The sequence below is a fragment of the Clytia hemisphaerica genome, unplaced genomic scaffold (assembly GCF_902728285.1).
Source record: "Clytia hemisphaerica strain Z4C2 unplaced genomic scaffold, Clytia hemisphaerica genome assembly, whole genome shotgun sequence".
Classification (NCBI taxonomy): domain Eukaryota; kingdom Metazoa; phylum Cnidaria; class Hydrozoa; order Leptothecata; family Clytiidae; genus Clytia; species Clytia hemisphaerica.
In genome coordinates, this window is record NW_027103638.1 from 765,180 (window position 1) to 1,013,765 (window position 248,586).

At 35.4% G+C, this 248,586-nt stretch overlaps 15 protein-coding genes across 19 annotated transcripts; 4 read left to right on the top strand and 11 right to left on the bottom strand.

Annotated features, from left to right (window-relative positions):
• The first annotated feature begins 9,410 nt into the window (after positions 1–9,410).
• LOC136802812 (lysosomal proton-coupled steroid conjugate and bile acid symporter SLC46A3-like) lies at positions 9,411–12,950 on the top strand. The gene is made up of 4 exons (XM_067059578.1): positions 9,411–9,645; positions 10,049–10,188; positions 10,758–10,871; positions 11,623–12,950. Exons 1-4 carry the CDS (start codon positions 9,618–9,620, stop codon positions 12,877–12,879), a joined length of 1,539 nt encoding a protein of 512 aa, XP_066915679.1. The 5' UTR covers positions 9,411–9,617; the 3' UTR covers positions 12,880–12,950.
• A 227-nt stretch (positions 12,951–13,177) lies between these two features.
• LOC136802768 (BMP-binding endothelial regulator protein-like) lies at positions 13,178–24,407 on the bottom strand. The gene is made up of 14 exons (XM_067059527.1): positions 24,213–24,407; positions 23,768–23,865; positions 23,352–23,451; positions 22,678–22,760; positions 22,046–22,136; positions 21,510–21,586; positions 18,961–19,057; positions 17,743–17,855; positions 17,018–17,120; positions 16,793–16,830; positions 16,435–16,539; positions 16,018–16,069; positions 14,872–15,675; positions 13,178–14,182 (listed from the first exon to the last, which is right to left on the bottom strand). Exons 1-14 carry the CDS (start codon positions 24,289–24,291, stop codon positions 13,989–13,991), a joined length of 2,034 nt encoding a protein of 677 aa, XP_066915628.1. The 5' UTR covers positions 24,292–24,407; the 3' UTR covers positions 13,178–13,988.
• A 27,454-nt stretch (positions 24,408–51,861) lies between these two features.
• On the bottom strand, positions 51,862–68,687 carry LOC136802769 (transmembrane protease serine 9-like). The gene is made up of 13 exons (XM_067059528.1): positions 68,587–68,687; positions 67,927–68,049; positions 67,398–67,514; positions 66,623–66,826; positions 65,559–65,774; positions 64,815–64,938; positions 64,370–64,464; positions 63,704–63,841; positions 63,124–63,153; positions 62,343–62,536; positions 61,292–61,382; positions 59,737–59,952; positions 51,862–52,315 (listed from the first exon to the last, which is right to left on the bottom strand). The coding sequence occupies exons 1-13, from the start codon at positions 68,633–68,635 to the stop codon at positions 51,981–51,983; spliced, it is 1,932 nt and encodes a 643-aa protein (XP_066915629.1). The 5' UTR covers positions 68,636–68,687; the 3' UTR covers positions 51,862–51,980.
• A 166-nt stretch (positions 68,688–68,853) lies between these two features.
• Positions 68,854–73,543, bottom strand: LOC136802767 (patched domain-containing protein 3-like). Its single transcript, XM_067059526.1, has 7 exons — positions 73,241–73,543; positions 72,630–72,962; positions 72,045–72,318; positions 71,255–71,770; positions 70,626–71,015; positions 70,168–70,491; positions 68,854–70,010 (listed from the first exon to the last, which is right to left on the bottom strand). The coding sequence occupies exons 1-7, from the start codon at positions 73,399–73,401 to the stop codon at positions 69,204–69,206; spliced, it is 2,805 nt and encodes a 934-aa protein (XP_066915627.1). The 5' UTR covers positions 73,402–73,543; the 3' UTR covers positions 68,854–69,203.
• An 8,243-nt stretch (positions 73,544–81,786) lies between these two features.
• On the bottom strand, positions 81,787–85,372 carry LOC136802773 (cyclin-dependent kinase 9-like). Its single transcript, XM_067059531.1, has 2 exons — positions 84,731–85,372; positions 81,787–82,468 (listed from the first exon to the last, which is right to left on the bottom strand). Exons 1-2 carry the CDS (start codon positions 85,291–85,293, stop codon positions 81,883–81,885), a joined length of 1,149 nt encoding a protein of 382 aa, XP_066915632.1. The 5' UTR covers positions 85,294–85,372; the 3' UTR covers positions 81,787–81,882.
• A 2,403-nt stretch (positions 85,373–87,775) lies between these two features.
• Positions 87,776–88,793, bottom strand: LOC136802780 (acyl-coenzyme A diphosphatase FITM2-like). Its single transcript, XM_067059540.1, has one exon. The coding sequence runs from the start codon at positions 88,714–88,716 to the stop codon at positions 87,865–87,867; it is 852 nt and encodes a 283-aa protein (XP_066915641.1). The 5' UTR covers positions 88,717–88,793; the 3' UTR covers positions 87,776–87,864.
• Positions 88,794–102,637: 13,844 nt separating this feature from the next.
• LOC136802775 (guanine nucleotide-binding protein G(I)/G(S)/G(T) subunit beta-1-like) lies at positions 102,638–108,170 on the bottom strand. The gene is given in 11 exon segments (XM_067059533.1): positions 102,638–103,201; positions 103,558–103,635; positions 103,883–103,954; positions 104,766–104,898; positions 105,180–105,214; positions 105,216–105,247; positions 105,402–105,564; positions 105,968–106,031; positions 106,477–106,583; positions 106,722–106,760; positions 108,057–108,170. Coding segments are annotated over 11 exon segments (1,026 nt in total). The 5' UTR covers positions 108,114–108,170; the 3' UTR covers positions 102,638–102,955.
• A 1,244-nt stretch (positions 108,171–109,414) lies between these two features.
• Positions 109,415–133,034, bottom strand: LOC136802770 (ATPase family AAA domain-containing protein 3-like). The gene is made up of 18 exons (XM_067059529.1): positions 132,905–133,034; positions 130,815–130,949; positions 129,025–129,101; positions 128,767–128,868; positions 125,529–125,588; positions 125,273–125,342; positions 123,293–123,365; positions 122,603–122,695; positions 121,880–121,949; positions 121,293–121,360; positions 120,105–120,192; positions 118,975–119,031; positions 114,430–114,555; positions 114,006–114,130; positions 113,345–113,467; positions 112,880–113,053; positions 111,055–111,163; positions 109,415–110,221 (listed from the first exon to the last, which is right to left on the bottom strand). Exons 1-18 carry the CDS (start codon positions 132,990–132,992, stop codon positions 110,072–110,074), a joined length of 1,788 nt encoding a protein of 595 aa, XP_066915630.1. The 5' UTR covers positions 132,993–133,034; the 3' UTR covers positions 109,415–110,071.
• Positions 133,035–138,440: 5,406 nt separating this feature from the next.
• Positions 138,441–148,118, top strand: LOC136802784 (vesicle-associated membrane protein 3-like). 3 transcript variants are annotated; one of them, XM_067059544.1, is made up of 8 exons: positions 138,441–138,532; positions 138,724–138,803; positions 141,944–141,988; positions 145,346–145,381; positions 145,665–145,695; positions 145,890–146,048; positions 146,307–146,358; positions 147,352–147,467. In XM_067059544.1, coding segments are annotated over exons 2-8 (348 nt in total). In that variant the 5' UTR covers positions 138,441–138,532; positions 138,724–138,801; the 3' UTR covers positions 147,375–147,467. The 3 variants fall into 3 exon arrangements, with proteins under 3 accessions (XP_066915645.1, XP_066915646.1, XP_066915649.1); XM_067059545.1 differs by having other exon boundaries at positions 141,944–141,982; XM_067059548.1 differs by lacking the exon at positions 141,944–141,988 and having other exon boundaries at positions 147,352–148,118.
• Positions 148,119–148,369: 251 nt separating this feature from the next.
• On the top strand, positions 148,370–184,922 carry LOC136802779 (spermidine synthase-like). The gene is made up of 8 exons (XM_067059539.1): positions 148,370–148,568; positions 149,870–149,990; positions 151,367–151,459; positions 151,876–152,032; positions 153,317–153,403; positions 156,777–156,925; positions 183,542–183,664; positions 184,808–184,922. Exons 1-8 carry the CDS (start codon positions 148,411–148,413, stop codon positions 184,820–184,822), a joined length of 903 nt encoding a protein of 300 aa, XP_066915640.1. The 5' UTR covers positions 148,370–148,410; the 3' UTR covers positions 184,823–184,922.
• LOC136802771 (E3 ubiquitin-protein ligase DZIP3-like) lies at positions 172,800–175,959 on the bottom strand. Its single transcript, XM_067059530.1, has 3 exons — positions 174,807–175,959; positions 173,200–173,424; positions 172,800–172,891 (listed from the first exon to the last, which is right to left on the bottom strand). Exons 1-2 carry the CDS (start codon positions 175,918–175,920, stop codon positions 173,264–173,266), a joined length of 1,275 nt encoding a protein of 424 aa, XP_066915631.1. The 5' UTR covers positions 175,921–175,959; the 3' UTR covers positions 172,800–172,891; positions 173,200–173,263.
• Positions 184,923–187,350: 2,428 nt separating the features above from the next.
• On the top strand, positions 187,351–219,914 carry LOC136802783 (MKRN2 opposite strand protein-like). 2 transcript variants are annotated; one of them, XM_067059542.1, is made up of 5 exons: positions 187,351–187,628; positions 188,049–188,098; positions 217,481–217,658; positions 218,308–218,533; positions 219,410–219,914. In XM_067059542.1, exons 1-4 carry the CDS (start codon positions 187,417–187,419, stop codon positions 218,504–218,506), a joined length of 639 nt encoding a protein of 212 aa, XP_066915643.1. In that variant the 5' UTR covers positions 187,351–187,416; the 3' UTR covers positions 218,507–218,533; positions 219,410–219,914. The 2 variants fall into 2 exon arrangements, with proteins under 2 accessions (XP_066915643.1, XP_066915644.1); XM_067059543.1 differs by having other exon boundaries at positions 218,308–218,506; positions 219,410–219,466.
• Positions 196,606–201,495, bottom strand: LOC136802774 (uncharacterized). Its single transcript, XM_067059532.1, has 2 exons — positions 201,245–201,495; positions 196,606–197,636 (listed from the first exon to the last, which is right to left on the bottom strand). Exons 1-2 carry the CDS (start codon positions 201,405–201,407, stop codon positions 196,696–196,698), a joined length of 1,104 nt encoding a protein of 367 aa, XP_066915633.1. The 5' UTR covers positions 201,408–201,495; the 3' UTR covers positions 196,606–196,695.
• Positions 219,915–220,004: 90 nt separating the features above from the next.
• LOC136802777 (adipolin-like) lies at positions 220,005–230,044 on the bottom strand. 2 transcript variants are annotated; one of them, XM_067059537.1, is made up of 7 exons: positions 229,865–230,044; positions 223,662–223,805; positions 223,161–223,263; positions 222,543–222,691; positions 221,320–221,513; positions 220,771–220,849; positions 220,005–220,106 (listed from the first exon to the last, which is right to left on the bottom strand). In XM_067059537.1, the coding sequence occupies exons 1-7, from the start codon at positions 230,018–230,020 to the stop codon at positions 220,005–220,007; spliced, it is 927 nt and encodes a 308-aa protein (XP_066915638.1). In that variant the 5' UTR covers positions 230,021–230,044. The 2 variants fall into 2 exon arrangements, with proteins under 2 accessions (XP_066915638.1, XP_066915637.1); XM_067059536.1 differs by having other exon boundaries at positions 223,161–223,272.
• An 8,436-nt stretch (positions 230,045–238,480) lies between these two features.
• LOC136802781 (chymotrypsin-like elastase family member 2A) lies at positions 238,481–242,383 on the bottom strand. Its single transcript, XM_067059541.1, has 5 exons — positions 242,267–242,383; positions 241,793–241,822; positions 240,830–241,021; positions 239,364–239,579; positions 238,481–238,864 (listed from the first exon to the last, which is right to left on the bottom strand). Exons 1-5 carry the CDS (start codon positions 242,304–242,306, stop codon positions 238,533–238,535), a joined length of 810 nt encoding a protein of 269 aa, XP_066915642.1. The 5' UTR covers positions 242,307–242,383; the 3' UTR covers positions 238,481–238,532.
• Between the last annotated feature and the right edge of the window lie 6,203 nt (positions 242,384–248,586).

Genomic DNA, 248,586 nt, shown 5'->3' on the forward strand with positions numbered 1-248,586 from the left:
TTTGAAGCCTTCGATACCTAAAAATGTTCTTAAAATGTTCTAAATTTCACCATTTTGTGACCATTTTTACCTATTTTCTTAAGAAACTGGCTGCTCTTAATTTGTTCTTAACATTTTGGCCATCGAATACTTATGTTCTTATATAGTTTGTTCTTATAAAAAAATGTGTATATAATTATAAAAATATGTTCAATATAATATAGTATATAATTATATTTTCAAATTACTCAAAAATATTCTGGAAAATTGCTGACATGAAAGGTTACAACTCCTATATCAAGATTACAGGATTCGCCGTGCGGGTCGGTTAAACTTTTCAGTGGTTTCAATTTTGGTTTCAAACCAACATCTAAGCAGCACGGTGCCTTCCCATGTGTACAGGGTGTCCCTAATTAAAGTATCGAGTTTGAACATGCGATTGAGTAGAAAAGTTTGTGTGTGTTATCGCTAAAATATAAGAACGTTCTCCATCACACAGGCTTATTACAAAAGGTAGTTACAACGTATAAATTAATCGTAATGACAAAGAAAAAAGAGGGAGAGCTTAAAATACAATTTTGTGAACACGCACATAAAACTTTCTACTCATAGTTGTGTTTCGACTCGATACTTTAATTAGGGACACCCTGTAGATCAGATTAGACCATAGTCATTATAAAAACACTGGTCTAGAAGGCTTTAGTCTCTTTTTATTGTTAATAGATGGAGCTTACGTACCAAAATCGATTTGTTTTACAAACTTCTTGATCATGTGATTAAAAAATAGACCAATCCCATAAGGAGATTTTGGTAACGTGATAAAAAAGTATGCAAACCGCAACTTGTGTTTTGTTTGTAACAAAAGAAAATTGAACAAAAAGCTAAAACAATACATTGCCAGACCGGGTTTTTTTTTATAATGACTATGATTAGACACCCGTCGATAGTTAAATGTACTTCGTACTTCCCTGGGACCTTAAAGCACCTAAAACCTTGGTCTAAATACGTCATTCGAGTTTTATCAGGAATGTATCACATGATACGATAATCATTACCTCGTTAATGATAAATTTCTACTGTCCGAAATTGAAGTGCTCATTTGAAATCCAATTACAAGCCATACTCTTTTTTTATAAGAAAAATGAGGCTCAAATCGCCAAAAATAAGAATAATTTTAAAACAATGATGACTTAGAAGTGCTTAATTTCAAGCAATTAAGTAATGGGGCCTAAAATAATATAAATTGCCCGAAAACAAGAATATGATAAGAACAATGAGGTTGAATGAAAGTACCAAAAAAATAAGAGCAAAATTAAACGGTTCTTATAAAAAAAGGGTTTAGAGAAGTCTTGTTTTTCAATTAGATAATAGAACTGTGGCTTTCAATTGTCCCATAAGGCCCGATAAGAATATTAGATCATAATGAGATTTCATGCATAGTCTGATAAGAAATATTTCTTATACTTGCAATGTAGCCTGGGTATCCAGACTCAAAATTTCAGAAAAAAACACTCTTACCTCAACATACAAAGTTTCTAAAATTGTAGAGTCTGGTGCAACTAAAAAAGTTGGGTACAGTTTGTTTGATACTGCCTGTGAGTGAACCCTTGTTGACAGACTATCAAAACTTTGTAAACCCCCCAGGCAGACACACATAATTAACTTACTATAAAACCTCTTTTACAAACTCAAAAAACTTTCAAAACTACTTCAAGCTACATCAAAACATCAGCCACATTTATAAAGGCTCCTTTCCAGCGGCCATTTTGTTTAGAAATGAACCTGCATTTTCATTTTCATTTGTTTATCTTTTTTTGCAAGGTCAGCTTTTTCCATAAATTATGCGCGCGCATCGAAAAATATCACAAACTCCGCGAATATTCTGCTCAGTGACTGGGCGCGTACTGACCAATTAGAGACACTCACATATGCAGGGACAGATATCCTTGCAGACGAGTTACTTGGACCAGACCGTAAACCAGAGACAAAATATAAAAAAAAACTAGACGGTGAAATAGTTTACGGTCTGGATATCCAGGCTACTTACAATGTTGCAATTTCATTTGAGCGAGGAACGTATTTTGTTATATTTGAAAAATTGTAGTGAAAGCTTAACCAAAAACAATTGTAGACCGTGTGGCTATCACATTATTTCAGTGCTGGAATATGATATTTTACTGGATAAAAGTTTGTTAATGATTGGAATCAAATAACGATGCAAGGTAAGCTAAGTACTTACTCACTTGTACTTGAATCATCCATTAGGTGGAAAAAGAAACATTGGACAGAGTTCTTCTTCCATGATTCTTGATCTTGCATTGCTGTTATAAGATCGTTTTCCTCGAGACTGCAGTATCTTACTTTCGTCGTGATGACGGGTTGTCCAACGCGTCTTGGACCTTCTCGAACCTAGGCCTGTAGACGCCTTTCAGATTCATTAGCGAGGTTAAGCACAAGTTTATTTTGACCGTAAAGTCTGATACCGTAGGGCTGTACATAACTTGCCAAAGGAAACCATGCAAGAGAAATCTTATGTACAGGCCTACGATATTGCATTGAACGGTCTAAATAAACACTTGCTTAACTTCGCTATTATGTTCATCATGAGCGAGTCATAGGCATCAACTTTACGTTAGGATCTCAGGATCTAAAAGCTCAAAATTGTTTCAATAAGGCTGAGAATATAGCCTGGAAGCCACCTAACCCCTCCCATGCAGCAATGAAACAAAGTGGAAGTACTGAAACTGCAATTCTCGCCCGAGCTTTAAATTCTGAAAAACGTTAAAAAACCCAAAATTGCCAATATATTTCGGCGCCGATTGTAGATCTGGAGAGCTTTCCGCTGGGACACGTCTACTTCTTCGACGTTTAAGGATTATCCGGTCATTTAGTAGAATAGAAGCACATAATTTTTATTACACCCCCCCTTCTCGCAGACCCACTGGGACCCCCTTCCCACTGGAAAAATTGGCTAAAATACCCCCATGTCTCCAATGACAATAATCAAATTCTCACTGCAAAATATTGCGCTATCCCTACTGAATTTTCATACTTGAAAACAAAAGAATCAAAATCCCCAGCTATAGAAAATATGGTAATATCAAAGTCAATCCCCATCGATTTTCAGTCCGTTATTTTTATCCCCCCTAGCTGAAAAAATCCTACCGGGTCTGTGAGAAGGGGAGTGTTTTATCATGAAGAACTGTGTTTCTCCCTGAAGTGTCGTTACATTAGGGAGTGGTCAGAAAGTATCTACTAGGGGGGACGGAGGATTTCAGGGGGGGGGGGGTTCGAAAATTATTTTGAGGGTTTAGGGGGGGGTTCCAAAATATTTTCAATGGAAAAGGAAGAGAGGTGTGAAATATTTTTGGGCAATCAAGAGATATCTAAGGAGTTTAAATTTCATGGTTTCACATTTGAAAAAGATTTCCAGGTTAGGGTGGGGGTGCGAAAATTTTTTTAGATTTTTTTGAAATATCCTCCACTCCCCCTAGAAGATACTTTCTGACCACTCCCTTAGCAAATGTATTGGATGTCGTTTACAACTTGAGGAGTTATACCATATGCTTCACTGATCAGAAATGTTCTACTTCAGGCAGGGGACACCTCCTGGTTTGGGTAATTTAGATGAAGGCTTTTCTGAAGTCTTGTGAAATGATTGTATCTTTTCATTAAAAAGCAATTATCGATTTTATTACGCTCGCAATTTGTTTTGATTTTGGTCGTGTTCAGACTTGAAAGTTTAAGTTTAAGGTTCAAGTAGTACTTTGTTGATATGGGAATTTAATTATAATCACTTTTCTTTTGTCATCGTCGATTGGCGATCTCGAGGAATCTCCTTTCCTAACTTGAAATCATGTCATCTTCTCTCTTGAGATACTTTGAAACAAAAAAGATTTCAGGGAATCCCTCTGCAAAACACTAATTCGTGGTCGTTGAAGCCATTACTGCTAGAGATGCTCCGAGCGTCTCTAAGTCATAAATTTCACGTTCTTTTTTCTTCATTTACAAAAGGAGCATGCTTTTCACTTGCGAATTCTGATTTCGTCTATTCAGAAAACTGTAACGAAATCGTAAAAACTTTTTTTTTAAACTAGAGGGTGATTCCTTTTTAAACTTTGGTTTAACTAATGAGGAGCGTGCCGTTAGATACAAAAGGAATATAAAAGAAACATGTAGACCTAATTGCTTTAAACCTTGGTCTGAACACGACCAATGTTTAGCAATTATGACGTCATTTCAGTTTAGTATCATTTTTATATCTCTAAGCATAGTCACTAGAAATATACATACAGTTTGTGGCCCCCAAAACGGCGATCAAATTTGAAATTTCTCTCAAATCTAGAGGAAAAGAGATTTTACAAAAAATTTTGCTGCATGAAAAACTTTAACATCTCAACTTTATTTCCTGGAAGTTCTTTTTCAAAATTTTCAATTTCAACAATATTTTTCAATCGCTTAAAAATAGGTAGCTTTTTTCTTATGGCCCCCAAAACGGAGGTTTGAAATTTTAGCGATTTCTCGAGATATCTTTAAAATATGAATACAAAATTTTGACCATAGTTTTGAAATATGATTTAGAGGGTTTTGGGCATAAATTTATTTGATAAAATTTTTACAGTATACGCCTGGTTGTCAAAATGCAGGTTTGGGGCCCCCAAAACGGAGGTGTAGTTAAAATCAAATTATTAAGCCCAGTGGTAATACGGAGAAAAACTATGAACATATTTGTGTTTCCCCTTAAATTTACAACCCGATGGATGTAAAATTTATGATTTTTATGAAATATTTCAAGATTTTCGATATTGCAAAGTCCAAACTGAAAATTTAGAGATTTTCAAAATGACAATTTTGATTTAACAACGTCTTAATCAAGTTTTTGAAAACAAATCTCTTTTGAAAATAGTTCCATTCATGTATGGAATAAGTTGTGAAAATTTTAGAAAAAAAGCTTAACTGAAACTGAAAATATTAAGCTTTAAAGATATTTTTCTCCTATGTTTTGCAAAAAATGACAGAATTTACCGTTTTTGCTAATTCAGCGAAAAATTTTATATATAATGTTAATTTTTTGTTATAAACTATCAACTCAAGGTGATAGGAATAGAATTCCACGATTTTTTGCTTTTCTCATATTCAGAATTTTCGGTTTTGTCAATGCTGATTCTAGGGCTCCAAAATACTGGTTGACCTTCAAGATGCTATATCTTTTACCCAGCCTCTAAAGTCACAGATATATTTGCATTTTCTGAACGGCATTAGGTGTTGAAAGTTTCCTATACCCCGTTTTCATAACTTATTTTCAATATCCAAGGAGCTAGAGTGAGTTATATGCAATTTTTATCTAATTTTGGTGTTAAAATATTTCCTTTGGACGCAAATATGTTATTTTGAATCTGTCTCAAACCAGCAAAAACATACTCATTTTTAAGTATAACCATCATTCTTTCAAAATAAACAAAAATCGTTTAATTCTGATAAATCTACAAGTCAGAATCTTCATTTAAATGAAAACCTCCGTTTTGGGGGCCGTCTCCGTTTTGGGGGCCATATACTGTATATAGTATTCAATTGACATTGCTCTAGGGCTCTAGGGTAATTATATATTTTATTAAATGCAATGCAGTGAAATTTTCTGGCTCAACGAAATCAGTTTTGAATAAGAGACGTAAGAGAAAGGTTCTGTGTGTTGATATAACACCTTTTTCCTGCCTCAAGAAACTTGGTCGCAAAAGTTATGGTTGGTAAAGCATAACTCAAGTTTCTCCTAACAACAACAACTCTGGTTGTCCATGCTGGCAAGCTTCTATCCTTTGTTTGCTTCTCTGCTTTTTGCTTGTGTCCTTTCACTGCACTACTTAGCCTTTTTTAAGTTAGTTTTGTCTGCTTTTGTTTTAATAAATTTTTCCTTTAGTCCCTAATTTTCTATGTTTATATAGTCCAAATTTCTAGCATTCAGTAGTCTATGTTCATAGCCCTGGGGGGTACTAGGGTTGGCGAATGAGGGGTATGTGCGGACGGGACCTCCGAAAACTGACCCTTAGAGAGACTTTTTGAATTTTTCTTTTCGATTTTTGAAAAAAGTCATACCCTTAGAGAGATTTTATTACAATTTTTTCTCTGGAAATCAAACAATTTCCTAAAAATCCTGAATTTTCCGACCGTTAGATTAGAGAGACTAATTTAAAACTTTCTGATTTTTCTGACCCTTAGAAAGACTTTGAAAGGTGAAACAACCGATCATTTTTGCCTAAGTACCACCCCCCCCCACCCGGGTTCATAGCCTAGCATTTTATCCATTTTGATAGTTTTCTTTTGTATTCAATTTTTAGTTTGAACTACTCTGCAAATATTGTTCGAAACAGGCACATTTTTTTGTTCTTCCGTCGCCCTTCTCGGACCACAAGTCTATGGATGATATTACAGCTTCTTTCTTGCAGTTTTTGAGTTCTTCAACGATGCGGCGGAACGCTAAACAAGGTCAGAATTTGAACTTTCTTGTCTAAACCTGCTTTGGTTTGTTTGAGGCACTTTATCGAGAATATGATATGATTCAATCGTTTGTTTGTTCATGTTGTTGCTCACTGAACAGCATTTATTTTGGGCATCACCAAAAGAAATTTGGCTAAAATTACAACCTGAGGTAGTGGCGTTTTTGAGCGGGAGAACATACCTACCTACCTTTGATACCTTTGATGTGTTTCAGCAAATTCTCTGCTCACTCAGGCCGGGAACATCTTGTAGAAATTGATCAAGTTGTTTTTTGAAGGAATTTTTGGAACATTTGGTCATGTCACGTATATTTCTTGGTAACACATTGAATAGTCTTGGACCGGTGTCTGAAAGGCAGCTCTTCCAAATGTTCTTGTTCGTTGTATTCACTGGTTTGAGGTGGCATTTTCTTCCCAGGCGTTGGTTTGTATATGAATAAAGACCGCCTTCCCCTTCACCATAGTTAAAATTTGGCACCATTTTGCTGAAGTCAAGGTAGATTACATCAACATTTTCATTGTTTTGTAGGTGAGATATCAGTCTTTCTACATGAGCCAATAGTTGAATCAAGCAAGATCGCCCTGGTCTGGAACCGTGTTGTGTTGGATTGTATAGATTGTTTTCATCAAGGTGGGTTTGCAATTTCTTTCTGACTATTTTCTCAAATATTTTAGTGGTAATTGATGTCAGGGCAACAGGTCGATAATTCTCTGGTAAACCTTGATCTCCTTTCTTGAAGATTGGTGTAATGTGGCTTGTTTTGAGAATTTCAGGTGTGATTCCTTTGTCAAAGTTGTTTTGCCATATCATCTTAAGTGGCTTAGAAAGTGATTTCTTGCACATTTTGAAAAACTTTGCTGGCAAGCCATCTGGTCCGGCTGACGAGTTGTCTGGAATAGTGTCAATTTGTTGGATGAAATCATCTTCTGTGAAAGTAATGTGCTCAAGGGTTGATGAGTCTTTTGTCTCATTTGAAATAAGAAAACTGTAGTCTGTTTTGGGAGTGGTAAATACTGAGCAGTGTATTGCCTTTGTAAGATGTTTGCCATCTCTTGCGAGTCAGATGTTAATTTGTTGGTGGTTGGATTTTTCAGTGGGCCAACTTTAGGTTTAGTTTTTGAGAATCTTTTTGCATAGGAGTAGAAGTATTTAGGATTGCGTTTGATTTTCAGTGAGGCATCCAGCTCTGCTTTATCGCGTTCATTTTTGTGGGATTGCTGTAGCATCAGTTCAAAGTCAATTAGTTTCTGATTTGTTTTATTGGTTTTGAAATTCTTTTTGGAGAGTCTTTTACGTTTTCTCATAAGAATACGACGATCTCTTGGAATCTTTGAAAATTTTTTTGGAGGTTTTCTCTTTGGAAAATGCTTTTTCACAATCAGAAGACATTTTTCAAGGAAGTTGGCATATTGACGATTTGGGTCATATAGATTTATGTCCAGTTCTTGAGACCAATTAATGTCTGTTAATTTTTTGTTAATAATTTCCCAGTCAATTTTATCACTTTGGAAGTTGTAGAGGTCAAATTTGCTTATTAAATTACGTTAACATTATGCTTTTGTAAACTTCAAAATCAGGCTGATCAAAGCGCGATTTGATAGTTTCTGTTGCAAACCCTACGGTGTCACGGTATATCTGATGGTTCATCTTCTCTGGAGTTTCAGGATGGTGGGTGGTGGGTGGTATCGGCATGACTTTCCCTAATTGACACTCGAAAATGAGCTTAAACTTCTTCATGTAGGACCTTAACTCCGGTGATCTGTGCTCTCCTTTCGGCATACGAAACACCATTTTCTAACGACCAGCCCCACAAATTAATTAGTTCTTTGTAATTGTCAATCACTATTTTGCAGGACTCTCATCGGATGGTCCAACGAGTTGGTAAAAATGCAAGTACGCTTCAATATTGTTTCACTTTAACTCTCATAAATTTCTCAGTATCGTTTCTTTTTTGGTGATTTTTAATCAACTTACATACCTCTTTTATTGTTCCAAAGGTTTCGGAGAGTAACTTGATGGCTTTTTTTACCCATGGCCAAGTTCAAAGCATGTCCATAGCAGTTGGTAAAGAGCTATTTCGGATTTAATTCCTTGATAACAGTAGTGACCCAATTTTTCTTTCCTGTCATAACACTGACCACGATTATCTTTCACCTTCAAGCTCATTCTGATAATTTTATCTTTGATTATGTTAGCAATAGACATCGCATCTGTTACTTCCATTCCATGGAGACCAATGAAGTCAAGTTAAGCTCCTCGTCTACCCATAAAACTTACTGCTCCAAATTTGAAGCATCCTCTGTATAAAACTCTACTAGCTGTATAGATTTGGTGATGTCTACTAGCATACCAAGCGCCATGATCTCAATCATCTCATTTTGGATCTCTGAGATTTTTGGAGAATTGGAGATTGGTTTGCGCTCCAATCATTGAACAAAGTTTTCGTTTTCCTCTGTCAAGAGCATGAGCAATTGCGTGAAATTATAGTCTGAATCTCAGACCTCTACAAAACCCCAGGTAGTATAAGGAGCACGAATCCGTTAGTGGATACTAACAGCCTAGTGAAATTAGAGTTTATTTCCGACGACGATTCATTGTCCCAACCTCCTCTCAAAGGTATAGCTTGACGAGCTAGAAATCGAACGGTGGATAGTAATTTGAGGAAAGAAAGCATCTTTGGGTTGTTCAGCTGTTCCAGGCAAAAAGTGTTAGACAGACTGTCAGATTTGATTAACCGACATTGTAGATCCATAGCACATCCAACACAGAAAAACTGACAATTTTTTCTGATATTGAAACACCGATACACAGTAAAAAATAAGACGAATACCGACTATCAGCACACCTTCAAACCCGTATGACCCTCTAATAGCATGGTGATATTGTCTACATGACGTTCCTGTTGATAAAGAAACACTTTCAATTATGAAAATAAACATTATCAATTATTGTTTGTATGATATTTAAAAAAGTATACAATTGCAGCGTTTGACAGAAAAAATAAGTTTCGAGTTTTTCCGCTGATTACGTTTACAGACCTATAAGTAGCTTTTAGATGTTATTTCTCGAACTCATGGTTAACGTATGCTCCAATTTGAATTATAATAACTTTAATATATGGAATCGATGCTTATAAAAGGGTAACTATGGATACAAGAGTGAACGAGAATATTGGTGAGTGATAGCTTTAGGTCTGCTAGGCTACTGTACAGTAATCTACTAACGAATTCATGCTCCTGATATATACTACCTGCGGTTTGGCAGAGGTTTACGATTCAGGATTCAGACTATAGGCTTTCTCTCGGGTACCTAATAAACGAGGTATGTCCTGGTTGGAAACTTTTGAAAAAGAGGCTAATACAGCAAAATTAGGGGAAAAGAGGGAACTTTCAAAAATATTTTCCCAAAAATCAATAATTGGGGGAGGAGTGGAATAAGAATGTACTGAGTGTAAAATTTTCGATAAATTAACGAGTGTGGGGGCATTTATTCGGTACCTAAATGTATTGATATAGTAACAGTTTGTAGCACTTAACTCTTTCAAATTGAAAATTTTTATTTTATTGTGTTGTTATAGGGTTACTAGAGGAGGTTCGACCCACCGCCAAACAAAAGATTACAATGTGGAGAAGTATCACCAGTGAACCCATCTTATTCCTTTACTCCATCGTTTACATGGTCAATCTTACCATATTACCACAACTTGTCCTCCATAAGGTAATTTTTGCAATTTCGCTACACGCTTTTTTTTTTATAAGAATAAACTTTATAAGAATATTCATGATGAAATTAGCACAAAAAAATAGGAATATGCTAAGAATATCACCATTATCACCATCATGGAATTTGGGTACTAAAACTATGAATGCCATTTTTAGAGCATTTTCGATTACCCCCAAGTAAGGCTCACTCCTTTCACAAAAATTTTATTCTTGAGACGTATATGTACTAAATTCTGGTCTGAATCATGATCCTAACCTAAGAATGCTGTAAGAATATTATTTTAGGCTGATTTCCCTCAAAAAGTTAATAATATCCATCATGAAATGGACAACACCGCGTGTAGCCTTTGTATAATCGGTGCTCTTATCCAAAATTCAAGCATGATTTAAGGAAATATGAGCCAGCAAAACCTCAAAGAGACTTTCGTAGAGGAGATGAGAAAGCAGTGAGATTTGCTAAAATTTTAGGGTATTTTTCCATTGGAAAGAGGGTCCTTCCAGTGTTTGTGATATCTATTCAATAAACAGCATATAACACACATTATTTATTCATGTTCCATTTAGGTGTTACTGCAAAATGAAAACGGTGGAGGTGTCAATAATTCTACTTCTTTAGTAAATGTGACCACGACAATGGTACCTACTGGCAATGTGAAGCACTCACCAGAGATAAAAAAGGTGAGATCATCTTTCAAGCAGAAAACATTTCAAGGGGCTAAACAACTGAAAGACATTCCTGTCTCACAGCCCCGGTGAAACATTTTTTGACAGCGAGATTAAACTTTCGAAATTCTAATGGGGATAAAAATTATATTCTTCCAAGTTTAAAAAATCCAATAGGGATGGTTTTAGGGTATATTTCACTTATTTTAATCAAAGTGAGGTTGAAATTTTAGGGTATTTTTCCTGACGGGAAGAGATTTTGGCCAAATCTTCCAGCGGGTCTGTGACACAGGGGTGTTGAAAGGTATTTTACTCCTTCCCTGCAAAAGAATTTCTCGTTCAAGTCTAGCAGAAATATGAATGATTTTAAGTTATATTGCTTTCGCTCGAAATATTCAGACTTTCTGGAAACCTCATGAAGTAGCAATGCTTTTACGATTAATTTCAACATAGTCCTTATAAAAATCCTTGTTCTGGAAGCTTATATTGTTTTAACTTTTTTTTGTTAATTTTTTCCTTTGTTATTATTACAGGAAGAAAATCGATCTGCTCAGTTTTTGATCACGTTACCCAAGCACTCTTCTTGGGATTTGTTTAAGATTTAATCACTTGATCAAAAAGTGAGCAAAACAAGCTAATTTCTCAACACAAATTCAAGTAAGAAACAATGAAAAGAAACAAAAAGGTTTCCAGACCAGTGTTTTTTATACGGACTTTGATTTCAACGAGCACCTCCAACTTTTAAACATGTTCTTCTATTTCTCAGCTTGCATCCGACTGGTGGTATGCTGTTTTAGCGTCTGCACAAATCCCTGCAATCTTTACCGTCCTTATATGGGGACCAATCAGCGACGCCATCGGACGGAAGAAAGCCATGATCGTAATCCCAATCGTCAGTATTCTACAGAACATTATTTTCGTATTATGTTCTCATTTTATGAGTTCTCATGTTATATTCTTATGCATTGGAATGCTCTTAGCTTGTCTGTTCGGTGAGCTACCAGGTGTCATAGCTTTATCATGTAGTTTTATTGCTGATGTGACTCGAGGAAAGAAATCTGAAACAAGAATCGCTCGAATGGCTTTTGTTGAGTTCAGTATCAACCTTGCTGGTATCCCTGCAGGTTTGTTTGGAGGACATTTACTTAAATCTATGGGGTTTGTTTCAGTGTTTTGTCTATCTATTTGTGTCAACATTCTACTGTTATTGTACATCATTTTTATTCTGCCTGATCCGACAAAATTGAATAATAACGTTGAGGACCAGTATAAAGAGAATAAAAGCTACTCCATGGAGAATGGTTCAAAATCTAATCAGCAACAACACCCAGAGCTTTCAACAACAACAGATTCTCCAGCTTCAAAATCTCCAATCGATTGGGATCTTTTCAAACCACACAAGCAAATTCAAAAAGTTTTCAAACTTGTAACATCGAAAGAACGTCGTTCATACGTCCTACCAGCTCTGGCAAATTTCCTTTGTGTTATATACGCATTCACTGGTGAATTATCCATAACAGCATTGTTCTTGAAAGGCGAACCTTTGAACTTTGGTGCTAACTACATTGGATACTACTTCGCAAACCAAGCTGTTATAAGAAGTATTGGAGTCGTGGCAACAACACAAATAGCTTACCATGTTGTCAAGGCAACTGAAATGAGTACAATCATGTTTTGTACTTGTAGTCAGATAGTTTGTTTTGTCCTCATTGGAGCTTCGAATACGACCTTGTTTGTCTTCTTGGTGAATATAGCTGGGTTTGCTACTCCAGGTCCTATGTCGGTGTTGAGAAGTTATATTTCTAAACAAGTACCTCAAGATAAAGTTGGGACAGTTCTGGCAGCTTGTGCATCAATAGAAGCAACGTCATATACATTGAATTTGATCACATTACAGATTTATAATCATACATTGGAGTGGTTTCATGGGACGGCTTTTATGTTCTTGGCTTTCATGTCTTTTCTTGGACTTTGCATTTCGACAGCTATTAGATTCACTTCAAAAAATCACGATAAAGAATAACTAGAGTGTCCAATGGGCAGAGAATATTTAAGACGAAGAAGTAGAAATCTAACTGGTCAGTGACCTGGAAATCCAAGGCTGACTTTTTCACAAGATGAGAGAAAAAATAAACGGTTAAATTTGGAACTGTTAGTTTCATTTTTCACGAATCATCGGTTAATCTCAAATCTCTCTTGGTGAATTGATTTACAAATACATCTGACTGACTTTTGCAGACTTTGTCGAAATAAATTTCAAAGCTTATCGTATTTATTTTCAGAAGGTCGGTATTTATTTTCAGAAGGTCGGTATTTATTTTCAGAAGGTCGGTATTTATTATTTTGAATAAAAGAAAATTCGTGAAAAAAGTTGATAATCTACTAGTACTAAGCCGTCGAAATAATAAATCATAGATGGATGAAATACAAGTGCTGCAGTTTTTTAGTCTTTTTAACTTTAAATGTTTTGATAAGATATTAAACAACAACTGAAGTATAAAAATAAGGTTGAAAATAAAATACATAATTCCATTGAAAGATATTTTTTTTGGAAAATATGAGAAAATGCATGATCTAGATTTAGATTACTTATCTATAATAAATAACGGGATATATAACAATAATAATTAAATTTTGTACACGATTATATTTATATTCTATCCTTTTAAAAATATCTACATTACTTTAAGCTATTGTCTTTTGGAGAAATATCTACCATTCATTATTTCATCTAACATATTAAATTGGATTGTTCTCATCGGGCACCAAAAGTCTCCTTTCGTAAAGTAGGATAGATGGTACATACACAAAAATATCATTTTTTACAGGCTTATTTTCGCCTATCGTACATCAGCCTTTTGATATTTATTTCAACGTTCTTTTTCCGTTTGGGTTAATTTAGTTTTTAAGTTTGTGACAGTGGCTACACGAACCAAAGATAAAAAACTAAGACTTCGAACTTTGACTTATAACCAAACGTTTGCTGCCTTCCACAGAATCTTGTATTTTTCTTTGCACGCATCTAAATAATCGTACTCCATATCGGCATGCATGTGCGAAGTTCGTTTTAGGGCGTCACAGCCCTGTCAACTATCTTTGCCCATCGTACCTCCTATCGGTATAATGTCCTCGTTACCTTTTCTTCTTATAATAAGGACAATCAAACTGTAATATACATTTGTTATTATGCCATACGAAACCTGCGGGACAGTGACAACCCGGAACACACGGTTTGTTACACGGCTCAAGTAGATTGAGTGAGTCACACGTTTGTCTGCAGCCAGGGCCGCAGGCTGAATAAATACTGCCACCAGTGCATGAAGTATCTAAAATGGTAATAAAAGAGGAGATTAAAATCTACAGTGACCTAATAATTTTTTTTGGGATATATAAGTGGTTTCTTTGCGCGAAAAGAAAGTTGGAAATTTCTAGTGTTCCCCTACCAACACCCCCTCCTTACAGACCCGGTATGATTTTTCAGCCAGTGGGGAGGGGGGCTAAAAATAACGGAATTTATATATCCATATTTTTTATGGCAAAAGTTTTGAATTCTTTTGTTTTCAAGTCAGAAAATCCAGTGGGGATGGGGAAAATAGCATACCATTTTGTAGCGAGCATTGAAAAATTAGAGTACAATTTTCCACCGGGGACGATATTTTGGCCAATTTTTCTAGTGGGAAGGGTTCCCAGTGGGTCTGTGAGAAGGGAGTGTCTACTAATGGGTATTCCTCAAATTTTCTTAAATTCATTAAAATAAAGGATCTCAACTTTTCTATGAGCTAACTTGTATACATGGAAACCTGTTTCAGTGCCTCCATTTTAGTGCACTCAGTGGCGATAAAATTGTCCATTGAAATTGCAACTATGCTTCAAATAAACAAGGAGGGTGCTCTTCGGGCGGGTCAATTTCTGTTCAATTCTTTAAGCGGGGCGACAGCAGTTCTGCGATAAGAAAAAATTAAAAAAACGAACCAATGAAAAATCTGACAAAGAAGAAAAAAGAATTAGGACTCACCACACTTGTCTTTGCGTTTCCATTTCAGATTTTTGACCACATTCGAACATTTCTCAAAGTAACTTCGAATGGCACCACATTCACAATGTTGCTTGCCTGTTGGACACTGACAGACATCCGTTACACAGTCTTGGAAATAAGAAATAGATGGCGTCTTCCATTTACATGGAATAATACTACGATCTGAAAACGCTCGCCGGCATACTTGATGTGCTCGGAATAATTTCCAACCAAAGCACATGGCATGTTGAGGTGTATTACGAATAGCATTCGCGTGTCTTTTGCAAACTTTCGATTTTTTTAATTTCCAATAGTCCCCAAACTGGTTTGGAGTCAACGCCTCCACTCTGTTCGGTAACACAAAATCGTCTTTCGGGTTGCCGTTAAAATTTCCGCAAAGGCCGCAAGTACGGCCCATAAAAGTCTTTGGCAAACTAATATCAATGTAGCTATCGCCATCCCATTTAATAGTAATACCATCGTTTGTATAAACATAAATGTATCGTTTCGATTTTCGAATATCAATCGAATGATATAAGAACGGTAGTTCTATTGGTTGACCGTTTATTTTGACTTTATAGTTTTGTTGTAAAATAATTGTTAAGTTGTTGTAAACAAAAGTTACGGTTTTGATCCATGAGAAGTGGTGTGTGTATCGAGCATGGTTACGACCAATGATGTGGAATAATTGCGAGGGTGAACAGTCTTTTGCGAGAGTGTATTTACAAACACCTTGGTACGAATATGCTTTGCCGTCGAAAGTTCGATAATGTGGATCGCCGAAACCGACACATGTCGTTGTTTCTGAAGAAAGAATAATATATCACTTGAAATATTTTATCCCGAAAATTATTTGTATAGGAGTGGTTAGCCAATAAAAAATACCAAAACTTAATACACTGGTTTCCCTTATCGTTCACCCACTTCTGGGATATCCGTTCTGCTCACAGCGTCTTTTCCAGGAGTAAAAAAATAGAAGTCAAATTACAATTTTTCAATAAAAGACATTCAAGAAAAGGAATTTAAAACATTGTGAAACGTTTGTATGGGACTGGGGCATAACTTACTGCGATTTCTCAAGATATAAAAATTGTAAGAGACGTAAATTAAATCATTTTTAGGCTTAAAAACGAAGTTTTTTTTTACCTGGAAGACATTGTTCACAACATGACCCTGGACGAAAGCTTGGTTTGTAGCCCTGTAAAGAAGAAAAATCCAATTATTATCTGTATATTACGTTCTTTCTATGGTATTTAAATAAGTTGTGAGAATTCTATCGTTTTATAGTCCAAATAAATTTAGGAAATCAATAAAATTTAAAAAATATCTACAGTTGTGTCTCGAACTCGAACGGGGAACACACATTTTTTAAGTTATGGAAATTTTCGAGATATGGAGTAAGGTTTAAAAGGCATTGTCAACTGAAGGGACGAGAATATTTTTTCGAATTAAGGAGACATTCGAGTTATAGAGGTTTGAGTAAAAGAGATTCAAATCTGATGGATAGAAAATTGAAGATTGTGCTTGTGCGAGCCAATAATGGCCAATCATTATCATACTTACATCTTTGCATTGGAGATTTTTCTTGCAGATTTGTTTCTTGCACATAGTTAAACCCTTGTTGCATTGACATTGCACACATCCGGGTAAGTACCACGTCTCAAGGTTCTAAACACGGATTTCAAAATGTGGAAATTGAAAATATTGTTTTGGAAGCAAATTAAGAAAGGGGCTGTGAGTTTGCTACTAAGAAAACCTTTTTCATTTTTTGTAAACATTTGGATTCTTAGTTTGGCGTATAAATAACCTGAAAAATCAAAATTATTCTCCGAAAAGATTCGCTTGAATATTTACGGTCAAATTTAGCTGTAATTTTGTTTGACTAATTTTGCTTCTTTAAAAAATATGAAAATGAACATACCTTGTATGACTTCCCATTGTATTTGCATGAAAGTTTAGCTGTAAAATGAAAAACAAAATTTCATACAACTACTAACAAAACTATCAGTAACAAGCGAAAATACAAAGTAAAATCATCCTATGACAAAAAATATTATTTTGGAAAAATGCAATTTCTACAAAAAATATTAATCATTCCACTAAAACAACAGAGAGATTGAAATGATGAAACTTTCAATTGACTTACTTGTACACACAGGACAACAGTGTTTTGGTGATTGGATCAAATCTTGTGGTGGACAGTTCTTATCTACCTTGCATTGCTCCTTTTGACAAAACACTGTCCCATTCTGAAAGAAAATCCAAATTTTAAAACCAAGACAGGCCGAAAGGCTGCTCCAATTCTCTAAGTTAGGGTCAGAAGATTCTTTGATTGCTGAACATTTATAATAAATACATTTTGCAGAAAGAGCACGTTTATTCCTAAAATCTGGACCTTGCTAGTAACTGTTTGAAAATATACCTTAGCCGTAGAATTTAGCCATTTTGTAAACCACAAATATTCGTCGGTTATAAAATTTCGTCACTAAGCGTTTAATTTGTCAATTTAGTCCGACAAATTTCCCGCCGATAAGGTAAATTATCTATCAAGGTGATTTTATAATAAATCTTAACGCAAAGCATTGAAACAGTAATCAGATAATCCATTGACTCCAAAGCCCGAAGAGCTAGACACAAAACTCCCGGGTGGGAAATGAAGCCACTATTCCCACCCTAAACCGTGACCCGCGTGGTTTTCACAAACGCTAGGTTGGAATTAAAATATATCGCCATATTTAAAAAAATCTGCCGCGTGGAAACAAAGAAAGTGCTAGATTTAATCCGTCGGCGCAAATTTTAAGGCTTCACTTTTTCTTGCTTGAGAAAGGTTGAGGTTTGGGGCTTTTAAGTCAATGAGATGATCACCATTACCTGACAATAGCACGTGGTACATTTATTCAATTTGTATGATTGTCCACTATTCAGTGTTTTGTCTTTGATGTTGCATTGTGGTTCTTTCCAATTGATAATGACCGGCTGATTGACTGCTCATTAAGGGAATAGGTGTTCAAGTTAATTGGCTTAAATTTCAAGCATCTTATAGTACACCCCTGTCTCACAGCCTCGGTGGGACTTTTCCTTTTTCGGGATAAAAATTTCTATTGAAATTCCAATGAGGATAGCAATTTTCTATTGTTCAAAGGTTAAAAAAGTTGGGTTCAGTGGGGTTGTGGTTTTGGAGTGCAATTTTTAAACATTGAATTTCGAGTAAGGATGAAATCAAAGTCAATTTCCTAGTGGGACTGAAATTTTAGGGTATTATCCCACCGGGGACCAAATTTTTACCAAATCTTCCACTGGGGCTGGGGTCACACCCTGTGACACAAGGGTGTTACAGTAAAGACTAGTTGAGAACATCAGAAGATAATAAAAAAGTTTGGAAAATCTCCTCAGCTTGACGGTAGGGGTGCCTTCTTACTATTGGGTGTCCCTAATTAAAGTATCGAGTTTGAACATGCGATTGAGTAGAAAGTTTTATGTGCGTGTTCACAAAATTGTATTTTAAGCACTCCCTCTTTTTTCTTTGTCATTACGATTAATTTATACGTTGTAACTACCTGTTGTAATAAGCCTGTGTGATGGAGAACGTTCTTATATTTTAGCGATAACACACACAAACTTTTCTACTCAATCGCATGTTCAAACTGCGATACTTTAATGAGGGACACCCTGTATTGGTTATAAAGTGTCCAAATCTTGAAAATCACCGAGTTGTTAAAAAACAAGTCTCAATACACTTTTCTCGAGATGCATAAATTTATTGTTGTCCTCGTTTTCAAACAGATTCCATTGCTATGAAATTCTACATTTAAACCAATTTAAATTCCCAAAAGGCAAACATTAACTCTAAAACAAAAGTACTTGAAATTCAAAATGTCTCATGAGGTGTAAACAACAGAATTATCATTGTGAATATGTAATTTTATAGCAATGAAATCTGTTTGAAAACGAGGACAACAATTAATTTATGTATCTCGAGAAAAGTGTATTGCGATCGAGCAATTATGCTGATAATTTGACACTAGAGAATGAAATGGTTTAGGAAAAGGATTATGAAAATAATGATACTGAGATAGAAACTTTACTCACTTCGTGTACAAGTTGGACATCGGTTACCGGCAAGTTTGACAGGATTCGAACAATGGAGAAACGGACAAACTGTTTTCTGGCAACTCATTGTCCCATTCTAAGATTAAAAGGATTTGCCATTAAGTAAAGTATTCAAGATCTACGAAACAAGAACTTTTTTCCATTCGATGTTATACAAGCGATACTTTTATGGACCTACCTGGTTATCAAACTAATCAGTGAACATTGAAACAATGAAACACATAAGACATAACTGGTCAAAATACAAAAAAATAAAGAAAATGAAAGCATATCTATTGAGAGAAACTATCAACACTATTGAAAAAGATTTTTGAAAAAGAAATAAAAAAGCTATTAACCCTTTCCGTGCCGATGTCGTATATATCCGACATGCAAATTTTCACTCTACTTGCCAATGTCGGATATATCCGACATCAAATTTTTTTACCTAATTACCGAGGCCTTTAAAAAAGAGTGAGCTCTATTGCCGAGAAATCAGCTTTTAGGAAAATGGTTTTCTTATTTGCCAATGTCGTATATATCCGACATAAAAAAATCCATAGTAGTAGTGAAAGTATATATTAAGTGCTCAAAAGATTTATTTCAGGTTTATTTTAGTCTATCATAAAATATATATAAAACAAATGTCAAATACAAATGTCAAACATTGGCAAATAGGAATAAAATATCCTTGTCGTATATATATGACATGCGGCAACACGAGTTAAAATTTGCATGTCGTATATATACGACATCGGCAAATCAGGTTACTAAAAAAAATTACCCCTCGGCAAATGGATTGGGGTACAAAAACAAGGTAACGGCACGCAAAGGGTTAAGCGCTTTTCTTTATAAAAACCACTATCAGAAAAATGCACAGCTTAATAAATAAGGTTTCCAGAAAACTCAAACCGTCGAACTCTACCGTGACATTTTCTTCTGTTAGAAAAAATAATAATAAAAAAACAATTTGGCTAATAACATTGATATATGCTCATAAATAGTGATTCTTATAGATAAAGATTCGTTTTTCAGCCAAAAAAATAATAAGTGTTTACAGAAAACTCAAATCATTAGCCTCCACCGTGACATTTTCATCGTAAAAAAATTAATAAAAATAATAATAATAATATGGCTAAGAACATTGATGTATTCTTATTAAAAGTGGTTCTTATAGATGAAAATACGATTTTTGAGCCAAAAAATTTTTTTTGCAAAAATCTGCTTGAGCCATCCTTTAACTATGATTGTACCCTACTTTCATGCTAAAAATCAGAAAAAATTAATGATCCAATTTTTCACAGTCCAAAAAACCCGTTTTTAAGCCGTTTTTTGGCCCAAATTTGCCTAAAAAAATTTTTTTTAGAAAATCGGGCTCCGTCACATTCGAGGGTTTATGGTCATGCACCTTTGTGCCAAAAATCAGAAAAAACTAATGAGCCAATCTCGAGAAAAGCTGGTAACTAACACACTAACTAACCAACGGATTAGAATAGGTGGATTAACTTCTCTCGTTGCTCCCAAGAGAGATCCATTGTCTTCTCATTGTTACAAGAAAAATCTGTAAATGACTCTGCGCACTCCTCGTTTAGTTTTTTCATTGTTTTTATAAGAACAATTTTCCAATTTATACAGTTTCGAAAACGAATTTGTCCTATGATTCGATCAATTTTGATGATTTTGCAAATATTTTAAATCCTGCACTTAAGTTTTAGCATCAACAAACGCTAGACCAGTTTTAATGTAAATTTTTAATCTTTTGTCAATGGCAATCTTCAGATAAGTGAAAATTAACGTATGGTCTATAACTAAGAAACTATCGATGGGTCACGAATGGGTTGCATACTGGTGAAAGAAGACTGTATTTAGAATTAGGAAAATCAATTTCAAATTATTTGGCTAATTTCTGCATTGGATAGAAAGGGCTAAAAAAGTGCATTTTCTTATTTAAAATGTACCACGTGATACGTAATGACCAATGAAAATGTTGAAAGTAATGATTTTTTACAACTTTTTTACAACTTATCAAGTTTTAATTGCTAGCAAACTCGTAAAAAAGTTTGATAACCTAACGAGGAGTGTTTTCTATGAGTTCTTAATCCACCTATTCTAATCCGTTGAACTAACGAACGAACGAACATGGGTTAATTTATAGGACCTCCAACCCACCGGGGTAGGTCCAAAAAGGGACATTAAAATAGTAAAATGTAAACATTGCGCGAACCACGTGTCATTAAAAAGAACAATTAAAATCACGTGTCCAAAACAAACTTGTAAAACAATTGAACAATCAAAATTAGCCACATTTGGTTTGATTTTTTATTTTGACATGTGACATTTGTTTTGATTTTGTATCCGCTGCATACAGTTTGTTCATAGAAGGTTTGTTTACAAATTTCGCAAGTACTGTTATGTCATTAAAAGCTCAAACTTCCAAGATATACGCTTTAGTATAAACTTATAAGACTCGTAACGGTGACTTTTTTTTAAACTAGCAATCTTATCCGTTTAAAACGTTCAAAAGGTATTTGAGGTAGATATGGTCCTACCTGACATTGACATGTCACATCTGTACCATCTTGAGTACGTTCACCTTCTGATAGAAGCCTCCCTTTATGAAAGCAACCTAAATAAAAAATCAATGACAGGGATGTGAACTCATGATATTCATGGTGTAATGTTTTCTACGGAAAGACTCTGGTTTTAGCCAGTAGTGGCAAATTTTATACAACGTTTGTCTAGTTTGAATTTGCCACTACTGGCTGAAACCGGGGTATTTCCGTAGAAAACATTACGTCATGAATATAATGAATCTACCGAACGTGAATGGTTCTTGTTATCATCGAGAAAAAAAATTAAACAGGGATTTTTTTATTCAGGCCCGGCATATTTCGCAGGTTAAAGGTTCAAAAAACATTCAGAAGTCTAAAAATTCGGTTCACAACCTCAAGTACATATTCACTCTAACCTAAACAATGGGCTTGCTAAGAATTTTCTGGCTTAGAGCCTAGAATTCACTGGAGTTAATTTTTCATTTGTAAAGAGAACACAGATAAAAAACATCGATTTTTATGCTTCAATTTACCTCGGCAGACAGGACAACATTTTCCGGGGACTTTGACGGGGTTCGCGCAATTGGTGATACAAGTTGGTGTTGTTTCTGATACCACTCCTTCCTATGTGAAAAGATATTTACGATAAAATTCAATCATGAAGGGTGCTGCTTTAAATACGTAGATACTTGAATTGGATGAAATTTCGCGGCATTTAAATCTCGCAGCTGAACTTAAAAATTTAATTCGATGAAAGTAAAGTCTGGATCGCAAAAGAAAATGACGAGTTTATTTATCTGTGTTTTTCTTCTTCGACAGAGACAGTAAAGCTTCTCCTTTGTCTAGATCCTCATCGACTGAAGACGGCGATAAATCAGCACTTTTACCGTCAGCACTTTTACCGTCCTCGATTTTGCGGGTCAAAACTGCGGGTTATTCCTAATCGCTTCAGTCACTCCGCCGTCTTCAAAAGTACGAAAACATAATCTCACTAAAATTACATGATGGAAAAAAAAGTTGGACTACTGTAGAAATTAACATCCCAGCTGGCACACAACGTTGTTTCAACGCTTCTTTAACGTTCACAACGGTCATTTAACGTTAGGTTAACGTTGAAACAACGTTGTGTGCCAGCTGGGATGATTTGCAACAGAGTTGAACGTACATGACATTCATAATGTCTGCAAGAATCTTCTTCGTCTTTCCACGTGGCCAAATCATTGTAATATCGTCCTTTGAAAGTACACCCTGTATACAAATGAACCAAAAATAAATGAAATATTGAAAAAAGTAATCCTTCTAAAATTATTTCAGAAAAATACATTCTTAATATTAAATCCAAAATTTTTTCCGTTCATTCAATTGTTTCCATTTTCCCCGTTGAATTTCCACAATATAGACTGTAGGGAATATCAAATTTACACAAGCATGGGAATGCTTCCATTTAAGTGTGTTGAGTGGTACATAACAATAATACGACTCAAGGCCTGTCGCTGACGCATAGATATAGCGGTAGATGACAGTGCCACCACCATTGGGCGCTTCCAGAAAAAAACCGTTTATAGGGTAAGATATATTGTCCAGCCAGGGGTATTGGAAAAAACCCTGAAAAACTGCCATGGGTGTAAATTACAATGTCTGGAGGTAAATTTTAGTGTCCAGGGGGGCGATTTGATGCTTGTCCAGGGGGTGAAAAATCGAAATGTCCATGGGTAGATCATTGAAAAAATAATATATCTTCCAACCCCCATGAAGGATTTTTTTCTGGAAGAGCCCGTTGCTCAAATTAAAATTACAGGTTATCAAAATCATGGCTATTCTAGGAGGGATCTTTTTTACCTTTACACTTCCTACAGCATTGTTTGGGCTGTGCTTCTTGAATGGAACATTGAAGTGGTTTGCATTTCAATCGAACTATACGACAAACCTGACTCTGCCCCTGAAAAATGAACACCATCAAGAAAGCTATGGTAATTTTTTGAAAAAACTTTCTTGTATCAAATATAGAATTCATTCATAATATGCAATACTGCATTGTATTCGACTACACGATAGACCCAACAGCTGATTGGTTGTATGTGACGTTAATACGTCACTTGCAGCTAATCAGCTGTTGGGTTCGTGATGTAATGTTAGAAGACACTGCAATGATGCATATCATGAATTATGATTTTTGGAAATTGCTGCAGTGAATGTTGCATTAGGTCAACAGTTTAAAATCTAAGGTCTCCATTCTGGGTATTGAAAACACAAACCTCGTAATTGCAAACACATTTTAAGCAAGGATTTTTCTTGATACCAAGGTAGAGTTGTTGAAATTGTTTATCGATGCCTTTCATACATTCTTGTATTGCTAGAAAATGAAGAGCAATGAAAAATAAAGCATGTCGATGTCAAATGCACAGAGCTTTATATAAAACTTGGAGACAGTTTCTGAACCCTGGCCACGCAAAATATTTTGATCGGAGATTTTTTGAAAGTGGTACTTTTATGGCATTACTACTCAATAGGGGTGTAAAAGCATCAAGAGCGTTAGATCAATTACTTTTCGTTAGATTTTTGTGATGTCACACGTTTGAATTAGACAAAGATGCACTGTATTGCTATGGCTTCTTTTCGGATACAAACTCAGTCCAAGGTTTATAAAGGTCAATAAGTCATATGTCGTAAAACCACTAAAGAGCAAAAATGAGGACTTACGATTTTCTTCACTTGAAACCATAGCAACGTATACAACAAAAATGGTAACAAGTTGAATCAATAAGCAAGATGACGTCATGTGTGCCAAAAGAAAATGGAGAACTAAAGATGGTAGCGGAGCTGCTGTTGTCGAAGATTATTCATGTGTGTTTTTGTTACGATTCCAAATTATTGCTGTTTAAAAGTTGTAGTTACCTAAAAGAAGAAAGTTTTAAATTTTTTGACTGACTTACGTCTCATAGTTTGCAGAGGGGTATGAACCCCCCTAGGTTTATTTCATCCCCCCCTATATACCCATCCCCCCTTTTGTAATGAAATCTTACCCCCCCTTTTTTTTTACAGAAAATCCGTTTCGAAGGAAACTCGCTTTCCCACCTACCAGCAAAATTATCAACAAGAAAGAGTATGAAGTATTATAGTCACGAGCCAACAATGACAGAATATAACTAACTTACTTGTATTTGATTAGAAAATTGACCAAAATTTCCAAACCCCCCCTTTTTTATTTGATCCCCCCCTACATTCCCATCCCCCCTAGTTTTTTCGGCAGATCTCGGTACCCCCCCTACAAAGGCCCTCCAGAAAGTTGGCATCCCCCCCTATTAAAAAGGGGGGGTGCAAACTATGACGTCTCTCGTTGCTAAAATTACGGATAACTCCCGCTAATTCCAACTCGAATGGGATAACTATAATCTGTTCGAACTACAGAAAGATTCGAATTATAAGAATCATTTTACGAGGGTTTAAATTGACGGGAACAGAGAATTAATTCGAATTATAGAAAGATTCTAATAATAGAAGTTCGCATTGGCGAGATTCCACTGTAACTTTTCTACAGCTTTCAAGATGCAAAGGAACTACATTAGAAGTTATCAGGTCAGTAGGATGACCATATCTTATTCTGTTTTGACGTCAATCTTATCCTCAGAAATTAGCAATTATTTTTTGAGCCTTGGGTTGGCGTATAAGACAAGCGGAAAGGCGATGTAATTTTCCCTTTACTACATCGATAAAAAACGCAAAATTACATTCTGAAAATGAAATTATATTTCTATCCAACCTCTACCACAAAGATCCAATAAGATGAAGTGAAATTATACAAAGCAAGTATAGAATCCAAGATGGTACCAATCAAATATCTTGACAGAAATATCCTTCATGTGGTCACCAAGTTTTCTGCACAAGACCTAACTACTGTCTCTAAGAATCAAAAGAATCAAAACTGGGTACCATGGTATCATAATTGTTTGGTGTTTAAGGGGGCGACACGGTCGAGACAAAAGCCTGATTTAGATCTGGTGATTAATTTGGCTAAGACGTAGTTAACTATTATAGATACTGTCGCGATTTTTTTTCTTTTTTACAAAACTTAAGCCCGCCATAGAGACTATAAAATCAACTTCCATTCAATAAAAAACCTTAAAGTTGCAATTTGAATGAATTGTAAAGAGCTTTACTGTAGTCAAGAAGTTTTAAAAGTGATTTTCTTTCTACTTTAAATAGGGTTTTAAGGGGGGTAAGTTCCATTTCGTGCGCGCGGGACCTAAACATTACAAAAACAAGAAGAAACTTAATAGTAGAGTGTTTCCATAAACAGAATGGAGTCTGTCTGGACGCCAATTTACCTAGCCAACGAAACTTTACAAAACTGTGAGAGCGAGTCGCGCAGTTAAATTTTTTTATTGAGATTGAAAGAAAATATAACGTTCTTGAGAGTGTTTTTGAAAACTTAATTATAACGGTTCGAGTGACTCCCCCTCTGTCTGCAGACACTAGCCCCGGCGCAAAATTTACAATAGGAATCAGCAAAGTGGCTCCCGTCTGCAGACACTAGCCTCGACGCAAGATTTAAAATAGGAATCAGCAAAGTGGCTCCCGTCTGCAGACACTAGCCTCGACGCAAGATTTAAAATAAGAATCAGCAAAGTGGCTCCCGTCTACAGACACCTAGCCTCGACGCAAGATTTACAATAGGAATCAGCAAAGTGGCTCCCGTCTGCAGACACTAGCCTCGACGCAAGATTTACAATAGGAATCAGCAAAGTGGGTCCCGTCTACAGACACTAGCCTCGACGCGAGATTTACAATTTTAAACTTGAAAATGGTTCCCCGTCTGCAGACACTAGCCCCGGCGCGGGACTTACAATATGAAACAGAAAATTAGCTCCCCGTCTACAGACACTAGCCCCGACGTAAGTTTAACAAAATTAAACAGCAAAAGTTATTTGAGCCAACATCTACAACAACACAAATTTAAGAGTACGCGACAATTTTCAGTGTAAAAATGGAAAGTTTAAAAGAAGTTTATTATAACATTTACTAAATTGATATTTTTAAAACTCTTCAATAAAGAGCCGTCTTATGAGCGGAATTCCTCACTTCAAATTACGGGCTTCGATCAGATGTGAAAGATTCCGCGAGGCCTTTCATACAAGCCGAAACAAAATTTGTTATTCCTTAAATTAAGTAAAACCCACATAGAATTTACATAAAATCTTTATAAAAGCTTTACGCCTCTCATTTTACGCGATATGAAATAAAAAGCCGATAGCTCAACATAGGTTTCAAAAGGCCTGGATAAACCCTCAGGAAGGATCAGCTCCTTGGCCTTGCTTGTTGATTTGACAGTAAGACCAACTAAGTTTCAAGTCATATTGAAAGACTACGAAAAAAAATTAATGAGCTGATGAAATCCTCAATATTGATTCTTTGTAAAATCTTCGATGAATGTTGAAAAATTTATGAATTGGAAAAAATTTATCCGATATTGTGCACTTTGTTTGTAACAGAGAGCTTAGTTTTTTCATAAGATCATAAAGAATATATCCCATATCTCATTACCGGTGAGCCTTTACTGACCACAATATTTTTCATTCCCATATTATCCTCTCTCTCTTTCTCTCTCTTTCCAGACCACAGAAATTCACTAACAAGACTATTATCCACTTCAGAAAATTCAAACTACTTGTATTTGATGTAGTTTATTATCTAAATTGCGATGTGAGACTCTTTCATACCTTTTAATCTCTAACTAAAAATAAGACTTGAAGATCTTGAAATCATATTTTAGACTATGTTCTCATGTGACGGTTCCGTTTCACTCCGAAACGAAATGAAGCCATTCTATTGGTTATATTCAAGTGTTACGTCACTTCTAACCAGTAGAATGGCTTCATTTCGTTTGAAACCGTCACGTGCGAACATGGTCTTACAATCTCATATGAACGACTCGCATTTTAATTCATCCCTATCTACCTACTTAATGAAAATTCATTTCGAAAGTTTGGCATTTAGGAAGTCTTAAAAAAACCCACAACAATTTGTACCATGGCCGTGAATGTCATACACAATCTTTTTCAACAATCATTACGAGAAAGATCAACTTTGTAAATTCAATGGATACACAGGAAATCTTAATTCTAAAATCGTTAGCAAAGCAAACTCTCTGCATATTTGCATTTCGTCATTTTAGAAACACTGTTTTGGAGGCTTCCTGTATGGAAAACTGAAGTATTTGATCATGCAAGAAAAGTTGACATTTCTTTTGTAGAGCTTCTAAAGCTTTGTTGGGATGGGAAACCAAAAGTTTTCGATTCATTAATCTCATATCAGATCATGCATCTGTTCATACCACGTTCTACTCTAAAGTGATATGGCGGATGTGATGATTTGGCCTGTTTTTTCAGCCAAAACATTCAAAATTGCGATGCTTTTGCTCAAAAAACGAAAGCAAAAAGGACTGGGTCTAACCTTTATGGTTATGTTTAGATTTTCGTTTTGGTTTAGCCAATCACCGCGCTCAAAAAGCTCATTTAATATTCACCCCAAATCTGGATGAAAAAGTTCAAAGCAATACGCCAACCTGGGCAGATTCTCTTACAGAGTCATGGCTTTTAAAGTGAATATGTGCTATGCGTGGAGTATCAGAATCTGTCCAGAGATTATCGATTGATGAACATTAGAAAAATCATCCTTTTACAGCTTTTTAGTATTTTCTCTCTCAGTGATGATGGAAGATCACTACTGTTTTCCCCGTTGACAATTAAAGAAATTTTTTCACCAGACACGAATACTCAATGGATATAATTGAATCTGTGTAAGAGAGAAATTCTGGAGTCAAAAGTCAAAATCAAGATAAACCAAACACTGGATGGAAAAATTTTTCATTGACAGCCTTGCAAAAAGTAACTAATTTGCTATATAATTAAAATCAAAATTTTTCAATACTTTATGAATACAGATTTTAAATGTTCAACCTTCCAAAAAGTAACATTCGAAAAAAAAAATTACAAAAAAATCACTTTCCAGATCATTCAACACGGTCAATCACTAACACTGATTTACTCTAGTTCCTCATGAATTTAAAAACACAAAGTACTTAATACTGCTTTAATGGTTTCCTTTACTTCCCGTCAAGAGAAAAGAAAAACATTCCCATTAAATTAAAGAGAAAATCAGGAACTAAAATCATATTTGATTAAATCAAAAACCCAAGTCTCGGATAATCTAATTTGAAGACGAAGAAAATATTGTGTTGCGTCAACATGTGTAGAAAATCAATCTGGAATATAATCAATCAATTCCAGTGAATTCATTAGATGTTCCCCACTGATCTCTATTTACTTGACTGGATCGGGTTTCCCATATAAAAGGAAGCGTGTCTTGTTTAAAGCTGGCTAGTCTACCATCTTGTTTTCAATTCTTGGTTGTCAACAGCGTGATTTTGAAATTAGCAATCTAAGGTAAATCAGAAAACAACATGGTAGACTATTCGACTTCAAAACTAGACATTCTTCCCAAGAGGGAAATCTGGGAGCAGTCAACCTATCAACCTATGTGCAAAGAACTATAAAACATCTGTACATAGATGTTTCATTCAAATATCTCTATGTGTAGATATCAACCCAGCTGGCCCACAACGTTGCTTAAACGTTAATCTAACGTTATATGGACGTTGTGAACGATAGATAAACGTTGAAATAACGTTGTGTGCCGGATGGGAAGGAGCCTCTTCATAGGCCATTTCACAGTTGCATCATGGGTAATTAGGACTGATTGCGCCTCCATAACGACTTTCTGTTGGCTGGACGCAATACTCATCAAAATATTTCAAAACTTTTGACCAATAGTAAGTCGTCATTAACGCGCAGTGGTCCTGATTACCCATTACGCTTTACGACTGTGAAATGGCCTATGCGACGATGTTAAGCATGTCAACAAATTCACAAATGCAATATCTACGCAAAAAAAAAAAATTCAAAAAAATGTTTTCATTGAAGTGAAATGATTTGTATCTACACAATCTCATCGATACTACCACTAACTAATAAAGGAAATAGGTTGAACAATCTAAATGACCAACTTCAAATTATTGAATACCATGTAATGCTAATTGGAACAATTACTTTCGATTTAGTGCGGCGAAATCACAAACAAACTCAATCTTCGCAACAAGCAATTTGAAATTGAAAACTACTCAATAGGCTCCAGAAGTTATGTTTCTCAGAGACTCATAAAAAAGATTGGCGCTGAATAATTTTCCATTTATAACTCGGTTAAATTCAAATTTTGTGAGGGAGGCTGGGTGTGGCATTTTAAGGTCACTGAGTGAGGAAAATACGCGCCACAATATTTCAGCAAAACTGAAAAATATGAGATGATGTTTACAGCATTGAATGACAGGGATGTGGTAGGTTATTTCCGAAGTCACGTGCGTGGTAAAGCATTTTCAATGTGAAGAGTGTGGTAAAACATTTTCAATGCAAAGTGTGTGCTAAATCATTTTCAATGTGAGGAAGATTGTGGTAAAACATTTTCAGTATGAAGAGTGTTGTAAATCATTTTCAATGTAAAGAGTGTGGTAAAACATTTTCAAAGTGAAGAATACGGTAAAACATTTTCAATATGAAGAGTGTTGTAAATCATTTTCAATGCAAGGATTGTGGTAAAACATTTTCAATGTGAGGAGTGTGGCAAAACATTTTCAATGTGAAGAATGTGGTAAAAAAATTTTAAGGTGAAGAGTGTTGTAAATCATTTTTAAGGTGAAGAGTGTGATGAAACATTTTCAATGTAAAGAGTGTGGTAAAACATTTTCAATGTGAAGAATGTGGTAAAAAAATTTTAAGGTGAAGAGTGTTGTAAATCATTTTTAAGGTGAAGAGTGTGATGAAACATTTTCAATGTGAAGATTGTGGTAAAACATTTTCAATGTGAAGAGTGTGGTAAAACATTTTCAATGTGAAAATGTGGCAAAACATTTTCAATGTGAAGAATGTGGTAAAATATTTTTAAGGTGAAGAGTGTGGTAAAAAATTTTCAATAAGAAAAGTGTGGTAAAACATTTTCAATGTGAGATGTGTGGTATAAGTATTTTCGAAGTCAAGGGTGTGGTAAAACATTTTCAAAGTCAATAGTGTGGTAAAAAGTTGCAATGTAAAGTTACCCCACAACTCTTTTCGAAGAATCAAAAAAATTTTGAATACAGAAAAGGCAATACCTATTACTTCGTGTATAGAATTCAATATTTAAAGTACCAAAATTTTTAAACTCAAAATAAGTGAGTGTATTTGTTATGTGGATACCAAAAATGATGCGAGCTATTGAAAACGAAATGTGTTATTTCCTATAGCAGGATTTCCGGAGAATTTATGAAAGAAGAAAACTTAAGTAATTAGTCACAGGTTCTCTCAAATATTTGATCATTTAGAAATGTAAAGTTGAACGGTGAAAAAGAATGCGGCTATTATATTTTGATTTTTCCCGACATGTTTCGGACTCGGTTCTCAAAGGAATAATCATTTAGAAATGTAAAGTTGGTCATTGGAGATCTAAAGGATTTGACTTGAAATCTTCCTCTTTTCTTGTCGGGTTTTGTTGCCGAAATTTATACGATATAAATCTTTCTAAGTGAAAATCTTACGGATACAAAGATTGACATAGTGTTTAATATCTTAAGCCACTTCGATATAACAGGGCCATTATGATCATCGATGAAAAGATGGACCTCGTGGTAATAAGGAAGCTATAAATCACATATTTAATCGAATTTCAATCTCATATGCAATATCTATTTTCTACTCTAGTATACTAGTGTTCAACAAGGAAACGGCTTGGATTAAAGTCATCAATGAAGTTTCAATATGCAGCAATAAGATCAACAAATTTTGCTAGAAGCTCACAGTGTAAAAATTTTCAAGACAAAAATATGTGCATTCAGATCAAAAAACTATGCTGACAGTTGGTCAAAACATTTTAAAAACATTTGGATTGGATGCATAAAAACAGTAGTTTTTTCAAATGAAAATACGCAAAACGACCAAGAAAGCTTTAGCTGACTGCATGACCATGACATTCGAACAATCTTTCTATTTCTTGTGAAGCTCTCATTTTGGATCGATTGTTATTTATTTATTTATTTACATAATTTTTTATTTGTAACCTAGACGCCATTGAATCTATCTATGCCAAATAAAAATTATCCCGAACACAACAAAAAAAAACAAAGCGCCAGTAAGTGATATAACTAAGATACTGTTTGATCAACAAAAAGTACCTTATACATCAAACAAAACAATGTATATATTTCCATGGAAACATCTTCCTAATATCTAAAGCATAAGTCACCAATGTGGTATATAGACTTGACAATCAGAATTGATATCTTTATAAGAATCAAAAAAGTTTCGAATTAGTAATTTCACCTCTATCTATCGACTTCAGTTCTAACCTGAAAGTATGAATTTTAAAATCCAAAGCTCTCGTAAGAGGCCATATCAAAGACTGACTGGAGCAAGTGTCCAATTATTCAAAGGAAATATTTATCAGCTGCACTTTTAAGACTTCGCAGATAAAAATTCTTATAAAAGCGTCCACCACAAAAAGATACATAGTCTTTCTGATATGAAATCACCAAGTTTGATTCAAAAACCATCCAAAAAATGTCCTCCTAGCTCCAAAGACGGCTGAAACACGTCCATGTGACGTACAAAGGATTGAAAATGATTTGTAGTCGAAACATCTATCAAAAAGTCGCCACCATCGTAATTAAATATGATTGGTCCAGGTTGTTTTATTAATGAAAAATGCATCGCGATGAGATAATTATAATTTTCTATTATTACATTCCCCACCATATAGTAATTGTGTCAAACAAACTTCATTTACTACATTTTTAATGATGAATCTCAAATTAGTTCTTTTATTTATAAACACACGGCGGAAAATGCCAAAATCTGTAGAAAACCATTATTCGAAGCTTTCGAATTTTAAACAAAACTAGCCGTTCCAAAAACATAGACTTTCTACATTAAGATCCCAGATCAATTTATAATTGAGAAACCTTTAACTATTAAGGTGATCTTAACCATGAATATTGCAAGCTTCTGGTGAACAAATCCTAAAAGTTCTTAAAATAAACGTTTCCACCCGTTTTTTATTCATAAACAAATAGTGAAAAATTCATAAAATTTGCGAAAGGATTCCAAAGTTTTCGAATTTCATATGAAACTAAAGGTTCCAAAAACAAACTCTCTATATCAATATCGAACTGTGACCACCATTGACTGAAATATAGAACTGAAAACAATATTGCAAGTCTGTTTTGAATTATTCTACAATAAATCAAAAAGTTCTTATAATAAACGTTTCCACTTTTGTCTGTCAAACTGAACCTGATCGTCAGGAGGTAGCAGAATTTATGTTTTGCCGTTTACATAATTTGCCAACATTTATTTCTAGGGGTGGTCTATTAATATTTAGTTTTTTCTTTTAAATACGTGTGGTAATTAATTGTTTGGTAATTGTTTTGCTATTTACCAAGTACGTTATGTCACCTGGATTGAATGATTGATTCATTTCCTCTTATACTGCACTATGGGAGTGGTATCATCATAATTGAGAGTGGAAAGTTCTGGAATAACCCAAAGTTATGATAGCTGAACCCCCCCCAGCGGTAAGTCTGATCCCCGTCTGATCACGATATCACGCAATTTTCTATCTTCAATCACGATCACGAAAATCAGCAAAAAGTTTAGATAATCACGCATTCCTTTGAAAAAGTCCAAATCATGCATCACGGCTCGAAAATCTTTTAAATAACGATCACGTTTTTACCTCACGTAATCACGAAAAAAAATTTTCCAAATTACGTAATCACGCTAGAACAAAGTTCCTATCACGCCATCACGAAAACCGCTTGGGGGGCTCATAACTGACTTTTTCTGGCTTAGATACATAGAATGAAAATTAGAATTTTGATGATTACAATGAATTCTCAAAGGAATTCTCCCTAAAAAATTTCAGACACCATTTGTTTTCATGCAAATGAAATTGAAACACTCCTTACATATTGAAAATGTTTTACCACACCCCGCTTCATATTTAAAATGCTTTAAAACGCCCTTGAAATTGAAAATGTTTTACCACACACCATCTTATTAAAAATGCTTTAAAACGCCCTTGAAACTGAAAATGTTTTACCACACCCTTGACATATTGAAAATGTTTAACCACACACTTGATACTTCATATATACTTCCTCCGAACAATTTTAGTCGGCAGCAAACTGATTACGCTTATATGACCATAGGCGGCTTTAGACCATGTCGAACTTGTCAGAGGAAGATATTTGTAATTGTAATTTCACTTTGTCTTTTAACGAGCCTTGCACTCCTTCACTTGTTTCCGACGTACTTGTTCTATTGCCTGAAATCCGCTAGTGATATGAGTCAGTTTATGTGGGAGGCCTCTTATTAGCAAGTATCTAGATTCATTAAAATGTCATCAAAGGAGTAGCCCATCTGTAATTGAGCACCCTAGACACAATTTGCGAACGTAAAAAAAACATTCGCAAAAGTTTGCTTTAAAACCACTACATCCTCAATTCCGTCGATGAAATTAATGTCAATATTTCCGGAAAGGGGCGTTTTTACCGGAAAGCGGCGGGGTATTTGCGGACAACTTTCCAAGAATAAAAGCTTCCTGAGACATGAAATTCAGGATTTCTATTTTTGTGTGACCCTTAAAGATTGGCCAAATATTTCCCAAGTCATGCCCCGTTCTGTAACCAAAAATGTGTGACTAGACCTATGTCTATAACATTCCGTACGCCCATATTTCGTGCTGTCAACTATTTTCTACGCTGCAAAATATATAAGCGTAATCCTGGTAACCGTAAATACTAAAAAAAAAGAACAAGCTTGTGACCCGTTCCAGTAAAACCCTTTTTCGAGTTTAAAGTCGAGTACAAACGTACAAAGAAAATGAAATGGTTTATTTGTCCATTTGTCAAACCAACCCGCAGACCTTTAAAAAAACTCTTTGCCTCCAAACCGCAAGCATTCTTTTGAAGATTTCGCACTGAGCCATCAAGGCTCACAAATCTTGGTCAAAAAGGTAATAAAGATTATGTTTCATGTATAGGAGAAGAAACATTGGCTATTTGATAAAGTGACGATTTCACAATAAATAAATGGGCTGTAGAAAGGTCGAATACTGCAGGAAGCATGGAATTCAATTACAGAAGCAAGACCAATTATAGAAGACTGTCAATTTCTATTTCTATTTTTATTTGGTTAAGTTGCAGGATGCTCTGAGACCCATTTTCCTATTATAAACGTTTTCAAAGAGCGACCCGTCAGCACTTTTTCTATTTCTATTTGGTTGAGTTACAGGAGGCTTTGAGGCCTATTTTCCCTATTATAGACTCTTTCAAAGAGCGCCCTGTCAGCACCTTGGACTAACTACCCAATTCTCTTCGTATGACATGGGTTTACCCGGGCAAAGGTTCATTCACTTGCCAAGTGAACCGCTACGAGTGGGAATCGAACCTCAATCGCCTGTGCAGCAACCAAGGTCAATGACCACTATACCACAACTTGGACTAACTACCCCCCTGTTCTCATATTGCATGGGTTGACACAGGCGAATCTTAAATCTTAAAAGCGAAAATTAAACCTTATTCGCTTGTGCAGCAACCAACGTTAATAACCTAAACGCCACGGCGCCATAAAGTTACCCAGAAATTACAATTTCAACCTAATAATCCAAAAGCATTTCTTATCAACCACGACAACCAAAAGACAATAAAATGTAACTTATTTTATAAAACTGAAAAAACACAAAAGCAGGACATAAACACAAGGAAATTTTCGATTTTCTTCTTTAATTGAGTGTTTTAGAAAGGTTTTCTTTTTGAAGTGATACCACGTAAAATCTGTTGATTTACAGCCTGTGAATTTATTCATTGCTTTCATACACCATCGATATTCGAGTATTATTCCATCATACTATCAGAATCTTTTTTTTCTAAGAACTTAATTAAGTCTTATTAAATATTTTATCTTGTAAATCTTGAAAATATATTTGTTCATGTGACCAATTTAATCAATCAGACACTTTGCCTGGTAAAAATGTATCCAATTAAAATAATACTTTTTTCAAGATTGTATACTTAATACTTTTCCGCTGTAATTGACGATGTGCTTAGGGTTGACACAATCAAGCTGTTAGGACCTCAAAATGTCAAAATTTTAGAACAAAAAAGTTTTTACCGAGATTTACAACTGTGTAAAAAGCGTGTGAAAATATTTGATACATTTGTATATTTTATGATATATGATGCCTGATTTAACTCTCTCTAAATTTAGCGCTTAAAGTAATGTTTCTACATCTCATACCATAGAATATGACTTCATTATTGAAATTAGAATTAATGCCATATTAAAATAGCAGCTAAAAACGTAGACGATGCTTTCGTCTGTTTAAAGCTCAGTAAACGCGGGAAAAAGTTCGGGCGTCAGGGCGGTTTACGGGAAAAAAGTGGCGGTAGAGTTTTGGAACACTGTAAACATCTCCGCCACTGCTTACTCCGCCCGAATTTATCACGCCTCTCCTAAACTATTCCCTTTTTTAGTGATCTTGTGTAGACGATAGGATCGTCTACTAAAAACGATACACAAAAGACGTGATATCCCAAAAATAACAAGAATTAACCATCTCCATATTTAGCCATACCCGATTCTTTAACAAGCTAAGGTAGTACAAACTTCGTAAATATGGTGGAATTGATACTCTGGTAATTGATAGAGGCATAACTTCTAATCCAATACACCAATCCACTTTTTGCAAAGTTTGAACAGTTCATAGCAAAGAATCAGTTGAAAAAAATCGAACCCAGTCCCTTAGTTCATTTTTTTTATTATTCTGATAGTGCACGCGAAAGGTTGTACAAACGTCCATCAATAAAATCAAACAGTGGTGCAAGTGACTCTGGGTACGAGGTTGCCAGTTGAAGTCCTCAAATGAAAAAAGGTTGGAAGCCCTCTTTAATATCCAATCAAAACCTAGTCACTAAATTATTGTAAAGGGACGTCATAGACACGTTTTAAAATACGGAAGTGATGGTAAAAGCGAGAGAGAAAGAAGAGGTTTCATTTCATTTTGAGGCAACAATTTCATGGTCACGCAAAGGATATCAATAATGCGTGATTGTCATACAAATCCCATGAAACGTAAACAATAAAACAAGAAAGTAAACAGAAATCAAAGATGAGTGTAATCAAATAGCAGAGTAAAATGTTCAGCCAAAGCCTTAAAACCTTATAGATACATCTATGGAAATGCGAAAATTCATTGCCTGCACCAGAAGTTATACTTGAGATACACTCTGGTACAGAGTTAACGAAACCATGATCATGAGAACACAGAAAGACATCTTCTGATTCGGCTAATTAGAGCAAACATATTTTGAATTAGCCAATCAGAGCAAACATCTTCTGATTCGGCCAGATATCCTACTTTGACCAATCGGAAACTACCATATGGCTCCAGTAAGTTATCCATGATATAAACATCTCCTCTTTGCAAGCTACAAGCTAATAAAGAAAGTTTCCTCCAACTAAAATAACCCTTCAAAAAGTAAGAATTAGTCAAATTGTTCATCCCAGGAGTCTGTGACCAATTCAATCTTCTGAGACCTAACGAAAGGTATCAACTGAGCACAGAGAATATGTGTTACACCTTTTTTATAAGAGCACCCAAAATTTTTCTTCGGATGTTCTTAACTTTTTGAGTTTCAAGCCTAAAAATGTTCTCAACATGTTCTTATTTTGACCATTTTCCATAGAAATAGGGTGTTTTTGAGTCCTCAAAGCCTCCTCGAAATGTTCTTAACTTGTTCTTAACATTTTTGCCAGTGAAGCCTTATGTTCTTATATAGTTTGTTCTTATAAGAAAACGTGTTATCTGATGCATATTCATCAAATTACATGAACAAGACCATTTTTGCTTTCTTAAACGATGTCAGGTCGTATTCCAACAGGTTTCACGTTGTAAATCATACCAAGTTGAATAAGTTGAAAATACATGGTTTTTTAAAAGAACGTCCAGAATTTTTAAAGTTTTCGGATGTTCTTAACTTTTTGAGTTTTAAGCCTAAAAATATTCTTAAAATGTTCTTATTTTCATCATTTAGTTTGTATTTTTGTGCAATTTCTTAAGAAATTGCGTGTTTTTGAGTTAAAAAAAGCTTTGAAATGTTTTTAACTTGTTCGTAATGTTCTGGCCATTGAAGCCTTATGTTCTTATATAGTTTGTTCTTATTAACAGACGTGAGAGCCAAAACCTTCCGTATGATAGTGTGCACAGAGTATTTCAGCAAGTAGAAACCCTAATTGATGCCCTCTATGACTATATACAAAATACAACACCCATTTCAGTAACATAATGGTTAATAGGTCAACTTATGCATTGATGTTGAGTCGTATGTACTGATCTCAAAGATTTTACTAGCCTTGAACGATTCCATATGCCTTACTACCAAAAGACACCATTTAACCTATCGCATGCCAGAAAGAATATCTTTCCCAAAACCAAACAAAAGCTTGAGCAAAAACAAGTCCGCATCGTCATTAGTAGATCACTGTGGCTCAAATTTTAAACGAGACATAAGAAAAATGTTACAGACGACTTCTAAATCTTTATATGGCTACGTGTGGTATCTTGTATTCTAAAAACGATACTTTCAAAGTATATAAAAATTGACGAAAATTCTCAAGATTCTAATGTTTCTATAGACGACTGAACTATAAGAGGATCTACTTGGATTTTAATGTCTTTTCTATCATGTGGTATAGTGGTTATCATCCTTGACCTCCACCTGGGAGGCCCGAGTTCGATACCCACCGTGTGTCACTACGATTTACTTAGCAAGCGAATGGACTTCCGCTCGAGTAAACTGATGTTATGTGAGGGGAATTGGGTACCATTACTCTGATACAAGTGTATGGGTAGATAGATGAGACAGACGTGCCTTAGTTCCCTCCCAGTGTCGCTCGACACCATGGTTTGAGGGCTTGCGTCTGTCAAGCTGCAATGTTTCAGTGATTCTTACTCCTTCGGGCGTAGGACTCATCCTAAAGGCACTCGGAGAACTCATCCATCTATCCATCTATCTATATACCTTCATTGTTTGTAGCTAGCTAGCTTTGGTCAATCTTAATCTTTTCTTAAAGAAAGCTAGCTATGCAAATGTGATCGTGAATTTTGAATAAATGCTGAATGAATAGTTGCTGAAGCAAAGAAATTGCACGAGAAATCAAAAAAAGAAAGTAATAATTCGAAATTGCTTACACATTTTCTAATGACCACGGCAGAACCTTAAATGTAAAGCTCAATATAGCTGGAGAAATCAAGGTCTGCCTAGAAATCAAATAGATTTGAAACTCCTAAAAAAATCCAAACATCTTACCATAAACATGTTAAAATTCAAATGAGAACTATCTCCAAGATGCACAAGCCCATATATAATACTGGTACCGCTGGTAGTTTTGCAGAAAAACATCTCATTAAAAGAACAAGAGGTATTACAAATTAGTTGCAATTAAAGACTAATTGGACTGTATCAATTTGTGATCTCTTTTTAATATTGTTTTATAAGAGTAAGTAGATGACCAATTATGGGCATCTCCGACATCTAAACTGATTCAGTTGACTCTCTCTAATTCGAATCTCTATTATTCGAACTAAAATACACGTTTTTTTATAAGAACAAAACTATATAAGAACATAAGGCTTCAATGCTCGAAATTTTAAGAACAAGTACAAAGTACATTTTAAGACACCTAATTTCTTAAGAAAATGGAGAAATTTACTCAAAATATAGCAAAAATAAGAACATGTTGAGAACATTTTTAAGCTTAAAGCTCAAAAATTTAAGAACATCCGGAGGCTTCAAAAATGTTGCATGTTCTTATAAAAAAGAGCCTGTATCGGTCCCCTCAGCAGGAGAGTTGTTTAAGTTATACTCTCTGTAAAACTTTGAAAATGATAACAAAAATTAAACAGTATTGGAACAACTCACAGCCATGAATAAATATCACGTGTTATAACAATTGTGCTTACAGACCTGGCAGGTACAATCATGGACAGAGGTTTTTTGAGAAAAACACTAGAAGTGACTTTAGAAATTTAGAAAAAAGACCCCCCCCCCCCAACTGCAATGTTCAGTGTTTACGGCTGCCCCACCGTTCATTGAACATTACCGAGTTTATGTATGTGTGTTTTTCAGCGACGGAGGCGGTAAAGTTTTAATTAGACTAGATCCTGACTGACTGAGGACGACGGTAAATCAGCACTTATATCGTCCTCGATCTTGCGGGTCAAAACTGCAGGCTATTCCAAATCGCTTCAGTCACTTTACCGTCCACAAAAGTGCAAATATATAAACTCGCTATTGCAAATGGGGGAGGGGTGAAATAGATGGGAATTACCTTTTTTCTCATAATTTTTGTCTATTATCGGCGATCCAAAAAATATCTGCAATCTGATTGGTTAAAAAGAGTCCAATATATCTTGTATTTTACATGTAAAAATATAAATTGACGAAAAGATGTTGTTGCATTGTAGCGGTAGCAGCAATCTAACGTCACTTTGCTACAAAATTGCCCTGCGCTTTTTTCCAACACAAAAAGTGCATTTTTTGGGTCACCGATAAACCAGTTATCAGACCTTCGCTCGTACAATATGGAAATATTTTACTCGTTCCAGATTTTCCGTATATTTTCCTCGCCTAAAGGCTCGGAAAATATTGTGCGGAAAAATCTCGGAACTCGTAAAATATTTCTCATATTGTACTCGCAACTGTCCGATAACTATTACTTATTGTAGCTACCAAGATATGAGCAAAATAAACACCGAGTCAAATTTATATAACCGTTTTCAAAGTCTCAGGACGATCTTTTAAAGACATGAGTGATAGCACTTTTTAAGGAAAATGAAGCAATACAAAAGTAAGTACTTTTGCATGGTTTATAATTACCCTAATCAAAGCTAATTTAGATATTAATCAAGAACGTTGCGCAAAAATATTGAATATCAAAGCTAATTTAGATATTAATCAAGAACGTTGCGCAAAAATATTGAATATTGGCGATAATGCGAAGCCGATTATTTACGAAATTAATAAGCTGTTAAGTGCCTTAAAGTCGTTTAGCGTTTTAATAAAAACCGTTATCCTTTCAACCGCAAATTTGCTTTCAATCGACGAATCGAACCGCTTATAACTAATACTTACAAATATCGCAAAAAGTACAATCTACTCTCACTCCAACAAAAATTTTCTAATTTGCTCGAATTACAGAGATTCGAATTATAGAAAGCATTTTTCGAGGGTCCCCCTTTGTATGGGGACTGGTAATAAGTTTGAATTATATGTTAAACAGTGAGAAAAATTCGACTATTATATTATACTGATCAATAAACTTTGGAATTTATAATAGTTGAGAAACAACGGCGCGAAAACATAACGTCTCTTTACCAGTACAACTGGCATCATATGAGATCACATAATTATTTTTGGACTTGTACCGATAGTCTGGATCTAGAAGGGCCGCGACCCATACCGCTCTGTTTTTTAACCCTGCCCGTCAAGATTGGTATTTTTGTTAGCTTGGGTGTGAACGCACATTTAAAATCAAGAAATATTTGAAAATTCAAAGGTACAGTGTGATGGCATTTAATGGATTAAGAAGAGAGGTACTTACAAGGAATCATTTACACATTAGACTCTCGCTAATTCGAACTCCGACGGGGATGAATCTTACTTGTTCGAATTACAGAGAAATTCGGATTAAAGAAAGCATTTTCGAGCGGGTTTCCCTTTGACAAGGACTTGGATTAATTTCAAATTATTCTAAAAGGTAACAGAGTGATGGCATTTAGTAGATGTACAAGCAATGATTTATTTACATTCCTTGAAATAAGTTCAGTCCTATATTAAGACTTAGGAACGTTTGCTTGGTTAGAAAATATCCGCTATAAATACTAATCGCGGTTTTTTGAAAATAATCCACTAATGACTCACGCATCAGTTATTTTGTACTATTTATTACGCATGCTCTGTAATTAATTTACCCACTCTAATAAATTGGTTAGAGCTTGTATTATTTTTTCGATTAATTAATAACGAAAAGATGCTTAAAAGGGTCAATCAAAATACGTGAATGAATTTTTCCGATTACTAAAAAACCACCTGTATTGAACGTAAGAGCAAATTGGCCGGTAATTCATGTGGTTAGTTTTTCGAAAAGTTTAAAAGATGACCAATAGACTTATATTGATCGATTCGTGATATTCATGTCGTTAATTTTGATACGGAAACACCCAAAAAAGACCGGGTGTTTGCCACTAATTTTAAATTCAAACAATAAAACTAGTGACAAACAACCGAGCAATCTTCGTGGTTCGGTATAAAACATTACGTCATGAAGGCCACGGATTGCAAACTGGTGTGATTAATACGTTCCAAAAGTAACATCAGTTTTTGTGTTCATCTCATCCCATCTCAACATCATTCCATCATATTATTGTCCGAAAAAAAGACGTGTCCGCAAATGAGCCTGACAAGAACGAAAGCGGAAAAATGTTTCGAATGGTAAGCATGGATGGAGCAATGTTCGAATCGGCAAGGCAGGCACTTGAAACCAAGTTTTCCCCGTTGCTCCTTCCCATGTTACGTTCAGTTCATAGAATATAACCGAGTCAGCTAGTCCTGGACTCCTTGAAAACAATCGAAAGACTATCTTCAAGTCCTAGATACCAGGACTGTCCATGTTAAATACCAACTCCATCTATCTAGCAACATCCTTCAAGCCATCAAACATTAAAAGCATTTGACTTTAGTTATGTTGGCCCAGCTTGAGAACTTAGGGGCGGTATAAGAGTCGCGTATAAGCCAACTTTACGTTACTTCGGATAAACACGAACAAGGGGATAATTTCTTCACAGTTTATGTTAAAAATCTTTTTCCGAAAAAAACAAAACACAAATTTCAATAGAAACAAAATCTGACCGCCTATACCTTTATTTTTATGAGTACAAATTTTGAGCGAAAGTCGCGCCTACAAGGAGATCGGTATTTAAAGACTACCTCTGGGGGCGAGAAAAGAATTAATTCTTAAGTATAGCCCAAATAGATTTGTTACTTCATTTTTTATGTCTTAAAAACTTAAGCTCTCTTAAAACCACGATTTCGGCACGTAGTTGTAAGAAATGTCTCAATTTGAATGAAATTAGTATAAAAATACGAAGTCTTTGTATATAGCCTTCTCAAAGAAAGAAGACAAGAAAGAATTCGACATTTACCAGACACCGTTTAAAGTATGACACAAACTCAAACCCAGGCCATTAATTCTAATAATGCTCACAAACATCCGTCGGTAAAATCTTGTGCAAGTAGCTAGAGATTGAGTACGAAAATGTTGAAAGGGAACTCATATACATAAACCATTGCATCCCCGCTGGTACACAACGTTATTTCAACGTTCATCTAACGCTATATGGAAGTTATGATCATTAAATAAACGTTGAAACAATGTTGTGTGCCATCTGGGATGGTAAAGACAGGTTACTAGCCCGGTTATCAAGATTCTCCCGTTATTTGAAAGTAATGCTTAAAACCACCGTAAACTTACACCTAGAACTCATTTTTAGCATTTGTGAGGTAAGGAATTCAAAGGTGGAAAGGGATAAAATCTACTGATTAGGGGTCGTAAAAGCCTTTTAAATTTCGGTAATTTACTCTTAGGCACCTAATAGGGGCTGGAATAAGCAGGGGGGGGGGGTTGGAAAAAAATCTCAAAGCTTAATAAGCGGGGGGGGGGGATAAAAATGTCTTGGGCGGAAAAAAAATTTAAAGGAGGCTAATACAGTAGAATTAGGACAAAAGAGGGAACTTTCAAAAACATTTTCCAAAAAATTGATAAGCGGGGGAGTTGGAATAAGAATATCTTGGGTGGACAATTTTCGAAAAATTAATTAGCGGGGGGACGGCTATTAGGTACCCGAAACTTCTTGGTTACATATTTTTTCCATGCGACAGATCCCCATTGGTCCAAATGTACCTCATGTGACTGAGGGCGTGTCAAAACCTATCCTAACCTTATCCTCACATGATTCAACATTTACAACAAGGGTTACCATAACTACTTGCGACACAAAGCCCTGGGTGCACAGGGAAGGTTTGGCATTGTTTTCACAACGTAACCGCCTCATTCGAAACCACTGTGATTTCCTTTACATAATGTCGATTGGTTGGGCTGGACTAATACCCCCGCTATCATATCATGCACTTATGATAATATCAATATTTTTAGTGTACACGGTTTTTTTTTAAATAACGTCCAAAATTCCTGAAAACTCCATATCTTATTTTTTGAGTTTTAAATGTTCTTGAAATGTTCTTAATTTCAACATTTTGTGAGTATCTTTGTGCAATTTTCTAAGAAATTAGGCGTCTTAGAGCCGTAAAGCCTTAAGCCTTATGTTCTCAACTTGTTCATGATACCTTAATCATCGAGATGTTCTTATATAGTATAGTTTGTTCTTATAAAGGACATGTAACCAAGCAAAATGTCCGAATGTGTCTTTGCGGATTAGAGACGGTTCTTTTTAGAGAAAGGGAAAAATAGTGTAATTTTGCGAATAGCCACCGTGGACCATTTAATCGCAAGGAAAATTTGGTTAAATTTTAACCAAAACGTGTCTAAAAAAAGAAAGTAATAAATATATGAAGACTGTATTGATTTGACATTTTAAAAAAGTCGTTAAAAAGTCATATAAAACCAAATACAATTTGCAAGGTGCCAAAGAGCTTTATCCTAATTTTGCCACAAGATGTTATAACGTAACTCCTGGATCCATACGCCACTACTGGGACAAATAAAAATTGAAATCTAATAAAGATGTTTTTCTTCAAAATTGTTTTTCTCACCCGTGAAAAAATACAAAATCAACATTTTTGACTTATTAGCGTAATTTTCCTCTGTGATCTTTTCGGACAAAGTTTCAACTTTGTTTTTCATATGTTCCCGTATTTGTTTTTTAAAAAGCCGAAGGGCAATTGGATTAATTAGTACAAAGTATTATGTTTGAATGATACCCTTTCATAAAACTCATTACGGATAGATTAGTTCAAATTGGGTTGTTTTTCTTCGAGCTTGCACACTCCACATTGTAACATCATGCATTAATCCGTCGGCATCCCTCAACACGTAATGTAACAAGTTACTGAAATACAAAATCTAAACCTTGGGCTTTTCCAGAAAATGCTCGTACAAAATTCTCCACTATAGTGTCCAGGGGTATCGAAAAATATACGAAATTTGCCTTTGTTTGATTTCCCTCTGTTTGAGGGTAATTTTGAGTGTCCAGGGGGGGGGGGTCAACTCCATCCCCCTAATATTCAATTTTTTTTTGGAAAAACCTCGCTATCATTAGCTGGCAGCATAAAGGTAGAATTGAAACAAAACTTAGAAAATTGAGAATTACAATAAAGGGATTTACCTCTCTAATCTCAACCTCTAACCCCTTTACGCTATACCGCAAAGTCTTACAAAACTCTCTCCGTAATTAGAACCATTCTTAAACCCAAGCAAAACTCACAGTTTCATGAATGTCAAAGCTGACCGTTTTACCTTTTAAACAAAATGGAAAGAATATCAATTACCGGACTGGCCGGTAACCCAAACTCCTTTTGTGGCCTATCCGGTAGTTCATTAGCGGGTTCGGCTGCCCAAAAAGCCAGTTAAGCTACTTGAAACGTTGTCATGAAAAAGTGTTTGATAAATGGGTTCATGGCCGTATGGGTTATCCGAGCAAAATATTGATCTTATCAATCCGCCAACACACCATTGACTTTGATGATCGAATTAGGGGAGATAGATAGACCTACAAGACTAGGTATTATATCAAAAATCATTCCTTATGAGAAATGAACAAAGCTAAAACGCACGGAGAATATAATCTAGATAGAATAGAATAGTGACGATAATTTACGTGGATAGGCCAGTAATCTATGACAACGATTGTTCTCACGGGTCCAACAGCTTGTCGGCTCGGCCATCTAAACGGGCTTTCGTTTGTTCTCACGGGAACAACGGGTTGTCGGCTCATCGATCTATGAACTGAACGGAACATTGGTAGGATCGGGGGATTTGAACTTTGAACACTAGATTGTGGCGTTAAAGTCTTTGGCTACTCAGTTATCGCTCCGATCTACACAACATTGTTTCAACGTCCATATGACATTAATAACGTCCAAATAACGTTATATGAACGTTAGAACAACGCTGTGTGCCAGCTTAGGAGCCCAGTATCTTTATAATATTTAAAGTAAGGGAAGAAATTGCAACATAAACTGATATCAAATGAGAAAATCTTTACCTTGCAAATGACAAGGCCAATAAACGACTGATTCTTATCTATGTCTATCGATTTTATTGATAACTCTGGCTAACATTCTCAAAGTCTCGTATATATATTCAAAATCTGTGTGTGATTACAAAAGGTTTGTAAGGAGTTAGCCATTTTGGTAGCCAGTAGCGTAGACAGGAGGTGCGCAAAATTTGTGTAGGAGAGCACATTTTTATGATAATGTAATTATTTAAAAATCTAACATAAAAAGATGATTACAGTATCATAAAAATCTGCTCTCCTACACAAATTAGGAGAATAAAAACCCAAGTACAGACCGGTAACATGAATAAACAACGTTCTCCGTCATTGACCATTAACACTTCAAACGAACATGTGATCTTAAGGAGCGATGGTCAAGCGGGTTCGCAGTTTGAATCCACACTCCTTCCAATGTTCAGTTAATAGCTAGCCGAGCCAGCTTGCCGTGGACATGGGCCGAGAGAAAACGATCGAAAGACTGCCTAAAATTCCTCCATTACTGGGCTATCCACATAAAATATCGACTCTATCCATCTATCTATCTAATAAAAGTTGTTGCCATTGAGGAGGGCCGAGACAGCCCTCACTTTAGAACTTTAGTGAGTAGTGAGTAAGTAAATTCATCTAGTGGCTGTCGGTGGAGTCGGGAGTCCGCCCCTTTTTCTTTTTGCGCTAGACCTGAAGGGCAAATGCTGAGGTGGAGCACCAAACCTACTCTCATCTCCTAATAACTTACCGCCTAGATCAGATTACCGAATCTATGCTACTCAATGATTTGGCGGTAACAGGGGGTCGAACCAACAACCCTTAGATAGTAAGGAGAATGCTCTGCGGTTAATGTTGTAATATATAGAGCTTTGGAGCGTTTAAAAATACCAAAGAATTCAAGAGCAAAACTTGTGATATCAATAAAATATTATCTTTTTCACAAACTGCCACAGAATGCAAAATACCAGCAACAAAAAAAAACAACTTTGTCAAATTTTGAAACTATTGTCAGACGTCAAAAATTTCTAAACAGTTAAAAAGTTTAAAGTGAGCTAATGCTTTAAAACCACTTCCTACTTCAACAAAATCACAAGACAACTAACTATTCTATAATATAAATGTTGTAATATATAGGACTTTAATACGAGAGGCTAAGAATGATTAAAACTTTAAAACAGCAAATCTGACAGGACAGCTTGAAATGACAACCATATAGACATTTTGTGAAACAATAAACAAAGACATTCATTATTTTTTATTCTCAAGATTCTTAGCCAATAATATGAAAGGATTTTTCATCTTCTAGCCTATCGGATTGGAATATTTGTCGATTCCCAGCCAATCAAACTCATCAAAATTAAAATTTAGCCCAATCAGATGACATGTTTTGCAGATTCCCAGCCAATCAGATGTAAGAGATTTTAATCAATCGGGGACTCTGATTGGCTGATAGTAGTCTTTGATTGCGTAATCACAGACAGAGACATGCATCGAGCGATACATAGGTGGAGTAAATTTAATTCTGAAAGTCTTAATCCGAAAACGGAAATTCCCAATTAAGCAGAGTTGCAAAAAACACAAATCTAAAAACAGCATATTTAGAATGTAGAAAAACAAACAACCTTGCTGACTTAGAAAAACAAATACACCCTTTGAGTTAAGCCCTTTCATAATGAATGGATTAACAACCTTTTAATGATAGATAATTCCAATTAACGGTTGAATCTCTTCTTCTAAATATGATATGGTATTACTCCATTTTCAAGCGAAGGTCTTATTCTCCACACTGACCTTTATACATCCCTGGACCAAGCTATATCTGCCATCTTTGATCGAATGTTTTTTTTTGAATTGGTACCTGTAAAGAAGCCATTACAGTGTTAACATTTAACGGCGCTATATCATCAAAAGTTTTCGAGGGAAAGTAGATCTAGGGCTCTCTATGCATTTACACCGCTATTGAGTAGTACCGCCATTAGGGTACCACTTTTAAAAAAACTCCGATCAAAGATTTTGCATGGCTGGGATTGAGAAACTTGGTCCAGGATATATAAAGGTCAATGATTCTCCACAGAAAATCGCCGCCCTTTTGAATTCTACTACCTCCCCAGCTGGCACACAACGTTGTTTCAACGTTAATCTAACGTTAAATGGACGTTGCGGACGTTAGATAAACGTTGAAACAACGTTGTGTGCCAGCTGGGTCGACATCATAACGTGACAAGGGCAATTTTCATAAAAACAGGCATTTTGTTTTAAAGCATTCCGATCCAAAGTTATATTTAGAAGGTGAGAAAACACTTACAGCTTAGCCCAATTATATGCGAATCATCTGTATTTCTGAACATTCAAAAGCAGTCGTTCTTTTTGGTTCGGAAATTTAACCCAATGTAATGGCAGTCCGAAAAAATACAGTAGACTCTCGCTTATCCAAATCTCCAATATTCGAATCTTTCTATGATTCAGACTAATTCCCAGTCCTCGTCAAGGAGAAATACTTACCGTAATTCGAATCTTTCTGTAATTCGAAAAAAAAAATATTTCCGGTTTGAGTTCGAATTTGCGAGAGAGCTAAACACCTAAATCATCTACTGTGCTTTGTTTTGACAGCTCATGAATATTTAATTCAGTTCTTATAGTAAGCGCTTACATGACCTGTGCACTGATCAAAACAAAGCCGAAATTAGAGTGGGTTGTAAGAGTTCTTACTGATTCATATAATTCAATAATTGATGTTTCATGGTACTTTTGAACTTATGATTGAAGGTTACCGAGGGTATAGAATACTGGAATACTAATATCTCTTTTGATGAAATACCGGCGATCCGACCAAAAAGGTTCTCTAATCAGTAAGCAGCATGAATCCGTTAGTAGATTCTAGCAGCCTAAGAATACCGGTAATTTTTCCCTCAAATACCAGAATACCGGCTAATACCAGATTCTGGAAGCCCCCGTCATGACATTGTGACCCTAATCCTGCATTATTTTTTTATTATCAGAAAATGAATGTTCGTCCTACTTCAGGTATCTCGTATGAAAATCTTGATCATATTAATGACAAAGGTAAAGAGATAACACTCAGAAGGAAAAAAGTAGATTGGTCATTTTAGATAAGTGAAACTCAATGGTTCTTTATTGTGATACGTGGACGGGTGAGAAAGAGTTTATAGCACGTGTGAAACAGAATTTACGAAGGTTCGAAACTTCTGAAATAAAAGGTGCGAGGATGTTACGGCAGACAAGCATTTATTACCTTAGCCGCAGTTCAGGCTATTTGGTTTGTATTCATTGATTTCAAAGGCTAGATTCGAAACTCTTCGATGGGAAATTCAGCCACTCATTTCCCATCCAAAACACGTGACCCGCGTGGTTTTCACGAACACTGAAAACAAAGAAAGGGCTAGATTTAATCCGTAACTCTAAGTGCGACGCAAAACTTAAGGATTCACTTTTTCTTGTCTGACAATGGTCGAAGGTCCCTCTTTAGCCCCCTCGGGGCTTTCAACTCGATATCTGTATTCATTAATAATGATTAGGGGCATTTTTTCAAATATCAACAGTTCTCAAACAAATTGGACGGTGGGTTATAAGTAAGATTACTTTTCTAAAGGTCATTCAAAATATTTGGTCAACCCAAAACTTAAATGTTCTTCCTCGTACAGAATTGATATCTGATCAATAAAATCGACTTTGATAGTCCACAGGGCACTTCTATCGAAAAACTTGCTGAAATTTTTAGAGTCAATTTAGACCTCAGGTAGGTCCTTGGTACCGAACTCCAAACTAAGCCAACTTAACGGTACGTTTGTTTATCGGTTGCGTGTATCAGCTTATTAAGTTATAACACTTCCTCGGTGATCCAACGATAACAAAACAGGCTCCTCCGCCCACTAATTTCTATAGATACCTCTTAATTCTTATCGTCTACTTCTTAATTGCTTGTTTTTCTATGTGAGCTCATTAAAACAGTGAAATCAAACGAAAATCTGAGATTACTCGCATTTTTCATTAATCACTTGTGACCGTAAATCCTAATCCTCAATTATACGTTTCCCTTTTTAGCCTTTGATTCCTCGGCAGAACGACAATGTTGGTCATAATATTTGACACAAAAAGAATTTCCCAGCAAAATTTTGAAAACTGCAAGTATCTTAAGTGCCTTAACTTAAGGTTGGAAAGTAGAGTTTTAACTCGGGATCTTAACACGAGGCTTGAGATTTAGGAGTATAGGATCTGAGGATATAGTCTGAAAACCATTATACTATTCCCAAATCGAAATATCCGATTAAACAAATTAGAAAGCCTGATAATTTCGCTCTCGACCAAGCTTTAAGTTCTGCAAAACGCTAACATACCCAGAAATTACCCATTGCATGACAAACCCTTAATATAAACACAAAGAGTATTTCAAGATGTAGAAAATTTTAAAAATAATCTTACCAAGGAGAACTCTATAGTTTTTCCAGCGGTCTTGTTTTTTTTTCTTTCACTATCCATGCGGGCCAGCTGACTGATGTAACTGATGAGAAGATGATAAATTGAACAAAAATGATGACATGTATAATAAATATAGAAATCCAAAGGGATTTAAAAGACCGTTTTATAGAAATTCCTTGCAGCCAGTCAAATCTTCAAAACAAAGACCTGAAATTTGTATGATGAAGTAAACTAACTGGAATATTACGTCTGAGCTATGAATATTTTGATTTTTGAATAGCCTAGTGAAGTGTCTACCAAAATCTATCAGCTCGAACATATGTTTTGTTTTTAATACTGGTGAAAGTTCGACTGCAGGTCTATCTTTGATTCAACTCAGTGATTTTCTTATTAAAAAATGATAACTTTTTTTGATCATTCAAAGTTACTTATTATTTATATCCCACAAATTTGATCAAAAAATTATTTATAATCTTTTTATCAAATCGTTGGATTAGTACAGGATAAATTTTAGTAGCTTTTCGTTTTCCTTTTATGTGAGCGTGCCTGATGAACTGGTTGAATGTCTTATAAAATGAATGACAATTACACTTTGAGAGACATCTAGATTCCAGATAACAACGTCTCTTGAAATCGACGTCTGAAAATGTAACGAGTGTCAACTTCAGAAACTAAACTCTCACCATCATACCAAAAAAATTCCTTTATTAAACACACACCACGCTTTTTGAAATGATAGATCACACCATCTCATCATCTCATCACTCATCTAAATGGGCCACTAAAAATCTTACCTGAAAATCTAAACCAGGGGAACAAATCATCGTTACTGACTGAATATGAGTCTTCTTGTTAGTAGTCCCGTTTTCAATCATTAAAGCCATTAATCGAGGGCTATCCATAGTCAGAGATAATTGGGATGGAGGGATGTATCAGGAGGTAGGTTTCCATGGTGTTGATTTGATTAAGACGAATAAACCAGAAGAAATGCAGTGTCATCTCTCTGAGGTTTGGTGTAATCCATGTTTTGTTACTTTTTCATTTAATTTTTTAGTTGCTTTTTTTCTAGAAAAAGAAATGAATATGTGTATGTGTTATTATTGGGCGGTTCAAGTTATAGTCTGTTACCCCCCTGTGGACGACATGGATTTTCCGTAAAAATTTACTTTTGAAAAACTTCAGGATTTCCGTAAAATTCAAGATTTTTTATGGGAAAATCTTGAATTTTCCGATACTTGGCAAGAAAATAGAGCAAATTTTATGGATTTTCCGATACATATGACTAAATAATGAGGAAAAATCCTGGATTTTCCGAAACCTTTTTCAAATTTCTCAGGATTTCCAAGTGGAAAAAAAATCCAAAAAACACTGTCACCCCCCTAGGTAATGGTTTTCTGGAACTGCCCATTGCAAATAAGGGTTGGAAATAAGTAATTACGCTTCCCTATTTTCATTAACTTCAAGTAAAAATGAAGGCAATTTTTTCCATACATTTGGTCAAAATTGTTTCACTCTATCTTTTGATATAATGATATTGAAATTTCTAGTGCTAATATTTTTAAAATAACAAGTTTAAGATCAATGCTTCAATTTTCTCTGTCCTTGAAGTGTTCAATTCTGCATAATACTATCGATCCAATCTTTAAATTCCGATACACGTGTGAAAACTGTACTCGCTTCTTTAGTGTCGCAGTATGGCGACCCGTAGCTAACCACGCCATGTTGAATCCAACTACCGTTTGGTTGTTGACATGTAAGCGGGCCGCCTGAATCACCTTGACAACCAGATTGTGGACAACCACGACCGGCGGATGCGCAAACCATTTTGTCTGTGATTTCATTTAATCTCCATTGTCGCTTATAACAGACTTCATTGGACAGAATGCGCAACGGTGCATGTTGCAAGTGGTCCACTGTAAACGGCTTGTCACTCGTTTTACCCCAGCCTAGCAATATCCAACAGAAGAATAATTTGATTTTTTTAATGACCCTAGAAATTCACAAATATACATTCCTTCACCAGAGCGAGCAATTCAAAACCAAATTTAATTGAAAATGCGCAGCTCAAATATTTAGAAATCATCAGGACCTATGCAAATTATTTACTCTTGTCTCCCGAATAGACGGGGGGGGGGGTCCGAATAAGCAGGGGGGTAGGAAAATTTTCTAAATTCTAATAAGCGGGGGGGGGGGTAATTTGAAGACATAATTTTTTTAACTGATATCAATTTCAACAACAAAAAAAGCAACTTTCACCAATAAACACGTAAAATAAGAACCAATACTAACGGAGAGGAAAATTTTCACAAATTTAAGGTCTTTCTGCACTGTAATAAATATCGAATTACTCGAAATTAATTACAGGGGGGTCTTAATAAGGGCGGGGTGTGCATAGCACTACTTCGTCACATATCCTTACTTCGTCTCCTATTGTTATTTTCTTTTCTACGTCATAATTTATGCTTAAAAATTAAACAGCTAAATTTACATGGTTTCTACTAGATTATTGTTAATCATTTAAACATGACGTAACATATGCTATTATGCAAGCTAAGAAGTTGATTGACAGATATATTTTTCTAGAATACATAAAATAATTACCGTTAGGTGTGAAAATGATGGGCGCAGAGGTAAATAAAAACATACTTTGACATTATTGCCACCGCAGTAAGCCAGGATGACATTCATAGCTTCACGCATAAGGAAGTTGGGCAAACATCTCATAATTTTGCGCGCGTTTTTCAGTAGTGTAAAATGGCAGTTTAGTACAGTAGCGTTTAGTATGATATAAACAAATCATTATATACCATTATTTTGGTAATAAAAGAGATGACAAAAAAACAGATAAGTAACTTTATCTTATCTCTATAACTATAAGAAGATATCTATGAGATGGACACATTTGATCGTTCTTCTGCGGTGGCACTTTAATGAAAATTATGGCTAGTACATTTTTTTAACTGACTAATCAAATGACTACTATACATGTAACATTTTGAAGAGTGAGTACACGGATGAACAATCGTGATTGGAATTCTAAAGAAATATCTCGAAAAAACCATAATACGCAAGCGCGGGTGCTCTACACATGGTCACATGACTTGAAAGTTGAATTTGCAGATCAGTCAAAAAAAATTATCCTTACTTGGTCACATGACTTGAAAGTTAGACTTTGCAGATCAGTCAAAAAATGTATCCTTACTTGGTCACATGACTTGAAAGTTAAATTTTACAGATCAGTCAAAAAAATTTATTCTTACTTGGTCACATGACTTGAAAGTTAGATTTACAGATCAGTCAAAAAAAATTATCCTTACTTGGTCATGATGCATTGCGTAAGAGTTCTTTAAAAATTTCGCAAAAATTTATCCTTACTTGGTCACATGACTCGAAAGTTAAATTTTGCAGATCAGTCAAAATAATTTATCCTTACTTGGTCACATGACTTGAAAGTTAAAATTTGCAGGTCAGGCAAAAAAAAATTATCCTTACTTGGTCACGTGACTTGAAAGTTACATATTGCAGATCAGTCAAAAAAATTTATCCTTACTTGGTCACATGACTTGAAAGTTAAATTTTACAGATCAGTCAAAAAAAATTTATCCTTACTTGGTCACGATGCATTGCGTAAGAGTTCTTTAAAGATTTCGCAAAAATTTATCCTTACTTGGTCACATGACTTGAAAGTTATACTTTGCAGATCAGTCAAAAAATTTATCCTTACTTGGTCACATGACTTGAAATTTAAATTTTACAGATCAGTCAAAAAAAATTTATCCTTACTTGGTCATGATGCATTGCGTAAGAGTTCTTTAAAAATTTCGCAAAAATTTATCCTTACTTGGTCACATGACTTGAAAGTTAGAATTTGCAGATCTGTCAAAAAAATTTATCCTTACTTGGTCACATGACTTGAGAGTTAGTTATTGCAGATCATTCAAAAAAATTTATCCTTACTTGGTCACATGACTAGAAAGTTAGATTTTGCAGATCAGTCAAAATAATTTATCCTTACTTGGTCACATGACTTGAAAGTTAAAATTTGCAGGTCAGGCAAAAAAAAATTATCCTTACTTGGTCACGTGACTTGAAAGTTACATATTGCAGATCAGTCAAAAAAATTTATCCTTACTTGGTCACATGACTTGAAAGTTAAAATTTGCAGATCAGGCAAAAAAATTTATCCTTACTTGGTCACATGACTTGAAAGTTACACTTTGCAGATCAGTCAAAAAATTTATCCTTACTTGGTCACATGACTTGAAATTTAAATTTTACAGATCAGTCAAAAAAAATTTATCCTTACTTGGTCATGATGCATTGCGTAAGAATTCTTTAAAAATTTCGCAAAAATTTATCCTTACTTGGTCACATGACTTGAAAGTTAGAATTTGCAGATCTGTCAAAAAAATTTATCCTTACTTGGTCACATGACTTGAAAGTTAGATTTTGCAGATCAGTCAAAAAAATTATCCTTACTTGGTCACATGACTTGAAAGTTAGATATTGCAGATCATTCAAAAAAATTTATCCTTACTTGGTCACATGACTTGAAAGTTAGAATTTGCAGATCTGTCAAAAAAATTTATCCTTACTTGGTCACATGACTTGAAAGTTAGATTTGCAGATCAGTCAAAAAAAATTATCCTTACTTGGTCACATGACTTGAAAGTTAGATATTGCAGATCATTCAAAAAAATTTATCCTTACTTGGTAACATGACTTGAAAGTTAGAATTTGCAGATCAGGCAAAAAAAAATTATCCTTACTTGGTCACATGACTTGAATTTTAGATATTGCAGATCATACAAAAAAAATTATCCTTACTTGGTCACATGACTTGAAAGTTAGATTTTGCAGATCAGTCAAAATAATTTATCCTTACTTGGTCACGTGACTTGAAAGTTACATATTGCAGATCAGTCAAAAAAATTTATCCTTACTTGGTCACATGACTTGAAAGTTAAAATTTGCAGATCAGGCAAAAAAATTTATCCTTACTTGGTCACATGACTTGAAAGTTAGATTTCGCAGATCAGGCAAAAAAATTTTCCTTACTTTGTCACGATGCATTGCGTAAGGGTTCTTTAAAAATTTTGCAAAATAATTTCGACCAAAAACACCAAACACTTCTTGGTCACGCCTTCTTACTCATTAGGAATGATCATACTTTCTCACGAAAACACCAAACACTATTTGGTCACGTCTTTTTATTCATTAGAAATCTTTATGTTTTGGACCAAAAACATCAAACACTACTTGGTCGTGACTCTTTACTCCTTAAAGGCCTCTGGACATACCCAATTTTTCGATTTTACACCAACTTAAATGACAATTTCTGCATTTTGAAAAGATTAATGTATAACTTTTTTTATATGTCCTGTTAAACCTACCTTATTAGAATTTAAAAATCGAAAAATTGAGATGAAGAAATTAAATGAAGAAAAAAACGAAGAGTTTTTCGAAGAAGAGTTTTTCACCTTTCAAAGCCCTTTTTTTGTGAAATGTATATGAATAGCGTTGTTATGACGTTTTATTAAGGTCCATGCCACACTTATTCCTTAATTACTCATGATGTAATTTTTTAAATTCATTTTTTCAAAAGCAGTTTGTTCTTAAACATGTCAAAGAAGCGAAAACATAAGGTTTTTACCCAAATTCTGAAATTGATTTTTCACTATGAACAGAGCCCTTAAACATTCAGATATTTTTCATATAAAATCCCACCAAATGTTACTTAATCATATCTTTCATTAAAAGCTCTCCTCACTTCCATTATTCGTCCAAAAATTTCTTCGATATTTAAAGAATTTTACGATATATTGAAACTTCAGGTGAAGAGGAACTGCTAGCTTGCACTTTTAGTACATTTGCGGCCGAAACGCCCGACGAGACAGAATGAGATATACTTTTTTCTATTGAGATTTGTTAAGAATATTTAATTTTTTTTAAGCTTTAGGGTTTTCTTTCTTTTGAATCTTAACCCTAAAAATATTATTGAAATTTTTACGGCGATTTTTAACTGGTATGACCGATTTTAAGAGATCCCAACCGTGATCAGGATAGGATAGAGTGATCTGTCGAAACGAAGTGTCCCAGAACTTGTGACCTGGTTGATGTATGTTTCAAAAAACTTCTTTCTTCTACATTTTGACTTATTATAAAGAGACTTTAGCATTACTTTTAGAGATACTAAAGAAACTAGCTGAAAAATTTAGATTTTTTAAACTTCCACAGATAGATCACGGTGAAAACTAATTTATTTAAAATTATTCAAAAAATAATATCAAATTTGATTCCATTATTTTATTAGTTTTCTTGTGCCGCTTCTTAGAAGGGCATACTGTAAAAGTCGGACCCGGACTTTGGACCCTGACCCCAGACCCTATTTCGGACCCAAGATCGGACCTCAAATCGGACCCTAATTCGGACCCAAGATCGGACCTCAAATCGGACCCTAATTCGGACCCCAAATCGGACCCCTATCTACAAAAGTCGGACCCCCATCTACAAAAGTCGGACCCCCAAATGAAAGAGTTTCTGATCAGAAAACCCAGCGCGCTATCCCGTGGAGCCACACTCGCACAGCAGAAATCAAAATTTGGAAATACTTATACAATAACAAAAAAGACGGGGGTTATGTTATTATAATATGGGTAAAATTGCCCCTTTTTTAACCTGACTGAAATTCGAGCCGTTACTATCAACCCTGCGGGGCCCAAGGCGCCGAGTATGCACCCGGCACAGTGACAAGCCGTTACTAGATGCTAATCAAAAATAGTGTGACATTGGAAAAAGTGGCCAAAAACAACTTTTTGAAATAACTCCCCAGGTATTTTGAATCTAGCCTTCAAATCTCAGAGGCTTATAGAACTCAAGACGAGGATATGATTGAAAAAAAAAATTTTGTTAATTGAGCCAAAATTGTGGCTGCAAATAAAAAAATGTCGATTTTTTTAGAATGTAAGCCACATCAAAACTAGAGATGATACAAAAAAGAAACCTTCAGCTCTCGATGGTAGAAAGATTGAATTTTACGAAAAGCATTAAATGTACACGATATTCCACTGTTAAACGTTCTATTTTGTGGCTTACATTAAAGGGATATTTTTGTCAGAAATTAAGCGTTTAACCTGCTCCGTACGCTTCTAAAACATTTGTAGCTACTCAAAATGATCTAAAATCCAATTTAAAATCACCAGAATACTTTCAAAATGTTGTGAAGTCGTAATTTGAGCACAAAATGTGGCTTACTTGGAGGTAAATGCAAGATAATACCGTTAACATGACAATACAGATAATTGATCAATTAAGAATGCAGGGTTGGTATTTTATATCAAATTTGAAAGGAAACCATCAATAGTTGTCTTTTCATGATTAGATGAGCAATTTTTGTGGCTGACAGACAAAATTAAGTTACACTAGGTACTGTTCTAGCTTCATAAACCACCACTGAAATCGATTTGAATCACATTGTTTGATAAATGCTTTACAGTCATGTTTTTGGATCTGTAAGCCACAATAATGTGCATTTATAATTACAAAATATAAGGCTATTCTCTTTATATTTGATAAATAATCAAAGAAATAGTTTAAGGCTTGATAGTCAATGGACTTCCAGCCTGTATAATTTCTGATTATCTCCCCCGCTGTAAGCCACATTTTTTACTCACAGAAGGGCAGTAAGCCACAATTTAATACAAAATGTAATGTATCAATAAATAAATAAACATTCGGCTATCCATTACTTGGAAAATCTTAATAAAATCTTTGTCAAAGATCTATAATGCATTTATATCCATTTTAATAGAGCTTCTTATCGAGTCCGTAAGCCACCAAAATGTACTTTTAACAACTATATTTTACTTTTTTCCTTGATATTCAGCCATAAATTGATGGTGTTCCTAATCAAAGTGAAAGAAAATATTGAAATAAAAAAATCACAGCACTTTTATGATGTAAGCCACATTTTCTCTCATTTAACAATATGTAAGCCACATTTTTGGATTGAATATGAGAAATCCAAACCTTTTCTGAGAACTCGCAGAAGGAACTAATGTCATATCTAATTCCATTGCTGAGAAATAGCTTCTCAAAGATTGCAGGTAGGGTAAGCCACTCGGCATGTCAGCCACAGAATTTACTCACACTTTAGACAGCTATAGATCAATTTTGAGTCAGCCACAAAATTTCATTCTTTTTGCGACGGAAAGCTGAACTATTCAGCTTAACAACAGATGCATTTACAAATGTAAGCCACAAAATGGTTTCTCTCTATGAGCAAAGTTGTGGCTGACTGTAAAAATGTCACAAAACAGGGGTTAATTTTTGATTAGCATCACTAGCAACCCTGACCTAAGCAATTCCAAACAACAAAACCCCCGGAAAATTTGCAATGTCGGAATGAGCAATATACAAGAGTTTTTTCCACCGTAGATGTATTTATAAATAGTATTTATTTCCGCTTTAGCGCGCCATAAGGGTCCGACTTTTGTAGATGGGGGTCCGAATTTTGTAGATGGGGGTCCGACTTTTGTAGATGGGGGTCTGACTTTTGTAGATGGGGGTCCGACTTTTGTAGATAGGGGTCCGATTTGGGGTCCGAATTAGGGTCCGATTTGAGGTCCGATCTTGGGTCTGAAATAGGGTCCGGGGTCAGGGTCCAAGGTCCGGGTCCGACTTTTAAAGTATGCCTCTTAGAAGCCGTATACAGTATGTTCTTTATAAAGCTTTTGATAAAAAAAGGGTTCAGACATTGAGATTTCAACCTTTTGTATTACTTTTTGCTAGGCGGAACAAGAAAGCGATCATCCATTCACTTTATTAAGTTTGTTTGTTAACACCTTAAAAAAAAAGAGAGATCAACCATTGACTATTTCTTGTTTCATTTGTTTATTAACACCTTCACATGAAAGAACAATTTTTTCGTTTAATTTCAACAGCTATAAAGGTGTTACAGAACAATACAATAAAAAAAAGCAAGTAGAAACCACCTCTAATCTCAAGATCAATCAGAAATAATTTATGCGATTATTCATGCATATATTATGACGTAAAAGAGAAAATAACAAAAGGAGACGAAGTAAGGATATGTGACGAAGTAGTGCTATGCACACGGGGGGATGGATTTTTTTCGATTAACAATTAGCGGGGGGGACGTCTATTCGGGAGACAAGAGTACCTACGTTTCCGGTAACATTTTTTAACTAAAGGACTTTTTTTAATGTGACCCCAGTCGCCTACCTAACGTTGAAGGGGAAGCGACTCAGACTAAAATTGCGATAATGTTGATGCAAAATAAAAAAAAACATTTTGAACCATCCTGGTGTACTCAAAATAGGACAATGTGGGCTATGGTATTTCATACCTGAGATAAAGCATTTCGTTCCAACCGGCACTTGTTGTCCTTGACCAGGTAAACAAACAGTAGATCGATAATCACTCAATCGAATGGGTGAAGATAGCTTCAACAGGGCAAGATCATTGTTCAATGAGATGTGCTTCTTGTATTGTGGATGGGTGAAAAATTTCTCAACACCAACTCTCTGCTCATGGACGGATCCAGTCTTTCGGTTTGTCACTCCTATGAGGTTGGCGCATAATTGAATTTGTTTCAATTTGATGAGAGTTAGGTAGAGTTTTCTTTTTAAAAAATGAGCATTGGAGCAATGGAGATTTTTCATATTTTGTGAAGTTACGTAACTTTCAATTTGCGCAAGGGTTTATAGATTAGGGTCTACAAGTCTAATGATTCCAACATTTGCTTTCATAAGTACTAGTAATAACATGGTTTCATGGCCCCCGGCGTGCGCATCGAATTGAGGGGGCCAAAAAAATATGTCGCCCACCATGGTTGGGCGACGAAGAAAATTTTGCCCTTATTTCACCCCTCTAAACGGTATATATAAGATTTTTCAAAGTAAAAAAAAAATACTGGGGGGGGGGGGCCATGGCCCCCCTGGCCCCCCCGGTGACGGGGGCCATGGGTTTAGAGGGTGATTTGGGATTATTTATAATCCAAAATCACCCGAGAATACCATGTTATTCCGCGTTAATTATATGGTCAAAAAAAGAATTGAAGAACACTCAATCGCTATTCTTTTCGAAACTTATAAAAACATTCAAAACTATAAAAAAACATTCGACTGACACTTTTATTTTGATTGGCTTAAAAATTTCGTACGATATTTTGTTAACCAATCAAAATATCGTACGATATTTCAACCAATAAAAATTTTTGTTTACATCAGGGCGATTACAAAAAAGCGGGGCTATGTAATAGTTATCGGACAGTTGCGAGTACAATATGAGAAATATTTTACGAATTCCGAGATTTTTCCGTACAATATTTTCCGAGCCTGTAGGCGAGGAAAATATACGGAGAATCCGGAACGAGTGAAATATTTCCATATTGTACGAGCAAATGTCTGATAACTGGTTTATCGGTGACCCAAAAAATGCACTTTTTGTGTTGGAGGACACTTTGGTATCAAAGTGACGTTAGATTGCTTCTACCGCTACAATGCAACAACATCTTTTCGTCAATTTATATTTTTACATGTAAAATACAAGATATATTGTACTCTTTTTAACCAATCAGATTGCAGATATTTTTTGGATCGCCGATAATACGGATTTATCGCCCCGCTCGTCCTTTACAAATCTAAGCTAAATGTAATCAACCATATAATTATGGCAGAAATCGCGTAACTTAACAAAAAATTGGACAAATTTCGTCCCCGGTTAGTAAATTTCGTCAATTTGGAAAATTGACTTTGATATTTCGATATAAGTTTTCATCCCCACTGTGGGAAAAACTCTCACCGGGGCTGTGAGACAGGGATGTATTTTTGACCAGTGACAAATGATGATTCGCGGTATTTCAGGGATGCTTTAAAACCTTGAAAACGGATCAGACTTACCTATACTGACATTGAATTTATAGGCATAACTTCTGTAAACGCAGTGGCTTGCGGTTAAAACCCATTGTGGAGCAATCAATGATCCACCACACTGGTGCGAAAAAGGAGAGAGAATCGTCACATTCGCAATATTTGGTAAAAAGGGGGATTCCCAACCTCGTCCCCGTGTATTTTAGGCTTTATTTATGTTTCTGATTAACGCCAGGGTATTATCTAGCGCTGTCAGTAAGCATCAAAAAGCTGATAATGCACAGGGAACGAGGTTGGGGAATTCCTTGCTAAACATTAAACACCTAAATTCTCACGCTCTAAATTACTGAAGAGTTTTAACCCCGACTTTCGTCATGAGACCTAAGATTTAGGACCTTAGAATATCAGAATCCGAACACTCAAAGTTGTTCAGATAAGCCTAAGAATAGTCTAGAAGCCATCTAACCCCTCTCATATTGGAATTATTGCCTAACACTCAATGCCACTCTAAGATTACCGAGTTTATGTATTTGCGCTTTTGAGGACGGTTGAGTGACTGAAGCGATTTAGAAAAACCCGCAATTCCACCCCGCAAAATCGAGGACGGTAAAAGTGCTGATTTACCGTCGTCCTCAGCTGGTCAGGATCTACTCAAATTAGAACCTTACCGTCTCCGTCGCTGAAAAACACACATACATAAACTCGCTATTGCCTTAGCATGGGAAGTACGTTGTAAGTTTTCCTCCATTCTCAATTTTTGATACTTGTTTGTTGCATTCAGACTGTCCACATATAAAAGCGTTCGCAAATTGAAGACAATTTTTAGTCGACCCAAGCTATCAAACCTAAAGGCCGGTCTTCACTTGCGCATGCTTCAATCGCACTTTTTGGCTTCAATCCATTTTGCTTGGAAAAAAGATTATGTCATAAAAATGTAGCGCGCTTGAAAGAATTTTTTCAACCGTTACGTCAGATCGCGCCAATGGAGTTGCTTCATTTTTCTTTTGACCAATAGCGTGGAAGCTTTGCTCGAAAAAGTGCGATTGAAGCGCGCGCAAAGAAGACCAGCCTTAAGACATACCTGAAACATGGTACTTTTAACACGTTCTCCCCTTTCCTCATTCCAATTCCAATTTGTCTTGTAGATAGCTACTTGCCAAGGAAATTGACCGTCTTTGGCGTTCTTACCAGCAATAACACGCCCTGATGCTGGCGCAGATTGCCCACACGTTGGATTGGTAGATGAAGAGTATAAACTTTTCAAAAGGAACGCATCTAAAAGGAGGAATAATGAAACGACCTAGTAGTAATTGTAGGAAAAGACAAAATACCGGAATAGTAGTATCATTTTTTTACAAAACACCATCGTACCGAACAAAAACCCTTAAGTTAAAACGTTCTGAAGAGTACTGGAATACCGGAAATTCAGCCTTTCAATATACCGGAATATACAGGATTATCAAAAGCCCTCCCCCTCCACTCTTAATACCAATGAGTCACGTGAGAAATTTCAGGTTTTTTGAAGAGAACGGAACACATCGATAGAAATTTCTTACCACTGGCATCATAAGATGGGATAACCCAATTTTTAGAATTATGCACCAGGAGGTCTTGACCTTCCTACTGGCAGGGTGATCTACTGGTCTTTAGTAATTGATACTAACCTTGAGTGGCTGCATTATACTTATTTGTGTCCTATTATATAGTTAAAAAAGGTCTGGACCTAAAAGCACCACGACCCATGCTGCCCTGTTTTTAACCTCCCAACCCTCCTCCCGAATAAATTAATATTTGAAAAAATGATGGTATTTATCTAATGTATGGGTAAAACGAATATGAATGAATATAAAATGTGCATTTACCTTGGCTCGATACGTCGGCATCACAGCCCCCTAAAAAGTGACAAAAAATAAATCAAAAGATCGCGAGTCTATTAACACATTTTGTATGGATTACATAAAGATATTTTTTGAATGTCCTTTTAAAAGTTATTTCAAAATAATATTTCCTGTTAGGGTATTTGTGGGTGAGGTAATAGAACGATCAGCAATGGAGGCCTACATCATGTCCGTGCAGAAACTGCTTGCCCTACATCAACGACTTGGTGTCGACTTTTTATAAATAATTTACAAATTGTATAATTGTGACTTTTATTAGCCTTTGGTGCTGTTCGTCAGCGAAAATCCAGGGTGGTCGAAAAAATGAGAAAAACAAACTAATAGGGTCCTGATAAATTGGAAGAAAATACAGGGGTCCTTTCCCAACAAAGACCTCCTCAACCTAGGGTGTATAAATCTTTTTTCTGGAATTCATGATATGCACCATTGCAATGTCTTCCATTCCACCCAATAGCTAATTGGTTGAAAGTGACGTATTGACTGATTTTACGTCACTTACAGCCAATGAGCGATTGAGATCATGAATAGCCTAATGATAACAAACCCTTGGGTGGTGGTGGAAGAGACGGTTTGTTGGTCAAGCCAAGAGTATCATTGATGAAGTATCGATACATGGACATTCTGGTGAAAGTGGTATACTTGTATTTGGTGTGACAGCTCGATGATCCCCAACTCACTACACCTGAAAGATCAATGAGATTCCAGGTCTAGAAGAGTGTAGAAATTGTTTAAGTTTATAGGCTTTTTTATAAATTATTTTGAGTGCAACAACTGTCTCGTTTTGAAACCATTGTCAGGGTGATTAAATCCCTTGAGTCTTCAAGTAACACTTTTATAAATAGAGCCGATCTCTTATGATCTCCTTTTAGAATCAATAACCATAGCAATATTTTGAAAACGAGGCAAACGTTGCTCATGGCGTAATTTATGAAAAGGTCTGTTGTGGAAAAAAGCTATTGCAAATGTACCGATCTACCTGCCTTTTTTAATAAAAGATTTTTGTGTCCTACTTGGGCATCACATCAAATTTAACACAACTGAATAGTAAGATCAAGGCCTGCTCATTTGCTTAAGCTCAAACGGTTTCATATACCGGCTTATCAAACAATGATAGCAACTTTGATAAACAAAGGAAATTCACAAGTGTATAATCCTTAAAATTGAATTAAATTCAAACCTGATCCCTTAAATGATGTAAATTGATCCTTACCGTGTAGTTTCCATGCCCCATGCGAATCTTGACACATCAGAGGACCACCAGAATCACCTTGACAACCAGATGCTAATACATTATTTTCGTCGTACCTGAAAAGAGCAACGGTCTCTTTTAAAATTCCTTAGTTTGAGTAATATTAGTAGCCTAGAGTCAACACTTTAACTCTGACATGACATAGATCGATGGCCGAAAGGTCAAGGCGTCAGCCCGTCAAACCAGGGATTCGAATCCCCTCTCATTCCAATGTCTCACTAAGTTTATCGATAACCAAACCGATTGGCTGTGGACTCCGTGAAAACAATAGAAAGACTGTCTAAAAGTCCTAGATTACTGGGCTGTTCACGTAAAATATCGACTCGTTCCATCAACAGTGGACCTAGACTGTTACCAGAGGGGACAAAATAAAAAGGTGTACCCAAAATTCAAATAATAGCCTTACCCACACATCATATAGTTAGTGATTCGTCGATTCCACGCCACGCATTGTGTTTGGTTTACCACATACAGCTTTGTATACTTTAAAACATTTGGTGACTCACCGTCCTTCTTTGTTCTACCCCAACCTAAAAAAGAAAAAATTATGAGTTTTGACCTAGGACTTTCTGTAAAATTTCTCCAGTTAAACAAGAACACTGGATTAAAACCTCTCAAACCATGTAAAATAATTTACAGTTTCGTGTTGGTCCGAAATGAATAAGACGGTCTTAACACTGTTCAGTCTGTAACTTTTTACAAATACCCCCCCCCCAGGATCATCGTGGAGAAATCGACGTTACTTCAAGTTATTTATTACTTTTTCAAAAAAAATGACGTCACTTCAATGTAAAGCAAAACACATAAGAACGTAATAGACCAAAAGGATGATAAGTGAGGTAAGTATAAGCATAGACATATGATAATGATCATATGTCTATGGTATAAGCTAATCTACTGTTCAAAACTGTTGAAAACCCTAAAACAAACCTTAATTGATGCATTTTGTTTCGAGAAATGGTCTTAACCTGTATAATCTGAAAACTCCGTTTTTTTAATTCAGTAGACTGAACGTATCCCAGCTGATATGTTTTGATATAGGGGATGCGTCATGCGTATCGTGTATAAAATTCCTATCCGAGAGTTAAAAATATATCAAACTGATCAAAAAGGATACGTGTAGCCTAAAAATGCAGACGCAATATTTCACCTGACAGGATGCACTTGGATCCAGGTGCAATTTCTTCGTGTTGCTGAGGAATACAAACTGGTTGAACGAACCGGTTGAATTTGAAAGGTCTTTTTAATTTAACCAGTGCGATATCATTGTTCAAAGAGATTGGCATTTCATAATGGGGATGTATGTGAGGCATCTCGATTTCTGATGTTTGTTCATAGCCAGATGATACTGATCGATCCAATTCACCTGTAACCAAAGTAAAGAGAAATAGTAAAAAGTCGGTTCAGGATTAGTGAATGATAGTCAAACTTAAAACATAGGGTGTGGTGGTAATCCTACACTACTTAAAGAGATCTCTGATGTTTGTTCATGGCCAGAGGATACTGACCGATCCAATTCACCTGGAAAAATATGTTAGCATGCCAATAAGCAATCAACCCTAATCTAATTTTCAGAATTCTATAGATATGCAGTTAAATCTCGTAAATTTCGAACTTCTAATATTCCAATTTTTCTATAATTCGAACTAATTATCAGTCTCTGTCAAAGAGGATTCCTCTTAAAACGCTTTCTTTAATTTCTAAACAATTCTCCGTTATTCGTACAAATTGAATTCCCCTTCGAGTTCGAGTCAACTGTACTCCTTACAAGAAATTCTTCCCCTTCGAGTTCCAGTCAACTGTACTCCTTACAAGAAATTCTTTCGTTAGAGGATGAGCAGAAGCCTAAACTAATCCAAAACAAACAAGCAAGGACATGTGGTTCAAGTTTACTAGGGGTTAAAATGTCTATATTCTATAGCCTGTCAATACAATTAATTAAGACATAGCGTAATTTGACCCTGCTGGAAAATTCATACTCAAACAATTTTCATGTAAAGGGAGAATGTGGGTGCGAGAATTGGCAGCTTATTGGTGTTTCATAAGGAAGATACTAAGGAACTAATGTTATTAATAGTAGAAGCAGGTGAGATTTTCAAGCCCTAACACACGCTTAACAGTGACCGGAGATTTGGATATCTGGAAGATCTTTCTTATTACGATGAAATTCTCTATGGCTACAATAAGAAGATTTGTTTCAAATAAATTCGCTACCTGCAACAAAAGTGATATTATGACTCGGTTGCAATCCCTGGAGACAATGTGCAGCCGTGATCAACCAATCAGGCTTCAAGATAGATCCGCCACAACTGAAATGGCCGTTAACATACATTGCAACTTGCCATGGGAATTGTCCAGGCTTGGCGTCTCGACCAGAAATGATCCGACTGACGGCAACATCTGGCAATTGACATTTATCTGTTGTGTAAGCAGAGGAAGACAAAATTATATGGTGATGGTAACAATGGATAAGATGGTCAAACTTTCTCAAATAAAGATTCTGATATAAAAACCTTTTCAGTCTCACACATCCGCATAGCGAGTACCTCCGGAACTTTACTTTGACGAGCTATATCTCCATAACTATGAGGTTCCGGAACTCTCGTTAGCTGCGAAACTTCATTTTTTGTTTTAACTGAAAGGGTTAAACAAGTTAAGGTTGCGGATAAAAACCTGGCTAAAATCAGATAACAGAAACGCTTATTTTCTTCGAAAGAGGTCAAGAGCATTAAGAACAGTTTTGAATCTGCTTCCTTAAATAGACTTTTCCAGAAATAGAAAGCATCTTTATACGAGAGGATATCCGCAGAGTTGAGCATATTTTTAAGAGTGAATATCCAGGGGTCTTTACTAATAAAGTAGGATATCCAGGGGGTTCGATAGTTCGAGAAATCAATATCCTACAGAGGGTTTAAAAAGATTTTCTGGAAAAGCCCAATCCCATACAAATTTCGCAAGTGTTTTATAACAATTTTTAGACGATAAATACCAAGCGGGTTCAATGTTGGTGGTTGATAAGTTGTCTTTGGTGATTCTGTTGAAGACGTTGTTGTTGGTAAAGGTGTGGTCGTTGTTGTCTTTGGTGGCGTGGTTGTTTTATCAGCTCCTGTCGATTTTCATATCACAGAGATTGTTGAATTGTATTTAGTGCTGGGGAAGGTGGGGGAGCATTAATTGGAAAGCAGCTGGGAAGACTGACAGCTATCGTATCTATATCAGATCATTTTTATATCACTGTAGAGAATTCCCCGTTTGTAACAATAGACATTTGAATCAATAATGTAAAAGTCGACTTTTTCATAATCGACTCTATAATAGAGTCCGTAATATTATCACCTCTACACAATAACGTGAATAGGGGGTTAGTACTAAAATCCCGTAAAATATTAGACATAAATGAAAGGTTTTTTAATTCTTTGGATATCACAACTCCATTTTGGAGAAGTTTCGAGAATACGGAAATATGATTTCATTACTGACCCCAAACCTCCCTGACGTGGAAATAAATTAAACTTTACCGCAGAAGCCACATATTTTTGGACACATGTTTTTCATGTAGTCATGATTAGGATGGATTTCAGCGCACCATCCTTTCTTGGCGTAGACATCACATCTGCTGACCCAATCTTGACAACCAAAATCTAAGAAAACACGTAAGAATTTATTGAAAAATATTCCAAAATCAAATCATCAAACTCTTTCAAATTATTAGTTGTACTTTAGTCCCAGGATTAATTTTTGTGAAATTTGTGGTTTTAAAAAACTAGCAAATTTGTTATTTGTGACAAAAAAGGGTATGATTAACTATTTTTCAACAACGATTTCCGAAATACCAAATGATTTTACCAAAATTTTCGAAATTCCGTAAAAAAATACTTGCAATTCCGATACCGATTTTTTGGGGTATTTTTCCTCGTTTTGACTAATTATTCATCAAATTTGATTTTTTATGTATGATAATTCTGAAAAAGCGGGATAATACCGAAATTTCGAAGCAAAAATTCATCGATTTCCGATACCGAAACAGCTTCAGAATTCCAAAATACCGAAGGAATTTTGCCTGATTTCCGAAATTCCGAAGAAAAAAGGGTCGATTTCCGCAGTTCCCAAATACCGTACGCCCCCCATAAAGATTGATTTGAGACTCTTTTGAAGTATTATGAAAAATAAGTTAGTACCTGCAGCCACAAACTGGAACAAAAAGAAGAAGACCAGCAACACTACCATCTTTGAATTCTTCTAACTGTATCCAAAATACAGTAATGCAGGCAAATAATATTGCCTTCAAAATGTTTCAATTTATGTAGGAATACGAAAAACGGTTGTGTTTACTCAGGGGGTAGTGTTAAAATAAAAACGAATAAAATTTAAGATTAAGTAAATTAATCAGATTTTGATTAGATAAAGCTGTGTGTATATTGAGAAGTTAATAAAATGCAACAATGTTTCGATGTATGTTTATGGATTTTAATTTGAAATTTAATTCTTTGTACAAAAGAATGGAAGAAGTGAAAATAATTTCGAAAAGATTTCCTAAAAATAAATATTTGTGTTTACAAAATGCGTTGAAATGGAAAATTAAAATTAATAAATAATTTCCAAAAATAAAATTAAAATCTTTAAAAATATATACATTATGATAACTAAAAAATATGAATTCTTTGGTTACTGAACGTCTCATGTTCAACATGAGTTAAAAGCTCTTAAAGAGTCCTGGAAATCGGGCTTGAAAGCCTTTTGATGTTTTCCATATTTGACAGCTCGCGTCCTGCACGAGTCAAATTTCCATTCTCATTCATTCTTTGACGTAGGCAGTGTTATCTGATCCTTTTTCGATGACAATCACCATCTCATGATCTCGCTCCGATGGTCGTCCTTTGGGCTGTGAGATTTGTCGTTGTACATCTGTAGGTTGAGAACCGGCGTTGTCCTTACTGGCTTTGTGGTCAGCGTACGGTGCTGGACCAATTAAACTGAGCATGACTGGTAAAAAGACCATACCGTGAAACATACCAAAGATCACCACAAGGAAAAATACTTTAAAGAATGTTAAGAAGACGTAAGATTGCGATGCAGAGAGAAGTGCAAAAGCCAGGAAAGTTGAAAATCCACCATGGAAAACAGCAGGGCCAACTTCATATAAGGCTTCAGTCATTCGTTGGTTACGATCACCAGCTCTGGATGCCATGAATCCATGCGCAATGTGGACTGAATAATCAACCGTCAATCCAATGGCGATGACAAGGATAATGGTAGTCACAGTATCAATGGTTAAGCCCCAGAATCCCATGAATGCTGCGATCTCAATCAAAGAGAATGCAACACAAGCTACAACCAGCAATGAAGCGACCAAGTTTGACAAGAGAAACAAGGTGACTACCAAAACACAAGCGCCGGCTAACGCGATATTCCTGACCAATTCAGTACTGATGACTTTGTTGGTTGACCAATTGATGTAGTTCTGGTTAAAAGCGAAAGGAAGAATTTCTTCTCCACCGTCTGGGATGAGACCAGGTTTGATGGTACCGGTGATGGAATCCATAGCATCAACTTGTTGCACTGATCCCACTAACTGGATATGCGTGTATTGGATTTTAGATGCCTGGAAGAAAGAAGATAGTTATTGGTTAAATAAAGAAATACATGATGTAAAGAAATCGGGAAAGATTTTCTTAAATGAAAATTATGGGAAAGGAAAATTTTAAATATCACACTATTTTTAAAAAGATATGTGGATTAGTGAATTCAAATCTACTTACTCTAATTCTTTTGTCGTCCATCTTGATTAAACTTTTATAATGTTTTCCTTCACCTGCCAAAAAGACATCCAAAAGTTGGTAAAATACAGTATCATTCTTAGTTTTACACTTGTTGATTGCGACGCAGTTATCTTCTAGCATGTCTCGGTGGTTCTGGTGGAGCCATTCATTGTAATGGTGGAACCAACTGCTGACGGTGCCTTCAGATACGAATTTATCGTTCTCTAATGCTGTTTTGATTTTGTCCATGTGCACATGACCATCTTTCCAATAATCGATACGGCCAATGTAAATGTCTCCAGGGACGCCATTACCAGGGAAAGCCTTGTGAAAGAAATAAGAAAACATTAATTTCAAGGAATAAACCGTCGATGAAGCACATTGAACCTCGTGAAAATCATTAGAAGGAAAACTTTAGAATACCCAACGATTAAGCAAGGATTTAAATCAATACTTACAATTCTGTCTTTCTCAATGAACATTCTTGGTCGTGAATCAGTTGGTAAAAACCAGACGAAGTCGAAATTCTGCTCCAATTCAGTCATACCATAGAGACCGCCTCCCAAGAGACCAGCAACGGCTATAAGAACGATGACTTTTCCAGGTGTTGATAGGATGACGCGGGCGTAATAATTCTTCAAGAATCCTTTCAAATATTTGGTTTCGGAACAGCTTGGTGGCTCATAATCCGAAGAGAGTTTCAAGCAGCAACAACAGGCATCTCGTTCTTTCTCTTGTCGTCTGGCATCCAAAGTCAACAAAGCGGTGAAGAGTGTGATAGTTAATAAGAAGATAGCTAAGATGCCAATAGCACACCATACACTGAATGACCGTAAAGCTGGTAAGATCTGAAGAGAGAAAGAAAGAGAGAGCAGATTTAGTACAGTTATATCTTGTCATATCTCTTGTTTATATGAGGGTGTATAACAAAGCACGCTTTTGAACTTATTCAACATAAAAATGGATTTATTTGACAAGTTTACACAAGGGAGAACAGTTATATAGCATGATGATGTTAGCAACGCTGAATAAATTTTATCACGGGACGAGACTTTGAGAATTAAGAATTTTTGAATTAATTACTCACTGTTGCTGATCCGATAGCGAAAGCACAAATATCAGTAACGGAAGTCACCAACACAGATACGCCAGCATGTCGCATTGCCAACGAAATCTTCTCCGGAATGGTACGGTGATCCCGTATAGGTCCTCCAATGTTATCCCAACTTTGAACGATCACAAACAAATCGTCAACACCGATACCGAGTAGTAGAAACGGTAACACGTTATGGACACCGGTATATTTTAATTGGAAAGCCGATCCAAGACCGTAAGCGATACCGATTGAGATCCCGATGACACCAATACCTGCGATCGCCAATAAAATCTTGTGGCCGATTCGAGAGAAGGATCCCAACATGATAGATAAGTAGATAATAACAAGGATGTAACCGACCACGAAAAATTGTAAATCTCCATTAGAAGCATCTTCGGAGGCTTTATCGTTTGCCCACAGTGAGTATGTGAAGATTACGTAATCTGCGTCACCATTTTCGAAGGTTTTCTCAAGTTCTTCTTCCCATGCATCTGCGTATTGATCGACCTGTTTAAAGGAGAAAATAAGAAAATTATTTTTCACACAAAGGGACTTTCGAAAATGAATCAGCTTGAAGGAAGATTTTTAAGGAAACATTAAAAATTCTTATTCAGTTTCATTTTATACAGCTAGTGATTGTTACAAAATAAAACTTCAAGCATTGATGTAAAAAAGCAATTGTGTGTTTTTTTCTGACAACTGTATTCAGTCTCAAGAGTTTATTGTTAATAATGAAGATTACGAAGATTGCTAAATTCTCTTCACTTAATAAGATACTTACATCACGTCCGCTTCCTTCATCAAAAATATCTTGTTTCTTCAGCCGATAATCAACTTTCAACACAGATGCTTCTTCAATATCACCATTTTGTCCACGTTTGACAGGTCCACCAACAAGACGTTCAATGGTGATATTCTGACCAGTCATAGGACTTACAAGACCTTGTGAATTGATAGTCGCTTTGATTTGATCGTTGGTGAGATTGGAAATAATGGCGCGGTCATAGCTCCATAACTCGAGAACGGAAGTTGGGATACAGGCACTACCAGCGGCCCTGAAAGTTTAGAAAAAAAGAGAATGATGAATTAGTCAATTATTAAATGTTATGTACAATGTTGTCAAAGCAAAGTTTCTCGTCTGAGAAGGGAAATGGATTTAACACAGAAAATTAGCTCACATCCTTGAAATTTTAGTGAATCATGCAGAATTTTGAGACGAAAAAGCTTCTTTATATATTTCACTGAAATGGGAAAATTGTCTGAGACGGAAGAACAGTGTACGTAAAAGGTTTGGAGATATTTTGCTTGACAAAAGCCTTTTTTAATGTTTTTTTGCATATAGGACGATAAATAATCTTGAACTTACGAATAGCAGATATCAGTCCATTGGTATCCTGTTTTGTTGAACAACATCCCTTTCACTTTCTGGTCTTCTTCATAAAGTTTGAGAAGTCCATCTCTGGTCAATAAATCAGATCCATCTTTCTTCTCCAAGAGAAGTTTGGAGGTTCTGGATGGTATTGGGAAGACATCATCAATCCATTCTTTGTGTTTGATAGGATCTGAGGTTTGTGATACCCAATTCTTTTCACCACGATTCTCCGATTGCAATTCTAGTACACCGACCATACAGAGTAGAGAGAGAACTAAGGAGATAATGATCACTTTCCAAGGGTTGTTGGCGACACCTCGACCGATTCTGTCGTAGAAGAAGAGAAAAGTGTTAAAATACTTATGGATGACGACTCTAGACGAAGAAAACATTGCCGACTTGACCAATAAGAAGCTTGGCAGGTTTTCGAACAGTTTCGAAAACAATAGCGGTAATATTGCAATATCCACTTTTTTTGCTTGGAGGAGCTTAAAGCATGATATCCAGCCTTCGGGCTTTACAGAAATCTGTGGTAGAGACTATTCACTCAAAAAATAACTTATAGATCATTTGAAATCACCTGAGCAATCAAATAAAATACTCACGCTGCAAAGAAGTTTTCAAGAGCACCATTGATAGTATTGGTGAGGTTTCTACAGCATGAGTCATGTTCTTCTTCCCCATATTGGTCAACCACTGTCACACCCGTGGTGGTTGTGGATGGTGGTGTGGGTAAAGCGGCTCCGCTATTTGCTTGTGGTGGCATTGTGTGATTTTAGATTAAAACGCAATTGTTGGTTCTTTTCAGTTTGTTTGATGCAAGTTTCCAGCCTTAATATTATTCTCTACTGTATTTCAATTGATTTTTTGATTTGTGTTCTTCAATGTTTTCACTTGTTGTTTTCTGCTTCAACTGAATAATCTTCCTCCATTTATACTCATTCGTCTGAGTTACACAATGTACCCCCTGAATAGAGCAGTGATTATCTATAAAACACTACAGTAATTAACAAACAATCCAGGGGGTAATTTATAAATGACGTCAGTGCGTCGGTGTACAAAGTTGCTGAAGTTATTCTTTTGAGAGATGGACTTTGAATAAACTGTCAAAATGGTATAATTAAAGAGTGGTAGAATAATTATCTTATCTACTATAGGTTACGTCAGTATAAGTTATAAGTATTGAATAAAAAGAAGGCGTATTAGCAGCGAGGGGAGACATTACATCATTTAAAGCCAATCAAAAGCTTGCATTTCAGAGAGGAAGATTTTAGAAAGCGGACGTAAAAGCTATTATCAAAATAGTTTCATAAATGTAAAACGTGACAACTTCTCTCAATGATTTAATTATCTCATAAATCTTTTACACAAAAACATATCTCTTTGGAATTTTCTATGGTAACTGAGTGATGAACTACACGTTTTTTATAAGAACAAACTATATAAGAACATAAGGCTTCGACGGCCAAAATTTTAAGAGCAAGTTAAGAACATTTTAAAGCTTTATGGACTGAAACCCGATTTCTTAGGAGAATGTAAAAATGGTCAAAAATGGCGAAAATAAGAACATAAAAATGTTAGAAACTTAAAACTCAAAAAGTTAAGAACATCCCACTGCTTCAAAGATTTTGGATGTTCTTATAAAAAAACGTGTACATATTATAAATGAAAGCCCTTCGAAAATTATATCCTTTTTCATTATCTAGTATTATCTAGAATATCATTTTTGATGCTTCAAATCGTAAAAACTTACTTGTGGTGAATCGGGTTCATTGTTAAGCTTGGCTACACATCTTAGTGGAAAAAAAATCAAATCTTAACATCTTTCTTTAAAATGTCAGTATATATGATATGTTGATAAATCTTTTAGACTTTTTAAAAGTGAAAGAATTAGCCTGACCAGACTGTTTGCTGTAAATTTTGATAAAAATCACTTTTCAAGATTAATATATACCTAAACGATTTTTTTTCTCAAAAAAAAACTTGCAATATATCTCTAATCCTAATTTTTTGAGAGCTTTCCAAAAATATACAACAGGTCTCCGTTTCTCGAGCTAAAATTTTCATTAATTTTCAACCCTATGATTTTTGCCTGAGACCGTCATATTTGTCCGAAAATCACACCAAAGTGTCCGAAAAAAAATTGGAAACATAGTAATTTCGATTCCCCTACCCCTTAGCTTTCCAAAAATGTATAACAAATGCTTCTAACAAAACAGTCGAGCGATTTTACAAAATGCCCTCTACTATATATGATATGTTGATAAATCTTTTAGACTTTTTAAAAGTGAAAGAATTAGCCTGACCAGGCTGTTTGCTGTAAATTTTGATAAAAATCACTTTTCAAAACTAATATATACCTAACCGATTTTTTTTCTCAAAAAATCCAGTCTTATGGTTATCAATCTTTGTGCAAAAATATAAAAACTGGCAATTCTCATTCGAAAAATAGTTTTTGAGGACCTGCAGATAAATGGGTCAGACTGTCCGCAAACATGTCCAAAGGAGACTTTACTATACACACATAAAAAACAGCGCGTTTTTGAGTTTCTCACAAAATGGATGTGTGGCAAATACAACTAACCTACCTGGTAAAAAGATTGAATTGACATTTCAAAATAACTTATTTTTAGCATAAGTATTTTCCAGTGAGTCTTTGTAGATTTAGTCTAATTTTTATCTCTTTGAAGACCAATGACTGATATATCCGACATAGGAAGTTAAGGAGGGCGGACCTAGTGAGTCAAAAGCCGCAAAATTTATTTTTTTACTAGGTTTTGTCCTTTAGTGAATTAATTTGAGTTTTTGCCATTCCATAAATCCAGTCCGCCCCCTCTACCAGTCGAAAAATATTACCCGACTAAGTTTTCCCATTTTAAGGTATGCACCGCCTATAACTAACCATAACCAATGGGCTTTCAAAAGCGTAAGAAACACCTCTCTTTTCAGCCATTACAGTATTAACATTAACCTACTACCGTCAAACAGCGCTACATCACAAGTGTGCAAGGAAAAGAAGATCTAGCGATCTAGTTGCATTACATAGTACGTTCAAAAAAAACTCTAGGCCTTGATAAAGCTCAGGGGGAACTGTCTAGAAAGATTTGTTTTTTTTGAACCAGATTGTATCAGAAGTTTACTGGGTCCCTGGGTCCCAGTGGCGTATTTATATTTAGGAAATTTGCCGAGTAGGTAAAAATTTGAAGCCGAGCGGTTCCAAGCCTGTTTCATAATTTTTCATATTTTTCAATTTCTCGAAACAATATCACTTGACCTACCCTTAATATCTGCTGGGTCCTGGTAATTACTACATGGACACAAATACAATAGCAGTTAAAACTAGCCAACCGCAGATTTAACTAATTGCGATGTAAAAAAGCATAGGTAAGCACATATTTTTCAGTAATTAATGTCCTTATGTCTAGTTGTATGGCTTTTCAATGAGATTTGTGGTAATAAAAGCGAAGAAAAATGGTGAGAACCCCTAGGGAAATGAAAGAAAAATGAAAGAAATTGGGTGAAAATGAGGCCGATTCGCCAAATTTGTCCATGTGAATATTTCTGATTCTCAATTTACGAAAAAACGTCCTCGTGAAAATGAATCCACTTAAGGTAAGTTGTGATTTAAAAAGCTCTGGTCGGATATCTAGAGCAAAGTGGACCCTTTTATTTTCCAGCTATAAGGAATACCTTAACCCTTTAAGTGCCACGGTCATTTTTTTCTAAATTTTTTAAAGAAAATCGCTAGTTCAAACTTGAAAGGCTTATATCTCCGGATCTAGAAGGAGTTAGAAGCTTGTTGGGTAGCTTAGAGTCTCTTTTTTCTTTTAGGCGCCTTCGGTGCCGTGCGATTTAGGAAATGCGGGGTGGGCAGGGTGGGCGGCAGCTAAGGGGGTGGTTAAGGGACCTGCGCAGACCTGCCTGAATGATAGAAAGATGCCCAATGGCAAAACTTTAAATTAATTCGCTGGAGGATAGAATCAAGTAAAACAGGGCCAAATTTGGAGGTTAACGGTCAAAATCTTAAAAAAGTGGATTTTTGTCAAATTTTTGCATTTTTTTGACTTTTTGGCTTAAAATCTTGCTGGAAAGACTCACTTTTGATTTTTTTTTGCTTGACCGTGAAGCCCAATTCAATTCCTACGAGTTAGACCAAAAATGATGATTTCTGACTCAAACTGGGCATTACAGGAGGGCTTCGCCCTCCTACATAGCCCATGTCTGATATATACGACATTTGCACTTAAAGGGTTAAGGGAACTAATTTTGACCTAAATACCCCAGTATTTGCAACATAAATTTAACAACATAAATTGCAATTTAAAAAGGCATAGATGTGCAAAAAACTTACGTAATTCATCTTTTAATGACAAGTTCGAGACTTTTTATGAAATTTGTGGGAGCGAAATTATGTTATACAGAGATTTGATATGCCGTGACAAAAGATTACATCATTCTAAACCAATCATATTGAAGTGAAGATGTAATCTGTACACTGGAAAAGGAATTGGTGATACAAACTTTAACAACTGCTGAAATGACTAAAGATCCTTTTTCTATGAAGAGTGTTGACCCTTTAGGTCATGATTTACAGTCCACTCTCTTTAATTCGAGCTCGAACGGGAAATCTTACTTATTCGAATTACAGAGAGAATCGAATGATATAAAGTATTTTAAAAGGGTTTTTTTCTTGACGGGGGACAGGAAACAAGTTCGAAAAACTGAAGAAGTCTAGGGGAATGACACCTTCCAAAAGGCACTATGGGGTTGATATTTTTAAATTTAGAGAACACCTTAAAGATGGTATCCGCATAAGAATGAGAGCAGGGTCCCTTCTTTTTTAGTTTGCGCAAAAGTTGAAATTCGTACAATTCGTATCAAATTATTCAAATTTGGAGCTATTTATCTCGGGCGTCGTTCACTACATTCATTTTAAGATTACATCATCAATAATATAATCTCTACATCCTTAATTAAAACCAAACGCCGCCATGATAATTAATGTGCATATTTTAGATAATTATGCCATGTACATGATTACATCATCCTCAATTGATCGAATTGAATTTTTTATGGATGGCAGAATACATAGATCTTATCGGAGTTTTTTATTTTTTTTAAAAAAGGGATGCATTGTGGGATTGTTTCGAGGGTATTACGATAGAAATCTCTTAGAAATTCCTCGAGGGAATTCTATTGTAATACCCAATGAAGTATAAGCCCGAAGGGCTAGAATCGAATCTCCTTGGTAGGATTTGAAGCCAACAAATCCTACCAAAGTTGCGCGGCCTTGAGCGCCTCGCCTTGTTTTTACACAAATGACAGATTGAAACTAAAATTTACCGCTAAATTTCGAAAAAAATATGAATCGTAAACAAAGGAATTTTTAGATTCAATCCGTCGTCAAAAATACAGCGCGTTTTTTAAGGCTTCACTTTTTCTAGCCTGAGAAAGGTTAGAGATTCTACTCTAGCCCTTCGGGCTTTAAACTCAATGGTAATACCCCCGAAACAATCCCACAATGCACCGCTGTCTTAGAAAAATCAAAAATCCTGATAAGGTCTATTATGAAAGAATCTCTCATTATGAAGACTGTGGTTAGCTAAAATATGTGCATAATTTTGATAGAATCATTACATCATTCGAAACCAATAAGAAAGCTGAAAAGAAAGGAGGAATTTATCTGAAAAGCTTCTAAAGGAAAAGGAAATGATGATTAGCGTTAATGTAAGAAGAAGTTGCTTTCCTTTGCAAGAAATGAAACATTTTTGACGTGTCCAAAATAATGGTAGCAATTATTATATTGTTAATCCAAATCTGAGTTATATAAAAAGACATATTCGGTCATTCGATATCTTGCTCTGTAGGATAAAAAATTAGGCATTAGAGACTTCCTCTCATGAAAGGCTCTATATGCGTTCAAAATCAATTGTATGCGGATAGCGTTAAACCTAATACACGTTTTTTTTATTTTATTAGAACACCTAAAATTTGGCTGAGCCTGGATGTGCTTATTTTTTTAGCAATTTTCAGCCTGAAATGTTCTTAGATGCGTTCTTAAATTTTCAGACTACTCTAAATCGACAATATCATGCAAAATAAAGAGCACTTAAAATTGGTAAAATTTGGACAATATTTGACTCTCGATTTAGAAAATCCATTCCTAAGTTTGTTTAAAACTGCTTGAAAAGTGGAAAAAATTGTAGTTTCTTGTCATTTTTTTCCAAACTGAGGCTGTGCATGTTCTTACGATGTTCTTAATTTTTCGACGAATTTCAGCCTCGATGTTCTTAAAAACTGGGTTCTAATAAAAGAAAAAACGTGTATTGCAGAATTGCTTCTCTAAGGTTAGGGAATCAAAAAAAAAAGGTTTTAAACTGAAGTTTTTCAGCAAAAAGATAACTTGCTATTGTTTGTTTAAAAGAAGTATATATACAAAATATAGATTCAAAACTAAAAAAATCTAAAATACTCAATTTTTTTTGTTTTCTGGTAGCATGGATTTAATATATTAAATCCATGCTGGTAGCAAAATGAAATGCTATATAAGATTTGCCAGGGGTATTTTCCGGGGGGACAATTAGGCAAAATAGCATACCGCAGTGATTCTAAAAATAGACATCAAAATTACTGTTTGTCCGAGTTTTAATCCCATAATCCTTTGCAACTCAAAATTCGTACCTTACAAAATTTAAAGTTTTACTATGGTGATCATTTTTGAGATTGTGATTGCCCTTTTTTCATGTGGAGGAGTTATTATATGACAAAAGAAAAAGGCCAATCTCAAAGACAGAACAGAATTTGCAAGATTTCCAATTTTCCAAGTAGAAACTTATTTTGAGATTAAACCTTTAGTCACGTGGACGACAACCTATTGACAATACAAAAGTAATAACTTGCACCATGAACATATAAACGACTGGACATCCATCTCCTTTGTCTTTTTGAAGATAACACAGCTAGCTTCGTTGCCGCCTCGTTAAAAGCATAAAATAAAACAATAGATTTTGATGATATACCACTTGGGAATACCTTGCTAACAACGTCAAAACTTCGACAAAAGTCTCTGTTAATCTACTCCTCTCGAGTCTTTTATCTATATCATAACAAAGATAACGAATCATCGTCAGCTTGCCAAAACTCCGACTAATATTTCAAAATTTTGACTTAAAAGTGTCTAATAATTTTAGAGAGCGTCACATTCTAATTTCGATATTCTTATTACACAGGCTCTAAACTTTGGCAAGCTATTTTTTTTTTCAAATCATAAAAAAAATTATTGGAGTTACAAAAGGGATTCGTTATACACACAGTTGAAATTCTGCATTTCAGAGTTGAAAAAGTTGATAAAATAATTAATTACAAAGTTGTGCATTAGAAGTAATGTTCAAGCTCTATCAATCTTTTTACCTAAATAATTCAAAGAAATAAAATTACGACGGAATATTGTCGGATTTTTCATACCAATTTTGAAAAACAGGCGGCAACGAAGCTCGCTTCAAAGAGACAATAAAAGATAGATGTCCAGTCGTTTATATGTTCATGCTTGCACGCATTACGAATCAAGATGAAAAGGATTGTATGATTGAATTTCGGTCAAATGTTGAAAGTAGTAATTATGACATTTGTGTAGCGGTGTGCTATTACTGCCGGTGTCACAGTAAAATATTACTCCCCAAAATTTATACTCTCCAGTCATTATTTACTGGGAAATAATTACTCCCCAGTAATCTATTCCCAGGAAATTATTACTTCCGGGAGTATAAATTAACGCGAAAATAATGACTCCCTTCGGGAAATTTTTACTCCCCTGATAGTATACCAAAAAACTGGCATAGATCACGATCAACATTCGGTTTCTAATCTTTTTTCCTGTTTATCATGAATAAATAACAAAAACAATATGAAAACTTACTGTTATTTTGACATTTAATTGAATTTAAATTTAATTTTTTCTTGAGTGCGATTTGCTTGGGTTAGAAAATTGAGAGATATTTTAAAAACCTGGCTACATCTCGACACTGCAACACTGTTTTCTTTATTTTGAAATAATTCTTGAAATTTAATTCAAAAAATTCTTGTTCGTAGAGCTTTTTCTTGGCCCAATAAAAATTCTAATAAAAAGGCATCTTTCTTGACTATACTGATTTCGAACCCCCCCCCCGTCTATTATATTTTACAGAAATTTCGGACCCCTCCCCCCTTTTATATTTGGACCCCTCTATTATTCGGGTCGTTAGAGTAGAATATTTCAACAGGAAAATGAAGATAAAAAATCGCTACAGTGGGGATAGCATTCTTTGATTTTTCCCCGAACGGATGAAAATGTTCCTGGCGTCACCAGGGGTACAATTCAACGGGATGGGTGGGGGTAACAACGGGTCACTTTAACTTATAGATGATTTTATGGCTAGCTTTTCTTTTACAGCAACCACAACAATAAAGTTTATGGATTACAGTATGGATACATTTTTAAAACGTCTCTACTTAGCAAGTGACTTCATTGATTGGAATCTCCAAATCGAATGTTTAATTCGAATATGCAATAGTCGGAATTCACCAGGGAGTCATTATTTACTGGGAAAATAACACTCCCCCCTAATTAGAGCAAATAAATTTGCAATTTGAAGGGGAGTATTTTTTTCCACGGGGGAGTAATAATTTCTTAGGTAATTATTACTCTGGGGGTCATTTTTTCCCTGGAAATTATAACTGAGGGAGTGATTTTTTCCGGGGAGTAAAGATTTACGGTTACACCGGGTATGTGAGAGCCAAAAGGGTACTTTTCCGCACACTCAAAAGTCCTAAAAGGGGTACAAAAACCATTAAAAAGCATTTGAGTATCTGTAATGGTTGCAAATTCTTGAAATTTGGACTAAAATTTGAAAATTTTGGCTGAAATTTTGGGGAAAGTCTCTCTGGCGAAAACGTCAAACCGTACAAAATTTTCGAAATTCAGTTTTTCTCTAAGGATCGATTTTCGAATTTAGGCTCGGACCGTTATCTCGCAATTCTCCCATCCCCAGGAGGTATTATTCAAGTTGCATAGTTCAAAAATTGAAATAAAATATTTATTTTACGATTAAAGCAACCTTTCGAACCTGTTCTTTCTGGATATTGGAGATGCAAAATAATGTGGCTCGGGATTTTATAGAGTTATTTTCAATTGCTTCAAAAATTATAAATTCCAATTAATGAAAAAATATATTACATGAAATTATAAATAATTATCATAAAACAACAAAGTTTAGAAAACACGATCGAAAATCGCATTACTTCCCATATTCTGAGGGGGTGCCTGTGCAGGCCTTTGGCTATTTGAATGTCCTAACCGATTTCGGTTGCCTTGGTTTCTCGGCGCCGTCAAAAGTTCAAACATGGAAGTCGTGACTTTCGATAAAGTTCGTGTTAAATCGCACGGCAACGGATCACTCCAAAAGAAATCATGATTTAAAGCAGTGTCGGCATCGCAACGTTTCGATGGGTCCAAGGTTAGTAATTTATCCACCAAATCTAAAGCGTGAGCGTCACTAACAAAATCACGTAACCTTTCCTTTACCTTGCGTTTACTTTTAGTCGAAGAATCCGCCATTTTGGAAAAGAGCTCTAGTTTTTCAACATTAGGCCATACTTCTTTACTGATAGTACCACACAAACTCGATATCAAATGAAGTTGTGCTTGCTCTGTGTTTCCCTGCATTATGGGTGATCGAGTCCATAACTCCGCCATTATGCAACCGGCGCCCCACATGTCGATGGGCGGTCCATAGTTACGTTCACCGAGGAGTAGTTCGGGTGGGCGGTACCATAATGTCACAACCCGATTCGTGTATCTGTATGTTGAGAAGGTTTTTTATATAAAGTCCGCGTGGTTCAAATTAAGTTAGACTTTTGAATTGTTTGATTTTTTCTATTTCTTTCAAAAGTTAAAGTCGTCATGAGTTGTTAAAGTTAGCGGTTTTAATGAAAGACCTATTCAACATTTCGCAGCTTTAAAGAGTGTGGCGCCTCTGTGATATTTAAGGTTTTTGTGGTGTTTTTGGATAAATATTAGAGAGGGTGTAAGTTTATCGTTAGATTGGTTAGAGTTTTTTTAATGATTCACCAATAGAAGCAATCGCTTTGGAAAAGGGTAGCTCTCTGAAATTTATGATATTCACTTGACAAGACATTAATGCAGTCATCCACATCCTCTCACATTTCATTTTATGGATTACAATTTTTAAAGCTTGCTATTAGCAAACAGGTTAAAAAGTAGAATGGATGAAAGGAATGCAATGGGGGCTAAAATCATGGAGATTTTTAGTCTTGACCACGATAATATTTATAATTGGGTTGATTGTTATAGTCCAGGGAAAGTGTGCATCAATTGTGCGTTTTTGACTAGAAAGCATAAAATTTGGTACAGTGGTACCTTAGGGGGAAAGAAACATTTTAAGCCTCTGACCCACTTCCGGAACACCTGTTTGTGTATTTTACAGACCAGAATGCCTCCCAGGCAAGAAAAATTTTTTTTATCTTCAAAGCATGTCATATGATATATCGTTGGGAAGGTTTTCTCACACTAATTCTAAAAAACATCACAACATATATCTGAAAATGGACTGGGTCCGAGTTATGAGCTACGGAAGTAATTTACAGACCAGTCTGCATGCCCGAAAAAACTTTTTATTTTTGTTCCAAAACATGTCATATCATATACCGTTGGAAAGGTTTTTTCACACTGATTCTGAAAATCATCATGATATGTATTAAAAATGGACTGGGTCCGAGTTATAGGCCATGGGAGTATTTTACAGACCAGAATGGCTCCTGACCCATAACTCGGACCTAGTCCATTTTCAGATACATGTTGTGATGTTTTTTAGAACCAGTCTGAAAAAACCTTTCAAACGGTATATAACATGACATGTTTTGGAGATAAAAATATTTTTTGTATGCCCGGGAGCCGTTCTGGTCTGTAAATTACTCCCATGGCTTATTTCACGGACCCAGTCCATTTTGAGATGCATATCATGATGATTTTTAGAATCAGTATGAAAAAACCTTTCCAACGGTATATGATATGACATATTTTGGAACAAAACTAAAATTTTTTTTCGGGCATGCAGACTGGTCTGTAAATTACTTCCGTAGCCCATAACTCGGACCCAGTCCATTTTCAGATATATGTTGTGATGTTTTTTAGAATCAGTGTGAGAAAACCTTTCCAACAATATATCATATGACATGTTTTGAAGACAAAGATTTTTTTTCTTTCCTTGGAGGCAATCTGGTCTGTAAAATACACAAACAGGTGTTTCAGAAGTGGGTCAGAGGCTTAAAATGTTTCTTACCCCCTAAGGTACCACTGTACCAAATTTCATGCTTTCTAGTCAAAAATGCACAATTGTATTCATTTTTAGCACACTTTCCCTGGACTATTAGGAGTTGAACAGCTAGACTTTTTTTTTGCAAATCCAGTTTTCGGATCAGGGCTTGGGTTGCTTAGCATTCTAACTCATTTTCTGAAAAATTACTTTAACCACCCCTGATCTTTTACCTTATTTTATGCTAATTGGGTCGAGAGCCATTGTCTGCAATGGTTGGACTATCTAAAAAGGTTTTAACTTACGAGATAGTGTAAAAAAATTGGAAAATTTAAGGGCTCGAGCCTTGGCAGCCTGGTTTCTTGTTACAAACTGTGTATTATCAGGACATTTTTTCATTTCACGCCCGTAGTTTTCCCCGCCCTCAGCGTTTATTCGAAGAAATACAGTAATGTAGATAGTTATTGGGATGAATGAGATATTATAACATTATTATTAAAATATGACACAAAATAATTTAAGGTATTAAATCAGCCGCATTGTTAGGCTTACACTGGTTTTTAGGCTGATTTAATTGAAATTAGGGCTTTTAGGGGTTATATATTTCCAGACAAAGCGCTGGTTGAGATAGAGTAAAAAGCAAAAGAATTAAAAACTATAGAATATACAGAATACACAAACAAATCAAAAGACAATATGAATATCCAAAAATGGCACTGCTTTAAAATTAAAGTCAAAACATCCGACCAGTAATATGAAATATAAATCAAAAAGAAATCATCTTACTTATTCTTGCTTGGATCTCTATTCAAATGGATACCACGGGCAAGACCAAAATCTGCCAGTTTCAACACTCCAGCTTTGGTGATCAATACATTGGCAGCTTTCATGTCTCGGTGAAGGATCTTATTAAAATGGATAAAATATAACGCATTGCATAACATCTGCATTAACTTCTTGTTTTCTCCCATTGAGAAATTGATGTTACGGTTACACAATAAACCAGCTAGATCATGCTCACAAAATTCAAATACCAAATAAATGCTTGGTCTCTGGCGATTGAAACCAGATGCTTTCGTCCGACAAATCTCTAACAAATTGACAATATTCTCGTGTTGAAGTAATTTCAAAATTTTGATTTCTCGCAATGCAGTAATCGGAAACCCTTCTTTTTCGTTTTCCATTAAGATTTTCTTTAAAGCCACTATACGTTGTGTTTTACGGTTTCGTGCTTTGAATACTTCACCAAATGTTCCTTGACCAACTTTGGTGAGTCTCTCATATTTACCAACTTCATCACAGAAAGGGAATTCAGTATCTCCGCCACTACTTGTCGTTGAAGCTGCCATTATGGATTTTGATTATGTTCGGTTTTATTTAGACTACAAGATACTTTGTTGGATTTTGTTTGGTAATTATTTGAATTTATCTGAGGAGAAAAGAACATGTGTGAGAAAAATGTAATATAATTGAAATTTTCAGTGATGGATATTGATCGTCGTTATTGATACAGTGTGTTCAGAAAAAAACGGATAGTAAAGCAAACTTCCATGGAATGACCCCCCCCCAGCTCGCAGGAGGGGGGTTACAATCAAAATCTTCCTGAAAAAGGCTGGGGCTGGATTTTTTTTAATTACAGGGGGTACCTATGATTTCAGGGGGTATTTATGATCTCTGGGGGTACCAAGTGTAGTGTGATTTATATCTATATGGTTAACTTCCCACCCTCACTTTTGTACATTATACAGTTACATTGGAAATATATTTGAAAGCTTAATGAAATTTTGGGGGTACCTGAAGATTTACTCAAGTCACAGGGGGTACCAATCACAGGGGGTACCTACTAATGTCTGTTGTTTGGGGGTACCTAAAATTCAGGGGGTACCTATTTTTTTAGGGGGCACCTAAACCCCTGGTCCATGGCATGTTATTTCTTAAATGGCACTGAAATCAGCACATTACTAAAATTAGAAAAACGATCAAGCTGAAACGAAAAAAAAAACTCGAGAGAAAATGAAGTGAAATATTTACCAGCTATTCGTGCAAAAAAATATGTAAGAAAAAATCCGATACATTTCCAGTATTTTCGGCTGGAAAAAACTTTCATGAAAAATAGGACTCACATTTTAAGGTATTGCTTAAATGCATCTTTGTGTTACAAATTTGAAAAAAACTAATAAACCAATCCCGAGAAAAGGCCAAAAAAAAAAGTAGTTTTGTTTCCGGAAATGCGGGTGACGAAAAAAAATCTCACCCGGGCGGCCGGAAAATATTTTTTTTTTTCAATTTTCCTAGAAAAACTCTAATTGACGTGTACGAAAAAATAATCCAGGTTCGATGTCTCTTTACTTGAAAAAACGAAATTTTAAGAAGAAGCTGTACTCTAAGGTAATTCTATTCACAACAACATAAAACAGGAAAGTAGAAAACATTTGTGACAGAAGATTTTCTTTTTCAAAACACAAGTGACATACGTAAATCTTTGAATACAATCGTTAAATGGATCTTCGATTGCACAAAAAAAAAAGTTTTTTTCTATTTGCGGCCGGGTGAGATATATTTTTTTCCAAAAAAAAGTTCACCCGGCCGATTTCCGGAAACAAGACTACTTTTTTTTGTGGCCAAACCTTGCATCAGACGGACGGACGAGCAAATGTTAATTTTAAGTAAAATACCTCCAGGTAGGTCCAAAAGGGATCTTTGATCATATCAAATTTAATCTACTTTTTCCGAACACACTGTAAGAACAAAGAAGGCAATTTTGCAATTTTAGGATCGATATCAATAAATTGAAGGACAAATCAGTTCCAGCCGTAATAAAAAAACATTGAATAAAATGAATATACTTCAAATGTTGATAAATTTGTCTGCAAAATCCTAATATTATAAAATCTTTCTCCTAGAAATTCGTTAAAATATGATAAAAATGAAAATGCTAGGCTATAATTTGCACACTATACTATTTTCTTCTACGATGCATAAAAAATCAAACCCTATTAAAAATTGACAGTCAGGAAGTCACAACATTCTGCTTCAGTCTAGTTCAATTGTAGAGCTTGAATTAAATAAGCTGTACACGTCGTGTTATAGGTAATGATGATTATTACTTAAATATTTTGAAGTTTGTGTTGGCTTTCCTAGTTTGAGACTTCCTTTTTTTTGGGGGGGGGGCATTCTCAAAAATGATCAAAAGGAAGGGGAGGAGGAGAAGGTAAAAAGGGGGAAATGACACAAGGGAGGGGGTAAGAAAATGAGGTCTCCTAATAGGTAGGTAATAAAAAGGGGGAAGTCAAATAGGGATGTATAATGTCCTATGTTTGAAATAATCAATAAAATAGACATGGTTCAAGAAACTAATAATATATCTGCCTCAGTGTTATTAACAATGATAAATTTAGTATTTGAAAAAAAAAGTTCAATAAATAATCCAAAGCCAAAAATCATTTACATGCATCATCACTTTAACGTCTGAGAATGACAATAGCGGGATTATGTATTGGTGATATTCTACGGCTACAGTTACAGGGCTACCCATGCAGGTCGTCACCAAAGGCGACATGTTGTTGTCTACTTTGCTCTGTACAGGAAAAACACCAAAACACTGTATAAGCAAAGTCGACATAATGCCGTACTTCAAATCTCGAGCTTGCTTTCACCCGCCATTACTTGCCTTACTCGCCATTTTCCTCGCCCTGCCTCGCCACTTTAACCGCAGCCGTAGGCGTAGAGAATTCCAGATACATAATCTCGCTAATGTGGGTCCTTTGGTGGTTTAATAGTTAGTATGATTCTCTACTAAAACATTATTCTTTGATTAAGTAACCCATTGAATAAACGTTTGTGCAATGACTGTGATAATCATATACCAGAATATTTAAAGAGAGTAATCATTTCCAATCTTCCTCGTTTCATCCCTATTCCTACGATTCGTGATTCAATTCGGCAATCATCGAAGGTGTGCAAGGAATATATCTGTGGCTAATCTTGAATAGACATTCATAAGCAGCGTAAAAGCACCCAGCACCCATGGCAAAACCAAGAAGTTTCTGAGACAATGTATGGAAATATAAACAAGTGAAAAATAACATGATTTCCCATAACAACATCAATAAAATAAGCATCATGCTGAGTCCTTCGATTAGATTCTCGAAGACCTCTTCACGTATAGGCACACCAAGGACGTACCTGACACCTTTGCCACGTTGTGGATCGGCAGGTTGAGTGACACCATTATGATTACACGTCACAATATTGGTAGAACAATTTAATTCTTCATTTATGATCATTATACAGAAAGTGAGTAGAAAACAGTGTCCAGAAATATCAAATCCATTCCAGATGTAATCATTCCGATGGCAGATTTGTTTTGATGATAGCTCACTTCCACCAACACACGTACCAGTTAGATTCTCAATAATTTCAAATCCCTTTGTAAAAACAAACCATAACACGGTACAGACTCCAAGCCTAGACAAATGTTTGTAAAATGTACGCCAGTTGTTGACTTTTTGTTTAATCAGTAGACTTGTGATATAAGCAGAGAGCAAGATGACAGTCCAACCCCAGCCTTTCTTCACAAAATAAACATTGAAAAAATTCTTACTGTTGGAAAAGTAAGATGCCGGTAGTGGGAAATAGTCATGCAAAAATGAACCAATGACAAAAGTTATCCAAATCAAAGTAAATTTTGTATTTTTACGCATAATCAACATGGTTTGTAACGACTGACGATTTGTTGCAACCCATTCGACAAAATCGTTGAATGAAAACATGGTGCTCAAAGTATTCTCTCCTAATTTAATTCACAATTGTATGATAAATTTAATGCCCTATAAAGAAAAATGTGATTGTTTTTATCTCTTTTATAATCACAAAATAATAACACAGCCTGAATAAATACCGGGTGCACCACAAAAAATTTCTCTCTTTAAAACTAATTTTCTCGCAATCTAAAAATGTTAAGAGAACCATTCCTATTTCATTTGAAAGAAGCAAAATAAACTTAAATTTTGATGGGTCATTCATTAAATTTGATTCATAAGATCAAGAGTTATGCAGAGTTATGCCCAATTGAATAAAAAAGTTACTTTCGGAAAGTGCTCAAAAACGTTAAAAATTGACCTATCAAATTAAACAGAAGCATAATTACATGACACATCAGTATTGCGCACCCGGTAGAGGGTTTGTTGATTCCAAAAAAATTAATTTAAAACTGATCCAAATACTTAATTTAGGAAAAGAAGCAGGCAACATATTATTGCCTTCTCCCAAACAAAGCAAATATCAATAATTGAAATCTGATGACGTCATTAAAAAATTCATTTTTTCTTATCATGAAATATCTCAGTATTAATAATCAACGTATACCTTGAAATCAGAGTTTTTCAGCGTTCTGAAAAGAAGCATTGCCGAAAGTTGGTCTAATATGAACATCCCTCATCCTTCTTCAGATATAGCATAGGAATAATATAAAAGTTGGAATCACTGATTGAAAAAAGATTTTTCTTCTCTGACAACTAAGCAAAGAAAAATAGTTTCGAGCGTTCTATTATCTGCAGCTCTAAGAAAAGGATGTCAAATTAGATGTGGGATGTTGACACTAGACCAAGTTACAGTACATCTTTACGTCAGCTTCACCGATTGGTTAATTTCAGAACAGCTTCATGAAAATCATATATAGGCAGATAATTTAAGTTTCTGATGAGGAAATGTGTTGGAATTTTGATGGCTTGTTGATTTTGTAAAGACAAAGGAAAACAGGTATAGCTTATTCAAACCAAGGACTTGAAGACTTCTTTGTCTTAGTCAAACTCTGCAACATTGTTAAATTTTGCAGTTTCTCTGCTGCTAAATTTGACAACAATAATTGTCCTTGAATCTCAAACAGAGCCGCAGGGTGTGAAGAACAGGGTCTCAAAGCCATGTGCATTTTGTAGGACAACCCAAAAGTAAACTTCCCTACCAAATTTCCACTGAAGATAAAAGGTATTTTCTCAAGCCAGAAAATGAAAAGTTCACACACACACAAAATTTCAGACTTAATTTGTAGACTAGAATTTGTAAAATCGCTGGAGAATTTTGGAGGAAAGTATCAAGCAATAGAGTTCATCTTAAGGAAAACATTGATCGAAAAATCTTATCATTTGATAAAGGATTGCCAAGTTTACAGGCCTTTTTTTAGTCCAAAATTTTCTTACACTGATGTCAGAAACAATGAATCTCGTCTCAACTAATTTTTAAAGCTTCAATAAGCCAATAAGATTTCACCAATGGATAAAAGAGCTCATTAAAAATGCATGATATATGAGATTATGAGCATACATACATCGTAACTTTTTAAATCGTAGGGCGAGCTTGGCTACAATAGCATACTTCTCTCTTTACACCTCCATGGTGAGACAGATCTCTGCCTTAAAAAATTTACAGAAAAAAATTTAAATTTAGCGCTGTCCTCACTTTCTAAATTTAAAACAACAACAAGAATATTGCCTTTTTAGTAAGAAAATATGACCTTTGAAATTTGATTGCTGTATTTTTAACTGACATTTGGAGCTGGGTAATTCAAACTCTTAACCCAAACCATGATATTCATTTCACCTTTAGCATATTAAAGAAAATCATAGCATGGATCTCGATGCTAAGTTTGACAATGCTAAAGTTGCAGAATTTTGCAGCTTTTCGATTACGTTCGATTGATGTTCAATTATGTTTGATTGATGTTCGATTACGCTCGACTTCGTTCGACGGGTGGTCGATTAAATTAGATTCCAAATTACCTCAATTCCTTTCAATTTCGAGCGCCTCTTATTAGGGAGGTTAAGTATCGATACGATAGATAAATCAACGCAACGAACGGGCTTTGACACACAACCTGCAGTAAACATGTGGGCCTGCATGATCTGCATTTTCTAGAATCCAGGCTACAATGACAGTTAGTCACACTAGGAAATCTAGCTTTCAGAAAAAACAACATCAGTCATCTACAGGATACATTTCAACAACAAGGATGAGAGTTACCTGAATCAAGTTTGCAAGACAATATTAATTAAAACTTGAAAGTTGGAAACAAAATAAAACGTGCAGCAGCCAAAATCAACCAACCAAAATTTGTCATTCAATTCCCGAGACAGCGCTTCGATTTTTAAGGCCTTGTTTATACGCTAAAGTAAAAACAATTACGCACATGTAAACGGGTCATTGTTTGAGGTCCGGCAAAATTTCCGGGAGATAGCCTATCCGGCAGTGCGCGGATCTGTATCGCCCAATATCAACAAGTGCTGATGCAGAGGAGCTACAAAAAGACCTATCCAATCTAACAAAATGGGAAAATGATTGGCAGATGGAATTCCACCCAGACAAATGTAAGATCCTAACCGTCACTAACAAAAGACTCACTGTTGTAGAATCCTACAACATACACAATATCAACCTTGAACTGGTAGAGAAGGCTAAATACCTAGGAGTCACTCTAACTAAACGTCTTACTTGGAACTCTCACATTAATAATGTATGTGCAAAAGCCAACGCTGTTCGATTCTTCCTGCAAAGAAACCTTGTTAAAAGCAACTCCGAAACTCGCTTAAAGTGTTACAAAATCTTTATTTGCCCAATCTAGGAATATGCAAGCACATTTGGGACCCTTCCAATAATAATGCTACGAGATAAAAATCGAAATGGTCCAACGAAAATCGCTGCGATGGATTTATAAACTCCTGGGATTATGATGTCAGCCCCTCATTACTAAGAATCAAATCTAATTAAAGTCACTTGAGGATCGTAGGTCAATTGCCAAACTAAAGAGGTGCATTCATTTATCACAGGACGAAAGAAATAGATCCAGAAAAATCCCAAAACTCAACGCTGCTCTACCTTACGATCATCCAACCACACGGCAGAAACAGTATATACTCATCATTCTTTCCAAGTTCAATTCGCTTATGGAACCGTCTACCTGATGATATTGTAATATTGTAGAATGTGATAAAATTTGAAGAGAATTATTATCCCTAATTTTAACGAATTTTAAGAGTTACTTTATAGCCAAATTTAGGTCTTTTTTCTTTCGTTTGAAATACTTTTAGTTTTTCTCGCCATGCATCGTTCTGTGCGTCTCTATTCTAATCCTTATTCTTTAGTCATAAATCTAATCCTCTGATTTTTAGAACAAAGTTTTACTAATCCAAGTTGTATTTTTTTTTATTACGCACGAGCGAGCGCAGCGAGCGAGTGCGATTCTTTTGGCAAAAGCGCGGGAAAAAAAGCTGATATGCAGAGTGAAAAATCGATTTTTTTACCCTTTTTTTTCAGCCTCGTTTCCAATCAATTTTCGTCGTCGTGTGCAACTGTCTTAAGTCCCAATATGGAGAATTATCGCCTGTACCCGACTGTCTTTGGAAGCATTACGTAATGGATTTTTTTCCAAGTCGAGCTCCGCGGGAAAAACAGTAGGGTGTTTTCATACGACGATGATTACGTCATTTCTTCGAGAAACGTCGGTGAAAAATATAAGTATTCCTCGATCGAGAACGTCGCTCGGTTCGGAAGCGATTGTTGATCGGACATACTGCCTTTTAACAGTCAAAACAAAGATGGCGGAAAATAAACAACTGGTTGCTACCGCTCCTGAATTTGATGTGTTCGTTTGGCTTGGCATGAGAGATTGATGCAATCTCTTCTTGAAAAACAAGGATATTTAATCCGGTCGATATTTGATCAACTTTCACAAAAAACTAACTTCAATTTTGCCGTATTTACACAATTCTACAAGGCAGTTGACTGAATATTTGTGGATAATCTGACATGCTATATTGAAAAATTAAATACTGCGACATCAAAAAAGTTTTGAACTCACTTTGCTTTTTTTATGATGGTCAGATGGTAGATGCGGCACCCAAGGATAATGGTTGTGGTTGATTGAACTGGTAGGCTTTAATGTAAAAATTTAAACCCAAAGCAAATTTACTGATTGATGATTGTGTTTTAAAAATGCAACGTGGGAAACTTAAATTGCCAAACTAAAGATGGTTGCATTCCATTTATCACAGGACGAAAGAAATAGATCCAGAAAATATCCCAAAAAAGTCAACGCTGCTCTACCTTACGATTCATCCAACCACACGGCAGAATACAAGTATATAGCTCATCATTCTTTCCAAGTTCAATTCGCTTATGGAACCGTCTACCTGATGATATTGTAAATATTGTAGAATGTGATAAATTTGAAGAGAAATTATTATCCCTAAATTTTAACGAATTTTAAGAGTTACTTTATAGCCAAATTTAGGTCTTTTTCTTTCGTTTGAAATACTTTTAGTTTTTCTCGCCATGCATCGTTCTGTGCGTCTCTATTCTAATCCTTATTCTTTAGTCATAAATCTTAATCCTCTGATTTTTAGAACAAAGTTTTTACTAATACCAAGTTGTATTTTTTTTATTACGCACGAGCGAGCGCAGCGAGCGAGTGCGATTCTTTTGGCAAAAGCGCGGGAAAAAAAGCTGATATGCAGAGTGATAAAATCGATTTTTACCCTTTTTCAGCCTCGTTTCCAATCAGATTTTCGTCGTCGTGTGCAACTGTCTTAAGTCCCAATATGGAGAATTATCGCCTGTACCCGACTGTCTGTTGGAAGCATTACGTAATGGATTTTTTCCAAGTCGAGCTCCGGCGTGAAAAACAGTAGGGTGTTTTTCATACGACGATGATTACGTCATTTCTTCGAGAAACGTCGGTGGAAAATATAAGTATCCTTCTCGATCGAGAAACGTCGCTCGGTTCGGAAGCGTATTGTTGATCGGACCATACTGCCTTTTAACAGTCAAAACAAAGATGGCGGCAAAAATAAACAACTGGTTGCTACCGCTCCTGAATTTGATGTTTCGTTTGGCTTGGCATGAGAGATTGATGCAATCTCTTCTTGAAAAACAGGATATTTTATATCCGGTCGATATTTGATCAACTTTCACAAAAAACTAACTTCAATTTTGCCCGTATATTTACACAAATTCTAACAAGGCAGTTGACTGAATATTTGTGGATAAATCTGACCATGCTATATTGAAAAATTAAATACTTGCGACATCAAAAAAGTTTGAACTCACTTTGCTTTTTTTATGATGGTCAGATGGTAGATGCGGCACCCAAGGATATGGTTGTGGTTGGATATGAACTGGTTAGCTTTAATGTAAAAATTTAAACCCAAAGCAAAATTTACTGATTGATGATTGATGTTTTAAAAATGCAACGTGGGAAACTTTTGGTTGTGAATTTGGACATTTTCTTGCACATGCGCGTAAGGGGTCAGTCACAAATCGATTCTAGGTTAGAAGAACGTCAATTGACGTTTTAAAAGCTGACCCACCCACCCACACCCAAAAACGTCAAACACCTTGATATCCCCGAAAATCGATAAAAACTGCCTTCATTGCTGTTTCGTCAGCCATCTTGATTTTCACTACGGCTTGCATAGTTTATATTTGAAAAAAAAAGAAACGGAGATAATTTCTAAACTTGTTCACAAAATTCCCGTAATTAATTATCTCCGTAGTATGTAGCGACAGAAAGAACGGCCATCTGCAAAAATTCAAGGACCGTTCGGGCCGTCAAACAAATAAAGAAAAGACTTAAACATCGGGCCGTTTGTTTTGGTTTTCAAAACAAACGAAGCGATCAAACAGAAACATGGCGAGAAGTAATATTTGGCATGGAATGAAAAATCGATGTTTCTGAAAAACGTCAACAACCTTTAACCCACCCACCCATATACGTCAATTGACGTTCTTCTAACTTAAAATCGATTTGTGACTGACCCCTAATTAAAATGTGGAAATTTTTGCTGTGAATTTGGACATTTTCTTCTACATGCGTTTTAAACTTGGAAAACTTTTGGTTATGAATTTGGACATTTTCTTCCACGTGTGTTTAAAACGTGGAAAACTTTTGGTTGTGAATTTGGACAATTTCTTGCACATGCGCGTAATTAAAACGTGGAAACTTTTGCTGTGAATTTGGACATTTTCTTCCACGTGTATTTTAAACGTGGTAAACCTTTGGTTGTGAATTTGGACATTTTCCTCCACGTGCGCTTAAAACGTGGAAAACTTAATTGGTTGTGAATTTGGATATTTTCTTCCACATGCGTTTAAAACGTGGAAACTTTTGCTGTGAATTTGGACATTTTCTTTCAAGTGCATTTAAAACGTGGAAATTTTTGCTGTGAACTTGGACATTTTCTTTCACGTGCTTTTAAAACGTGGAAATTTTTGCTGTGAACTTGGACATTTTCTTCCCCGTGCGTTTAAAATGTGAAAAATGTTTGTCGTTAACTTGACATTTTATTCCACATGCATTTAAAAAATGTAGAAAAGTTTGTCAGGCAAAAATAAAAGAAAATGTAGTGTTTCCGGAATGCGGGTGTGAAGGAAAAAAGCTTTGATGCGACCGGCCAGAAAAAAAAAATTTATTTGATTTTTTTGATGACTTAAGTAGTATATAAGATCATTGAAATAGAACTTTAACAAATACTTTTATGTACAAACAGTATGAAGTAAGCCAAGCCCTGAATATACTAATGTATCAACTACTAACTAACAAACAATTCTTGATCTACAAGTGGGAATATCTAACCAAACTACTTTTATAGCTTAAATGGTCCAACTTGATTTTTTTTATAAGGAACTATATAGATGAACCCATAGTCTGCGGCCAGATCAGAAAATTATTATTTTTCACCCGGTTGGTTTCCAGAAACGCTACATTTTTTTATTTTTGCCTCAATTGAAAATTTTTTCAAGCAATATCCTGGCATGAAGACTTTTGTTCTTTTTGGAAATTTTGCAAATTATGATTGCCAATTATGTGACATTTTTTGCTTTTGCAGCATGCTTTTGAAAATTACAAAATGCCTTCTGCTAGGGGAATTTTTTCCTTTTGACGTTCTTTCAGATTATGAAAATGTTTCCCAGTATATATGAGATTTTTTTTTCTTCTTAAAATTGCATTACACTTTTTTTTATATAAGAACCAGTAAAATTTTTCTGAGCCTCGACTGTTCGTCTTTTTTTTTGCACTTTGAGCTTCCATCATGTTCTTATTAAAAGGATGTAAGTCAGGTATTTTAGGAATTAAACCCAATTTTTATTACTTTGACCCCTAAATTTATTGAAATTGAGTAGTTTCAGGCTCAGCATTGTTCCTAAATTGTTCTTAGTTTTTGGCGATTTTGAGCCTTGTTGTTCTTATAAAATTGTTCTTATATTAAAAAAAGTGTATGTTTAAAATTATGAAATTGTTTCCCTGTTTTGAAAGTTTATTACTTTTTGACATGCATTTCAAAAAATATAACTTTTGGATGCTATAATTTTTTACCTTTTTTCAATATTTTCAATATTTTTCCTTTTCTCCAATATTTTATATATTAAACCTTTTTTCCAATATTTTATATATGAAAGTATATGCAAAATATTTCATCTATTTTGAAAATATAAATTTTCCTTTGGTTTTCTTATCGTAATATATATATTCTCAATTTTTGACGAACAAGATCAATTTTTGTAGATATACATTACCCCCTGATTTAAGAAAAAGAGAAAAGAGAAAAAGTATTTTAGGTTGAAATTTTAAGATATTTGAGTTAAAAAAACTTCAAAAAAGCAGTTTGTTTTGAAAATAGAATATCAACTTTCTTTTGGTTCACCAGAGTTTGTACATGTTTAGAATGCAGTGATAGAAATTTTCCTTGCTCTCGTGACGATCATGAAAATTACCAAAAAAGGTTTGTTCACCATGCAAATATCGCGAAAATAGCCCAAATCATGCCTCGAATTATTTCCCGATCACGCATCACGCAAACGGCTGGGTACAACTTTTTAAAATTGTATCATAGAATGGCTAACTTTCTCATTCCCGGGAAAACATACCTGCCCCGTCTCCGGGATCTTTTTGCTTCTAGGCGTCTCCGGCTAAAATCGGTGTTGAATCTACTTTTGTGGCGTTTTGGTCCTTTTCGTTGTACACTAGCAATCGGAAAGTCTCGCTGGGAATAAGGAAGTTTAGCAATCCTACGGTATGTAGTGTAAAAAACCTTTCGCTTGCGAACACGAGATTTTCGTATCGTGCGTAACCCCTTTTACAATTGATAAATATATATTTTATTTTATACCTTTTTCATATAATCTATACTTATTTATAGTAACGCCTATAACAATTCATATCTTTAGTTAAATCCCGAGAAATCACATTCAGCTTCAATATACTACTAGACTTCTCGAATCTGCCTAAATCTAGCTCTTTTTTATCTTAGTCTTTTTGATTTTTTGATTTTTTTTGATTTTAGACTTTTTAATTATTGAATAAAGCATATTTTATTTTATTTTATTTATTTATTGATTATTCATTTACTACTTTTTATTCGCAATTTAATATTATTATTATTATTATTTTTTTTTTTTTTTTTTTTTTTTTTTTTTTTTTTAATGAAATGTACACTATAGTTGTTTTATAATCTGTAAATTACTTAATATTTTTTCATTTATTTATTTTTTTTGTTCCATTAGCGAAAATAACTTGTAAAAAGTTCATGCTAATAAAGAAATAGAAATAGAAATAGAAATCTAGGTGGGTTCCGCCTCCCCCGTAGATCTTTTTCTTGGGAAGTTGATCTTCAAATTAGTTTTCAAGGTTGGCTTGGCTCAAATTTTTTCATCTATGGCTCAAATTTTAGGCAATTTCTCAAAGTTTTTGAAAATGTTAATTTCGTTAAAAAGCGCTGGGTTATTTTTTCATGAATCCCTTTAGAAGTTTTGCGGTGCATTTTTTTGCTTGAGAGTCAAGTAAACGATATAGCGCTTTCGCAGCATTAATCTTTGATACGCATTTTGGCAGGACGCTAGTGTGGCTAACTGAATGATTCATATCATCTCGTTTAACTCTTCAAATGTTGAACAAGAATCAACGTTAATCAACAGAATCAATTAGTCGAACCAGTCGAATGCATAAGCCAACCGAATGTAGTCAAATCAATCGAATCAATCGAATACATTAGTCAATCGTGAATACAGGCACAAATCGAACGCAATCGAATCAATCAAGAAAATCGCAGTAATATTCGGTCGGCATTCGATTGCATTCGGCAATCGAATTTCAATCATTCGATTGCGCTCAATTGATTCGGTGTTCGATTGCGTTCGGTTGACATCGTCTGGCTAAAACCAATCAAAATTAAAGATAAATGATAATGGACCTTCACAACACCTTTTTCTAAATAAGCCCAATAAGCAGAATTCAACCAAATTTTGTCATAATGAAGAAAATGACATATCTGAGTACTCAATCTAGCTAAAAATATATGTTAAAATCTTGCGCAAAATGATATAGCTTCCAGATAGCTCAAACTAGGCCAAAAATCAGCAGCAGCAGAGTAAAAAAAAAACCTCTTAACTAGCTAGTAGCTAACTTACCAAGTCTGTTGACTTTTAATTCATATCCATATGTTGAAAAAAGGTGTTCAAAAAATATACAAAATAAATAAATGCAACTGTCAGCATTAGGAGAAAAATAAAATTACGTCAACTGAAAAAATTTCTAAAAACTTTCTAGGACTTTGCTTTAGTCATGCTAGACCAAGGCACAGTCGGGTTTAGTTTGAGTATACTATGCGATCCATAATAACATATAATGACATCCCTAATAACACCATAAATAATACAAGAGACTGTTAGACCGAGGCGATAATATGTGGCATAATAGCATCAAGTATATTTAAGTTGAGCCCTACATGTGCACTACTTTTGCCACCATTTTGATCACAAGTATTTTAAGAAAAGCGCCGATATTTCATTCAACTCGCCGATTTTTCATTCTCGCTCCCACATGCCTAGTCTGATTCGCAGACGTATACTTCCTATAGGTCTGCTTAATAGTGTATAGATTGGTTTCCCGCTACGATGGCTCTTATGGTGGCCGACTCGTGCTATTTGGCGAGTTGCTAAGTTTTATGGGAACTCGAATGCGAGTTAAAAGATAAAGCAAAGAAATCAAAGTGAAGACATTCCAGTGTCAGACGGATTCCATTTTGCCACAGGGCACGCCTTTTCGAATGTTTCTTTTATTTTCGAATGATTTTTTCTATTTTCGAATGTTTTGATATTAGAGCTTTGAGTCAACGAATTTGAATTTCTCAAAAACTTTGAAAGAAAATTTCACTATAACTATTTGTTTCTAAAGAACCTCTTCAGGTTAGTTAAATGAGAAATATTGGGTTTTATCAATAAAACTGATTCCAACATTCTTCCCGTCCCTGTCTCAAAGTTTAACAAAACAAAGAATAACAGAATCTGCTGCTGCATGCAACACTTTTTCAAACAACTTTAAGTAGACACAAAGTAAAAGGAAAGAAGGCTCTCTGGAAAGAGATAAAGCCACAAAATGATATTACTATTGGATACTTACAACAACAATCTTTCCCTATCATAAGCTTCTAAAATAACCACATACCTGTCAAGATCTGTTACTGTATCTTTTCTACATTCGTTCAAAACGAACAAAATGTCCACCAAAACAAATCAAAATTCCACATTATGAGCTTGATAAGAAATGTTCTAGACGGTTATTTTTTTCTTGGTACACATATTATATACTCTAAAACTTGTAATTGTATTTAAAAAACTACTTTCGCCTTTAAACAAACTACCCCAAATCAAAAACAAGTACTCGAGCTTGACGAAAACCACTTCCCGCTTAGACGGCCATCTTGAATTTGAACAGCGAAAGCTATGCTACTTCGTAACAGGTAGAGTACCTTTGCAAATTAGCACTCGCCAGCAAAAATAGCCCTCTCGCCGAATTTCGGCGAGAAGCGGCATTTTGTGGGAAAGAAGATTTACCGAGTATTAAGCAGCCTCTATAAGAAACTTTTTTCGCTAGAGGATGAGCAGAAGCCTACCACATGCCACAATATATCAATCTTCTTTCTGGCTCTGCTCATAAAGTCAGAGGCTCGGAAAACACGAGTTAAAAAACACGAGTTAAAAAACACGAGTTACAAAAAACACGAGTTACGTTAAATGTGACGTCATCAATGGGAAATTATGACGTCACTAGTAGATAATTTAAGTAGATAATTTAACTCGTTGATTTATGGTGCACCTTAATCTTACGAGTTAATTAACTCGTCAATTTGTGGTGCACCATAATCTTACGAGTTAATTAACTCGTCAATTTATGGTGCACCTTAATCTTACGAGTTAATTAACTCGCCAATTTATGGTGCACCTTAAATTGACGAGTTAAATTTTCATGAAGTTGAAACCAAGTTGGTCAAAAATGTAGTGCACTCTATCAAAAGTACACCCTTACTGTACTGCATTTCAAGGGTCTCGAAAAACCTACCGTTGAGGCCGGCACATGCCGTGGGTTAGACCATAATGACATAAGTGCCCCCCCCCCCCCGGGTCCTGTCCTGATCTACCGGGAGTACCAGGTGTGCCAGAAAAAAGCTACCCTCTTTGATTTGATATTGTTGGTAGTAGTTGAAAGGATTATCAAAAAAATTATTTCGGAATCGTTCAGAGAAAAGCCTAACATAAAATTTGGTCTATTACTTTTTCATTTTACTTCATTGGTTCAAAAGTTTTGCCCAAAAAACTGACTGTGGATAGCATGGTGGTCTGGTAGACTGAATGATTGACTAAATCGAGCTATTGCGGTGAAGAGTAAGTCATAGAAAGGTATCATTTTGTTAGTAGTTTAGAGGTATGCATTATTGTAAAGATAAACATATCTTATATTCAGACTGCAACAGGATTACATAGATCTTTAAAAACAACTTGTGTTTGAGGAACAAAACAAAAACTGTATATATAATTAGTCAGGAAACAAACACCTTTTGTACGTATTTTTAAGGAATTTTGGGCAGGAGGAGGAATACATCTGAAAGGACGGAAAGGGCTTCATTGTAAAATTATTGAAAATCGTTCTGCAATGGATCAGTATTGCCGTGTACGAGCCGTGTAACGACTCGCAAAACTTACGATATTTACTATCAAAAATTTGACAAAAAATCTTTTTCGCGAGCATGAACTTTCGCGAATCAAGACAATACTTTTGCAGGAAAATGGCTTATAGAGACTTCCTGGGTTGGGTTGAATGTTTTGACTTATGAGGCTTTGACAGGCTAAATCTTAAATTTAATTTTAAATATTATAAGTGATATATTTTCTATTTTGTCAAGAATCTTTCACGAAGATCGCAAAAGTTTTTAAATTTTTTTTCCACCGCGTACGATTTATAATACAGATTGCCCCTTGAAATATCCTATGACGTATATACCACTAACAAATATGAGTGTTATTTTGATATGGTTAAAATCGTCGATTGTACCTTTATGACGTACCCTGGACACAATTTCTCGATTCCTGCCAATCAAAATTAATTTTATCAAATTTTATTAATAAAAGATGGTGGATAAAATTCGGTCCAGGGTTTACTAAAGTCTGTGTTTGAGTCACGTCCCTAGGCCCTACCAAACAACTTTTGCAAAATAGATCTTTTCAGAGTTTTTTATTTTTCTAAAAAACGATGCATTGTGGGATTGTTTCGGGAGGATTACAATAGAATTCCCTCGAGGAATCCCTAAGAGATTTTTATTGTAATACTCCGATAAGATCTATTATGCGAGGGAGTCCATAAGGAGAAAGAAGAAATAATCAGAGGAATGTTTTAGTGTATACTTACACGTATTTGTTCAAAGAAAATTTACAATTTATTCTAGTTGTTATGTTTCTAATAAGTAAAATATCCCTCATAATAGAAATTGTACTTCTAAAATTTCTCTCTGATCTTGCTAAATGCCTTTAAATATTGAAAGAAGTAATTTTTTTGTAGGCTTACAAAAATAAAATTTGAAGCCTATATGTTCGAGAATCGAATGAGTGTTTTTAAGCTGGTTATCTCTTTGCCAAAAAATCATACTTATTTAGAAACTGATCCATCTGCAAAATGTACAAAAGATTTAGAGAAAATAGTCCCATAGGTAATGTATAATCCATTGACTAGTAAGAAAACATCATTATACGCTTTTCTAAGTATAGTTCATTACTTGAACTTACTGAGTTACAAACGAGATGACACAAAACTTGAAGTTTTAGTTAATTCTAGAAGGTTAAGAATCTTTCAAACTTAAAACAGAAGATACTTCTCTTTTCTTTGGATATGCTGTGAGGAAAGTGAAAAATATTTGCTACACACAAATGGTTAGCTAAACACTAATATAAATTAATACCAACGGAGGTGAGTTCTCTCTAATAAAATTTGATTCACGCATAAAAAAAATAATCATAAGAAAAAACCAACATAGGAAAAAAAACGAAAAATGGTTAATATTTACAATCATTGAGTACTCTAGCCTTAGATTTTTCCGTTTCCAAGGATCACAGACTGTATTGTATAGAATGATCGAAAGATCTAATTCAAATTTGGCCGTCGAGAGTGAATGATTGTAAACGAAGAGATGAATGTGGATTTATACTGATATACCGTAATAACCTACAAATTTCCTCTAAAATCAAAAACAAAAAAAAATTTGATAAAAGTAAAATATTCTGAAATTTTTCTCTTCTTTCTTCATCACTTTATAGTATCCACATAAAATATCTCGTGATAATTTTTCGACTAATTTTTTGTTGAATTCGTGCCAAAAGAGAAGCTTTTCGTATTGGAGCATTCCTCTCTTTAGTCCCAAGCCTCCTCATTTTGTAATTTTCATCATTTCATGTTAAATACAGCTATTATTAATTTCATCCAGGTTCTTAAATTTTGCAACGAGGGTCCAGCAATATGTCATCATTTTGCCAACAACTCCATCACGTCTTATATTGGTTCACATAAAAATTCTGCAAATTCATTCCTTTGCTCGCCATGTCATTCTCCAGTGATCAATAAGTTCTCGTTTTCATTGACTTAGTAAGTTAAGGAGAGGATGAAAAAATGCAGCTGATTTATGAATTGAAAAAATTTGTCTAATTCCATACTCTAAGGAAACTATCCCAACTACCGGTTGCTACAGCCATACCATCGTCGGTAACACCCAAACAGCTAACCCTATTGTCATGCCCAGCAAGGACACCAGCTCTTTCACCTTTCAGCGTATCCCAAGCATTGCAGTTGAAGTCATCATAACCAGCAAGTAATAATCGACCACTCTTGGAGAATGCAACGGAGGTGATACCGCAAATAATGTTGTCATGAGAATAGCACATCATTTCCTGTAAAACAAAGGTTAATTAATTAGTTCAGAGCAAGAGCCAATAAAATGCAATACTTAATAATATCGAATACAGCTCAATGAGAAAGTTATGTTTCTACACAGCAGATTGGTACCCTACTCAGATATAAGGTATGCTTGCTTGAGTAATGTCACTGATACACCATGGCTCTGTTGTGCCGCGAGCACAGGGTCAATGGTGTCAGGTATGATTTCCCTTTCCTAGAATAGTTAACTCTAGGGCCCATACTGTTCATATTGCAGGGATCATCCTTCCTTCTTTCTTTCTTTTACATCATTCTCATTCAGACAGAATTTTTCTTGTTTGTTAATAAAAAGATGATTTAAAAAACTCACTTGATCTGAACGGATATCAAATAATCTACAAGTGGCGTCATCAGATCCAGTACCAAAAGCACTGTTGCTTGGGAAATACTGAAAGGAAGAAAATATACAATTGTAAAACAGAATCCAACACAGAGTTCAAGCTTGTTTCAATTCCTTTTGAGAGAAGAAAGAAAGCCTTTCAAAAAGTCAAATGTAGAAATGAAAGTCAAAGAAAATGCAAGAAAATAAAGAACAACTTTCTCCCTTTTTGGTAGTGCCTATTCTACTTTAACAGCATAGAGGATGCACCTCCTTTCTATACATAAAATAATATCTTTAAATACTGTGTACTTACAGAAACAGCATTGATATCTGATTCATGCCCAGTAAATGTTTGTGTGCACATTCCAGTTCGGATATCCCAAACCTATAGGAAAGAGGTAAAATAATCAAAACTGGCAAACAATCTGCACCTAATATTATATTGTAATCCTATGCTCAGAGGTACTTAGTATATATGTATTTAAAAAGCACTTCTCAAAATTGTGTGGTGTAAAGTAATGTTAAGTTCATCGCAAATACCTGTTGACAAAAAATAAATCCAGACGCATGTCTGGAATTAAAAACCTTTTGCTTTATTTGCGATAGGGTGAAAAAATACGACGAAGAAAAATGAAAACGTTTTCATTCTACATCGACTATTATTTTCAGTGGTCAGTTTTTTTTTCTGTGAGACGGAAAATTTCTTGATAGAGATATTTTGGTATACAGTGATACCTGCAGGCCCCACCATGGTTAGGGTAGAGGGTCAGAAAATCTTCAGATTTTTTACCCCCTAGATTGGCTAGAAAAGCACTAAAATTTGTCAATTTAAAACAACTCAGAATGCTCTTAAAATGCCTATCATACAGAGAAAATATTTATCTATCTAAAATAGGTTGAAAAAAAAAATACATATATGAACGTCAAGACCATCAGCCATAAACACAGTTTTAATACAAGATTTCTTTCTGATGGAATTATTCGAGAGAATAAAATCACTATTTCTTGCTAAATAACCATTTCTAGATGAGACGAAAAACTTTGACAAAAATTCCTGTGAGAAGGAAGAACTTTGATCACTGTATTTTTCCTTCTGTCACAAAAAAAACAAGTTTTTTAATTCCAGTCTGGATTTATTTTACGATGAACTTTTTTCAGTGGACACCCAGCTTCAATGTTGCTTTAGTTTCACTTACCTTTGCAGAGGCATCACAAGCACCAGAAACAAACGTTCTGTTGTCATCATTACATAGTGAGATGCTCATTACATCTCCGGTGTGTCCAATAAATGAAGTAAGTTGTTGACCAGTTTCAATATCCCATAAACAACTAAAATTTAAAAGAAAAAAACATTGGTAGATATTTTAAGTCTCTAAGCAGTTCCTGATAAAACACAAACCATCCAGTAGTTCTCATCATATTTTTGATGATTGCTTTTAATTAGACAAGCTTTTCATTGGAATGATTGGTTAGTGTTTTGATGAGATATTATTTTGTAATTTCTTGATTTGATTTCTAAGAGAGATGTAACTTACTTAGGCGTCCCTGTTAAGAAACTTGATTATTAGTCACCTCAGAGAATTAATAACTGGCAAAAAATGATGACTTACCAGGTAGTATCTCCTGAACTGGTTAAGATCTGAGAAGTCGTCCAAAAACCGACAACAAGACAAATATCCTAAAAAGTGCATGTAGAATGTATCTCTCATGAAAATGGAAAAACAAAATACAAATTGTAACAAATGTTCATAGACGAGCTTACAATTTAACCTTTTGCAAAATAATTTTGTACTCTACTAGCTGTTAGCTGGTTGAAGAATAAAAAAAATTACCTGTATGTCCTGGAAGTTCTCTGCTTACACGAACATTTCCTTCTCGTGTTTTTAAACTGTATATGGAGCAGATATTATCAAGTCCACCACAAGCTACGTAGTTTCCTGATTGAGCATAAGCACATGTCATGACCCAACTTGATCTCAATGGGATAGCATGAACCTGAAAATAAAGTCAATTTGAGATTGCACTTTATTGATTTATGAATGAAATACAGACAAAATGTAAAAGCTTTCCTATTCAATTTTTCTTTAGGAGACAGAGAGTATACTTTTATTCAGGCAATAAAAAAGTAAACTGGAGGGGGAGGATCTGATTCTTGAAAAGTTAAAAGATTTTGTAAAGTTAAAAAGTATTTGCTTTTGCAAGTGCAAAAAGATGACCAGGTGTTTGAATTTGTATATTATCTATTCTTGTATTTTATTCCCTTTCTATCGACTATTCATTATATTAGAGTAAGGAGAGGACTTTTCTAAAAAGGGTACCTATTATGAAACTAAATAAAGGCTCGAAAATCAAACAAAAATAATTGATACAGTAAAAAACATAATAAGGGATTTTTTACCTTGTTTGTTGTGTAAGAATCCCATACAATAAGTTTACCATCTTGAGAAGCACTGACCAGACTCCTAAATTGCAAAAGAATCAGTAATGAGAAATACACCAAACGATTTAACTTCAAATTCATTTTCTTAAGATTTTTAGGAAATCATATTAACTGATTGATCTAAATTCAACCATAGTCATTATAAAAAACATTGGTCTGGTAATCAACTTTTCCTTTGTTGTAAATAAAAGGCAAGTTGCGATTTGCATAATTTTTGATCACATTACCATTGTTTACTCTTGGGATCAGTTAATTTCATAACCACATGATCAAAAACTATGCAAAACAAATCAATTTAAAAGCCTTACAGACCAGGGTTTTTCATAATGACTATGATTCAACTACAAGAATAAAATTTGTAAATGTCTTTTTACATTAGGGAGCAATCAAATTTTCTTTTCTAAAGTATTTTCAATTTTTTAATTTATCTCTTTAACAAGAATACCAAGCTCCAAAGAAAATGTTACCTTGAGTCAGAGGCCCAGTGCATGGCATAAATTTTGGCTAAATGACCACGAAGGGTACGCCTGGTTCGAAGTTGTATCCTGTTGATGGCTTCAACATTTGCAGCCGCCTAAAATCAGTTTTAATAAGAATAAGAGTCACTATTATGGAAACATGTCATGCAGACTTTAATTTATCTTTTCTATTATATTTTCATTGCAATGTAGAAATGAATAAAAGAATGAATGAAAAATAAAACAAATCTTACTGAAGCAAAGTTGGTATCTTGCGCAACTTTTCTTGCATCCTAAAATTTGATATAGAATAAATATTCAATCATACAATCAGACTTTCACATAAAAATAGCTGTAGTGTTTGAAACCTTTTTTGCAGCGTTTCTGCGTACTGTATTTTATTCAAAATACAATTCGGACAAATTTTTTTACCATAGCGAGAAAAAAGAAAGCTTGGGGTCTAGGGGTGCTCCTAATGATTGGGCCATTCCAGAAAAAAAAACATTACTCCCTAAATGGACGACATCAGAGATAAATATCAGAGTTCCATGAATATTACTTAATCTTGCATAAAAGTATTGGAATCTCATGATTTTTTTAGGTTGCAGTATCCGAATTCCACGGTATTTTGTAAATTTGACGACCCTGCCTATGCCCCGGACAGTCCGGGTTTTTTTTGATGCGTGCCCGGGGTCCGTATTATTTGTTTTTGAGAGACTACCCTGGATGCCCCAGACAGCCCGCGCGGTCGCTTTTTATAGAATCGCTGACCGCGCGGGCTTTTTTCTAATTCATTGAAATATTCTTCCGTGGACAAACGCCGTCTTCCACGGAAATTTCATGTCGTTTGTTGGGGGCTAACAGATAAAAAATAGAATGGCCCATTATGAGATGATACAAAAAAAAATATATATAAAACTTCTGAAACAGGCAATCTCATGTTTTTACCCCACCAAAGTAAAATTTAAACTTAAAAATGACCAGTTGAAACCAAAAAGTACCAGCTATACCAGTCATCACCAACGGTTTTTTGCAACACTGTACAATAATAACTTAGTGTACTACAACAGCTTATGAAAGCTTGGGGAAGGATTCTGGATAAATAAGAGATATCTTAAAAATCTCTTTAAAAATATTACAAAAATGGATTGGTTTTAAAAGACAGATTCTCCCAGACAGCTTTTAAAACATCAGCATTCCTTTTACTGTTGAATGTGTTTGGTTTAAAAATTGAGGAAGTTCCCAAAAGTTTTTGCAGAGAATTTAATAAAATGGGTGGGGAAAGACAAAGCAGAGAATTCTTGAACTTTGATCAAAGCGATATAATTTTATCCGAACAGTTTACGGCAGCCATTTTGACTTTCTTTCGTGAAGAGAGAGACAGCTGTGAACAAAGATTCGATTGTGATGACACGTGATCAATATTCTTTCGTTTAGAGATTTCAGTGTAAAAGACGCACGCAGCTGCTGTTATCACGTGACAGCAAAACGCGCTCGAAAACACCTATCCTGAAAACCGACTTGCTAATTGAAAATAGAGCCGAGCAGGAAGAGTGATAAAAGTGAACATCAGTAAAAATAAAGCTTACCCTGATTTGATTCTTAAGATTTTCAGCTTCTTGCCTCAAAGCATCCAAATCAGACATCTTGTATTATTATTTATTTTGCCTAATATCAAAACGAATATCCAAGATAATTAATATCTATTATGAAAATAAAGGCACTCCAAGCTTCATCATAAAAAACCGAAACATTTTCTCAAAAAAACACCATCGCAAACGAATATTTTCTTCAGAAAAACAACTTCTCAGCGTAATGTAACATCCAATCTTTCTGTTTATGCCTTCTAAAACACGCTATATATCAAAATAAAACCATAAATATATTCTAAACAGACCACTTTTCCCAAGATGGCTATCCTCTTGTCAGGGAGTGTTCGTGAATACTCTACCAAAACATTTTGCGGACGAGCCAATGAAATTACCGTATGAAAAAAATACAACTGCCGCGCGAGTTAAAAGTTCGAGTATTTGCTGAATAAGCAAAAAAATCATAACAAAGAAAGTATTCAAGTAGGCGAGTTGGCGAGTTTTGCGAGTTGACTATCGGTTTGCTGAAAACCCGAAAGAAGCCGAAAAGAAGAATTTTGGAGAGTAGCTGTAATTCGTTTTTTTTCATTCATATTTTCCCAGTAGGAAATCACAAGGCTGTTTCTATGAGTTCTCTCCTTGGTATTCAATGAGTATTGTTAGTTTTTTATGCCGTGCATACGTACGATGGCTCTCTTCTATCTAAGCACTTTTTGTCGTCCGACCCGAGAAATAAAAAACTCTAGAAGTTTTCCGATGAGAGCATTTCACACAAAGTCATCGTAAAATCACAATCCATAAAATACTGCGTGTTCTGGCTATAAAACCAACATAGGACTCTAAGAAGAATGTTAGATTCGAAATAAAATTATTTAGGAGAGAAACTGATACAATAACAAATGTATGAACAATTAGGGTAAAACCCTTTGCATAGAAAAACTGTGGATGGAACCATAGTCACAAGAAAATGGAGCTATGATGGAACGCCCCCGCGCGATGGAGATCTTGTCTCTTTCAAATAAATGCCATTCATGGAGGCCTTTCAGCAGTGAGCTTGATGTTGATGACTTCTCAGAACGAATACAGACTTTTTGTTAAAAAGCAAAACGTTAAAAACGTATTATTATTTTTTTTGCTGACGGCATCATCATGTTTGGAGCAATTGAGAAGTAATAAACAAATAAAATACCAAGATTGAGTCATTAAGTAATGCAACTTTTCTGTTTATTAAGCAAGGATGGTAGACAAACAAAGTAAGGAAGAAAACTACTCACATCTGAAAAAGCTTAAAGGGGAATTTCAATGGTATTTTTTCAATCGCCAAAGTTATGGTCAAGTCAAGGAAGTCAAGTCAAATATAATATTAGAGTTCGTAAATTTATCTTTTTTCCAAATAGAAAGATCTCTTTTAGTCAAAAAAATTTATAAAAATGTCTATAAGCTGTATAAAATAAAAATTTACACGGTACAATCTGTGTCCAAAAGATCATCTACACATCTGGTTGTAAAAAACTAATTACTCTGAGTTTTTAATGGGCAATTACAGATTAGCTTTCCGCTTTATATTCCAGGAATTAAGGCTTGGGGACACACGAGAAGTTTTTTTTGCGTTGGTGCAATGCAACATGCTCCATCCAACCAACACAAGAAAAAAGTGCGTGTCTCATGTGAGTGAGAGTATTCGTGAAAAATTGGCTTTAATTCAGCGGTTTGCTATACTTTAAAAGTAGAACCGTTTACGTAAATAAGATTTCACGATTTCCGTGATTTTGGCATATTTTCGCAAAAGTTTCTACAAAAAAGGTACTGCTACAAACTACTCTGTACAAAAGGAGACATTGAGTTTAGCCAATCAAAAGTGAATTCAAATCAACAATCTCTCAAGAAGAAGAATACTATTTTCTATTATCGACAGTGGTTCAATACTAGTCACAAAACTTGAAAAATTTAGGTTGACACAGATCTATATGGGGAATTTCAAGGAAAATAATACACTAAACAATTACATAGAATTGTTAAATTTTAGGGTCTAAATAAGACACATTCTCGGGTGAGTCTTCTTTTAACCATTCTACTTTTTGTTTGTGTTGTGAGATCATGTCCTCCACTCGAGCATCCAAAATCTCTCTTGTTAAAATTCCTTCAGCAGAAGCATAGGTGCTGGCCTAAGTATGAAAAACAAAAAATGATATTAAAATCAATTTATGTAATAGACGTCCGTTACAGTGATAGTAAAGGCGGGAAAATATGACGGCATGGCGTTATGGCGATACGGAAAAATCGGCGGGAGAGTTTTCGAACTGGCAAACTCTACCGGCTGTAAACTCTTTTCGGCAAAAAGCCCGTTTGCGAATTTTCTTCGGCTTTGGGGCTTATTTCTTAGATAGTGATTTGTCTTAGACTATAGCATAGTCTATTTATAGAATGGAGCTATTAAAATTGTGTAATTTTCTCAACGGTTAACTAGCAAATTGGCTTGAATTTGAACATTTTCTAAAAATAGCACAATTTTGGGCATGTCACGATTTAAAGAAACATTCATTAGTTAGACGAAAGAAGAGGTGTTCCGTAAAGTATTTAGAATATATTTACACCTTCAATCAGTACTTATTTCCTCCCGTGATCGGAAAGAAAACTTATCATTATGCTATACTTAAAAGCAATCGTTGAGAGTAGTGCTTCAAATTCTTCAAAAATAAGGAAGTGTATAAAATCCAAGCGGTGATTGAGATTAAGTTCAACAGTGTTATAAATATTCAAATATAATAGACCTTTTCATAAATTACGTCACAAACATCACTTGCCTCGTATTCAAACAATTACCATGGTGATATGTCTCTTGAGACATCTAATGTCTTTTTTATGAATAGGAAGTAGTTTTAATAAAATCTGCTGGGAGTTGATTTACCATGGCAATAATTTCAAAACGAGGCAAGTGATGTGCGTAACGTAATTTATGAAAAGGTCTATCAATACAATAGAGATAAAGTAATCATACCTGCCACGCAATACCAAGTTTTGCGATTTCTCTCCCAGATAGACCTTCAGTTCGTTCAGCGATTTCACGGCATTTCGCGGTAAAGTCGAAATCCTCTACTTTGATTCGTCTGTAATAGAGAATGAATAGTCATTTTCCTTATGAAGTTATTATTTAATTTTACTATTTACTAGAAGTACATACAAATACCGTCACAGACGGAAATTTCTCCGCGAGCCTTTCGAATTGAAGTCAGAAAGATTTTTGAAGACATTAAATTGTAGATTTTTATAGAACGTTTATTTCACTGAAGATTGCCAACCTGGATAGCATGACTCAAAACATTTACTCAAACTAGTAGAAGTACATTCATTCAATTATATTGTGATTATATATGGGTAATGGTTTGGTTGTATCTGTATGGGCAACGAAGGAACACGTTAAAAAACTGAAAACAGCTTCAGCTTAAAGGTTTTGCCTTTAAATAAAAGTTATATCGTTTGCTTACTCGTCAATTTTAATTTACAAGCTTTTTGATATTGAATTGACACGGATGTGGAGCAGGATTGGTCAGAAAGAGCTTATATCAGCACAATGTAACAATAGGCAGACACTTCGGTCCTGATCGGAAGTATGTGTCTGATTTGAAACGGGAACACTTATGTAAAAATAAAACCTTTAAAGCACGGGGCTGGTAATGAACATTTGAGGTTGATTTTTCAATGGGCCATAGCTTAACAATACACTGGTTGCAAAAATAAGGTCAGAAGACAAATTACGCTTTTACTCGAAATTTTTATGTGCTTCTTACATGACATTTATTTCTGATTGGTTCGAACTTATTGACACTAATAAAGTTATCAGCTGTAAGTTGTGAAGCAAGTATCATGGGAATAAAATCACATAAACTTTTTCGAGTAATCACATGTTTTGACTGCATTGATATAATTTAGCAACCCGTGTATTGTTTCGTTTCGTTTCATTTCCAAATGATTTTCAAAATTCAGATATTATGTTCCTGAAAGATTGAATATTTTTTTCGTCAAGAGAGAAACATGACGAGAAGGAAGAATCGCTTTCGACGGAGAAAAAGAACAAACAAAAAAACTTATTCCAAAACTTAAAACAGCCCCATCTCAAAGTCCATGGCTGTTTGAAGGAAAGAGGGATATTATTTGGGGGTATATAGGGTAAAGATGGTTTTACCTGAAAGTATAAATATATTATTTGCGTTATTCATAAAAGAAATCACCTTAAATATTATTTTGAATATTGTTCTGACGGGAGAAAAGAGCGAAAGAAGATATGTCAGTGAAACGGAAACTTCAAGATAACCACCCTACTGTCACCCTCAAAGCTTTCAATCAAGATTTGATTTTCCCGTGATTGTTGTTGTTCTTTAAACTTTCATAAAGTACTTTTTCATCCCATTCCTAATGTGATCTTTACTTCTGTATGGATGAATATGCAATCTTACTATTTCGAGCATCCATAGCAATTTAATGCAAATATCTAGCCTTGTTCATAAGACGAACAGTTCTATAAAGATATTCATCCACATAACCCAAGGTCAATCTTGTTGTCAAAGGTTTAACTTATAGAAAAGCTTTCACTTTCCTAAGCCGATACTTATTTTGAGATTTACCCTTTTGGCCTGACAACGACGATATATAAGATGCAATAACATCACATCGAAGAAATTCAAATGAGAATTTTGAAATATTGGTGTTGCATAGATTCAGATGGCCAGAAGGATAAATCAAAATATAAAAATAACTGAAGCCCATTTTTGAGTAACAGTAAATACCCTCATAATTAACCTCGTCATTAAGGATATGTTACTTACTGTGACCTCCAGCCCCGGGTAGCAGCATTCAGGATGTATTCTTCGAAATATCTTCGTACTAATTGTTCTCTTTCTTCAATGGTTGGTAGGTTGAATTCAACCACTTCGTCTATACGATTGCTTAAAGCCCAATCCAATTGATCGGGCTGATTACTGGCCAAAACCATCATAAATCTATGGACAATAGAAGAATACAACAATGCAGTACTTAGAGATAGTTAGGAGTTGTGTTTTTGAGTTTACAACAGCCTTAACAAAAATCATGGAAGTTGAAAAAAAAAAACAAAAAAAAAGACAGCTGCAAAATACAGAAGTAAGCAAATACCAGGAAACAAAAAGAATCACTATCCTGGCTGAATTGTTTTCCCTTTTTGGTCCGTAAGACGTGTAAACCTCAAATAAGAAGGTTATCGAAGAAGGTTAAGATCTTCAACATCATCCTCGGGAAAAAGGGGGATGACTCACTTTCTGGACGATTCACCGGTTCGATATAAGAACGCGTTGAGCGTGCTTCTCAAATCTTCACTGATGTGCTCCGTACTTCTCCGCCGTAAGAAGGCGTCCGCCTCGTCCACAAATAACAGTAATCTAAACATCAATAATAGATAAATCATTGCACGAGTTGACAATTTTTTTTCCGTTGGTGGTCCTTAAGGTCCCTTGTTAAGCGATTTTAATTCGCAGGGCTTTTCCAGGGCAAGGATCAGTTCTAAGATGACTCGCACAAGCCTAAATCATCATCTGAAGCATCTATAAATAAATTTCAAATTTGACCAATATTGAAGAATAGACTATAGTAATATAGAGTAGCGAGTCAGTTTATTTTTTTTAGCCAAATATGAAATATCGGAAGGACGATACTCTTGTCAGAATGTCAAAATTCCACACAAACAGACTTTTGGGATGATAAAGGTCACCAGAAAATGGATTTCCTTTCCAGATGAGATGGAGTTTTCATAAGATACTTTAATGATTGGTCATTTGAAGTGATAAAAATGACGCGTTCTTTAGAAAAAGTAACAATATTGTTTTATAATAATGGTTAATGACCCACCAAATCAAATAAGAGCTTGTAAAACTCCATCTCGTCCCCTCCTTTCTAATTTCTAATTAGATGATATCTTACCCTCGTCTTGAAGTGGATGCCCAATCAAAGATTTTGTGCATAGCAGTGACACCATCTCGGCCCATTGGCGCGACGTCGCCACCAGTCATAATGGCGTAATCAAGCCCTGAATGGTGAGCCAAGCTCTACATAAAAAGGTGCAAAAAATATAAACCAAAAGACAATGAAACACTTAAATGATTAACATTATTAACTAAATGGGATTCTTGAGAAGATCAAAATTTTCAACGGCTTTCATCTCAGCTCTTGACCGGTTATCATCCACCGTTTGGAGCTTAATAATATAGCATTGAGAATAAAAAAACCAAGCCATTATCTTTAAAATGGCTAAATGGTAACTTTCCCATTCAAAAGGTACATTTTTGAGCTGTTCCAACACTTCTAATCCATAGCCAAAGATAAGTTTTATTACACATTCCCTTACCTTAGCAAACATGGTTTTTCCAGTACCAGGGGGACCATACAATAACAAATTCCGATACATTCCATTGTTTGCGCGTGTATTGGCCGTCGATAGGGCAACTTCGTGTAATCTTAAGTTCAATTTTGGCTAAAAAACAATCAGACAAAACCAAGTTAATAAAAATTAGGCCAGCTGATTATTAACTAACATTAAAAGATCACCAAAATTTCATGAAAAAAGGTTTTAGAACAGGGGGGGGGGTCAAGCCTCAGGGTACTAAAGAATAGCCGGTGGGGTGGGTGTTTTTCCAAAAAAAATTTGATAAGTACCCGGGTATTTTTTTTTTTTTTTTTATTTATTTATTTTTTTTTATTATTATTTTTATTAATTGTATTTCAGGCACTTCCATATATCTCAATGGCTATTCGTCCTATTTATAATAAGTAAACTAAATAAATAAATAAATTATTATGTAAAAAATTATATATAATTTTCAATTTGCAAAAATATACGTACGACCAAAAGTTGATTCACTCAATTGAGATCAAAATCATAAATTGAAGCTTGGAAAAATTGTACAACTGCCCTATCTGGGCAAGTTGAAATACAGAGCTATATATCTCTTCAGTGAGGCCTATTCACTTCTGAAAGATAAACTCTGCAGGCAAGGCTTTGAACTCGGAGAAATTCTAAATGGTGGAGACTAAGTATAGTATCAGCCAGTATTCATCAGAATTGGATTGAGAATATGAAATAAATTAAAAACAATAAAATAAAAAATTTATTTTAAACAATAATTATTTGTCGGAACAAAAGAAGAGCAAAAGTAGTGTTGTTGAATGTGGGATTGATGCTTGAAAATAACCTTGTGAAAAAAAGAAGAAGTGAGATCGTGATCGGCTATTGAAGGTAAAAAAAACTCGATTGCTTGAAAATGGCTAAACATGAAGTACTAAAATAATAATTTAATTTGAAATATAGAAAATAAACTATTTATTATCTTATCGACAACTTGGGAGACTAGAGACTTAAAAGAAAATAGACAAAACTAGAAGTAAATTGTAGCTTGGATTGGAGAATTGTGGAGATATTTACTTGTTATTGGTTTAGAAGTCTTACTAGTAGTAGTAGTGATTGTTAAAATGTCGAATTTGTCGAGTGTCATAAACTAATGTTGCATAATATATATTGCAAGACTAACATCTAATAAATATTTTTTTAAAGAATTGCGAAATTTAATAGAATCAACCTCTTCCCGAATAACCTTTGGGAGATCATTCAAAAGGCGACTTGCCTTACCAATAAACAGTTTTTCAGATACATTACATACATAATTAGAATCAATCTCTTCAACATTACGTGTTGGTCTACCAGCAGCTCTCAGATGGAAGCCCTTTAGGTATGATGGGAAATCCTCCAGATGAATCGACTTGTGGGCAAGTTTTAAGAGTTCGAATTCAACCCGTTGTTGCATTGGTAACCAGCCAAGGTTTATTACATCCTCAGTTGTTGAATACTTTAGCGTTACAAAGGATGCGATTCGACATAGAAGCTTATCAAGTTTTTTGAATTGATATTGCGGAAGGTTCCAGAATAACGAGCAACAATAGTTGATCCTCGGTAACAATAGTGCTTCTGCGAGTTGCTTACGTAAGCGATACGATGCAGTGCGACGAAGGTATCGAAGAACATATAGCTTTGCATATACCGATTTACAAAGTTTGTTGACATGAGCCTCCCAGTTCAAATTTTCGTCGAACTGAAGACCAAGCAGTTTATATACGGTAACTCTTTCGATCAATTGGTTTGCGTGATGAATATGGAAGGTCGGATGGGTTGGGTTAGCGAGATCGTGCAGCTTACCCATTCTGGAAGTCGATAAGAGCATGATCTTTGTCTTTTTGTTGTTGAACGCAAGATTGTTTTCGGTCGACCAATCTTTGAGTTGATCTAGGCGTTGTGTCATTCTGATGATTGCGGCTGGTAGTTCTTTAGGTCTACAATGTTCGTAATTTGTAGTATCGTCAGCATATTGGTTGGTACTACCACCCTCGACGTTGTCTTGTAAGTCCACGGTGTATAGATTAAACAAGATCGGTCCGAGGATGGAGCCTTGTGGTACACCAAACTGAACATTGCCTTGTTCAGACTGCTTGTCGTCGACCTGAACAAATTGCTTGCGATCGCTGAGGTATGATAACATGAGCAACGCGGCCTTGTCGGAGAAGCCGATTTTCCGTAGTTTGGTTATGAGTGTCTTATAATCAACCGTGTCGAAGGCTTTCGAATAATCAAGAAATGCTGCGAGTGTGATTTCCCCTTTGTTCATTGCACCAACGATATCATCTCGAATTTTCATAAGCAACGTTTCGGTCGAGTGACGTTTGCGAAAGCCAGATTGGGTTTGCTTATATATCTGATGTTGGTCAATGTAGTCTACGATTTGTTTTGCCATTAAACGTTCAAAAAGTTTGGAGAGTATGGGTAGCACGGTGACAGGTCTGAATTGATCAGGAGTGGTGGATTGTTCTGTTTTCGGAATAGGTGTTACTTTGCCGATTTTCCACTGTTGATGAAATGTGTTCTCGGCGATACCAGTGTTGATTATATACGTGAGTGGAGATGCGAGATGATCAGCAATAGGTTTGATGAGTGAAACTGGAAGATTGTCGTATCCAGAAGAGCAGTCAGTTCGAAGGTTCTTGATTTCTTTGACTACTTGTTCATAAGTGACGGGTTGGAATTCGAATTCATGCTCAACATTTATAGCAAGATCTTGAAGAAGGAGCTGGATTTCCTCGATTGAAGTTGGCTGTGATCCAAGGATTCTAGGAGCTGTTGAAATGTAGTGATCGTTTAGTTCGGAGGGTTGAATATTGATAACACTTTTCTTTGGGTGGAGGATTCGGTGAATAAGCTTCCAGACTTCTTTCGGTTTTTTGGATGAGAGAAGTTTACGGTAGAAAGTTTTTTTGGTGTGTTTTACCTGTCTTTGGGTACTTTTTGGGTGGGTGGGGAGCCAAGTTTGTTTAATCAAACAAGTACCCGGGTACTTTTTGGGTGGGTGGGGAGCCAAGTTTGTTTAATCAAACAAGTACCCGGGTACTAATTGGGTGGGTCTTATGTGAATTTTCTTTGTAAAATAAGTACTTCGACTCAATTTTGGTGAGTACTGGGGTGAGCAGTTTTATTTTGTTTTCAAGATAATTTAAGGGCTTTGAGACTTAAGTATTGTTAAAAACCTGTGACATTTTTATTCCATCATTGGATGGTTAAAAATAAGTTACTTCTAGCATAAAATTTGACACGAAGAACAGATAAAAACATGATTCTGCCATATAAAAATATTATCGATGAAAAGAAAGTTTTAAATTGTTTTATATTGTTGATGTAATATCAAAACATAAAAAGACCTGCCAAGAAAAAGAAATTTAGGGCAAAGTTTTGAAGTGAAAGTGAAAGCCAAGGTCCTGTTTTGTTTGTTTTGATCGAGCTCCATCTGAGTGTTTCCCTTTCCTTCTATTCTATTATGTTTTCACGGTGTCATGTTTTTGGCTTCTTTTATTTCAAAAGCTTTCTTACGTTATTACAGTATAGTTGTGGGTTTACTTCTTTATTCAGCTTTATTAAGCCATTTTTTTTAGCCATTTTTGTATTATATTATTTTGTTTCTATTTACCACAATAGGTTGCTTGATTGCATGCTTTGACCTGATAATAACTTCTCTAAGACATTCTGGGTGGGCACTCACAACAAAGCTCAAAGAAGTATAACAAATGGAGTTTAGATTAAAAGTGTTACAGATTCTCGTTTTTAAAGTGAATTTTACTTGGGTCTTTTGCAACTGGTTATATTTAGTTTATATTAGTTTCTTATTTTATGTTTAGTTTTGCTAATTTACTCTGGTTTATACTTTTTATATTTCCAGATATTTCAGAAACTAGATCTTTTGTTAAAACTGTTCTAAGATTTTGTAAGATTGTGAAAAAGTGCTTTTACATTGTTTTCATCTGTTTTCATGTTTAAAAAATAAGGCAATCAATATACCCGAATGTATTACTGTAAATTACGCCTGGCTTATTAGTTGGGCTAATAGTAAAGGAAAATTAAAATTAACAGTTATAAGGGTGGGTTTAATTTTGATGAGTGTAGAATTGAGAAAGATTAATAAGTAATAAATTCATTTTTTGTAGGTATAGGGTCTAAGAAGGAAAAGTCCTTAAGTACCCGGGTACTTTTTGGGTTGGTATGGGGTCTAGAAGAGAAAAGTCCTTAAGTACCCGGGTACTTTTTGGGTGGGTATAGGGTCTAGAAGGGAAAAGTCATTAAGTACCCGGGTACTTATTTGGGTGGGTGGTATGAGTCAAAATTTTTTTTAGATAAGTACCCTCTCTAGGCTATGCTTTAGTACCCTGAGGCTTGACCCCCCCCTTTAGAATAGAATGAAATAACCCTATAATAAACGCGAACCATATTAAGCTGAAACTAAACTAAATATTTGCTCAAAACAATTTGCCTGTCAAAGCCAGAGAATAAATTGTTTTAACAAAGACGTTAAAAACTTACTTCTAGAATAATTCCTTTCAGTGCATCTTCAGGCTTGACCAGTAAACGTTTAGCTGCCTGAAAATATGAAGACAAAAAATCATGAAATGAGTTCATCAACATTGATTTCCATTTAAATGATAAGCATTTTGAGAAATTCTGCATAGTAAAGTAAGTAAGTAAGTTTGCAACCGCAGTCGAAGGTGACCCGAACACTCCTTTTTCTCTAGCTGTCTACCCGGAGGTAGGGGAGGGCGCCACTCCTTTCCCTGGATTTTTCCACTAACCCTTGATCCGTCTTTTTAATTGCTGAGCGTCAAGCAGAGAGGCATCAAGTACCATATTGGAAATCTTTTGTTGTATGACCCGGCTGGAGATCGAACCCATAACCTTGCGCACCGTAGCTGGATGCTCTACCTTCATGCTAAGGCCGCTCTGCATATTAGCTCAATGATTAAAACAAGGGGAGAGGGTACTACATTTGGTTTTTTTTATGTTGGTTAACAAAGGAAAGTAGTCTACAGTATAAAGAAATTCAAACCAAGTAACTTATCTAAAGATGTGTGAGAAATGTGTTTTTTATTAAATATATCTTATCACTTTTTCTGATTTAGTAGCACTATGTTTTTACATACGCATGCGCATACTAATGCCAGGCTAGAGCACATACGTGAACGTTTATAAAATATTGCCGACTCAGCAACGTCGGACTTTTCAATAAAAAAAGCTTTAAAGGGGAACCCTCTAATATTTTTTAGCAAAATATGTAAATTTTAATCTTAAAGGACCCTTTGTAAATGGGTGGGCTCTTCCAGAAAATATCCGTACAGGGGGGGGGGGTTGTGGTGGAGGATATATTGTCCGGGGGTAGCGAAAAATCATCAAAATTTGCCTTGTCCGGGGGTAAATTTGCTCTGTCCGCTGGGGGTAATTTGGGTTGTCCGGGGGGTCAACTGATGCTTATCCGGAGGGTAAATCCGGGGGGGGGGGTGGGGTAAAACCCGTTTTCCGGGGGGCTAAAAGTCACTTTGTCCGGGGGGTAAATCACTGAAAATTGTTATATCCTCCACCCCCCCCATATTCAAATTTTTTCTGGAAAAGTCCAATTTATGATTAATTTTCGAGTTATTGGTGAAATTATTGAAATTTACCTTAATAGGATGACGGAGCGTTGTGAACAAGGTAAGTCGTGAAGTATCACGAACAAGAGATGGTTTACCAAGGCGTGCCTCAACAAACCTGAAATCATATGTAAGAAGATATTTATAAAATATACAGAACTCGCTCCCAAAGAGAAACATATTGTAGTCTGGAAAGAGAGAAAGTTTGAGTATTTTTATAAGTGTCATCATGAACATATAAAAGACTGGACGTCCATTTTCTTTGTATTTTTGTAGAAAACAGCCACGTTTAAAATCATGGAATGTAACAATGGATTTTGATGATGTACCTCAGGGAAATACTTTGCCAACGACGACAAAACTTCGACAAAAACCTCAATTGTTCAACTCTTTTTAACTCTTTCATTTACATTATGAGGAAGGTAAGAGATGCAAAATACTTCGTCAACTTGTTAAAACTCCGGCTAATATTTTGGAAATTTGACTCAAAAGTATGGAATAATCTTTAGAGAGTATGGGATTCAGATAATGATATTCTTATAACACAGCCTCTCAACTTTCACATGCCATTTTTTCAAAGACATAGGAAATTTTTAAAAAAGTACACGTGCAGTAGAAATTCTGTAGTTGAACGTAGTAAAATATTGATAAAATTTCTTGCCAACTTTTATGAGAAAGTTTGAGAAGCTTTTTTGTGAAATAAAGTAATTTTCAAGCTGACTTTTGATGAGGTCTTGTTTGATTTAAAGTACAGGCGGTATCGAAGCTTGTTTCAATTATTGTTGTATACCAATATAAACATTGTAATAATATTCAAAAATTTACGATGAGAGATTCATAGAGACAAGATAGCCTGTGAATTTGAAAACTATATCAAACTTAGTTATCATTATGAAAGAATCAGTTTGATATCTTTAAATACCCAGTTTTGCTTATACTCAGATGTTTAAATCGCATAATATTTTGTAGAGAAACTTTGGAACCTTTTCATTTTCCATTTCTTTTTCAATATACCTTTTCGACCGTGGCCGCCAATTGCCGCGCGGGCATTTTTTTTGTCCGCTTTATCCCACAAAAAGCACCCCAGTCCTTTTGTGACACATTTTTCTATTGTCTATATGTGCGAAAAAAGGACTGGGACGGTTTTAGTGGGATAAAAATGACCGCGCAGCAATTGGCGGCTACGGTCGAAAAGGTGTATTCCAAATATAACCTAACCTTGCAGTAACACCAGTGCCCATTTTAGCTGCATAAACACCAACTGCCAGTAGGGATAACCCAGCAACCTATAAAACACAATGAAATATCAATACTATAAACAAGTAATGTTATTAGTAATGGCAAGATGTTAATCACAGAAGTATATTTTCCAACAGCTGAATGCTCGTGATTGGGATTACACGCTTTTTTTTAAGAAACACACTTTTAAGAAACAGGAGGCTCAGAATGCCTAAAAACTAAGAAACATCTAAGAAACATGCTGAGGCTGAAAATGAAAAAATGACATTTTTAATTCGTTTTTTTTAAGAACCTTCCAATCAAAACATAGGCTGATTATGTCAAAAAGTTTAGAAACATGTAAGAAACATTTAAGGCCCAAAAGGCTGATTTCTTAAGAAACATTGAGGCTGCTTGGTAAAACTAGTTTCTTAAAAAAAAACAAACGTGTAATTCTTCATTTCTAGTAAAAATTCTGAAATGAAAATCAAGAAAACTTACTTAAAATAAAATAAAATTTTAAATAAAAACCTTAATAGTATTTGATGAGAATCATATTTTAGCTAAATATGTAAATTTTAACTCACTGTGGACGATATTTTATCCCAGTCTGATAAGAAGTTAGTAATTCCAGTTCCTAGGATACTTCCTGCTGTCCTATAAAGGAATGTTGAACTATGTTTTTGATATACTCTGTGCCTACTTAAAGAGGCCCTCCAGTTTGTTAATTTTTTTAAGTTTTCGCCAACCTCCCTGGACCTCATTGGGACACACCATTAATTGATTTTTGAAAATATTTTCAGCTGTAAAAAGAAGAGTCCGCTATTTTTTTCTCTAAATAGCCTGGGTTTAGTTTAGAATTACCTTATTTTGGTGTATTTTTAATAAATAATAATAATAATAATAAAGCTTTACAGGTTTGCAGGCCATCGCGAAGACACCATGGGCCTCTATAAACCGCTCGTACTTTTTACAATGATCTTTTTGAAATAGAGCTTTTTTCGCGGGCTCCCCCGAACTTTCCATTTTGTGATGTCTCCCTTGATTTTAGCATTCCTTTTTTTGGCTTCTTTACACCATTCTTTGATCATTTGTCTTTCATTTTTAGAGATACAATATCTAGCCCCTTCTGCAAATAACCCCCCCCCCGTTTATTAGAATTTAAAGATTTCTCCAAACCCCCTGTTACTTTATTCTGAACACCGCTGTTAAGCACCTGAGAGTAGATAACTGTAAAAAATCAGACTGCAACGAGCATCATTGAATACAGATCTTTATGTGTTTTTTTTCAGGTTAGTGAAATTACCTACTTTAAGGATTCCAATACAGTTTCTCTGTGTTCTTTTGCTTGCAGTTTGATTTGTTCATTTCTGATGTCTTTGTTTTCTCGCTCAATTGCACCTCTAGACAGCAAAGAAAGAAGAGAAGAATAATAAGCAGATATTCAATAGGTAAAAGTTGGTTATCGAGATTTATTAACCCGAGGTGATGTAATATTCAACGAGGCAAGGTGAATGCCGAGTTGAATATACATCACCGAGGGTAAATAAATCCAATAACCAACGAAAACCTATTGAATATATGTTTTATTATATACCTAGAGGCAAAAACAAAACATAAATTATGTAAATAGTCGAAAGATTCACATAAAACACTCCCATAATCGAACGTTCGAATGTTTTTCTTTTTTAATGATTTTCTTAATTACTTTGAGTCATAAAATTTGTTCATGAATCGACAACAGATTTATTTGAATGAATTACTTTGATAAACAACAAGAGCGACAAAAAGATCAAACGTTGAAAGCAAAATTTGAAAAAAAATCTACCGTGGTATAATAGCCATGGTATATCAGGAATTATTTAATGGCTGTTTTTGCCTACAGGTATGTAATAACCATATTTATATCTTGACACAAACATTGATTAAGCCACTATTATTGACAATAAATTTTCAAATTTAATTATTTTAAGCATGTGATAAAAGTAAATGAAACATACTGTGCCTTCATTTTAGCGTCTAGCTTCTTCATTTCGTTTGTATGCCTGAGGCTGGCTTCATGTTCAACCGTAGCTGAAATAAAAAATATATTTTCAGAAAACTCTACGTGATTTCATTCATCTTTAACGGATTCAAACATTAACGACAGAAATCAAATCTTGTCACACAACAAGCAAAGGTTGGTCGCTGTTTATATCCTGGTCCTTCCACCCATGGAAAAAAGGTGGTTGAAACGTTTGATCCCTGATCACTGATTCGATCTTCTAGAGTTACCTGTACGTACCCGTCAACCCATCTTGGGGAAGTTGTTGGCCCAGAACACAACAACTCTCACCATGGGAACCAAACGTCACATTGCTCAAAAAAAAGATATTTGATATCACAAATCAAATACTATAAAAATCAATGAAAAAGAAACACCAGTTGCAAAAACACCATCAAAAAGTGAACACACGAGGTTGACAGTGGTAGTCCCCTGTCATAGAAATGCTTACCACGCCCATTGGTTTATCCTTTCGAAGCAACAAAACATCAACTAAACAACATCGACAAACAACAAACTTATACAAGCAACTAGTCTACACGTTAGAAGCTCCAGGCTTTTAGGCCTTACTCTTGGTCTATAGGCACTGCTATAGGCGGCCACTAGTAACCCCCACCGGGAATTGCTTTAATAGGTTTAAACATAATAGACAACTTTCACAAAAGATGATTATCAATAGAGATTTCAAATAAAAGAATGTTTAATTCACAGCTGATTGGCTTCGGTTTTGAAAATCTCTATTGCTTCATTAAAACCTCAGTGCGCAAGCGATTTTTCCGGAGAAATTCAATATTCAAAACAACTTGCAACTACTTCATTTCATAGATATATTTACATCGCTGATGATTCAGTTCCTCTTCACAAAAATATTCAATCAGGAATTCTCAGTGTTTCTCATTTTGCCAAAAGCTTAGGGTCCTTCTTTCATTAGATGTTTTAAGGAGATAAAATCAGATCAGACTTAACCCCAAAGATCAAAATTTTTCAAAACAGTGAACAAAATTTTTCTGTCTGCTCATTAAAACTTGAACAGTTAAACAGTCCTAAAATGAATAAATTTTGCGATTTGTAAAAAGTAAAATGACTGATTTAAGGAAGTTCTTTTAAGCTGAAATTTCTCAAGAACAAAATTTCCGTTAAAAGTACAAAAATTCAGGTTAAATACCAAAAAGCACAGAGAAGCATCTGTAATCTAGAAAAGTGCTACCATGTTTATACCTCAATACTATTGGTTAAGCTTTGCACCCTTTTGGATCTTTTTTATCTGCAATGATGTTATTTTGAGTTGTAAAACATTAAAACTTTCCAGCAACGGTAGGTCTGCTTTAACTGACCACACAAAAGGAGCAAAGCATTCAGCTGAATTTTTTCCGACAAAATCTAAATCTAAAAGTGTTTCTTCAAATGAGACTTGCATCAATGTTGCTGACGATTCAAACAAGCAACAGCCTCCAGAAGTTACAAAGAAGCAACAAACTCACACTTCTATTATGATACTACCAAAGCTGAAATAATTTGGTCACTTAAATCTATTATGTCTGGGTTCTGCAATCGCTCTAATGACAAATTATCAGAACTTTTCTCATGCATGTTTCCTGACAGCAATATCGCTAAATCATTCAGTCTGTTATATTATTTTTATCCCCACTAGCTGAAAAAGTCCTACTGGGTCTGTGAGAAGGGAGTGTTACTAATTATTATCAACTTTGACATCAATGAGAGGCAGGTAGTCATTTGAAAAGTCCATGCATGTGGTTAATCACACTTTAAAAGCTAATTTTTTAGTATTAATAAGGCGTGTGATAAGGTTTTACAAATGCTATTGTAGGCAGATGTCACAAAGCTAGTATCATAATAATGATCATAAAGCATTTTATTTGATCTAAGCTAAGATATAGCATTGATAGATTAAAGAAAGATCATAAAATGTGTTCACCTCTCCTCATTGCTTCTTGTTTTTTGACAGATTCTTCTTGTTTGGCCAAATTGTCTTCATTCATCCTTTGCTAAAAGAAAATACACTCAATAAATGTTTACTGACATTCACTCCTTGTAAAAATATTATCTAAAAAGGACCAGAATACCAGTAGTTGAATATTTTCAAACCATCTGAAATTCAGTAGGGCAGAAACATGTTCTAAATAATTATCAAGAAATAGCAACATAGATTTTCGCCTTCTGTAATGGTTTACCTGTTGTGTTAACTGATCATCATATCTTTTGCGGGCTAACTGGTCTTGGAATTGTGCTCTCTAATAAAATAGAAATAAACCAGTATTGCTTGGATGTTGTAACTTAAATTACAAATTCTGTAGCTCCCTTAAAGAAGCTCAAAGGAAGCATTCCCTAAAATGTATTGAATTTATGATTTTATAGGCAGATCGTATACAATACATGCACCTAAATAAAGAAAATTGTAAAAAGAAGACAGTTCGCCTATATAAAAGAATCAAGATGGAATCTAGTTAAAATTGTATGCGAGAGTTCATTAGGAAAACAAGTGATACTTTGATGGACCTACCTGGATTATGCATTTAACACGTTTATAATTGATATCTACGTGACGTGACCATTAAACAATCATTCAGAACACAAATAGTGACGATCTATTAAAATTAGTCGTTTGTTTCTTATAAAAAAACGTTTAGAAACCAAAATTTCATGCTCTTGAAATGTTCTTTCATATTCAAGACTTCGTGAGCAAAAAAACATCTCCAAAAAATTGAGTAATTTGGCTAAGAACATTGATGTATGCTTATTAATAGTGATTCTTACTGATAAAGATGCTTTTTTTGAGCTGAAAAATTCATTTTTTACAAAAGTCTGCTTGAGCCATCTTTTATCTACTTTCATACAAAAAATCAGAAAAAAACAATGGTCCAATATTTCACTAAGTCCAAAAAACCCTTTTATGGCCGTTTTTTAGCTGAACTATACCCCACAATTTTTTTCTCCAAAACTCGGGCTCCGTCACATTGAGGGTTTATAATTATGCATCTTTATGCAAAAAATCGTAGAAAATGAAAGAGCCAATCAATCGAATACCTAAGTAATTGATAATGTGCTTATAAAAAAATATCGAATTTGGCCAGTTTTTCAATAAAAACATGCCAAACAACCAAAATTTTCTGTCTAAACACTCGTGAGAAAAGAAAAACATCTATCTCATAAAAAGATTGAGTAATTTGACTAAGAACATTGATGTATGCTTATTAATAGTGATTCTTATAGATAAACATGCGTTTTTTGAGCCGTCAAATTTTTTTTGCAAAAATCTGCTTAAGCCATCTTTTACCTATGATGGTACCCTACTTTTATGCATAAAATTTGAAAAAATTAATGATCCAATTTTTCACAAAGTCCAAAAAACCTGTTTTTTAACCGTTTTTTGGCCCAAATTTGCTCAAAAACATTTTTTTTCGAAAATCGGGTTCTGTCACATTCAAGGGTTTATAGTTATGCATCTTTGTGTAAAAAAAATCATAAAGAATGAAAGAGCCAATCTCGAGAAAAGCCAATACCTAAGTAATTGATAATGTGCTTATAAAAAAATATCGAATTTGGCCAGTTTTTCTATAAAAACACGCCAAGCAACCCAAATTTCCTGTCTAAACACACATATTCTTCAAAAGTAAGTCCTCTTGAGCAGAAAAAACATCTATCTCATAAAAAAATTGAGTAATTTGACTAAGAACATTGATGTATGCTTATTAATAGTGATTCTTATAGATAAACATGCGTTTTTTGAGCCAACAAAATTTTTTTGCAAAAATCTGCTTGAGCCATCTTATACCTATGATGGTACCCTACTTTCGTGCAAAAAATCAGAAAAAATTAATGATCCAATTTTTCACAAAGTCCAAAAAAGCCGTTTTTTAGCCGTTTTTTGGCCCAAATTTGCCCCAAAACATTTTTTTTCGAAAATCAGGTTCTGTCACATTCAAGGGTTTATAGTTATGCATCTTTGTGTAAAAAATCATAAAGAATGAAAGAGCCAATCTCGAGAAAAGCCAATACCTAAGTAATTGATAATGTGCTTATAAAAAATATCGAATTTGGCCAGTTTTTCTATAAAAACACGCCAAGCAACCCAAATTTCCTGTCTAAACACACATATTCTTCAAAAGTAAGTCCTCTTGAGCAGAAAAAACATCTATCTCATAAAAAAATTGAGTAATTTGACTAAGAACATTGATGTATGCTTATTAATAGTGATTCTTATAGATAAACATGCGTTTTTTGAGCCAACAAAATTTTTTTGCAAAAATCTGCTTGAGCCATCTTATACCTATGATGGTACCCTACTTTCGTGCAAAAAATCAGAAAAAATTAATGATCCAATTTTTCACAAAGTCCAAAAAAGCCGTTTTTTAGCCGTTTTTTGGCCCAAATTTGCCCCAAAACATTTTTTTTCGAAAATCAGGTTCTGTCACATTCAAGGGTTTATAGTTATGCATCTTTGTGTAAAAAATCATAAAGAATGAAAGAGCCAATCTCGAGAAAAGCCAATACCTAAGTAATTGATAATGTGCTTATAAAAAAATATCGAATTTGGCCAGTTTTTCTATAAAAACACGCCAAGCAACCCAAATTTCCTGTCTAAACACACAAATTCTTCAAAAGTAAGCCCTCTTGAGCAGAAAAAACATCTATCTCATAAAAAAATTGAGTAATTTGACTAAGAACATCGATGTATGCTTATTAATAGTGATTCTTATAGATAAACATGCGTTTTTTGGGCCAACAAAATTTTTTTGCAAAAATCTGCTTGAACCATCTTATACCTATGATGGTACCCTACTTTCGTGCAAAAAATCAGAAAAAATTAATGATCCAATTTTTCACAAAGTCCAAAAAACCTGTTTTTTAGCCGTTTTTTGGCCCAAATTTGCCCCCAAAAATTTTTTTTCGAAAATCGGGCTCCGTCACATTTTGGGCATTGCCATTTTGCATCATTGTGCAAAAAATCAGAAAAAACTAATGAGCCAATCTCGAGAAAAGCTGGTAACTAACGGACGGACAGACGGACAAAGGTTAATTTATAGGACCTCCACCGGGGTAGGTCCAAAAAGTTACCATGACTATAGGGCGACTCCTTTTAAATATCAATTAAGTATACATTGCTTAGACATATTATGTTGGTTAGGAAATATCAATTAGAAATCAGAAAATAGCTGTATAACATTCATTGGGATTTTCACCAGAACCATTTTCGAAAGAAAGAACTTTTATTGATCACAGATTTTTCTCTTTACATTTTCGCCTTTGAAATAGAATTGTTAGAAATATAACACAAATTTTTTCAAGCATTTTTACCATTGTAAGATACATTCAGTTTCTGAAATTAAATTTATTTGAATACAGGATACAAAAACTAATTCAATTGAAAATCCTAGCACCTCAAAGATGATAGCAAATATTACAGTATACCTGATTGGCATGTTTGGTCTCTTCTGATAAAGTTTTCCTTCGTTCTTCATGCATCAACCTAGTTTTGTCCAGTTCTAACCTAGCCATGTTCTGTTCATATTCCTACAAAAAGATCAAAATTGTAATACTTCATAAAAAACATCAACATTCCCTGTCTCATTTGATAAAAGAGAAGATGAAACCTGTTGTCTGATTTATGATATCCAACTTTCAATTAATTTTGAAAAACAGAAAATTATCTGACAGTCCAAATCATACTTTCAATTCTTTTTGGTGTTCCATTTGCTTAGTGCTTTCTTGCATTCTAGCCAAATCAAGCGCATCTTTTGCATGTTCTGAAATTGGCAAATAATAAAAAATTTTAGTTTTTAATATGAAATCTAAATTGATCCAGCTTTTCAAAATCTAACATTGATTTCAACTAAAATCAGGGGGGGTACAGCCGCAGGGTACTAACCCATAGCCGGGTGGTGGTGTCTAATTTGGAAATTCAAAAAGTTTAGTACCCGGTACTAATTTTGGGGTGGGGGTGGGTATATCTCCAATTTTAAGTTAGTACCCGGTACCAATTTTAGGGTGGGGTGGGTATCATTTCAATTTTTCTTCAAGTACTCAGGCCCTGAATATGGTACATTTGTTTAATTTTTTGTCTTCAACTTTCAGGATTTTGATGACAAAAGATTTCCTTGTTATGGCTTACAGTATCTGACAGTATTGAAAAGTTCCCCCTTCCAATTGAAGGCTTTCCCTGCTTATCAAGTATGTAGGGAAGTTTGGTGGTTGTTAGTTTCAATAGTTTTCAGAAAAAAGAACTGTTATGTTTCTATCAAGAAAGAATTATTTCATTCAAATTCATGGGTACTTTCCCTACTTTCTAAGAGGAGAATTTTATGACCACTAAGTTATACAAATATTGAAATAGCTAATGCAAAGAAAGCTATTGTTCAAAATCAGTATTGTTTTAATTAGTGAGAAAGATAGTTCGTCTTTGATATCTCAAGTTAGAACGAGGTATATGTTTGTCATTGCCTTCTGATGAAAAGAATTACAAGCTGTTGCATCCAAAGTGATACAATCTGTCTTTTAAACAATAAAATTCTTATCCAAACTGATGATTCTTACAGCCTGGTTTTTGTTAGAGGGGTTAGTTTATCTTAGTTTATTGCAGTTTATATTATACCCTATAGCTTATTTCTGTTTATATTTGTTTGTTTGTCTGATTGTTTGTCTGTTTATGACAATTAAGACGGAGGCAAGTCAACTAAGCAAAGCCAACCAGAGCCAATAATGCAACTATTTTCTATTTCAACTTCTTTCATAACTACTTCTTGACACAGTTTTGAATAATTTGAATAAATTACCAATCTATTGAAGAAAAAATAAGGAAATCCATCCAATCCAAGCTTTCATACTATTCTTCAATTTTTATCAACTTGATTTTTACTTCTTTTGATAGATATATACTTTTATTGCCGTTATTACATCTATATAATATTTTACTTTTGCCAAGGAATTTCCTTGTTTTACCTTTGTAATTAAAAGTTGTGTTTGATTTAAAGAACTTTTAAGAGGATCTGAGTTAAAAACATGGTATATACAAGTCATAATAACAACAAAGAGCTTTTGAAAGATTGGGACCATGCTTGGCAAGTTTTAAGGGTGGTGTCTCCTATTTTCCTGGTAATTTTAAAGCCGGTACCCGGTACTAAAAAGGGGGTGGGGGTCCCTTTTTCCTTAAAAGAAGTAAGTACCCGATACTAAAAGGGGGGTGGGGGTCCCTTTTTCCTTAAGAAAAAGTAAGTACCCGGTACTAAAAAGGGGGTGGTGGTACCTAAGACAATTTTTCTTAAAAATCAGGTTAGTACCCTATGGGTTAGTACCCTGCGGCTGTACCCCCCCCTGCTAAAATACTTCCAGGAATTAAACTAACAAGATTGAAACAATGTGAGAATACAAGTCAAGTAGGAGGTTGATACTGGTTGACAAAGAATTTATTTTCATATGCTTTCAATATCTAAGATCAAATCATCATTCATTTAGATACTAACTTGCTCCATCCAGCTGTCTTGCAGCTTTGGCAGCTCTTTCCAAGCCAGATGGATCAAAATTGGACCAGGCTTTTGGTTTAGAAGATTCTTTGTTATCATTATTATTGTTATTTCCACCAGCACCTCCTGGAGCACCTAGAAATAAAAAATGAAATATTGATAGGGCAATGACAATTGATAGGACAATGACAATTGATACATCAATTTAAGAATTAAAGTTTGAATAATATATCTTTTTAGATTTTCTACACGATCTTTTCAGATTTTCTACTCGATATTTTCCAGACTTTCAAAAGTTTTCCAGCACTTTTTATCAGCTCTTTCTTTTCTTTTTAAAATGCCTGGTTCTGTATATAGAGAGTTTGAGAATTTACAGGGCTCAAAATAATGGTCGGACATCGGACATTCTCTGACCCAAATAGCTGCATGTCTATGGTGGCCCATGAGTGCCAAGTTAAATTATTTTGACATTTCTATAAAAAAGATTCAAAATAATTTACTTTTCACATTCATTTTTGCAATAGCTTTTAATTTTAATTTTGAACTAAACTTTGATTTCAAAATTGATTTACTTTCTATTTTCGTTTCAAATTTAAAACGGGTTTGTTTTCAAAAACGTTTCCCAACTCAGCCCATGGAGGCCTTGTCATTTTAAAATCAATTTTAAACTTTATAAAATGAATTGATCAGACAGCCCATTAAGGCCATTCATATAAATGAGTAAATTTCAACAAATAAAGTTTCTTTTGATAATAGAACAAACCAGTTGTTTGTTTTAGGGGGGGGGTCACATTGGGGTTTCCTCGGAGCAAAAAATATTAGCATATGGCCGCAACATGAAAGGGGTTGGAAGTAAATAAAACTTCCCTCCTATTTCCTCTCTCAACATTTTTCCTTTCATGCTTGCATGCTGCATACTAAGAAAAAATTCGACTCTTTATTTACACATCAAAAAAAAGGCTCTTCATGTTGCCTATATTGTTTGATGAATAATTATGTCTGCAAAAAGAAGTAAATTTTTCAAGACAATACAATACCCCCCACCAGCCAAACAAAGAACAATAGAAAGGAAAAGCACTGTGAAGGAGAAAAAATCTCTCATTTATGGTACCATAGAACACTGGAGTAAAGGATATCATTTTATACTCTCCTACCCATTTGTAAAAATGTTTGGGGTCTAAGCACTAAGTTGTTTTGGCCTTTGTGGGCCGTGAACTGTCAACAAACCAATAAGTAACCATAGTAACTTCAATCTTTTAAGCCTGTAGGGGTCTGGAGGCAAAGCTGTCTTTGGCACTGATGGGCAACATGAGAAAAGTGATTTTAAAAATAAAAAAACAAAATGCTTTTTAAAATGATATCGAAAAGTAAATGAGAATTAAAACAAAATTTAAATCATTTGTGTATGGCCTTGCTGGGTCGTATTTTAAGTTGTTTTTAAAGTCATTTTGAAAACGAAATTACTTTTAAATTGATTTTGAAAGGAAAGTAAATTTAAATTGTAAAAGGAAAGTTATTTTCATTTATAAAATCTTTTTTTTTTTTGAGTTTTTCAATAAAAAATTACTTGGCACTTATGGGCCACCATACACGTCCGACCCAAAAATCATAATTTTCAAGCTAAAGCAACCCTGATCAGACATTTTGTCCGAACCACTTGAAATCGTTATTTCGAGCCTCGAATTTACATGTTTAAAAATTTTAGTTGGGATCACAAGATTTAATTTCATGAGTCAAAAAATTTGGAATTATTTTGGATTTGTTTGTGAATCATCTTTATGAAACATTTGTTTGGATTTGAATCATAAATTCTTGCAAAAATTAATCAGCTTTAAAAGTAGATAGACTTTAAACTAATTATTTTTCAAAAGTCAAAATATTTCCCTTCACGAAAGACTTCAATCTCCTCTTATCAATTTTATTCATTGCAATTTTCAATCTTCCGAATCAAAGAAGAATAGTTGGTCTAAAAAGTATGTATAACATGCCAAAGTTTATAACCTATAGACGAGGAAAAATTGTAAAAAGAGATAATGACTAATTAAAAAACTAATTAAATTCTACTGAGAAAAGATATAAAAGCTAAATACCTGCACCTGCACCACCACCTTGGGCCATCATTTGTTCAAAGTTTTGTGGAACAGCTTGTTCCTTATTGACACCAAAGATCCAAGACATTTTATTTTGAGTAGTGATCTTAAAGGTATATGAAGATGTGATGAGAACTAAATTTCCTCTAGCAATATTTTACCAACCTCCAACCTCAGTTTCCAGTAGGAAAGATACTAAACATGTAAGTAAGCCTAGATTTGAAATGGTATTGGATTGCAATCACCTGACCAAATTCCTTTATGACGTACTGTTTTGAGGAGTTCCCCCTCTTGAAAAGTTCCCTCTCTGGAACTTGCATCAGCCAGCACCAGCTTGCATCAGCCTGCACCAGGGTTTTTTCTGGTGTCCATCAGTAACATAAATAAAACATGAGCGCAAGTTCTACTTTTCGCCACACTTTGGTCAAAATTGACCATAAATAGCATCTTCTGCGTGAATTATCTTGAGTTAGGTAATGAAATCGGCTATATATACCCGTTTAAAAGTCTTCTATTTAGTTTTTCGAGAGCTTTCGAATGGTATACTTGATAATGTCTGAAAATGAGTTTGAAATTTTCAAAAAATTTTGCCCTTAGGGTTTTGCCTAGGGAAAAAAGAAATGTCCCAAAAAAGGGATGTTCCACCAGTGGGATTTTAGGGGAATTTTTCCTGAGGCATAACCATCCTATAGAGAAGGTCTGGAGAAAGTTTCAGCTAAATCTTATTGAGGACACTTTGAGGAACTTTGAACCCCCCCCCCGCTGATGAGGCCATTTTTCCCAATTTTTCCCAATTTTGACCAATTTCCGCCAATTTTCCAATTTTTGCCGGCTTTTGACGATGCTTTGAGGAACTTTGAAGCACCCCCACCTGTGCAGGTGTGTTCCCTCACATCCCCCCTGACCAGCGGGCACCGATTGGACTACCTGGAGCCCCGGCTGGGACCTCCAGGGGCCGTCCACGGTGGTACCCAAAGGAGGTCATTTTTTCCAATTTTCAAAAATTTTCAAGCCTTTCCAAGCCTTTTAAAGGCTTCGGAGCACTGGTGGAGGGTGCTGGCTTTTTGAGAGAGAGCAAGGCAGAGGGTATCCGAAGGGGTCCAAAGTGCTATGGGGGCTGTGGAGGGTTGTAGAGGCCTCAATTGCTCTCACCGACAATTTTCCTGGTGAGAAAGGGGTGTAGCAGCCTCAATTGAGGAGGTCATTTTTGGAAATTTTTGCCAGCTTTTGACGACACTTTGAGGAACTTTGAAGGATCCCCAACGGTGCAGCCGTGTACTTTCACATCTCTTCTGACCAGTGAGCACCAATCAGACCCCCTGGCATATAGACCTAACTCTTCATACAAAAATTACGGGAAACGCATATTTGGACTTTGTACCCTATGCTGCACTCGAGCACTTGGGCTAAAATCCCGCAAAGGCGGGACAAAAATCAGTTTTTTGAAGTTTGCAAAAAAATGCCACATAGAAGATCTTTCAAATTCAGTATAGAGCAGTAAAAAATACAACTTTTCTATTTTTCCTTTTTTTTGCAAAAGTTCTAGGAATGAAAATAAAGGGATAATGATAATTGAATACTATCCATTGATGACCCACGGCACTATCGTAAAGCTAGAATCGCTTCGCGTACTCTTCGCTTGAGAAAATGATTGACAGATTGAAGTTTTCCATCCCCGCGGTGCGCGCCGCGCGGGAGCTCGGACGCTCTGCGAGAGTTCTCGGCTCAATCCTCGGACCACGCTAAAATGGTAGACTGAGCTGTGATAGATCATTTCGATGGAAGTTGTTGGAATGTTTACAAGGCTCTTGACAGAATATTGTTTGTTTTATTGTCAATGATGACAGTGCCGTTATAAATTTTGTTAGATCTGACAAATTGATGTTTGTAAGTGCACTTTATAGTTTTGATTCCCATTGAAGAATCATATTCTGGTTTTCATGTTATTAGATGCTGTTTTAGAGCTTTAGAGCTACACTGCCTGGCACACCGGCTGGGACCCCCAGGGGCCGTCCGCGGTGGTACCCAAAGGAGATCATTTTTTTTCCAATTTTGACCAATTTTCAAGCCTTTCCGCCTTTTCAAGCCTTTTAAGGACTTCGGATGACTGATGGAGGGTGCTGGCTTAGAGGAAAAGCAAGGCAGAGGGTATCCGAAGCAGTATGAAGGGCTGTTGAGGGCTGTAGAGGCCTTGATCGGTCCCACCGGGGCTGGTACCGTAAGTTGGTCTAATGTCGACATCCGTCTTCTAATTTCGACATCCTTCTTTATAGATAGGAATAATAAGAAGGTCGAAATCACTGATAGACTAAAGATTTTTCCTCTCATCGCGCTAATCGAAGTCAATCAGCGATTCCGACCTTCCTCAATTTCTATTGTTCCTATCTCTAAAGAAGGGTGTCGAAATTAGAAGACGGATGTCGACATTAGACCAACTTACTGTAACTAAAGGAGGTCATTTTTCACAATTTTTGCCGGCTTTTGACAACACTTTGATTGAGGAATTTTGAAGAACCCCCAACAGTGCAGACGTGTACCCTCACATCCCCCTTACCAGTGGGCACCAATCGGACCCCCTGGGACCTCGGCCGGGACCCCCAGGGGCCGTCCACGGTAATACCCAAAGGAGGTCATTTTTTGTTGCCGAACTTTTTCAAACAAAGTTTTTTGTTGAATTTGTCAAACCTTTCTTGTTCTCGAACTTTATTATCGAACAGAGTTTTTTGTCAAATTTATCGAACATTTCTCCTTGTCGAACTTTGTCGAACTTTATATGTTTTGTCGAACTTAATCGAATACTCACAATTTTAGCGACTTTTAAAAAGTTTGATTAAAGAATTTAATCAAACTTTTGTCGTTCGATTAAGTTCGACAAAGTTCGATTAGTTCGGTAATCGAACTGTTCGATTAATTACGTCAAATAAAAAACAAGCAAACCCGGAATGGCTACCTAAGTTGGAGCAGTTGACAGTATCAATCGAACACAATCGAACACAATTGAATATATATTACCCACCAGGAATCGGCCGTGCGATTGAGCAGGGGGGGGTATCGAGTCAGTGTACTGGCCCATAGCTGGTGGGGTGGTGTATTTTTTAGGTTAAATTGAGTTAGTACAGTGTACTAAAAGGGTGGTCCTCTGAAAAAAATACAATGAAAAAGTTAGTACAGTGTACTAAAAGGGTGGTCCTCTGAGAAAAATACAATGAAAAAGTTAGTACAGTGTACTAAAAGGGTGGTCCTCTGAGAAAAATACAATGAAAAAGTTAGTATACTGTACTAGAAAGGTTGGTGTTCTGAATTGATACACACTGAGAAGTTAGTACATTGTACTAATTTCATGGTAAAAACACACAAACCCAGTGAATTCCCATGTATATTTGCCCTAATTTGCCAGGTCCAAGCTGGTCCGAGACCTTCAAGTCAAGGCTGGTTAAGCTATACAAATTGGTACAGTGATTTTCTCCCAATTTTTCCTGTTTACTTGATTGGATTTGTTTCAGATTCGCAGCATGCGCAAGTGGAGACCGGCCTTAAGTTCAATCTTGTTTACGTTTTTTTTAAGGCCCTATCTACATTATGGCAACAACAAGAATTTGTGTAAACGTTCGAATCGAAGCTTTCAAGTTTTATTTAAAAAAATCCGCTCTATTGTTTTATGTTTTTAGTAACCTTGTTGGATTGATGTTAATTGAAAAAAATCTGTATATAAGTGAAATCACCGGGGGGAGGGGGTGAAAACGACCGTACGTTCGGCCAAAAATCAAGTCTCTAAAATTGGTCCCTTACAGTGCAGGAAAAATTTGGCTGAAAAGCGACCCTTACAGTATAGTGTAATTTTTCGAATTTTACCTCAAAATTTGATATTTTTATAAAATTTTACAGGGAAAGCACCTTTTTATATATTTTGTATAATATTACATTTGATAAAAGATTTTCCGTTTCAGTTTGTGTACAATGTTATTAAGTCTTTTATTTTTATTTTTCAAAAAAGAAAAACTGCTACAGCTTGCCCAGACAATCAGAAATCAAGTCACAAGAAGGGAAATAACTCAAAGTTGGTTTTGAGTGTTTTGACGTGCTAATTTCAGCTAATTTCACTGTATTTGATTGACTTTGCTTTGTCTGTTTCATTGTTTCAGTGTTTGTACTATATAAGGATTCAAGTATTTTAATATTCAAATCTTTCCTTTTTTATTTTGGTGCTTTTCTTAGCAAAATGCTTCAAAACCTTTGTATATGCTGGCAATTAAACTTATCTGGCCAAGAAGAAATTAGAACAGTGCACTCACTATAAGGGGTGGTTTCTAAACTTATCTGATCGAAAAAACAGCTAGTACAGCAGAGTACAGTGTACTGAAAGGGTGGTAATAAAAATCTAGTTAAAGAAAAACCTCAGTACAGTGTACTAAAAGGGTGGTATCAAAGCTCCGGCTGTGGAAGAAAGTTAGTACAGTGTACTAAAAGGGTGGTGTCAAAGCCCCGACCGTGAAAAAAAGTTAGTACAGTGTACTGAAAGGGTGGTGTCAAAACCCCGGCAGCGAAAAAAAGTTAGTACAGTGTACTAAAAAGGGTGGTGGTCTAATTTTTTGGAAAAAAATCCAAAAATCAAGTTAGTACCCTATGGTCCAGTACACTGACTTGGTACCCCCCCCTGGATTGAGATACGATTAGGTATTCAACCACGTTTGATTGGCTGGTTTGATTGCGATTTTTGTTTGAAGTTGTTCGATTGACCCCGTCTGGATAAATATAAAAAGAATACACCGTTTAGGAGTGTCGGCTGCGCACGCGTCAATCCAATTTTCCATTGTTTTGATTTTAGCGATCACGGAAAATTCACTCTCCTCCGTAAAAAAACGGTAGGTAAACATCTGGTTCTCATAAGGAAACATAGCAGAAAAACGGTAGGTAAAGAACTCCTTTTAATCATAACTTCTTTTCCTCTTGATGAATTTTTGTGAAATTTTCAGGAGAGATTTATAAAATTACCATTGATATCATGTTCAAATATCTAAATCATTCTCTTTAAAGGAGAGAAAAAAATTCACAATGTTTACATTCCTCTAACTTTTCACAGTACTAAAGTGCGCATTTTTACCTACCATTTTTACCGGGCCTCTGCAATGGAGTACCGTGAAATGGCGAGACTCCTAAACGGTGTATTGTTCTGACAGTCTGGACGAAGTGACACAATTCACTACCTCGGTCGCTGGTCTACTACTGCCTGAAAAATTGCCTAAAATGCCAAACTTAGAATACGTTATGGCTAACTAAAGGTCTTGAAAACGTCAAAAAATTTTGATGAACATGTACCTACATACCTACCTAAAAAAAGTCCAGAATTCTTGCATCATTTGCCCCGCGTGCTTTCCACATGCAATTTCCGCGCCATCTTGTTTGTGTAGCAGTACCGTCACCGGGAAATATTTTGGGGAAGAATTCGATCTCAGTTGGACTCACAACGCCACAATTAGATTATACTAAATATTCAGACTTTTCTAATTAAAGTTTTATCGCCAACTCAAAAAATCCTAGAAAGTGAACCTTGAATCGTCGCCTCTTGACTTTTTCTAAACACTGGCAAGGAGGAAAAGACAATATTCAGCATATTACGATTCTCTGGAGGTATTTACCTACAATTTCACAAACAAACATTTTGTGCGAGAAACTTCAATTCAAGCTTTTAAGTTAACTGCACCGTTGTTTTTATTTTTTATCAGGTATCTATGACACTGAAAATCAAATAGAAACTAAAAGCAAATTTTTTCTTTAAAAAATATCTTGATAATATCTTTTATTTTTATTTTTTTTCTTAGTTGAATTGGACTTTGCCAGAAAGACAAGATATCTTCACCATATTCTGTTTTGGTTACAACACAAAGAAAGCTACAAAAATGTAAGGGCTTCTTAATTTCATTTTTATACCGTTATTATTCATACTTAAATTTTTGAATCTCTCACTCACACAACAATGGGTCATTCCAGATAAATTTTATTACCCCCGTCTAACGACGTACATTTTGAAATGTTTTCTAGCTTCAAAAATAATTTTTTGTTCAGTGGTGGTCCGAAATTCCAATGAAAATCCATGTCTTTTTGCAAAATACGTTGGAAATTCAACTCTTATCTTTTTTGCTGTTTTTATTTCAATTGCCTTGGAAATTCATGCATTTTCTTCTCTGGCCTTGGAAATTTTAAATTTTTGGTGAACACCGTTGCCCTCTGAAATTTTGTGTCGTCCGCCCCCTGTACGTGTTACAGACAAATTCTGGAATGGCCCAATACCGTAAGTTGGTCCAATTTTGACAACAACCCACGGCATGGCCCGAGCATAATGTTTGGGGCCTCTTGATTGATACTTTTTTTAAATGGCCCGCGCGTGGCGCAGTTTCGTACCATGTTCAGGCCAGATTTTCGAAAACTTGCTACGCTCGCGCGTGTAATTTCAGGACCCAATATTTTTATTTTAAATTCCTTATTTTAGCAAAGAAATTTAAAAATCTTCATCTTTATTCAAATATATATTGTTCAAATATAAAAGTTAATCATCTATTTTCCAATTAAGTTAGGAAAATTATTAAAAAGTTAATCATTTGAATCTTACATAATATGGTCTTCTTTTTATTCTTTATCCCGTTCCCTTTTCTTGTGGTCTTCCCCTATTCGAAGCAGAATTTTTCTGGATCGTTTTTTTTACTGTTATACAACTTTGTGAATCAAACTGGTATTTGGAACTTTGAATTTGTTTAATGAAAATATTTAACAATGGATGATGATAAACCAGGAAAGGTAAATAAAATTAAATTCAATTGTAAATGGCCCGAACATGGTCCGAACATGTTCGGGTCATGCCGTGGGTCGTTGTTGACATCCCTCTTCTAATTTCGATCACCCTTCTTTAAAGATAGGAATAATAGGAAGGTCAGAATCACTGATGGACTAGATTTTTTTCTCTCTCAGATCGATAAGCAAAGAAAATTAGTTCAATCAGGTTCAATGTGTCAGTCAGTTAGTGAAAGTACCTCGATTTCAAGCATGGTCAAAGTTCACAGTAAGAACGACTTTCTTTTTTATTACGGAAACCAAATGAGTGAGAACAAAGTCAAAACCTAAAAGTCAGTGCTCTGTGGTTGTGAAGTAGTTTACAAAATTATTAAGATAAAAAAAATGACATAGTACTTTTAAACAACTTTTTTCAAAATCATTTTTTGAAGCTTCTTCGTAGGAGAATGTGTCTTTCCATAAGGAATTTTGTAACACTTCATGGCAGATTAATAAGACAATCAGTTGGGTGTTTAAGATAAAAACGGCAATTATTGCTCTTTTCGGCAATTATTGCCGAAAACAACAATTTTTTCAACAATGAAATGCTGAATCAGCAAAATGTGTTGTCCTTTTAAGGGCAAAGATGTCAGAGGTGTTTGAAAATAGTAAAATTGCTTTGAGAAAAAGGTTTTTCAGGATTTTTAAAAGTGATTTTTTCATGGACAATAGGAAAACGAAAGCTTCTTCGTTTTAGTTTTCGCATTTATGGGGAAGAATAAAACTTTTAGAAAATGTTTATTCAATATGAGGATTCCCATTTCCGTAAAATCGCAATTCCCCATGGCTGCAAAATGGTGTCTATGGGTAATTCTTTTGTTCCTTTGCTATTTTCTTTTGTTCTATGTGACATAAAGAAGCTTCACAAACCGAAGTACTTCCACTAACTGTCAGTGATTCTGACCTTCCTATTATTTCTATATCTAAAAAAGGGTGTCGAAATTAGAAGAGGGATGTCGCTAGTAGTAGACCAACTTATGGTACAACATACGATCAATAACTTTTTCCAATCAATGACCATTTGTTAACCAATCGATGGATTGGAAGCGAAAAGAAGCGGCGAAAGAAAAGGCGCTGTGGTATAGTGGTCATTGACCTTGGTTGCTGCACAGGCAACTGAGGTTCGATTCCCAGTCGCAGCCTTTCACTTGGCAAGTAAATGAACCTTCACCCGGGTCAACCCATGCCATGTGAAGAGAATTGGGTACTCAGTGTAAGGTGCTGGCGGCGCTCTTTGAAGCATCTATAGTTGCGAAACTCAACCAAATAGAATAGAAAAAAAAGATGTCATTGACCACATTCCTGGAATTTTCAAATGAAGCAGCCTGAAAATGCTACGAAAAAATTATTTAATGGTGGAAGGAAAGTGAACAAATATCATATCAATATCATTCTTGCAGCTACAAGGTTTGAACATGAGAAATTGGCAAAAATCATTCCGTTTTTTCCATGTCTTTATAATAATTCCTTGGATTGAGATGTTTTGTGATGTTTTACATGTTATTCAAGTAGGTTAAAACAAATTACACAACCCCACCACCTCAATCACTATCTAACCAAACCGTATCCACTTTGTTAATCTGGTTATCAAAATCTTTAAAAAGCATTCAAGCTCTATCAGAAAGATTTTCCCCTGCAATGTCTCATATTGTATCACTTTTATATCAGCTGACTTTCACATGTATGCTCCATATCTGCAACTGGTGTGATTTCAATTTAACTTTCCTAGTTAACTTGATTCTTAGGCTGTTCCTTATAAAAATCCTTATGGGTGTCATAAAACAATTTTCAATTTCTTTTCAAAAGTGATTGATTCAAGGGTACATTTTAGATATAGCACATGTTCACACTAGGTATTTAAAAAGATAATGTTTTATAAATATGAAGACTTTTAAGGGCTGAATGCTCAATGATTCCTTGGCCATGCTAATTAAATCTGTTTACTGGTTATAATGGAATAGGTTATGTATCATGTTGAAATTTAATTTTTTATGGTCTGATTCTTTATCTTTTAAGAAAAATCAAAAATCAATTTTACTTTAAAGTTAAACTTAAGATTTTTCAAACTCGAAATTATGCATCAGGCTGACTTAAAACACTCTTTATCTAGTGACTCAGAAAGAAGAATGTTTTTTGGAATAACCTTATTTTAATGATTTTGTACTACTGTAATACAGATTAAATATTGTATCAAATAATCTCTAACACTTTCAGGTCCTACGAATCAACACCAATCAGTAACTCTCCTTCACCGTATGGGTAACTAATTTACTAAACACTGAGTTGAATCAGAACTAACAAAGTACATTTCAAGTTTACAATAAAGAACTTGCTAATAATTAGATATAATTAACACTATAGATATGATTAACACTAAAGATACAATTAACACTATAGATACAATTAACACTATGATTATTGACATTTAAATATTAAAACGGAACTTTAAATAACCAACCAACCTCCCCTAATGGCATTACTAAAATCTCAGACATATTTTAGGACTAAAATAATTGTCCTTGATTCATTGAACCATAACCCAATTTTAAAAATAGGTATGTTGATAAGTATGCAGGCCATTTTTCATGCCCTTTAAGCGTCTGATTATCAGACGCTGCCCCTCTTGAAATTACTAGAATATTGGTAAAAGCAGCCTTTTTAATGGAAAAACACTGGAACAAGCACTCTTTTTGGCCACCAACGGACGCTGCCTTACCTTTCTAAAATATGGCCTGGTATGTACACATGTTTTAGCCGATCTTGAACCTAATTTTGCTCTGATTCTCTCAAAAAGGAAACTTGAATATAAAACCCTGCACAGGTATTAACAGTAAGGGTTCTACTTTTTAAATCGAGGAATTGCATGTCTTCAAAAAGTTCTTTAACCTTTCCGCCCCGAAAGACGTATCTGATACGTTCACCATACGTTCCGAAAGACGTATCTGATACGTTTTTAAGGTAACCTTTATATTTGGTCGGATTACGCCCCAACCGTCAGAGGTACGGTAAAACCGATTAAAAAATCGGAATCAGCGTGAAATTTCAGATAAGAAACAATCAGGGTTTGTTTTGCTATGACGCAACATTTTTCAAAAATAGAAATGGTAGACCAAGCTGTGTTGCGTGATTTTGTGAAACTGGAGGAGGCAGAAAGTTAGCTATGAAAGTAAGGGTTTATAAAAGTGTTTTAGAGTTTTATTTGGCTTTTCAAAAGTATGGAATTGTATTACCTAACTATAAAGAAACCTTCTAAAGAAAAAAGTAAGTGTTTTTATCAATTTTTCAGTTCTCTATAATTTTTTGAAGTTTTGCACCAAAAAATGACTTTTTCGCGACATTGTTTTTTCATATACCTTTTGTTTGGCTTCATAATTTCTGTCCAAAACAGTTTGAAGTACTCAGTTAAACATATTTAGAAAGGGGAAAGGTAGGGCTTTCCAAAAATATAAGGGTTTTTTTCTGAAGTTAATTTTTCAAAAAGTTATAACGGTTATCGTGAAAATTGCATTTTCATCAAAAAACGTTGCGCGCAGACGGGCTGAAGATATAAAAATGTTGCGCGCTGGAAAGGTTAAATGTGAAAGAATCTTGATTTGGTTGGAATAGTTACATAACATGGAAAAGATTGAAGACAGTATATGACGAAAATTCTTAGTACATAAAGTTTTTAAACAATAATACTTTTGAAAAATATGTTCTCTCTGAGATTTTAGTAATGGGGTAACCTTTAACATTTACTCGGCTTAAACATACATTTTTTAACAGAACACAATATTTTGAAGATTATCATCAAGTCAGGGGGGGGTATCGAGTCAGTGTACTGGCCCATAGCTGGTGGGGTGGTGTATTTTTTAGGTTAAATTGAGTTAGTACAGTGTACTAAAAGGGTGGTCCTCTGAAAAAAATACAATGAAAAAGTTAGTACAGTGTACTAAAAGGGTGGTCCTCTGAGAAAAATACAATGAAAAAGTTAGTACAGTGTACTAAAAGGGTGGTCCTCTGAGAAAAATACAATGAAAAAGTTAGTATACTGTACTAGAAAGGTTGGTGTTCTGAATTGATACACACTGAGAAGTTAGTACATTGTACTAATTTCATGGTAAAAACACACAAACCCAGTGAATTCCCATGTATATTTGCCCTAATTTGCCAGGTCCAAGCTGGTCCGAGACCTTCAAGTCAAGGCTGGTTAAGCTATACAAATTGGTACAGTGATTTTCTCCCAATTTTTCCTGTTTACTTGATTGGATTTGTTTCAGATTCGCAGCATGCGCAAGTGGAGACCGGCCTTAAGTTCAATCTTGTTTACGTTTTTTTTAAGGCCCTATCTACATTATGGCAACAACAAGAATTTGTGTAAACGTTCGAATCGAAGCTTTCAAGTTTTATTTAAAAAAATCCGCTCTATTGTTTTATGTTTTTAGTAACCTTGTTGGATTGATGTTAATTGAAAAAAATCTGTATATAAGTGAAATCACCGGGGGGAGGGGGTGAAAACGACCGTACGTTCGGCCAAAAATCAAGTCTCTAAAATTGGTCCCTTACAGTGCAGGAAAATTTGGCTGAAAAGCGACCCTTACAGTATAGTGTAATTTTTCGAATTTTACCTCAAAATTTGATATTTTTATAAAATTTTACAGGGAAAGCACTTTTTATATATTTTGTATAATATTACATTTGATAAAAGATTTTCCGTTTCAGTTTGTGTACAATGTTATTAAGTCTTTTATTTTTATTTTTCAAAAAAGAAAAACTGCTACAGCTTGCCCAGACAATCAGAAATCAAGTCACAAGAAGGGAAATAACTCAAAGTTGGTTTTGAGTGTTTTGACGTGCTAATTTCAGCTAATTTCACTGTATTTGATTGACTTTGCTTTGTCTGTTTCATTGTTTCAGTGTTTGTACTATATAAGGATTCAAGTATTTTAATATTCAAATCTTTCCTTTTTTATTTTGGTGCTTTTCTTAGCAAAATGCTTCAAAACCTTTGTATATGCTGGCAATTAAACTTATCTGGCCAAGAAGAAATTAGAACAGTGCACTCACTATAAGGGGTGGTTTCTAAACTTATCTGATCGAAAAAACAGCTAGTACAGCAGAGTACAGTGTACTGAAAGGGTGGTAATAAAAATCTAGTTAAAGAAAAACCTCAGTACAGTGTACTAAAAGGGTGGTATCAAAGCTCCGGCTGTGGAAGAAAGTTAGTACAGTGTACTAAAAGGGTGGTGTCAAAGCCCCGACCGTGAAAAAAAGTTAGTACAGTGTACTGAAAGGGTGGTGTCAAAACCCCGGCAGCGAAAAAAAGTTAGTACAGTGTACTAAAAAGGGTGGTGGTCTAATTTTTTGGAAAAAAATCCAAAAATCAAGTTAGTACCCTATGGTCCAGTACACTGACTTGGTACCCCCCCCTGATCAAGTCCTTGTAGCAATAATGAACGGTGAAATTTTATTGTAATCAGGAAATTTTACATGATATTTATAATAATGGGTCTTTATAATTGACCTTTTATTTAATTTTACTGATAACCAAACCAATTAACTGACACAACTTCAACATAAAACACACATAGTTGGACCCTTGACAAACCCTTTTCAACAATTTTCTTGCTTCTGTAGGTCGAGTGAAAAGACCCCCATCACTGGCGACAACAAGTAAGACTTCTATTTTGATATTAGGCAAGACCAATTTGATTAGTTGTTTTATGGGCCGGACCCGCCCAGAAATTCCAAAAATAAAAATAAAAATCGACTGACCGACCCTCTTTTTTGGGTAGCTTGGCCCCCAAAACAACAAATTAAATTGGCCTCGTCTTACAGCTACTTTTTTGTTTAATTCCTAATCAGTGATAAATTTACCACTAGCATTTTTCTCATGTGGGCAGATCTCGTCTTGCAACTATTACTTCTTTATGACTGAACTTTATTTTCTGTTCAGGTTGCAGCAAACACAAAAGCAAGTTGACCAGGTTTGTTTTACTAATTTGTTTTTCCGTTTTGATTGACTAGAAAGGCATAAGTTCATTGAACAAATTTTTCTTAGTTATTTTCTGAATTGAAAAAACTTTTGATTTGAATGAAAAAGACTTTCATACAACAGTGCTTTTAATCTAGGACTACAAAGTCTAGCCGAAAACCAATGATGTATGCTTTTATATTCTAGGTTGTTGATATAATGCGACAAAACATGGACAAAGTTTTGGAAAGAGATTCTAAATTATCAGAACTGGACAACCGTGCTGATGCTCTACAAGCAGGAGCTTCACAGTTCGAAACAAATGCTGGTAAATTAAAAAGGAAAATGTGGTGGCAGAATTGTAAAGTATGCTTGCTCTCTTTAAATATTCGTCCATTTGTACCTATATGCCACTTTTATGGTCTCAGTGGTATCCTACACATTCTAAATCTAAAATCAAGTAAAAAGAACAATTCTTTTTCCAGAATTTCTCAATCAAAGAAAAACTGCTATTTTTTTAAGACACCTGTTTGAAAAGACTTGTTGTTATGTTCTAAGGCAAAATAAAGTACTAGAAAAAGTAATGAATAGAATCGCTCAATCATCATTTACTCTTTCTTTTAGATGTGGATTATTCTCATTGTTGTAATTCTGGTTATCATTGCAATTATAGTCAGTAAGTAAATACTGTCCTCAATGAAAGCTACATTTGCTTAGTGCATTCTTGTGCAATCAAATCAATATAATTTTCCCAATATATTAGGTTTTCACCTTGAAAGTGAATGGATGAGATTTGCAGTACCTACTCTTTAAGCTATGAGTTCTAGAACTGCTCGAAAAGCTTGCAAACGATTCAAGTGGTTTTGGACCCATTCATTTTATTATGATATAAATTTCCAGAGATATACCATACCAAGGGGGGATTGACCATGAAAAATGGAATGATATACCTAGAAAAATCTTCATGTAAATTATGAAAATGAAAAATTCACTGAAAATTCTAGATATAATTAACCAAATCTTTCCATTCACAACTTTCCTTTAAAATCGTATAAACAAATTTCCGTCAGTCAAAATGGGTCCATTTTTTGAGCCTCACCAATTAGAATATCCCTGTTCAGGCTTTTCCAGGAAGAAATAAGTAGGTGAGCGACGAATCACTCACGTAACAAAGACAAAATTTTTACGAAATCACGCACATGAACCAATCTTAGCGTGTGCGATTTTGTACAAAATGCCCTTAGATATTTTTCTATAGAATCAAAGTATAATTGATGTGCCCAATTTTTCGCTCATCATACGAGATTGACAAGTGTTTTACTAAAAGCGAGCGCGATCGCCCATGTCTTATTGAAAAGCATGCCTGTTCAGCAATAATTTGAAATGGCCAAAAATTCACCAAATTTACTGTTGGCATCATCAGCTGTACACCAAGATCTACATTTTGCCATTGAATCATTCTAATTGAAAATGGTACAATTTATTGAATTTCAATGTCTAAATTACAAAATTATTAAGTTTGGCACTTTACTGCCTCAGCTGAAATATTGTGAAATATATGAAAAAAAGTCCAATATATTTTAGATCGATTGTGGGGTTTTTCTGGTGGTTCTTGGAACCATAACTTATTTTGGTCAAATTTCATATTATTTTCTTTACTTTTCTTTAGTTTGGGTTGTATCTACCAATTAGAAAATCATTATTGGAGTTGGAACACTGTACTTCTGTAGCACAACACTGATGACAAAATGTTAGCTTTGGCTGGTCACTGGGGATATGATGGTATATATTTACTTTGGCAGATGATATTCTTGATGTTGTGAAGGAAAATAAAATGTGGGGAGAAGACACAATTATACAAATTGTTCTCATGGAGTATTTTGTACATAGCTATTTTTTTAATGTCGATATTGCAGTTTGTATAAGACCTTCTAAAAGATTGTTAATTATTATGTACAAAGCACACTTTTTGTTAGAAAGTGTTTGTGCGACAACCTTTTTCTTCCATTTCTTTTGTTTTTATGTTCTTTTTTTGTTTCTTTTTATGCCAATCTGATGATTTACTTTTAGTTTATACTGTTTTTTACTGTTTATTTAATTTATTTGAAATTCAAAAACATAATTTGTAATCTTACACGTAGAAAAAATGTTTCACTAATTAGTATTATCACAATTTAGCTAGAATTGGAGAAAATATACTTCTGAAAGAATTCTTTAATTAGAACAACTGTTTTTGCAGGGTGTCGTCTGTGATTTTAAGTGCTTTGTGTGATGTATTTCTTTCTACTAGTATCTGCTGAAAAAAAACTGCACAAATTATTTAACACATTGCTACGTTTATTATTTTGATTCTAGTTAAATTATAATAACATTAAATAATGGGTGCTTTGTGTATATTCTTTCATTACCAGAATTATATAATGAAATTAGAGGAAATTTAAAAATTGTTATCCTGAATTTTGCAATTATTTTTGATTTTTAAGACTTTCTTAATAATGACTGGAAGCTTCTTTATGTTTAAATGGGTAATGGACAGTACTGCTAATGGATATTGCAAAGCCTGCCACAAATCTTCTATTTATTTAGTTAGCCACAGTCTGTTGTAAAAAAATTATTTCTAGGAATATCATTTGTAGATCATTCGAACCTTCTATAGACTCATCCAAATTTGAACTACTCTGTTTTTGATTTAGAAATAAATGATTTAAAAAACACAAAAATTTACAGGATGTCAGATGGAGAAAATCAAAAATCACTTTTCAAACTTGATGGTAAATGGTTTCATGAAACAGGCAAAGTTTTCCCTGGGCAAGCAATGAGCCTTGAAGTTGAGGAAGTATTATTTCATCAGAAGTCTCCATATCAAGATGTGCTTGTTTTTCAAAGGTATCATAATTTTCATCACATTATGAGTCAATTCAATTCAAAAATGATTTATTTGCCTGCATAATTTATACTAAAATTTACAATTTGTTAAAATTACAATATAATTAGGTTGGGGAGCAGGCCAGGCTCCGACTAATCAATGGGATGACTACCTGGTTTCAAGTTTGGGATTTTAATAATAAGGGAAGGAGTATTACACAACAACATAAAAATAGCGATAGAACAATAAAGAACAAAAAAGTATGCTCAGTCAACTTTAGTGTAAAAGTTTTGCACAGCGATTCATAGTTTGCACCCCCTCCCCTTTTATAAAGGGGGTAGAGATGTCCTGAAAATTGCAGAAAGGGGGTGGGGGGTAAGACAATTTCTTGTAGAAAGGGGAGGAAGTTTAAAAAAAGGCTCATCCAGAAAGGGAGCTTTTTTAACGCGTTAGCAAATTCTTTGAAGCCATCTTTCTAAATTTCTAGTTTTTGCAGTCTTGGACTGGGTTAAAATCCTAAAAAGTTTTTTTTGTTTTGCTTGCAGTCTATTTTAACCAATTTTCAGAAGGGATACTGTGAATAGACTCGAAAGCAGCTCTTTTCAAGAGTAAATATGCTATCATTTCAGTTAATATGAGTGGTGTATAATGTCTTGAAGGTGGGAAAAAATCCCGATGATACCTTGATTTTGAGAGGGGGTTCCATCAAATTTTGAAAGGGGGTAGAACCTAGAGTGGGGGGGGGGGTAGTGACTCCCTTTTCCGAACTATGCTATTCATAGTAACTCAGAGTAATTTCTTGAAGGAAACTTAAGCAGGAAAAAATACTGAAGAAAGCTCATTTACAATTCTAAGCACTTATTTTGTCAAGTTATTTTATTTTGGTGATCAATAAGGTCAATAATTGGGATGACACTGTACTCCATATATGAAGGTAGAGCTAAAAATCAACTTCATAATAATTTTCGTAAAAATTGACAATATATTACAGAGGGGCGTGCCCCTTACGATCATCAAATGTGCGAATAACATCTTTAAAAAATTCAAAAAAGTCAGTTAAGCCGATTGCAGGACAAATTAATTTTCTCATATCTTATGGTAGTGAAGCAAAATCAAAAAGTAATACCAGGTATTTCAAAAAAGAAGTAAACTAGAAATGTTATAAATCTAAACTTTTCTGTATTAGAGGAAAGGCTAACTTAAAATTTGAGCCATATATTAAATTTGCTTAAGCCACTCTTTTCGCAAGTTTAGATTTTATAATATTTTAAAATTAACCAAAGCAAATTTGAGATTCCAAATCAATTTTGTTTTCTTACAGTAAAACGTACGGACGTGTGATGGTGTTGGATGGTATGATCAACTCAACCAGCAGAGATGAATGTGCCTACCAAGAAATGATATCTTTCTTACCCCTCAATTCGCATCCCAATCCAAAAAGTGTAAGATTGTTTTGTTGTATGTTTGGTGTTGTCTAGGATGAAACTTTCCCTATTCATTTCTCACTTATTAGTGAGGTTAAGTATCGATAGATAAATCACGACGACGGACGAATTTTCTCTAGCCCTCATTCGCGCCACAGCACTTTTTTACAGGCTGATCGGAAAGCAAGCTAGACTTATCCCGTGTATTATATCTGCTTTGCTTCTAGAACGGAAAATCAAGCAGAAATTCGTTCTGGAAGCAAAGTTGACATCATTGCGGGGTAAGTCTAGCTTGCTTTCCGATCAGCCTGTAGAAAAGTGCCGTGGCAAGAATGAGGGCTAGAGAAAATTCGTCCGTCGTCGTGATTTATCTATCAATACTTAACCTCACTATTGGGTATTGAACAAGAACAGTCAATTAGAGGGATCCAGTACCGCCATCACGGGGTGGGGGTGGTTAGTGAAAATAACCTCACTTCCACGAAACGGAAAGTAGTAATAAATTGTGCTTTAAAGTTCTTTAAACAAAGTAATCGAAAAGGTCACCTTAATAAGTCTTTCCTATTAACAAATATGAACTTGAAAATTGAAAATTATTCCCCCCTATCAAAAGGTTTTCTCGTTTACATAGACCAGCGTCCGAGATTCAGAAAATACCTTAAAAATGGTTTTCGTAGGGCACTGCTTAGATCAGGGCAAATTTTTTATATTATGCTCCTAATCAGGGTGTAGAATTGACAAAAAAAAATTGCCCTTCGAATCTCCTGCAGTTTTCGAGTGAATCGATTTTTAGTTAACCGATAGAACTTATCAAGGGTCCCTCCTCCCTTTACTAACGGTTTTTTTTTGAAGTCTCAAAATCAAATATCCGAGGCTACCAACGGATTCAGCGTGAAAAGTAGATAAAGAAAAATGTGGTTATTTGTTAAGTGACCACCTGGTGCCGAGAAATGGCATTTTTAAGGCGAAAAATCGACGTTTTAGGCGTTTTCCGATGACGTCAGCATTTTTCTGGGAGCATTTTCAGAAAAAATCATTCCCACAGCTGGATAGCCCTGAATTAGTAGTATCCGAAAATGGTATAGTTTGTTAACTTACGATGTTCCGATCTTGAGATATTTCATTTTTAAGGTGGGTAAATATGCTGAAAAACTGCTGATATCGATAATTTTCAATATTTAAACCAAAATATCTCGAGATCTATTACTGGTCTATTACTTGAGAAAAGATGAAATGTAGATTTTGATTGGACAAAGAAAAAAAAGAGAATTTAAGATTGCTCGGACTGATGCAAAGTTAAGAGACATGTTTCAATTTTACTCACCAGGCAATAGGCAAAGTCATATCCAAGCTAATTATTTTATCCATCTCTATCTATAATGATTTTCTCTTAGGTTCTTGTAGTTGGTGGTGGTGACGGTGGAGTAGCCAGAGATTGTGCAAAACATTCAAAAGTCGAAAGAATAACTATGATTGAAATTGATCAGGTAGTTTAAAAATCTTCCCCGTCAAAACTGTTTCTAGATGTCTGGTTTGTTTACAGTAAAAATGTTCTTTTTGGTAGTTTTGACGTTTTCAGAAGCCACCCAATAATCAACTTTCAGCTGCTTTAGGCTATATCGTTTGATTGAACGTATATTCTCTGAAAGATTTTTCGCTTTTCATCTTCATTTTGGATTTATTTTTAAAAAGCTTTTACGTACGCTAATATCCCACTCACGTTTATCTTTTTAACGAGCCCAAAATAACAATCTCGCTAATTCAAACCTCGAATTTTACTGACAGCTTATTTTTAAAATTCTTTGATTTATTTAAAAGATATCTTGGGATTAAAAGCTACCTCCCTTACTATAAAGTCATAATTGAAAATGTATAAGTAAAATAGTGTTTTGTACTTTTTTAGATGGTTGTTGACGCCAGCAAAGAATTCCTACCAGAAATGGCTATTGGTATGTCACATCCAAAAGTCAAATTATTCGTCGGTGATGGCCTTGAGTACTTAGAAAACAATGAAGATACTTATGACGTCATCATTGCTGACCTTTCAGATCCGGATGACGGTTAGGATTTCTTTAGATTTCAAGCACACAGTTATCATATTCTTTTACACTCTCCTAGGCTAACTGCTCACAGATTTGTTTTTGCCATTCGGTGGAGGTCCTTTAATTAACCCAAGTTCGTCCGTCCGTTCGTTCGTCTGTTACCAGCTTTTCTCAGGATTGGCTCATTACTTTTTTCTGTTTTTTGGCACAATGATGCAAAAGGATGATTCCTCAAAAGTGACGGAGCCCGATTTTCGAAAAACATTTTTTTCCGGCCGAAAATGCCGGAAATACCGGATTTTTTGCTCAAAGATGCGTATTAACAATGCCCAAAATATGGTCGAGTCCGATTTTTGAGAAAATTATTGCTTCGGCCGATAATACCGGAAATATGCCGAAAAGGTCCATTCAGCATCTAGCTTGTTTTTTATTTTACCTTTGATTTTCGAACGTTCGAATTTCAAAACATTCGATTCGCGCTTCTGGCGACCATAATTGAAAACAAGATAGCGGACTAGTCAGGTCTAAGACTTGACACACTTCCCTTTTATATGGAAAGCCCGATCGAGTCAAGTGGTTGGAGATCAGTGATTGTAAGTAAGGTTTGACAACCGACCCGTCCCTTTATCGGTAAAATTCGGAACAAGACGTCTAAGATATACAATTGACGATCAAATCTATTGTAAAACAAGTGGATGAATTATATCCGGAAATCTCGCTATATCTGCGAAGAATTTTTTATAGATTTTTCATTAAAAGTGGCATCTCTTGCGTATTTTAAGCACAAATTTTTCATTCAAAAAGTTCGTGAAATATTGTTACCACTTGAAGTGAAAACCATTCATTAAAGCTTTATTTAAGTGTGAAAACGAAATAATGAACTCTAGGTCAACGTCCTAAAAGGCCTTTTGTAGCTTTCAATGCACGTGAAAACAGTTTTTTTTAAATGACCTAGCTTTACGTACGAATATTTGGCAGATTTGGTGAATTTACCTAAAATTCTCCAAATCAAGCTTCGGTCAATTTCATGAATTTTCCGAACTATTTTATGTCTCAAAAGAAGTTTTTTACAGTAATAAATAAATATTTTTTTCCTAAAATATGCTGTAACCGCTAGATCAAATTCCAGCCAAATTAAATTAATCCAAACCATCCGCCAAATTAAAATTCCTTCCATAATTTCTTCCCTAAGGCAGTCATCAATCCTTTGTGAGACTGTTTTGCTGTCGAACTAGAAAATGTCGGACTTCTGATCATACTTTCCATATTATTCCTCATCAATGTCCACTGTTTCGTTGACAGGTGGTCCTGCTGCCAAATTATTCCAAGAAACATTTTACAAATTGATGAAAGACCGACTAAACCCTGGTGGTATAATTTGTGCTCAAGGTTTGTCATTAAATTTTAATGAGTCATTTTCCAATCAGATTCCTAAGCAGTCGAACACCTTTCCTATTTTTTACCTGAAATTGGTTTCTAGCCCGGATGCAATAGGTATTGTAATCCTGAGATATTCATGATATGCACCATTGCAATGTCTTCTAACATTACATCGCGGCCCCAACAGCTGATTGGTTGTATGTAAGTGACGTATATTGACTGATTTTACGTCACTTACAACCAACCAACTGTTGGGCGTATGGTGTGATATCGAAGACTTTGCAGTGATGCAAATCATGAATAGTAAATAAATGGAATTTCTGCCATAAGGCCGGCTTCCACTTTAGCGCGAAAGTGAGCAAAAACTTTTTTTAAATCGTTTTTGCCTACAGAAAAGATCACGTCATTAAAAAAGTTTCGAGCGAAAAAATAAAAGGAAGAAGTTCAACTTTTTTAAACCGTTACGTCAGATTTGCCCAATTGAATTACTTCATTTTTCTATCAACCAATGACCTTACAAGAACGTTAAAAAGTTTTCGCTCATTTTGCGGCGTTTAAAGGGCAAATGTAGGTAAGTGAGATCTATGCAAAAATCAAGCCTGTCCCAGATAATTTCAAATTGAGTTCACTCATAAAATTTAGGTTAAAAATATATGGAAGTTCGATTAATTTGTTGAAGCATCGATTACGTTCGATTACAAGTTTTTTTTAAGGATCACACTTTTAAAAAACATGAAGCTCTGAATGCCTAAAAACTAAGAAACATCTAAGAAACATGCCGAGGCTGAGAATGAGAAAATAACATTTTACACACTTTTAAGAAACATGAGGCTCTGAATGCCTAAAAACTAAGAAACATCTAAGAAACATGCCGAGGCTGAGAATGAGAAAATAACATTTTACACACTTTTAAGAAACATGAGGCTCTGAATGCCTAAAAACTAAGAAACATCTAAGAAACATGCTGAGGCTGAGAATGAGAAAATAACATTTTAATTGATTTAATTCTGTTTATTTTAAGAACCTTCCAATCAAAACAAATGTTTTTTTTCTTTGCATGAAAAATAGGCTCATTATGTCAAAAAGTTTAGAAACATGTAAGAAACATTTAAGGCTCAAAAGGCCGATTTCTTAAGAAACGTTGAGGCTGCTTTAGTAAAACTAGTGTCTTAAAAAACAACAACGTGTAGGTGCTAAAAGTGAACTTAACTGTGTCACAATGAATTAAGGTGTCAGTGATAACGGATGACATTAATACTTTTTGTGCCCACACTCTCCCACTTTCATAAGAGATTATCGAACCTGCTTCCCACTTTTTATAGTTCCGTTTTGTTCTGTTACGAAACAAAAGCCATCCTACTGGCTAGAGTGAAACGTACGTACGTTTCTTTTATTTATCTAAACGGAGGTCTCACATATTAACGGTCTTTGTGTGAAATTGCTTCACTAGTTTGTTTTTTTATTTTTTTTGGACCTACCTCAGAGGTCCTTTTAATTAATCGAAGTTCGTCCGTTCGTCTTTTACCAGCTTTTCTCGAGAATTGGCTTATTAGTTTTTTCCGATTTTTTGCACAGTGATACAAAATTGCAATATGCCTAAAGTGTGACGTACATAGCCTGAATTTTTTGAAGAAAGAATTTTCCGGCCAAAAATGCCGGAAATATGCCGGAAAAACCGTTTTTTGGCATTTTGTCGAGATTTCATCATTAATTTTTCCTGATTTTTGCAAAAAAATGTGCATTAGCAATGCCCAAAATGTGGGGATTCGGATTTTTAAGAAAATTTTTATGCCGGAAATCGCCGTTTTTGCAGATTTTCATTGGACTCTCTCCTAATATTACTTTGTTTTTTCATTCAAACATCCTTGATAACAATGTCCACCATCAAGCACCTGAACTTTATAATTTTTTCTAAAATTTTAATAACGGTAAGAATATTTCCCATTAAAGTAGTTGGAGCAACCACGCTATATCCTTCAAAATTTCTACTTTGAGCAGAGGGGGGGGGGTCAACATTTATAATACCAACCCATAGCCCGAAAACCCGCCTTTTGACCTTTTGAGCTAAGTTAACACCATCACCCCAAAATTGGTATCGATACCAACTTGAAAATTATAATTTTCAGAAAAAGGGGGGACCCACCCCCTTAATTTGGTATCGATACCAACATGACTTTTTGAATTTGACAAAATATCATGGAACCCACCCCCTAATTTAGTACCAATACCAATCTGACAAATTTGAGTTTAAAGCTGTTTAAAGGGGACCCACCCCCTCCCACATAAACAGGGTACTAAGAGAAACTTCAAAAAAACTCATTTTTTAAATACTCTTTCTTCAACACAACACAAGAAATGTCATATGCTAAAATAGAAAATGACTGAAAACTGACAATATAATAAAAACAAACCCAATGAAGCTAACAAAATCAATCTGAATCAATATTATCTGAATATAATTGATGTGCAAAAACTAGGAGAAGCTATTATTAGTGCCATAATTTTAGAACAGAATAGATTCGCTCATTACCAAACGCTATCACAGAAAAAATGTTTTTGCTTCAGGCTTGATCAAAAATAAAACTTGAAAATATTGAAAAAGTCCAAAATAAACAAACTTCAAAGTCATTTATATTTATTACTCATTTACAGTCATTATACTTTAAAAAGCTAAAACAACACCAATTGTAACCTGTTTAGACTGAATGTACTTTATTTAAAATGAAAAAAAGTTATATCAATATAAATATCAGATGAAATATGAAGAGGGGATTATGGTCTTTTGAAAAAGGGGGGCGTACGGGGTTTGCGATTTCCGAAATACCGAGTAATTTTGCCAAAATTTCCGAAATTCCGTAAAAAAATACTTGCAATTTCGATGCCGATTTTTTTGGGTATTTTTCCTCGTTTTGACTAATTTTTCATCAAATTTAATTTTTCATGTATGAATTCCGAAAAAGGGGGATAAAAATTTTATAATACCGAAATTTCGAAGCAAAAATTCATGGATTTAGAGTTTTACCTTTATACAAAAACGACCAAGATAATAAAGAAATACAGACTGTTTAATTTTTTCGGGGTATTTTCTAGCTATAAGGGCAAAAATTAGGAAAGTTTTGCTGTCATTTTGATAATTATGGATACCAACTTTCTGAATCATATTATTTAAAAAAAGGGGTACCCACTCCCTATTTTGGTATCAATACCAACCGGGGATAATTCTTTTTTTCTAAAAAAAGGGGGACCCACCCCCATCAATACCAACTTGACTTTTCAGACTTTTAAAGGAAAAAAAGACACCACCACCCGGCTATGGGTCTGGTATCTGGATGTTGACCCCCCTGCTTTAAGAAAGTTTGTATCGTGTTTATTTTACTCACAGGGGAAGTGATTTGGTTGGATTTGGAACAATGCATCAAACCAATGATAGATTTTTGTCAAAAACATTTCCCTTCAGTCACCTATGCTTGTAACAATGTACCAACCTATACGTGTGGTATCATCGGATATGTGATCTGCTCCTTGGAAAAGGTATACACGTTTTTTTATAAGAAAACTATACAAGAATACTCTTAGGTTCCAAATAAACGGCAGGGGGAGGAGGGTTGGAAAATGATCGGGAATTTTTAATGAACAGGGACCTAATTGCCGGGGGTTGGAAATTGTACTTTTGAAAACCCAAATAAGGTAAATATAGGCTAAAATCAAGCTATTTAGAGCAAAATAAGGGGCCTTCTCTTTGACAGCTGTAATATTCTTAAAAATTATTGAACGGGGGGGGGGGGGGATTTTTGAAAAATTAACAAGTGGGGGCGGGGGGGTGTTTATTAAAAACATTTCAAGGCTTTGTGGACACCTCATTTCGTAGGAAAATGGACATAAATACTCACAAAATGGTGAAAATTAGAGGTGCATAGAGCACAGATATTTCGAAATAATAACTTGCCTGGGATGGGTTACTTGTACAGACAACTAATATTGTTAAAAATTTTAGCTTGCTTATTGCTGAATGCCAGGAAACTTAGTTCAAACTAAGCCGATAAAACAAAAAATTAAAAAATAATTCTCGGAAAACTTGATGCAAATGCCAATGAAAATAAGAAATTCAATTAGAATCTATTTTCATATTTTTAAAAATTTAGGGTCGCTCGGAACTTACAAAAACTTTTCTTCGTTAAATCGCCTTATCAAAGGATTTTCTTAAACTCGCAATGCACATTTCAGGCCTCGTTTTGAAAAAGAGCAATTACTTTCTGTGAATTGAATATATGTTCCCAACCCAAAATTTGAAGGCAACCATTCTTACAAACACTTTTTATATCGTTATAAAATATCTTTGAAACAATGCTTTAGAACGAGGCGAGCAATCATTTAATCCTTTTCGAGAATATAGTCCATCGATTTTTTTTTTGGTAAACAACTTTTCCTAAAAGTTCTTCTATTTTTTGTTTACATTTACATTTCTTTTTTTGTTTGAAGTTCTACCAACGGGTACCACTCAATTAGTTCTGCCCAGAAAATATACATTGCATTAATAGATTGATGACACAGTCACATAGGTTCCTTTCCTGCTCGGCACCCTGGCGTCCATCGTTTTCCAGTAAACAGTCTTGTTTGACAATGATCCGGTTTTAGGGATGTTCAGGCGTGATTTTAATTCAGTTGTTCTGTTGTTTCTACTCTAAACTCTGGCGTTTTCCATCTTTCAGTAAACAGTCTTGTTTGACAATGATCCGGTTTTAGGGATGTTCAGGCGTGATTTTAATTCAGTTGTTCTGTTGTTTCTTCTCGAAACTCTGGCGTTTTCCATCGTTCAGTAAACAGTCTTGTTTGGCAATGATCCAGCTTTAGGGTTGTTCAGGCGTGATTTTAAGTTCTGTTGTTTCTACAATTATGACGTTTGAAGGTACATGGTGATCATGCGAAATTTGCCTTTCACTAAATTTCTCCGATTTCGCAGCATTTGAAATACGATAGAGCTCCAAGTTGACTTTAGACGATTGCGTTTGCTTAGAAACAGATCTTTCTTCTTTTGGGGTACCCTGGACACAAGCTGTTTCCAGAGAAGGTACCGTCGAGGCTTCCAAAGTCTCGATTCTTTTTCTCACCAATTCCTTGATGTGGTTACACAGGAAAACGGCAGTGTTGATGCTGATTGTGAAAATATAGGTGCGACCGATATACATCAGAACCTGTCTGGCTGATTTTGAAAGCATTTCAACGCCAGGTTTTGATCCTACGAGAATATAGATACCGATATGTAATAGCATCGGGATTGACGTCAGCATGACTAGTACGAGTGTGGTCTTTTGTAGCTTTTTGACGGCTAGCATGGTACATCGTGAGGCTGTTGTCAGGGAAACAATCGACGTCTGATGGATAATGACTTTGTATGCTTTCCAAGCCAGTACCAATGACCATACATTCATACCAATAGCAAAAATGATACCAAACAGGATGACAATTTTTGATTCCAATGCCACCGCTAATAATGGTTCACTCGCTGATGCCAACACCAGAGCAACAAAAATTCCGATACTTTTGCGAATTTGTTTTTTCTTTTCGTTTGGTGTTACAATGGTACGGATACTTCTGATTTGGTTGACATTGACCTGCATGATGACCATCAGGGAAGTTACGGTCAGCTTAGTGCTGATGCTGTGAGATGTATAGCTGACCTTGATGAACTGGCAGCGATCACCAGAAATCTTTTTCTCTTTGACGATTGCACTGATAATGAAATTCACCAAAACACAACAGTTGGCGAAAAAGAAAATCAGGAAAAATTTAGCAGACATTGTTTTGTATTTTTTTCTGAGAAGTATCAAAGTAATGGTCAACAACAAAACGGTCAGCGTCATAACATAGTATACTAAGAAAAAACCATTGTTATCCCAATTCTCGTCGAATTTCAACATGCATGGTGTTGTTTCTCCAGGAGGTTTGACCGTTGTAATGTTTTTAGATTCCATATGGCTTGCTGGAAATGATTTACTGCTCTTTCTTCTCCTTCAAGTATTTTATTTGTTATGGTAAAATCTTTAGTCGGGGTCTCTTCTTTACTGTGAGAAAGTTTAATAAACTTTTGTTTTTTTGTCTCAATAATAAGTAACAATAAGTTCTTTCTATCATTTCGGCCAATGGCGCAAATGGATGTAAGGAGAATTTAAATGTTGCTTATTGTGTTTTCAACCTCTTAATCGATACCACTTTTTTTGCCACCTCTCATAAGAAGATAAACAAGCTAGATGCTGAATGGACCTACCTGACGATGAAAGTTAGATAGCAATGCGAGGAGAAAAATGAAAAAAATCTGTCAGAAAATATAGCGTTTAGCGAAAATGCATAACGCATTGAATTTCATCATTGATTGTTGATGGGGGAAGAGGGAAGGGGATTAGGGGAAGAAGAAATAGAAAGTTCCGGCTGCAAAAATCAGTCTTATTGGCAATTGAATAACAATCCTTCATGTTGCATTGTTATCAACAATGTTTTTTGGCATTTTCGGCCGGAAAAAAAAATTTTCTCAAAAATCGAACCCGACCATGTTTTGGGCATTGCTAATACGCATCTTTGAAAAAAATCCGAAAACACTAATGAGCCAATCCCGAGAAAAACTGGTAACAATCGAACGAACGGACGAACATAGGTTAATTTAAAGGACCTCCGAGGTAGGTCCAAAAATGTAAGAATTATCCCTAACTTATTCAAAGGGAACTACGTAGAAAATTGTAACATATATTTTTTTCATGCTACACGCTTTTTTTATAAGAGTAGTGCACTTTGGATGAGGGTCAAGTATTCTTAAAATATTGCCAAAATAATTGAGGGTGAAATATTCTCAACGTTTTCTTACTTTTTTAGACTTAACTTTTTTACAAACGTGAAAAATGAACATTTTGGAACTAAAATAACATTTCTGCCTGAAAGTTTAAATTCAAGTCTAACAAAGGAATCAGTTTTTTTTCTGTTAACCAAATACAAAATGACTGTATTCATGTCAAATTCTGCGAAACCCACCCTAGAGGGTATTCTTAGGGTATTCTTACGGTTTGGCCAATTTTCACCCTGATATTCTTATAGAAGATATTCTTATAAAAAAAGCATGTATTATAATAAAAAAAATAAGCTGCCCCTTCCATCCCACGTACTCAAAGTTTAATCTTTCACATAAAAGAATGCATGGGTGGACGGGTAGAGTTTTAAATTGGAAATCTAAACCGTCTTTCCGTTTTGCCAAGTAGACATTTATTCTTACATAAGTGTTCCCCTTTGTGTAGAGGGTCTATATTAAATCCATGGTCTGCCTAATTTTATATTATGCTGATATAAATATATGCCCACCGAATCATTCGGGATGGGTCCTACTCCTAAAGGAGTAGGAATCACAGCGCTGACAGACACTTCGACTTGGCAGACGCGAGTTGCCACGCCATGGCGTATACTATGACACTCGAACGACACTGGGAGAGCGATGCTCACGCGAGGTCGAATCTTATGAGTTCCACGGCACGTCACAATGTCGGTCTAATCTACCCAACACTCTTGTATTCAGATTAATGATACCCAGTCCCCCTCACATGGCATATGTTGACCCGGACGAAGGTATATTCTCTTCAAAGCGAATCGTAGTGACACGGGGTATCGAACTTGGGCCTCCCAGGCAGGAGTCAAGGATGATAACCACTATACCACTACGCCTATGCTGATATAAGCAAAACAATGTTTTTCTTTTCCTCTTTCTGACCAATCTTGCTCCACGTCTAAATCCAACGTGAAAAAGCTTTTGAATTAAAAACAAAAGCTTTTAAGTGCTGAATTTCGCAAGAAGAATCAGAATTTTTTTTTGAACCTACCTCGGAGGTCCTTTAATTTAACCTTTGTTCGTTCGTTCGTCCGTCGGTTCGTCTGTTACCAGCTTTTCTCGGGATTAATTTTTCTGATTTTTGCATAGTATAATTTTGGGGCAAATTTGGGCCAAAAAGTGCCTAGAAATGTCCCTTCTTTATTTTATCTTTAAAAAGATGCAGTTATCTTTACAGGAAAGAAAGGATTGTTTTTGTTTGTGCCCAACGCTTAGCATGGTTTGATTTTCAAAAAAAATGTTTTATATGGGGCTCCTTACCTTTAAAACATCGGAAAGCCAGCGTGAAACAAGTTTCATCATGTTTTCTAGTTTACGCATCTCTATGCTATGCTGTTGTTATACACGCTTTTTGGACCTACCTCCGGGTACCCCGGTGGAGGTCCTATGAATTAACCGTTGTCTGTTCATCCGTCCGTTCGTCCGTCCGTTCGTCTGTTACCAGCTTTTCTCGGGATCACCTCATTAGTTTTTTCTGATTTTTGGCACAAAGATGCAAAATGCCGGAAAAACCGGTTTTTTGACATTTTCTCGAATTTGTATCTTAAGTTTTTTCTGATTTTTTGGCTCAAAGATGCGTTTTAAACATGCCCGAAACATGCCGAGTCCGATTTTTGAGAAAAATGCCGGAAATATGCCGGAAATCGCCGTTTTTCTGGGTTTTCATTGGACTTTTTCTTTATAATTGGTTGTTTTTTTCATTCAAAAACATTATTAATAGCAATGCCCACCATCAAGCATGTTTCAATTTTCAATATAATTGATTTTTGAAGCCGGAACTATTTAAAAATCGCCGGAACAACCTATTTTCGCCGGAAAGACAGTATTTCTTGAATTTCTCGAGCTGTACTTTATATTTTTTTATGAAATTTTGCACATTGATGCAAAATGACAATACCTAAAATGTGACTAATATTAACCATGCCCAAATCATGGCCGAGTCCAATTTTTGAGAAAAATTTTTTTCCGGTTGAAAATATGTTTTTCACACAAAAACATTATTACTGATTTTTGCGACCAGAACTTTTTATTTATTTTTTCCCTACAACCCTTCCCTCTCCCCCAATCAACAATCAATGATGAATTTATTGCGTTATGCATTTTCGCTAAACGCTATATTTTCTGACAGATTTTTTTCATTTTTCTCCTCGCATTGCTATCTAACTTTCATCATCAGGTAGGCCCATTCAGCATCTAGCTTGTTTTTCTAAGAATGGTGTAAATCCATTTCATCATGGATATTCTTAACTTTTTTGGGAAAATCATCCTAAAATGTGTCATCACAAGCAACTTTAAATACAAATGAAATGGAACGTTCCAGCAAAACGAACGAATTGGAACGTTCTTGAACGTTTAGGAACGTTCTAAGAACGCTAGAGAACGTTCCTGGTCATTCCCTTTTATTTACAAGGATGTCTTAAAACATTCGGAAGCGTTCCTGAACGTTCTATAACGTTCTCGAAGGTTCTTATTGAGTCAATATTAATTAACCTTTGGACTCAAAAGATCGTTCGCGAGTGTTCTGCAACGTTCTGCAACGTTCTCGAGCGTTCTGAAACGTCTTTGAACGTTCCAAACGTCCCTGATGTTTTAGAACGATCGAGGACGTTCTGGAACGTTCAAGGAACGCTAATGGAACGTTCGTGTACGTTCAGGAACGTCTCAAGAACGCTCTGTTTTATTTGTACTTCAAATAGCTTGTGATGACACAAATATTCTTACATCATTCTTAGGTTAGGATCCTAATTCAGACTAGATTTAACATTTAGGACATACGTCTCAAGCATAAAATGGCATTTTTTTGTGAAAGGATGCCTTACTTGAGGGTAATTGGCAATTTATAATTGAAATGATTGTGATATTCTTAGCATTATTCTTAATTTTTTGGCCATTTTCATCATGGACATTCTTATAAAGTGTATTCTTATAAAAAAAAAGCGTGTATGTTGCTTGTTTATCTTTTGTAGATGTTTGATTTAAAGGAATTATACGGTGTTATATACACCCGACTCGTCTGAAACTGATGTCAGCTAAATTTTAATACTAGATATAGCTTACACTAAGTGCCACCTAATAATAATAAATAAAATATATTATAATATATAAAATATAAGCATAGGTTACATGAAGAAATAATGTGAAGATTTTCTTTTTTTCTAAAAATAACTATGTAAAGAATATATCCAAATAGATTAAAATGATGGGTTAGTTTTAAAAATGACAATATAAACAATCCATTCAAATAAAAATGATGGGTTAAGCAGTTTTTCTATATGCAATAAATCTACATAAGTACAAATCACAACAATGACTCCTTTATAACTACTTTAAACTGCATCCCATTAAACGAACACTCCCCAATTTCTTGCTGATTATCCCGTAAAATATATATAGGGAAAAGATTCCAGAAAAGTATCAAGAAACTTAGTGCGGAAATGGGAATCTTATACAAAACAACGGTACACTGGAGTTTTTAATGATTCAAAATGAAAATCCTGATTAGCAAAAGGTGTATCAAGATCGGTGAAGTTCGATATTGAAGCTTCATTTATTACCTTGTTGCCCATTTCCGACGGCTTATTAGCAGACGCCCACACTAAAAAGCTTAAAAAGCAGGCAAATATCTATCATCCCATCGGATCAGCAATAACTGCAACCATTTGAGCTACAAAAACATTGATTGAACTTGATCGAACTGCGATATACTGGGATATAACTTTAATCAAACTGAAGATTTTCTGGTAAAGTTCTTATTACTGTTCGATCAGGTTCGGTAATGAAACACCTAGCTAACCGTTTGATTTCCTTCGATGAAATTTGATGGTTCGATAACGAAAATCGGTTTGATAGGGTTCGGTTGACATCGCCTGGGCTGGCATCGGGGAGGAAAAGCTGGAACTTTTTCTTAAACCAAACACATTGATTGAAAACCAATCAAACTTCACCAGATAAAAAACTGTCATCAAACTTATATAATCAAACTAATCAAAAAATCTTCTTACCAAATCAGGCATGGTAATCGAACAGCTACCGTTTGATTTCGTTGGATAGTACGACAGTTTGTTTTGATTACAAAAAATGATTTCAATTGACATGATTTCTAGGCTAGGAAATATGTGGAAATACTTGCTAAAACTGACTGTTTGTCACAACCAGGTCACAACTGGTTAACATTTAACACTTAATTATCTGGTGAAAAGAGGAAACAAAAGATCGTAAAAGATCATACCTGTGCTGTTTGTAGTTTCGGTGAAGAAGAGGGCTTTGAGTTGTTGTGAAAAATTAACTCTTTTTATACTATTTACTGAGCATTATCAATTTATTGGTGCATTCACTAACTACACAAGCATAAAATACTTAGTAGTAAACGAATATTAAACCTCTTTAAATACTCTGCAAAAGACCAGAAAACATGATAAAAATTTATAAAAACAGCAGCAAGTTTCAAAAGCATGTGCAATCAAGCAGCCATTAAAAATGCTCACGATGATTGTTTACAAAGGCTTGGTTACACTTCTTACACTAGCGTATTTTAATTATTAAGAAAAGCGCTGTTTTTTATCTTTGTGAGTGAGTCCACCTTTAGAATATTGGCCGTAGTACGCCCGCAGCCAAACACCCACGCCATAATCCCCCAATATACGGAATACTATAAATACGGGCTAGCCGTGTACGACAAAAAAAAAAAAAAAAGACGGCGAAAATTTTTACCATCTGCACAACCTCGTGAAGCTATAAAGCCACCTATGCTCGCTGTGCTCGCTCGGTGGCAAAAAGACTCCTTTCAAATTTGTAAATAAAAGGAAAAAAAAATCTTGCTCCACATTTTTCTTTATTCATTACAAAAGATTCTATTTATTTCAATCTGCTGAATCAACATACATTATAACTATGTAAAAGGTCAATGGCTATTTCGAGAAAACATGTGGGTTTTTCTTCGCTAATAACACCTCTATCGATTGTCTTTCGTAAAAGTTTTTGGTTGCGCCTCCTTAGACTCTTTATTCATTGGGAGCCCCCACTTGCAATTTCATTGCGTGGACCCTGGTGTTAAAGCAATTCTCGACTTAAGTATTTTGTTGATTCAGTATCAATATTGTTTTTGAATCCAGTAATTTTTTTATTATTTTGAGGACTCTTTTTTGCCTTGCCTCGTTTTTATTAAATCATGTTTCTACTTTCTTGGCATCTCTTTAAAAGCATTCATTAACGATGCTTTCTTTTCTTTTAAAAACGTTCAAAATATTTTTGTTCAAAATATAGATATTTTTTGTGAGCAATAATAATAATGGAAAATCTTGACCGGTGTAAAAAATATTGCTAGAATATGTCCGTTTAAATTCGTTAGCAAGTAATTTGTCGTTTTGATTGACAGGGAAAATACTAGAATCTGATTGGACGCGGTAAAATGAGCAGCAACGAAGATTTGTTTGCAGTAGAAGACTTATGATTTAGCTAGCACAGCATGCTCAAAGTGAGTGACTCAAGGTGTGAAAAACAACTCAAGGCGTGAAAAACGACTCAATGTGTGAAAAACAACTCAAGGTGTGAAAAACGACTCAATGTGTGAAAAATGACTAGAAAGTGAGTAACACTACAGAAGGTGAGTAACACTACAGAAAGTGAGTAACACTACAGAAAGTGAGTAACACTACAGAAAGTGAGTAACACTACAGAAAGTGAGTAACACTACAGAAAGTGAGTAACACTACAGAAAGTGAGTAACACTACAGAAAGTGAGTAACACTACAGAAAGTGAGCACACTAAAGGAAGTGATTGACACCTTACAGAAAGTGATTGACACTACAGAAAGTGAGTAACACTACAGAAAGTGAGTAACACTACAGAAAGTGAGCACACTAAAGGAAGTGATTGACACCTTACAGAAAGTGATTGACACTACAGAAAGTGAGTAACACTACAGAAAGTGAGTAACACTACAGAAAGTGAGTAACACTACAGAAAGTGAGTAACACTACAGAAAGTGAGTAACACTACAGAAAGTGAGCACACTAAAGGAAGTGATTGACACCTTACAGAAAGTGATTGACACTACAGAAAGTGAGTAACACTACAGAAAGTGAGTAACACTACAGAAAGTGAGCACACTAAAGGAAGTGATTGACACCTTACAGAAAGTGATTGACACTACAGAAAGTGAGTAACACTACAGAAAGTGAGTAACACTACAGAAAGTGAGTAACACTACAGAAAGTGGAGTAACACTACAGAAGTGAGTAACACTACAGAAAGTGAGTAACACTACAGAAAGTGAGTAACACTACAGAAAGTGAGTAACACTACAGAAGGTGAGCACACTAAAGGAAGTGATTGACACCTTACAGAAAGTGATTGACACTACAGAAAGTGAGTAACACTACAGAAAGTGAGTAACACTACAGAAAGTGAGTAACACTACAGAAAGTGAGTAACAGTACAGAAATTGGTTGACACCTTACAGAAAGTGAGTAACACTACAGAAAGTGAGCACTACACCTGAATTTGACTAATGAGTGTTACTAAAATCTTACAGAATAATTTTCAAGTGGTAAATAATATTCTGGTTATCTATAAAAACATTAAATTTATTTTCCCTATCGGAAACACCTGAATTTGACTAATGAGTGTTACTAAAATTGCAACACATGGGTCAAATTCAACACCTCCAGCACTACCTAAAGTGAGTGACACTACAGAATAAGTTCCAAGTGGTAAATAATTTTCTGGTTATCTATTAAAGCACTGACCTTCTTAGTCTAATCATTCATAAATCATAAAAACTGAGTACATTTTGTAGACAATAACACCATCACCATGTGAAAGATTTGATATATAGGTAATTTGTGCGAGATAGCAACACTTTTGATTAAAGAAAATAACCAAGTCTTATTTTTAATTGTAAAAGATGAATTTGGAAACGTTCGTTTTTTGAAAGTCTTCAAGGCATTTGATCGAAAATTCTTCAAGCGTTTATTAAGCTTTTTTGAGGTAAGCAACACTGCTGCAAGTGTAAAAATCGAGTCAGGTATAAACAACTGGAGGTTGACAAATTAAGCAAATCAAAGTAAAATTCTCAAAATGGAAGAACAAACGAACATTAAAATTTGATGTTGAAAACTACTTTGATAAAGACAAGGAAGAATTTTTTATCATAACTCAACGACCAAACATTTGAAGTCCAAAAAAAATTCGTGAAGGAGGCTCGGAGAAGTACCCAGAGTCAATTAAATTATCACTATTGTCTAGCCACTGGAAACAAGTGTTCGTAGAAGATGGTTTTTCGAACTTCACGAAAGTTGGTAATGATAGGGAATCAAACGATATTTGCAAAAGTACACTGGATGGATGGAGAAATTGAGTATATAAAGTTGGAACTCTTAGCTGATGATCGATGGGTGAAAAATCTAAGATTATAAAAATTGTAGATTGTTAAAAATAGGGAATGAATGAAATAGTTTATTTAAGAAGAAAAAAAAAACATTGGTAACAAAATTGAACATGGATACACCAAATAAAAGATATGTAAATATCTAGGATTTTTGGTTATTTTCTTTAATCAAAATTGTTGCTATCTCGCACATGTTTCCTGTTTGTTACTGATAAAATTACCTATATATCAAATCTTTCACATGGTGATGGTGTTATTGTCTACAAAATGTACTCAGTTTTTATGATTTATGAATAATTAGACTAAGAAGGTCAGTGCTTTAATAGATAACCAGAAAATTATTTACCACTTGGAACTTATTCTGTAGTGTCACTCACTTTAGGTAGTGCTGGAGGTGTTGAATTTGACCCATGTGTTGCAATTTTAGTAACACTCGTTAGTCAAATTCCGGTGTTTTCGGGTATTTCATGCTAGCATGTTAATGTCGAATTCATTCTTTGAGGAATAGTGAGGTTACTTCGAATTTTAAGGTTACTTCATTTAATTGTACAAATTATACAATTAAGAGCGATTTCGGACAACTCCATCGAATTTTGGCTAAATAATAACACATTCTAGTTCGCAAACTCATCAAATCTTAAAATCAAATTCTGAAAAAATGTTTTCAAATAAGACATTTCAGAAATTTCAAATTGTGATCGTTCTGTAACTGGCTAATGTACAACATTTAAAAAAAATATTTCTATTCGAAGTATTTGACTTTTCCTTACGCCCGGGAGGTGATTGGGCAAAAAAAAATGAGTATGGGTTTTGCCGAGGTTCGAAAAGTGGCTCTTACGTGTAGAATTTTTGATCAAAACTTAAAGTAGCCTGTCTGAATGTGACAAAGGTGTTAAAAATTTACAATAATTTCTTAGAAAATTGTCAAATTCCTAAACGACCTGAAATAATACATAAATCATTTACAATTTAAGTAAAAATTAAAAGTTAAATTCTATTTCATTTAATGATAATCTAATATCAAGGTAACACCAAAATAATTTTCATCAAAATAAAAAATAATAAAATCTTTTAAAAAACATTCCTCATTCATCTAAAAACCAGGAAAAAAAACGCTTTAAGGCTTGTCAGTCTATAATTATTTCAAAACTCGAATTCTTTTTTCGATCTTTGAATTTTCACTACGGAGAATTAAACTAAATAGAATAGTTAGAATCAATATAATCTGCAGCAGAAACAAAAAAATATTGTAACAATTGATAGTAGATTTCGAATTATCTTGTTGAAAATATATTCAGAAGTGGAATTATCGAATAAGAAAAATTAGAAAATGAATACGAGGATGAGAATGAAAAATGAAGAAAAAAATTATTTCTCGTAGAATTGTGCTTCGATCATGTGCTACGTATTTAAACAAAAAAGTGATACTGAGAGTACAAGTAGAGATTGGCAAAAAAAATTGAATACTCGTTTTAAGGACAAGTAAACTTGGTTGCAGCTCGCCTATTCTAAGTTGTTTTTCGAAATCGTTAGACTGAAATGAAATTAATTGTTCTTAAAAAAAACATGTAATTGAACTGACTAAAATCCTATATTAACATAATTGGAATATGGGGGCTTAGCAGTTTCTCAGAATCTTCAGTTATCATCATATTCCTTTCAAGAGATATCATGACATAAAAAACTGCATTTCGAATCTTCTTATTTTTTGAAAATATCTATATGTAAAGATATCAAAATTTGACATTAACTGAGAAATCTTTTCAAATTTTCTCAGATCCAGTTAATATTTTAGAAGTCCAGAATATTAAGTCTTATAAAGTAAATAAGATATTGACATTAAACAATATTCGTCACATCTCTTCAACAACATCATTCTATCATTTCGGATACTCAATTTTGACTTTGATGTTCAAATGATCAATGAAGGATTCAATTTGTTGCATATCAAGAGACACGCTTCTCCCAGAAATCTTTTCAACTGTAGAGAAGGGACATTCAACTTCAACTTGTAATAAATTCACATGTCTGATGAAAGTATTGCACTCTTTGTTATTCAATTTGATCACCAAACCTTTTGATCCAAACATAACGATAGGCATTTTCAACTTTAGTTCAAAATGTCTCATGAAAACTCTGACTTGGTCGACGAGGATAATTCGTTTTTCCTTCTCAACTGGCGATCTGGAATCTAACGGCTCATTTTGAAGCTCAACCTCATTGAAAGGTAACGAACACCAAGGTCTCGTTCTTGACTGATGGAAGAACTTTAAAAACCATCTGCATTCGGGTATTTCGAAATCGATAATCAGCCCATCAGAAGCAACCATTTGAGTCGGTATTTTTAGGTGAAACCTAGAGGTCAATGACTCTGTTCTTCTTATTTCTTCATAACTCAAGTCACTACAAATCTCAAATTTATCAAATGCGATTTTTTCTAATCGCAAGTGGGTTTTTGTAAAAATTTTCAAGAATCCTATGCATTCTTTGTGATTATTGTTAACAAGTAAAGAGTCAGTTCCCATCATGCAGTTCGGTAATTTTAAAATTTCGATTTTACTTTGCTCGAGAAAGCAAATAACAGCATCTATGTCGTCATGTTGTAAATCAGATTTAACATCGACTTTTTCAAATGGGCATTCAAACCTTTCTTGTAGTTGTTCATAAGAAAATAGCTCCAGGAGGAATCTAAATCCTAGAATTTCCGTATCAATGATCAATGCGTCTGGACCCATCATATTTTGAGTTGAAGGTTCATCATCTCTAGAAAAGTTGACACTTTTATAGGCTCGTCTTTCGAAAGTCGACCTTGCACTTCGGCTGTGGAATGAATGCATTCAACTGGTAACTTTGAATAATAAATGAAGTTAATCAAACCCCTACACGACTCAATATCTGTGTTGATAATCATTGATTCAGTACTAATCATACAATGGGGAACTTTGAGTACTAGATTCAACGAATCGATGATGTATTCGATGTGTTCGATATCCTTAGGACGTGTAACATCGCTTTGAATCTTAATCGAAGATACTGGATAAACCGGTTTCAAATGTAGATCATGAGCAGCTTTCAAATGGCGTCGACATTCTGGTAAATCAGTGTTGATAATCATAGCGTCAGGCCCAATCATACAATTTGGAACTTTTAATTCCAAATTTAAATGTTTCAAAAAAACCTGTAATCCACGTATTAAACTTTCAGCATTATAGTTAGACGACACTTCGACTTTGGAGAATGGGCATTCGACTTTAGGCTTTACTGTGTGAACGATTTCAATGAAGTCGATACACTCATAATCATTTGTATGCACGAATAAGGCATCATTACCATACATCGTATTAGGTATTCTCAATGTCAGATTTAAATATTTAGTAAGAAAGCACGCAAGGTCCAGATCAACATTTCTACATTCAAAATAGGCTTTGGTAAAAGGTAAATCCACAATCATCGACTTTGATTCCATCAGAAATTTGGCCCATCGATTACATTCCGGTATTGTAGTGTCAATGATGAGGCAGTCTGTATCCATCATAATCTCTGGGATTTTCAATTTGAGGTTCAAATGATTGACCAAGAACACGGCATTCCTCAAATCGACCCCACGAAGATCACTTTCAATTCTAACTGTAGAAAATGGGCATTCTATTTTCAAGCGCCCTTCGTAGAGTGACGTCATAAACTCTTGGCATTCTGGGATTGAAGTATCAATGCACAAGCTGTTTGAACCGATCATACAGTCTGGGATTTCAAGGGTATTCCTTGTAAGATACTTATTGAATACCCATGTTCTATAGGGCTGCGAAATTCTTCTGAAAATGGTCAACTTAGTAGTATGTAAGTTGGAAAGTCGTTGAAAGAATTTAATGAAAAACTCATTCTCTCTCAAAAGTCGTCTGATACCAAATATAACTGGTGCACAACTTGAAAGTTCGCGGTTTGTTAAATACGAGGAGATTCCTTTCGTAACGCACAAATAAAGTCCTGTCAGGAATTCCTGAAGAACTAGGTGTTTATACTGATAGATTGGTTCCCTCATTTCGCCGCGGTTGTATTTGACAATTAGACCTGTTTGCTCAAGATGCACGGGACATTTCAATTGACGAACCTCATCTTCGGAAAACAGCACCTGGTTTTGCATGTAGGTTTTCACCGATAACGTCATTAAAGAATAAATACATTCGATTACATTTCCATCTTTCAACATTTCAAGTAAGTTGTCATAGCCTTTCTCGCAAACGCCTTGTAAATGTTTCCTCAAGAAGACAAGACACGCGTACATATAAAGTTCAGTACAGGTGTTCAAGGGTTTCGTTATGAGATCCTCGCTGTATACGTTACAGATGACCCAAGCAAACACGGGAACGGTGGACATGACTTTCAAGTTATGAGATGATCTGATTATCTCCTTTACTCGGCTGATTTTTTCAATATTTCCGTTGAAGAATTTATGGATGTACTTTTCAACGTCCTCTTCTTTAAATCCGCAAACTTCCACTGTTTTGATTTTGATCACCTTTCTGTTGGAAGCTTTTAAATCCGATATCTTTTTCTTTAAAAAGTCACAGGCTTTTGGTCTTCCACATGCAATGCTTTTGTGCCCTTTTAAGATATGACCTTGCGTGTTAATAAGATCGAAGACAATTTGAAAAGGAGTTAGCGATCCGTTTTTGTTGGGTTTCTTTTGCGAGCATTCATAAACGTCTTGTAATTCATCCAGCCCGTCAACAACCAACAACACTTTATCTGCGACTGGTTCAAGATCTTTCAAAGCCATTTTATTAAAAATGTCAGGGTATTTTCTCTTGAAAAGATCCTCAATGGATTTGATACTGCCATACATTTGATTGATCTCACGGCAGGAAAAGAAGAAGATGAAATTCAGTGGAAAATTTAAACCAAGTTGACGTTTGGCCCATTTTTGAGTATACATTTCAAGCATCGTTGTTTTTCCCATACCGCCCACAGCACGAACAAAAACTGCTTCGTCCTTCTTCTGGAACAAGTCATGGAGCTCTATACTTTCTTTCTGTAAAAGCTTCTGCTCCATCAGCGCCTCACGGTCAGAATTATTGATCTCCCTTTCAACATCGGTTGCTTTGAGGACTGCTAGATCGGTGTATAGATTCTCGTCGTATTGGTAATGGACTTCGTTTTGGTCTCCCGTCAAAGGCTCATGGACGAGTGAAGTGATCCTCTCTTCAGCGTATTGACAACGTAATTTTGAAGATGCTAATTGGATGTCTAAAAAGATAATTGTATAAAATTTAAATATTATCACATTTAAATCTTGGAAGACACAAAGAAAATAATTTTTATCAATAAACCTCAATGTCTTTTTTAAACCTTTTAAACCTTTCTTCCTAGGAAAATTTTTGCTTTACACATCACTTCTGATATCGGTCAACAGTTTTCCATTTTCAAATAGTGAAAATACTACCGACTAAAAAAGATTAGGCCGGGGCACTACGTATAAATAGTTACAGGGTAAAAGAAATTGGGCAATCACATAAAATGCCAGTGATGACGAGTAAATAGAGATATTTTTTTACCCTCAGTAACAAGTGTACTTTGCTTGATATTACTGACCAAGTCCACTCGTTCCAATCTTTCCAACTATAATAATAAGCGTGACCATTCGATTGTTTTGAGCAGTTTCGTTAACTTTTGATCGCCACTCTGAGATAAACCAAGTCGTGTAATCAATTGATCTTTATGTTGACCAATTCCATTAGATATGATTTCAAGAACTTCAGCGGTGCAATAAATTCCAGGTTCTATAGATAAAATTGATGTCTTCATGGTATGCACCACTGCAATGACTTCACGAAATTATGCAACTGTTCTGTTTTTATTCCACCCAATACGTCACTTTTTCTATTGTTTAAGTGACGTATTGGGTGGAAATTTTTAAAAGTTCTCAGAAGACTCTCCAGTGGTGTTATATATATGTTTTATAAGCAACCAAAACGTTGGTTCATATCAAGGTTGGAGAGTCTTTTAAATCTAATTGTATGACCTATTTTATTTAGCTTGCGCGTCCTTATGTTTCGGCGGGTTATTATTCTGTAATACCCCGCTCAATTTGTAATACCCCTGTGAAAAGTTTGTATTATCCCCCCTCAGTTAAGTTCCTTGTAGACGATCGTAAAGAAAAAAGAAGACGTTGCAGTTGGGCGGCGAGACAATCGAATGTTTTGATTTTCAATTCGAATGTTGTTGGTGTTGATATATGAGCAGGAAATGAAAATGAGAGAAAGAACTTCGTTGAAAGTTCGAGGAAACCTTTTACAAAATTCATAGTTTTTGTTTTTACTTTAGTGGAGTTTACATAAGTTACGCATGCTATAACATCAGTTGTAAGGCTATGAACTGATTTTACTATTAAATTTTGTTTATTTCACTTGGTTCTCATTTTACATATATATACAGCTTCTTGCTTGGTTTTCTCCAGGTAGGTACATTATGAAGGTGGAGTCTTAGTTTGTAGATCAAGAACTTCGAGGGGATAAACTCGTTGCACGGTCGTCTCAAAAATGCGGAACTCTAGCATTGCAAACAAGCTAGAGGAGTAAAAAAACATAGAAAAAAATGTGACTCGTAAAACGTATCGAGAGGACTTGAGATGCACTCTCCATGTTACTTTGTTCTTAGCTAAATAAAATCGGTCATACAATTAACCAGGAATGACATGATTTTTCGTGAAATTTGGGATTAATACCCCTCGTATCATTTTGAAATACATTGAAATAGCCCTCACTTCGTTCGTGCTATTTCAAAGTATTTCAAAATGAAACTCGGGGTATTAATCCCAAATTTCCCTCAAAGTCATATCATTACTAATACTAAACCTTATCAGCCGTTAATTTTTTTTTTAAAAAGGAACCTTTATAAGATACAAATTTCAAAACAGCTCAAAATATTTGGAGTTTGTCATTATTATATACTAAAGTGAAATTCGACAGCGAGATGGAAAGTGGGACTGGTGTCGAGTTGAGTCTCCTCCCCAGCCCATTCGCTGCAACAAGAGTGTGCTCTTTTTGCCTAGAGCTCCACAGCAAATACCCGATTTAGATTAATTAAATTGATCAAAATATTGCGCTGTGGGTACCATAATATGATTTGTAACAAAAATAGATTCTAAAAAAAGACTCGATACCTTTATGGGTGGGTAAATTCTTCTTGATGAATTTATGTTCTTCTTTCAAACGCTCAACCACTTGATCAAGTTTCAAAATGCATTCCTTATTTTCCTGTTGAAAGTCGTTATGGTCGGCCAAAACTGTTGAATGATCGTCCAATATATCGCTATGATCGTTGAGAGAATCCTCGTGTTTGTTCAGGGTAGTATCGTGAGAGGACAGGGCGGTTTCGTGTTTTTTCAGGGTGGTTTCGTGTTTGCTCAGGGTGGTTTCGTGTTTGCTCAGGGTTGTATCGTGTTTGTTCAGGGTGGTGTCGTGTTTGCTCAGGGTAGTATCGTGTTTGCTCAGGGTAGTATCGTGTTTGTTCAAGATAGCGTCTTGCGAAGAAAGGGCGGTTGCGTGGTTGTTCAGGGTAGTGTCCAGTGAGGATAATGTTTTGTCCTGTTTTGAAATTACTTGACTTTGAGCCAGAATGTCCTTCGTAATTTGAATATGATCTACGCTAACTTTTGCGAGTTCGTTCAGAATCTTTTTCGAGAAAAAGGACAGCGACTGGACTACAAGATTATTCGTGACGTCAAGAGGTCTGGTTCTCAAAGCGTTCATATTATAAGTTGTAAAACCTAAACCAATGACAATCTTTTCTCCTTCGTTCCATCTCAAGTTGAATTCATTCAAATCAATACTTTTGGGGTCAGCGTGTAAAAGACGGTTTCGCCAGTCACGTGCAAGAATGACAAATGCTGAAAGACTGAAATCACCAGCTGCTATTTTTTTATTCCAACCATTTTTTGGCGGTGGCAATGTTGTGAAGTTGATAATCAAAACGATTACGAGAGTTATATCAAACGTCTGGCTGTCTGTTTGATTTGAATTCGGGGGGAGTAAAGTGTCAACTTGGCCTTTCTTTAAAACCCCTTTCTTTGCTAACTGGTTAATATTGATCTGTTCTTTTCGAAGTTCAGCGTTGAGAGCTGCTGGGTTCCTCGGCAGACCAACATAATTGTGATTATAATCATTATGTAATATAGCGAGCACTGCTTCTTTTAAAGGCTCGTGAAGCAAAGTAGCCAATCTCAGCCAGTTTTCAATTTCTTGAATGGCTTGAGCTACAGTAACGTAGGATGACATAGTCAAATCTTTTAAGCTGTCATTTTGATTTTATCTTAATAATCTAAGATTTTTAAATGAAAAAAAAAGATATAGAATTATATCCAGCAGTAAGCGTAAATCCGGGGGGGGTGGGCACTCATATGATCTGGCCTACGTCATGTGCCGCACTTAAGGGTGGGGTTTTTCAGTATCCCAAAATGCACTGTAAGGGTGTGTTTCTGTGAGATTGCACGGCAATGGTCGATTTTTAAAACAAACTCAAAATAATTGTTAAAAAGAAAGTTTTTTTACTTCTCGTTTGTTTGAAAAAGTTTCTATTGTCTGATAATTACAGCTGACAAGAATAATTTTCTCAGTTTTTCTTTGAAACAGAAAATTTCCCAAGCTTCTTCTTTCACGCAGATTTACAGCTGAGAAATATAGTGCACTATAAGGGTTGGGTAAATCAAGAGAAAATGCACTGAAAGGGTACCTTTTCAGCCATATTGAACTGCACCCATTCATACTGTACATCTAGAATACCTCTAGCCTGGGTATCCAGACTCAAAATTTCAGAAAAAAACTCTCTGGGAATGAACCCTTGTTGACAGAATCTCAAAACTTTGGAAAGCCAGGCAGACACACATAATTACTTACCATAAAACCTCTTTTATACAAACTCAAAAGCCTTTCAAAACTACTTTAAGCTACATCCAAACGTCAGCCACATTCAAAAAGGCTCCTTTCCATGAGCCATTTTGTTTAGAAATGAACCTGTGTTTTCATTTTCATTTGTTTATCTTTTTTTGCAATGGCAGCTTTTTCCATAAATTATGCGCGCGCATCGAAAAATATCGAAAACCCCGCGAAAATTCTGCTCAGTGACTGGGCGCGTACTGACCAATTAGATACACTCGCATATGCAGGGACAGATATCCCTGCAGAGGAGTTAGTTGGACCAGAGCGTAAACCAGAAAGATGATCTTAAAAAACTAGACGTTGAAACACTTTACGGTCTGGATATCCAGGCTAGAATACATCAAGACATAAAAGCAACTTTCTAAACCATCCCTCGATCTTCTACAAAATAGAAACCTTTCGCAACTGTAACATAATGTGTAATACACTCTTAAACAAGCACAAACAAATTTGATCATACATTTTGAAATACATCTCAGTCCCATTTCCTCAAGTGTGCAGATTAGAGAGAAAAAATGTTTGGTCAACAAATAGATTTCGTATCCAGTTACATTTCCTAATTGTGTTTCTTTCCTTCCATGAAATCATCAACAACATCATGCAGTAGAATGCTTTTTCTAATTACCTTTCTAATGTGTTTTTTTTACAATAATCACATTAACTCTATCAAAACTTTCGTTCTATAAGCACAACTCATTCAATGCCAATTTTAAGGCTAGATTGCTTAGGGTTTCCTTATTTTATAGGTTGCTTATAATGAGGATTTTGAAGTGAAAGTTTGTGTGCACGCGCATAATAAGTTTCGATCGATCAGTGGTTGATGCCCGGAGGGGGGGGTATTACCCTTGTCGACCGACGGGGGTGCTCCGCTGAGGTTCGAAAAATGGACCCTACGTGGGACTCAAATTTTCTACTTTTTCCCCAAATTTTCCAAAAATAGGCACCCTACGAGGGACTGATTTTTTCTATTTTGGTGTTTTTGCGACCCTACCTGGGACTCGTGGAGGTTAAAAAAGGTACCCTGACCAGCGGAGCATCCCCGTAACCCATCTTGCCCTACTACTCCCCCCTCCCGGGGTTGATGTCACGGAAAAATTCAAAATTAGCTGAATAACGTCATTTTTAAAATAATTGAAAGTGGAAGATACTGTAACAAGTTTTGATGGGATTCATATATTTTGCGACTTTGAGCTGACCAATGGAGTTCTTACATGTTCCAAGCATGTTTCATCAATAAACATTGGTCAGAAATGAATTTGTCAGTTGTCAAGCTGGAGTTTTTACAAGCTCTTATTTGATTTGGTTGGTCGTTAAGATGTAATAAAAGAATCTTATTACTTTTTCTAAAGAACGGGTCATCTCTATCACTTTAAATGACCAATTAGTGATGATGTATCTTGTAAAAACTCCAAGGCATCTCAACATCTTGACACTTAATAGGCAGTATAGCATCTTAGTGGCTTTGATAATGAATTATTCTTGTTCTTTTCAATAGATTTTCAAAATTTTCTAATATTTTTTTTTGAGCTTAATATCCAGTCATCCTAATAAAGTATGTAAACCTCATCATTCTGTTTTATAGGCATCCTTAAAGATGGGCTTCATTTACTCAAAAATAATTTTTAAAAAGAAGACAAAAGTTCTTTAATTATGAAAGAAAATACCCCTTTTATAGTAAAACAGTTAAATATAGCAAAATTAACAATAAATTTAGAAGAATACATACCATTGGTGATGGCAGTCTGTAACCTCGATTCAACCTTTCTAAAACCTGAAAGAAAGCCAAATTGTCATCAATATACAATAAGAAAAAACATCATTACAAGAGAAGTTAAAAGCCGTTGTTAATGATTCATTCCAGGTTAAAAAACTGCCTAATCCAATTTAACGCAGCCATTTTATATTTAAGCAACCTCGACGCTCACTTGCTTTTTAGTACGATATATTTTATGCTTGATGGCTACTAAACGTTTTTTTAAAAGAACATCCAAAATTTTTGAAGCCTTCGGATGTTCTTAACTTTATGAGTTTCAAGCCTAAAAATGTTCTTAACATGTTCTTATTTTCTCCCATTTTTGTGTATTTTTGTCCATTTCCCTAAGAAATTGGCTGCTTTCGAGTCGGTGAAACCTTAAAATGTTCTTAACTTGTTCTTAACAATTTGGCCATCGAAGCTTTACGTGAGGCTCGGAAAACACGAGTTAAAAAACACGAGTTAAAAAACACGAGTTACAAAAAACACGAGTTACGTTAAATGTGACGTCATCAATGGGAAATTATGACGTCACAAGTAGATAATTTAACTCGTCAATTTATGGTGCACCTTAAACTGACGAGTTAATTAACTCGTCAATTTATGGTGCACCTTAATCTTACGAGTTAATTAACTCGTCAACTTATGGTGCACCTTAAACTGACGAGTTAATTAACTCGTCAATTTATGGTGCACCTTAATCTTACGAGTTAATTTACTCGTCAATTTATGGCGCACCTTAAACTGACGAGTTAAATTTTCATGAAACCAAGTTGGTCGAAAATTCTAAAATTCAGATTAAAATAGGCATACATTCAATATATTATTGAATTGAAAATTATATCTCAGAGAAGAAGTCATTGCATTGTTTTTTTCGCGCGCGTTCTATTATGTGCCAATCAAATTGCGTCACGCATTCGAAAGATTCGAAAATGTTGCAATCAAAATCAAAACAAAAAGTTATTTGTGACTTTGGCTGTTTGGTCTTTGAAAAGAACACTTTGAGCTTTTCAAAAAATAAAACCTATTATTATTACTCTCATTCTTAAAAATAAAACTTGGGAATGAAGAAAAGTTGTAAAATTAATTAAATTGAGATTCGATTGGAAAGAGGTATGTATGTAGAGAAATGGAATGCTTTGTTTGCTTCAGTTTCAGTTTTCGCTGTAGACTTTCCTAACCTCGAAATTCAGTTTTCGAAGGCAGCCTTTATTTATCTAAACTTTATTCTTATCAAATGGTGATTTAATTTTGGATATCAAAAACTCCCAAGGATGACCAGTAAGTTTTTACTTGATTGGAGATGAAAAATGGCAAAAAAAGAATAAGTAGGAGTAGCTATAGCCCTAGACAACTGTCGGCCATTTGTACGAAAAAGGGATTTCTTTTTCGAAGTTTTTCTGATGCTATTTATGGTCAATTTTGACCAAAGTGTGGCGAAAAGTGGAACTTGCGCATGAAATATCTCGAGTTAGGTAAGGAAATCAGCTATTACCGTTTAAAAGTCTTCTATATAGTTTTTCGAGAGCTTTCGAATGGTATACATGATATTGTCAGGAAATAAGTCTGAAATTTTCAAAAAAATTTTGCCTTGGGATTTTGCCTGGGGAAAATAGAAATTGCCCAAAAAAGGGATGTTCCACCAGTGGGATTTTAGGAGAATTTTTCCTGAGGTATAAGCATCCTATAGAGAAGGTCTGGAGAAAGTTTCAGCTAGATCTTATTTTTTTCCTACAAACAAACAGCCTGTATTTTTGTAACACGACCACACTACAACTTCTGTCTCAGTTAAAGACTATAGAATATTATGAGAGAAAATTACCATTCCAATAGTTTTAAACTAAAAATAGGCACACAAAATAATTTAACCACCATTTTAGAATTTTTGACCAACTTGGTTTCATGAAAATTTAACCCGTCAATTTAAGGTGCACCATAAATTGACGAGTTAATTAACTCGTAAGATTAAGGTGCACCATAAATTGACGAGTTAATTAACTCGTCAGTTTAAGGTGCACCATAAATTTACGAGTTAATTAACTCGTAAGATTATGGTGCACCATAAATTGACGAGTTAATTAACTCGTCAGTTTAAGGTGCACCATAAATTGACGAGTTAAATTATCTACTTGTGACGTCATAATTTCCCATTGATGACGTCACATTTAACGTAACTCGTGTTTTTTGTAACTCGTGTTTTTTAACTCGTGTTTTTTAACTCGTGTTTTCCGAGCCTCGCTTTACGTTCTTATATAGTTTGTTCTTATAAAAAAACGTGTATACAGAAATCAAGTAAGAAGCATTAGGTTGAGCATGCTTGGTTACTATTTTTCAAGTCTTCCAACGAATCGTAAAAGTTGTCTCATTATCATACCTCTTAATTCCCCCTGTCCCAGTAAGGTCGTTCCCCATAGGACATGATTTCCCATAACAAAATACCATAGGACCAAACATCAGAAGCAGTTGTGAATTTCTTGTATTGAATCGACTCTGGTGCCCGGGGGGGGGCACTCCAGGTAAGTGAACTACCGGACGTGCAGCCCTTAAGGGTAGGGTTTTTGGACTTTGGAAAGTGCACTGTAAGGGCTGATTTGTGAGCAAGTGGGAAAAAGTGTACTGTAAGGGTGCCCCCCCCCCCGGATGCTGTCCAACGGGATCTTGCCTCCCTACAAAACAAGTACAAAATAAGATTGATATAATGAATAGAAATTATTGTATCATAGTGTACATAGTACTTATATTAGAAGTCTTTTCCATGATGATAATATGAATGACTTAAAAAAGCAAAAATTCAACAGTGCCAGACAATTTCATGAAGTATAAAAGAAGCATAACCCAAAAATAAACATTTCATTGGATTTTTAAATGTCTTTAATGCTTTTATAGATAACCAGAAAATTATTTACCACTTGAAAATTATTCTGTGGCGACACTCACTTTTTGTGTGGTGACACTCACTTTCTGTAGTGTCAATCACCTTCTGTAGTGTTACTCACTTTCTAGTCATTTTTCACACATTGAGTCGTTTTTCACACATTGAGTCGTTTTTCACACCTTGAGTTGTTTTTCACACCTTGAGTCACTCACTTTGAGCATGTTGTGCTAGCTAAATCATAAGTCTTCTACTGTTTGCGATCATGCGTCTGTATAAGTGTAGTGAAAACTCGAAACGGAGGTTATGCATCACGCTTGACACTCTGGCTAATACGTTCCCGGCTCAGTTGCTTGCTAATCCTGCCGAATTTTCTCCTACAATGATTATTAGAATAGTTAGGAAAAAATTATCGTTGTTACTAAAAGAGGTAACGAGGTGGTAACGAGTGGTAACCAGTTGAAAACGGTGGCCCTAACTAAGTCTCCAAATTTGAATTTCTCGATTCTGATGGCTCTTGAGGTTCTGCAGCAGGACCTGGCAGATCTGGTGAATGTACAGTAGGAATTGGAGATTTAGGCGAATGTTATGTTGGAGTTGATGGTTCTGGTGAATGTGATGGTAAAGTTGGTTGTTTTGGTATATGAAATGATGGAATTGATGGTTCTGGTGAAAGTGAATCAAAGATTGATGGTTCTGGAGGTTCTGCATTAGGAGTTGGTGATTCTGGTAAATGTGCATCAGCAGTTGGTGGCTCTGGTGAATGTTATAGTGGAGTTTTTGATTCTGGTGAATATAATGCTGGTGTTGATGGATCTAGTGAACGCAATGGTGGAGTTGATGATTTTAGTGAATGTGCAGCAGGAGTTGTTTATTCTGGGGAGTTGTTTATTCTGGGGAGTTGATGGTTCTGGTGAATGTGCAGGAGTTGGTAATTCTGGTGAATGCAATGGTGGAGTCGATGGTTCTGGTGAATATAACGCTGGTTTTGATGGATCTGGTGAACGCAATGGTGGAGTTAGTGGTTCTGGTGAATGTGCAGCAGGAGTTGTTGATTCTGGTGAATGTGCAGCAGGAGTTGGTAATTTTGGTTAATGCAATGGTGGAGTTGATGGATCTGGTGAATGTGTATCAGGAGTTGATGCTTCAGGTGAATGTGCATCAGTATCTGGTGGTTCTGGTGAATGTGCGACAGGAGTTGATGGTTCTGGTGAATGTGCATCAGGAGTTGATGGTTCTGGTGAATGTGCAGCAGGAGTTGGTGATTCTAGTGAATGTGCGGTAGGAGTTGGTGATTCATGTAAATGTGCTGCAGAAGTTGACGGTTCACGTGAATATAATGCTGGTGTTGATGGATCTTGCGAATGTGATGGTGGAATTGATGATTCTGGTAAATGTGATGGAAGCATTGATGGTTCTGGTGAATTTGATGGTGGCATTGATGGTTCTGGCTTATGTGCTGCAGAAGTTGATGGTTCTGGCAGGAGTTGATGGTTCTAGCAGGAGTTAATATTCTGATAAACATCTAATCAAAACGCTGTAGTCGGTTTAAAAAATGTTTTAAATAAAGTCGAAAGATGCTAAAAAGCGAAAATTCACCAGAATAACCAACTCCTGCTGCACATTCACCAGAAGAATCAACTCCTGCTGCACATTCACCAGAATCATCAACTCCACCATTGCATACACCAGATACATCAACACCAGCATTATATTCACCAGAGCCATGAACTCCACTATCATATTCACCAGAACCACCAACTGCTGCTGTACATTCACCAGAAGTATCAACTCCTGATGCACATTCACCAGAACCATCAACTCCACCATTGCATTAACCAGCATTACCAATTCCTACTGTACATTCACCAGATCTGCCAGGTCCTGCTGCAGAACCTCAAGAGCCATCAGCATCTGTTGCAAAAACACCAGAATCGAGAAACTCAAATTTAGAGACTTAGGGCCACCGTTTTCAACTGGTTACCACTCGTTACCTCGTTATTACATCGTTACCACTCTTTACCACATCGTTACCACTCGTTACCTCTTTTCGTAACACCGAAAAATTACACCTGTCTGAAAAGAGCTTAGATATATAAGAGGCCCCCAGTCACCTTTCAAATCACGCAAAGCAAATTTCCAAAGCACGTTAAAACAAGTTAAATTTCCTTTCTATCACGTTGATCACGTTGGTTCCTCCGATCACGCAATCACGCACTTTAAAATCTTAAATCACGAAATCACGAACTAAGAAAACGCCAATCACGCCAGCACGGAAACCGCTGGAGGGCCTCATACAAGTTAATTGATTTTTTTTATGCTCTGTCACTTTCTAGGATAAAGATTTCCGAACGCCCTTACACGTTTTTACAGAAGAAGAGATGGACCAGATGAACCTGAAATATTACAACCAAGACATGCATACCGGTGCTTTCGCATTGCCCACATTCGTTAAGAAGGTTAGTTAGTACAAAAATATTTTTCAGAAAGGGGATAATTAATAGCAAACAAGCAAACAAAGCAAACCAGCTTTTTTATAAGAACAATTTTATATGAACACGAGGTTGAAAATCGGCCAAAAACTAAGAACAAATTGGGCTTTTCCAGAAAAAAAACATAAACACCCTGTTGAGAAGGTCCATTTCCGTCCCAAGGGGTAAGGTTTGATATGTGGCGGAATTCCATGGGAAGATACAAAAATCTGTCAAAAATAACTATAATTCCACTGGGCAGCTTTTTTAATCCTACTAAAATTCAGAATCCCAGAGGGGTTTAAACCTGAAATTGACTGGAACTCCAGGGGGTTACAGCATTTCCAGGCACAGAGGGATGGACATCCTCAACAGGGGTTTACTGGTTTTATCTAGAAATGCCCAATTAAGAACAACCCTGAGCCCCATACTTCAGAAATTATTAAGAAAGTAATGATTTTCATAGATTTTAAACCCATTTTAAGTTTTTAAGTAAAGGAACTAAGCGTATGAAGAACATCGTAAGAACATTTAAGCCTAGAAATTTCAAAAAATTGAGTAAAACTTTGCAATAAAAAAAGCGTGTATTGCAGCTTCGCCCAAATCTTAACTTGGCTCTCTAGAGCTTTTAAAAACTACTCGAATTTTAGCAAAATAGAATCTTCATTGGAATTTTTCAAAATCGCTTATTTTCTGTGGCAATTTAAAGACAAGTGATTTTCAGCTGCGCCAATCGGCTGCTTTAAATGTCGTCAAGCTAATCAAGTTCGCACTCAAAAGCAAAAGAAAATATTAGCTAACGGAGGAGCTTTTCAATAACTTTAGAAAAGTGATTTTTTTCCATAGAGGATGACTTTTTATGGGCCTGCCAGAACCCCTTATCCCTTTTAAACACCCACTGGTCATTTTGTTTTGGGTATTTACTTTTTGAGTCCATGCCATGAAATTGAAAGTGGGGGGCCAATGAATATTGAGTCTAAGGAGACGCAACCAAAAATTTTTACATTGCAAAAAAAGTCCCCCGGTGGCGTAGGCCCTGCAAAGTGCGTAGATTTAACGGAATAATCCTACAATAAACGAATAAAAATGTTTTCTTATCTTCTTATCAAATTTCGTTTGTTCTCATTTTAGAAACTCAACTTATGACAAGGTTTACTATGTAGCACCTTTTGAAGGTATTATGTATCGGACAAAACATGACGTTTTACGCATACGTATTTGACTTGACAGAACGGGACGTTTGAATATGGCGACTTACGGAACTTAACGTGACTCTTGACGTAACAAAAATACACCGATGATCATTTTTATATTAGGCCTAAGTTTATTAGTTAATATGCAGGGTCAGTACATGTTTTTCTTTTTATAAGAATGCCGTTTATAAGCATACTGAGACCTGGATTTGGTGGGAAAATAAGCATATAGTAAGCATATCAGTGAGCTTTGGTCATTGGTCATGGGTTGTGTACTTCACTTATTGGGAAAGTTTATTTTTTCTTTTCCATTTTAAATAAACCTTTTATTGAAGAACTACACTAAAACCCAATACTATTCTTATAATTGCCCCTTATCGAACTTTTTAAATGATTCTTAATAAGATTCTAAAAATTCGATCTCATTGTTTTAAAGCTTGATTCCAAAAAATAGCCAAATATAACTTAGCTTTATGCATTCGAAATAAGTCGAAGGAGACGGTATAAAGCAAAGTTAACATGTCACCAAAATCACCGTCCACTTTGCTCGAAGACGGTAAAAACACTAAAATACCCGGTCGCCTGTCCAGTTGAGCAAAGGCGAATATAGAGCCTTACATCAACTATCGACTTTGTTTCTCATCGACTTAAATTACCGCTACTCCTCTAATACACTAAACTCGCAATTAAAAGTAAAGGGGGAGGGGTGACGCAACAGTGGGAACTGAGTTAGTACTGTAACTTTTATTTCCAAATCTTTTAAAACATTGGGCTTCTCCAGAAAAAATTTGTATTATGGGGGATGGAGGATATAACAATTTTCAGTGATTCACCCCCCCCCCCCCCCGGACAAAGTGACTTTTGGCCCCCGGACAACGAGTTTTACCCCCGGACAAGGCAAATTTTGATGATTTTTCGCTATCCCCCGGACAATGGAATGCTTGTAGATAGGTCTTTAAACTCATAAAAGGCCATTGGTTTCCAAATCAGTTCCTTCGCATCTAGAATAGATAACCTTTTTGAACTCGGAAACGTCAAGAATTTAGTATGGTAAAAGTTTTTCATATTTTTTTTATAGAATTTTTTTTTTATTAGGATGGATATATATTAGAATATATATTAGAGAGAGATGTGAATATTTTATAAAAAAGGCATACTAGAAGAATACTGCTTATGAGTTTTATGAATCTTTCATCAACTTCAACCTGAATCTATAAGTGCATTGACCAATGCGGTGACTTTTATTATAACATCTCTTCGTTATTTTGAAAACAGTGAGAAAAGCCACGGAATTTCGTGAAAAAGCCAATAGGAAAATGATTTTGGTGAAAAAGCCAAAAGGAAAATGATTTTGGTGAGAAAAGAAGCACGAAAATAGTTTTGGGAATTCGGGAGCTTGTCTGGAACATATGTTTTACACGGAAGTCGCTGTACGCTTCCTAGGCCTGCAGATTTAAAACAGAAAATCCTTCCAGTTCTAAAAGCCGGAGGGGCTAAGTTCAGGTTTTGACTGGCTACTTTTCGCCCTGCTTATTTTCATGTTGAAATAAAGTGTGCGGAAAATCGGAGGGGTTTAACCATTGAGTTTAAAGCCCAAAGGGCTAGAGTAGAATATCTAACCTTTCCCAGGCAAGAAAAAGTGAAGCCACTTATTTCCCATCCAGAACGCGCCGCAATCATGACGACGAATTGTATCTAGCGATTCATTTGTTTTTGAGGACTGCATTTTTTGAAATCTTCTGGATGGGAAATAAGTGGCTTCATTTCCGATCCAGGAGTCTTGGGTCTAGCCCTTCGGGCTTGGAAGTCAATGGGTTTAACTACTGGTGAGTTGGAGAGTGTACCTGCAGTGTCCTTTTCAGTCCTCGTGAGGAATGTTTGGTTGGAAACCAAGCGAATAAAAAGAAGCTAAATGGGAATTTAGACTAATTTATTTTTTGTCTGTTATTCCAGTAACATTAGTGAGGTTAAGTAAATCGGTAAAATCACGACGACGATTGAAAATTTAACAAGCTAGTGAGTTTCAACCAATCAAATTTCGTATTTCCACTAGCCTATTACATTTTTCGTTCGTCGTCGTGATTATCCCGTTATACTTAACCTCACTATTAACCAGTTTATGTATGTGTGTTTCTGCGACGGAGACGGAAAGGTTCTAATTTGTCCACATCCTGACTGACTGAGGACATGACGGTAAATCAGCAGTTTTACCGTCCTCGATTTTGCGAGTCAAAACTGCGGGTTTTTCCAAGTCGCTTCAGTCACTTTACCGTCCTCAAAAGTGCAAATACATAAACTCGCTATTACTCTTAGCACGGGTACTTGTCTTCGAAAAACCATTTGCTGAATCCGACCTTTCCGATTTTTATGACCCAAGGAGAGGTAGAGCCTGGTCCTAGCTATATATTACATTATATAGTTTGCATTCGAACATTCGATCTAAGTTATTTTATTTCGTTTCTTATTTGATATTTCAGACCATTAAAAATTAAGAATATCTACAAAAAAATCACATTTTCCCGAAGAAATGAAAACTATGGCAATTTAATGGCACATCAATCCGTTATCAAACTATTCAAACATTGTGATCCTGATATTTTCATTTTCTGCTTTCAAATTCCTCATCATTGTCCATTCTGCAAAAAGGAAATAATATCATATTTGGTTCCACCTTGTGTTGTTCCCAGCCCCTTGAATGAGAATGAAAAACCAAAGGCGTACAGTATTGTTATTAAACCAACAAATGGCTCCTTTATGAGGTAAGGATTATTTTCTTGATATTTTACATGGACATTTATGGCTTAAGCAGTCTTTCGATTTTTTCACGGGGTCCACGGTCAGCCGGCACGGCTGAATTGGGAGAAGCGGGGGATTCGAACCGGGGATCCCTGTTTTGAAATGCTGACGCATCGATCATTGGACCAGCGCTCCTTTTATTCATATCATTTTTGGAGATGTTACCAGTTTGATAGATTTCGTAACCCATCTTTTGAACCAACTGGTTAAATCTGTTACAGTCTTACAATATACCTTTCTCGATTTTATTTTTAGAAAATTAGATTGCCGGCCGGGGAGCTAAATTTGGAATATGAGATGTATTTAGGTGAATCAAGAGATATTTTGGTGACGCTAGTTAGGAAGAAAGTTTTGAACGACTAAATTATCCTCTTTTTTGACAGTGATTACCAAGAAAATGACGATCTGCACATTGGAATCACCAATCTGTATGGTATGTTTCATTTTTTTATTAGGCTTTTTCCAGAAATAGTTTGTACCATCTCCCCCCTGCTGAGGATATCGGACTTCATTGGGGTTCAGTGCTATCTTGATATCCAGGGGGTAGGACCTTATAAGAGGAAGAGGATTTCCAGGAGGTACAGGACAATTGCCTCCTGGATATCCAGGGGGTATGTGACACAATGCTTCCCTTCTATTCACTTGGACATCCAGAGGTGATTTTTTCAAGTCGGATATCCAGGGGCTATTTATCTTTAAGTCAGGTATCCAAGGGGGTTATGGAATTTGAAAAATGGATATCCTCAACACTAGGAAAATTTATAGCCCGGGAACCACTTAAAACTTTTTATAGACTGGATGGCGCGATTCGCAAGATTCTAGTTGATTTGAAGGTAAAAAATTAACTGTGCAAATATTTGGATTTTAAGGGTTTTGTTTTCAAAATGACAAATTCGTCAAATAGTCCTAGTCTACTTCACTGGACTCGGCGTCATTAAGAATTATCAGAAAGCCAAGTTCAGTCAAAAGTAGAGTCTGTTTTACCGAAATCGTTGATTTCATCAACTTCAAGTATCTTAACAGTTTTGATGTTGTTTCAGTTGTTTTGCCTAAAAATACCAAATAGAACGAGGACAGTTTGCAAATTTTGACTCGCCTTAAAAATGATGGGATAAGCTTTCGCGGAGATTAAATTTCGCGGTTGGGCCTATCCGCGAAATTCAAAAATTTCGTGGGGACTTAATTTCGCGGGTGGCACTATTGGGTGGCAATATTTTCACGATTTTGTGACTTTTACTGTCAAATCATGCATGTTGGTTGTTGAAATACACATTATTTACGCTTCTTTGATGCAAGTAACCATTCAAATAATATTTATTTGATATATTTTGAGTTTTGTTTAGAAATATTTCGCGGATGAGGCCCTTCCAAATTTCCATTGGGACTTAATTTCGCGGATTTTCGCGGATGACACCCACGAAAATCCGTGAAATTTAATCCCTGCGAAAGTTTATCCCGTTAAAGTAGAACATTCTGAGAACATTTTTAGGCTTTATTATAACTCAAAAAGTTAGAAGAACATCTGAAGGCTTCAAAGATGTTGGATGTTCTTATAATAAAAAAAAAAGGTCTTTTTCAACTTGGATATCCTGGTTATCATTCTTGTACTTTGCTTTATCAAACCCTAAGTTACGGGGTGAGGTACTTTCGCAAGAAGAATGCTCGACCAAAAAGTGGCTCCTTCCTGGAGACCACCTGTGGCAGTGTGCGTCAATTCCGCCAAGGGAAGAACAGTGCTATCTTAAGGAAATTATCACATAAGTATGATGGCATCCCATAAAATGATTAAACTCGAAAATTTATAATTATATTTCTATAATTAAACAAAATTATAGATCCCTGTTCTATTGTCCTTGGGCGGCTGCCGAAGGCTATTAAATTTATTCCTTTTCGGCTTATGCCGTTTCATTTTATTTATGGTATTATTTTCGGCAGTAACTAACGAGTTTTGTGTCGTTTTGGTTTAATTACTGTGTTCCTTCTGTATTTATTACTTAAAAGTCCTGCCGACAAAAATGACACACTTCTTGTTGGTAAAGGCTATTTTCTGGATATTTTTGTATGAAGGTTATTCTGTAAGAACACACTATATAAGAACACAAGGCTTCGATGGCCAAAAGAGCAAGTTACGGACATTTTAAGGCTTTGCTGACTCTGAAACATTCGAATTTTAGGAAAATGGACAAAATTAATCACAAAATGGTGAAAATAAGAAGATGCTAGAAGAACATTTTAAGTTTTCAAACTCAAAAAGTTGAGAAAATCCGAAAGGTTTCAATAGTTTTGGATGTTCTTATAAAAAACGTATAATTCGCCAATAAATTTCTTGGAGTAAAACCTTTCACGATCCAAAACCTTGATGCACCATGATTGATAGACAAACTTTACAACCTTCTAACGGTTGTGCTACACGTTTTTTTTATAAGAACAAACTATATAAGAACATAAGGGTTCGAGGCCCAAAAATTTAAGAACATTCTAAGAACATTCTAAGGCTTTGGAGACTTAAAAACATGCATTTTCGTAAGAAATTACATCAAAATGCTAAAAAAATGCTGAAAATAAGAACATTTTAAGAACATTTTTAGACTTCAAATCCAAAAAAGTAAGAACATCTGAAGGCCTCGAAAATTTTTGACGTTCTTATAAAAAAAAACGTGTATGCGATAAGACACCCCTGTGACACAGACCCGGTGGAAAATCTGGTCAAACTTTCGTCCCTAGTGGGGAAAAATATCCTACATTTCAGCCCCACTATGGAATTGACTTTGATTTCGTCCCTTTTCGAAATTCAATTTAAAAAAAGTTGAACTCCAAAACCACCATTCACTTGAATTTTCGAGCTTAGAACAATGGAATTTATATCTCCATTTGGATTTCGTATCCCCACTGCGGAAAAATTTCCCCCAGGGCTCTGAGACAGGGGTGTGATAAGATTAAAAGGTGATAATATATGGATTTTCTAGAGGGCGCGCGAATTCAAATTATTCCCGACACCATCGATGCCGACACATGTCAATTGTTTTCGAAAAAAATTATGTCTAATTTTATTCAACTCCCTTTTATTCTGAAATAGAAACCAGGTCCTGATTTCAAAATGAACTAAAACTTCCGCTTTTTGCTTTTGTATTTTTTGATGCGATTTTAATATGACAGATTTTCTTATAAGTATAATTTGGGAATTAAGTTGGACGCAACAGTCATTATACCGTGGATCTTATTTCTCATAGATTTATTAATTAAAAAAATATATTACGAAATTTTGTTGTGATATAACTAAATTCGTTTCTTTTTAAGTTAAATCCCTCGGCGTAACATTTTAATAAGTGTCCATAATAATTTGCGATTTAATTACTTTGAAAATTAGTTTTAAAACTTGACGATTTAAAGTTATTATTGCGTTCACAACCCATTTAAATAATTATATACCGACGTTTTAGTGCAAGTGCAACGAGAACCTAATTAATTTTCTCGTTTTGTGAACTGGGGGAGTTATGTGATGACAAATTTTAATCATCAAATTTAAATGACCCTTATGCTATTCTTACAAAATTGAAAATTGAAATTTCAAATCCCCGTGACAACTTTTTATGTTAGATTTACATTTTTTTTTAAAGTCGCTACTAATATGCAATCTGTGCAGTATTTGAATTTTCTTAGTCTTTTCTCTGATGTCATTCGGGACCGGTTTTTACGATTAAGAAACAGATTTAGTCTTAGGGAAGTTTTGTTTTAAAAGCTTCGAAAAATTTTCTCGCGCTTATTAAATCTTTTTAATTCAATCTGTAGATTATAAAAATCACATCGATTATAAAAAAAATGAGAAAGACAATAAACACAGCTACCTAGCTGAGATGATAAAACCCTACTTCTCAATCTTATTACCTTCATAAGAATTCTTACACGTCAACCCACTCAGTGCGATTTATCTTGTCGGTATGGCTTTTACAACAGATAAATACATGCGTTTCAAATCAATAGAGGAATTAGTTACTTTAAGGGTTTTAATAACTCTTAAACTTGAAAATCTGTTTTCCTTAATTTTCCCACAGTACTGAGTTTTCAAGGATTTTTCATTGATATCCTTAGCTGTTTCGGTACTTTAAAGATTAATATTCGCAAAAGCTAATACTTTATCTATTTTTACGAGTGTAGCTTATAAAAATTATTGGATTTTATCCAGAAACACTTCTGATTTTTTACAAGGTGTCTCGACCAAAGCAAAGTGGACAACTCGACACACCTTGACACTTCTCTTCTTTCTTACTGTTTTTAATTCAATGACTTTTTTCCTGTTTAGACCATATTTTGATAAATTTGAAACCTAGTCTAAACCATGTTCCCAAAGATTGTAAATATTGAAAAAAATCCCAGATTGATTATTAAACCCGGGGGCGTACGATTTGACGGTGTGGTGGTTTTGGCCCATTTTATGTCGTTGTTTCGGTATAGTGCCATAGATGCATCGATAACATGAGGATTTAACCAATCTTTGGTATCAGTCTTGGTATAATATCCGTTATCTGATAACAATGGGTCAAGATTTCGTTGTTGACGACCTCTGTATGCATCCAATAGACCTCGGAGTTTTTGATTTTTCTAAAAAAGCGATGCATTGTGGGATTGTTTCGAGTGTATTACAATAGAAATCTCTTAGGAATTCCTCGAGGGAATTCTATTGTAATACACTCGAAACAATCCCACAATGCATCGCTTTTTTAGAAATTCAAAAACTCCGATAAGGTCTATTGTAAGGTTGTTTCATGATTCATATTGCAGTTTTAATCCATAGATTTCGCGAAATTGTCTCTGCTAATTTAATTGTACTTTTAAGATGTCTAACTTCATATAGGCTCTTAGCACGTTTTTGATACCCCTTCAATTTTCATTTGGAACATTTTCACAGGTACTTAAAATGTAATCTAGAACTGTTTTCTCTTTTCGTGCAATCATTTAGTATTCAAAGAAATGTTCGAAACATTAAATCCCGGGAAAACAAACTTAACAGGAAAAAATTTAAAATCTAATCAAATCTTGATTCATACCTCGATAAAATAAATAATTAGTAAAATGACACAGGAAAGATCTTTCAGAGACAGAAATATTTTAGATCAATCGACAGCACCCACGCACTCACGTAAATTAAATTATTGTGTGAAGATTTGATGAACGAAAATAGTTTTATACAATACAGTTCCACGGTAATGCCTGTCTATCCAGGGGTTTACGTGACTTTAAGGCCGGTCTCCACTTGCGCGCGCTAAGATCGCTCTTTTTGGCATCAATCCTTTTTGCTTGGAAAAAAGATTACGTCATAAAAATGTACGATCGAAGCGCGCGCAAGTGGAGACCGGCCTTTAGGATGAAGTTTTTGCGCAACTCCCTTATTTCGATTTATTCAAATTTGGAAAAAGAAGAGTGCTCTTTTTTGTAGGCTGCGCGCATCCCCTCTGATATGGTTTGATGTAGGGGATACGTATCGTACATAAAATTCCCATCCGAGAGGGATGAGTGCCTAACTTTCATTGTAGATATTGTATTTGCCGGCCGATAACCCAAGCGACTTTCACCGATCATTAACTAAAAGCATTAAAAGACCCCTAATCGTGACCAAGTTACAGTCTGATACGAAAACTGAGCTACGTTAATATTGTTTCCATGGGGCTTTAATACGTCATGGCGCGACAGTAAAAATTTAAATGGTAATTGGGCATTGCCTCAGTCATTAATATATACTGTTCTAAAATAAGACACAATTTTCTTTTTTAAAGATGTTCACTAACAATCGATATTGCGGTCTACTCAGGAATGTGGAAGAAAGTCATGGAATAAAGTTCACTTCAGTTACAACTAAAATCCCACTTTTGAACATTGCCGCTCAATTAAAGAATTTAGCTGACATGTAGGGTGATAATCTATCGACTTTGTTGATATTTTTCACATGTTTACGCACTGATATAGACTGCACCCTTCAGCGCATATACTCTGACTGTTTTTAATGCTCTTCTCAAAGTTGGGTATGTCTTTTTGGCATCAGCTATTTGTTAGTTTGTCCAGCATCAGGCCTTTCATTAGTATTTTGCTGTAAGTTGTGCTTTATGTCCGTTTTTGAAGAAGCAGAACTTTTCCAATTTAAGCTCATTTTCGGATTTGTAACAATCAGTACGGACGCTGGGATGTCATGCCGCTTTGGCTTCTTATTTATGTATTCAGAAAAGATTTACTCTCCACAAAATAGGGGTATAGCCTTTCAGGACTACCTACTCGCTATTTGATATTTGGTAAGTAGCGAAAAATTCAAAAAATACTTTGTTACAAAAGTCTTCCTTGCGATATTTGTGAAAAGGGTTTGGTACAGGCTGTTACTGATACCACTTTCAAAACAGATCACAAATACAAAAAAGACGTCACTTCTCGAATATGATGTTCTAAACCGCAGTAAACAACTTTGATTGATTGACAACAACAGTGTTTTATTGTACCAAAATAACAAGTTAAGCAAATGCCAAATTTTTATTGAGATGTTGTTATTGCGTATGAGCTTCCTGTACCATACTGTAAACCAGTAGTAATTAATTATTGGACAAAAAAGGTTCTGTAATCCAAGTCATATTTGGCAAATACCCTTTTAATGCCCGAAAATTAGCTTTCCTTTTCTGATTGCTCTAAATCCCAGAAAATTTTAATTTCACCAATCATTTTCTGACAACCAACCTCAATACATTTTTGTTATAAAAACAAACTAAACTTTTTTTATAAGAACAATTTTATAGGAACAATGAGGCTCAAAATCGCTACAAATAAGAACAATTTAAGAACAATACTGAGCCTGAAATTACTCAATTTCAATCAATTTAGGGTTCAAAGTAGTAAAAATTGGGTATAACGCCTAAAATACCTCAATTACACCCTATAAATAAGAACAGGATATGAACAATTTGAAGCTCAAAGTACCAAAAAAATAAGAACAGCCGAGCCTTAGCAAATTTTACTGGTTCTTATAAAAGAAAAAATGTATATAAGAACATAACGCTTCGATGGTGAAAATACCAAGAACAAATTAATAACATTTTAAAGACTTGCGAAATCTCAAATACCCAGTTGCACAAAAAAACTCACAAACTGGGACATTTTTAGACTTAAAACTTAATAAAAGTTAAGAACAGCTGAAGGCTTCGACAATTTTGGATGTTCTTATAACAAAAAAATGTAATGCCATCATATTGATTACATAAAGCTGTCTGTCAAATCATTCATTTTAGGTACCTCCAAACAGGCGGCTGAAAAGTTCTCTATACAGTTGCCACTCTCAAATTCGACCTTTAAGGGACTAAGAATTATAAATAGCATTGTAAACTTCTTTCCAGCTCAAGGGACCAATATCTTTTGTTCGAATTACAGAAAGATTTGTATAATAGAGGTTCGAATTAGAGTGATTTGAATGAATCTTATTGGCAAAGCGAATAATGGAAACAAAATTTGGGAAAGTCATCGATCAAATGTCAGTCTTAGAATGTCATCTTCATAATATTAATTTTTTAAATAAAACCCTAAATTAAAAAAAGAATGAAATAAATGTTAAAAAATACTACTATACCTCTTAAACACAAGACTTTCTTAACACCTGTATATCCCATTGGTGAAAAAATTCGCAACTTTGCAAATAGATTAACTGCAGTCGATGGTCATTGTCAAAAAATAGGAAGTTCCCAGACTTGCAATTCAGCAGGAGATTAGCATTCGCGATATTGGTGTATTATTGTCCCCAAAACACACTCTTGCAGTCCATCCAAGGAGAACCCTGAAAGAGCATTTTGAGAGCTTTGAAAAACCTACCCTCAAGGGCGGCACATGCCGTGGGTTTAAGAGTTAAAAAATAAATTCTCTGACAAATGACAAATCTTTTTACAATGTGGTCAATAAAAATACAAGGTTTGGTTTATTTGTTCTAAGTTTAAAAAAATATCAACATCTTTAAATTATCAATAATATGAATCTTGGAATAATGGAAAGAGATCAATGGTGGATACAAAGAGGGTTCAAAGATTTTTCCAGAAAATTGATTTTTCATTCAAGTTAAATCTTGTAGAAAAAAAAATTGGCTCGCGGAATCTGTTAATGTCATGAACCTTAAGTTCGCTACAACTTTCGCTACAACTTTCACCGCAAACAGAGTGACCTGTAAATAGTTCTTAAAAACAATAGATTTGAAATTTGTTCTTTTGTTTAACAAGGAACCCTTTTATGGGACACTTTTCGTTAATAACTATCTGTCGATATTTCGAATCCACCCTTTAAATATCCACCAGTAATAAAGTACTTTCGTTTTTAGTTTTTGAGAATGCGAGTTTTTCTGTGTACAAATTTTCATACGCTCATTGTGTTATGTTTCGGTCGTCGTTGCAACGTTTTCGTATAAACGTATAGGAGGTTTGAATGTTAGTCACATTAAAGGTGTCTGCAAGTTTGTGGAGTTAAAAAATATACATAATCTGTCACAAGGGTACATGTCAAGTGTTGATGCGTTTCTGTTCGTAAACCATGTCCATGGTTTTCATCTTTAGAAGAGACGTGTATCTTTTCACAAGAATTTTATTATGATCCTTACAAAGCATAAAAGCCGGTCTCCATTTGCGCGCGCTTCGATCGCACTTTTTCGAGCAAAGCTTCCACGCTATTGGTCAAAAGAAAAATGAAGAAACTCCATTGGCGCGATCTGACGTAACGGTTAAAAAAAGTTGAAATGTGTTCAACTTTTTTTACTAGCGCGCGCTTCATTTTTATGACGTAATCTTTTTTCCAAGTAAAAAGGATTGAAACCAAAAGGTGCGATGGCAGCGCGCGCAAGTGGAGACGGGCCTTAAGAAATGTTAAAAAACTGCACATAAGAGAAACGTTCATTTTAACACAACGTTAACAATATGTCTTAAAAAACACGAGTCCAGTTTATCACACACTGGCATTAGTAGTTTCAATCAAAAAATACTTTCCGCTGTTACGTTAGCCTTCCCTCTCTAAACGACCATCAACTTAATCATTCGATTCTTTAAGCGACGAATCCGCTGGATAGTACGAATCATGTCGGTACCCCCCGTTAGAGCGGCTTCTCGATGATTCGTGTGAGGAACGGTGTGTCGGGTGTAGACCGTTCCCGCTAACCACATAAACAGGATGCTGTGATGATTGCCATTGGCTACTTGAGGGACTGAAATTGGACATTTTAAGTTCAAATAATACTGTGTGAATTTGGTGTTTAGCAATGCATTGATCTCGTGCAGGGAGTTGTTTGATTTCAGCTGCGATCATACGCCCGAATAGGTCAATATCGTCTAGAATGACATCCCCTTCTTTCTTGGGATGCTTCCCTCCGGTAGTTGGGTGGTTAGGTGATGCATACCCGTTGTATCCGTAACACTTCTTCTTATAAGGAGGGTTGCTGACTCCGTTTGTACCATTCATCTCCGTTTTGACTGTCAAGATGCTACTATTATGCGGTCGGCCTCGTTTTAAATCACCATTGCTTGTCACATGACCATTTGTCAGGGGACTAGTACGGTCTGTAGGAGAGGGTGTGTTTGCTTTGAGCTGAGGCGGTAGAATGGTAGTAATAGGCGGAGCGCTCTTGAGGTAATTAACGGAAGATGAAACCATAGAGGCGTTTTCCATCTCAGGGTCTTCGTCAAATGTCTCGTGTTCGTCAAAAGATTCTGAGCCGCCCTCGTCACTGTTGTAAAACTCGCGTTTCACTTCCATCATTCCGGATAGCTCCATGACATTCAGATCACGTTTTGTTCTACGCATGCGTATATGAGGTACCAACCAGTTTAAGAATGCGTAAGAATCCATCTCATCTCTAGCAGCATTCACAACTTCAGGAGGCATGTTACCGGCTTGCTTGAGTTTACGGAATTTCAGTCGTTTCTTTAAAAATCGTTTCTTAAGATTGTCGAAGAGTTTTCGTGCGGCATCACCTGGGAACGTTAAAATGAGATCGAAGAATTAGATTTGAGTTACATCCTTCACATAAAAAATGAAGTTACTAAGAAAAAGAAGCATTTTTGACCTCGCCCCAATGTCATTTTCTTTTTAGTTCGAGTTTTTACGCGCATTTGAAGTATTTGGGAATTTGAAGTTACATAATGATGACACCTAAATGGGTTTATAAAGCTCTGCTAAGAATTGACACTTTTGAAAGGGTGCGGAGGGGTTGGGGAAGGAGATTAAAAATATATATCTTTTAAAAAGAGGGTGCGGAGGGGTTGGGGAAGGCGATTAAGAATATACACCTTTTTAAAAGAGGGTGCGGAGGGGTTGGGGATAGAGATTAAAAATATATATCTTTTGATAAATCGTAATTGTTTTGTGGTTGGTAGACGCGATAAAAATGGTGTGTTTTTAATTTTCGAGGACTGATGATTTTAATTCAGGAGACCTTTTCTAGAATGATTGCTCAGTCAATTAGTGTAATCCAATTTTCCCATGAGTTTTTATTGGGAAAAGCCAATAAAAGGAAAATGGGCTAAATCCCTACTTTTTGGGTTTTTTTATTTCAAAGCAAGATGGTATTTTACTATATCGATTAAAAGGTTTCAATTGTTTCCCTAGATATGGGTTATTATATTTTTCAAGATTTTTACTTCCTTGTTTTGCTTTTAAGCGAAAAAAAAAATGGAGAAAAAGTCGAAATTATTGTTAATTTATCTAGGTCGTGATTTTTGTTGTATCCAAGATTTAGTTTTTTTTTGACGAATTAAAATTAGCACTTTCGAATTATTTTTTCACGCTTTAAAATAATTTGGATGGTTGAAAAGAACTTGGTTAAAACTGAAGAAAAGAAGTTGAAAATGTTTAAGAACACAATGAAAGATGTTAGTTTGAAAAGTATTGAAAATAAAAAAGAAGAAGGAAGAAGAAAAGTTTAATCGTTAACTTTTTTTAATAAAATTTTCTTTATTTTTCGTAATTTTTTGTTGAAAATTTTTGTTTTGTTGTTTTTTTTGTAAAAAAAAATTAAAACCTTCTTGAAGTAAAACCACTTTAACACCAACATTCTAGATTCAACTTTTCTATTTAAACTTTTTTTTTTTCATTTTAAAGTCTTTTTCTATAGCAATTTGAAAAAAAATTCTTAATATTAAAAAATTCTATCCCAAAAACAAGTCCAAAGGTTAGGGAATTCGCAAAATTCACCCTTTTGAGAGAAAATACCTCACAGTGCGAATGCAGTGGACTAATATACACCTAAATACACCTTCTGTTAGCTTCCCAAAAATTTAGCTATATATTTTAGGTAAAAAACCTTGTCAACTCCTAGAGCTAAGAAAATCCCTGGGAGATAAGCCAAATATATTGGGGGTTGCTGAATTTTAAGTTAAAATATTTTCTCTCCTTTATGAATGTGAAAGAGAATATGAGAATTTTTTTGTTGTTTTTTTTTGCTTTCATTTTCATTGGAGGTAGGCGGTACCTCGATATTATGAAATTTATTCCTTTAAATATATTTACCTATCACCCCCTAAATCTTAATTTCTCACATTTTTAGAGCCTTTTAAGTTACGTCCCTTCTCTTGTTTCCATAACCCAAATTTTGATTTTATGCTCTGTGTTATAAAATTTTAAGAATATTAAGAAAAGAAAAATGTTTTCTTTGGATCTGTCAGTGAGCATTCTTTCAAAAGAAATAAATGAATGTTTCAGGCTACCCTAATGGCCAGATAATATTTAATCATTTATCATTTAATCTATTACCTCTTAGTTTGAACCTGTAGGGGTTTAAATATTCTGAAAGCTTTTTAAATATTGATCTGAAAGGATTCTTAAAAAGAAAGTCTCGAGTATTGAAAACAACTTGATTCTCTTTTGTCTTTAAAAAAATTTGGGGAAAAAAATTTGAGATTGTGTCAAGTAGATTTATTTTTTTAACATTGGTCATGTCAACTTATTTTTTAATATGTAAGATTTATTGTCACTCAAACATTCCACTGCTGTGAATTTTAAAATATAATTAAAAACACAGATTCGTTTTAAAATCGCATGCATAAAAATCAAAAGGGGGATCAAAGTTCTTTAGAAGACAATGGGGCCGTTTTAACTTGTAAAAAAAAATCACGAAAAATTCATTAAAATTTTTTTTCTGAAATCTTTTTATCGTATGTTTTGCTATAAACGCAATGATTGCATAAAAGATGCCTTTCGTGTCACATACAGTATTTTAATTTCACTTCACAATTTCTTACTTTTTATTTCTTTTTAAAATTAGTTTAGCTCCCAAAACGATTAAGATTTTTAATTGATTTTTTTTCTCAAATGTTACAAGTTGACATTTTTGTATGATGACCTACTTGACCTGGCCTTGGTTACTGGGAGATTTGAGTGACTTCAATTTAAAACCTAGAAGGGAATTATGGAGTGCTCTTACTGCCCTGAACTCTCAATTTATCAAGACTCAAGTGCCATCCCTTACACTTTTGGAAATCAGGTCAATAATTATGGCCCCAATAGAAAATCACAAATCAAAACGAAAAAAATCTCCCGAATAAAACGCGACTTTTCGGGTTCTACTGGCGGAATAATATACTTTACACCTAGGGCCATGACTGGTATGGATCAGGTAGCATACACCACAATAATGAAGAGTTCTGGGGGTTGCTAACTTAAAGCTTGGTACTCACTTGTGCAAAAAATCACGTTTAAGTACCAGATGAGCTGGAGTTTTTATAAGATATTTTAATGATTGTCATTTGAAGTAATAAAAATGACGCATTCTTCAGAAAAAGTAACAAAATTGTTTTATTATTGGTTAAAGACCAACCAAATCAAATAAGAGCTTGTAAAAACTCCATCTCGTCCCTTAAGTGCGTCTAAGTGCGTTTAAGTGCGTCGAACACATTTTTGCTTTCTAGTGAGTACGTTCGCTAAACTAAATTGATTACTAGGCTTAATCTTTCTTTGACAAATCCAATCTTCTAATATGGGGAAAGAGACATCTTTTAAATTGGGAGGACACGTATAGCTGATTATAATGTCTCCTTAGGATGTCCTGAAGCGTCACGTTGAAGGTACAAAATAACCTGATGCTAAGGGGGAAATTGTACATCTGCGGTAAACGTTCATTATAATGACTCTATGTCGAAACGGGAAATTCTTTTTAAAAATGAGCTGAAAATAACTTCCAGGTCATCACATTATACAGACAAACATATACCACAAGTGAAGATTATGTATGTTTTACTATGTGTATAATTTCACGAAATAATAGCTACGTTTGGCAGATTAGTACCTTGCAAGAGGATTCATACAATATATAGGTACCGGGTATGTGCTCGTGGTAAGGAAACCTTTTTTTCGAATCATCGAGAATCCCTCTAAGCGTTACAAAAATATGTTCATCTGTTGCTTGTTAGAAATTATTGAACGACATCAACTTTGAAGGGTCATTTATGATTTAGGCACCGTTTTACCACACTCTTCTAGCGCATTTCGATATTGAAGAGCAAACTCTATACTTTGGAAAAAACCCTGTTAGGGTCAGTCGTATATGGACGTGTTAAAGACAGCGAAAAAGACAAATAAAGCTTACCTGTGCCTACGTCGCACTCGTCTGCAACTTTCTGCCATGTTTGTGCTTTCATCCCTTCGTCACGATATCCATGCTTCTGTTTGTCATACAACAACGGGTAGTCTTGTACCACTTTTGCCATGTGCTCGTCCAATTGTGCGCTGGATGTAAAATAATCAGTCATCGTGGCGGTAGCTTCGTCAAAATGATCTATTTTCAATGAAATCTTGTGTCAATGTATCTATTGGTTTTACGACGTATGTTGCTTTTCAGTTTGCCCTTAAGATCTTCGGAATTTGCTTTCAGCATAAAAAATGTGTAATCTGTAACTATATCCAATACCGATTGTCTCTATAATGTCTTTCCTCCGTTTTCCGGTAAGATGATAGCCAGTGTTAATATTATATCAAGTTTCCGTCAGTCTAGTTCCTACTTCCGCCTATAGATGATTGACTTGTTTGTCCTGTAATAACGTTAGGGTCCAATTCTTCCTTTTTGTTCTTTTTTATATCCCTATGGGAAAAAGAAAAATGACCTTTTAAGTGTTTGTTGAAAATGACGCGTGATCCCCCTCTTTTTGATAACTTTTGGGGTCCCCATTAAAGCAACCAATGACAGGCCAGCAAATGGACAACGCGAAAAATGCAAAAAAAAAGTAAATGATCAATAATATTAAAAATGATGAAAAAAAAAACACAAAAAAAGCTAAATAACAAAAGCCACTAATTTTAAACTTTTATTTTATGATATAATATATATAGATTGGCCTTTATAGTTGTATTTCTTTATTCATTTCTTTCCCCATCTTATTTTTTTTCTAGCTTTATTTTTTTTAAAGGTTTTTTCTTTTTTCCACTTTTTTTTTTTTTGAATAACTAAAATTGTTTTAAAAGTTCGCACGAGAATGTTTTAAGTCGCCTCGCAAAAAAAGATTTTATATTTAAAGCTTGTGTTTACACGTAAGAAAAGATGATAACAATTGATAAAGGAGCGATTTTAAGGATGAGAAAAAAAGGAGTCTCTAGATTTTAATTAAATAACTTTATCCCCTATGAACCTGTTATGTTTTTTCCCCTAAACTCGCGATTCCTTGCTATACATTGCACTTTCGCTTTAACTTTTACTAAAAAAGATATATCTCACCTCGATTGCACTAACTTGGCCAGCCTATTTACTATTGGGAGCTATAATATCTATGATGATGCCGAAAAAGAAAGGATCCCTTGTTTAAAATGTTACCTTCTCTCACACTTCATAACTTTCCTTAACCTTAATTTACTAATTTAACAAACATTGAAGGGCAAAATCATCTCTTGAACTGTTACAGCTCTTACGTGAAGTATCGCTTACCGTCAAAAAATCTTAAGATAAACCTCTCAACGATTCACAACCTTAATATCACTAAATCTCGCAAATGCGCATCCCAGAATCAATTTAAGAGCTACAATGGAGTCGCCATAAATCAAACAAGCGTGAGGAATACGAATTAGTTCGAAATTCCGAGTTATGGAGAGAGTTTTATAGGAAGGGACAATAGAACTTGTTCGATTTAAAGGTGTTATTTTTACATAAGTGTTCATCCCCGTTTCATATTAGACACATATTTCATACCAGGACAGCATCTCCTCATTATCACACTATGCTGATAATGATTTTATTTTCCTCTTTCTGACCAATCTTGCTCCACATCCGTGTCAAACCGATGTGAAAAGATTGTGAATTAAAATTGAAGAGTAAGCATACGATATCACTCTTATTTAAAAACAAAACCTTTAACAACAAATTCGAGTTATAGAGGTTCGAATGAAAAGTTAAAACGCCATTGCATAAAATCCATCACCCAAAGCCAAAACACCGGTCACTTCATATTGAGATCTGAAAACAATCTAAATCGTCCCATCCAATCAAGTAAACGACATCCATACGCTACCATATTTAAAAAGCAAGTAAACAATTTTAAAATATTGGTCATCATTATATACACTTATTTTATTGCATTCAATAATTTTCCGTAAATCATTTTTGCATTATCTTAATTTTTCATCGACCATCATCTTATCCTATTCACACTGACAAACATACAATAGAAATTTGTTGAAAAAACTTAAACGCTTCGAGTTTAACCTGGTTTCTCTATATAGTATTATGTCAATCATAATTTTAATTGTCTTTTGTGAACACAATTGTTACATTTTCTCTTTTGTTCTCATTATTTTTCTTATTAATACTTATTAGAACAATTTCAGTTTTGCCTTGTAAAGCGTATGAGAAGATAAATCAATTATTATGACTTGAAGGTCATTGAGTTTACTGCAATTATTTGTCAAGTACTGTTTTAACTTAGTCTCGCAACAAGTCTCAATTATCACCATAAATGAAAACCGATTTTAATCTGTCTCTGGTCTCAAAGTTAAAAGTCACTGTTAAGATATTGAGATTGATAATTTGAAAACTTACAGTCTCGCTCCAAATTCCTGAAATGATCATATTATAACCTGTACCTATTCTAATGCTCTTGTCTCTGTTTTCTCACTAAAAGATGGATAGTTTTTGGTCTGGCAGCACTTGACTTTTTATGTGCGTGAAACTGTGTCTCATTTTATTTAAAAGCATCAGTTTCCTCAATATTCGTAACATTAAGGGCGCCATCATTACTAGTTACCCTTAACAACAGCCAGTCTGCAGCTTCGAAAGCTGTGCCTATCATCTCGCAGAATTTTTCTGATAATAAAGGGTTGTTACAAAAATTGATGACGCACACTTTTAAAAATCACCTAAAAATAAAAACATTTTAAGGACAGAGCCTGAAATTACTCAATTTCAAGCAATTTAGAGGTCAATGTAGTAAAAATTGGATATAACGCCTAAAATACCTAAATCACACCCTATAAATAAGAACAGGATAAGAACAATTTGAGGCTCAAAGTGCCAAAAAATAAGAAAAGCAGAGCCTCAGCAATTTTACTGGTTCTTATAAAAAAAGAAGTGTAGATCTCTCGGCTATGCATGATCCAAAGGTAGAATTCTAAGTTAAAAAATAGCAAATATTAGGTATAAATATAGAAATAGCTCAGGTTTCCTTCTAAAAATAAGAACATGATAAGAACAATTTGAATCTTTAAGGCAGGGAAAAAGAACAGCCGAACCTCAAAAATAACTTCTGGATCTCATGAAAAAAAAGATTCATCATCAGCCTGAAAGAGGTAACTTTAAGTCCAAATTGTAGTCAAAACTATCTATACCTTAGACCTTGTTTTGTTGTAATAAAATCTCAAGCCTCTTTTCCACGATCGCGCGTCAGTCAAGTGATTATTATGATTTTTGAAACTTTTTCTTTCTCTTCAAGTGAAGTGAATGGCGTCACTTCTCATATAAACAATACACCTATGACTCCATCTATCAGGCATTTTTTTGAATTTTCGAAGAAAAATCATTCTGCGATTGACAACAACATTTTACACAATAAAAAATGCAAGCTTAAGCATCTCATTAAAATGACTTTGTTTACTGTCCTTGTTCTCCTTAACATTTTAAAAAACATAAACATAAAATTCAAACAAAAGCATTCTACAACTTTATTTTGTTGTCTCTTAATTTACCTTTTCTCATGCCTTAATAATATGATGCTGAGGCAACACTTCCTATTTCCTCTATGGAGGCGCCATTATGATATAAGTCTAAACTGCCTTAGATTGATCAGGACCCCAATAAAAGTATTGCTGAAGGCTAGAGTACACCCCTGTCTCAAAGCCCCGGTGGAACTTTTTTCCTCAGTGGGGATAAAATTCCCTACGAAATCAAAGTCAATTTTCAAGTGGGGCTGAAATTCTAGGATATTTTCCCATCGGGGACGAAATTTCTGCCAAATTTTCCAGTGGGTCTAGGGTCCGAGAGGGTCTGTGACACAGGGGTGTTGGAGTCGAAAGTACCATGTTGGATTTGAAGCGATGTGTAACCTACTGCGCGATCCGTGTGGTTTTTATTCAAACGCTGAATTTAAAGTAAATTCACCAGAATTGTAAAACTAAATATGTAAAACCCAGAAAAAACAAAGAAAACGCTAGGTTTTATCCATCATTCAAAATTTAAAGTTTGACTTTTGTTTGTAGATTGAAGATTCGCCTCTAGCCTTTGGCTTGAAACTCAATGCAGGATCTACAGCAGCTAGTATTTCTGACATGAAATGAAAACATCTGCAATAATCTAGTACAACTTCAAAGAGACATACGATTTATATAATTTCCCATATCTTGTAAACAATTTGTGCAGAATCAAGTTATGCAAAGACCTTACACTCCAATAAGTGGAAGGGATCCTATCACGTGACAGGAGCAGCTTCAATCTTGTGGTTTGTTCTACAAATTTGTCGGTGTTTTTTATCTGATAGTACCACTCTTCTAAATCCAAAAATAAAAAACATCTTTCTGTAGACTGTTGACTGTTGCACGAGACTAAAAGCAATCATGTTGCCTGATGGTAATCATGCTTCTATTTTAATGTTAAAACCAACTAAAAGCTTTAAATAAACTTTGTACCATTTTTTAATTAAACCTATGATTAAGTGACTGCGTCATCAGTATTTATCTCATTTTCTCAGTTGCCACTGTTGCTGTTCATTATCAGAAGTCATATTTGTAACACGAGTCTCTATAACTCGAACACGCAAGGGAAACACAAATCTGTTCGAGTTATAAGGTTTAAAATACATTAAAGACCATAAAACCTTGTTCCAGTTAAGGAGATATTCGAGTTATAGAGGTTCGAGTTAAAGAGACTCTACTTATTTCAAAATCAATGTGCAATACTCTTCAGGTGAAACAGACTTCTTTATTTCGGAGACTTTTATCAACTTTCTCATTATCTATCCTGAAACTACAGAGTATCGCAGTAAGCAATACCATAAACACTAGTATCTATTTCGATTAAAAGGTAAATTCGAATTGAACACCCTGCATTTCCTGAACAAGTTCCTCTTCTTTCAGTTCATTTGCATCGTTGAATGTATTAATGTGCATGCTTCCGTCAACTAGCTAGTACCTCATCATAAAAATTAAAAAAAATCTTGAAAGTTGAATAGAGGTTACTGCGCCTAGAAAAAACCGTTACTTCTGGTTTATATGTAAACCCTTTTAAAACCTAACATTGAAATCGTGTTTCTCTCCAAACTTCAACCAGAAAGTAAATAAAAATGCCTTTCTATTCAATAGTAAAATGTTCCTCGTTTGTTTCGCTCGTGCTTGTGCCATAAAACAACAATAAAAATCATGAATCACATTTTTTAACCTTCCTCGTTTTAAAATATTTTTATGATCCCATAAAAATCAATTATCATTAAATCGCTTGGAGTTAAAAGCGCATGCTTTTTCTGACTGATAATAAACAAGGCAAATTGCTATTACCTAACAATGAATAGAAAGATATTAATAAGAGCCTTATTAATTGTTTGTCTTAAAATACATGTGCGTGAAACAAAAAATTCCATTGATTTTGCAGTCACGTACTCCAGTTTAAAATTAATCTTATTGTCATTAGCACTGATTTATCTAACTTCAATGCCAAGTGGGAATTTTAAAAACTGACGCTAGAACGCGACGGGAAACCCCGCAACTGGCTCCGATCCTTAGCTAATGACACAGTCTATTACTCGGAAACGCCCATGAGAAACTTCAAGGAAGATAATCAATTCACTTCGCCATATTTTTTCAAGGGAATAACATTTGATCTACTAACTTAATCTAACTAAAATCAACTACCTAGGAAGAACTCGGCTGTTTTTAGTTTTTGGCCCTTGGTTTATTTAAGATGGTAAAAACGAAGGTTACACTGGGATCGAAGTTGTTGTCTTAGCCTCAATTCAACCTGTTCCCATGTGGTCCACCATGACGCTTTGTACCAGACCAGATTTAAATGAATTAAAACCTAAATATCTTGCCTTAAAACCCTTTTCAACCGATGCCAAAAGATTTTTAAGAAAGAAAATCAACTGCGTCAGAACTAAAGATGGATAAGTACTTCATGAAACATCCAACGAAAATTGACATAGATCAAAAGCGTGGGTTTTTTTTTCAGCCATTAAAATCACAAGTAGGCCGAAGTAGTCATAGAAAGAAAACAAGATCATTTTTAAAGGTAACTTTTTTTTTAAAAGACAATAAAAAAAAAACAGCGACAAATCTATATTCGTATCTTTGTCTCATTAAAGACTCTTGTTTTTATCATACTTCGGCTTGTTTGCAGAGTCTAGAAGAGGTCTCTCCGTCTTTAAGCTGCTTAAGCGTTTGATGTATAACTGAGACCGTCAACGACCATCTCCATCAAAATCTCAATACAGTCGCGCAATTATTTTTTTTATTGATATTTTACTACTTTTAAACTAAACTTCAATAACAGTATTTAAGTTTCTTATTGTAAATTCGAGTGCCGATTCAAAAAAGTTTACCTGAGTTTTAAAGTGTCTCTAAACGGCGCCCTTCTTTGAATTTTAAGTTTTGAACGAGCCTTTGGGATATCAAGTTTATTTCTTCTCAACCCTGAATTTTGCTGAGCAAGGTTGTCTTTCGCAAGAGAGGCAAGACCCGGCGGAGTTTTTCAGACCTTGGTGGCCGACAGGAACGTCGGACTTCGAAAAATGGGCCCTGTCAAACAAAATTTGGACCCTTTCAGACAAATATTGGACATTGGGCTTATGCAAAATATCGAAATCGAAAATTTTTTCTAGAAACCACCCCGATAAATGATAGGAAAGGCTTGAAGTCAACCCTGTCAGATATTTGAATAAGTGACCCTGTTCAGCGGCACCTCCTAGTACCCAATGTGGCGAATGTTTATGTGTAGGTAGTAAATTAATTCTATTAAAAAATGGAACGAATTTACCAAATGTATCTCTATAGTATTTTACAAACTTTAGAAACCGGAAAAAATAAAGTGCATGACATCATTGATTTATGCGCAATCATAATTAGCACGTAATTTTCTCCATAAATATACAAAACCAGGGAAAGGGAAAGTAAGTTGTACTTAAAATTGAATTTCATGGGTAATACAAGCCTGGATATCCTAACCTGAGATCAGATTGTGATTCTTTTCTGCCCATTACGCTGAAGCTCTAAAGGGATGAGTGAAAACATGACAATCGTAAGAACCGCGTTCGTCTAAAAGAACTGGGAATGACAACAAAGTTGCGTGATTGTGTTTATGAAAGGGCGCCGTATCAGAAAAATTTAGTTTTTGACTTTCCGGCGCACAACAAGATTCTTGTTGTAGAATTTTCCGCGGGAGGACTATTTTCATCAGATAGTTAATTATCAAGGGCCTTCAGAGGTTTACTGTGCCCGTAAGAAAATTATGACCAGCTGTTATCAGGTTAGGATATCCGAGCTTTAAACTTTCTTTTATATTTCTGCTGTTTCCCGCTTAGTCTACCTATATGTTTGTAAGTTTAGGGTCGGCAATATTTAGTTACGTAATAATTGAGTCGACTAATTACGCATGCGTTGCCTTCTGATTTTCGAGTGCAAATCGATTGAGAAAGACCAGGCAGTAAAGAGCAGAAACATCATTATCAAAGAATTTTTCACAATCTGAGGCTAGTGTACAGGTAAACCCCCCTGAAAGAGCTTACCGTAAGTTGGTCTAATATCGACATCCCTCGTCTAATTCCGACACCCTTCTTTAGAGAAAGGAATAATATGAAAGCTTGAATCACTGATTGAAAAAGGATTATTCCTCTCTGACCACTAAGCAAAGAATAACAGTTTCAACCTTTCTATAAATTTCAGCTGATAAAAAGGGTGTCGGAATTGGAGGAGGGGTGTCGACATTAGACCAAGTTACGGTATAATCTTGAATAATCTAGAATTGAAGTCTTGCTGTCATGGAGGTGCATGTTTTCCCTTAAGGTACTGAGAAACAATTTTTGGTGAATCCTGTCACGTAATATCTTTACAATACACTCAAAACTATTTCCGCTGGCGAGAACTGATCTTAAAATTACTCAAACCTATCAACCGCAAAAGACAGAATTCGTTTTCATTCACTTATTTTTATACCCTTTATAGGCAAAACAAGGCGAAAAATTAACCCAAAAATATATTTAAGGTGAAAATCTGGAGAACGTAGGAAACCATTTTTACCCTTTTTTAAATTAAATGTGTAATCAAGAATTTATCAATCCTTTCGTCTGTATAAAGAAAAACTTTATACCTTTCTTGTTCTTTGAAACTTTTTTCCTTCAAATCGTCTTTTTTTGAAAATTTTTACGCTTAACTCCTCTCTTCACAAGTTAAACTTTTGATTATAAAACTTTCCAAGAGAAATGATCCAGTTTTAATCGTCGTTTATTGAGAACAAAAAACTCTCATCGTTAAAAAAGAAACATTAAAAATTATTAATAATGCGCGCACGTAAAAACCATTCTAAAAGCAAAGCAATTAAATCATAATTCCGAAAGTCATTACATAAAAATAAAAAAAGTCATTCGGGGATTCGTTTTTATTTCGAAAAGTGTAAATGTAACATTAAAATTATTTTTTTTACGTAAAAAAGTAATAATAATTATTCCTTTTTTTGTTATAACAAACAAAAGAAATTACTTGATGTCATCAAACTTAATGACCGTAAAAAGCCATTAGGAAAATAACACGCACTTGAAAATTTTATCAATGCCATAAAAATCCAACCGGGGGATAGTTTAAATTTCTTTTTGTTTCGTTTAACAAATGCGGTAATTTTATAAGAATATTATTTTAAGAACAACTGAGTCAAAATTCCAAAAATAAGAAAAAGTTCTTATAAACAGGAGTTTATAAAGATTGATAACTAAGTAAAAACTAAATTTGATTTAGAATTACCTCCAAGATTACCCCCAAGCAACAAAAAAGACAGTCGAAAATTATTTCTATTTGATGCTCATATTAAATATACTTTTTGTCCTAAATTATAATTGCGTTTTTCGTACAAAACAACAAAATATTTATTGCTCTGTTTTGTTTTTAATTCAACATTTTTATAATTGCTCGACATCGTCATTAATTTATAATGACTTTCCGAGAGTTAAAAATCGTGTATGTAGGAGTAAAGATCTTCTCTCAAATCGCGAAAACTTTGACGGAGGAGTGCTATTCATTGTTTGTGGCGATCCTTATAAGGGAGTTGACACCCTCCATCGCACCATTACACAAGCCTTTATCTTCATAACGGAAAAGATATCAATCATGAATTTTTCAAAAGCCAGCGAAAAAACGTTTCAAAGAACTTGGAATGTCTTAAACATCCGTGAAGGAGACGCCGTTAAAATTGATTTTATGACATATTTTTTTGTCAATAAATTTATTTTTATGATCCGAAAAATTCTTTGAGGTATATAGTAAACAGAAAGTTTTCTTTCTTTAATAGACCTTTTCATAAATTACGTCACGAGCAACTCTTACCTCGTTTTCAGAATATTGCTATAGTGATTGATTCTCAAAAAGAAGATCATAACAAGTCTACTCTATTTATTTATAAAGGGACACTTGAAGACTCAAGGGATTTGATCTCCTTGTTAATGACTTCAAAACGAGGCAGTCGTTGCAATCAAAATGATTTATGAAAAGGCCTATCGGTGACGGTTAAATGAACACCCCTTCTCACAGACCTACTGGGACCCCTTCACACTGGAAAAATTGTCCAAAATATCGTCCCCGGTGGAAAATTTCCCTCCAGTTTTTGTCCCTACTGAAAATAATCAAATAAACCAATTCTCACTGCAAAATTTTACGCTATTTTTCCTATCCCCACTGAATTTTCTGACTTGAAAACAAGAGAATTGAACTCCCCCCAACAATAAAAAATATGGGAATATCATTCCACATCAAGATTCAGTTCGTTATTTTTATCCCCATTGACTGAAAAAATTCTACCGGGTCTGTGAGAAGGGGAAAATAATAACCTTGAAACATTAAATCAAGTGTTTTTTCAATTTCTTACCCAGAGCCTCTTGCACCATTTATTCATTGCATACAATCGTAAGTAGGTGCTATCAGAATCATAAACAGCAAACAAAGGAACTGGATTCGAGTCTCGTGTCTTTTTCACCCATGTGTGTTGATGAGGTTAAATTCTTAAATTTTTCTACACGTTTGCACGAGAAGGTTTAAGGTTGTATTGCAATAAAGATTTCATATTTAAAGTTTGTGTTTACACAAAAAAATTTATTGTAACAATACTGATAAAGGAGAGATCGCCCTTCCCAAAGTCATAATAGATACACTCCCAATGAAATTAACTTAAGAAGAGCATTTTAACTGTAAATTGCCCATTATCCCCCAAGGCTCGTTTAACGCTTTCACAAAAATGCCATACTATGCTTCAGCTGTTTGTTACATGTTAACTTTAGTGAATTTCGATCTTAACCTAAGAATATACCGTAAGAATATTTTAGGATGATCTTCCCTTAAAAAGTTAAGAATATCAATGATGAAATGGAAAAGCAACATTCTAATGTGAAAAAGGTGTACTCGTCTTCAGTTCACCTCATCCTTAAAACGACATAAAAAGTATTTGAAATAATCCAACACTAAGCTTCAAAGCAAATGAATTCACGAATTCACAATATTATTGATAGGTGGCTTTACCTTGAATAACCTAAACGATTAAAATCTTGAAAAATTGTTAAAATTACATAATTATGCATCTTTCGAAATTGGCTGGTCGATATTCATTATAACACTTCTTCTAGCTAACTTTGTAATGATCTATCCAGCTTTACTACGCGGAACTGATTCACCTTTTTCTTGCATTTTTGGAATCTGGTTTTTAAGATTCGCGTTTAATGTTGTCGTCTCCATAGCAACAACCACAGTACGTGACTAACATACATCGAAAGTGTAGGATGTTAAAGTACGATTAAATCCATCGAAAATAAATACCCAATCAAACAGCTTTACTTATAAAAATAGCCAATTAATAAATAGCTAGTCTGTACCAAACCAGAGTGCGTCATCAAATCGTTTGCCTTAGATATAAACAGACCAGGGTACAGTGTAGCAGGCGATGGACTGAAGACGAACTGAAGCGAAGTGGATTGACCTCTGATAAGACTAGATTTTCCAGTTTCACGGACTCGGAGAGCTATAATTTCTTAATTTGAACATTTCAGGCAGGAAAGTTTGCATAGTTAGAACCAAGTTTTGATTTGTAGCAGCAAATTTGAAACTTTCACAGATTTACAACAATATATTTTTAATGCAATTGTGTAGTCTGGTATTTAAAAGTTAATCGATATTATAAAGGTTGAATGCTATGCACAGATCAGAGAGAGGACTTTAAAAATGTGGTTTGTTACAGGCTAAATCGACATTCTTTTTTCCCTTAGAAAGTAGGAAAGGTAAGAAATTTATAATGCCTAGTAATGCTATAAATTAATATTAATAATGGTTATTAATAACCAGCGCCTTTTATCAAAGATTTTTATCATGCTTTCTCAAATGCCGAAAAGAAAAAGATGGAAACGAATCAAAGAATCCAGCAGATGTCTACGTGACATTAGTTTTCTCCTTTTAGACCTCTTTTTGATATTTTGGTATCCAAGACACTGAATGCCATGTCTACTGGATACATATGGGCCTTCATCGTTATATCACCTATGCCTTTTCAACTTACACTCAGGTCTCTAATTGTTGGGGGGATTGGATTGAGAGTGTCCTGGGCGGAAAATTATTAAAATAAGCTGATCTAGAAGAGTTGAGGCAAAAAAAGAAAGTAGTTTTAATAAAATCTTGTGTTTGCAAAATTTACTAAGCCGATGGTATTTCAACTTCAGTTTCCACCGCCACCCCTGAAAGTCTTTCCAACAGTGATGCAGTCTTTATTGTTGTTAGCTGCCGCGTAAATGTAACTTGTCTATCAAACCGGCGACATGGGAGGAAGTAAAGCCAATATCGTTCGTGTTGAAGACAAAAATAACTGAGATCATTTCATAAAAATTACTTTTCGAAAAACAAGGAAGTTATTTGTTGGTATTTACATCAGAAACTTCAGATTACGCACTTTCAGGAGTCCACCCGAAGGGCTAGAAGCAAAATTTTAACCCTTCTCAGGCAAGAGAAATTGAAGCCACTTATTTCCCATCCAAAACGCGCATAGGACGCGCCGTAATCATGACGACGGATTGTATCTATCGGTTCCTTTGTTTTAGAGGACTGTATTTTTTTAAATCTAGCGATAGATTTTACTTTCAATCGGGCGTTTGTGTAAAAACCACGCACGGGCGTTCACGATTGGAAATAAGTGGCTTCATTTCCCATCCAGGAGTCTCGAGTTTATGGACCTATCTGCATTAGCCTCCGTATTTGACCTTAACCGAACAAAACCTTACTACTAACTGTCTATCTTCATGGTATAAATGACTACTTTGTTTTGAACTTTCCTTATAATTTGATTATAGATATTGCCGTAAGATGGTCTCTTTGAGAGATAGAAGTGGTTGTGAAATCCTAGTGAGTAGCACCCATCAAGTACCCACCAGATTCCGAATAGATCTTTTCAACCGTAGCCACCAATTGCCACCCGGGTATTTTCTTGTCCGTTTTACCGCCGTAAAACCGTCCAGTCTTTTTTTCGCACCTATAGACAATAGAAAAAAGGGGTTTAAAAAAGGATTGGATCGAGTTTAGGGTGGGAAATTAGATAATAAAGTAGCAGGTGCAGGTGCCTGACCGCGCGACTACGATCGAAAAGGTGTATAGAGCATAGTCCAATTTTCTTACATTATGTAATTGTTAGGAATGTTAGAATGCTTTATGCATACAAATCATTTTTTACCTTGAGTTGATTGTCGTATTACTAAATTTAGGATGAACATCACGAAAGCTAATTAACAGATTTCTTTTGATTACATACAAGTAGCCCAGAATCTGATAATCATAGCAGTTTGTCTTAGACTATCTTAAATAGGCCGGGTTACCTCTTCAGAAATGTCTTACCCAGTCTTACCATCACACAGGGTATTTACCATCACACAGGGTATTTTTACATAGGTCGAAAGACACAAGTGTGTATATTGACTAGACAGAAACCCGGTGATTTTTATAGCTTACGGAAACTTTGATTATACAAAAGACTGGACAGACAAGTGCTGACCACCCATCCTCTTCCGACTTCGATGGTCGGTTATGGCCAGTAACAACTTATTAGCTCGCGTCGGGGCTTAAACAATTTTACGTTAGACTAACAGCTAGCCGGCATTAGCGCAAGGCCCTTAATCACTGTGATTCATCAATATCGACCAATAAATTGAATTATGTAAAAAACAAAATGTGTTTGTTATGATTGCTTCATACTAGGTAATTATTTCCGTAATGGAAGAAGTGCTTGTTAAGTGTGTACTTGAAAATATGATCGAGTGTTTACTTCGTACCTAACAGACAATTCAAAAGTCACGTCAAAGAAGTTTTTTATAAACAAGGTACTGTAAAGTGATCGTTGAATTTAAAGCCTTTTTAATCATAATTATAGAGGCTCCCAAGACCTAGGAGAGCATTATATGGGAGAATATTGGGCTTTTCGTGAAAAAAAATTGAATATTGGGGGTGGAGGATATAACATTTTTTATGGAAATTTACCCCCCAGACATTGTGACTTCTGACCCCCCCTCCCCCCGGACAAACATCAGTTGACCCCCTGGACATTCAAAGTTACCCTCAAACAGAGCAAGTTTACCCCCCAGACAAGGCAAATTTTGTAGATTTTTCACTACTCCCCTGGACACTATATCTTGCACCTTCCCACCCCACCCCCTCATGTTCGAACATTTTCTGGAAAAGCCCATTAAGCGAATTCTCATTGTCAATAAAATATGGTCCGACCGAAAACTATAAAGGGATGGATTTCACCACTGGTGGACGAGCAGAATCTGACTTTTCTTTGTTTTGAATTGCAAGCTCGCCAAGATTTGTTTGTAATTGCGGAATTTAGAACCACTGTTGGAGACGGTAATTGGCTTTATCGGTTGGAATTTCGGAGTTTGAAGCTTATAGTGTAAATTTCCGTAATTTCAGACAAAGAAACTTCTTACAAAGAAATTTTCAGTGGAATATAGGCTCTCATTTCGACTGTAAGATGGAAATGGGAGAAAGAATCGATAAAATGGTGGAATCGGATAACCCTTGAAACCAGCCCCTCATTTTTAAAAATTTGGTTCCGATGGTACTTTACTAAATGTTATTTTTGTTAAAGCTATTATTTAAATTGTTTGCCTGAATATTTGATGTCCCAATTAACTGAAAAAATGCCTCTTTAAAATCTGACATTCTGACGTTTGTCGGTATGTCTTTAAAGAATGAAATTAAATTTAAAAGCACAAAGGTTGGACCGGTAGTTTAAAGAAAAGATTGACATTAACGAGCTTTTAACTTGTCTTTAATGATTTGTAAGGGTCTATTGAAGATGTTTTTGGCACTCAATGTTGTGATTGGCTCCGAGAACTATTATTTTACTTGCTCTTAAGAGATAATGACGTCAATAAAAGCCGTAAAAATTGTTGACGGTCGCCTTTTAGAGCGTTTGATATGGCTTCGTTAAAACCATAATGAAAAAAGTTATTGTTTTCGTGATTTTCTCTCCTTGAGAAATTTTGAAGTTTTGTTTGTTTGTTTTTTTTACTTGTGTACGTCTCTAATTGAGTGAACAATACACAAGTATAATTAACGTGAAAGTGAGATTGGGCTTTTCCAGAAAAAAATTTAATATTGGGGGTGGAGGATATAACATTTTATGGAAATTTACCCCCGGACATTGTGACTTTTGACCCCTCGGACAGCAGGTCTAACTCCCTGGACAAGCATCAGTTGACCCCCTGGACATTCAAAATTATCCCCAAACAGAGCAAGTTTACCCCTCGGACAAAGCAGATTTTGTAGATTTTTTACTACCCTCCGTGTATGGACATTTTCTGGAAGAGCCCATTTCGACCATTGACTTCAAAGCTTTGAAGGGGCTAGACCCGCTATTCATGGGTGGGAAATAAAGCCACTATTTCCCATCCAAAACACATGATCTGCGTGGTTTTCACTCAAACCCCAGATTGGAAGTAAAAACTATCGCAAGATCTCAAAAAATATACCGCTTAAAAACAAAGAAGGAGCTAGATTCAGTCCGTCATTCATAATGCAGCGCAAATCTTAAAGCTTCACTTTTTCTTGCTTTAGAAAGGTTAAAGATAAATGTCTAAACCCTTCCGGGCTTTATGGTTTCGACCGATTCTAAGGAGTTTGTCATACTATTCGAGTTTTAACTCTGTTCCACGTTTCTATAACCAAAACTTTTAATGTCCATTCACTTAGCGTGCACTCTTGTTCGCTACCATATGAAAACCATACCAGCGCAATTAAAGTAATTCCGTTGATAGTGGTTCCCACGTGTTAATAGGAAAATCTCACTTAGAAAAAGAACTTTAGTTGTTTAAAATAGTCAAAAAATGTGATTTTAGGTATTAAAAGAGATTTCTTCACCTCAAATCCACCGCAAAACACATCAAAATTTGGAAAATCTGGTCTATATCGTTATGGAATTTTCAAGGTCCATCTGACACAAAGTGCGGACCGGGCCTGGAAGATCAAATCTCGTGACTTTAAATACCTTAGGTCACCACCACTGGACTCTTTTCATGTCTGGCTTCTTTCATGCCCAATATTAAGCATCGATTATTCCACTATTATATTCGACAGCGCCACTGATTCCAGCATTGCATTGACCAGAAATCTACTATTTTATTATAATGGTCACCAGTATCGTACATTGATAAAATCGCTAATCAGAACCACCAGAATCAAGAGGGCCTTCGAATCCACCATATGATTCATCAACCCCAATCGATATCTAACACAGTCACCGAGAGAGTTTTTGTGTATCCGATCCCCTGCTCACATGACCTGGCAAAGGGACATTCATTTGCCAAGTGAATCGCACGGATTGGGAATCGAATTCCGACCTACTAAACAGCATTCAAGATTTATATTTCACTACACTACTGCGCTTTTAAATACTTCAACGATAACAACAGAATTACAAGTGAAACATTAGAATCTACATTGTATACTTACCAGAACAACCATCTCCGGTACAGAAATTTTCAAGTTTTGATAGTTCGAAGGCCATCATTTTCAAATAGTTACCCATTGCTACAGCTTGTTACTTTGTAGGTGTTACATACCGCTACTTTCCTTCACTGTCTGTTTACAGCGATCAAATTGGTCACCAATTTTTATTTATTCATTCCAGGCGATGTATTCAATTTCGATTCAGTTGGTGTTCAAAAAGAAAAAGAAGGCTGGGACGAGTGTGCTTGTATTGTACTGATCAAAGATGGTAGCCCGAGTGACGAGGAGAAAGAATGGATGAAAAAATGGAATAAGTGCCTGTCTTCGTCACTGAAAGATACTCAATGGACAAAAGAAAGGTATGTCGATAAGGGATCATTTGTTCAGATACCTTTTAATACCGGAAAAAGGGTTTTTGTCAGTGTATAAACAGGAGAGGCCACTCATATGGTCCGACCTGAGGTATATGGCTGTCCTTAAAGGGACATTAAAGTAGTAAAAAACATTGCGCGAACCACGTGTCATTAAAGAGAACAATTAAAATCACGTGCCCAAAACAAACTTGTAAAACAATTGAAAAATCCAAATTAGCCATTTTTTGAGATACTAGAAATGCAGGCGAATATGCATAGGGGCAAGGGCTCATTTTAAGGAAGATATTTTCAAAGCATTTGTTCTATGGTGCACTATAAAGTTTGGAAATTGGTGAAAAAAATGCACTCACTGTAAGAGAACTTTTGTGACAATAAGGAGCTGGACTGTAAGGGTCCGCTTTTAAAAGTATTTAAGTGGCTCATGCCGTCGTTTAGAAATTTTAGAACCCCCCCCCCAGGGTATAATAAAACCAGTATGTACATACTGTCTACCTACATAATATAATACCTAATAATATATAATGTAGGTATTATAGTTCAGTGTAGGTATATAGGTATATAGGTATTATGCGTTGGGTTACTTGCCAGGCAACTTTTATTTTTTTAATTCGTGAACTATTTTATTCATTTCTAGATATGATGAGAATCAGTTGAATTGTTATGATTACGTCATCCGTATGTTATCCAAAATACAAGGCCGAGAAATGAACAAGCAGGATTTTGTGCAAGATCACATTCTACCCACTACCAAAAAAGTAGCGAAATATTTGAAGCTACACAAGAGTATCCTTTGGTCAGAGAATGGTTGTCATTTTCAACAAAGTGGTCAATAGGTGAAAGCTATTACACTTCACAAAATAGTAGGTACCCTACCTGTCGGGAACCTATCTTGTTCCTAGAGCCGTAGCATAGTGCTAAGGCAGAGTGATTGGCTATGATGCTATGATGACTTGGGTTCGATCCCTGGTCGGAACATACTAAAGACTTACAAAAATGGTTCTTAATAGCTCTCTCATTGACACTCAGCAATTAAGAAAAGGATCAAGGATAAGGGGAGAAATCCAGAGAGAAAGAGACGCCCCTTTCCTACCTTCGGGCATATCGATAGAGGAGCCTTCCGACTGCAGCCGCAAACTTGCTCCGACTCCACTTACCAAGAGCCACACATGTATCACTTTTTGATTGCAATAAAAAATCGTGAGCGTTATCAGAATCATAAAAAAGTGACCTAAAAATAGACCTTATCGGAGTTTTTGATTTTTCTAAAAAAGCGATGCATTGTGGGATTGTTTCGAGTGTATTACAATAGAAATCTCTTAGGAATTCCTCAAGGGAATTCTATTGTAATACACTCGAAACAATCCCACAATGCATCGCTTTTTTAGAAAAATCAAAAACTCCGATAAGGTCTATTGGGAACCAGTTTGTAGACAGTTGGAATTTTAGAGTCAAAACTTTTGTGATTCAGTGAATTTTTTAGACAATTTTTTGAGGAAAAATTTTTCAGAGTGAGTTGTTGTACCCTCGCCCTCATAAGAATTTTGAAAACTTCATGAAACTGATATTTGAAATGTATAACATCTAATTATGTAGATTAAGCTTTAAAATGTACAACTTCGTCTTAATAAATTTGGTTAAAAATCTCATAAAAATTCTAATTAAACTCCTCCCCCGTCCGTTGCAACACACCATAAAAATTAAATTTTAGTCTAGAATGTCAATTTAATTTTTTACAGGTTGAAAATGTTTATTGATGCACTCGAACACAAATTGACAAAAAGTCAACAAAAAATCAAAAACAAAAGAAGGTAAAATTTTATTTTTCTCGTTGAAAAAGATTTATGTTTCAACGTTTGTCAGTTAAAATGCGCAACTGAAGACCTATCGAAGATTGAGACTCTCAATATGGAACTACATTTGAAAAAGGACTTTGGGAAACTTTAAATTCAAAGCTTGGAACTTAGACTTGGATGATAATGGATACAAAATGAGTAAGGGTTGATAAAGATGATGGAGGCTAAATATAACGGAATATAATAATAAATCTTAAATTTTTAAATAATATTGATTGGATTTTACATCGTCGCCAAATGGGTACTGAAACGTGTGGAGATACGCCAAGATTACTGGCCAAAACGAAAAGCTCCAAATGCAATTATATTTGTCATTGTTGCGAGGGTTGTGCTTGATGGTTGAGCTCCAAACAATATCTTCTTTTTTTCCGTAAAAAGTAGACACCCGACATTTCATTCAATTGTTACGAAACATTGATTTACAATTTGCTAATACTTGTTAGAAATTCTCGAACAAATTTTCCCAATCAAATTGGAGTTATGTTCCGACTAACATACCAGAAAAGTAGGAGCCTCGAATGATATTGATGTTGTAACGCTGCGATTGGTTGTGGATAAACACTGACACGAAACGATTGGCCTGTCATTAAATGTAAATATAATGTCATTAAATTGAATATCAACTAAAAATATATTTTGTAATAGATTTGAAGTTAGACAAAAGTGTCATTAAATTTAATTTCAATTTCAAAATAATTTTGATAGATTTAAAGTTAGACAAAACCGTTAAATAATTCGTTTAGATTTTAAAATATTTTGTAAAGCAAGTTAGATAAAATCAATATGCATAAATTAAAATAACATTTGATTAATAATTCATTCTTTGCAGAACTCAAAAGAGAGAGGGTGGACCATTGAGTTTAAAGCCCGAAGGGCTAGATCTAGAATCTCTAACCTTTCGCTGGCAACAAAAAGTGAAGCCACTTATTTCCCATCCAGAACGCGCCTAGAACGCACCATAATAATCACGACGGATTGTATCTAGTGGTTTTTGAGGACTGCATTTTTTGAAATCTAGCGATAGATTTTACTTTCAATCCGGCGTTTGTGTAAAAACCACGCGCAGGCGTTCTGGAAGAGAAATAAGTTAAGTGGTTTCATTTCACATCCACGAGTCTCGAGTCTAGTGCTTCGGGCTTGGAAGTCAATGGGATGGACCATGTAATTTGGCGTACTAAATAACAACGACTTTCCGTATTCTGAAAGAGAGTGAGAGTGAGAGGAAAAACTGAATTTTGACCTACCTCAAGATACATGTAACCACTGACATTCAAAGAAAATATTCGACTGTTACTACGAAGTCCTGATGTCGAACTGATTGACCTATACATGAAGAAGCAAATATTACCTTCCTTAGCTTTTTTAACCTTGACGCTTCATAGGATGGGCACTGTCACTTCGTGTAAGATTCAACTTTTTGGACTAAGATTCCACTGCCTCTCTCTAGCGGAAAAAAGTCCAGGATCCTGGATTGGAAAATAAGCTTGATGAAAAAGTTAGCCAGTTTTCTAACTCAGCACAACCTTTTTTCCATTACTCTAGAAAACTCTACGGTCTTCAGTCGGCTAACCCGGAAAATTCAGTGGAATCTTATCCAAAAGAGACGGCAAAAGCTTCATGAGATTGGGAAGTTCATATAGTGTCCATCATAGTTCTTTGGTAGAATAGTTTCAGGAGATGGAAATTTAAAGAAGGCAAGGAAAAAGGAAAGGACCAAGGGCCACATGTTGAATTTCAGAGAAAGGCAAAGTGTTGTGCTCTCGGTAAAGAAAACTTTCGTAAAAAAAACTTACATGTGTTTTTTACATTGGGCGTCAATACAAATACTAGCTGTCACAAAATCCTTCCGCGCAAACTCTTTCATTCCTTTCGGTAATGAAATATGAACAGTTCCGTGGAACGAGTAAACCGCAGTTGTTGGAGCGGTAAAACGTCCGGACTTTAAACTGACACCAGAACCACGCAAAAAGGCACCTTGTTTGTTGGTCTAGAAAAATAAAATGAAAACATTGAAGAGAGGCTAGGTCTGCTGAATACGGATAAAATGTTCGATGATTTCAGAACGCTTGAAAACTCAAACGCTTCATTTTTCTAGGCTAATGTGAATGGAAGGGCAAAGGCTTAGAAAAAGCGTATGTCTATAGGGGCCTCTATAGTTTCTTTTCTGTTGTTCTCTGCGTACAAGAGGTGAGGGGATGACAGAAATCTGGAAGATTTATGCGCAACACTATGTAGATGGGTCCATTTTCTTTAAGAACTATTTAATGAATAAATACGAAGTGTAGTTTAGTGCGAAATGTGGTCCAACCCCTTCTCACGTAGTTTTTCCGAATCTTTTCAAAGCTAGGAAATTCTTGACTTTCTTGATTGGCTTACTACCACTGATACTGAATATCACTCCTCAAATGAAATAGACGACCGACTTTCTGCCCTGTCTATTCTAATTGTTAAAGGTGGTAATGAGTGGGTAGAAGGTTGCCTATTAAATTGTTAGCTTACAAAAGATTGAAAGAAGCATTGACGTCAAAAAAGGGAGATGAAGAAGAAATGCATTGATTTTAGACATCCAACTTTCTGCCCGTCTAACCCGGGGGGGGGGGCACTGGGTTTGCGGACTGACGGTATGTGCGGGCCAAAAATTGGCTTTTAAAATTGCACCCTTACAGTGCAGCAAAAATCAGTGAAAATCATACCCTTAGAGTGCATTTTCCCCCAAATTTTCGATCCCTTTCGTGCAAAAAATGGTCAAAATTCTAGCATTTTTGGTCAAAATATCTAGATTTTTCAAGAATTTTCTGAAATTTCTACCCTTACAGTGCATCTCTAGTTTTTCCGACCCTTACAGTGCATTTGAGGTGCCTTGAAAAAGACACCCTTAGTGCCCGCACATACCCGTCAGTCATTTTGCTTGGCTGCCCCCCCCCCCGGGCCGTCTAAACTAGGACTAATTCCTTTTTCCATAAAATTTCCTAATATGATGGGGTGGAAGTTTTACTAGATGAAATAAATAAACTACCTCGTATTTATCAAGCTCGATAGTTGATCGATGACGTAATGGTATGTTGACGTGCGTCGAAATAGCGAATCCCGATAAAATGTCGGGAATACCGGCTGCCATCATCTCACTAACGTTGTTCACAACCCGTTGACTTGGTTTCAGACCAACTAGAAGGGAAGAAAGTTGTAAAGTAATTTAATGTCTCAGCATAGGAGCATCATTTTTGCATCAATGGCAAATCGCATTTTGAAATTGTACCCGTCCGAATTTCTCGGCTATAGAGTTTTTCCAAATCCGTAGGGGCGATCCCTTAAGCAAATCGAACCCCTTGGCTACGCTACTGGAAACCTCTGTATACTACCAAAGGCGCAAAGTAACACACCCACCTTCAGCAGACCCCTACACAACATAGGTTTAGCATCATCCGACTATTCCAACAATGCTAAAGGTAGTCTAGCAAGCTAGACGACTAATTCAGACATAGTAGAAATAAAGCAAAAAGTAATCCCGTAACAATAACTGTATTATCATATAACGCCTATACTACTGTATTATACGCATTATAAACGACTCCAGTCTAGTCTAAAGGGCACACAGACGACAGACAGAGATGGGTAACCTTGTGGGGATACTTACAAGATTTTTGTGTTCTTAGCACTCTTCGGAATTGAGAAACCATATCCTTTAATGACATCACCGATGCTGGTGGGAGTGGCTCTTTTGTCGGTCTCGGCCGTCTCTTTGGAGCCTATGAAAATGCATGTAGTTTAGTTGAATTCTTCTTTAGACCTTTATATGATGTGTTTGCAAAGGGAAAAACACACCTAAATCTTACTGGTGGAACAACCGAGGCAAAAAGCCTCATTTGTTTTGGATGTATACGTTTTTTATGAGAACATCTAAATTCTATGTTCTTAACTTTTTCAGTTTTAAGCCTAAAAGCTTTCTTAACATGCTCTTATTTTCAAAATTATGTGAGTATTTTTCTAAGAAATTTGATACTTTAGTCTGCAAAGTCTTAAAATGTTCTTAACTTGTTCTTAAGATTTTGCCAATTGTAACCATATAAGTTCTTATGCAGTTTGTTCTTACAAAAAACATGTAGGAGCACTATTTCAGTTAATCAATTTATTTTACCTTTTTTCTTTGTGTGTTTTTTTCTTTGCGCTGAGTCAGCAATTCTTTTTGGCGCAATGACTTTTGCCATACAGCCCAAGTTTCCTTCGGGTCCAGTTTCTTTTTAGGTGGTCTTTCACGGGGTTGTTGTGGAACTGCCACACCCTATGGATGAAATGTTTCAACCCAGATGACACACAACGTTGTCTCAACGTTCATCTAACGTTAAATGGACGTTGTGAACATTAAATTGACGTTGAAAGAACGTTGTGTGCCAGCTGGGAATTGACCTATTCAACGCCCCGTATGGTTGACAGATCATTAAGCAGACCTATACTATCTGAGGTCTGCGATTCAGACTAGCTCTTTAATATTTCAGTAATTGTTTTTTCTTGGGAAAAATTACCTGGTTATTAGACGATGTTATCGTCCGTTTCAATGATAGCAATGGCGGGAAAATATGGCGTTATGGCGGTATACGGGAAAAAACCCGTTTACGAATTTTCTTCGGCTTTGGGCTTATTTTTTAGATAGTGATTTGTCTACCTGGTTATAAGATAAAACCTTCTTTTCGTAAAATGTATGGCTTTGAAGTGTAAATAATCGCAACGAAAATTCGATCACATGATTAATGAAGTAGTAACAGTTTAATGTTTCGGTGATTTAGTTATCAAAAGATTGACACAAGAAACTTGTTCAACAAAACTATTGTCATGTGTTACTTCCCAAAAATGAGGTGTTTTTACATTTTTGGATACTAAATACTAGCCATAATTTTCATTAAAGTACCACCGCAGCAAAACGAACACAAGACACAGGAAAAAATCTTAAAATCCCAAGCCTGGGAAATGGCCATTTTCGGGGTGGGATTTTTTTTAGCCCTGAGACTTTTTAACGATTACATAATTCAATTCAATTTCAGGGGTGATTTTGGCCATTTTACAAGCCTGGGAAAATTTTTATACAAACTTTCCCACCCCGAAAATGGCCATTATCCAGGCCTGGGATTTCTCGGGGTGGGATTTATTTTTCAAAAGATCAGAAATTTGAAAACCCACCCTGAATTAAAATGGGTCTTTGCCAGGCTTGGAATTTCTGAGCTACGCATGCGCAAAGGTGGATGCTCTTAGATCGGATGGCCAAAAGTCACCTTATTTATTTTCTCATCCGCGCATCGCTAAAAGTCACCCTGGAAGACGGGGGTTCGGTTATCATCAGTTAAGGTTAGGGTTGGAGCTCGAGAGTCACAATAAAGGACCGAAGGTTCTCATAGGGGCACTCGTACCCTGTGACTGTGTAGGACTATATAAAGAGATTTGTCCGTTTGATATAAGTTCTTTCAAATTGCGGAATCTGGCATGCGGCGATGGCTCAGTGGAGAGAGTGCTGGCTTCCGAAAACGAAGGTCTTTCTTTGGCGAGGGTTCGAACCCCATACGATGCGATGATTTGATTGGACGAAATAGGATTGACGGATCAAAACTTAAAATTAGATAATTAGAAAATAAAAAATAAAAAACAAAGTCTCAGACAGTCAGAAAAGAGAAAAATAGGATAAGAGATAGGAAATATAAAAAGGTGACGATTGGCCATTCGATATAACATCTACCGTTTGAGGTCAATAAGTTGGCTCTCAGGTGCAGCTCCGCTGTTGTGACAAAAGTGCCGGGATTCTCAAAGTAGCGCAAGTACATGACAGGACTAATGGGAGCTATCGAGCCAATGCTCACAAAATGATCAAATGCATTTACTAATTTATTAAATCTAATTCAATTTTGGGTAATACAGATTTCCTGAGAAATTGTCACTTTACACCCTGAAATTTGGAAAACACAGGCCTGGGAAATGGCCATTTTCCAGGCCTGTAGTTGTTTCACTTTTCCAGGGCTAATCCCAACCCCGAAAATGGCCATTTCTCAGGCCTAGGATTTTAAGATTTTATCCTGTGAGAGTAGAATTTGCTTTCAAAAGGAATGGTATTAGCCCTACAGTAATTTTTTCATCTGATCTGAGACAAAATTCAGTCTTCAAATGCTAACAAATGTGTCAAGGGAGTGATTTACAGTTTTAGTTTCAAAAGTAAAGCCCATTTTGTTTTTCTACCTAGAGTACATAGAGTGACATCCGTACCTTGCCTTACACGTTTTTTTTATAAGAACAATTTCATAAAAATACAAGGCTGAGATTTGGCCAAAACCTAAGAACAAATTAAGAACAATCGGAGCCTCAGATTGCAGAAATTACTGAGAAGTATAGATTTCCAATTTTAATTAATATGACAAGAACATTTAAGTCTGAAAAACTCAGAACCGCCCAGTCAGAGCCATAACTTATTGGTTTTCTATAAAAACCATGTATTTAAGGATGCTCTCATAATGTACACGTTTGTTTAGTAACTTAAAGGGACATAACAGTACTTGCGAAATTTGTAAACAAACTGTATGCAGCAGATACAAAATCAAAACAAATGTCACATGTCAAAATAAAAAATCAAACCAAATATGGCTAATTTTGATTGCTCAATTGTTTTACAAGTTTGTTTTGGACACGTGATTTTAATTGTTCTCTTTAATGACATGTGGTTTGCGCAATATTTACATTTTACTACTGTAATGTCCCTTTAACTATTCAAATACTTTGTGTTAGGTGATTTTTTTAACGCGGACCGCTTGATAACTACTTGTGGTACAAACAAGGGAGTTCGTTAATTCTCTAGAGATAAGAAAAAGACAAACTGAGCTTTCAAAATGGGTAATCAGATCAATTAACTCTGGAAAATCCTTTTTGATCATGATAAAACAATAGAGAGACCGTCAAGATAAAAATGCTACCGGGACACCATTTATGTGGAACTAAAATACTGAAAAACGCGCGCAAAATTATGAGATGATTCCCCCAACTTCCTTATGCATAAAGCTATGAATGCCACCCTCGGTCGCTTTAGGCTCTCTGCGGCGGCAATTATAGTAGCTTAAAAGACAAAACAAGGGGTCTTTAATGCCTTTATAGGGCCTCAAATTATCAATATTTTTTGACATTTTCCAAAAATGGAAATCTAGTTTATTTAGCAGTCCAAAAAAAAACTGTAACTGTAAAAAGCAGGTCAAAAAACTGTAAAAAAGGTCAACCAGTCAGACATTCAAAGCAATACCTTCAAGGAAGAAATTGACGAAATTTTTGGTAGGAGCTTTTAATAATTTGAGAGATATTGGCTAAATTCAGCAAATCCGCCAAATCTTCTTTGCGCCAAAATTTTTTCATTTAAGGTATCTTTTGATGGTAGGTGTCTTTAAAGATTTTCGCATTTCGATGATCTTTTAAGTTTAAGTTTCTTTTCTCACTTGATTCTACTAGGAGTTGATTTTCATCTTTTCGAACATCTTCACATTCGCTCATTCTAATATCCCACTCGCGATTATCTTTTCAACGAGCACAAAATCGCCATCTAATTCTAACTCTATCCAATGTTAATACATTTATACTTTCACTAACAGCTTGTTTCAAAAATTTACGAAAAGGGTGAATTTCCGTATTATACGTACATACCTTTTCGACCGTAGCCGCGTCTGCTTTATCCCACTAAAACCATCCCAGTCCTTTTTTCGCACCTATAGACAATGTGTCAAAAAAGGATTGGATCGAGTTTAGGGGGATAATTAAATACAGTTGACGTTCTCTAATTCGACGTTCTACTATTCGATAGGCTCCCTTATTCGATGAAATTTAAAGTCCCAGTCAACAAGAAACTCTCATAAACGACGCTCTACTATTCGATAAGCTCCCTTATCCGATGAAAATCCAATTCCCCTTGAAGATCGAATTAGAGAGCGTCAACTGTAATTAAATGGCACGAGCCTGACCGCGCGACTACGGTCGAAAAGGTGTATTCAGAAGTCGTATGTATAGACTAATCAAAAACTAGTCGCTCCGTCACAGAAAAAGTGCCATACGTGAACTCGCTAATAATACCGAGCTTATGTATGTGTATTTTCTGCGACGGAGACGGGAAGGTTCTATAATTTGACTAGATCATGATCAACTGAGGACGACGGTTAATCAGCACTTTTACCGTCCTCGATTTTGCGGGTCAGAACTGCAGGTTATTCCAAATCGCTTCAGTCACTCCGCCGTCGCAGTTTTTTTTTCCGTAGACGGGCGGAAATATCTTTAATGGTCGGAAATATCATAGCGTAATGGTCGGAAATATCATTTGATGGTCGGAAATATCTTTTGATGGTCGGAAATATCCAAAACTCTGAAAATTTGAAAATTTAATGGTCAGAAATATCATTTGATGGTCGGAAATATCATTTGATGGTCGGAAATATCCAAAGCTCTAAAAATTTGAAAATTTAATGGTCGGAAATATCCCGCGCTTTTAAAAATTCTTCATCAGCAAAAAAATGTAAACAAAGATGGTAGCAAAGGTGTTGTTGAGATTTCGCTGATTGCTCAGAGCGCGACGAGCAATTTTTTTCCCCGATAATTTTCCTATCCATCATTCCGTGATTCAGGGGGTATTGGGTCATTGGTGTTGTGTGTGCCAGAGTAGTTTTTTATTTTAAGTTTTTGGGACACTATCTGAGAACTGTTCTGTTTCTTAGTTCTTTATACAGTACTTTACACAAGACATAGACAGCTTTTTAGGGAGAGAAAGTGGTAATAAACTTTTTATTCAAACACGACTCTTCTTTCTTTCTTGTCTTTTTTATATCCTTTCCTCCTCTAGCCCCCACTACTCTCAAATCACCCTAAAGCTAGTCCCAACCCTACCTATGGACACCCTCCCATTCTAGACCTTACCCGGGGGGCACTCGATCTGAAAATGACCATACGTTCGGCGGAAAATTTGGCGTCCAAAATCGAACCCTTACAGTGCATCCAGCTGGCAGTGCATGCAGTGAAAATTTGGCCAACAAATGACCCTTACAGTGGGGGCTAGAGGAGGAAAGGATATAAAAAAGACAATAAAGAACGAAAAGTATTGTTTGAATAAAAAGTTCAATACCACTTTCTCTCCCTAAAAAGCTTGTCTGGCACGGTTGGCAAACAATATCATACTCCAGGATGCACCCCGGCTCGAACCACCAAATGCAAGCAACCTTGATTTACAAACCCAACACCTAACCGCTTGCGTCAACGAGACACGATAAAAAGCTGTCATTCACAAATACTTATAGTGTGTAATTTACAGACCTTAATTAAGAAAGCTCCCAACCCTACCGGTGCCCCTACAAGGATCCCTACGGGATCCAAAGTTAGGTCTCAGGGTACGAATGCCCCTAAGAAGGCCTTCGGCCTTATATTGTGACTCTCGAGCTCCAACCCTAACCCTAACTGATAATAACCGAACCCCCGTCTACGTCCGCGGATTGAAAAATTTCACTTGCATCCTGGAGTATGATATCTATTGCCAACCGTCTGGCACACACAACAAGTTGGCCACACAACACCAACTTTGCTACCATCTTTGTTTACATTTTTTTGCTGATGAAGCATTTTTAAAAGCGCGGGATATTTCCGACCATTAAGTTTTCAAATTTTTAGAGCTTTGAATATTTCCGACCATCAAATGATATTTCCGACCATCAAAAGATACTTCCGACCATCAAATGATATTTCCGACCATCAAATGATATTTCTGACCATTAAATTTTCAAATTTTCAGAGTTTTGGATATTTCCGACCATCAAAAGATATTTCCGACCATTACGCTATGATATTTCCGACCATTACGCTATGATATTTCCGACCATTAAAGATATTTCCGCCCGTCTACGGAAAAAAAATTTGCTCCGCCGTCCCCAAAAGTACAAATACATAAACTCGTTAATGTTTAAGGCGTGAGGAAATAAATGAACGACAGGAACTGACAGTATATGACCATTGCATTTTTATGGACATCTAACTAATAATAGTCTTGTTTTACCACTGATACTATATTGTGCTAGCTAACCTCGTCCCCGTGTATCTCAAACTTAAGTTACTGATGGACGCCAGATAATTATCTGGCGATATCCGTAAGCAGTAAGAAGGCAATTATACGCAGGGAACGAGATTGATGTTGTTTTAACGTTTTTCTAACGTTCACAACGTCCATATAACGTTGGATGAACGTTGAAACAACGTTGTGTGCCAGCTGGGACCGCAAAAATATGAATCAGATCTCTTTTTAACTCGTGAAAAAGTCATAACTCGATTTCAAACAAAAATACCAAAACTTACAGTCGTTTTTCTGTTCGAATGTTGTCCGAAAATTTGCTGTCCGAGTTTCATGACTTGGCTCTGTGTCTTCTTGTCCAGCTCTAAGTATTTGTTGCATTCTATACATCCAAGGAAGAAATATAACATCATGGTTATCCTCATGGTGTTTTGTTTCATGTTTTTATGCTCTAAAAGGATAAATAATCTACAAAAATACTTTTAACTTTTCAGATACCTCTAGTAAGCTGAATACACATTTTTTCTTATAAACAGCCAGGCTGCTAATGCTCGAGTCCTCAAATTAGCCGATTTGTTTCACAATCTATTAAAGTAAAGCTTTTTAGACAATAATGACCATGGCAAACGAAAGCCCTTTTCCCAATAAGCAAAAATATGATATAAAACCAGGGCCTAAAAATTGGAGTTGATTATGAGAAAAATTGTATACAGAAGCAAGACGACAAACTCCTCTACACACCACACTGGTCAAAGGTCGCTGGTCGCTGGTCGCTTTCACCACTTTCACGCATGATGTTAACCAATCCTGTCTCCCTTACCCCAAAAATACTGTTGACCACTATATACCCCTAGCACTCAAATTTGTGATTACATTCAGAGTTTCCAGACCATAAATGAAACTGACAAATAGAAGAAAAAAACATCCATAAGAACCAAACTCAAAAGTAAGCAAATATTGTACACTGCGTCAGCGATTTAATCCGATTGATAAATCTATTCATTTTAAGAAATTGTAAGATATAGTAACTGCTGTATTTCAAATCTCTTGACAAGTTATAACATTTGACACCTGTCAATTACGGAGGAAATATAGTAAACAAGAAGTCATATGATAAATAGAACCAGGAGTACTATTCTGCGTCACACTAGCACCGCCAGTGATGTCATTGACTTGTCATGACTAACCAATGACCTTTCAGCGAGAGAGTCTGAAATCTGAACTTAACACACTTCTTTGATCTTTCCAGGTAGTCAAACAGCTGTCCTAATTATTGTCAATGTTATTGGATGTTTTATTTCAATTTAGCATGACAAAAACCATATTTTCATGCTACCTACACGCAACAGCGTTTTATAGGTGTTCAAAATTCGACTGACATTCAATTTGTCTGATTTTACTCATGTTAGCGGCATGGGATTGAAACTAAAGCTCCAGGAGTACTATTCTGCGTAACATTAGCACCGCCAGTTATGTCATTTGCTTGTCATGACTAACTAATGACCTTTCAGTGAGAGAGTCTGAAATCTGAATGATTATGATTAAGCCAATCAAACTTCCAAATGGCATACAGCCTGCCGGATCGAAAGTATTTTCTCTCTATCTTACCTTGATTTGATTCATCGAGAGAGAAAAAAGACCATCGGTTTTAGAAAATTATTCGTTCGAGACAAAAGAACCCATTGAAATTCAACCTGTCCTTAAATCCTTAAATGGATTAGACTAAAGAAATAAAACGACTTCATATACCCAATCACTAAGCCATGAAATCCCCCAGTGGAGTCCTTGATCACGCCATAACGCCAAATATTTTCTCTTATCACGCCATCAAGCCAGAAAGTTCTCAACACGCCATCGCACCAAAAAGATTCTCTTATAAATCACGTCACTCTTTGAAACCATAGATCACGCCATCACGCCAAAAAACTCCCAATCACGCCATCACGCAAACCGTTGTTTGAAAGCCATCGGAAATTCATACTATTTTTAACTGGGACCAAAGGATAAGCGCTAGTATATAAGATAGTTATCAATCATTCATTCAATCACCAAAATGACCTCACCAAAATCAAAACAAATTTGCAATCCATGTTTACCATCAGATAACTGTTCAACGTATATCATTGAATAAGATTTAGTGTGAAAATGCGTTCATATATTTTAGTAACTTGAGCAAAGTACAAAGAGATACCTAACTCTCCTTATAAATCAATATTCACCGCGCCGCTATTTTCTTATTTGCGATGGGAATATATTGTATAAATTACATAATGCTATAGGAATATTTGAGTTTTTCATCAACAGTTCTTAAGACATTTTTGGCAACTTACAACTTAGTACTTGGTCAAATAGAAAAGCTCAAGGATAGCAACCCCTGCGAGCTGTAATGGGTGTATTGCTAAGCTTTACAAAATGAACAACTCGGGTGGACTAATTAAAACATTCGAATGAATAAAACCTTGCACCACCGGAAGATTGTAACCATAAATAGGCTTGTGTCCTTCTCCAACCCTACCAAACTTAGGGTAAACTGTTTGGTATTTGAGACTTGCCAAGTCGCTCGAGTGAGAATAAGTTTTCTAATTAAAAACACACAAAGCCAATGGGAGCTTTACCCATAGCGTGACACCGTAAATCATCAATGGCACCCATTTAAAATCTAGTATTTTGACAAGAAAAATATGGAAATTTATAACGAGCTGTCTGCATGGTCCGAGTATTATTTTTTCATAGCTCATTTAAGACTCAGAGGATTTTAAAAGGGATGTCAAGTCTTCCGTTAAAATTTGATCTCCGCTGCATATCATAACGGATATAAATAATTTTTATGACTTGGGATTCTACTTTAGGGATATTAGCTTCCAAAAATTGGATCAAAGTCAATTCAAAAGCAATCCACAAGCATCGGGATAGCGGTGAAATCTTATATGATCAAAGGGTGGTTTTTATATTGCAGAAACACCCCCTTTTCACAGACCCACCGGAAAAATTGGGCTAAAATATCGTTCCCGGTGAAAGTTTATCCTCAAATTTTAGTCCCCACTCGAAATAATCAAATAAACCAATTCTCACTGCAAGATATTTACTGTTTTTCCTATCCCCACTAAGTTTTCTGACTTAAAAGCAAAAAAAATCCCCAGCCATAAAAAATGAAAATATCAATCCCCATCGAGTTTCAGTCTATTATTTTTATCCCTATTGGCTGAAAAAATCCTATCGGGTCTGTGAGAACGGGGTGTGCAGGAGCTGGATTAAAAAATATATTCTGCGCAAAGAATCGTGCCCAGCTGACACACAACGTTGTTTCAACGTTTATATAACGTTCACAACAATGAAGTATAAACCCGAAGGGCTAGAATCGAATCTCTAACCTTTCTCAGGCAAGAAAAAGTGAAGCCTTAAAATATGCGCCGTATTTTTTATGACGGATTGAATCTAGCAATTCCTTTGTTTTCGAGTGATATGTTTTTCGAAATTAAGCGGTAAATTTTAGTTTCAATCTGTCATTTGTGTAAAAACCAGGCGGGTCGCTCAAGGCCGTGCAACTTTGGTAGGATTTGTTGGCTTCAAATCCTACCAATGAGATTCGATTCTAGCCCTTCGTGCTTATACTTCAATGGTTCACAAATAACGTTAGATGATGTGCCAGCTGGGTGGCCAATCGTGGTAGTAAAGAGCTTTTACTTTGCAATGCTTTTTTTCGGTCAATTTTGAAACAACCTTTAATTACAGACAGTACAGGTAGGTAGTTTATAAGCTCCCTACCGCTGATCTATTATTTTCACACTCTAAAACTCGAAAGTTTAGCGTAGCAACGATGGAATAGAAATATATTAAAACATTATGCATCAGGTTTATTTAATCCTGTAAGATTCTGTCATGAAAGTCATCAAATATCAAAACCAAATAGCATACTACGAAGTTTACCCAAATAGATAAAAAAATTCTCGTACTCGTACACACAATCAATGAACTCATCCGTCCTAACCAGGCAGATACATAAATCTTTCTTTCAAAATTTTGAAGGATTTGGCATCAAGTGTTAATACCTTCCCTTTGGAAAAAAAGATTTTCTTGGTATAAATCAACCATTGGCTTGTTTAACTTGTCATCATGGTCATGATTTGTCCAATAAATTTAATTTCTCAAAACACAACACATTCTCCATAACAACGTTGCGTATGAACTTAAAAAAAATTTCACCTTAAAAATCAACTCAAAGAAATCCCTAGTCCTGTCAACTGAACGAGAAGAAACAAAACTAGTTCTGCCACCCTTGTCGTTTTTACTGAAAAGTACAATAGTGAAATGCCGACATAAGCGAGAAATGACCCACTGCTGCTTTTTGGCAGAAAGTCGTAAATCAATCTCTAAACTGTCCCAAATACTACTGTGTACTTTCGTATAAACATAGAAATAATCAAGTGGTATTTTTGTCACCTACAGGATACTTCGAGATAATATGTACAATGTTTCGCTTCCTATATTACCATAAAGTCTTCCGTAGGGTGACAGACCTGCATGCATCCCCTCTGATATGTTTTGTTATAGGGGATGATAATCGTGTATAAAATTCTCGTCCGAGAGTTACCCCAAATTCGGGGTAACTTGTTTCAATTTATAGCCACTTCATCGCCACTAAACATAATTTGATAAGACTGACATGACTTTCCTTCGTTTTTGGACCTAGCCCGGTGGGGGTCCTATAAATTAACCTGTGTTCATCCGTTCGTTCGTTCGTTCGTTCGTTCGTTCGTTCGTTCGTTCGTTCGTTCGTTCGTTCGTTCGTTCGTTCGTTCGTTCGTTCGTTCGTTCGTTCGTTCGTTCGTTCGTTCGTTCGTTCGTTCGTTCGTTCGTTCGTTCGTTCGTTCGTTCGTTCGTTCGTTCGTTCGTTCGTTCGTTCGTTCGTTCGTTCGTTCGTTCGTTCGTTCGTTCGTTCGTTCGTTCGTTCGTTCGTTCGTTCGTTCGTTCGTTCGTTCGTTCGTTCGTTCGTTCGTTCGTTCGTTCGTTCGTCTGTTACCAACTTTTCTCATGATTGAATCATAGGAATCTTTTGATTTTTGGTACAAAGGTGCAAAATGGTAGTGGCCAAAATGTGACTGAGCCCGATTTTCGAAAAGAAATTTTTTTGGGCAAATTTAGGCCAAAAAACGGCTAAAAAACGGGTTTTTTGGAATTTGTGAAAATTTGGATCATTAATTTTTTCTGATTTTTTGCTTGAAAGTAGGGTACCATCATAGGTAGACGATCCTATCGTCTACACAAGATCACTAAAAAGGGAATAGTTTAGGAGAGGCGTGACAAATTCGGGTGGAGTAAGCAGTGGCGGAGATGTTTACAGTGTTGTTCCAAAACTCTACCGCCACTTTTTTCCCGTAAACCGCCCTGACTCCCTAACTCTTTCTCGCATTTACTTTAAACGGACGATAGCATCGTCTACATCATAGGTAAAAGATCGCTCAAGCAGATTTTTGCAAAAAAATTTTGTTGGCTCAAAAAACGCATGTTTATCTATAAGATTCACTATTAATAAGCATACATCAATGTTCTTAGTCAAATTACCCAATTTTTTTATGAGATAGATGTTTTTTTGCTCATGAGAGCTTACTTTTAGAGAGTATGTATGTTTAGACATGAAATTTTGGTTGCTTAGCGTGTTTTTATAGAAAAACTGGCCAAATTCGATATTTTTTTATAAGCACATTATCAATTACTTAGGTATTAGCTTTTCTCGAGATTGGCTCATTCATTCTTTATGATTTTTTGCACAAAGATGCATAACTATAAACCCTCGAATGTGACGGAGCCCGATTTTCGAAAAAAAATGTTTTTGGGAAAATTTGAGCCAAAAAAACGGCTAAAAAAAGGGTTTTTTAGACTTTGTGAAATATTGGATCATTGGTTTTTTGCATGAAACTAGGTAAAAGATGGTTCAAGCAGATCTTTGTAAAACAATAATTTTTCAGCTCAAAAAACGCATCTTTATTTATAAGAATCACTATTAATAAGCATACATCAATGTTTTTAGCCAAATTACTAAATTTTTTGATGAGATAGATGTTTTAATAGATAGATAGATAGATTATTTCAAGAGCATGAAATTTTGGTTTCTAAACGTTTTTCGATCGCCTGAGGGCGATTTTAACAGTGTAGATATATACAAGTCAAATCTCGTTTTTGAAATCGAAAGTAAATGTTTGACTCGCTTACCTTTATAAACTCATTAGTTTCTTTACATGTTGTCTGAATAGGAGAGATTTTAAAATTTTTTTAGGCTATATCCCATCCTCTTCCTCAAAGTGTAACTTTTTTCTCTAGGGTCTACGCTTTACTTTTGCTTTGATCATGTGTTATGTACTGACTAATAATGGCAAAAGTTGCAGATCAAATAAAATGTATAACAGCCTGAAGTAGTCTATTGTATTCATCACTTTTGTATTGTTTATGACGTCATTCCCCTATCATTTCAATGCTCGTCTCATTTATCCATGTTCATTATGCCACATTATGCTTAGAGCTGTTAAATTGATTTACTTCGTTAAGCGAGACAATAATTTCACAGCTGTTTTAAAACGCATGCGTAAACATTTTGTTTTTTACTACAACGATTTTGATAGTAAATTAAGTGTCCTGAATTGAGATTGCATGGCCTATGTAACAAATCAACGATAAAGTAGCTTTTAAACAGGTAAGGTTCACTCAGACCATTTTATTCGACATTTTAATTTCGCCTAACTGCTCTAATCTTGACATAATTTATCAGAGACAGATCCGCAGCGCAGGGTGTAAAGTAATAAACCCTGCCCTTCTACGACTAAACAAAAAAATGGACAAAGTGAAAATTCTTTTCGTAGTGAACACTACAGAAGGTTCTTTCTCCGATGATTTTGTCGGAAATAAGCGATCGCCAACAGTGTGTTTGAAACACGCTGGCCTAGTTTATAAGAAACAAACGACTAATTTTAATAGATCGTCACTATTTGTGTTCTGAATGATTGTTTAACGGTCATGCTCACGTAGATATCAATTATATTTGTTAAATGCATAACCAGGTAGGTCCATAAAAGTATCACTTGTTCCGAATAACACGAAAAAGTGTAACCTACTGAGCCTGCTCGGTAAAATATACCATTAAAAAACGCAAAGATGGGGGGTAACTCTCGGACGAGAACTTAATACACGATACGCATCACCTATATTAGAGTACTCCCTATATTAAAATCAATTTCGGGGATGCGTGCAACCAAAGCTTTTGAAAATAAAATAAAATCACTTCACTTAAACGTTTCCAAATTCATGTTGGGAGATAAAGAGACCTTTTCTTAGACTTAAACAAGAAGCCGAAGCGGCATGAAGGCCCAGCTGACGTGGCAATAACCAAATGTCGTTTGTATTGGGTATATATATACCTTAAGAGAACCAATGTTTGCGGAATCGTATTTTTGCAATTTTAGGGTTTGAAAGAAAACATCGAATCTTAGAATCCTAATGCACACATTTTCGGCAGAGATTAAAATACAGAACATTCAAAAAGTTAAAAAAGTTCGAAAATTGGCTGAATGAAAAACATATATGTATATAATAGATTTACTTTATATTTTTGTTACTAGTATGAAAGAAAAAATCGGTTTAAATAAATTCACAAACTTCAAATGTCAAAATAATGTTGACCGCCAAAGTTCAGAAATATCGATTTAACGCGTAGCATCATGAAAAACATTCCAAACTTATTCAAATTTACACTCACATGAGCTGCATTTTAGTATCCTTAAATGACTTACAACATAAGTTTACTTGGGAAAATTCTAATGATAAATGATACGCAATATATGTATATAATAGATTTACTTTATGTTTTTGTTACTCTGTATCCTTTAATGAGTTACAGCATAAGTTTACATGGGAAAATTCTCTGTCAGGTTTGAAAAATCCAGCCACCGACCGTTTCAGACCGTTTAGAGCGATAAATCCAAAATTGACCATTTTTACGGCGTAGCATCATGAAAAACATTCCAAACTTATTCAAATTTACACATGAGCTTCATTTTAGTATCCTTAAATGACTTACAACATAAGTTTACTTGGGAAAATTCTAATGATAAATGATACGCAATATATGTATATAATAGATTTACTTTATGTTTTTGTTACTCTGTATCCTTTAATGAGTTACAGCATAAGTTTACTTGGGAAAATTGTCTCTTGAAAAAAGTCTCTGTCAAGCTTGAAATATAAAACTCCAACATCCAAATGCTCCCACTTGCTCCCTGACCTGACTCCATCCATCTTGAAAACCTTTGAAAAATACTTTGCCATAAAGAGAATGAAATTTGACTTTACTACCAATTCAATCCAATATAAGAGTAGGTCAAACATCGTGCGGGTAGGCGAGGCAAAAATTCTAAATCGGCCGCTGGTTTAGCCTGGACTTAGACTTGTTAATTTATTGCCCGCACAGGCTCCGACGAAGCCAAAATCTTTTCGGTTAGTTGCTTTTTAAGGCCCACTTGCGCTGCGCCGCTGGGCCAAATATATGACGGCGGTGCAAAAATATCAAAAAAAGCTTCCTGCTGCAAGATGAAATTTGAAATTTTCCGTAGTTGTTTCCCCTTATTTGACAGACTTTAACTTTGAAAGCCCTCTTTTTGTTGCCAAATGAAGTACCAGCAAGGGTAGAATAAATTAGTTGGTAGGAAAATCGTATTTTAGCAATATGTGACAGTCATAAGTTAAAATCTCGTTCCAGTCTTATCAGTTTAGGTTTGATACTATATTGAAGTTGTATTGCGTTACCCCGTTTCGAACATCTGTAGCCCTAGAGTAAGTTCTCTGAGGTCAGATTTTTGGTCCAGCAAAACTATTTTCTATATCGTTTTTGTCAAAAATATCCAATCTTAAAGTTTTTTTCATTTTTTACGTTTATTTCAATTTTCAAGAAACACTATTTTTTTTTCATACTTTAACATATTTATTGATCCAATCTCGAAATTCTGCAACCCTTGCAAACACAGTATTTGCATCTGTTGTATCACAGCGGGGCGATCCCCAACTCACGGCCCCTTGAAGCGCCCAACGACCGTTGCTGCCTTGGCAAACAAACGGGCCACCGGAATCACCATGGCAACCAGATTGTTTGGCATTCTGGTTAGCAGCGCAAAGCATTTGTGGTTCGATTGGATTGTAACGGCTGTTCTTCTTGTTGCACTCTGTATTCGAGATGACTTTCATTTGAGCGTGTTGCAAACGGATAGCTGAACCGCCTGGATGTTTTGTCTTTCCCCAACCTATTAAGAATAGAAACAGTGGATTTGCCGTTATGGAACCAGATTTCTTTGGAAAGAAAACACCGGCGGTAGAGTTCGAAAACATGCCCGCTAAAATGAACTATAATCTTTAGCTTCTTTACTTTTAAATATCTGCCTGTTTTTGGAGCAGACCTAGTTTAAAAACCATCGATACAAAACATCCGAGTTATCTGTGTCTTGGTCAGTTCGAAGATTCGAAGATTCTAATCTACATAACATCCTTGTCCCACAGCTCCGGTGGAATTTACCTCAGTGGGGATAAAAACTCCCAATGGAGATTCTATTGTTCCAAGGTTCAAAAATCGAGTGGGATGCGTTTGGAGTGCAATTTTCAAACATTGAATTTCAAATGGGGATGAAATCAAAGTTAACGTAGGGCTGAAATTTCAGGGTATTTTTCCACCGGGGATGAATTTTTGCCAAATTTTCCAGTGGGGCTGGGGTCCCATCAGGTTTGTGACACAGGGGTGTTACATACCTGAAATGAAGCACTTGCTGTCTTCTGGCACTTGCTCTTTAGGTTTTGGTAAACAAGCAACTGCAATGTCATCATTCAATTTGACGGGTCTGGCTAACTTGATGAGTGCAATGTCATTGTTAAGTCTTGAAGGGTATTGATACAAAGGGTGTTTGATCAGTTTGCGGACTTTGATTTCAACTTCGGTTGAACTGTTCTTGTTGCGATGAAGTTCACCTTCAAGAGAATTCAGTACCTTTATTTAAACGCCAATTTCTAAGAACAGTTTCGTGAGAACACTATTAAAAGCTACTTAATAGAATTAAATGCAACCAAAGATTTAAGATTCAGTAAGCCCCCTCCCCCCTCAGCGGTAACGATGTCATGCAATCTTTTGTCTTCAATCACAAATACGTGAATCAGCAAAAATAATTGGATAATCACGCATCTCTTTGAAAAAAGCCCAAATTAGTAGAGGGCATTTTGTAAAATCGCTCGACTGCTTTGTTAAAAGCACTTGTTATACATTTTTGGAAAGCTAAGGGGTAGGGGAATCGAAATTACTATGTTTCCAATTTTTTTTTCGGAAACTTTCGTGTGATTTTCGGACAAATATGACGGTCTCAGGCAAAAATCATAGGGTTAAAAATTAATGAAAATTTTAGCTCGAGAAAACAGAGACCTGTTGTATATTTTTGGAAAGCTCTCAAAAAATTAGGATTAGAGATATATTGCAAGTATAGGTGATTTCAGTACCTATCTCGAGATATTGAGCTTCAAAAAGCGCAAAAACTGGACAAAATAGCTTTCTGGCTGAAAAACACGGTTTTCAAGGGTTAATATCTCGAGCTAGGTACAGAAATCACCTATACTTGCAATATATCTCTAATCTTAATTTTTTGAGAGCTTTCCAAAAATATACAACAGGTCTCCGTTTTCTCGAGCTAAAATTTTCATTAATTTTTAACCCTATGATTTTTGCCTAAGACTGTCATATTTGTCCGAAAATCACACCAAAGTGTCCGAAAAAAAATTGGAAACATAGTAATTTCGATTCCCCTACCCCTTAGCTTTCCAAAAAATCGAACAAAATTCCCCCTACTAAAATCACACATCACGGCTCAAAAATCTTTCAAATCACAATCACGTTTTGACCTCTGATCACGCAATCAAAAAAATCCAAATCACGCATCACGTTAGAAAAAAATCCCTATCACGACATTACGCAAACCGCTCGAGGGGCCTCATTTAGAGATGGTTAAGGAAATGCTGAATTTCAGTATTTGGTGATTTTGTTAAAATACGCGCTCTTTTTAAATGATGAAGATACTTTTTAAATAATTATTTATATACCATAGTTTATGTCATGGTCTACAACGGCAGTCTATGCTCACTTACACGAGCCGCACTGATGAGTCCTGGGAAGGACGAAACATGTGTCTACAGATAAATACCATAGTTTACAAATTTATATACTAAGTACCTACCCAGAACCACTTTGTATTGTTGTCTTTTAGCAAAAATGCAATGCGCTGCAGTCACCAACCAACTTGGATGAATCAAAGTCCCGCCACAACTGAAACGCCCTTTAACGTACAACGCCACTTGCCAAGGCCATTGACCTTGCTTGGCATTTTGACCGGCAATGACTCGGCTGTTAACTTTGGATACACCACATGCTATAAAAACATTAAAGTATGCTTTTATTTATTTTTCAATCCGCCTCGATTAGTTTCTAAAGAAGACTGAAAAATACTACACACAAACTTTTAGAAAACCGCCTTCTTTCTCACAGGCTCGGAAGGATTTTTCAGCAGGTTGGGAAAAAATAACGGACTAAAAATCGATGGGGATTTGAATTCCATCATTTTCAAAAATAGCACACTATTGTGCAGTAAAAATTTGTTTATTTGATCATTTTCAGCGGGGATAGAATTGGAGTATATTTTTATCACCGGGACGATATTTTGGTCAATTTTTCAATTGAAAGGGGTCTCGCTGGGTCTGCGATGAAGGGGTGTTATAAGAGAACTAATTTTAGCGGATTTGGCGAATTTAGATGAAATTCGCCAAAATTAGTTCCCGCCAAAATTAAATATTTTGCTCAGTCGCCAAAATAAGTTCCTGTTAAAATTGATTTTTTTGTTTTTTTGCCTAAATGAACCCTGAAAATCATCAAAGTTGCTCAAAATAAGGCAAACTAGAACAAATTTACGCTGTCATTCGCCAAAATTACTTTCCACCAACATTAAAAAAATTCGCCATTCGCCAAAATAAGTTCCCACCAAAATTAATTTCTTTTAGGATTTTTGCTGCCCGCAAAAATTAGTTCCCGCCAAAATAAGTTCCCTTAAGGTAGTCTTATACTGTAGATGGATCGACCTTTAGTGGTTTAGTTTCAGGAATTCTTCCGTAGAGAGCGAAAAAGTAAAATGTCATTGTAGACTTACTTGTTGCTGAATCTCCTTGAAGAAACACAGCTGAAAGAAATAATACATGAAAGTCTCAATAGAAGGAAGGAATATATCACTTGTTCAATTTTGAGATTGATAACCCTGTTATTATCACCTAATACTCTAACAAAACAATAAGCTTGAGTATTAGTAAGCTTAACCACTTTTTTCTTATAAGAATCTTTGATGAGGCTCGGCTGTACTTTAATCCTTAAAGTGCTTGAAATTCAGCAATTCCAGATATGATCTTAAATTGTTATTATCATTTGGCGATTTTAAGCTTCGATGTTTCTATAAAACTGCTCTTATAAAAGAAATAGAGTGTGGTCTAGGCTGCTGGCATCCACTAACGGACTCGTGCTCCTTATACTACCAGGGGTTTTGTAGAGGTCTGCGATTCAGACTAAGTTTGGTCTCCTTTATACTTCGACTGGTTTTCTTTCAAAAGCCTTTTTTCTGGAACATACTCACATGCGAAAATGGCTATTACAAAGGCCAAATTCATCTTCATTGCTCTACCAAAATATCGCTCTTCCTGAAAATCACGCTGATAGCATTAATGACATCTTAGAAGCTCATTTAGGTAAATCTTACTATACTAAATGAGTTTATGAAAAATGTCTGTAACGCTAGCCCAGTAACATATGTTAAGGTTTCTAAAATTTGAACGCCGCGGCTGGAAAACCTATCCACCTTCCATACAAAAAGTCTCGCGCTAAGTTTGACAAGCGTAGAAAACTCGGATTAGAGAAGACTCTACACTGCTATTTGTAAACGAAAAAAGTTCTGACGTCAATTTCATGAAAAAGTACTGCGACGTCACAAAGTTTCAAATAAAAAGGTGTGGCATTTTTGTTGCACGATTTCGAATTATTTTATATCAACACTCGCAACAAAATCCAACATTGTTGTTTGATGATTAAACTTCGTCTAACATTATTTAAAAAGGTTTCAATGTTGGTTGCATTGCATATGTGCCGGTCTAAAGCTGTCCGCATGTGAAGCCAACAAACGGGAAAACCTTCAGTGCTCGATCGCAAAGCGCGAGCCTCTCCTTCACAACTAAGGCTTTTTCTTTTCCTAGAAGCAACCCTCTCATCACCTCAGACACCTTTGGGCGTCTTCAACGACGGGTACCCTCGATAATTTTAACAGGGTCACTATGGCATTTCATTGAACTCAAACTTCCGTTATCTTAAAAAGAGGCTTACAGACACAAAATTTTGACTAATGTAGAAAGTTTAGAAGTATAATTTTTATTATTGTATTCGGCATTTTAAGCAAAAATGATGTCAGGCATTAACCCACATTATAGTATTTTAAAGGATTTTGATGTGCAAGCAAAACCGTTAACCGGCGTTTGCGACGACGGGAACCGTCTAGTTTATACTAAAATCTTTTCTTTTGACAACTGAACAACTTTTATGTTGATTCAGATCTTTCTAATAGATAAATGTATTTGTCTAGACGTGGGATAATTGAATTTCTTGTTTGTTATATATCATGGCATCATATTCCTAAATATACCAAAAATATTCACTTTATCTGCTAGCGTAAGACAGCCGGTCCATATCTAACCTTTTTTAAGGGACTAGAACAAAAAACAAATCATTATTCACAGTACTTGGTAACTCAAAAGAAGACTTTTAGTAAACGACCAGCCCTTAGGGACATGTAGCATGTAGCATCGTTCATGGGAGGGAACCGTACATGCCCGGGGGGTACTAGGGCAAGATGGGTTACGGGGATGCTCCGCTGGTCAGGGTACCTTTTTTAACCTCCAAGAGTCCCAGGTAGGGTCGCAAAAACACCAAAATAGAAAAATCAGTCCCTCGCAGGGTGCCTATTTTTGGAAAATTTGGGGAAAAAGTAGAAAATTTGAGAACATTTTGGAATTTCAGTCCCATTCAGGGTCATTTTTTTCGCAAATTTCGAGTCCCACATAGGGTCCATTTTTCGAACCTCAGCGGAGCACCCCCGTCGGTCGACAAGGGTAGTACCCCCCCCGGTCGTACATGATTTGTTTGAAAGTAGATAGGATTTTGAGATTTCTTAGAGACGGGGCCTGCGAACTAGGCCTTAAATTGCCAACACAATTGAGACCAAATTAAAACACCCCTGTGTCATTAGCCAAATTCTGGAGCCGCTCGCTGCGCTGCCGTGCGCAGATTGTAGGGACAAAAACTACTTTCGCTTTCGTTTTTAGGCGGCATTCGCAGATATTTGGTAAGAAAACAGTAAGACTCCCCCTTCTTTTTACCAGCAAAAAATAGGAACAAGAGATTGGATTTATGTTGGAACTTTTATTGGATTTCAAAAAAAATCCTCTTCCAAATATGAAACGTTTATAATCACTCATAGTTTGGGGAATTTTCAATTATCCCGGCCTCAGTCTTTGGCCTATAGCCTATGAACTTTTTGTACTGTATATGCTTTATTTGGGCTATTACTTTTCGTAGAAAAACTTTTTCTGCTCACTTTGGGCCTCAGTTGAGTATGATAGGTAGATTTTGGGTTGGGGTATAGGTAAAAAGTAAAATTATACATAAACATGTTTGAATGTTTGACTTCATGTTATTTTTCTTATCTTTACCACCACAAAATTATCCGACAGAATAGAATTTATAAACTATTTTCAAGCATAAAAATGTTTTATATATTTAATGATAAAGTAAAAACATCTCAATTTTTTTTTATATAATCCTTTGTGACAGTCTTGACAGTACTTTTTCTGTTGGGAAGTTGGAAGCTTTTCCACCGAAAAGAATTGAGTACTGATAACTAATAATCCAAATAAAAGAATAATTTCAGACAGTGCTTTAGGCATCATAACTTTGCCTGAAAATGCAATGACTACAAAGTGGATTTGTACCGTCAAGGGCTCTAGCTTGAGACAGTCTGACTAAACATGGGACAGCAATTCGGCAATGATTTTACTGAACCTCCAAAGTCATTTAATTAACATAGTCGCAAATCATAGAAAACAAACTTGTTGTCAACAGAGATTTAACAGTGAAAATACAGTCCAGAAAGTCAACCATCCCATGATATGACCACTCATCCCAAGATAGACACGGTATGCCAGATATCCAAAACAATAACAATCCATTATATGATATCAGATATACACAGTCATGTCAATGTCGTAACGTGCTTTCAATTTTTTATGGTTTTCAGAATTTTTGGGCACGTTCTTCGGATTCGCTTATCCTTTTCTTGTCCTGGATCCAATCAAAACCTGCACGTAAACAGACCACCAAAATCAGTCACTTTTATAACTCGGTCTTTGACGACTGGGAAGATTCAATCAACGATACGACAAAATTTTGACAGTTAGAGTAAAGTTTTTCCTTCAGCGCAGTCAGTGATGAATCCGATCTGACCGATGGTGTCTCTTCAGTCATTTTTTAGATGAATAAAATGAATCATGAAATTTTTGTCATCTAAAGGGATGGGTAAAACCATGTTTGAACTATGAGCCTATGCTATATCTTGGATATCTCTCTCATATCAAAACTGTTCAATGCGATCGAAAAAATCTTTCCCAGCTGAATTCCATGATAGGGAATGTTTGTGAAGCTATTATAGTCATTGTTTGCACCAATATAAAGTTACTTCTGCAAGTTAGTAGTCTCCATCAACAGCTTTCGAAAGCAGCAAAATCGACAAAAATACTTGAGTGAAGTTTGTAAACAAAAAAGCAAGTTTCACACACTCATTATGTTCAAAAAGTTGTCTGTTATTCCAATATATGATAGAAGTCTATTCCAATACATTTGATGTTGGTTCCAAACAGTATTCTTCTTTTTTCTTCCCCTCGGGTAAATTAATGCGTGTCCAAATTTTCGTTAATCTTTCGGACCCATCATCACCCCTCCTAACATAATAAATTATACCTTTAAAGAAGCGCATTACCATGTAGAACATGAAAATCGGTGTTACTTAAATTTAGCTTTTACCAATTTTGCGAAAAACCGCAAAAACCAAAAAATGCTGACGTCAGCAAAACTTGTTTTTTAAATAACTCCAGTTTGGCTAATGGTATGAATATGAAATTTGGACGAAAGTTGCACATCATTAAACGAATCATTTTGAGAAAAAAAATTTTTGAAATTTTGCTGATGTCTGCACTTTATTGCAAATTTTCGTATATTGCTGATTTCTGCTGACGTCAGCAAAATTTGAAAAAAAAAATTATGCAAAAATGTTTTTATTAATGATATACAACTTTCGTCCAAATTTCATGTTTATACCATTAGCCAGACTGGAGTTATTTAAAAAACAAGTTTTGCTGACGTCAGCATTTTTTGGTTTTTGCGGTTTTTCGTAAAATTGGCAAAACCTAAATTTAAGTAACACCGATTTTCATGTTCTACATCGTAATGCGCTTCTTTAAAGGTATAATTTATTATGCTAGGAGGGGTGATGATGGGTCCGAAAGATTAACGAAAATTTGGACACGCATTAATTTACCCGAGCCAAGAATCACCAAATCTACTCAAAAAGCACTGTTTTGCAGTGCTTCCCCAGCCAAAAATGTAAACAAAATGGCTTCCGCCTCGACTTTTGTCCCGACACGCGCATCAACTGCAGCGCAGCGAGCGGCTCCAGAATTTGGCTAATAGACCCACTGGGACCCCAGCGCAGCCCCACTTGAAAATTTGGCAAAAATTTCGTCCCTGGTGGGGAAGATACCCTGGAATTTCTGCCCCACTGGGAAAATGACTTTGATTTTATCCCCATTCGAAATTCAATGTTTAAAAAAATGGTACTCCAAAACCATTCCCATTGGGGATTCAATAGAAATGTTTAGCCCCACTGAGGAAAAAAGTTCCAGTGGGGCTATGAGACACTGGTGAGACAGGGATGTATTAAAGGTCAAAAGGCTGTATCGAGTGAAGACCCGTTTGCTGAATACGATATTTTTTGATTATTATGGTAATGACTTCAGCAACGGGTTGGGTCTTCAGGGCAGACAGTTTTCTGTGCTTGTATTTCATCAAGAAATCTCGATAAAGGGGGTTTTCTGTACACAGACCCAGTATCTACGGCTGATTTCAAAATTCATTGCCGTAGAGGCGATAAAGGAAGCGATAAACGTGAGATACACTCTCTGGTAGCAGAGTATAACAGGGACCGATAAAGTGATAACTTTTACTCGGTATACAGGGCTCAGGGATAATTCTCTATCATGTCGAAAGACAAAGCCACGGGTGTTTAAAGCTAACTAAGAGTCAGAGCCATGTTCTTTGACTACCTTCGGCACCTTTAAATACTTTGTCTATCTATTGACTATGCTTTGTCTCGAAATAACGATTTTAAACGTGGACAAAATGTCCGATTAAGGGTTACTTTAGCTTGAAAGTCACGTCATGATTTTTGAATCGGACACGATATGAGCAATTTGGGTCGGACAATGTCCGATGCCCGATTTCTGATTTCTCCTTAAGTGGATAAATTTTGGCGGGGATTAAATTTGGCGAATTTTGCCAAAATTCGCCAAAATTTCCAAATTCGTCAATTCGTCAAATTAAATCCCCGCCAAATTTAACAGAAAGAGAATTATGTAAAAGATTAAAACTTTTTAGTATATTTTTGAGTAATTTTCACCCATTTCAATGTGACAAAATTTCCATTTCGCCAAATTAAATCCTCGCCAAATTTTACGAAATTGATCTATCGCCAAATTAAATCCCAGCCAAAAATCGTATTTTAGCCAATCGCCAAATTAAATCCGCGCCAAAATTTATCCACTTAAGGTACTAACTATCTCCACAATAAATGTACCCTTAAATATTCGTGAGTATTCAACATTTCGAGGTCGGATCACTAGGGACTAGGGAGATAATTGTTGATTAGAATCGGATTTTCCGGAATGTTTGGGGTTTATTCTTCCCGCGCTTTTTTCGTGAGGCAGAACTGAAGATGAACAGACAGACAGAAAAATGAGATGAGACACAGAAAAGCAGACAACCTTTTACTCTTGAGATTTTGAGTGGTCATTTGAAAGAAGACAGTTCCAGGACAACAATTCTTTGAAGTATATTCTTGTATAGACTAGTCTACTTCTGACTGAACCTAGTAGCTTTTTTTGATAATTTTGATGCATGCAGTTGCGCGTTTTTAAACTAAAGCCAGTCTGGAATTCATGCACAGTACGCCGAATATATTCGGCGTGAGATTCGGCGTGAGAATGTCCTCAATTGGGTGTAACCTTCTTGATCCTCAAAATATCTTTGGCGTGGCTTTTGCATGGATTCCACACTGGAATTAAAGGCTCTTTGCGATCAATTCAATCGAACCAATCAAACAATCAAACTAATCGAACTCCATTGAACAATTAAAGTTCAATTTAAAAAATTTTGAAAGCAATCATCAATAGCAGTTCAATTAGTTCGGTCAGTAAAAACTTTGATTAGTTCGATGATATGAAATCCTCATATCTTCCCTCGCTTGCAAAAACTTTATCCTGGCACGCCATAGACCTTTTTTCAAAGAGGCCACCCTTTTGAATAATTATGTAGTCCAGCAGAAAAACAATAATAAAACCATGCATAATTATTACAATATACATGATACAGTAATTATGCATGGCTCTATCATTGTTTTTATGGCTGGACTACATAATTATTCAACAGGACGTCCTCTTTGAAAAAAGGTCTATTTCAACAGTTCTCGCGAACTAAAAGGGACATTAAAAGTAGTAAAATGTAAACATTGTGCAAACCACATGTCATTAAAGAAAGCAATTAAAATCACGTGTCCAAAACAAACTTGTAAAACAATTGAAA

Excerpts from the sequence above, each read along its gene's own strand:
- LOC136802784 (XM_067059544.1), top strand. Across the intron at positions 146,049-146,306 it reads TGTGGTGGCAGAATTGTAAA|ATGTGGATTATTCTCATTGT; the intron begins GTATGCTTGCTC and ends TCTTTCTTTTAG. Across the intron at positions 146,359-147,351 it reads TATCATTGCAATTATAGTCA|TTTGGGTTGTATCTACCAAT; the intron begins GTAAGTAAATAC and ends ACTTTTCTTTAG.
- LOC136802780 (XM_067059540.1), bottom strand. The coding sequence starts at position 88,716 with ATGTTTTCATTCAACGATTTTGTCGAATGGGTTGCAACAAATCGTCAG.
- LOC136802771 (XM_067059530.1), bottom strand. The coding sequence starts at position 175,920 with ATGTCATCCTACGTTACTGTAGCTCAAGCCATTCAAGAAATTGAAAAC. Across the intron at positions 173,425-174,806 it reads GAATTTACCCACCCATAAAG|AACCTGGAATTTATTGCACC; the intron begins GTATCGAGTCTT and ends TTTTATCTATAG.
- LOC136802781 (XM_067059541.1), bottom strand. The coding sequence starts at position 242,306 with ATGAAGATGAATTTGGCCTTTGTAATAGCCATTTTCGCAT. Across the intron at positions 241,823-242,266 it reads TGTAATAGCCATTTTCGCAT|CTGTGTTTCTTCAAGGAGAT; the intron begins GTGAGTATGTTC and ends TATTTCTTTCAG. Across the intron at positions 241,022-241,792 it reads TCAAGGAGATTCAGCAACAA|CATGTGGTGTATCCAAAGTT; the intron begins GTAAGTCTACAA and ends ATGTTTTTATAG.
- LOC136802779 (XM_067059539.1), top strand. The coding sequence starts at position 148,411 with ATGTCAGATGGAGAAAATCAAAAATCACTTTTCAAACTTGATGGTAAA. Across the intron at positions 149,991-151,366 it reads CGCATCCCAATCCAAAAAGT|GTTCTTGTAGTTGGTGGTGG; the intron begins GTAAGATTGTTT and ends ATTTTCTCTTAG. Across the intron at positions 152,033-153,316 it reads CCTTTCAGATCCGGATGACG|GTGGTCCTGCTGCCAAATTA; the intron begins GTTAGGATTTCT and ends TTTCGTTGACAG.
- LOC136802770 (XM_067059529.1), bottom strand. The coding sequence starts at position 132,992 with ATGTCTTGGATCTTTGGTGTCAATAAGGAACAAGCTGTTCCACAAAAC. Across the intron at positions 123,366-125,272 it reads ACAAGAAGCAATGAGGAGAG|CTACGGTTGAACATGAAGCC; the intron begins GTGAACACATTT and ends TTTTTATTTCAG. Across the intron at positions 114,131-114,429 it reads GAAAAACCATGTTTGCTAAG|AGCTTGGCTCACCATTCAGG; the intron begins GTAAGGGAATGT and ends CTTTTTATGTAG.
- LOC136802768 (XM_067059527.1), bottom strand. The coding sequence starts at position 24,291 with ATGACGTCATCTTGCTTATTGATTCAACTTGTTACCATTTTTGTTGTA. Across the intron at positions 23,866-24,212 it reads GGTTTCAAGTGAAGAAAATC|CAATACAAGAATGTATGAAA; the intron begins GTAAGTCCTCAT and ends TTCATTTTCTAG. Across the intron at positions 15,676-16,017 it reads TTGTGAACAATGTCTTCCAG|AAACAACGACATGTGTCGGT; the intron begins GTAAAAAAAAAC and ends TTCTTTCTTCAG.
- LOC136802777 (XM_067059536.1), bottom strand. The coding sequence starts at position 230,020 with ATGAAACAAAACACCATGAGGATAACCATGATGTTATATTTCTTCCTT. Across the intron at positions 223,806-229,864 it reads ATTCGAACAGAAAAACGACT|GGTGTGGCAGTTCCACAACA; the intron begins GTAAGTTTTGGT and ends TTTCATCCATAG. Across the intron at positions 220,107-220,770 it reads GTGGTTACATGTATCTTGAG|GCCAATCGTTTCGTGTCAGT; the intron begins GTAGGTCAAAAT and ends ATTTAATGACAG.
- LOC136802767 (XM_067059526.1), bottom strand. The coding sequence starts at position 73,401 with ATGCCACCACAAGCAAATAGCGGAGCCGCTTTACCCACACCACCATCC. Across the intron at positions 72,963-73,240 it reads CTTGAAAACTTCTTTGCAGC|AATCGGTCGAGGTGTCGCCA; the intron begins GTGAGTATTTTA and ends CTTCTACGACAG. Across the intron at positions 72,319-72,629 it reads TGGACTGATATCTGCTATTC|GGCCGCTGGTAGTGCCTGTA; the intron begins GTAAGTTCAAGA and ends CTAAACTTTCAG.
- LOC136802812 (XM_067059578.1), top strand. The coding sequence starts at position 9,618 with ATGGATACAAGAGTGAACGAGAATATTG. Across the intron at positions 9,646-10,048 it reads AAGAGTGAACGAGAATATTG|GGTTACTAGAGGAGGTTCGA; the intron begins GTGAGTGATAGC and ends GTGTTGTTATAG. Across the intron at positions 10,189-10,757 it reads CACAACTTGTCCTCCATAAG|GTGTTACTGCAAAATGAAAA; the intron begins GTAATTTTTGCA and ends TGTTCCATTTAG.
- LOC136802783 (XM_067059542.1), top strand. The coding sequence starts at position 187,417 with ATGGCACATCAATCCGTTATCAAACTATTCAAACATTGTGATCCTGAT. Across the intron at positions 188,099-217,480 it reads TGGAATCACCAATCTGTATG|GCGATGTATTCAATTTCGAT; the intron begins GTATGTTTCATT and ends TATTCATTCCAG. Across the intron at positions 217,659-218,307 it reads ACTCAATGGACAAAAGAAAG|ATATGATGAGAATCAGTTGA; the intron begins GTATGTCGATAA and ends ATTCATTTCTAG.
- LOC136802773 (XM_067059531.1), bottom strand. The coding sequence starts at position 85,293 with ATGGCAGCTTCAACGACAAGTAGTGGCGGAGATACTGAATTCCCTTTC. Across the intron at positions 82,469-84,730 it reads AGAGATCCAAGCAAGAATAA|ATACACGAATCGGGTTGTGA; the intron begins GTAAGATGATTT and ends CTCAACATACAG.
- LOC136802774 (XM_067059532.1), bottom strand. The coding sequence starts at position 201,407 with ATGACTGATTATTTTACATCCAGCGCACAATTGGACGAGCACATGGCA. Across the intron at positions 197,637-201,244 it reads CGAGTGCGACGTAGGCACAG|GTGATGCCGCACGAAAACTC; the intron begins GTAAGCTTTATT and ends TAACGTTCCCAG.
- LOC136802769 (XM_067059528.1), bottom strand. The coding sequence starts at position 68,635 with ATGGTAGTGTTGCTGGTCTTCTTCTTTTTGTTCCAGTTTGTGGCTGCA. Across the intron at positions 68,050-68,586 it reads GTTCCAGTTTGTGGCTGCAG|ATTTTGGTTGTCAAGATTGG; the intron begins GTACTAACTTAT and ends GTGTTTTCTTAG. Across the intron at positions 59,953-61,291 it reads TAAATTCAATGTCAGTATAG|GAGTGACAAACCGAAAGACT; the intron begins GTAAGTCTGATC and ends CCAACCTCATAG.